This window comes from Capricornis sumatraensis, chromosome 7 (genome assembly GCF_032405125.1).
Source record: "Capricornis sumatraensis isolate serow.1 chromosome 7, serow.2, whole genome shotgun sequence".
NCBI lineage: Eukaryota > Metazoa > Chordata > Mammalia > Artiodactyla > Bovidae > Capricornis > Capricornis sumatraensis.
The window spans coordinates 18290733-18519718 of NC_091075.1; the positions used below are offsets into that span (position 1 = coordinate 18290733).

Here is a 228986-nt window from a genome sequence, read left to right on the forward strand (position 1 = left end):
CAGATGAATAAGGCGAGAGGTCAGGTGAATTCAGCAAATGAGGCAAAACTTCACAGTCCAGTTTGTTCAAGTTTTGAAGTGCTGGCTGTTCGACATTAGGTCAAGTGTCACGGAAAAGAATAGGGCCCATTCTATTGATCTGGCTGCAGGCACTGCAGTTTTCGGTGCATCTCATCAATTTGCTGAGGATACTTCTCAGATGTAATGGTTTCACCAGGATTCAGAAAGCTGTGGTGGATCAGAAGACTGGCAGCAGACCACCAAATGGTGACCATGACCCTTTTTTTGGTGCAAGTTTGGCTTAGGGGAAGTATTTTAGAGCCTCTTCTCAATCCAACCACAGAGCTGGTCATCACTGGCATCATATAAAATCCACTTTTTGTTGCATGTCACAATTCAATCAAGAAATGCCTCATTGTTGTTACACAGAATAAGAGAGGATGACACACTGAAATGATTTTTTTTTATTTGCAGTCAGCTCATGAGGCACCCTCTTGTCAAGCTTTTTCACCTTTCCAATTTGCTTCAAATGTCAAACCACCAAAGAATGGTCAATAAGTTCTTAGGCAACTTCTCGTGTAGTTTTAAGAGGATCGGCTTTAATGTGGCTCTCAATGGCTCGGAGTCACCTTCCAGTGGCCAGCCTCTGCACTCCTCATCAAGGCTCTCCTTTCCTTTGCAAAACTTCTTAAACCACCACTGCAATGTACATTTGTTAGTTCCTGGGCCAAATGAGTTCTTGATGTTCCAAGTTATCTCCACTGCTTTATGACCCATTTTTGAACTCAAGAAAACTGCTAGATTTTGCTTTTTATCTAACATCATTTCCATAGTCTAAAATACATATAAAATAAACAGCAAGTAATATGTCATTGTTGTTGTTCAATCACTACATCGTGTCTGACTCTTTCTGACCCCATGAACTGCATGCAGCACGCCAGGCTTCCCTGTCCTTCACCATCATGTTGATTTTGCTCAAACAGTCCATTGAGTCAGTGATGCTATCCAACCATTTCATCCTCTGTGGCCCTTTCTCCTCCTGCCTTCAATCATTCCCAGCATCAGGGTCTTTTCCAGTGAGTCGGCTCTTCACATCAGGGGCCAAAATACTGGACTTTCAACTTCAGCACCAGTCCTTCCAATGAATATTCTGGACTGATTTCCTTTAGAATTGACTGATCTGATCTCTTTGCAGTTCAAGACACCCTCAAGAGTCTTCTCCAGCACCGCAATTTGAAAGCACCAGTTCTTTGACACTCAGCTTTCTTTATTGTCCAACTCTCACATTCATACACGACTAATGGAAAAACCACAGCTTTGACTAGACAGACTTTTGTCAGCAAGTAACGTCTCTGCTTTTTAAAACGCTGTCTAGGTTTGTCACAGCTTTCCTTCCATGGAGCAAGCATCTTTTAATTTTGTGGCTGCAGTCACCGTCTGCAGTGATTTTGGAGCCCAAGAAAATGAAATCTGACACTGTTTCCACATTTTCCCCACCTATTTGTCATGAAGTAATAGGACCAGATGCCATGATCTTTGTATTTTTATTGTTAATGTCATTAGCAAAAAATATAAAGCAAGAAATGTGCATTAAAATGAGGTATAATATAATCATATTTATTTAAGAATGTATTCTAATATCAAAGGGAAAAATTCAACAATGCAAAATTGCAATTATTTCTGTACCAAGCTAACATATATTCACATATTTTATCTTGCAGAATTTTTTAAAAGATAAAAATGGAGAAACAGTAGTAGTTTCTCAATCCAGTGGAAAGGAAAAATCCTAGGTTACAACTTTTTAAACAAGTTTTGTTTTAATACATTAGAAAAGCTTGTTACTTTAAAGTTCAATTTAGCCCTATTGTTAAATGTATTTGTACCTCAACTTTTGCTTGTGGGATACACTTTTTAAACTGCACTAAGGCTTCTTAATTCTAAGAACAAAAAGTAGCAAATATGGGTGGTTTGGTTCTGGGAGTACTACCATGCCTGCTAAATTGCTTCAGTCGTGTCTGACTCCGTGACCCGATAGACTGTAGCCCACCAGGCCCCTGTCTATCGGATTCTCCAGGCAAGAATACTGGAATGGGTTGGCATGCCCTCCTCCAAGGAATCTTCCCAACCCAGGGATCAAACCCATGTCCCTTACGTCTCCTATATTGGCAGGTAGATTCTTTACCACTAGCGCCACCTGGGAAGTACCATGGATACAACATTTAAGGTTAACTGAGCTGGAAACAGACACACTGATGTTCATATGCTGACAAGCTTTGAAATTTTAAAATTTTAAATTATTTTCTTCTATTATCCAATACATTTGGCTTCCTACTACAGTCCCTACTTTTACTTATTTTGGGGGACAGTTTTGTAAAAGAATGATGAAACATAAAGAGAGAAATTATAAAGAAACAAGCACATATATCTAAAATACAATATAAAGATTAAGATTTCAAGAAAATAGAGTTGTGAATTTTTTAAACTATTTTATATAAGACTGAATATAGAATGGGAATGAGGGGATCTCCATTCAAATTCTCAAAGGGATACTTCCAAAGAAATAAATATATACATATCTCTTAAGAGATTATCTCCAAGTTATCTGGATCCCAAAAAGGCACATTTACCGAGTGAAACGTTCATTAAATTGAGAGGCAAAAGTGAAAATGAAATTCTCTTTTCTGATACAGTAACCCACTTGGCAGCTCCTCTTCCTTACCACTTTGGCTCTGTCCATCATCCTGTCACCCACCTAGCACATCATTCCCAGATGCTGCATCCCAGCTCATCCCCAGCCTTACTTATCACCTGGCTGCCTACACAATAAATGTACCAAAGCTGTGGGGAAATACATAATATCAACATACTGAAATCAAAGCAATGAATTTATTGGTAATAATAGTCTTTGACATGACATCAGAAGACACTGGTTTTATTTCTGAGCCGCCAATTGTTTGATTAGGACAAATTAACATTTCTAAGTTTCCATTTCCTCATTCATAAAAATAAAGATATCATCCACCTTCATAAAGTTTCGCTAAATACTAATTAAAAAATTAAAATTCAATTAAGATAATCCTATATGTTATAGAAACTAAGCATTATTACTATGGTAATCTGCCAAGATTTGAAAGAGCCAAACTAAAAGAAATAAATAACCATAAGAGAGGTTGACTTATATTCAAAATTAAATTGTACTCTTTAAATAGGCTGTGACTTTGAAATCTCATTAGAAGTTTTCCTCCATGGGGAACTTACCACCTCTACCACCTCTGCCTCCTCTGCCTCTTCCTCCTCCTTGACCTCCCCTGCCACCACCTCTCGGAGGTCCCTTTTCACCAGGAGGTCGAGGTAGAAACCTCTGCAACGGCAGCAGCTTATATGGGTCTATATAAAACTGGAAGTAAAATAGAAACAATTAGTGTGATGAGCTGGGGGGTAATACAATATAATAATTAAGAACCGACACACTAGACTCAAAACTGCCTGGGTCAAATCCCAACCCTCTAACTTCACTAGTGATACACTGAGGAAGACTCAAGTGCTTTTAAGTAAAACTGTCCTAAGGTAGGTCATTCATTTATAAAACCAAGGATCTAGGTGTTAGCTTGACTCACCTTCTGTAGTTTTTTAAAGGAAGATGCTTTCATGTTCTCTGATAATTTAACTGAAAAATACTATTAATTTTATTAAGGAATAAGCAATTATAATAAAAGATAATCTTCTGAATTCACATGTCATTTTTAAAATAACAAGGTTAGAATATACAGAAATAGTCACGAAAAGTAAGAAATGAGTTTCCAAACAGAAGTGAAGTTTTTGTTTTAAAACTTCCAGGTCCACCATACTATTGCAGTAGCATCATCATATCGAAAGCAAAGTAACTCAAATGGCACTGATCCAAATGACAATCATTTCTAAAAGCTTTCAAAAAGGAAGGCACACTTAAGAGGCCTATCTTTTCAATTTATGTGGAAATATATTCCCCTGTCTTGATTCTCCTTTATGGTCCAATCTTAGCAATACTGCATCCACTTCAGTGAAGCACCAAGTTCAGTTTAATCAATACTTATCTCCAGAAAAAAACAAATCATGACCTTTCAACAGGATTGCTACATCTTCCAATTAAAAAGGATACAAAATCTCTAAGCTGTCCAAATATTTCATCCACTTTTCCAATTTGTTCTTTGTTTTCTAAATAAACTGGAGCATTGAAATAAGGTACTTTATTTTCATCTGTGGTACATTTACACACTATGTCATCTTCACAAGGGTGCAGGAACTCTCCTAATACTAAAATAGGACATAAAATTGTTAAAATATAAAACAGTTTCAAATGATATTGACCAACCTCTTCTAGAAGCTTTCCTCTTGGCTGCCTGGGATTTCACCAGCAAAAAAGCCTTCCTGGTTTAGTACCAACTCCACAAAATACTAGCTATGTGAGTAATACTAGATTACTAGACCCTGGAGTAAGGGTCTCACCTTTTCTATTCTTCAGTGTCTTCATCTTTAATGTAAGGCTAACAACAAAACCCTCGGCTAACACCCAGTACTGTGAGGATTAAGCACAACAATGTGTCAAGTGCTTAGAAAGTGCCTGGCATATTGAGACCACTCAACCTGTAAGTTATTTTGTTGTAGTTACTATTATTATTTGATTAAATGCTATGCTTCATTCTATTGTCTCTTCTTCATCTGCCCATCCATAACTCTAAGACAGTCTGTTGTTCTCCTGCCTTTTTCCCCCCCTTCCCCTTTTAAAACTTCCCACTACCACCTTTTCACTGACTCTTCGATCCTTACCAAGAAAGTCTGGAATTTCATATAACTACCTTTATATCTAACTTATATCCACCTCAAACTAAAATACTCACCATATTCCTATAAAATCAACTCTCAATTCCCATCACCCAAGTTCAAAATCAAGAATCTTTTATTTCTAGTATTAGTCAAGTTCTAAGTTTGTTTCCACTGAGATTTCTCTCCCATCTAACCCTTCCTTTTTTCTTCACTTTCGCAATGCTCTCAATGTGTCATGCATGGACTGTTACGGGACAGGACCTTTGACTCTAGCCACTGACCTCTACACCATTTTGCATACCGATCCAACTTTCTCTTCATATATTAGACTCTATTTATCCTGTCTCCTCTTTAATGCAGGCTTCTGTCAAATTTCTGTCTCACTTTCTAAAACTTCCACCCTATCTCTTTGATAATTACCCCAAAACTGCTCTAATTAGGTCTTTATTATTTTTTTTACTCCCCTGTGCAGTTTCCCTTCTCAGCAAGTTGTGGGTTTTTTTGTTTGTTTGTTTTTAACTCACTTCACTTATTTAAGAGTGGCAATTAAGAGTAAGGAAACTTGGCTTTGTATCTCAAATATATCCCTTACTGATCACTCATCACTATGACCCTAGCAAATAAACTTAACTCTGAATCAGTTTTCTTATCTGTAAAATGGGAACAGTACGGGTAAGGACATAACATACCTATTTATATCTCCCTTTCAGCCAAAACTCTAGTTCTATATCCAGGATGCATTTTAGCTGTCCTTCAGCTTTCTTACTTTCTACAGCACGATTTGAAGGCAGCTTACCGCCTCTCCGTAGGCCTGACTCCACAACTAAGAACCAACCCCCTGAGAAAGACAGCTGCTGCATCTGCCTTTCAGCACCAGACTCCTAGTCAAACTTACTAATAACACAGACCTACAACCTCCGCCCCCGACTCCATTCCACCCTCCGCGCCCAAGTAGGCCAAGCTCTGAAGCCTACATACAAACTACTTGTTCTGGAGGTCCTTGGTCTTGGCCTTTGTTAAAGCCTCCGCGGCCGCCCCCTCGTCCGAATCCTCCTCTGCCGCCGCCGCCTCTGAAATTACCGCCGCCTCCACCTCGGAAGTGGTTGTTGGTGCCGCCGCCGCGACCGAAGCCGCCACCTCGATTAAATCCTCCGCGACCTCCTCCCCGAAAAGACATGTTCGCTCCTACCTAATAAGAAAAACAGTGCGTGCCGTTCAGTCACTGGGGCCTCTGAGCCTCAATCAGAAACCATAAAAGCGGATAACGATGATAACAGCAACTCTGCCACTTCAACCATGGCCAGAGGGCCAGCGACTCGCCGGAAACGTGAGTGTGACCTGCCGACAGCCCTGTGAGCGCCGACCGACCACTCACGAGCCCCGTCGCCCCGGGTGACTACCTCCTTCCCCAGCAGGCAGGAAGGGCCTCAGCCGCATTCCCTCCCTCCCTCCGCTGGGTTCCACGTCCAACATTCTCAGACTGCCTGGCCTCCTCCCGCTACTCACCGGCGCCACGTGCACCTCAGGCCCGGGTGCTCACACCCACTCTCCCGGTACTTCCGCCTCACACGAGCCTCTTCGGCCACCGTACCGGGACAAAACTGAAGTGGGGAGGGAATCACCTAGAAACTCGAAAAACTGGTTTAGAAAAAAAAGCCAGGCACCTGCGGAAGCAGGTACGCGGTCGCCTGTCCGAAAGAGCCTTCAATGCTGGAAGAGTATCAGTAATATCTCAACATCAACCGTTACTTTACGACAGTCAGCTTTACTTGCCTACTGCGAGCAGAGGAAGTGACATACAATATCAGCGTCCTTTGAAGCATGACGTTGCAGGAAGTTCCGCTCTGCGGCGTTGCCCTTGGAGATAACTGGCGTCAGGGCCCGCCCCTCTCCCCGCGGCCCGGCAAGTTCTGGTTGGGAACTGAGTGGAGGTGTGTGCCGTGTTGTTAGACTGCGCTGCGGTCATCTTGCTCGACAGTTGGTTGCGGCTCCACCAGTTGTCTACTGAGGAGATTTGAGCCGCGCTCTGCCCGGAAGGTGGATCTGTCCGCATCCGAACCCAGTGAAAGGGCTTGTCGGAGTTCTTTCGAATCGTTTGTTTCTTCCGGATCCTTTGAAGTACGCACGATTGTGGGCAGTACTGTGTCCATCGTTTTATCCTATGGTTTCGCTAAGTTCAGTTCAGTTCATTCGCTCAGTCATGTCCGACTCTGCGACTCCATGGACTGTGCAGCGCGCCAGACCTCCCTGTCCATCACCAACTCCTGTAGTTTACTCAAACTCATGTCCATTGAATGGGTGATGTCAACCAACCATCTCATCCTCTGTCGTCCCCTTCTCCCGCCTTCAATCTTTCCCAGCATCAGGGTCTTTCAGATGAGTCACTTCTTCACATCAGGTGGCCAAAGTATTGGAGTATCAGCTTCAGTATCAGTCCTTCAAATGAATATTCAGGACTGATTTCCTTTAGGATGGATTGGTTGGATCTCCTTGCACTCCAAGGGACTCTCAAGAGTCTTCTCCAACACCGCAGTTCAAAAGCATCAATTCTTCAGTGCTCAGCTTTCTTGATAGTCCAACTCTCACATCCATACATGAGCACCGGAAAAACTATAGCCTTGACTAGACGGACCTTTGTCAATGTTTCTACTTTTTAATATGCTTTGTTGGTCATAACTTTCCTTCCAAGGAGTAAGCATCTTTTAATTTCATGGCTGTAATCACCATCTGCAGTGATTTTGGAGCCCCCAAAAATAAAGTCTTGTCACTTTCCATTGTTTTCCCATCTATTTGCCATGAAGTAATGGGACCAGATACCATGATCTTAGTTTTCTGAATGTTGGGTTTTAAGCCAACTTTTTCACTCTCCTCTTTCACTTTCATCAAGAGGCTCTTTAGTTCTTTGCTTTCTGCCATAAGTGTGGTGCCATCTGCGCTGAAATTATTGATGTTTCTCCTTGTGCTTCATCCAGCCCAGCGTTTCTCATGATGTACTCTGCATGTAAGTTAAATAAGCAGGGTGACAATATACAGCCTTGACGTACTCCTTTCCCAATTTGGAACCAGTCTGTTGTTCCATGTCCAGTTCTAACTGTTGCTTCCTGACCTGCATACAGATTTCTTAGGAGACAGGTCAGGTAGTCTGGTATTCCCATCTCTTGAAGAATATCCACAGTTTGTTGTGATCCACAAGGTGAAAGGCTTTGGCATCATCAGTAAAGCAGAAGTAGATGTTTTTCTGGAACTCTCTTGCTTTTTTGATGATACAATGGATGTTGGCAATTTGGTTTCACTAAAGCAAGGGGGGAAAAAAGTTTGTCTATGCGCTATTAAAGGAACTGTTGTCTGAAGGAAAGCCAGACCACATTTTTATCTTTTGTGCCATATAGTTTGTTCCTCTGCAAGTACATTTTGAGCGCAGACAGGAGGCAATGGCACCCCACTCCAATACTCTTGCCTGGAAAATCCCATGGGTGGAGGAGCCTGATAGGCTGCAGTCCATGGGGTCGCTAAGAGTCGGACACGACTGAGCGACTTCACTTTCACTCTTCACTTTCATGCACTGGAGAAGGAAATGGCAACCCACTCCAGTGTTCTTGCCTGGAGAATCCCAGGGACGGAGGAGCTTGGTGGGCTGCCGTCTATGGGATCGCATAGAGTTGGACACAACTGAAGTGACTTAGCAGCAGCAGCAGCAGCAGCAGGACAGTCTCTACTAAAAGCCTTTCTCCACTCCTGTTTTTAAGTCCTGGATATTTGACTTCAGCTTCCACTAAAACTTGTCTCCCAAAGAAGGCTAGTGACCCTCCATTTGCTAAATTTGAATTATCTTTTTTCACTTGGATCTTCTGAGGCCTTACCTTGATGTTTACCTTTTTGAAAGAAGGTAGGGATTGGTATCTTTTTTTAGGGAGTTCTTTACATTGGAAGAACTTTGTAGACTTTAACTATGGATATTAGAAATCACAATATGTCACCTACACTAAAGTACAAGCTTCTTGAGAAAGCACCTAGCAATCATCAGATTAGATAAATGTACTTTAAATTCTATGCATCATACAGAGGCAGAATTATTCATAACAGCCCTGCTCTATTTTGCTCTGTTTACATTCAGTGTTTTATCTCCAGTTCAGTTCAGTTCAGTCACTCAGTCGTGTCTGACTCTTTGCGACCCCATGGACTGCAGCACGCCAGGCTTCCCTGTCCATCACCAACTCCTGGAGCTTGCTCAGACTCATGAGATGCCATTCAACCATCTCATCCATCTCATCCTCTGTCATTCCCTTCTCTTCCTGCCTTCACTTTTTCCCAGCATCAGGGTCTTTTTCAAGGAGTCAGTTCTTTGAATCAGGTGACCAAACTATTGGAGTTTCAGCTTCAGCATCAATCCTTCCAATGAATATTCGGGACAGATTTCCTTTAGGATGGACTGGTTGGATCTTCTTGCAGTCCAAGGGACTCTCAACAGTCTTGGTGTCTGTTATCTCCAACTCAATGTGTTGAAACCATTGAACTCCTATGGAACCTTCAGGATTACATGATACCCCTTTATTTTACATGTAAGAAACTGACAGAAGGGCAGAAACTTCCCCAACTAATTAGAGGGACAAAGTGAAACCATGGATTCTCACACCCCCTCAGTCCTTTGCTGTATCACTACCTCTAGGCTCCCTCCTTCCTCTTTTCAAGTTTTTCATCATTCCAATTCCCTCTTTGTCTTCATGGTAGCATTATACTCTTGGTTTCTGAATCTTTGGACTCCAACATCTGAGCACTCTCCTGTCATGATCCCCACTCAACCTCGGTGGCAGTCTCTTTATTCAAAGCTATATATTTCTATTCACTCCATCTAAAGTAGATTCGTACTGTAAATACAGGCCTCCTGTTGCTGCTACCACACTCTCCTCTGTTATTTCTATCTTAAATCACCCAATATAATCTACAACAACTCAAAAGTCAAGAAATAATTGCAGTGAACTACAACATCCTCACATTCTGAGCATCTTTGGTGTCTTGAAATAAATGCCTCCACCCTTTTCTTCCTTCCATCTGTAATGCATGTGATGACATACTGAACTTAATAAGAGTTTCCTCATACCATAGCCATCTTCATGACCCCAAACAGTTTCCCATTTCCTTTAGTAACAACTCTAAAGTAAAATTTCTCCATTGACTAGGCCTTCTGTATAATTAATTTTGTTTCCCTCCAGTGCTCTACACCGTTTTTCTGCCCCATCAGACCAGCATCATTGCCTTGCTTCTCTTTCTCTGCCACTGGCAATCACCTCCTTCTTGGAAGAGCTCCATTTCCTATCCATTAGAACAGCCTTTTTCTATCCTTTGTACCCTGAAAGAACGATTGAATTAATTTTTATGTCTCAGAAAACCCTGCATAAAAATTTTATATACCCAGGTGACACAATGATGAAGAATCTGCCTACCAATGCAGGAGACACAAGAGGTGTGGGTTCAACCCCTGGGTTGGGAAGATCCCCTAGAGAAGTAAATGACAACCCACTCCAGTATTCTTGTCTGGTCTGGGAAATCCCATGGACAGAGGAGCCTGGCAGGCCAGACTCCATGGGGTCACAAAGAGTTGGACACAACTGAGCACAAAGCACAAGTCTCCATCCCAGTGCATTAACATGATCAGCAGCTTATAGACATGTAGACATAAGAATCCAATAATAATTATCAATGCTTTTTTTCCAACTATAGTAAAATATGCATAAACTGTACCACATTAATCATTTTGAAGTGCATAGTTAACATGGTTCACACTGTGCAACTCAGTGCTGTTTAAAGAATGGTGTTTTTCTATGAATCTGTTTATTTTTGTCCAAGACTAAAACTTATTGGCTTACTCTGTGTCATTTCCTCCTCCTTACAAAGGATCTCAATTTTTTAAAAAATTTTTTTATCAAATTAAAGTTACTGTATTAGAAGTTTTGGACACAGCAATCAGAGCAGAAAAAGAAATAAAAGGAATCCAAATTGGAAAAGAAGAACTAAAACTCTCACTGTTTGTAGATGACATGATCCTCTACATAGAAAACCCTAAAGACTCCACCAGAAAAGTACTAGAGCTAATCAATGAATATAGTAAAGTTTCAGGATATAAAATCAATACACAGAAATTCCTTGCATTCCTATACACTAATAATGAGAAAGTAGAAAAAGAAATTAAGGAAACAATCCCATTCACCATTGCAACGAAAAGAATAAAATACTTAGGAATATACCTACCTAAAGAAACTAAAGACCTATATATAGAGAATTATAAAACACTGATGAAAGAAATCAAAGAGGACACTGATAGATGGAGAAATATACCATGTTCATGGATCAGAAGAATTAATATAGTGAAAATGAGTATACTACCCAAAGCAATCTACAGATTCAATGCAATCCCTATCAAGCTACCAGCAGTATTTTTCACAGAGCTAGAACAAAAAATTTCACAGTTTGTATGGAAATACAGAAAACCTCGAATAGCCAAAGCAATCTTGAGAAATAAGAATGGAACTGGAGGAATCAAGCTACCTGACTTCAGGCTCTACTACAAAGCCATAGTCATCAAGACAGTATGGTACTGGCACAAAGACAGAAATATAGATCAATGGAACAAAATAGAAAGCCCAGAGATAAATCCACACACCTATGGACACCTTATCTTCGACAAAGGAGGCAAGAATATACAATGGATTAAAGACAATCTCTTTAACAAGTGGTGCTGGGAAAACTGGTCAACCACTTGTAAAAGAATGAAAGTAGATCACTTTCTAACACCATACACAAAAATAAACTCAAAATGGATTAAAGATCTAAATGTAAGACCAGAAACTATAAAACTCCTAGAGGAGAACATAGGCAAAACACTCTGACAAAAATCACAGCAGGATCCTCTATGATCCACCTCCCAGAATACTGGAAATAAAAGCAAAAATAAACAAACAGGACCTAATTAAACTTAAAAGCTTCTGCACAACAAAGGAAACTATAAGCAAGGTGAAAAGACAGCCTTCTGAATGGGAGAAAATAATAGCAAATGAAGCAACTGGCAAACAACTAATCTCAAAAATATACAAGCAACTTATGCAGCTCAAGTTCAGAAAAATAAATGATCCAATCAAAAAATGGGCCAAAGAACTAAATAGACATTTCTCCAAAGAAGACATACAGATGGCTAACAAACACATGAAAAGATGCTCAACATCACTCATTATCAGAGAAATGCAAATCAGAACCATAATGAGGTACCATTTCACGCCACTCAGAATGGCAGCGATCCAAAAGTCCACAAGCAATAAATGCTGGAGAGGGTGTGGAGAAAAGGGAACCCTCTTACACTGTTGGTGGGAATGCAAACTGGTACAGCCACTATGGAGAACAGTGTGGAGATTCCTTAAAAAACTGGAAATAGAACTGCCTTATGACCCAGCAATCCCACTGCTGAGCGTACACACCGAGGAAACAAGAATTGAAAGAGACACGTGTACCCCAATGTTCATCACAGTACTCTTTATAATAGCTAGGACATGGAAACAACCTAGATGTCCATCAGCAGATGAATGGATAAGAAAGCTGTGGTACATATACACAATGGAGTATTACTCAGCCATTAAAAAGAATACATTTGAATCAGTTCTAATGAGGTGGATGAAACTGGAGCCGATTATATAGAGTGAAGTAAGCCAGAAAGAAAAACAGCAATACAGTATACTAACACATATATATGGAATTTAGAAAGATGGTAATGATAACCCTCTATGCGAGACAGCAAAAGAGACACAGATGTATAGAACGGACTTTTAGACTCTGTGGGAGAGGGAGAGGGTGGGATGATTTGGGAGAATGGCATTGAAACATGTATACTATCAGGTAAGAAACGAATCGCCAGTCTATGTTCAATAACAGGATACAGGATCCTTGGGGCTGGTGCACGGGGATGATCCAGAGAGATGATATGGGGTGGGAGGTGGGAGGGGGGTTCAGGATTGGGAACTCATGTACACCCGTGGCAGATTTATGTCAATGTATGGCAAAACCAATACAGTATTGTAAAGCAAAATAAAGTAAAAATAAAAATTTTTTAAAAAAAGAAGAAAGTAAAAAACAGAAACAAAGGGAGATGGGAGGGAAGTCTGAGAGGGAGGGAACATGGGTGTATCTATAGCTGATTCTTATTGATGTATGACAGAAAACCACAAAATTATGTAAATCAATTATCCTTCAATTAAAAAATTTAAAAAAGTTACTGTATAATATTATATGTTATCATTGTACAATAGTTATCCATAATTTTTAAGTTTAATACTTGATTTATAGTTATTTTTAAATAGGATATCAATTCTCATGCAAATTGAGTAGGAGAGGAAACTTCAGTTATTTAATTTAGCAGAGTGCAAGTTGATTTTAATAAATATTAATCTTTTTATAGGCCTGCTGCTGCTGCTGCTGCTAAGTCACTTCAGTCGTGCTTGACTCTGTGCGACCCCATAGACGGCAGCCCACCAGGCTCCCCCGTCCCTGAGATTCCCCAGGCAAGAACACTGGAGTGGTTGCCATTGCCTTCTCCAATGCATGAAAGTGAAAAGTGAAAGTGAAGTCGCTCAGTCATGTCCGACTCTTCGCGACCCCATGAACTGCAGCCTATCAGGCTCCTCCACCCATGGGATTTTCCAGGCAAGAGTACTGGAGTGGGGTGCCATTGTCTTCATGTACGTAAAAGTTATTTAATGCATAAATTGTTTCATCTTTGGCATGTGAGAGCACTTTCAAGTTTGGTCCTATGTCTTACCACTCACTATCTTCTGATGGCTTCCTCGCTCTCTGACACTGGATGTCTCTGTCTGACATACACTTTTCCTGCCTTACCCCTTTCTTTAAGAAGCCCAAAGAACACAATCTGGCACTAAGGGGTGGTCCTTGCTTCTGAATTATCATGACTTCTGTGTCTTATCATTGGACAGAGACAGAAGGTACATATTTTTAGAAAGGAAAAAAAAAAAAAAAGGTTGAACTGCTATGTCCAATTTAAATGTGAAATTCTCCTACCCTGAAATTAAGACATTTAACATAAATATTTTATTTACTTGAGCCTATATACATATTTATGTGTGTGTGCAGAAAACGTTGTCAAGTAAGTGTTAATGTTGTTATTAACAGACTGCTGAATCCTATTTAAGATTTTGTATCAGTTGGTTGGTATTTTGTTTAGGATTTTTGCAGCTATAGTGATAAATGAGATTGGTCTTTCTTTTTCTGTTTATTGTGCTGTACATACTGGCTGTCTTAATTCTGACTACAGAGGACTGTGTGGATGACTGTGTAGAAGAAGGTGGGGTGGAATGTGAGGTCTCGGGAGTTGCCTATAGCTGACTTTTTCAAGTGCAGAGATTCCCTGAACACCAGGAAGCTGTGTGTACCAGGAATGGTTCTCTGTTTCTCCCGCCCCAGTGCTTACTCCAGGGACACTCGGTTAGAATATGCGCCACAGAGAATCTTTGTAGGCTTTATCCTGGAGGAAATGTTGAGGTGAGTTTCCGAAGAATGGGGTACTGGCTCAACTGTTTTGCTCTTTATTTAATTGATCACCTATCTATCACTTCTCTTGGATTCCACCATCTCTACTTTGTGGTCTCCCTTATTCTGGATACAGTTGTCACCTACATCAGTTCAGTTCAGTTCATTTCAGTCGCTCAGTTGTGTCCAACTCTTTGCAACCCCATGAACTGCAGCACCCTCGTCTCCCTGTCCATCACCAACTCCTGGAGTCCACCCAAACTCATGTCCATTGAGTCGGTGATGCCATCCAACCATCTCATCCTCTGTCGTCCCCTTCTCTTCCTGCCTTCCGTCTTTCCCAGCATCAGGGTCTTTTCCAATGAGTCAGCTCTTCGCATCAGGTGGCCAAAGTATTGGAGTTTCAGCTTCAACATCAGCCCCTCCAATGAACACCCAGGACTGATCTCCTTTAGGGTGGAGTGGTTGAATCTCCTTGCAGTCCAAAGGACTCTCAAGAGTCTTCTCCAACACCACACTTCAAAAGCGTCAATTCTCAGGCACTCAGCTTTTTTTTACAGTCCAACTCTCACATCCATACATGATCACTGGAAAAACCATAGCCTTGACTAGATGGACCTTCATTGGCAAAGTAATGTCTCTGCTTTTGAATATGCTGTCTAGGTTGGTCATAACTTTCCTTCCAAGGAGCAAGCGTCTTTTAATTTCATGGCTGCAGTCACCATTAGCAGTGATTTTGGAGCTACATCAGTTTGCAGTTAATCTCTTCCTCTCTACTGTATGTCTTCTAGTAAATCCTCACTGTGTCCTCTTGATGGATTCCCTCTTCATTTTTCAGTGGTGTAATGGAATTATTTTTATATTTATTTTCACTGAGCTGTTGGGAGGTAAGAGATATAAACTATAGAGAATGTCAGTCATTGTGAGCTATTTATTGCATTTTCTCTTTGTTAACTGCTGACAAATAGGAAATTCATTTTCTTACCTTGACTTCATATCCAGTTGTTCTAACAAACTTTGACTTTAGATCTAATAATTTTCAATTAATTTTATCTAAGTAGACAATCATTTCAACTACAAATAATGGCAATTTTGTCTCTTTCACTCCAATATTTATAAATTTTTCATATTTATTGCCTCTAATTATAACAACAGTATTGAAATATAGCATCCTTGATTTTATTCCAGACTCTGAGTTGGGCTCCAGTGTTTCACTAGTGTATGTTGTTGGTTTCTACATTTTATCAGGTTAATGATATTTGTTCTTTTCCTAGATTACTCACTTTTTAAAAATTAAAAATTGGTGTTAAACTCATATCATATACCTTTTCCATATCTTGTGGTATAATAATACAGATTCTCTTATTTAATCTATTATTTTAATTAAAGATTTTAGTATACTGAATTACACTCAGGAGAAATATCAACAACCTCAGATAGGCAGATAATACCATCCTACTGCAAGGAGATCCAACCAGTCCATTCTGAAGAAGATCAACCCTGGAATTTCTTTGGAAGGAATGATGCTAAAGCTGAAACTCCAGTACTTTGGCCACCTCATGCGAAGAGTTGACTCATTGGAAAAGACTCTGATGCTGGGAGGTATTGGGGACAGGAGGAGAAGGGGACGACAGAGGATGAGATGGCTGGATGTCATCACTGACTCGATGGACGTGAGTCTGAGTGAACTCCAAGAGTTGGTGATGGACGGGGAGGCCTGGCATGCTGCAGTTCATGGGGTCACAAAGAGTCGTACATGACTGAGCAACTGAACTGAACTGAACTGAATGGCAAAAAGCAAAGATAAACTAAAGAGCCTCTTGATGAAGGTAAAAGAGAGTGAAAAAACTGGCTTAAAACTCAACATCCAAAAAATGAAGATCATGGTATTTGATCCCATGACTTCATGGCAAATAGATGGGGAAGAAATGGAAACAGTGGCAGATTTTATTTCCTTGCTCTCCAAAATCACTGCAGACGGTGACCACAGCCATGAAATTTAAAAATTCATGCTCCTTGGAAGAAAAGCTATGACAAACCTAGACAGCATATTAAAAAGACAGAGACATCATTTTTGCCAACAAAGGCCCATATAATCAAACCTATGATTTTTCCAGTAGTCATGTATGGATATGACAGTTGGACCATAAAGAAGGCTGAGTGCCAAGAATTGATGCTTTTGAACTGTGGTGCTGTAGAAGACGCTTGAGAGTCCCGTGAACTGCAAGGAGATCAAACCAGTCAATCCTAAAGGAAATCAGACCTAAATATTCATTGGAAGGACTGATGCTGAAGCTGAGGCTCCAATAATTTGGCCACCTGAATCAAAAAGCCAACTCATTGGAAAAGACCCTGGGGCTGGGAAAGATTGAAGGCAGGAGGAAAAGGGGGGCAACAGAGGATTAAATGGTTGGATGGCATCACTGACTCAATGGACATGAGTTTGAGCAAACTCCGGGAGATACTGAAGGATTTGAAATCCTGGCATGCTGCAGTTCATAGGGTTGCAAAGAATCTGACCTGACACAGTAACTGAACAACAACACTAATAGATATCCTAATGTTGAACACCCCCGTATTTCTGAAATGGTCCACACTTGGTCATGATATCTTATTCTTTTGCTATATTGTGGTTTATGGTATATGGTTTGCTAACATTTTATTTAGGATCATTGCATGTATATTAATAATCAAGATTAGCTTATAGATTTCTTTCAAAGGCTTATTTTACCCAGTTTTGGATAAGTATGTCAGAGTATTGCTAGTAAGTCAGAGAGCTTTTTATCTTTTTTCATGTTCTGAAAAAGTTTAAATAACAGGAGAATGATTTTTCTTTAAAAAGTTGGTAAAACTTAGTATCTTTGGGAGTTTAAAATCTTGAATATTTCCATTTCATCTTAGCTATTAATTTATTTGAATTTTCTATCTCATCCCAAGTCGATTCTGATAATTCTATTTTCCTTGACTTTTTTTTTTTTTGATCTTCAGATTATTTGATAAATTGCACATGATTTTATCACTTAAATTTCTAAGTGACAAGGCACCAAGCCAATACTGGCTAACTTTAGTAAAAGAAAATTCAGTAGAAAATAACAGGATGTTCGCAAGTACTGACAGGTGGCTAAGAAACTAGGCTTAAGAATTAAAGATACTTAATAAGGCCTAAAGGAATCCAAGGAAGCTTATCTGTAGCTGAAACAGTCTGACCAGTATGCTGCTTCTTCTGCTGCAATAAATAATTCACAACTGTTTCTTTTGTTCTCTTATCACTTAACTCAAGACCCAAACACCAGAGAGAGAGACTCTTTGATCAGTCCCTGGGCTATAAAAAGGAATGGAAGGAGGCTGGATATGGATTTCTCAACTTTCATTTGGAAAGCAGGTGCCTGGAATTACTCTCCTACCAAAAACAACTCATAATAGAAGAAAGATAATTCCACACAGAAAATTGGGGCCCTATTATGAAACACAATGGATGTTGGCAGCCCCCTAGAAATGACCACTTCAATAGCTAAATTTTCCTCTGAAATTGTCTTACTCTCTCTTTTTAAAAATTATTTCTCTTAATGACTTATGTTACTTATCAAGTCTGCTAGTTTTTTACTTTCTGGTTTATTTACTATTGCTTATGTCTTTATTCGGAGAAGGCAATGGCACCCCACTCCAGTACTCTTGCCTGGAAAATCCCATGGATGGAGGAGCCTGGTGGGCTGCCGTCTATGGGGTCGCACAGAGTCGCACATGACTGAAGTGATGCAGCAGCAGCAGCAGAAGCATGTCTTTATTAGTTCCTTTGTACCATTTTGATTCTTTTTCATTATTTTTTAAATAGTATCCTGAGTTATATGCTTAGTTCACTTTTCAGTACTTATTTGTTATAAAATGTTTGATATAATTTGGATATATAAATGTCTTTTTGTTTTCTTCTAGTCTTTCTAAGACTAGAAATTCCACCCCTGCTAGGGTTTAATATTTGTTTCAATCAAATTTCTTTTAGAGATAAGAGCCTTGATTCTAGTTTCAGCAATATTATAAAGTATATCAATAAGAATGTTTTCAGGAAAACTGAAACCACTGTAAGTATTTTAAGCAGAAAAGAATATCAGAAACAGTTTGCATTCACATGGGATGAACAACAGTATACACTTATAATTTTCTCATAAGTCTTATCTTCCATCTTCTGCCATAAGAAAGTCTGAAGAGATCTGGGTATCATTGAGATTTCTTATAGAACATTAAATTGTTTTATTACACTGATGGGATTACCTTAATCAGAGCAGATAAGCAAGAGGTGGCCAGCATGCTGAATGCCTTGATAAGACATACATGCTCCAGAGAGCAGGTGACAAGTGGCACATGAGTAAAATTATGAGAAAACAGAGCTCAGATTTCTTCCAAGACATCTTATGTAAAGTAAAAGACAAATTATTTTGTCTTGTATTTCATTTCACAAAGAAGGAAGCATAAAATTTAGTCAGTCTTTTTGGGGAATATTTGATTTGAGGGCAAATATTTCACACTGAAGAAGAATGCTTTGGTTCCCAGAGCAGGAAAGAGTTCTGCAGTAATCCAGAAGACCCTGTGGTATTGGAGGTATCACAGGTGGGAGAAAACATTACAGAGTGTTTGAGGAAGACCCAGTGGAAGAACAGCACCCTCAAGCTCTGCAGCAAGGCCATGCCATCTGCAGCAGAGAATTATATTCTTTTTGCGAAACAACCTACGCACTACTGAACACTGGCAAATGTGGAATGACTGATATGTCGCTGTGTGAGAAATACACACTACGAGCTGGGTCCTAACAGACCCGTGAAGTACAAGGTTGAACAGGCCTAGCAAAAACATGAGATGAACCTGTCACATCTAGAACAAAGAGCACAGAGAAGCAAAGGGAACAAGCAAGGTACTTGAGCAGGTGGCCCAGATTTCTCTCTTTTCCCCAAATCCAAACTTGCACCCGTGTCCCTCAGCTCACACCTATGACTCTATGGGAACCCTGGTATGAGCAGCTGAAGGAGAAGAGAAACGTCTGAGTTTGCTTCACAGATGGGTTGGCTCTGTACGTAGGTACAACCTGAAAGTGGCAGCTGAACAACAGCCATGCTTGGTAATTGTCTGAAAGACAGTGGTGGAAGAAAGCCCTCCCAGTGGGCAGAGCTTCAGCCTGTACACATGGCTGTCCACTTTGTGTGGGAAAAAAAGAGGCCTAAGGTTAGACTATATATGGAATCACAGGCAGTAGTAATTGCCTGATGGTCTTTTTCCCTATAATGAAAGATATTCAAAGATTAAGAACAAGGAGGTCTGAGTAGAAACTTGTGGACACACCTATAGGAGTGGGAATGAAGTATAAAAATCTTTGTAATGCATGTTAACACCACCAGAGAACATCCACTAGGGAAAAGTAATCAATAATCAACAAAATGACTCAGCTAATTGATATCCGCCAATCTCAGTCATCAACCACCTCAGTACTAGCACAGCAGGCACAAGGATAAAATGGCTATGGTGCCAGATGGCCAGTAACAGCACAGGCCCTGAAGGTTTCTTTGGCTACTGCCATCAACAAATGTCCAATGTGACAGCAACAGAGACCAATGCTGAGCCCCCAAGATGGCACAGCTCATCAAGGATACCAGCTAGCCACTCGGTGGTAAATTGATCATTCAGTTGTTTCACTCTTAAAAAGGCCAGAGGTACATCCTCACAGGAATAGACAGAAATAAACAGACATAAAGTCAGGTACCTTTCCTACCTGCAGGGCCACAGGGTCATGAGTCAAAGGATTACAGAGTACTTAATCCTCCAACAAGGGATCCCATGTAACATCCTGCTAGATAGGGGAACCCACTTTCTAGTAAAGGAAATGTGAGCTTGGAGCTCTGGCCATGCAATTCACTGGTCATACCATATAACTGCACCGCTGTGAAGCTGACAGCCTTATGGAGCATTGGCGTAGCCTGCTGAAGGCCAAACTGAGGTGCCACTTAAAACAACACTCTGAGGACTGGGTGCTGTCCTCCAAGAAGCAGTATATACATTGACTCGAAGGACCGTCATGCCGCACTGTGTCTGCAACAGAGAGAAGACACAGGTCTGCGACCCAAGAAGCAGAAGCAGGAATGGCCACACTTTCCATCACTTCTGACGATCAACGGAGGCCGTGTGCTTCCTGTCCCCACACTTTGCACTCTGAGGTCTGTTTCTCAAAGGAAACACACTGTTGCCCTGGAGCACAACAAGAATCCCAGTGAACTGTATGCTCTGCCTTCTGCCTGGCGCACACTGAGCTGCCTGGAGAGAGGAGGAGTCACCATCTTGACAGGAGTAACCTATCACTTCAGAGGAAGGAAGTCTGCTGTTACACAGCCAGGGTAGGGAGAAATGTGTGGGGAACCGTAAGAGCTACTCAGGTATCTCTTGCGACAATAAAGGGGTAGGAACAGCAGCCATGGTCTGAGAAGGGAATGGTATTCAGGGGCTCAGCCCACTCCGGGAAGAGGTTGAGGGTCATGCTACCAGGTAAGCCACTGAGGCCAGCAGAGGGGAGACTCAGGGTGAAGGGAATCTAGAATGGACAGGAAGGAGGCAGAGGCTGAGGATAACTGCAGCCCCAAGATCAACCGCAAGGGCAGGGGCTACTGTTCCTTCCCCCACCCCGACCCCCAGCAACTTCCCTCTCCTAAATTATCTCTCAGGAAGAGAGGCCCACTGCAATTTTGATGGAGCCACCCTTGAAACATACATGGAAAGTAGACCTCAAAGGTGCAAATGGTAGACTCTGAAAGACCAGGAGATGAGTTTCCCGGATCTTCCTTTCAAGGAAGGTCTGGCTGTCTGGCTGTGAAGAGTGGTCAGCGGACACTTCTTTCTGACAGCAACTGAAGACCTGCCTCAAAAGGGCGTGCATTTCCTGGGCAACTGTCACCGGGTCACGTCACTGAGCAAGGCAAGCAGGACCCAGCCATTTCTGCATGACCCAGGGCCCCTGTGACTGGCCACTGTCACTCCAGAGCCCCCCCAAGCTGGCCGAGGCTTTGTTGAACCCACATTGCAGTCTGCTTTCTCTTTCTGTTCATTCCTGCTTCTCTTCCCTTCCTTTTCCAGGAGCTGATTCCTGACAAGTATCCCCCGCCTCAAACTCTGTCTCACATCTGCTTCAGGAGAATCGAACTGTGACAGCATTTCTGCTGAGAGAAAAAGAATTTATCACAGGACAACCCATGATTGATAAAGGAACCATTTTGGTGAGGATTTTTAGTGTTCAGCATAGCATTCAATACGATGGACTTTTTACTCCTTACCATTTCCTAGTCTTCGTCCTTAAAGAAAAATATGATTCTGTTTTCACCAAAGCGTAAGAAATTTCTTTCAGTGGTTTCTGCCTACTGTAGCAAACAGAACAAGGCATTGTTCAGTATCGAGGTGGGGCATCAGTTTTCTCTGCGGGAAACAGTCCCTCAGCTATTTGCTGAGGTCTTTTTTGGTTTCATTTACGGTAAAACTCTGGATTTTTGCCAAATTCTCCACAAGTTCAAAAGTACAAAGCTCTTTAGGAGGCCTGCTCTTTTTAAATATTTTTTCAGAGGTTAAAAATTAAATTTCAAAAGAATACCTGGGGTGCAGAGGCGTCCACAGTAGAGACACAGACCCTGATTGTCTCCAACATGAAGCTTGGTCATGTCATTCTCTTACTTTTGTGCTTCTACTTAAGTTTTTGTGAGGTAAGCAATTCAATATTTATGTAAAATTTTAAGTAGATATTTCAAATATTGTAAAAATACAGAAAAAAGTCTCAAAGATATTATTTTGACTTGAAGATTACATAGTTCACTTGCCAACGATGACAGTATTTAGTCAGTAACCAAGATTTTATGTTATATCTTGATGAAAGAGCTTGAAGAAATTGCTTTTTTCATATGCTATTATCTGTGCATAGAGATTGGACTGAATGAAAATTTTACTAATACAGCTATGATTTTTAGTAATTATTAAATCAGTAAACATTTATCAAGCCCTATCTATGTGCAAGGTATAGAGATGGGCAAGACTGATCCTTCCTTCAATAGCCTTTTGTACAATTGTAGAAAGATGATACAAATATACCAATGAGGAAATAATAAGCATAATTTGAAAAATATTTGAAACCATGAGAAGGAACTGTTATAAGACATATATTTAATTGCCCCAAAATGGCACAAATATCATCATCTGCCAAGGGAATTTAATGAGAGGAAAAATCCCTTCCTGCTCGGAGATTGGGAAGGGTTTATGGGCCAAATGGGATTTGAGCTAGACCTATAATTCTGAATAAGATCTGATCAGTGGAGAAAAAGAGGAAGTGATTTTCAGCCTGATAAACAGCAAGTGGTATGGCCAGAAAGACAGCAAAACACTGGGCTCCTCTCCATGAGTAAACGCACTTGATCAGAGTAGAGACTTTGTAGGCCACTCAAGGAGTTAAAGCCAAAACAACAGATTGTAGCCAGTCTGGAAGGTAGTCTGTTAAGGTTAGAAATGTTTAAGACATTTTAGAGACTTGCTGATGATTGCCTACTTTTGTGATCAAAGAGTTTTGAAACAATTCCAAAAATTGTTTTGTTTTAAAGTCTGTTTATAGCAGCAAATGTTTAAAGAGAACTACCTAAGATATCAGAATTAAATACTTAAGTTTCTTATAAGTTCTAAACTATATATGCAATGTTTATAGTATAAACCAAATGGAAATAAAGTAAGTACTTGTTGATTAAAATAGATTAAATTATTGTACATCCAGAAATAACTATCACATTAAAGTGGTGTTTTATATTTATTGAAATAAAAAAATGCCTCACTGAAATCTTATTTTTGTTAAGAAAAATACATATACACATAAATACACAAATATATTAATAAATGCTTATATAAATGGCAGTTTTAAAGATCATGAGGGGTGTATATTAAACAGATAACAGTTAGTATCTCTGAGTAATGGGATTACTCATGATTTTTATGTTTTATATGTTTATGAATTTTCAGAGTTCAAAAATTTTGTCTTATTCATTTGTCATTTTTCTCTTTTAAATACCAGGTAAATGTGTGTTGCATTATAACAAGAAAAATTTGTTTTCGGAAAAAAGGATATTTCAGCCATATTTTGGGTTCTTGGGACAAAAACAGAATAAAAAAAAAACTGAAAATAGTTTTCACTTACACAAAGGAAAAGAGCCTCTTCTTTTACTGAACAATCATCCAATCATAAAACTGTCTTCATTCCTTTAAGAAACAGCATTTTGAAACCACAACTTCATAAAATACTATTATTATTTCCTTATAAAAGGAAATGGAATGATTTTTTATGCCACCTGCTGAGAAATAATCATTTTTAAATGGAGCTTACCATAGAGATAGGGGCTTCCCTGGTGGCTCAGCAGTAAAGAATCCACCTGCCAATGCAGGAGACCTGGGTTCTTCCCTGGGTTGGGAAGATCCCCTGGAAAAGGCAATGGCAACCCACTCCAGTATTCTTGCCTGGAGAATCCCATGGACAGAGGAGCCTGGTGGGCTACAGTCCATGGGGTCACAAAGAGTCAGACCTGATTTAGTGGCTGAAGAGCAACAACCACAGAGACAACATAAATATGTTCTAAGTTTTAAAATGTATCTACATTTTCAACATGAAATAAAATACGTACAGCTGGGAGAAACTTGTATTTTAAAAGCTGGGAGCAGATTTCCTTCTAGGGGATAAAAAGCCCCACTCCATTTTTATATCAAAATATTTCAATGGACTGATTTGAAAGTGGATTATGTCAATGATGGGGTGGGCTGGCAATGAAGTTGTTCTGAACAGTGAGATGAGAATCCTGGTTTTACTGAACCTACCCAGACAAAGAGGTAAGGGGATTTAGGAAAGGGTGGGAAAGAAACTCAGAGTGGCTGCTGTGTCAATAACAAAGGGGTATTAAGGAAGAGGGATCTTGGTCCTCGGAATTCTCCAGGCAAAAATTCTGGAGTACGTAGCCATTCCCTTAGCCATAGGATCTTCCCAACCTAAGGATCAAACCATCTCCTGCATTGCAGGCAGTTTCTTTACCATCAGAGCCACCAGGGAAGTCCCAGTAATGGAATAGGGAAGCCAAATATTTTAGTCAATATGGTTAAACACTGTGATATACTTGGCTGTGACATAATCCCTCACCAAAACCTTTAATTTTTTTTTAAACCCTAAAAGCATATTATAAACTTTGGTTTATATGGGTAGCATTTTGGAAGGAAAGAACTGGGGTGATGGTCAACAGAGTGATGAGATCTGGAAAGAGAATATGCACAGGAGCAATACGCAGTGCAGAGAGTGATGTCAGCTAGCAAGGCAGAGTAGGCAAATCCAAACACTTGTCCCTCCACCAAAAAACACTAGAAAAGTCAAGCAGACGTTCAAAACCAACTTTGTCAGAACTCCAGTTATCAAAGTCCTACAGTACCCAAGTGAGTGCTGCATGAAGGAAAAAGGCAACTTAAAAATGGTAGGAAAACTGCAGTATTTCTACTTGCCCTTACCCCACCCAGATTCCAACTCAGGGGCAGTCTTGAAGGTAGCAATCTAGATTCCCAGTGTGGAACTCTAGTCCCCAGTTCTAAATGGAGCAGAGCAGATTTTATTTAAAAAGAAATTGTGTTTGTCTGTTCTAACCTATTCAGGGGCTACTTAAAGACTGAAACAAAAAATTTGTCTCTGTTTCATCTAACTTGGAACTCAGTGGAAAGGCAGCAGGCATTCCTCAAAAACATTATCAGTTCAGGTCAGTTCACTTCAATCACTCAGTCATGTCTGACTCTTTGCAACCCCATGAATCACAGCACGCCAGGCCTCCCTGTCCATCACTACTCCCAGAGTTCTCTCAAACTCATATCCAACGAGTCAGTGATGCCATCCAGCCACCTCATCCTCTGTCGCCCCCTTCTCCTCCTACCCCCAATCCCTCTCAGCATCAGAGTCTTTTCCAATGAGTCAACTCTTTGCATGAGGTGGCCAAAGTACTGTAGTTTCAGCTTTAGCATCATTCCTTCCAAAGAAATCCCAGGGTTGATCTCCTTCAGAATGGACTGGTTGGATCTCCTTGCAGTCCAAGGGACTCTCAAGAGTCTTCTCCAACAGCACAGTTCAGTTCTTCAGCGCTCAGCCTTCTTCACAGTCCAACTCCCACATCCATACATGACCACAGGAGAAACCATAGCCTTGACTAGACGGACCTTAGTTGGCAAAGTAATGTCTCTGCTTTTGAATATGCTAAGGCAAGCAAATAAACAGTCTACCGCCACCTGAGACAAAAGACAACAGTTGAGGCCTACTATAGAGTGCGGAAGCTTGGAAGGAAAAGTTAGAGTTTCAGCTGAAAATTAGGGCATTCAAAAGCCCCTGTGTATCCTGGGGAATTTAGAAAGCAATACACATGCCCAGGGCAAGATGAAGCCCAGAAAACACCTAAGAAGACCCTAAGCCTACACCTCCAGGCTCAGTGCAAATGTGAAGTAAAAGCTAAGACAGAATTGTAAACATTCTGGTTAAGTATTGAGCACTGAAGTGGCCCAGCACAGAGCCAATTTGCAAACTCAGAAGAGGTTTTTTTGTTGTTCTCAATTTCAAGGATTCCTTATTCTTTTCTTTCTTTCTTTCTTTTATTTCCTTCTTCCTTCCTTTCTCTTTTTTCCCTTCCCTGTCCCTTTCCCTTTCTCTTCCTCTCTCTCTGGTTCCTTGTGTTGAAGGAAATCTTTGTCTAAATCCTAGCTAAATGCAAGGAACCAAGACTTCAGAAACCACACATGACAAAAAAAAAACCTTTATAGAAACAGTTCTGAAAAATTAGTAAATAGCTATAGTCTATAGGAATCAAGGAAAGCAAACCCTGAGAAGAAAGAATTTGATTTCAAGAATTACAACATTATAATATTCAAAATATCCAGTCTCCAACAAAGAATATGAAGCATGCAATGAAGCGAAAATATGGCCCATTTACAGGAGAAATTATTTCTGAGGAAGAACAGACTTTGAACTCACCAGACAAAGACTTTAAGTTAAACATCTTAAATAGATTCAAATAGCCAAAAAAAAAAAAAGCAAGGAGGATGTAGGAACAAATAGAGAATACCCATGAAAAGATAGAAATTATAAAAGGAATTAGACTGAAAAGTATAACAAAGAATTCACTAGAGGGTTTTAATAGCAGATTTGAGCAGGCAGAGGAGTAAGTGAAGCTGAAGATTGGTCAATTAAATTATCTGAGGAGCAGAAAGAAAAAAGAATAAAAACAGAAACCATCAGTATATACACAATTGGAATCTCAGACGGAGAAGAGAGAGTCAGAGAATATTTGAAGAAGTAATAACCAAACACTTCTTAAATTTGATAAAAGATAATGAATCTAGAATGTCCCTGGTGATCCAGTGGCTAAGAATCTGCCTGCCAATGCAGGGGACACGGGTTCCATCCCTGGTCTGGGAGGATTCCACATGCCGTGGGGCAGCTAAGTCTGTGCACCACGACTGCTGGGCACATGAACTCTGGAGCCTGTGCTTCGCAACATGCAAAGTCACCGCAGTGGAAGCACCACAACTAGGGAGGTGGCTCCACCTGCAGCGCCGAGAGAGGGCCTGTATGCAGCAGTGAAGACCCAGGGCGGCCACAAATGAGTTCATTTAAAAAAAGGAAAGAAAGGCGTTCAACCTCAGTCACTGGGGGGGAAATGCAGATAAAACAATTCTCTGATGACATTTTTGTATACCTAATTGGCAAAGATAAAAATGTTAAATGTTTTCTGTTCTGTGATCAAGAAGATGGAAAATAGGCCCTTTCATATACTGATGACCCCTGGAGAAGGGATAGGCTACCCACTCCAATATTCTGCCCTGGAGAATGGACTGTATAGTCCATGGGGTTGGAGAAATATCAATAACCACACATATGCACATAACACCACCCTTATGACAGAAAGCGAAGAAGAACTAAAGAGCCTCTTGATGAAAGTGAAAGAGGAGAGTGAAAACGTGGCTTAAAACTCAACATTCAGAAAGCTAGGATCATGGCATCCAGTCCCATCACTTCATGGTAAGTAGATGGGGAAACAATGAAAACAGTGACACACTATTTTCTTGGGCTACAAAATCACTGCAGATGGTGACTGCAGCCATGAAATTAAAAGACACTTGCTCCTTGGAAGAAAAGCTATGACCAACCTAGACAGTATATTAAAAAGCAGAGACATGACTTTGCTGACAAAGGTCCATCTAGTCAAAGCTGTGGTTTTTCCAGTAGTCATATATGGATGTGAGAGTTGGACTGTGAAGAAAGCTGAGCGCCGAAGAATTGATGCTTTTGAACTGTGTGTTGGAGAAGACTCCTGAGAGTCCTTTGGACTCCAAGGAAATCAAACCAATCAATCCTAAAAGAAATCAGTCCTGAATATTTGTTAGAAGGACTGATGCTGAAGCTGAAACTGTTTCAACAAACCTGAAACTCAAATACCTGGTCACTTGATGCAAAGAGATGACTCATTGGAAAAGATCCTTTTGCTGGAAAAGACTGAAGGCAGGAGGAGAAGGGGACATCAGAGGATGAGATGATTGGATGGCATCACCAACTCGATGTACATGAGTTTGAGCAATCTCTGGAAGTTGGTGAGGACAGGGAAGCCTCATGTGCTGCAGTTCATGAGGTTGCAAAGAGTTGGACATGACTGAGCGACTGAACTGAACTGATACGTTGATGTTAAGAGTTCAAATTTGAGCAACTTCTGGAGAGAGAAGGGCTTCTCAGTGGCTCAGTGGTAAAGAATCCACCTGCCAATGCAGGAGACCCAGGTTCATCCCTGGGTGGAAAAGATCTCCTGTGGTAGGAAATGACAACTCACTCCAGTATTCTTGCCTGGAAAATTTCATGAACAGAGGAGCTTGGCGGGCTACAGTCCATGGGGTCATAAGAGTTTGCAACTGAGCATGCACACTGCTGCTGCTGCTGCTGCTAAGTTGCTTCAGTCGTGTCCACACTAGAGTGAGAAATTAGCCAATGTCTTTCAAAACTACAACTGCTAATTTCTTTGATTCAGCGATGTTACTCCCAGGTAACTGACAAATATACTTAGCGTACAGGGGAAATGATGTATATTATATGAGGAGATTTATCACAGCACTGTTTATAATAACAGAACATTGGAAACAATCTAAATGCCCTTTGTTGGCTACTGGTTGTAAATTATACTGCTGTTGGGGGTGCAGAATTAGAGAGTAAAGTATGGTTCACATATACAGTGATGATCTCTGGAAAGGTTCACTAGGAACTATTAAGTGGTTGACTCTGGGGTAGTGCTTGAGTGTGTTGAATGGATAACAGAAGGAGAGAAATATAATTTTTACAGGCACCCTTTTGAACATGTTTGTAATATTTCTATGCATTTTCTACTTTTAAAAATATCAATTAAAAATGAAAAAAAATTTTCATCCATTTTACATTCATTATAAAAAAACAAGACCAAGAAACTACAACATTGTTTTGTCTTGTTTTGCACTCTCTGAGGCAAAAGTGATGGAAATGACCCTGAAATAAAATTGGAGGAAAAAATTGCTGGTGAAGACCACGATGAGAAGGAACTGAGGCCATATAGGGCCTAAAACTCTTTCGATGAAAATGTTTCTGATATGATTGTTAACTTTCAGGATATGAACCGTTTATTCACTTCTGGAAGAAAGACAAAAGTTTATATTGCTTACTCTTTTTGAAACTTTTCCATCTCATTCCTCAGTGTTTTCCTGGTAAATCATGATTGTACCTGTTGGCCATCATGATGTAATCATCACAAAATCTAAGTGGCATATATCTTGATTTAGTTTAGAGGTTAAAGCATCTCCCTGCAATATGGGAGACCTGGGTTCGATCCCTGGGTCAGGAAGATCCCCTGGAGAAGGAAATGGCAACCCACTCCAGTATTCTTGCCTGGAGAATCCCATGGACGGAGGAGCTTGGTGGTCTACAGTCCACGGGTCGCAAAGAGTCGGACATGACTGAGCGACTTCACTTCACTTCACTTCCTACAGGTTAGCTGGAGATCATCTCATCTAAGGTGGGCTCAGCTGGAGTGATTCTTCATTGCTGGCCTGATCGTCTTCTTCCCATAGCTATGGCAGAGAAGCAGAAGGACAAACCCAGTTGCACAAGTACACTCCAAGCATCTCTTATGTCACATATGCTGACTTCCTGTTGTCCAAAGCAAGTCACTGGCCAGGCTCAGAATCCAGAAGTAGGAAAATATACCTCCCCTCTCCGGAGGAAGAGATAACAGCAAAGGACAGGATGAAGAGTCGTAGAACTGGGGCCATAAGCAGTCTACCTCAGTCAGCATCACATTAGCGTTTGTATAGGCTCTTAAGTGTTTATTGTGCCGTCCCATGTATTTTGCACTTGCTGTTCGCAACAGCTCTGTGAGGATATTATTTTTATTTTCCACATTCCACAGAAGAAGAAACAACCATAAAGGTAAAGTCTTTTACCAAAAATCACACAACTAGTTAGCAGAAGAAGGGGAATTTTCGACTTTTTTACAGCAAACAGTAGGAGGGAAAATGGTGGACTTTTGCTCTATTTGGTCATAATTGATCATTTTTTTCTTTTGTTTATAGGATAATTTTAGAAATCGAGGACAGTCAAAGGCAGTGAAGAAATCAGAGGTAAAGCTATATGGCTGTATACCGGGGTGGGATAGTAGATTGTTTTTTTTTTTTTTCTTGTTTGTTGTCTAATAACCAACCATCCATCTAAAATGGCTTCACTGGGAAATTCTCTGAAGGTCAAGTGGTTAGGCCTTTCACCATGCTTCAATGTCAAGGGTGCAAGATCAATCCGTGGTCGAGGAACTAAGATCCCACAATCCATGTGCCATGGCTAACCTGTACTCCTGCCTAGAATAAAAAGATAAAGTTCACAACAGGATAATTATTACAGCATCACAAATACCAAAGAAATGATCCCTCCTAAAAAAAAAAAGAAACAGCAGCTAAGGGAATTGAGTCATGATTTAGAGATAACTAAGCTATAGTAGTAATCACTAAAAATTTTTGTGCATGTGCCCCCAGTATATGTGAATATATTTATTTATAAATAATATATACTGTACTATATAAATATACTTTAAAAAAGAAAATTTTAAAAACAAGTATTTTAATAATCTTACTGTTAATCTTTAATGAAGTAATATCAAATACACAATTTTTAAATTTTTCCATTTGATTTTAATATCATATTATTTGGAAAAGATATCTTACAAAGAGCTGCTGCTGCTGCTGCTGCTAAGTCAACATACACAATAAACACAGGGAAAATTTCAATAATGATATTCGATGGAAACCTGTATTTCAATTAGTCTCTTTAATATTATTGATTGGGGGAGGGTTGGCTTCTTTTCATATCTGATTAGCTTTCTATTGTCTTGAACCCCATGGTGTGGCTAATGAACAGCTTCTACTGTAGCTGAAAGTGTAGACTCTGCTATTTTTTTGTTTATTGATGTTGTATTTTGGCATTATTGTCAATCTGGTGTCATTTCACTACATGAATCTCTAAATCACTTGTCCATCTGTGAAGATTATTTCAGCTACAACTAGATGATATAATCTATAATGTCCCATAATCAAGCACATGAATATGATTCTCCATCCTAAAACAGAAACCTTCTCTTGACCCCATGTTGTTGTTTAGTCACTCAGTCGTGTCCAGCTTTTTGCAACCCCATGGACTGCAACATGCCAGACTTCCCTGACCTTCACCATCTCCTGGAGCTTGCTCAAACTCACGTCCATTGAGTTGATGATGCCATCCAACCATCTCATCCTCTCTCATCCCCTTCTCTTCCTGCCTTCAATCTTTCCCAGCACCAAGGTCTTTTCCAATGAGTCAGCTCTTCACATCAGGTGGTCAAAGTATTGGAGTTTCAGCTTCAACATCAGTTCTTCCAATGAATATTTGGGACTGATTTCCTTTAGGATTGACTGGTTTGATCTCCTTGCAGTCGAAGGGACTCTCAAGAGTCTTCTCCAACACCACAGTTCAAAATCAACAATTCTTCGATGCTCAGCCTTCCAACTCTCACATCCATGCATGACTACTGGACAAACTATAGCTTTGACGAGACAGACTTTTGTTGGCATAGTAATGTCTCTTCTTTTTAATATGCTGTCTAGATTTATCATAGGTTTTCTTCCAAGGAGCATGTCTCCTTTAATTTCATTGTTGCAGTCACTATCTGCAGTGATTTTGGAGCTCAAGAAAATAGTCTGTCACTGTTTCCATTGTTTCCCCATCTATTTGCCATAAAGTGATGGGATCAGATGCCATGATCTTAGTTTTCTGAATGTTGAGTTTTAAGCCAGCTTTTTCACTCTCCTCTTTTACCTTCATCAAGAGACTCTTTAGTTCCTCTTCACTTTCTGCCATAGGGTGGTGTCATCTGCATATCTGAGGTTATTGATATTTCTCCTGGTGATCTTGATTCCAGCTTGTACTTCATCCAGCCTGGCATTTCACATGATGTACTCTGCATATAAGTTAAATAAGCAAGGTGACAATATACAGCCCTGACGTACTCCTTTCCCAATTTTGAACTGGCCCGTTGTTCCATGTCCAGTTCTAACTGTTGCTACTTGACCTGCACACAGGTTTCACAGGAGTCAGGTAAGGTGGTCTGGTGTTCCCACCTCTTTAAGAATTTTCCACAGTTTGCTGTGATCCACAGAGTCAAAGGCATCAGTGTAGTCAATAATGCCCTCCAATTATTACCCCATTTCTCTGTGCTTCTTGACATCTAATCTTCAAAAAAGTTGCTATACTTAATTTCTCTTTCTATTATTTCTTGGGGCTTCCCGACCCAGTCTGGCTTGAGTTCCCACATTCCACCAAAATAACCTTTGTCAAGATCCCTATCTTACTGGAGGAGTATCACACAACTGTTAATCATCCCTTCCTTCTCTCTGCCTCTGTGCCACCATTTTCTGTTTATTTGTCTTTTACTTCACTGGCCACCTCTTCTTATCTCCTTTACCAATTCTTTATTATCTGCCTACCCTCTCAACATCATTTGCTCACATCCTCCAGTGGATAAGCCAAAGTCTTTTCAGTAGCCAGCAAGGTCCTATGTGGTCAATCACAGATCCTTCCAATTCTCTGGCCTCATCTCCTCCTGTTCTCCTTTTGGCCATTCACAGCCCTCCAGCCACACCAGCGTCCTGGTCCAAAAGCACATCACATATACTTCTACCCCTCAACTTTTGCTCTGGCTGTTTCCTCTGACTATGACACTTCACCCCTAGATATCTGCATGGCTTACGCACTCACCTTCAGGCATCTGCTCCAAGGTAAACTTTTCCTCAAAGTCTTCCTTGACAACCCTATATGCAAAAATAGCAATCCTTCCCCTCACTCTCCACAATCTCTCTCTCTCTTACTGTGTCTTTGTATTTATCACCTTATGTCATACTACATATTTATTCTTTTTTAAAAAAAATTATTTATTTATTTGTCTGCACTGGGTCTTATTTGGAATCTTTAATTGTGACATGTGGGATGTCACGCATGTCCTGGGATTGAACCTGGGCCCCCTACATTGGAAACACAAAGTCTTAGCCACTGGATCACCAGGGAAGTCCCTATGTTTATTCTTTATTTACTTTTGCACTTGTGTCCCCAGGACCCAGAACAGTGCCCAGCATATAGTAGGCTCTCAATAAATAGTGACTGAATATGCTGTGAAGAGCCAATCCATATTCAAATATTAGAAAAGTTTCATTTCTGTCTTTCTACTTTTTCAATAAAACATACAAAGTTATTTTACCCTCTGGATTATCTTCACATCCCCAGGGTTTATGTAATCCACTTTGAAAATTATGGCACAATAGGAGTGGCTCTCCATCCTTGGGGAGTATAGGAATCTTTATGGAGCTTCTTTACAGTACAGATTCCAAGATCTTCCCTCAGAAATTCTGATTTAGGAGGTCTACTGCTTGGGTCCAAGAATCTGCATTTGCAAGATTATACACCTCATGAGTGATGCAGACAGTCCCAGGCTACAACTGGGAGTACTTTTCATGTATTTGGCACTCTTCTTTTTCAGCTTTTAATTCCAGGCTCAATAAAAATGGGGAAAAGACTTCTTTAGCATACTCTATCAGCTCACACATAGCTTACACACAGAATGATTCAGATTGTCCCAATCTCCCTAGACCAGTGGTTCTCAAGGTTTTGGATTATAAAGACTATATATAGATGGCTGTCTATATCAGTCAGTTTTGGCTATGCTGCAATAAGAACCAATCCTCAAATCTTAGTGGCTTGACATAAGAAAAGTTAATTTTTTCTCATACAAAGACTGTGGGTCTGGGTAACTCTCCAGTGAACATGTCCTCCATGTGTTGGCCCAACTTTCTGAGCTGGTTTGATTCTATGGTGCCTCTGAAACACATGTTCCCCTGATCACCATAGCAGAGCAGAAGTAAGTAGCATTGTTGAGCACTGGAAATTAAATGTTTCTACCTGAAACCAATACATGTTACTTCAGCTCACATTTCTGTGGACAAAGCAAGTCACCACCACATCCAGCCACAAGAAGGAAATGCAATCTCACCATTTGCTTGGAAGTAAGAGTTACATAAGATTTTAGTAAATAGTATTATGTTTACCACAAAAACAAATCCTAAGAAAATACTTAGATCCACCACTCTACCTTTCACCATCAACAATAGGCAGAATAAAGTGAAAGTGAAAAGTGAAGTCGCTCAGTCGTGTCCGACTCTTTGCGACCCCATGGACTGTAGCCTACCAGGCTCCTCCACCCGTGGGATTCTCCAGGCAAGAGTATTGGAGTGGGTTGCTGTTTCCTTCTCCAGGAGATCTTCCCAACCCAGGGATCAAACCTGGGTCTCCCACATTGCAGGCAGACGCATTACCATCTGAGCCACATAGTAGCTGTAATTTTAGTATCCGTTATTGTAGGAAGGAAGGAAGTTACACAATCAATATAACTTCAGTGATGATTTAAATAATTTTGCTTCTTATTAATTTTAACAGCTTCTGCACACATTGGAAAGATAAATACACATGAATGTATGAGGAATAGTTTATATTCTGTCTACAGCAAATACTGGTGTAAAAATGCATGGACAAACCCCTTTAATAATGTCCTCTAAGGTCATCAGCCTACTGCTCTAGACATTGAGGATCCATGGACAACTGTGACTTACCCAGTCCCTTTAGAGTTAAAACTTTTTGCCATCAGATTTTACACAGTGAATAAGAAAGCCTTACTTTTATTGTTTTCCGCCATCACAATAATTTTCTAACTTTCCTTTGATTATTGCCATTGTCAGCAGCCACAGTGTTGGTATTTGCCATTACCATCAACCTTAAATTTTAAATGGTAATATTATCATAAAATTGATTCCAATTACAATAAGAAAGTATACAAATAGAAAACTGCTTAATTTCAAAGGCAATCTTCTCCCCCATGCTCTGGTTACACCTTCTCCCATCCCATCCTCAACCTTATTCTAACAATTTTGCCCTTTATTCTCTTAAAGCTTCCATCTTTCCCATTCCGTTGGATTACTGACCTTACCCTTTACTCATGATGAAATCTCACCTAACAACAAAAATCTGTCTTTACTGTGTCCATTTATGATACTATCTTTCCATTTTTTTTCCCTTCATAGCCTAACCTTAATGTTTTCTATACTGAAAGCTTGATGACCTTCTTTTTCATTTAACTGTTTTTTACTAAATTAAATCTATATACAATTACAAAGGCAAATAATACCACATGGCTTAAAATCATGGTGATATTAAAATATTTAATAATTTATTTAACAATTGGTAGGACTTACATGGACTTCCCTGGTGGCTCAGATGGTAAAGAATCTGCCTGCAATGCAGGAGACCCAGGTTCAATCCTTGGGTCAAGAAGATCCTCTGGAGAAAGGAATAACAACCCACTCCAGTATTCTTGCCTGGAGAATCCCATGGACAGAGGAGCCTGGAGGGCTACAGTCCTTGGAGTCACAAAGGGTCAGACATGACCAAGCAACTAACACAGACACACATAACATAAAACATCTCTATCACACACACCTCCTCACCCTTGATTCTAACTAGAGACAACAACTTTCAAATATTTATTGTTTCTTCTGCTGTTTTATGAGATTCTTAAAAACATATTCATACAGCCATTCTTTTAACTAATCCTTTGGTTCTTTTAGCCACTCCATCTTCTTCAGAAGTAATAGGTGCCTCAGTTGCTAAGCTTTTCTGGGGTTCTCTGGGGGTTAATTTGCTTTATTCTTATGGACTTCCCTCATTAGGTTTGGGTTTCATTTCTCTGTCGTTTGCTAAACCTATTACCACCTGCCCATCTGCTTTCTGGCTTCCAACCTTTCAATAATATCCCAAGTCTATAATCCTCTTCCCCATTCTCCTTGGCCTTATTGATTATGCCTTTTTTAAAAATTCTATTACTCTTGTTTTAATGAAACTTGGAGAGGAGGCAGAAGTTTCTGTAAAGTCTGTGTTCAGTCTCCCATGTCCGAGTACAGGACCAATCAACAGAGTTAACCCATGCTTCTGTTTCCATTTCTTCACTGCCCATTCTGGCCTCAGCTCACCAAGGTCTGGTTTCTGCCTCTGACATTCAGTTAAAACTTCTGCCTCAAGGATCCCAGTCATCTTTGTTCATCAAATTCAGTGGCCTTTTTTCAGCTTCCTCTTCTGAAGCTCTCTGCAAAATTAGACGCATGAGCAACATCTCTCTGGCTGAAAAGCAAAATATCTTCTGCTTATTCCACATCTTCAGCTGCTAAAGAGTAAAATTCTCCTCAGTGTTCTTTGTGTGTGGTTTTTGTTTTGTTTTGTTTTTCTGGTTTGTTTTTTGGGGGTCTTCTTGGTTGTTTGTGTGTTTTGTTTTTCACCATCCATTCAATGCATTCCAGGCTCACCATGCCCCTGAAGCAAGTCTGAGCAAGGAGACAGAAGCTTCATCTGAAGTGAAGGTCAGAGTCTGTATAATTACTTGCTGTCATATTGTTGTAGCCACGCGTTCCGGGGAAACAAACTCACTCAGAAGGACAATGCAGATAAGTGGAGTGCAGTTTATCACACTGGCGGGCCCAAGGCAGAGTCTCCCCTTAGCCAAAGGCCCCGACCAGTTTTTGTGAAAACCTTATATACCCTAAGTGTATGTGCCCAAACCCAAAGATACAATTAAAGTTAACCCGTAATTCATATGCCTTAAGCCTAGGTAGTTAAGAGTGGACAATTATCAATAGGCCCGTGGTCATACTCCAATAAGCATAATAGAATTTATGATTCTATTTGGTTACACAGTTAATTAGGGTATTCTTTTAGAGAGTCTAGCTACAAGCCCCGGGGCTCTTCCATGGGGTGGGGGATGGGTGCGGGGGGTGGGGTGGGGTGTGGGGAGCGGGTCTGGTTTTCCAGTTAGTATGTGGCTACCATAGATACTGGGCATAAATAACTCAAAGTCCACAGTCCAGCCCAAGATTGAGTCCTGCTTTCAAGATGGAGCCTATTCTGTCTGTTTCCTCTTTCAATATGTGACTCTTCATGGGACCAAGTGTCTTTTAATTTTTTGTTTTTACTCTAAAAATGACTGAAAAGTCAATGACACTTGTCCAAGTTTCAGTCTAAAACTCAAGGGAAAATGACACCTCAGAAAAGGATAAATTTGGGAAAAAAATAAAATTTTTCACCCAATTAAAATATTGATTTTTCAATAGAAAAGTGATTGTCCCTAAAAGGGTGACTGTCCTAGCTGTCAGGGCACTTAAATTTTATCAGTGGAAGGTACAGGAGCTAAATAATTACAAAGTTCATCTCTAATACATGCTACCAAAAAAGGGACATGGAACCATGGAAAGCATTAAGTACAGATTTGATTCTAGACCGGTGTATCAAAAATTGGTGTAGTTAATGATAAATTTGTCAAATTTCCTGGTTATTTGATAAAGTTTACTAAAAATCACATCAGATAGAATGACTTTGACAGCTTTTGCAAAGTTTTATGTGGTCTTTAAGTGACTGATTTTTTTTCTTCATCACAGCCCTTAAAGATTGTTTAACTTGTTTCCGCCCACTGAGCAAGAGTAGGGGTTGGAGAGGGGTGGGGACTCTTATGGCCCAAGGCTGGGGAGACCAGATAAAAGGATCCCCATCCTTCAAAGGGATACCTGGAGCACAGAGAGAGAGCATTAACGTTCCACAACTGGCTTTTGACCCAACTGAACTATTTCCAGCCTTCAATGTATTTCCTCTGGATTCCTGCAGGTCTTTTTTTTTTTTTTTTTTTTTTTTTTTAGCAGCACTGATCACATGTAGGATCTTAGTTTCCCAACCAGGGATGGAACAGGGGCCCCTGCAATGGAAGCGTGGAGTCTTAACCACTGGACTGCCAGAGAATTCCCCCACAGGTCTAATTGGCCTCCTGCCTAGCTGTCTGATCTGACCTCCAGAAAGATCTTCCTCCAGTGCAAATTTAAGGAAATTCAAAAAAAAGTCTCCCAGGGGCTCCCTCAGGACCTGCTGCCTTATCCCCCACCACCCTCTTACTCTATCCCTCAGCCTGAAATGCGCTGTTTTTACTGTCAGGGGTTCACAGTTCTGCTTGGAGTGTGTACCCACTCCACCCTGCCAGTAGACTCCTCCTGAGCGTTCTCAGAACTCAATCCAGACATCAGCTCTTCTTGGAGATGTTCCCAAGCCTCCTGGTCAGGCCAAGGACCCAGAACACAGTCCTGATGGCATCTTTGGCCCATGTCTACTAGGGAGCTTGAGCATGTCTACCCTGACTCAGGTCTACCAGAGATGGGCTTGCCTGTCTCTCTTCTGGTTGGGATACTCCTTAGGCAGGGTTTCCTAACCAATGGTGATCCCAGCTGAAGCACACACAAACCTAGAGCCCATCAGGTGGGACCGCTCATGATGTGCACCACCCTTCCTGTGTTTTGCTGGCACCAACCCTCTGCTAACACCTGACTTTCCTCCCTTTGCTTAGATGCTCCATGAGGCCTTTTAAAATGCACCTGGAGGGACTTCCCTGGTGGTTCAGAGGTTAAGATTCTGCATTTCCACTGCAAGGGTCAAGAGTCTAATCCCTAGTTGGGAAACTAAGATCCCTGATGCTCCATGGAGTGGCCAAAAAAAAAAAAAAAAAGCCCCTGGAAAGATGTAGTCTCTCCCACTCTGGATCTCCAAGAGTACTGCCTCCTGTTTGTATGACTGTTACATCACTTACCCTAGTTATTATGTTTCATCTAGATGTCAAACCCTTGAAAGACAGAGCCAATGTCACGTTCATTTTACCAGGATTTTGCACAAAGTAGGAGTTTGGCAAATGGCTTTGCATTTATTAATAGAATTAATCAATTTCATTCATCAGTTCATTCCATGAGACTACAATCAGCACCGAATTTGCTACTCCTTAAGGTGACTGGTGAGATACATTGATTTCTTCAAAGGCAGAATTTTATGTTGGCTTTTGAATAATTACAGCTCCCACTGATTTCACGCCTAGTACTTGCCAACTATTATACACATCTTATTTCTAAACCTGGCAATAACCTTGCAAAATAGAAGATAATATCCCCATTTTACAGATGAGGAAGCTCATGTTTCATGAGGGTAAGTAACTTGCTCAAGACCATTTTAACTGTTAGTGCCCAAGTTGGGACTAGAAGCCTGGGTTGTTCGAGTCTAAAAACCACAAGACCACATCACCCTCATCTATGCTGTGGAGTAGGTGAGTCTGTTTTATTTCTTTCCTTCAGGTTTTCATTTTTAAAAAGATTGTTGCTAAGTTAATGTTTATTTTGTGCTTTATAGCTCACTTCAACACCAGACACATCTCAAAAAGATTTCGTGGATAAAAAGTGCTTAACTGAAAAACACACACATCTCTCCTGCAATAAAGTCTTCTGCCAACCATGGCAGAGATGCATCGATGGGACCTGTCTTTGTAAACTTCCTTATCAGTGCCCGAAGAATGGTACCAGGGTGTGTTCAACTAATGGGAAAAGCTACTCAACTTACTGTCAGCAGAAGAGTTTTGAATGTGTTCGTCCTGAAGCAAAGTTTTTAAAAAGTGGAGCATGCACAGGTGAAGGTAGGAAAAGCCTAGTTTATTATATTAAGAAGAAAATTGTCTACCATATTTTCTATTAGAAAATACTTTTCCTTTGGAATGTTATAATGACAACTCAAAATTCTTCTCTATACCCTCAGTAGTAGTTGGGGTGATAATAAAGAAATTAGGAATCATCAGAACACAGCCACCCGTTGAATCTAGAGCACGTGACCCTGAGGCTGGTCCTTCCCACTCCCAGCGCCTATGCCACTCTCTGCTGCCCAGCCCGTCAGAACCATCCCTACTCTCACTTCTACTTGGCTTAAGGGATTGTTCCCAGAGCTGTTGAGTTGCTTTAGAACCCAGGGGGAAATGCTATACATGAGATTGGGACTGAAATAGAACCTCTTTGGACCCCCAACCCCAGTCATTTCTTCCAGTTTCCATCCCACCAACCCCTACCCCTCTCCCTAGCCCCAGCCTCATCAGCTCTGATCCGAGGTTTAGCTCAGGCCACCGCTGGCCAAGGACATACTCCACCCTAGCAAATGACACATCAGATCGGAGAGCTTGTCAAGACTTCATCCAGGTGCCTAATGTAGCGAGGAGGCTGGGACCCTGATATGTGAATTAGTGGAGTGATTAAGATCAAAAGACTCTTGGGCTCCCCTGGTGGCTCAGTGGTAAAGAATCAGCCTGCCAGTGCAGGAGACATGGGTTCAATCCCTGGTCCAGGAAGATCCCACATTCCTTGGAGCAACTAAGTCCCTGCACCACAACTACCAAGCCTGTGCTCTAGAGCCCAGGAGCCACAACTACTGAAGCCCATGCTCCTTAGAGCCTGTGTACCTCAGCAAGAGAAGCCCCCGCAATGAGAAGCCCGCGTGGGGCAATGAAGACCTGGCGCAACCAAATATAAATAAGAAGACTGAGGGTCTCACTGTCAGTCAGATTTAGTTGCAAGCCCCTCCTAGCACCCCCTGCATTACTGACAAGCTGTGCAGCCTCTCTGGACTGCAGTTTCTGCATCTGTAAAATGTAACAGCAGTTCCTAACTCATAAGATTCTTGTGAAACTTAAACCATGTGCATAAAGCTCTGTGAAGCGTGAACAAGAAGTGCTCATGAAATTTGAACTATGACAGCAAATTTCAAGCTTGTTGTCTTTGGATATAAATTATCACAGACATTTCATGAATTTACAGAAGAATGCTTGAAACATTCTTTTTAAAGATACCATGATGTACACCAGAACTCACTAGCCTAAATATTTTTGTGTTGCTGAGTTAAGATGCTGAGGTACTGTGGACAGGAGGAAGGAAGATCCCTGAGTCCAGCTCTCTTACCTGTTGGAGAGGAGGAAAGCAATAGTGGAGATTATTCTGCCAGTGTCAGACTTCCGTTCTCTTCAGGCATGCAGTGCCTATGTGAGAATACGTAAATCCTTCTTACATATTCTTTACTTGTTTGGCTTACTTTTAAGAGCACGGATTTTGGAGTCAGATCAATATAGCAAGTACAGATTCCTGGCTTCACACCTTGAGCAAGAAACTTAATCTCATATATAAAACTGGATAAATGCAGGTTCCTCATGTGTAAAAATGGAAATAAATATCACCCTCGTCTTCATAAAATTGACATGAGGATTTTATGGGGTTTTTTTTACGACTGGGTAGTTCAGCCACTGATACATAATAAACTCATAAAATAATTGGTTACCATTATTTGTTAACATCTTCATAGTTTTCAAAGTTAATTAAAAATTATGCATTTTATTTCTTTAGAGGCTTTTAATCAAGAGGAGAAAAAATGAATGCCTGACTATTGCTAATTCTTTAAAAAAAAATTTTTTTTTAAATTTTAGAGCAATTTAGTGTTTCCTTGTCAAATGGAAAACAAGATTCAGAAGGACTTGTTGCAGTAAAACTTGCAGACCAAGATAGAAAAATGTTTGTGTGTGGAGACAGCTGGAGCATTACTCAGGCCAACGTGGCCTGCCTTGACCTTGGATTTCAACTGTGAGTGCTTGCTCACTGAATTTTCCCAGGGCTGATTTTATTCTTCCAACTCTTGTCTTTTGATTACCCTGTCTTTCCATGCCTCAGCTTCCTCAAATGTAACCTGAGAATACTAACTACACGCCTCACAGTGTAGTCATGAGGATGAAATGTGTTTATGCTTGACTAGTACTTAGAACACTGCTGAGCACAGACTGTAGGTTTGCTCAGGTCTCTGGATGCAAATCCTTTGCTGATCCGTAGAGGTGCATACTCTACATTTGCGTCCGTGCAGGTGCATGCATAACTCTCTATTCATCTATGATTATGTCCATTCTTTCGGACCTAATGTTGTTTGTATACTCTTTCTTTCTCATTTTTTCTCATCAACCTTGCAAAGATTTGTCTGTTGGATTAATGTCTCTCACCTTTATATTTGTAAATTTTCTTTTGTTTCTTTGTTTTCATTCATGTTTGCTGTTATCTTTGGCTCTCTCTCTCTCTGCTTTTCCCTATTGTACTTTTTCTAATTCTGTGAGTTAAATCCGTAGCTTGTCAGCTTTCAGTTTTTCTTACTTTCTAATATAAGCATTTAAGGTACAAATTTCCCTCTAGTTAATGCTTCATCTGCATGCCTTTACAAGTGAGTATTCTATTTATTGTTCAGTTCAAAGTATTTCTAATTTTCAGTATAATTCCCCCTTGATTCAAACATAATTTAGAAGTTTCTTTTTTTACTTTCTTCATGAATATATTAGTTTTTTTTGGTTAACTTTTTGTTATAAATTTCCTATTTAATTGTATTGTGGAGAGAGAATTTCTCCACATGAGGACAATTGTTTAAATATTTTTTTGAGACTTCCTTTGTACTGAGTATATTTCAAATGCTTCATATGCAGGGTTCTACATAATAGATGTGTTAGAATAAAAATTTTTATTCCATTAGAATAAAAAAGCATGTCAATGGCTTTATTCAAGTATTTTCCCATTTATTTATTTCTAAGCTTTCAAGGTCTTTATCTTTTGAGTGTGTCCCTTATAAACAGCATATATCTCTCTTTTTTTTGAATACAATATGATGATAGCTGAAGAGTTTAGTCCATTTACATTATTGTGATTATTTACTTGTTGATTATCCTGTCTTATTTGGGGCTTACTATTTACCCTTTTCATATCCTCTTGTTTCTTCCTTTTAAAAATTCTGTTAATAAAGCTGTTGTTTTCTTAATCTTCTTTTTCTTCCTCTACTTGGTTTGAAAATTATATACACACTATTTCTATTCCATTAATGATTATCTTCACGTTTATACCATGAATCCTTTAATTATGAAGTTCTTGCCCTCTTCAGAAATAATACAAAGAATGTCGTTTCCATATCAACTGTTCAGTATTTTGTTCCACCTTATTTGTGTATATTCCTGAAGTTAATTGCTACCATTACGTAATAAGCAGTTATCAGTACTGTTGTTCAGTCCGTGGTTATTCAGATGGACTTCATGTTTGCCAACTTCTTGGTTTGTTGTTGCTTCTTGCATCTCACTTCTTCATTTTTCATTCAGTTTTCTTCTTCCTAAACCACATCTGCTAGTAGTTCATTAGTGACAGTCTCTTATCATTAAATTGAGTCATGAGATAGTTCTTATTTATGACACTTTGTGACCTACAACCTATGATTCAACCTAATGGCAAACTCTCTCACTCTTTGATCTCCCAGTATGTTGCTCTTACCATACTTTGTATAAGCTCATGAACAGACTTCTCTGATTTAGCCAGTGGGTATTTCCTTTAATTCCTTAAGACTCATTGAGGGCATTTATCTAGTACTTTCAGATAGTCATAATTTGAGAGATTTCTCAGCTTATTCACCTGTCAGACTGCCCCAAATGACTTCCATTTGTTCTCACATTTCGACTCAGTTTGGCACAGTTTCATGACTACTATATCTTCATTATGGATCTTTGTTCCCTTTAATTGCTCTCTTTTTCCCTCTCATTGTAATTTATCGGACATTTACATTGCCATTACTGCTTAATTTTTGCTTACATTTGCCTCCTACATCTTTGCTGAACCTTTTATTTTTAACCCATTTCCCCCATTAACTTCTAGAGAAAAGCAGAGAGCAATTGAATATTCTGGAAGCTCACTGTAACCCACCATCTCTAGGACACTGGGTGAGGTAGCCTTTTAGCTACACAAATTCTGAACAAACTGAGAAGTCCAAGCAACAGCATATAGATGTCAAATACCACTTAACACTGTCAAGACTGAATTGAGGCCATAGCTTAGCATAAAAGTTGAGAATTAAGCCAACTGTTAGAATTAAACTAACTCAGTCTCTCTGATCCTAGGTAACCATGGGGCTAACCAGGTAAGACTCAGCATGGGGCAGGGGGAGAGCGGAAGAGCAGGGTTGACCTGGCCTGCTTTTTATTTCCAAGATTTCCTGATCAAATTAATCTTCTCCCTTTTCTGGAGAAAAGAGGAGTTAACCGGTAGAGAGGCCAAGGATGGCACATCTCAGGTTGGAAAGAAATCAGGAATGTTTGATCAAAGAGGCATTTCTTCTTAACAAGAAACAGAGGAGGAGAAACCAATATTTTTGGTTGCTTGTCATATTTTGAACTTTTCCAGTCAGTTTAAATTGATTGTTTTTGTTTATCTTTACAAAACTCAGTGAGGGAGTTATATTCCTTGTTACTGGGGAAGATATGGAAGCTCAGAGAATGTAAGCGTCTTGCCTAACCTATCACCCATACATAGAAAATAAAATAAAATTAGTCCCTCACCTCCTCCAGTAGAATTATAAACACAAAGCACTAATTATTCTACTTCAACTTTTCATTTGTTTGATTTGCAGAGGTGCTCTTGATACTCATAGAAGAGATCCTGATCTATATTCCACTGAATGTCTGCACGTGCGTTGTCGAGGATTAGAGACCAGTTTGGCTGAATGTACTTTCACTAAAGGAGTACACAATTCGGAGGGGTTGGCTGCCATGGTGTGTTACACAGAGGAGGCAGGTTAGTGGAGTAGTTGCCCAATATTTTCCCTTCCTTAGAAATTGTTTATTTCACACCAAGTCTGTAGTAAACAAACAAATTACAGATATCCTGTTGCCAGTCACACACAATGACAAAATCACATTTTGGGTTTTAGAGCCCAAATCGGTGCTTTTCCCCTATTGTACCTTTTTCCCATTCAAATATCCTTCTATCCTTTACTTCCTACATGGGAAGTAAAGTTGTTTCATTCCCTTTGATTCTTTGAACATATGGATTAAAATTGATGAAGTAAACACAAGTAAATATTAGAAGAAACTCAGCATCTCCTTTGAGGAGTCCAGCTGATTACATATTCCTTTAAAATGGTTAAATCACTGCCACTTTTCTCCTTCATCCTGACGTTGGAATATTTTAGCTATATATGTAGTGTTAAAGATCATATCCTTTTTGGTGCTAAAAAAAACAAGAGAGCCATCAAAATGTAAATGGCACTGCCCAAGTCAGCCTCGGGGTGGGGCTGGGTCAGCATGAATGGAGTGGGTGAGCACCAGGGTTTGCCAGTGTCAGCAAGGGCTCCGGATTCCCGGGTCCCCTCCCCCAGTCTCAGGAGAAGCCTCCACAGTAAATGCTGGCTTACAGAGATTAGCAAAGGACCTCCTTAAGCCAGCTTTGGCGTTTATTTTCCCTGTTAATATATTATGGTAATGCTACCACTCGTGCATTTTATGTCACTTTTTATCAGTGCCTGACTTTATCTTCATGCCCCCACTATTCCAAACATGCGGTAAAGATGTCATCCACAACTTCATAAACAAATTTCACACAGACAATTCTACTTTACAGCTCCTCCAAAAAAGGACTCCTTTCAATGTGTGAATGGGAAACGCATTCCTCAGAAGAAGGCCTGTGATGGTGTTAATGATTGTGTAGACAACAGTGATGAGCTGTGCTGTAAAGGTAGAGATGACCCCAGCCTTTAAACTCCCAAGTGCTTTCTTCTAAGAAAACAGAAGCAACTTTCCCACTGACTTAAGATCCCAACTTATTGCATTTTAAGAATGAAAAAAACCCTCCCCTCTTCTATTTGTGTTTGCACAGACTGCCGAGGTGAAGGTTTTCTCTGTAAATCGGGTGTTTGTATTCCAAAGCAGTATAAGTGCAATGGTGAGCTGGACTGTATCACGGGAGAAGATGAAGTTGGTTGTGAAGGTAATTTAGTTTTGTGGTTATGTTTTATTATTATTATTTGACCCAGGGGTTTTAGCAGACTTTGTAATTATTGCCTAGATCCAATTTGTCAATAGGGCCTGTAAAATGGCAATTTCTTTTTCTAAAGTTTTTACTGAAGTATAGTCAACTTACAATATTGTGTTAGTTTTAGGTGTGGGCTTCCCTGGTAGCTCCAGTGATAAAGAACTGAAACTGCAATGTTTGATCCCTGGGTTGGGAAGATCCGCTGGAGAAGGGAACAGCTGCCCACTCCAGTATTCTGGCCTGGAGAATTCCATGGACAGAGGAGCCTGGCAGGCTATAATCTATGGGGTCGCAAAGAGTTGGACATGACTGAGGGACTAAAACTTCACTTCACTTCATAGTGATATCCTATATATATATATGTATATGTTCTCTTCCAGATTCTTTTCCCTTAGAATATATTGAATATATTTTCCTGTGCTATACAGTAGATCTTTGTTGGTTATCCATTGTGTGTTGGGGTGTGTGTGTCTGTGTCTGTGTTTATTAATCCCAAACTCCTAATTTATCCTTCTTCTCTTCTTTTAAAAAATTGCAATTTCTAATTCAACATTCCTTCTGCATTTATTAGCTGGAGTCTTGTAGAAAAGAACTATTTTGTTTCCATGAAATGCAGTTCATTATTGAAAGGCAAAGTGTTATTTAATTCCTTCCTTTTGCTTACTAAATTTCAAAGCAGTGAGCAGGTGCTCTTTGTTTTTTAGTGCTCATTGGAAAACCTCCAAAGGTGGGGAATATTTACTAGGTACCTAATGCATGCTGGGTCGCAAAGAGTTGGACATGACTGAGCGACTGAACTGAACTGAACTGAAACCTCCAAAGGTGGGGAATATTTACTAGGTACCTAATGCATCCAGGGGGTGCAAAGAGTTGGACATGACTGAGCGACTGAACTGAACTGAACCTAATGCATCCCACCCAGACTGACTTCATGCTCCCATTTATGCATTCTGGAGGAAAAATCTTCCTAAGTTAATATATTTATTCATCTACTCAACGGATATTTATTGAGTTCTTACTGTGTGTGCTGGATCCTATTCTAAGATGCTGGGGTTACCACTGTGAATAACATTTCAAAATACCTGCACCTTCATAGATCTTATATTTTAGTGTAGGAGGAGAAACAATAAAGAAAAATAAGTAAAAATATCTAGTAAAATAATAAGTACTTTAAAAAAAAAAAGCAGGAAAGGAAGATATAAAAGGGGGGATAAATTCTGGAAGTGTAGATAAGGTGGCTTGGGAAGGCTCGCCCACTTTTGTTTTTAGGTAAAGAACTGAAGGAAATGACAATCCAGCCAGCAGAAGTCTGTGGAAGAGTGTTCTAGGCAGAGGCAACAAGCAATGTAGATCTGCTAAGATAGGAGCATTCCAGTATGTTTGAGGGACAGTCAGCAAGGAGGCTAATGTGGCAGGAGTTCCACCTGTGCATAGTGAGAGATTAGAGACAAACGGGGGGGACTTCCCTGGGGACCCAGTGGCGAAGACTCCACGGTCCCAATGCAAGTGTCCCAGGTTCAATTCCTGGCCAGGGAACTAGACTCCACATGCCCCAACTAAGAGTTCACATGCCACAACTAAAAGTTCCCTTGTGCTGCAACTGAGACCCAGGGCAGCCAAATAAATAAATTAAAAAAAAAAAAAAGGCAATAGGAGAGGTTGGAGAGGTGCTTGGTTGGGGTGATCAGGGCAGATCTAGGGACGTCTGTTAAGGAATGAAATGGGCACTCTAAGCAGAGGAACAGCATGATCTGAGTTACATTTTTGAATCAAGATTACTCTGGTTGCTGCATGGGGAATAGGCTGCATAAGGGTGAGGGGAGAAGCAGGGCAACCAGTGATGAAGCTACTGAGTAATCCAGGGAAGATGACAGTGACTAGGATAACCTGGTAGGAATGGGAATGATGAGAAGCAGTCAGATTCTGGATATATTCTGAAACTAGAGCCAGAATGATTTGCTTATAGATTGGATGGGGGTGTGAGAACAAATGAGCAGTCAAGGATGACTCCGGGGATTTTGGCCTGAGAACGGAAAAGATGGAGCTCCCTTCCTCAAAGACAGGGAAGGCTGCTGGAGGAGTGTGTGCGGGTCCTTGCATCCACCTTACTTACATGGAGCAAATCTGGTGGTGTGCTGGTAAACGTTTAACAGTGGGCTTTGAAGAGGGAGAGGGACTCCCTAATTTGTAGCTTTTGCTAATTTCTGTGGTGTATATTATTCCCACCATGGATGATTTTAAGCCATTGACGTGATGTCACAAAACACAAGCTGGGAAGTGACACAACAGCCTCTTGTGTAGTGGTTGTGTCTGTGTCAGGACACCACTGCATTACTGTTAATGGTTTATTGTAGTGTTTTGTACTTGCCTTGCCTTCCCTTTTCAACAGTACATGCCTTTAAAACAGAGGCTATTTTTACATTCCACATGCCCCCGGTAAAGTGCCTTCTTTAAAGTGCATAGCAACCTGGATGTTAGGTCCATGAATCAAGGCAAATTGGAAGTGGTCAAACAGGAGATGACAAGAGTGAACATTGACATTCTAGGAATCAGCGAACTAAGATGGACTGGAATGGGTGAATTTAACTCAGATGACCGTTATATCTACTACTGTGGGCAGGAATCCCTTAGAAGAAATGGAGTAGCCATCACGGTCAACAAAAGACTCCAAAATGCAGTACTTGGATGCAGTCTCAAAGAATGACAGAATGATCTCTGTTCGTTTCCAAGGCAAACAATTCAATCAATATCACCGTAATCCAAGTCTATGCCCCAACCAGTAATGCTGAAGAAGCTGAAGTTGAACAGTTCTATGAAGACCTACAAGACCTTCTAGAACTAATACCCCAAAGAGATGTCCTTTTCATTCTAGGGGACTGGAATGCAAAAGTAGGAAGTCAAGAAACACCTGGAGTAACAGGCAAATTTGGCCTTGGAGTACAGAACGAGGCAGGGCAAAGGCTAATAGAGTTCTGCCAAGAGAACACACTGGTTATGGCAAACACCCTCTTCCAACAACACAAGAGAAGACTCTACACATGGACATCACCAGATGGTCGACACCGAAATCAGATTGATTATATTCTTTGCAGCCAAAGATGGAGAAGCTCTATACAGTCAACAAAAACAAGACTGGGAGCTGACTGTGGCTTGGATCATGAACTCCTTATTGCCAAATTCAGACTGAAACTGAAGAAAGTGGAGAAAACCACTAGACCATTCAGGTATGACCTAAATAAAATCCCTTATGGCTATACAGTGGAAGTGAGAAATAGATTTAATAGATCTGATCGACAGAGTGCCCGATGAACTATGGATGGAGGTTCGTGACATTGTACAGGAGACAGGAATCAAGACCATCCCCAAGAAAAAGAAATGCAAAAAAGCAAAATGGCTGTCTGAGGAGGCCTTACAAATAGCTGAGAAAAGAAGGGAAGGGAAAAGCAAAGGAGAAAAGGAAAGATACACCCATTTGAATGCAGAGTTCCAAAGAATAGCAAAAAGAGATAAGAAAGCCTTCCTCAGTGATCAAAGAAATAGAGGAAAACAGCAGAATGGGAAAGACTAGAGATCTCTTCAAGAAAATTAGAGATACCAAGGGAACATTTCATGCAAAGATGGGCTCGATAAAGGACAGAAATGGTATGGACCTAACAGAAGCAGAAGATATTAAGAAGAGGTGGCAAGAATACACAGAAGAACTGTACAAAAAAGATCTTCACGACCCAGATAATCACGATGGTGTGATCACTCACCTAGAGCCAGACATCCTGGAATGTGAAGTCAAGTGAGCCTTGGAAAGCATCACTATGAACAAAGCTAGTGGAGGTGATGGAATTCCAGTTGAGCTATTTCAAATCCTGGAAGATGACGCTGTGAAAGTCCTGCACTCAGTATGCCAGCAAATTTGGAAAACTCAGCAGTGGCCACAGGACTGGAAAAGGTCAGTTTTCATTCCAATCCCAAAGAAAGGCAATGCCAAAGAATGCTCAAGTTCAGTTCAGTTCAGTCGCTCAGTCGTGTCTGACTCTTTGCGACCCCATGAACCACAACACACCAGGCCTCTCTGTCCATCACCAACTCCTGGAGTCCACCCTAACCCATATCCATCGACTTGATAATGCCATCCAACCATCTCATCCTCTGTTGTCCCCTTCTCCTCATGCCCTCAATCTTTCCCAGCATCAGGATCTTTTCAAATGAGTCAGCTCTTCGCATTAGGTGGATGAGTTTCCAGCTTCAACATCAGTCCTTCCAATGAACACCCAGGACTGATCTCCTTTAGGATGGACTGGTTGGATCTCCTTGAAGTCCAAGGGACTCTCAAGAGTCTTCTCCAACCCCACACTTCAAAAGCATCAATTCTTCAGTGCTCAGCTTTTCTCACAGTCCAACTCTCACATCCATACATGACCACTGGAAAAACCATAGCCTTGACTAGACGGACCTTAGTCAGCAAAGTAATGTCTCTGCTTTTGGGTCTAGGTTGGTCATAACTTTTCTTCCAAGGAGTAAGTGTCTTTTAATAATCATGGCTGTAGTCACCATCTGCAGTGATTTTGAAGCCCAGAAAAATAAAGTCAGCCACTGTTTCCACTGTTTCCCCATCTATCTGCCATGAAGTGATGGGACCAGATGCCATGATCTTAGTTTTTTGAATGTTGAGCTTTAAGCCAACATTTTCACTCTCCTCTTTCACTTTCATCAAGAGGCTTTTTAGTTCCTCTTCACTTTCTGCCATAAGGGTGGTGTCATCTGCATATCTGAGGTTATTGATATTTCTCCTGGCAATCTTGATTCCAGCTTGTACTTCTTCCAGCCCAGCCTTTCTCATGATGTGCTCTGCATAGAAGTTAAATAAGCAGGGTGACAATATACAGCCTTGATGTACTCCTTTTCCTATTTGGAACCAGTCTGTTGTTCCATGTCCAGTTCTAACTGTTGTTTCCTGATCTGCATACAGGTTCCTCAAAGGCAGGTCAGGTGGTCTGGTATTCCCATCTCTTTCAGAATTTTCCACAGTTTATTGTGATCCACATAGTCAAAGGCTTTGGCATAGTCAATAAAGCAGAGATAGATGTTTTGCTGGAACTCTCTTGCTTTTTCCATGATCTAGTGGATGTTGGCAATTTGATCTCTGGTTCCTCTGCCTTTTCTAAAACCAGCTTGAACATCTGGAATGCTCAAACTACCACACAATTGCACTCATCTCACATGCTAGTAAAGTAATGCTTAAAATTGTCCAAGCCAGGCTTCAGCAATATGTGAACCGTGAACTTCCAGACAATTTTTTGTCTAACTATATAATAGTTATAGTTAGGTATGTATTCAAATATATCTAACACATCTCTTTTAAACTCAAGTGAAAATGATTTCCTTGCTGTGGTAAAGTTGGTGTGTGTTTAAATGTAAGAGGAAACATTTGTTAGGCACTATTAAAAATCAAAGTATTTGCTACAAAAAGTGGCATACTGTGGGCCCCTTTTATCTTTTTATAAATGTTAAGTTGTTATTCTGTACTGAAAATTGATGATTAGTGTACATTTAATTCAAGTGAAAATGATCTCTTTGCTACAGTGAGTTTTTTCTTTTGTTTTTAGGAACTGGACATCCTGAAATTAAAGGTAAATATACTTTTATCATAGAAAATTTATATTATAGTATTGAAAAGAAGAATAAAGAGTCCTAGCTTGAAATGGTATGTATTTTTTTTTTCATGTAAAAATGATGCTTTCCTGTGGTAAATTTTTTTTTCATACCCTTTACTTGTAGCTGAAAGTAAAAATTTTATTAAAGTCTTGGGATGTTGCAGAATTGAAACAAAACACAAGCACTGCTTTTATGTTATATTGTTATATTTGAAGGTAACCATTAACCGAGGATGATATATATGACCAGTTTCACCATTTGCTTAGACACAGAGGCCTCGTGCCGCAGTGGGGTAAACTTGTCACACTCCCCGCTCACAGCCTGCCAAGCGCCTTCTCTGCACATTGCACCTCTGCCAAATAGCCTTCTCTTCCTTTCCTTTCTCCTCAAAACCAAGGCAACTGCTGAAGAAACTGTCACCGGAGGAAAGATAACATCTTTTCACCTTAGATATTTTCTTATTTACTTTTGTAACAGACATCCCCAAATCTTCCAGCTCTTTAGAGTCATCCTTTTCTTCGTTATTCATCTAAAATGATGGCCAGAAGCTTTTGGTCCTCCTCAGGGTTTCTCGGGATTCCTGAGTGACTTTTATATAGTCAAGATCACCTCTGTTCTAAATGGCTAATATCCACTGTTTCTTTGTATTCCCTCCTTCTTGTCATTTTGCCCTCCAAGGCTGCTGCTGTCCTTTTTGTTTCATTTTGGTATTTGTTTGTTTCCTCTTCTTAATTCCTTTCCCCTTCCCTCCCTCTTGCCCTTCCTCCCTTTCTAGTTTCAGACTTCAGGTGCAAAGCGATGAGTTAGTGACACTCCTCAGCCCAGTGACAACTCACCAAAGATGACCAGCACGCAGTCATCACTGGTTCAGGCAAGGCCCCTCTCTTGCTTCACTGATTCTCCATGACTCCAGTACCTTAGACTCGCTCATTCCCCATAGCGACCACTGTCCTGTGATTTAACATGTGTGTCTTTTTGTTCGTATACATTCTTATCCAGTGTCGGTTGTTATCTTGTGAGGGTACGTTTGTCATTCACAGGGTATGGTGTTGTGTATCCTCTATTTCCTTTTTATCTTTTCACAAAGCATTGCATTTTTAAGACCCATCCATGTTGTAATGTTTCTGTCTGATCTGTTGCTTCTAACTGCCACACAGTAAAACACTACATGTGTTCACCTTTCACAAGTTACTCTCTACCTGCTCAGTACTGGACTCTCAGGCCACACTCACATGCAACGATGAATATCCTTTCCTTAAGGATATGTGGGAGATTTCTCTGAGGCATCGAGCTGGGCCAGAAATTGTTAGAGTCATTTGACAAACTGGTGCCTACATGTTCTGTGGCAAAGCTGCACACCTCCACCAATACCACCCCACAAGGGCTCGCCTCCCCTCCACTAACATTTAGCACTATCCAGCTTTCTTCTAGCATTCTAGATATTAATCCATTTTCAGTTTTAGACATGCAAATACCTTCTTCCATTCTGTCACCCACCTATTAACTTTGGCCATAGTGAGCTTTGTTGAATAGAAGTCTTTAATCTTTAAATTTTAAAATCTTTATTTAATCAAAGCCATTGATTGTTTTTCTTATGATCTGTGCTTTGGAGCTTTCTTCTCATCTTGTAATATCCAGTATATCTCAGCTCTACTGGACTTTGCCCATCGCCCTTTGTTGAGCATTTGATATGAAGTCTTCTCTTCGGTTTATGTTACTGCTTTTGTGAAAGCTCTGAGCAGAAAATAACCTAGGTGTGTAGTGTAACAGATACATGTAAGTCTTCCCCTCCCAAAAATGTGGGAAATACAGTAATAATGCACCGGACTGCTGCAGCAAAGTAACATGGCCTCTCTGCGCGGCAACCTCATCCAAGACAGAGCAACCCTTTGTGGGAATTCACCTTTAGATGCTCAGGTCGAAGAAATCATGATTCTGTTCACAACTGAAATGTTTCAGGACAGCAGAGTGAAGATGGAATCATCCTGTATAACTTCAAGCCGAAGTCTAAGAAAGAAAAAGAAGAGCAAATCTGTTCTTGTTTTTGTTTAACTTCTGACTTCTGCATCCCAGATGACTAATAATAACCCTGCTGGATACTGAAACTGATGAATTATTGCATGACCCCTGTTAAGAGATACCTTATTATATACAAAATGCAAAGACCCTTTTTAATGTCAGCTCAGGACTCTTGGTCACTGTCTTGAGCCTTCACAATTACCTACCTACAGAAAGGAAATAAGATGATTTCATGTTGTCCTTTTTAAAGGTAGGACAGAGTTTAGACAGAAAATTATTATCAGAGTTTAAATGATTTTAATGATTTAATTTTTACTATAAACATAACTTAAACATTAGAACTTTTGTTTGATTATAGAAGCAGCAGAAGTGTTGACTGCTGATATGGATGCAGGTAAGTTAACATTATTCTTTTTCACTAGTGCTTCATTGGTCAAATTTGCATTTTAATGTCATGTGCATGTATGTGAGTATATATGCATATATGCAATATAATTGATTCAAGTACTCATTTCCTTTGATTTCAATTTAAATAGAAAAAACCATTACTACTTTTCTTATCATTTTTAAGAAAAACAAGCTTAAATGCTTCTTGAGAACTAGTTTTAAAATAGGTTAATATATATGGCTTATTTTGAAATGGAAAAAACAGTCTAGCTCTACATACAGCTTTTCTGTTTGCTATGAGCTTTGTCAGATCAGTTTTGTCAAAGCCAACCAGATTTGTGACCCAGGACATACATTTTAAGTACAAAAATAATAGATTCTTTTGCAATATTTTAAACCATGATAACAGGAAATCTGTGAAGAGCTGTTTTTTGGCCAAGTCTACACTGAGAGCCAAGTTTAAACAAAGTAGTAAGTTCCTGGGAAGACAGTAACTGATAGGAATTTTTGATTCAAACTGACATGTTAATTCCTGACTTAGTTATTTGTTAGCTGTGTGACCTTAGGTTAGTAACAAGCTCAAATACAAACTGGGAGTGAAATATCTCCCTAATTTAGGAGGATTGAAAACTGAAGCTCATGTAAGACTCCCTTCTGATTGCCAGGCCCCAGAGTTCATCACCAATTTTTAAAAAATCAGGCAATGAGTGGAAGATTTAGATCTCAAAGCTGCAGATATCAGTCAGAGGGATTTCCAACAAAGGCCCTTTATTTTCTACTCAGGGTAATAAATTAATTTTCAAGTCCAATCCAAGCTGATTTGACAGTCCTCAATCGATGGGGGTCTCCCTTCTTAAAGGTACAAGCAGAAATTTAAAATTTATCATCACATTCTTCCCTTAACCCAGTTCTTAGGCTGGATGGGACTCCCCCAAAATCTTTTATCCACATTCGTTCACAAATTCTCTCCCTTGAGGACCTACCTCTTTCTTATGTGCTCAAAGTAATTGACAGTGATATTAATTTTCCTTTCTCATTTGGGACTAAGAATCAAGTTTACAAAAATTTTCATGACATGATAAAATAGAGCAAGATAATAAGAAGAGCATCTTATACTTTTACTTTCTTCCTTTGTCATGAATTCCCTTGCAAATTCATGTCTTAAGCCTGACTCTAGCATGCCTCCCAGTGACAAGTGTGCCATGTCTGAGTGCTCACTGAGAAAGGAAACACCATCACATGTTAAGTGGCTAAAAACACAGCCCCCTCCCAGCCCACTGATCCTGGATTGTCCAGGGGTTCCTGGCATGTTACCTGTCAGTGTTAATATGATGATTAAGAGATACAAACTATATACAAAGTATTTAGTATGGGATTTGACACATAGAAAGAACTCAACATTAACATCATTAATGTTAATATTAATATCTCTGAAGAGTCCCACATAAACAGACTCTGGAAAGTAAGAACTAAGAAAGTAGACTGCGGAGTTCTGCTTGTGAACCTCATCCAGAGGTGTCACCCCATCGTGAGCTGTCACAGTAGTAATGTCTGGGCACGTGGCTTCTCTTATCTGCCAGAGACTGGTCAGTGTGTAACCCCTCAGGCAACCTCCTTCAGCCACGAGTCCACCTTTAGGTAGAACTTCAAAGAATCAAGCCAATTTTAAGCTTAATTTTTAATATGAAGCCAGAATTTTTAAGCAAGGTGAATAGCATCCAAAATAACCTACTAATGAATCTGGGCTGCTTCATATTAGTTGGCACTCTGCTGTTTTTGTGGCGTAGATAATCAAGAAGTTTGCTCAGAAGGTAATGGTTTCAAAAATCATAATGATACAATCTCTTCTTTTCTTAAAGAAAGAAAATTTATAAAGTCATTTTTGCCTAAACTATCCTGCGGAGTTAAAAACAACATGCGCATTAGAAGGAAACGAGTCGTAGGAGGCAACCCAGCAAAAATGGTAAACCGGCACAAAAAGTTATAATGTCATTTCCCTGGAGCTGCCCAAGTTCAGGGGGAAAAAAAAGTGAGGGGGAGGGATGGTAATTATTAGAGACTAAGAACCTTGCGATGGAAATCTTCAAGCCACCTGTCTGGCAGGATGGCAGTGACCACATGAATGTCTTTACAGGGAGACTTCCCATGGCAGATTGCAATCAAGGAAAATGACAAAATCCACTGTGGAGGAACTTATATCGGTGGCTGTTGGATTCTGACTGCTGCACATTGTGTCAGGTAGGAAAAAACAAACAAACAAACCCTCTCCAGTAGATTCCTGATTTCTGAAATAATGAAATTAGGTCATAGAGGTTGTGATAAAGTCAAATGATAAATAAAAATCTATGTAAGAAAAATCACTAAGTTCCACTCTGTTGTCTGCTAAACACCCTCTCTGATGTTCACAATCAGGAGTCCAGAGGCCAGTTCCTCAGAACCCAGTATGTTCCCCACAGACCAAGTTGTTGACCTCAGCTGGCAAGGGCAGATCTAGCCTGTAGGGACCGAGTTGTTTCACTTGGCTCATTTGCATGGGTCAAGGACAGAGTTTGGAATTCTGGCTTCAGTTCTGACCTTTAGAATGAATGAAACACCATGTATGGAGTACCTCTTACAGACCCGATACTGTGCCCAGAGCTTTCATAGATGTTATTTTTGTTTTAACATTCTTAACATTCTCAAGAGGCAAATATTATTCCTCCCATTTTCTAGATAGACAGACTGGAACTAGAAGTTGCATAACTTGGCTGAAACAGCACTACAGGTCTGCAGCAGTGCTTGCGTGTATGCTAAGTTGCTTCAGTCCTGTCCAGCTCTCTTCGACACCATAACTGTAGCTACCTGACTGTAGCCCACCAGGCTCCTCCGACCGTGGGGTTCTCCAGGCAAGAATACTGGAGTGGGTTACCATTTCCTACTCCATGGGATCTTCCTGGCTCAGGGATCCAACCCGCGGGTCTTGTATCTCCTGCGTTGGCAGGCAGATTCTTCTCCACAGCACCACCTGGGAAGCCCAGTCTGTAGCAGAGCCAGGGTAAAACCAAGGTCAGCATACGTGATGGTAACTTGGATGAAGACCTGTTTAGAAAATCTGCAGGTGACCCAAACTTTAGAGGGACAGGAAATCTATTGAATGACACCCATAAAAATCCTCATGGATTGGAGCAAAGCACCAAATCTTGTTTCTTCCTTCTGAAAGACCCTTTTCCCTTCACTTCTGTAACACAACACTTCTGGTTTTCTACCCACCTCTCTGGCCACACCTTCTCTGCCTTCTTTGCAGCTTCCTCTTCCAGTGACTGAGCATTATGGCTCAAGTGAAATACTGAAGTTCCTCGATGTGTATCCTGGCTTCCTCTTCTCTTCTTACTTCTTCTTTCTAAAGTTATCTGCACTTTAAAATACCGCCGTATGCTGACACAGTGATAGCTCCAGTCTAGACTTCTCCAACCCTGCCCCTACAGTACACTATCTTGGCTGTATAGAAGTATTAGTACATCAAATTCAAAATGTCTAAGACTGAGCTCCAAGACTTCCCTAGTGATCCAGTGGTTAAGACTCTGTACTTCCAATGCAGGGGGACCAGTTTGATCCCTGGTCGGGAAACTAAGATCCCACCTGCCCCACACTGTGGCCAAGAAATTAAACATAAAAAATAAGACTGAACTCATGATTTGCCCCTTCCCCCAAATATTGTCCTGACCTACAGTTCCCTATCTCAGCAGATGGCAACACCATTCATCTAGCTATACAAGGCAGAAATCTAGAAATGATCGCATTTCATTCCCTCAGCCCTACCACACAGTTCAGCTATATATCACCAACTCCAGATGTCATTTCAAATCTTTTTTTAATTTTTAATTGGAGGATGATTGCTTCACGATGTTATGTTGGTTTCTGCCGTACATCAACATGAGTCAGCTGTAGGTACACTTACGGTCCCTCCCTCTTAAGCTTCCCTCCCACCCCATCCCACCCTTCTAGGCTGTCACAGAGCACCGGGATGAGGTCCTTGCACTATATTGCAACTTCCGCCCGGCTCTCTCTTTCACACATGCTAGTGTATATATTTCAATGCTACTCTTTCAATTCGTCCCACCCTCTCCTTCCCTCATTGTGTCCGTAAGCCTGTTCTCTATGTCTGAGTCTCTATTCCTGCCCTGCAAATAAGTTCATCAATACCATTTTTCTAGATTCCATATATATGTGTTCATATACAATATTTGTTTTTCTCTTTCTGACTTACTTCACTCTGTATAACAGGCTCTAGGTTCGTCCACCTCACTAGAACTGACTCAAATGTGTTTCTTTTTATGGCTAAGTAACATTCCATTGTATATATGTACTACAATTTCTTCCAGATGGCGTTTTTAATTGCCAGTTATTTAATTCTCAAAGTTTCTTCTTATCTCCACTATTACCATGCTCCTACCTCTCTCCTGGATTATACCATCTGCTTCCTAATTGGCTTACCCACATTCACTCGGCACATTAAATATTTATTAAGTAAATTGAATGGATGAACAGTTAACCTTTGAACAATATTCAGGACCTCTGATCCTGAAATATAACCAAATTAATATGAAGCACAGCATTCTTAGAACACTGAGTGTAAATAAAAATATCCTAAACACCTCATTAGCTCCTAGGACACCACTGTTTAACGGTAAGGTGTTTCCCTGAGAAAGTGATGTAAGCTGTGCTGTGCTTAGCTGTTCCGTCATGTCTGACTCTTTGGGACCCCATGGACTGTGGCCCACCAGGCTCCTCTGTCCATAGGGATTCTCTGGGCAAGAATACTACAGTGGCCATGCCCTCCTCTGGGGCTCTTCCCAACCCAGGGATCAAACCCTGGTCTCCCGTATTGTAGGTGGATTCTTTACTGTCTGAGCCACCAGGGAACCCCAAGAATACTGGAGCACGCAGCCTATCCGTTCTCCAGGCGAACTTCCCGACAGGAATCGAACCAGGGTCTCCAGTGTAGCAGGCAGATTCTTTACCAGCTGAGCTACCTGGGAAGCCCAAGAAAGTGATAGTAGATGCCAAATTTGCTGGAAACCACAAGATGAAAATTGATAAGAAAATGGAGTGAGGCATGAGGACAGGTAATATTTAACCCATTCACCATTTCAACCAAAGTTTGAAACAGCTACTGTGTTCCAGATACAATACTCAACACAGGTATCTGTCTGTAGATGAATAAGACCCAGTAAAGGTTCTTGAGCAAATAATACAACGCAAAGTTAGGATGAAGTCAGTTTTAAAGGTTACAATGATGATTCCCAGGTCTTCACCCCGGGAACCTCTGGGACCCTGTGCTCTGACTCCCCACTTCCTCAAGCACATTCCTGGCTAGATGCTCTCTGGTTTCTGCTTAAATACCCTCAATACCCACACTCTTACTTCAGAGGCAGCCAACTCTTTCTACTGTTGGCATCTCTGCTAAGTACTGAGACCTTTATGTCCCTAATATTTAGCAGGTAGATGAACTATTCCTTTCTACATTTACCCACTGACTTTAATTCTGTCCTAAGAAAATTTCATTGCAATGCTTCATGGCAGCAAGGATTAAAAAAATCTGGGAAAATGAAAAAACTCCTTAAAAGGGGAGAATTTAAAGATGAAGCATCAGAAGTCCAATTTATACTTGCTTCCCCCCTCGCCCCAACTCAATATATTTTCCGCTTTTCCTATCTGTTACAGAATCAGCAGAATGCATCGTTACCAATTATGGACATCATTTACAGACTGGATAAGACCTGGCTTTCAGACAGTTGTTCACTCAGTGAATCAAATTATTATCCATGAAAACTACAATGGAACTACCTACCAAAATGACATAGCTTTGATTGAAATGAAAAAACGCCCAAGTGAAAAACAGTGTGTGTTGAGTAACTCCGTCCCTGCCTGTGTCCCCTGGTCTCCATACCTATTTCAACCTAATGATAAGTGCATCATTTCTGGCTGGGGTCGAGAAAAAGGTATGTTTTAGTTTGTTCATCAGAATGCAGGGGTTGAAAAATGAATAGGAAGAGAAATGCATAGGAGCTAATCTCCCAGGGTTCAGAGAGAAATAGTGCATAAAATCCATAAAAGTGAGTGTCCAGCCAGGGCCACCTCACAGGCAGAGGACCTGTGTGGTGGCCCAGCACCCCAAGCTGGGGTGTGTGCTTGCTGTACTACTCTGCTGTCACCATCATGAAATTCTCAGTTATTTTTGCAGCGGCCTCACCTCACATTTTTTAATTTTTAAAATTAAATTTAATTTGGCTCTGTGAATTATGTAACTGATCCTGACCCAGAGTTTCAAGGATACCTATACTCTGCAATATTGAAACATCCATTGAGGGGTAACCATTCACCAAGAAAAAAAGCAGAGTGACAGGGGGACACATAGCATGGACTTTTGGGATTGGTTGGAATGATATGAATGAAAGACAAAATGTTTTTCAAAGGTAGAGTCACAGTATGTGCCGAGTCAGTGATCCCACAGCCTTCCCGTCTCTCCTCTGCTCTCCCCCGTTCTCCGTGCCTCACACCCCAACATCCCACAAAGAGAAAGATAACATAAAGAATTTATCCTTTGAGCTTCTAAGATGACTTGAGGTGAACATTCATATGAATAAGAGATGTACTTTGCTTAGGGGAAATTATCAGAAGAGACTTCCCTGGTGGCTCAGAAAGTAAAGCATCTGCCTACAATGCAGGAGACCTGGGTTCGGTCCCTGGGTCGGGAAGATCCTCTGGAGAAAGAAATGGCAACCCACTCCAGTACTCTTGATTGGAAAATCCCACAGATGGAAGAGCCTGGTAGGCTACAGTCTGTGGGGTCGCAAAGAGTTGGACACAACTGAGGGACTTCACCTTATTAGAAAGACCTACTAAATTAGAGACAGATTAGAATTAATTTAAACAGTACTTGTCCCCTCATCTTGAAGTCAGCCTAGAAATATAGCTTCCTTTCGATCTCTTAAACTTTCTTTGTCAATAGCTTCACTGCATTTGCCTAACAGATTCCTATTGCAACACACTCTTTATAACTGCCATATTGAGAAGTATAAAGTGAAAGTTACTCAGTTGCGTTAGACTCTTTCCGACCGCATGGACTATTCAGTCCATGGAATTCTCCAGGCCAGAATACTGGAGTGGGTAGCCGTTCCCTTCTCCAGGGGATCTTCCCAACCCAGGGATTGAATCCAGGTCTCCCACATTGCGGGCAGATTTTTTACCAGCTGGGCCCATGAGAAAAGTATAAAATATGCATACAAATGAACCTGAACTTGTAGTATGTTTGAATACCCAAGACTTACAAAATGCTAAAATTTTATTAGTAATTAATTTATCCAGAGAGTATTATGTTCTTTTATTTGTTCTTTTTAAAAATACCAACATTTTATTTTATTTTGGCTAAACTGCATGGCTTACCAGATCTTAGTGTCCCGAACAGGGGTTGAATCTGGGCCCTCAGCAGTGAGAGTCCAGACTCCTCTGTCCATGGGATTTCCCAGGCAAGAATACTGGAATGAGTTGCCATTTCCTTCTCCAGAAGATCTTTCCAACCCAGGGTTCAAACCCAGGTCTCCTGCACTACAGGTAGATTCTTTACCACTGAACCACCAGGGAGGCCCAGCCAAATAAATAAATAAAAAGAAATATTAAAAAGAAAAAAAAAAAGACTAATGTGAAGTATGACTTCAAGGAGAAAAAAGAAACTCTTTCCTGATTTGCCATATTTGTTGGAGGAATGTGTTAGAAAGCATTCGTTTCTTCCTCTGTTTCCCAGAAGAGAATATTAGCCCATAACACCCTGGGTGGGATCTGTTGGGGTGTCCTTTCAGGGTAAACCAGAGGTCTCTCTCCCCAGGTAGAGACAGAGATTTGTAGATTAATTGAGGAGCCAAGTCATTTGGCATAAAATGTTTATTGTATAATGGAATTACTGAGTTCATGCATTAATTACATAAATATTTATTACGTAACTACTTGGTACTAGCATGAGGCTAGGTGCAGCAGTGAACGAATCAGGCCCAGCCCCTGCCTTCCTGGAGCACATACAAATTGCTGTAGGGTAGGAAAAAGGAAGAGGGGAGATGGGACAAAAATTCACTCCTTATACCTGAGGTATATGAACCTGTGTTCTTAGGTCTTTCTCATCTTCCCTGGACTGTCAATCAGCAACAGCTCCTGGTCCTTCTCTTTCCTTGGACCAAGTGCAAGTCCCAAATCTGTGACTTAAAGGGAAATCTTAAATCCTCTTTCAGTCACTTTCAAATCATTTAGGAGATGGAGTTCCTCACAGACACAAAAACTCGTAGATACCAATTGCTTCATGTATATTGTCATTTTAAGTTTTTGTATTTAAAACTTGTTTTCACTCTAACAAGGACTTTCAAGCAAATAAGGGAGTATAACAAGACTGGAACTATTTATGTGAGAAGACCCTGATCACAGATTTCTAGCCACCCTCCACCCCCACCCCACCTCACCACTAGACTCGGTGATCAGAAGGAGTCTATCCCATTCATTTCACAGTGTACTGTGTCTTAGTCTCTCAGCCATGTCCAACTCTTTGTGACCCCATGGACCATATAGCCCTCCAAACTCCTCTGTCCATGGGATTCTCCAGGCAAGAATACTGGAGTGGGTTGCCATTTCCTTCTCCAGGGGATCTTCCCAACTCAGGGATTGAACCCTGGTCTCCTGCACTGCAGGCAGATTCTCTACTGACGGAGCCACCAGGGAGGCCCATCTCACAGTACCCAGGCCAAATATTCAATAAGGCTTCTTGAGTCTTTTTAGAAAGACAATTATAGAAATGGGATACGAGCAGCGTATGACTAAATTTGCTAGTGAGTTGTTTACATATGTATTAAAGTATATATATTCTTATATGTTCCTAATGGTTTACTAAATTATGAAAGTAAATACTTAGATTCCTCATTTGTAACTTCTAAATGCCTCTTTGTTTCTTCACTTTGTTTAGGTAACCAAAAAGTATATTCACTTAAGTGGGGTGAAGTTCATATAATAAACAACTGCTCAGCATTCTACCCAGGTCGCTACTTTGAAAAAGAAATGGAGTGTGCAGGTAAGCAGGAAGCGGCTTCTAGGAGATGTCTCCATGGTCCCAACCAAACACCTTTGTCCTCCCCACTGAGTCACCGCCTTGTTCTGAGCCTCCAAGCTTTCCCTTTGGCCTCTGGATGTAAAGATCCCCTGGAGAAGGAAATGGCAACTCAGTCCAGCATTCTTGCCTGGAAAATTCCTTGGACAGAGGAGCCTGGCAGGCTACAGTCCATGGGGTCTCCAAGAGTCGGACACCACTTAGCAACTAAACCACCACTGGCTGTTGCATTATCAGCCCCTTTCCCTTAGCTAAAGTTCCCGCAATCTAAAACCCAGAGGAAAAATCTTCCTTAAGCCATTATACAGCAGTCTAACAAAGTGATTAAGAGCACAGACTCTGGAACTAGACTGCCTGGGTTACATTCCAGTTCTTACCAATTACTACTTTGTGACCTTGAGCAAGTTTCCTCACCTGCAACATTGGTGATCGTAAGAGATGAGAAAAGTGATATGCAGAGCAGTTAAGCAAGTTGCCCCAAGTCTTACAGGGGCTTCCCAGGTGGCTCAGTGGTAAAGAATCCACCTGCAATGCAGGAGGCACGGGAGATGCGCGTTTGATCCCTGGGTCAGGAAGGTCCCCTAGAGAAGGAAGTGACAACCTATTCCAGGATTCTTGCTTGGGAAATCCCAAGCACAGAGAAGCCTGGCGGGCTACAGTCCGTGGGGGGGTCACAAAGAGTCAGACACAACTTGGCGACTAAACAACACCACGACAGTCTTACAGACAAGCAATGGTATGTTCAGGATCGAAGCCTAGACTTCTAAGTAAAAATCCAAAGGATCTCATTTCAAATGCTTCCAGTTGGAAGTCAGTTCTCCCCTCTTAGAAATCCCTTTGGCTTCTCAGGACCCCTGCCCCTCCCTCCTTCAGTATCACAGGGATGCTACTGCCACCACCTGACATAACTACATCAGTTCCTCTTCTGGTGGCGACCTGAAGGCAGGGTGCCAGCCAGGGCAGGGCATTTAGGACACTTTATTGAAATCACTTACAAACAGTGGGTTATAGAAAAAGGCCGTTATTGACATCCTGTAACTTCCTGGATGTGTGTGTGTGCTCAGTCGCATCCAACTCTTTGTGACATTTTGGACCATAGCCTGCCAGGCTCCGCTGTCCATGGAATTCTCCAGACAAGAATACTGGAGTTGGTTGCCATGCCCTCCTCCAGGGGAATCTTCCCAACCCAGGAATCAAGCCTGAGTCTCCTGCACTGCAAGCAGATTCTTTATTGCTGGCCATCAGGGAAGCCCCAACTTCTTGGATACAGCAATTTACAATCTTGGAAAGTCACAAGAGTGAGAAGAAAGTAAACAGAGATTCCCTGTGCCTCCCCCCACCCCACCATCTTAAAATGGAGCTAAGGATTTCAGAGCACCAAAGGGGAGAACAGCACACAATCTACCCAGGCACGACTGCACAGTTAAGAGGCTAAGCTCTGAAGTCTGGCTACCTGGGTTCAAGTTCAGGCTCTGCCACTTATTAGCTGTCTGACCCTAGACAGGTTCACTAATGTCTCTGGGCCCTTATTTCATCTTAAAATAGGTATAGTAATGATCTTTCCCTCATAGGGTTGTGATGAGGATTAAAACAGTGAACAATTAATAAATATTAAGCACTCAGTGAGTACTAGGTACTGCTATTATTTTTCCACTCAGCTGTTGATGCTACTTTGAGATTGCCATCTCATTATGAAATATGCTTCCATAAAGTAGAGGAAGGAGGAGAGTACTTGCTAAACTTGGAGAATGAGTATTAATAAAAGACACAGTATTTTCCAACCTGCATTTCCACAACTCTTTGGGCCTGCTCTGTAAGGGAGCCCATTGTTATTACCTGTTAGGAAAGTGTAGGAAAGTCAGTGTTTGGACTTTGCTGGAGGTCCAGTTATTAAGACTGCATGCTTCCAACGCAGGGGGTGGGAGTTCAGTCCCTGGTCAGGGAACTAAGATCCCACATGCCACACAGCACGCTCAAAAAATACAAACAAAAACCTTGGAAAAAAATAAAAAGAAAGTCTGTGTCAGTACAGGCACTGGCGGAAGAACAGCCTTGACAATGGAAGTAAATGTGGGATTTTGTCCCTTGTCTTCCTCAGGTACAGATGACGGTTCTATTGATGCCTGTAAAGGGGACTCTGGAGGCCCCTTAGTCTGCCAGGATGTCAACAACATGACTTACGTTTGGGGTATTGTGAGTTGGGGTGAAAACTGCGGAAAATCAGGGTTCCCAGGCGTTTACACCAAAGTGGCCAATTATTTTGACTGGATTAGTCATCGTGTAGGAAGGTCTCTTATTTCTCAGCACAATGTATAAAACTATGATCTCTCTCTTCTCGATACTCTTTTTTCTCTCAGGAGCTCCATTTTAATTGAAATGATACTGAATAATTAGTACTTCTTCAAGGAAAAGAATAGAGGCAGTTTGATGGGACATTTTTTAAAGGTCTCTACAAAGTTTATGCCATTTTGGAATTTTGCTGTATAATTCTCAAATAAATATTTCAATCAAGCATACATATTTTATTTTATTTATAAGAGACCTGGATAATCTGTTCATTCAGGAGTGCTGTATGTGTGGTGTTTTTTTAAGATTTATGTATTTATTTTTTGACTGTGGGTCTTTGTTGCTACATGTTTACTTTCTCTAGTTGCCACGAGTGGGGGCTGCTCTTCATTGTGGTGCCCTGGCTTCTTGTCGCGGTAGCTTCTCATCTTGTTGTGGAGCACACACTCTTAGGCGCAAGGGCTCAGTAGCTGCAGCGCTGTGGGCTCAGTAGTTACCACCCACAGGCTTAGTTGCTCTGAAGCATGTGGGATCTGCCTGTACTAGGGATTGAACCGGTGTCCCTTGCATTGCAAGGAGGATTCTTAACCCCTGGACACCAGGGAAGCCTGGGAGTGCTGTATTGACTGTACTAATGTTTAGCAAGTGGAAGGATATTGGATTCCCATAAGCCCGGTTCAAACCCCAACTCTACCACCTGCTCATGGCTTGGCCCTGGGCAATTTACTATCTTTTTTGTGCCTCATTTCCCACTTTTAAAAAGGAAACTGGAATTTTGAGAAAATGAAGCTACATATTACAGTAAAACCACTGCCATAATACTTGTCACAGGAAAATAATGGACCTCACAGCTCTTGTCCCATTTTTCTGGTTAAGTATTCAAAGTTCCTGAAAACTTAGGTCCTTATTTTACAAGGCCTCCTTAAATCCCACCACAGTCCAGCACCACACAAATCCGTATCTCCAGCCCTGACCTTTCCTAGAAGTCTGGACTGTGCATCTCACTGAGCACTTAACATGTCTCCTGGATGCCTGATAGCATTTTCAAAGAAAGGCCAACCCCAAACTCTACCCCTATTCTTCAACCTATTCTTCCCACCTCAGCAAATCCCCTATGGCCTCAATGTACACTGGGCATGCAGTTGCTCTCTATCACATGAGCCTCGTTTAATCTCACCATAGCACTTGTCATCACCCAACACATTCTGTTTTCACTTGTCTACCCTACTCCAAAACACCCACCACCCCGCAGCCCCCACTACACTGCAAGACACAGGAGACTTTGTCTTCTTCTTATCAACATCCCTAGCACTTTGTTCATAAACAGTGCTCACTGCTTTTACTTTTTTTTTTTTTTTTTTTTAAGGGCAACTATCAACATCCTTCTTGGGTGGCCCCACAGGGCATGGCTTAGTTTCATTGAGTTAGACAAGGCTGTGGTCCCAGTGTGATTAGATTGACTAGTTTTCTGTGATTATAGTTTCAGTGTGTCTGCCCTCTGCTGCCCTCTTGCAACACCTACCGTTTTACTTGGGTTTCTCTTACCTTGGACGTGGGGTATCTCTTCGCGGCTGCTCCAGCAAAGCGCAGCTGCTGTTCCTTACCTTGGACAAGGGGTATCTCCTCACCGCCGCCCCTCTTGACCTTGAACGTGGAATAGCTCCTTTAGGCCCTCCTGCGCCTGCGCAGCCACCGCTCCTTGGACGTGGGGTTGCTCCTCCCGGCCGCCGCCCCTGGCCTTGGGCGGGGGATAGCTCCTCTCGGCTGCTGCTGCGCTGTCGCAGCCTGGCACTCTCGGTTGCCGCCCCTGACCTTGGACCCGGGGTAGCTCCTCCTGGCCACTGCCCCTGACCAAGATAATCGAGATGGAGTGATCACCCACCTAGAGCCAGACATCCTGGAATGTGAAGTCAAGTGGGCCTTAGAAAGCATCACTACGAACAAAGCTAGTGGAGGTGATGGAATTCCAGTTGAGCTATTTCGAATCCTGAAAGATGATGCTGTGAAAGTGCTGCACTCAATATGCCAGCAAATTTGGAATGCTCAGCAGTGGCCACAGGACTGGAAAAGGTCAGTTTTCATTCCAATCCCAAAGAAAGGCAATGCCAAAGAATGCTCAAACTACCACACAATTGCACTCATCTCACACGCTGGTAAAGTAATGCTCAAAATTCTCCAAGCCAGGCTTCAGCAATACATGAACCATGAACTTCCTGATGTTCAAGCTGGTTTTAGAAAAGGCAGAGGAACCAGAGATCAAATTGCCAACATCTGCTGGATCATGGAAAAAGCAAGAGAGTTCCAGAAAAAAACATCTATTTCTGCTTTATTGACTATGCCAAAGCCTTTGACTATGTGGATCACAACAAACGTGGAAAATTCTGAGAGAGATGGGAGTACCAGACCATCTGACCTGCCTCTTGAGAAACCTATATGCAGGTCAGGAAGCAACAGTTAGAACTGGACATGGAACAATAGACTGGTTCCAAATAGGAAAAGGAGTATGTCAAGACTGTATATTGTCACCCTGCTTATTTAACTTATATGCAGAGTACATCATGAGAAACGCTGGGCTGGAAGAAGCACAAGCTGGAATCAAGATTGCCGGGAGAAATATCAATATCCTCAGATATGCAGATGACACCACCTTTATGGCAGAAAGTGAAGAGGAACTAAAAAGCCTCTTGATGAAAGTGAAAGAGGAGAGTGAAAAAGTTGGCTTAAAGCTCAACATTCAGAAAACTACAATCATGGCATCTGGTCCCATCACTTCATGGGAAATAGATGGGCAAACAGTGGAAACAGTGTCAGACTTTATTATTTGGGGCTCCAAAATCACTGCAGATGGTGACTGCAGCCATGAAATTAAAAGACGCTTACTCCTTGGAAGAAAAGTTATGACCAACTTAGATAGCATATTCAAAAGCAGAGACATTACTTTGCCTGCTAAGGTCCGTCTAGTCAAGGCTATGGTTTTTCCAGTGGTCATGTATGGATGTGAGACTTGGACTGTGAAGAAGGCTGAGCGCCTAAGAATTGATGCTTTTGAACTGTGGTGTTGGAGAAGACTCTTGTGAGTCCCTTGGACTGCAAGGAGATCCAACCAATCCATTCTGAAGGAGATCAGCCCTGGGATTTCTTTGGAAGGAATGATGCTAAAACTGAAACTCCAGTACTTTGGCCACCTCATGCAAAGAGTTGACTCACTGGAAAAGACTTTGATGCTGGGAGGGATTGGGGGCAGGAAGAGAAGGGGACGACCGAGGATGAGATGGCTGGATGGCATCACTGACTCGATGGACGTGAGTCTGAATGAACTCTGGGAGCTGGTGATGGACAGGGAGGCCTGGCGTGCTGCGATTCATGGAGTCACAAAGAGTTGGACATGACTGAGCGACTGAACTGAACTGACTGAACTGATCAACATCCTAAAGACAGAGGTTTATTTTTTCACATAAATATTACCTTTAGAACCTGAGAGCTAGAACCAGTTCTGGATAGATTCCAGTTGTATTAATAATATGAATGTCCATTTCTGCATTTATTCCAAAATCAGTTATTGCCCAGATTTTTTTTCCTTTTAAAAATTTTAGTAAAATAAACCTAAAGGTTGTTTGTTTGCTTTTACCATTTTAACCATTTTGAACTGTGCAGTTCAGTGGCATTAAGCATATTCACATTTTTTATGCAGCTATCTCCAGGAATCTTTTGTCTTCCCAAACTGAAACTGCCCCGTGAAGCAGTAATTCCTGCTTCCCTCCCACGCTGCCCATTTTTAATTTTTTTTGTCATTGCATGCAAGAGAGCATCCGGTTACTTATACCTGTGAAAGAAAGGCCCCCAAAGCAGTGATTACCTAAAAATTGTTTATGATTTTGCTCCTGCATGCGGGGATTGACTGGACTGGCTAGGTAGCTCCTCCATCCTCTCATACAGCTGCCATCACATGGGGCTGGGACAAGGATACTCTCGAAGCCTCCTTCACTCATGGCTGGTGTCTGGTGGCTGGGCTGGGAGACTCAGCAGCTGGGGTTCTCAGGCATCTCTCTCTATGTGATCTTTCCACATGAGCTCTCAACCAGGTGACTTGGGGTCACCAGACTTCTTACATAGCAGTTGACAAGTGTCTCAAGAGAACCTTCAGAACCTGCACTGGCTTTCTAAACCTAGCCTGGAAAGCTTAGCTTAGCTTAGCTTCCATCACAAAGACCGGACCAGGTCAAGGGGAAGAAACATAACCCATTCCTTGACAGGAGGGGTGTCAAAGAATTTGTGGCGTGTTTTAAAACCACCATTTTGTGGATCAGAAGGTGAAGCCCTCACACACATACCATTCCATATATCAGTCAATAATACATATCCCAACAGGAAGAGGCTACTTTGCATTTCCAGCAGGAAGTGACACCAGTACTTTACTACCATCAGCAGAAGGAAGAAAGATTTTCTCCCTGCCTGACAACAGCTCAGCCAACTTGAAGCACATGCCCTTTTAGCAGGTATCTGTTTATGAGCAAAAAGAGAAGAGTACTAAGGGCTACAAGCTGGGAAACTCCACATATGGGCACCCTCAGCTGACCCAGGAAGGAGCAGCACGGTGGCAACTCGATGGACTAGTCTGTACAGTGACCAGAGACCGCACAGAAGAGTGGACCCTAGTGGGGCATGGAGAGGAGCAGCTTCTCCATAGTGACCCCATGTGGTAGAGACTGGGAACAGCAGGAGTGGGAAGACCTGATTTGAGGGCTCTCCCAGCTTGGAGGTTCTTGCCTGGAGAATCCCAGGGACGGGGGTGCCTGGTGGGCTGCCGTCTATGGGGTCGCACAGAGTCGGACACGACTGAAGCAACTTAGCAGCAGCAGGAGCAGCAGCCAGTTTGGAGGTTTGTGTGAGGGCTCCTGGTTGCACACCACAGAAGCCAATTCAGTTCAGTTCAGTTCAGTTGCTCAGTCGTGTCTGACTCTTTGCGACCCCATGAATCGCAGCACACCAGGCCTCCCTGTCCATCACCAACTCCCGGAGTTCACTCAGACTCACATCCATCGAGTCCGTGATACCATCCAGCCATCTCATCCTCTGTCGTCCCCTTCTCCTCCTGCCCCAAGTCCCTCCCAGCATCAGAGTCTTTTCCAATGAGTCAACTCTTTGCATGAGGTGGCCAAAGTACTGGAGTTTCAGCTTTAGCATCATCCCTTCCAAAGAAATCCCAGGGCTGATCTCCTTCAGAATGGACTGGTTGGATCTCCTTGCAGTCCAAGGGACTCGCAAGAGTTCTCCAACACCACAGTTCAAAAGCATCAATTCTTACGTGCTCAGCCTTCTTCACAGTCCAAGTCTCACATCCATACATGACTACTGGAAAAACCATAGCCTTGACTAGTCCACAGAAGCCAATAGTATTGCTTAAATGAAAAAAAAAAGAAAAAGATTTATTCAAATACATTGTGCAGTTCACAGAGTCTCCAAAAAAGCCAGAAAGTTGATTCCCACTGCCACTAGCTTGCGTCCCCCGCTCTATGCCTAGCTCCTACTGCAGAGGCTGGGCGCTGGACACTACTGATTGACCCTTTGCCATTACTGCTTCTGTGAGTTAGCGTGATCTTCCCTGAAGGTGGTCAACAAACAGAGGTCACTAGATGTAGAACTCTGCTATTACCACATTTAACCCGAGGAGCCTGGAGGACTGCCATCTATGGGGTCGCACAGAGGACACGACTGAAGTGACTTAGCAGCAGCAGAACTCACCAGCTTATAAGGCAGATGGGAAAATAAATTACAAAGCTGCACTTGACTGGTACAATGGTAAGAAACCTCATCGGAGAATCATAAATCAGCTTTAAGAGTCCAAGAAGACTTCCCCAGAGATGAGCTTAATCTGAATTATGGAAGAACTTTCCAGGCAGATACGAACACAAAAGCCCTGTGACTTGAGGAACCAAACTCAACACCAAAGGGATGGAGAGCAGTTCAGCATGACTGGAGCCCAGGGTGCAGCTGAGGAGCTGGAGACGAAGAAAAGGTCACATCAGGGAGGGCCTTATGTCAGAGTTGGCACCAAAGAAAGACTTTGGAAAGTTCATGCTGGATGCATCACGAAAGATTTTTGGAGGGAGTGAGATGAGGTAGGGAAGAGAGTTAAGAGATAATTGGAATCCAAATGAAAAATGATGAATGGAGAAACCAAAGCAGGGCCCCTATAAAGAGAATGGAACTAATTCTAGATATGCTAAGGAGCAAAACAGGTGATATCTGGGGACACAAGACATATGGCACTAGGGAGAGGGATAGGAGTCTAGGGTAATTCCCAGGTTTTCTCTTGGATAATGAGGTGATCAGTGTTGACACTGATCGCAGAAATAAAGGGAAGAGAGGAATGGAAGTAGGTTTGGTCAGGAATATTTTGAAGCTGAGCTGTCTATGGGAGTCTGGCAAAGATAAATAGTAGGAAAATATAAAGTAGGAAATAAAAAAATTCAAAGTCAATCAGAGGTTTGAAAGTAGTCAGAAACCCAACTGAGAGAAATCACACACCTGAATTTATCCTGATGGTATAAAACTGGCAATTTCACTGAAGTGGATTTCTTTCCATCTTCTCCAGTGCTTCATCTTTGTGTGCCAAGTAATCTTACATTCTAGCCACAAAGGTAACTTGAAAATCTCTCTCCCTGATTACTATGGTCTGAAAATTTGTGCCCCACTGTGAAAATTAATAAAGGGAAACCTCACTAAAATGCAGTTGGGTGATCAGAAAGGGAAGCTCTCATGCATATGCCCTCTATATATCAATCAATGGTACAGATCCCAACAGGAAGAAACTACTTTGCATTTCCAGCAGGAAGTGACACTACTTTACTACCACCAGCAAAAGGAAAAAAGATTTTCTTCTTGTCTGGTAACAGCTCAGCCAATGAGAGAGTGTCACAAATTGGCCAGTGAAAAGCCAGTATACATCAAGCTCAGAGTTTTCTCCAATGGCCTTTTCATTTAAAACAGGCCCCTCCCAACTTCCCAATATCCTCTATAAAAGACTTTCCTTTCCTTTGTTTGCATGTAGACTTGGATGTGGTTCAGGACAATTGCATGTCTTGAATTGTAATTCTTTGCTGCTCCAGAATAAACCTGTTTTATTGGGAAAATAACTGGCTGTTTTATTGTTTTACATTGACCCTCCATACTTATATTTTGAAATTCTAATACTCAGTGTGATGGTATCAGTTCAGTTCAGTTCAGTTGCTCAGTCATTTCTGACTCTTTGCAACTGCATGAACCACAGCACGCCAGGCCTCCCTGTCCATCACCAATTCCCAGAGTCTACCCAAACTCATGTCCATTGAGTCGGTGGTGCCATCCAACCATCTCATCCTCTGTTGTCCCCTTCTCCTCATGCCCTCAATCTTTCCCAGCATCAGGGTCTTTTCCAATGAGTCAGTTCCTCGCATCAGGTGGCCAAAGTATTGGAGTTTCAGCTTTAGCATCAGTACTTCCAATGAACACTCAGGACTGATCTCCTTTAGGATGGACTGGTTAGATCTCCTTGCAGTCCAAGGGACTCTCAAGAGTCTTCTCCAACACCACAGTTCAAAAGCATCAATTCTTCAGTGCTCAGCTTTCTTTACAGTCCAACTCTCACATCCATACATGACTACTGGAAAAACCATAGCCTTGCTAGACAGACCTTTGTTGGCAAAGTAATGTCTCTGCTTTTGAATATGCTATCTAGGTTGCTCATAACTTTCCTTAAGGAGTAAATGTCTTTTAATTTCATGGCTGCAGTCACCATCTGTAGTGATTTTGGAGCCCAGAAAAATAAAGTCAGCCACTGTTTCCTATATTTTCCCATCTATTTGCCATGAACTGATGGGACCGGATGCCATGATCTTTGTTTTCTGAATGTTGAGCTTTAAGGCAACTTTTTCACTCTCCTCTTTCACTTTCATCAAGAGCTCGTTAGTTCTTCTTCACTTTCTGCCATAAGGGTGGTGTCATCTGCATCTCTGAGGTTATTGACATTTCTCTTGGCAATCTTGATTCTGGCTTGTGCTTCCTCCAGCCCAGCGTTTCTCATTATGTACTCTGCATATAAGTTAAATAGTGGTATCAGTAAGTGGGATCTTTCAGAGGTGTCTAGGTCATGAGGTTGGAACCCTCTCGAATGAGATTAATATCCTTATAAAAGAGACCCCAGAGGTCCCATACCTCTTCCACCATTTGAGGACACGGTGGAAAGTCAGCAGCCCACAACCCTGAAAAGGACTTTCACCAGAACCCCACCATTCTGGCACCCTGATCTTGAACTTCCAGCCTCCACAACTATGAGAAATAAACTATTGTTGTTTGTAAGTCACCCAGTCTATGGTATTTTGGTACAGAAGCCCAAAGGTCTGATGGTAGACCTCTCCAAGAAAAGTGCCATTACCTTCAACATATTAATATTATGGAAGCAGACCTTGTTCACAGATCTGATGCAGCCATTTCTTGTCCTTCACTTCGTTTCCAGCTTGAAAGCTATCAAACCATTAATTTTCTTTAAGGCAGAGGCTAGAACCTAGCACTTGAAAGAGAAAGTGTTGGTCGCTGTCATGTCCAATTCTTTGCAACCCCATTGACTATAGCCCTCCAGGCTCCTCTGTCCATGGAATTCTCCAGGCAAGAGTACTGCAGTGGGTTGCCATTCCCTTCTCCAGGGGAGCTTCCTGACCCAGGGATCAAACCCAGGTCTTTCACATTGCGGGCAGATTCTTTACCATCTAAGCCATCAGGGAAGCCCCACCTAGCACTTATTCCCCCTTAATTTGAGCCTCTTTTAGGCACTAACCTTCCAGCCTTTGCATTGGGTCAAAATTGATCTTTATGGCTGGAATTTTTTCACTACATGGCATTTATTTTTATCATGATAACACTGCTGAGGCCATTTAATGAGACACTGGGAAAGACTAAAAACAGAAACTTCCCATGATTATTAGCATTTTGTTCATTTTATTTCACACAAAACAAAGGATTACATACTATTCTAATTTCCAAGCATTCTGAGTTAATATGTTACATTAAACCCAATACATTTTGCATTCTTACTTCATTAATACCATCATGTACCATGATGTCCATGTCCAGTGAAGAGACCATAAGGGGTTTTTAGAAGATCTGATTGATCTTACTTATAATTGTACTGGGAAGCTCTCTATAAAAAATGATGTAGTTGCAGCTGCCCAGAAGTTCCCATTCCAAGGCATTTAATCATTCAGACAAGAATCAGCACAAAAATAGAATATTTTATATTTTCAGAATTAGCTTTGATAGTTTCACCATAATTAGTTTCCCTAGTTCCTCTTCCTATTTTTTCTTCCTTGGACTACAACTATGTTTTGACCCTAGTACCCCACAGAGGTGCTTATAAAATTCACCATTAACTTCCATGCTATTAAGTCCCATGATCAGTATTCTGTCTTCATCTTCCTCCACACCAGCTGAACTGATGCCTCTGTCGTTTTTAGATACGCTGGATTGTAGCACTCTCCTGCTGCACTTGGCTGTTTCTTCCAGGTCTCTTCTACTGATTCTTGGTTACTTGATCTCCAGCATCTTAGGCCCTGTTCTGCTTCTCTTTATGTATTTACTTTTTAGAGCATCTCATCTAGTTCCATGGCTTTAAAAGCCACTTCTATGCTGACATTTTCCAAATTTAGTTCCGGCTCCTACCCCATTCTGAACTGTGAATTCAAAATACTCTTCTTAAACATGGTATGTCTGAAAATAATTTTATAATTTTTCCCTGAAATCTTTACTTCTAGGAGCCTCCCCATTTTAGTTAGTAAGAACTCTCTATCCTTCCAATTGTTTAAGTCAAAACTTTATTGTCATCCTTGAGTTTTCTCTTTCCCTTTTTACTAGTCACTCCATCAATAAATCCTGTTGGCTCTATCATCAAATTATGTCTAGAATGTGACCACTTTTCATACTTCCACTTCTTCCTCTTTGGGCCAAGCCATAATAATATCTTACCTAGTTTATTATGTCTTAACTGGCTTCCTGGCTTCAGCTCCTGCCCAATCCACAAGCAAAGTGTATATAGATAAAACTAGTCATTTGCTAGCAAGAAAGATCTGGAAGCCATGGGTTTGCAACCAATAGTATATGTCACAATAAATACAGGCTTTCCTGATTAGATGAAAGTGTCCTGTAAAGGAGGCTCTTTTCAAACATTCTAAGCTAACTAGGGGGTCACAATGAGTCGGACACAACTGAGCGACTGAACTGAACTGAAGCTAACTAGTTAGAAGAAAAGATGGAAGTGGGTCATCTAGGAGTTATATGATATTATCAATCAGGCCTGGCTTCATGAGCAAGCATCCTGTGCATTTGCACAAGGCCCTGGACTCAGAAGGGTTTCAGACTATATCTCCCATTAACACCCTGAAATTCTTAATAATTTTTGAACAAGGAGACCTGGATTTTCACTTTGTGCTGAGCCCTGTATGATCAGCCCTGATTATGTGGCTGATCGGGTGATCAATGCTGTACCGTGGTATCTGACAGCAGGAATTGAGAGGAAAAAGCAAATCTTGGAATCACTACAGCAGAACAAGTATCTAATGACTGACTATGAAGAGAAAGTGAAAATAAAACTTAAAATCTTATTTTCTGAGAAGATGGCAGTGATTTCCATGAAGAACATACTAGAAAAGATTTGTTAGAGAAAAAAAGATATCTCTATCAGCCAGAGGAAATGGAGTTTCAGGATTTAACCCCTAAGGAAAGCTGAGACAAAGAGGACAAAATCTGAATTCACAGAGCTGGGGCTGTATTTGTTGTTGTTTAGTTGCCAAGTCGTGTCTTTTGCAACCTCATGGACTGTAGCCCACCAGGTTTCTCTGTCCATGGGATTTCCCAGGCAAGAATACCTTGCCATTTCCTTCTCCAAGGGATCTTCCCAACCCAGGGAGTGAACCCATGTCTCCTGCATTCCTAGGTGAATTCTTTACCACTGAGCACCCTGGGAAACCTGAGGTTGCATTTAGAGCATAAGAAATTAGGTGAGATTACCAGGAATACATATACAGAAAAGGTATAAAGGAGAGACTTGGGGCATCTATAACAGGGCTGGAACCAGGTAACATTGTTATATTTTGTCTTTTCTTTGTGAAGACTTATTCCTATACCACCAAGTTTCTCTGAAAGAACCAAGCCTGGTCAAGGGAGCTAGGTGGGACCTCAGAGGTACTGTAGGACAACACCCACACTTTAGAGATGAGAAACCCAAAGCTTCAGAAAGCAGACCAAAAAAGAACTCTGTGTTTCCTTTTCCCAGCTCTTGAAATGTGCTGTCCAAAAATTAATTTTAAAAAAAATCTTTGACATCTTGTGACGGCAGAAAGAGGTCTTGGGTATTTGCTGGCGGTCCCCTGGTTAGGACTCTGCTCTCATTCCGCAACTGGTGTGAAAGAGGCCTTGATTTGACTGGATCCTGTCACATGACTTCTCTGTAGGCACTTCAACTCCCCTACTGTAAAAAGGTTAATACCCTTCAAGCACATTTCTCCTCTTCCTCCACTGTGGTTCGAGTTGATCACAGCCCTGAGGTTCCTGGCTGACTGAGCATCTGAAGGCAGACTTAAGCCTGGCTGCCCCACAGTAACCTAGCCTTGGGGTAGGGTCACAGATCAGCCGGAGAGGGACGCCCTTTTCTGGTTCTAATTTGTCCAAAGGCTGTATTCCTGAAAAGCGTTGTTTTGAGTGTAAGAGAGCGAGTCTGTGAAGTGCCTGGCACAGAGTAAGCTCTAAATATAGACACATACAATTCTTATGAACTCTGCATTGCACATTTATTATAAACTCATGAAGCTTAACAAACACAAAACGCCAAGCTAGAATTATTGGTGTAATTCTTATAAAGGTCACATCCATTCCCAACACTTGCAGCATTACCCTGGATCTTATTGTAAAATTCTTGGAAATTGCCAGGATACTAAAATAACTAGGTATTTATAGCTCTGGTAAAAACTACTGCAATTGTTATTTCAGGATGCTGCACTGCGCTGGGATTAAAAATACAGGGAAACGTTACTGGAGCCATGAAGCTACACCATATCTTCAGTAGGAAAATTGTGGGGTTTTTTTTTAATGCTTTCAAGTTTATAGTATGGCTTCTTCCCTATTACGGAAGAGAACTCGTGGTTTTTATTGTCAAACCATTTTCTTCTAAAATTTCTTAACCAGCATCTACATTTGCCAGCCAGGCACCACAGGGCCTGGTTAACATGTTCCAGTCCCCACCCCCCAACCGCGGCCACCTCAGTCCAAGAAGATCGGTGAGGACCCAAGGCCCGGAGATGCCCATCTGAACTCTCATCCCATGTATTACGCAGAATCCCGGTTTCAAACCCCACATTCAGCTGGCCCCCTCGCGACGCTCTCTGCAAGGGCCTACGGGGGCTTGTTTCTCCGACGCTGTCTACACCCTGAATAGCTTGTCGCTCGGCTCGGGATGGCTGGGCCGCACACCCCCAAGTCAGAGGAGGTCACGGGGGTTCACCACCTCGCTACACCCTTCAATTACCCGAAGAGCTTTCAAAATATAACAATGCCCACTGACTCCGGGATGAACTTAATCAGCCTGTCTGGGATATGGGGCCCGGCATGGTATTTAGTTAGTACAACCAACCCCTAAGGTAGTACTAACGAGCACCAGGTGGTACCGCCTACCTGGCCACTCGGGAGAACCTCGCCAGCTGGGAGGCAGCCGGGGTCACTCGCCTTCCCACCTGCCCCGCGCCTCTGACGCACCACGCTCCGCGCAGGCGCACAGCGCAGCTGCCCAGGTCCGCGCGTGCGCCTCGCCCGGCCCGGCGTCTCTGCAGCGGCACCGTCTCCGGGAGGGAGAGCTCATTGCGCGCGGCGAGCCCCGCCTCCCAGCCGGGCGCGGGGCGTGGGCATGGAGCCGGCCGCCCCTGCCTAGCCCCGGACCCGCGCCGCTGCCTGGGGCGCCCCGACGTCTCCGTGGGGTGGGCCGGGCGCGGCCTGGCGCTGCGCGGATGGCCCTGCTCGCCGTCCTCCTGGTCCTTTTCTTGACCGCCGCTGGGAGGTGCCAGGAGCAAGCCCAGACCACCGACTGGAGGGCCACCCTGAAGACCATCCGGAACGGCGTTCACAAGATTGACATGTACCTGAACGCCGCCCTGGACCTCCTGGGAGGCGAGGACGGGCTCTGCCAGTATAAGTGCAGTGACGGTGAGGGGGACCCCAGGCCCTGCGGGGCCCATGCGTTCGGGGCTGTTGGGAGGACTGGGGTCGTGGAGGTGTGAGATGTCCGGCGAACCTTGTCGGTGTCTTTCTGGCCCTGGGTTAGAAAAACGTAAGCACCGCTAGGATCTTGCCGTTCCTGTGATTGAGCAACCTGCTGATAAATTCACACCGTTGCTTTTAGAATGTGAGAGGTCGCCTGAGAGTACTCTGCATTCTGTTTCATTGCATCTGAATTATATATATATATATATATTTTGCAATTGCATGATGACGATTGCCTAAGAACTTAGTGACATACACTTCATGGGGATGGAGTGAAACAGACTGATTTTAGAGCCTTTAAATTAGCTGACTATGCAAAACATACGGAGAATTTTCAAGTCATGCTGTTTTATGATAACTTTTTCAAGAATTGGTTTAAGTTTTAAACCTACAGAAAATAAATTGCGACCTTTGTACAGACTTTGGTGTACTTTATTGTTGAGAAAGAGTTCCGATTGACTCTTCTAGAACGATTCTATCAATACTTGACGGGAATTTTCTTTCTTTAGATGTCAGTGACCTACTTTCTCATTGTTGGTTGCTGTTAATATTATTCTTTTGATTTACTTTTTCATATTTTTAGACTTGAATTCTGTTTGAATCTGAGAACTTGTTTGGTGTCATTGTTGGTGATAACTTGGTATTTCAGGCAGAGATCTTTCTTTTGAAGCCCTTGACTTTTTTGAATGCCTAAATGCTATAATTGTTCAGATGAGGTACTTGGGCTCCTTTTTTGAAATTGAGAATGCTAAGAGTAATTGGGAGACCATGTTTCCCATATAAGTGGACAAGTGTGGGGCCTAGTTAATTTCATGTTTGGTAGCTTAAAGTAAAAGGCAACTGGGTGACTTTAGTGGTAAAACTGAACTATACATAGGTGAATTTAAAGGGACTCTATCATGTGAAAGCATGGTGTAACATGCAGTCATAATTTCTGCTTTTCTGTTAATGGAGGTAAAGAATGAATTGTATGTTGTATGCTATGCACTGCTAAATATCATTCCTTCTTAAATGTATGCCTGAATGCTACTACCAGTATTCAATCAGGAAAGGTGTTTTTGTCCTTTTAGAGCTTGTTAGGAGGAATAAGAGAGTAGCTTGAAGATTAAATGGTTGCTTTTCTGGAGACAGACGTCACCGTTTTACTTAGTCATCCCCGTTCATTAAACAAATATTTGAGTGCCTGGTTTATGTCAGGTGTGCTACCAACTGGAGATTTGGCAGTGAACAAAACCGACAGAAAAATAAGGGGAAAATGTGAAATAAAGCTGACAGAATCCGTGTCCATGGCACTTAAATTCTGGTGCGGAGAGACAGTAGACTAAAGACTAAGTAAAATGAGCCAGGTCTGCAGTGTGTGGAGGTCTGAAGTGTGCCAGCACTTCCAGAATAGTGCAGCAAGGAGCCAACGGTGGTGGTGCTGGGAGGCGGTTAGTTTACTCTTTTAAACAGGTTCAGGGAAGGCCTCACTGATGAGATACTACTTTAGAAGTCTGAAATGGTGAAGGTGACACTGTGATGAGCTAAGGAAAGAACAGTCCAGGCAGAGGGGACAACAAGCGTAAAGCACCAGAATTGAAGGGCCGGGAAAGGATGCCTCTGTAGGTTTTGGCCTGAGCCAAAGGAAGGCTGTAGCTGCCATTTACTGAGAGAGGAAAAGTTGGAAGGATCAGTCTTCATAAATTGATTATGAGCCAAGGGTTCTAGAGTTTATTACGTTTAAAATGTCTCTGAAGTTAAATGCATGCTATTTTTTTTCTTTTAACTTGTTGTATATTGGAGTATAGCCGATTAACAATGTTGCCGTAGATTCAGATGGACAGTAAAGGGACTCAGCCATACATGTACATGTATCCATTCTCCCCCAAACTCCCCTCGCATCCTGGCTGCCACATAACATTGAGCAGAGTTCCCTATGCTGTACAGTAGGACCTTGTTGGTTAGACATTTTAAACATAGCAGTGTGTATATGACCATCCCAAACTCCCTAACTATTCCTTCACCCTGCCCTTTCCCCCAGCAACCATATATTGTTCTCTAAGTCTGTGAATCTGTTTCTGTTTTGTAAATAAGTTCATCTGTATAATTTCTTTTTAGATTTCACGTATAAGGGGTGTCTAATTCTCCTTATCTGTCTGACTTCACTCAGTGTGACGATCTCTAGGATCCATGGATACTATTCTTATTAAAAATATTGTTTTAATCTTCCCTTTTACTTAAACCTCTTCCACATCCTCAATAAATTTACTGTTTAGAGCAAAGTTTCCAGCATAAAAAACACAAATGAACTTGAGAATTTAGGAAATGGTATGTTTCAGTGAAAATCTTTTTCTGTCTTAGTAAGTACTGTCTGCTCAGGTCTCATAGGCTCCAAATCACCAAATTAATAATTCTGACTTGATGAAAATTGTTCTTTAATTGCTGTTACTCAAGAAGTCTCCCTGGAACAGTGTTTCAACCTTTCCTATATTTTGAAATGTGAGTGATCTTATCAGAACCAAATAGAAACAGACAAATCTCAAAACTAGAGGAGCATGGTAATTAAGGGATGTAGCAATAAAAGACATGGCAACCCACTCCAGGATCCTTGCCTGGAGAATCCCGTGGACGGAGGAGCCTGGAGGGCTGCTGTCCATGGCGTGGCACAGAGTTGGACACAACTGAAGCGACTTAGCATGCATGCATGCATTGGAGAAGGAAATGGCAACCCACTCCAGTATTCTTGCCTGGAGGGTTCCAGGGACAGAGGAGCCTGTGGGCTCCTGCCATCTGTGGGGTCGCACAGAGTCGGACACGACTGAAGTCACATAGCAGCAGCAGCAATAAAGAAGTCAAGGGAGCCTTTAAAACAAAACAAAAAAAGACTTAATGGCAGAAGAGGTGTTGAATTAAAGGGCACAGATTTGTTGCATTCATTTATCTTTGCTCTGTGGAAAGAACTCTGAGGAGTGAGTTCTAGTACATAAATAGATTGGCCAGGAGCAGTGATGGCGTTTCTCTGTTAATTGCAACAGAGGTGTAGGATACGTGCACAGACACTGCTTGGGGTAATGCGCAAGTTCTCTTCTCATTCCTTGCTTTTCTCAGTGAAGAAGGAACAGAAGTAATCTGCTAAGTGAGAAGGTGGGAATGAAAATGTTGGTTGTTGTTGTTTAGTTGGTCAGTGATGTCTGATTTCTTTTTCAACCCCACGGACTGTAGGCCACCAGGCTCCTCTGTCCATAGGATTTTCCTAGGAAGAATACTGCGGTGGGTTGCCATTTCCCCAGAAAGTATTGGAAATTGAAGAAAATAGGAGAGTGAGTGTACTAGGTGGGGAAAAGTGGCATTAGGGCTTTTTGGAGATTAATAATCAGAAATTTAAATTCTCAAGTGTTTGAGAAAACAGGTTGGAGTTCTGTACTGTGCTTCCTACAAAAGGCAGTAGTAAGCTTTCTGAGACCCAACAGCCTTCCCCTTATGCCTCGCATCTGTTTCAGTGTCTTTCAGGTGAAGGGCATTGGTCTGTTATTAAACCAAATTAAGAAAAATATGTAGAAAAGAACTATCATTGTCTTAGTCCAGGTGGATCTTTAGATTTCAACTGCCCATACAGATGATAAAATGTCAAGCATCAAGATAAGAGCAGTTGTTGAGTTAAAAAATGAGATCAGTGAATAGTAGTTGTGTGTAGTTGTGCGAAGTGGGTTTGATTTGTTTTTAAAACTCTTATTCGTAGCCCATTTTCCCCTTAGCTTTCTGTACAAAAATGCTGAGAAATTATCATTTGTAATTCTGCTTATGTATTTTAGGACCGCAACGCATTATGGATTTTGGGTTTGACTTATGTTGTTTCTTCTGCTGTTGAGTTTTTACCTGCACTGTGTATTAGTCTGCTCAGGTTGATATAATGAAATACCACAGACTGGGTGATGTAACCAACAGGAGACTATTTCTTACAGTTCTGAAGGCTAAAAAGTCTGAGATCAGGGTTTAGCCAACCCTTCTCTATGGTGAGGGCCCTCTTCCTGGCTTGCAAACCTCGGCCTTCGTGCATGGTAGAGGTGGAGAGTGCAAGGAAAGCAAGTTCTCTGGGCCTCTTCTTAAAAGGGTACCAATCCCGTCGTGAGGCCCCTACCCTTGTGACCTCGTCTAAACATAATTACCTCCCAAAGAACCTATCACCAAATGCATTGATAGTTAGGGCTGCAGCATATAAATTTGGGTGCGGGGAAACACAGTTTAATTCATAGCACTTAGTAAAAACTGGCACCCAGTAGAAATGCTAAGTACTTTTAATGTTCAGCAGCTTATAATACCATTTATAACAACATTCAAATAGTATTAATACAGTTGTAATCTTGGTATCCATATCAAATTAACCTTTTCTTCTTTTTTTTAAACTCTTTTATTTATTTAAAAAATTTTAAATTTTACATTTGAGTATAGTTGCTTTACAGTGTTGTGTTAGTTTCAGGTATACAGCAGAGCTATTTAGTTGTTGCCGTTGTTCAGTCACTAAGTCGTGTCTGGCTCTCTGCGACCCCATGAACTGCAGTATGTGGCTTCTCTGTCCATCACTGTCTCCCTGAGTTTCCTTGAACTCATGTGCATTGAGTCAGTGATGCCATCCAGCCATTTCATCCTCTGTTGCCCCCTTCTCCTCTCGCCCTCAGTTTTTCCCAGCATCAGGGTCTTTTCCAGTTGAGTCAGCTCTTTGCATCAGGTGACCAAAGTATTGAAGCTTCAGCTTCAGCACCAGTCCTTCCAATGAGTATTCAGGGTTGATTTCCTTTAGGATTGACTGGTTGGATCTCCTTGCAGATCCAAGTCTCCAGAATTCTCTAGCACCGCAGTTTAAAAGCGTCAGTTCTTCAGTGCTCAGCCTTCTTTATGGTCCAGCTCTCACATCCATGTTTAGTTATACAGGTACATATATCTGTTCTTTTTCAGATTCTTTTCCCATATCGATTATTGCACAGTATTGAGTGGAGTTCCCTGTGTTGTTCCATAGGTGTGGGTTGATTATTTTACGAATAGTAGTATGTATATGTTTATCTCAACAACCTAGTGTATCCCTCCTCCCACACCTTTTCCATTTGGTAACCATAAGTTTGTTTTCTAACTCTGTAAGTATTTCTGTTTTGTGAATAGATTGATTTGTACCATTCTTTTGGATTTCAGATATAAGTGATATGTCTTTCTCTGTCTTACTTCACTTAGTATGGTAGTCTCTAGGGCCATCCATGTGGCTGCAGATGGCATTATTTCATCCTTTTTTATGGCTGAGGAATATGCCGTTGTATTTACGCACCATGTCTTTATCCATTCATCTGTTGATAGACATTCAGGTTGCTTCTCAGTGGTGAAGAATCGGCCTGCAATTTAGGAGATGCCAGTTCTGTCCCTGGGTTGCGAAGATCCCCTGGAGTAGGAGATGGCAACCTGCTCTAGTATTCTTGCCTGGGAAATCGCATGGACAGGGGAGCCTGAGAGACTACAGTCTATAGGGTCACAAAGAGTCCCAGACGACTGAGCGACTGACACACACACAGTAGTTATGGAGGTTTGTGTGCAGTGGAACAGTGACTGAGGTTGCTAAGATACAGTTCTTGCCCTGTAGATTTTAACCTAAAAATATAAGCATTAGAACGTGCAGGAAAATAGGTTGGATTTATGTTTCATACATATGGACCCAGTCTGGCCTGTAAGCTCTGAAATAGAAGTCCAGAATAAGGATTTATTTGTGCGTATGGTGTAGAATTACAAATAAACTGTCAGAACACTTTATGAACTGCCATCTATGTGTACATCTATACATTTGTACATATTTTGCTTGAGTAAAAACAATTTGGTAGACAAATCAGCATTTTTAATGCTCATCCAGTTTAACACATATTCACTTATGTCAGCAGCAAACAGTAAATATTTTCCAAGGCTAGTCCAGCATATTGTAAACTGTGTATTTTCTAACATATTTGAAAATTAATTTTTATAACATTTGTATTTTATAGGATCTAAGCCTTTCCCACGTTATGGATATAAACCCTCCCCACCGAATGGATGTGGCTCCCCACTGTTTGGCGTTCATGTAAATATTATTTTTTATTTCTAAGTTTTTATGATTGGTAGTCTTTGTAACACTTGATAAACCATCAGTGTGTTCTCAGGTTCAGAAATAATTTTGTTTGTTACAATAATGATCTTTTATAACTATAACACAGTAAGTTCTAATGAAACTAAATAATGTAAAAGTCATGGTTTTTTTTCCTAATCCTGTAGATGTTAATACCATTTAAATGATATTTCCTTTCTGTCACAAATATGATTGAAAAGTTTGGAGTATAGAAGTAACACTACTTGGGATGGAAAATTATAGGAAAGTATAGTATGGTATGTGTTGAAACTAGACTGAGTGGGATAGCTGTGTGTTTGTTATAAGGGAGGCTGAATCTGAGCCAATATTATGGGAAGAAAATATTTTATGAAAGTGATTCCTGGGCACAAAGGTTTTTCATATAAAATTATTTAAAATAGTTGAAGATAACTATGAATTCAAAGGAATAATAATATCTTTAGGGAATTGGTGAACACTTAAAGATTAAACATAAAAACCAAAAAAAAAAAATTCAGTTGTAGGAGCTTAGACATTGTCAGTGACGTTTCATTAAAAGGACATTGTATTGAGAATCTGCTTGCAATGCAGAAGACCCAGGTTCCATCTCTGGGTCAGAAGATCCCCTGGAGGAGGGCATGGCTACCCACTCCAGTATTCTTGCCTGGAGAATCTCATGGACAGTGGAGCCTGATGGGCTACAGTCCATGGGGTCGCAGAGTCAGATACAACTGGGTGAGTAACACTAACATTGTATTGAGGGAGGAGGCACAAAATACTTTGGAATGGCCAAAAATCATACTTGTGTAGCCCCTGCAAAAATCTTCTAAAGTTCTTATCTTCATCTTTTTGTTTTTAAAACTATGTTTTATGTCTTAGAAATTGTGTTTGCTATCAGCAGATGACTGCAAATACTCTAAGATGGCAAAATAGGGAGCTTTGGGGCACGGTTTCGAGGGAGAGGACGCAGTAACATGGGGGGTGCAAGTGAGAGTAATGGAGAGAGATTTAACCTGAAAAACATTTGGAGGCAGAAACAAATTTTGAAAATTATCTGTACAACAGTCTTTGATTTCTAAGTCTCTTTGAATGTACTACTTCAGAGAAAGGTTGAATTTCATCAACAATGATCCATCCAAATATCGCTTTCAGCTTAACATCGGCATCCCTTCCCTGACAAAGTGCTGCAACCAACATGACCGGTGCTATGAGACCTGCGGCAAAAGCAAAAACGACTGTGACGAGGCGTTTCAGTCTTGCCTGTCCAAGATTTGCAGAGATGTGCAGAAAACACTGGGGCTGGCTCAGCACGTGCAGGGTAAGGCTGATTTCATGCGATGGGGGTGAGTGTGTGTTAGTATCAGATTTGCTGACAGAAATCTCTCACTCTGTATTACCTTATCTGTTGTGACATAGTCCTGTCAATTTCCCGAGATGATTTTGTCATCTAAAATGATTTACAGTCACGGAAGCAAAAAGTGGTAGGAAACCTTGGGAGGAGGGTGTGTGAGGCAGAGAAGAATTCATCCAAGATCTTGTGCCCTGTAGTATAGTCCTAATTATCCAGAGCCTGAAGTTTGAAACTCTGGATCCAGTGAAGATGCCAGTATGGCACAGTGGATTTGGAATAGGAAGTTCCAAAGATTTGCATCTTAACTCTGTCTCTGTGTTGGGAAGGTCCTCAAAACCCACCCCCAGGCTCAGTGATTTGCTAAGTGGATTCACGGGGCTCAGCATGTAGTCCTATTCATGGTGATGGTTATTGCAGAGTCAGCAAAGATGACTGGGTGTTTCAGTATCCTCATTTATAGAATGAGAATGATAATACCCATCTTGTAGAGTTGTCTTAAGGGTAAAATGAGCTATTTGTAGAAATACACATTGCTGTACAAATACCAGTAGTTAACAAGATTTTTTTTTCCACTGACAAGCCAAAGAATATACCATACACTGAAATAACAAGAGGAAGGGCAATAAGAAGAGGCAGGAAAGGAAATTGCCATTTTTAAGCACTTTCCATAAGATACCGTGCTAGATACTTGAGACATGTTTTCATTGATGTTCACAGAAACCCAAAGTACTAGTTGGCATTATGCCCCTTTCTAAAGGAAAGAAACTGAGGTTCAGAAAGAGGTAACTTTTCCCAAGTTACATACATCTGTCTACTCTAGTATTCCCCAAGTCTCAGAGGTGTCTTGGATTTTGAAATCCTATTATTAGTAATAACTAGGTAGTAATAAGAGGGAGGAAATCTCTGTTCGAAGTGAAGCTTGAACTCACTCTCTCTGAATCCCTTTAAATGCTTTTGGCTAAGGTAAACTAGTTGTCCAGCTGAAGCACAGATACATGCCATTTCTGCTTTCTGACCAAAGGATATACTAATGTTAAATGATGAAACCAGTTTCCTTGCAGTCTCCTATTTAATAATCATAACCCTTACACTTCTGCAGTTAGTTGTATTCCTGAATGGCGCAGTCTTTTGGAAACTTGGAAAATGCCAAGAATTTGTAATGAAAAGTTTCTTAACCTGAATGTTGGAAACTAGAAGTATTTGAATAACTAAAAATCACTCTGTGCCATGTCTCTGTAAGTATATTAAGATAATCGTGGACTTCCCAGGTGGTGCAGTGGATAAGAGTCCGCCTGCCAATGCTGGGGACACAGGTTTGGGCCCTGGTCTGGGAAGATCCCACATGCCACAGCTAGCGCCTATGCTCTAGAGCCCACGAGCCACAGCTACTGAAGCCCATTTGCCCTTGAGCCCATTCTGGGCTCCGGGAGAAGTCACTGCAGCGAAGAAAGCCCATGCAGCGCCACAAAGCACAGCCCCCACTCCCTGAGGCTCAGGAAAGCCGGTGCGCAAAAACGAAGACCCAGTGCAGCCAAGACAGGTTTTTAAAAATATGTTTAAAAATAGATCATCTTACCTGGGTGTTCTAGGTTTCTTAGAATAAGAAAAGTTAAATCTATTGTCTTTTCTTACAGTCTTTCAAAAAATTAAGAATTCCCACCAGAGGAAAAACACCTTCGATTCCTGTGTTTCCCCTCCCTAGCCACATTTGGATATTGGTCAGAGAAAGAGATTGAGGTCTATTTACTTTAAGCATCTTAAATGTGTGACCATTAAAAGCTATGGGCTTATAATTAAGTGTTTTGAGGTGTCTCCATTTTTAACCTTCATTTTTTTCTGCACCTAAAAGTCGCTCCTTAAAGTGCAAACTGAAAAGTGTTATCAGGCTTCTCTGTTAATGGTATTTTTCAGATGCAAGGGAAATTAACAGTGATGAGCGATCAGTGCTACTGAGAGAGACTCATTGTCTGGTACAAAAAGTTGGCTTGAATAGTTGCATGCAAAGAAAACATACAGGTGAAGAGGCTGAAATGAAAAGTCTGTGTATGTATGTGTATGTGACTAGTTTGCGAGAGCTTGGGAAGACGTTCACCTAAATAGGTTTAAGTGCCTACCAAGGCTGTGCCTGACACTGGGCTGAAACATGTAATATATGTGAAGAGCGAGTGATGCTTCGCAGTTGCCCAACAGTGACAGCACTTTCTTACTTTGCAGCCTGTGAAACCACCGTGGAACTCTTGTTTGACAGCGTTATACACTTAGGCTGTAAGCCGTACTTGGACAGCCAACGAGCCGCATGTAGGTGTCGCTACGAAGAAAAAACCGATCTTTGAAGAAGATGCTGCTGAGTGGTGACAGCAGATGAGGACAGAAGAAGATAACCTTTGACAAAGAGCTAATGTTTTTACAGCCTAAAGTTGCCTTATTTTCGTGAAAGGATTATTTTAAGACCTTACTTTGACATTAAAACTTCAAACTAAAGAAACAAATGCAGGTTATCTTCCCAGACGTTGCTGCCTTAGTGTGCCACATTGTCTTGACCGGTCACAGAAAGCGGTACATGTTAAGGGGAGAATTTTTTAAAGAAAGAGTATGACTCGATTTTCACAACTGTATTTACCAAAAAATAAGGTCAAACGTGAAATTCATGATAAGGTATGTTCAACATTATCTTATTTGGAAATATGGTGAAGTCTTCAGTTAGAAGTATGTTTGTTTTCCATAAAATTTAAAATATATATATATGCCCAGAAGGAGTTGACTTTTATTTTTGGTCTTTTAATTAACACATACTATACAGTTTTTCCATAGCCCACTGAAACATAATGAATAAGCCACATTTCTATGACTGATGGGACTAGTCACAAGGACAAGGGTATGTCTGTTTCTCTTGTAAAACTGGAACCATCTGCTGGGACCTCTTAGGAAGCAAAACTAGCATATCTAGGTATTAATGTAATGTGCCTATAAGATGACATGAACAAAATTCAGAAGCGTAGCCATTCCCATTTTATGAACCACTCATGGCAATGCCATATTTTGCTAGAAGCTTTGCCTGTTGGAGAAAAGATGGATTCAGTAAGACAGAATGACGAGTTGTTTAACACACATCAGAGCAATGTAATCTATTATGCTTTGGTATTTACTCCTTAGTACTTGGTCTTCATAATAGATTTGGGGATATTTTTAAAAGACCATAAACCTTTTACTAATAGTGGCCTTCACAAAATTGTTCTTGATATTGTTCGGTTGTTTTTTTTTTTTTTAAGTCTTTAACTGTGGAATCAAAAGAGATGCAAAAACAAGATAGAAAAAACTGTCTTTTATAGAGCTCAATTTATGCTAAAAATTATTAACGCATATTTAAGAGCAAATTCCAGAACTTTAGCTGCCTCTGAAAATCTCTTCAGCCCCTTGGAAAGCTCAGCTGTGTCCCTCTAACATTCTTTGCTTACCACTGGCTGTTGACTTTCCCTAGCCCAAGCTGTGTATGTCTTCTGGGTAACCTATGGCCAAAGTTATTAAGATAAACCACTTGGAAAGTCAGAGAAAGATAATACCAGGGGAAATGGTTCTTTTTAAATCATTGAGAACTAAAATATGTTTTGGAAAAAGACCACATTTCCTAACTTGGAATATATGTCATTGCTAAGAACTTGATAGCTTCCCCAACTGAGATGATGGCCCTCTTCTGCTAACAGATGTCCTCTGTTAAACAAAGCAAGTGTGTCCCTCAGGGCTAAGTAAGCAAACTAGACTCCAGTCAGCAATATTTGACCAGGTAGCTTTAAACTTACAATAGATTCATGGATTTTCTTGGCAGCCTTGGCTTTCTCAAGAGGACCAAGTCAGAATGTCTTTGTAAAATATTTAATTCATTATCATAAATGTACAGATATCAGTAGAAGCAGCTTTTATGTTCAGATTTTTAAAAACTTGTCTAGGAATAATTTTAGATTTACCAAAAAGTTGCCAAGATAGTATAGAGGCTTCTCATATATACTTTATCCCTAATGTTAACTAAGGAGCCAACACTGGTTGGTTCTATTAATGCAACTCTAGACTTTATTTTGGAGAAGGAAATGGCAACCCACTCCAGTGTTCTTGCCTGGAGAATCCCAGGGACGGGGGAGCCTGGTGGGCTGCCATCTATGGGGTCGCACAGGGTCGGACATGACTAAAGCGACTTAGCAGCAGCAGACTTTATTTGACTTGCACTAGTTTTTTCACTAATGGCATTTTTCTTTTCCAGGATCCACTCTAGGATACCACGCTGCAGTTAGTCATCATGTCTAATTAGCCTCTAGTCAGTGATGGTTCCTCTGTCTTTCCTTGTTTTTCATAACCTTGACAGTTTTGAGAAGTACCGGTCAGGTGTCCTGTAGAATGTCCCTCAATTTGGGTTAGTCTTTCCTTGTGTTTGGACTAGGGTTATAGATTTTTAGGAAGAAAACCAAGAGTTGACCAGTTCTTCTCATCAAATCATATTGGTAGTTGATTGTTACCAGCTCGTTAGGTTAACTCTAGACATTTGGTTAAGGTAGAAATCGTTAGTTTTCTCCACTCTAAAGTTACTATTTTTTCCCTTCCTATGCTTCTGTTCTTTGGAAACCAGTCACCAAGTCCTGGTTGTGGTAGGTGGGGGATGGGCAAGATTACATTCCACATTTTGATAAGGGATTTTATCTAGATATACTACTTGAAATTCTTGTTAATCTCCCCCTCACCCACTTATTATTCAGTTATTTGTATTAGTATGGATTCATGCTTATTTCTTTTGTACTCTGGGTAATATATACAAATCCTTCCAGCTTGGCTGTTGGGAATCAGGTCAGGTTGACTCTGTATGTCTTTGACCTGCACCTTGCTTTTAACTTTTGAGCATCTCCATATTTTCTTGCCAGAAAGTAGGAGAGTTGCTTCAGGCTCATCTTCTATATTCCCCGCCCCAGCACTAGAATCAGCATCTTTTCAAAGGTTACTTTGATTGAAGAATGGTTTCCAATGGCACTTAGAAACCAAGATCTGGACAGTGGATAGCTTGTTTCTACTGGGGTGTCACTGCTTCGAGACCCTTCCACCAAACAGAGCTAGGAAATATATGTATACTAACCCATGTACATGTACATATCTGTAATTACTTATGTGTATATATATGTATTAAGCTGTCTTCACTTGAATTCTGTACAACAGGGCATATATTTAAGTTTTAAGGATGGTATTTTCCTTATCTACAGAATACATTAATGAAAAAACAAAATCACATGCCAAAAAACTAGCTTTCAGCATCTCTTTGCAAGACATGTATTGATATTTTAAAATAATAAAACTATATTGCCTTCAAACGATGCCTGTCTTTTTAAAGTCTTTTGACTCACCTCTCCCAGGGACAGATATGGCTGTACTCATTTCATAGGTGGAGAAACCGAGGTACAAAGACATTGCAATGAAGACAATTAAAATACGAGGGCAAAAGCAAACCCAGCTTTTTGAGCAGGCTTTCTTCAGTGACCCCCCAGAACAGTCTAGACTAGTAGTACTAATTAAAAGGTTGTTTTGTTAGCTTATAACTACTTCTCCCCAAAGTGAAAATGCGCTGTTTCTGTCAGTATGGACAGAAGTGCAAGATTGTCAGGTCAAAATGATCATTATTTTATGCACAAGACAGGAATAACATCTAACAAAGTGAAGATAATGGAGTCTTTCTGTAAAAACAACTCTTTTTAGTAGACGGGCTTTATTAACTTTTGGGAGTAGAATGAAACCGATTAGGTAAGGACCCTTCCACACAGGTAACGCTGCACTGGCCACAGTTCACCAACACTACCCGCTGTGTATTCAGGTCTTCTGGAACGCCTGGCTGTAATGTTTGAAAGGGGCCCCTTAGTTTGCTGTTTTTCCTCGAGTGTTGGTTCAACCAGTATATGAAAAAGAGCTAAATGAAGAGTTACCAGTCAAAATAACCAAAATTAGACCAACGGTATCATCTTTGCATTCAGGCTGCAGTGATGTTATGCTTTGGTTTGGTCTCAGGCTTAATTTGGTTTCCAAAACGTCCTTCGGTCTCCTTGCTGACTACTTAACAATATTTGTCTTTGTTGGCTCTCAAATGTAGGAATCAGAATTATAAAAATTCGGTATTTCTATGATTTTATAGGAAAAAACAAGGTTTAGTGGGAATAAACACTGAAAAAAGAAAGGCCACATTTTAAGTTTTAGAATTCCCTCTGAATTTAACTTTAGCCCATATATTTCATTCCTTGGATAGGTAACAGTTGACTAAGAGCTTCAGTTTCAGTACATTCTGTAAAAGTGACTATTTATAATGGCAAGAATCAAGCCATCCTGTCAGGTAACTTTTGGTCTTTAGTATATCTTAATTATTTTAATAATATGGATTTACTATGAGTTCTTTTTTTTCCTTCTTTGAGAAGGACGAGATTACTCAGTAGAATTCTACTCCATCTATGTCTCAAATGAGCGCATGCTGCAGAGTCACTGGAGGGCTTGTTAAAATATACTCCTGGACCCCACCTGCAGTTTCTCATCCATAATGTCTGACTGTATAGGTCCCAAGAGTTTGCATTTCTAGTACATTCCCAGATGATGTGGATACTGCTGGTTCAGAGGCCACAGTTTAAGAACTGTCTAGATAATCTTTAGTAGCTAAAAATAACACTGACCGAAAGCTCACTGTAGGCTGGGTACTATTCTAGGAGTTTGGCAGTTTCTGTCTCAACTATTGAATTAATTCGGTCCCCATTTTAAAGAGAAGAATCTGAAGCTGGGAGTGGTTAAACTGCCTTACTTGTCCAAAGCCTCACGGCCAATAAAATGATGGAGCAAGGATTAGAACCTTGGCAGCCTATTTCCCAATCACAGACACCCTTTTTCATGGGGTCAGGGTGAGGGGATAGCTATTGCTTTAAAACGCTAAAATTAAGCACTTATAATTTTGAAATGGCTATCCTAATGCTTTATACTTACATAGCCTAAGGTAAACACATCTTTAAAATATATCACCCCATATGCTATAAAGGCAATATAATATTCTGAGATAACAAACATCTGGGGGGGATTTAATTTCTTTCATCTGTTCCTTTCAGGTAAATGGAAGGTTAGCCAATGGGAGTTCCTTTGGGGCTCAAGTAGAGGAGACCATGAAAAGCAGGCTGAAGAACAGGAAGCTCTGGTGGTCAGGTAATTCGTTCAAACTGGGTAAAGTCCAGAGCACAAGTGCTGGAATAACGAATCTCATTCAATGGGTAAATATTTATTGAGTACCTCCTACATCCTAAGCAACTTCCTGGTAACGGTCAAACCAAAAGAAGGCCAAGTCTGCTTTCAATGTGCTTAAGATGGTGCCAATAAAAATTTACTGAGCTTTTCACAAGCCAGGCACTGTTCTGAATACAGTAATTTAACTCAATTGTCTCAACCAGCTTATGAGGGAGATACTGATATTCCATGTCTTCACTGCACTAGGAACAAAGTGATTTCAGAAATATTTTATGCCTACAATAAAACGAACAGTAAATGGCATGGAAGGAAAGTTATGAGCAACCTAGACAGCATATTCAAAAGCAGAGACATTACTTTGCCAACAAAGGTCTGTCTAGTTAAGGCTATGGTTTTTCCAGTGATCATGTATGGCTGTGAGAGTTGGACTGTGAAGAAGGCTGAGCACCGAAGAATTGATGCTTTTGAACTGTGGTGTTGGAGAAGACTCTTGAGAGTCCCTTGGACTGCAAGGAGATCCAACCAGTCCATCCTAAAGGAGATCAGTCTTGCATATTCACTGGAAGGACTGATGTTGAAGCTGAAACTCCAGTACTTTGGCCACCTGATGCGAAAAGCTGACTCATTGGAAAAGACCCTGATGCTGGGAAAGATTGAGAGCAAGAGGAGAAGGGGACGACAGAGGATGAGATGGTTGGATGGCATCACTGACTCGATGGACATGGGTTTGGGTGGACTCCGGGAGTTGGTGATGGACAGGGAGGCCTGGCGTGCTTCGGTTCATGGGGTCGCAAAGAGTCAGACACAACTGAGCAAGTGAACTGAACTGAAATGGCATGGGGTGAGTAAAATCCTTTGATTTCATATTCCGTGTGCTTTTTGGAACCACAGCACATGCAGGAAGTTAGATTTTATTTTTCTCTCTCATATAAAAGGGTGATATTTATAGAAGCGTGAATGCTAAGTTGCTTCAGTCATGTCTGACTTTTTGGGACCCTATGGACCGTAGCCTGCCAGGCTCCTCTGGCCATGTGATTCTCTAGGCAGGATTGCTGGAGTGGGTTGCCATGCCCTCCTCCAGGGGATATTCCCGACCCAGGGATTGAGCCTTGTCTCTGGCATCTCCAGCACTGGCAGGCCGGTTCTTTACCACTAGCGCCTCCTGTGGTGATGGTTTAGTCACCTAGTCATGTCGGACTCTTGAGAGCCTGTGGACTGTAGCCTGCCAAGCTCCTCTGTCCATGGGATTTTCCAGGCAAGAATACTAAAGTGGGTTGCCATTTCCTTCCCCAGGGATTCTTTCCGACCCAAGGATCAAACCCAGGTTTCCTGCATTGCAGGCAGATTCTTTACCAACTGAGCACCACCTGGGAAATCCCATTTATAGAAATTGGATCTCTTAGGCTAATATATTGGAAGTCGTGTCTTACACATTTCCCCCCGTCTGCCACTGGTTACTTTTTAAATGACGAGACCATGAGAAGTTGGAAAAGATGAGGCCACGTTTTCTTCCAGTCTCAGGAGTTACTCGTTGAAGCAAATTTACACAATAACCAGCCACCCAAAAAGGAGCTCAGTTAAATGCAGCAAACATGCTCTAGCTCAGTAAAAGTCATAATCTACAGAGCCCAATATCGGGTCTCCGAATTTCTGCATGATTCCTTTCCATAATTAACACTACATATAAAAGTCAGACTTGAAAATTCTGGAGTTGCCGCTAGTTTACTTTGTCCCGAATCTGCTATACAATGAGCATTTTAAAATCTCTTATGATTATACAGTGGAAGTGAGAAATAGATTTAAGGGACTAGATCTGATAGATGAGTGCCTGATGAACTATGACAGAGGTTCGTGACATTGTACAGGAGACAGGGATCAAGACCATCCCTATGGAAAAGAAATGCAAAAAGGCAAAATGGCTGTCTGGGGAGGCCTTACAAATAGCTGTAAAAAGAAGAGAAGCATAAGCATCTGAATGCAGAGTTCCAAAGAATAGCAAGGAGAGATGAGAAAGCCTTCCGCAGCGATCAATCAAAGAAATAGAGGAAAACAACAGAATGGGAAAGACTAGAGATCTCTTCAAGAAAATTAGAGATACCAAGGGAACATTTCATGCAAAGATGGGCTCGATAAAGGACAGAAATGGCATGGACCTAACAAGCAGAAGCTATTAAGAAGAGGTGGCAAGAATACACAGAAGAACTGTACAAAAAAGATCTTCATGACCCAGATAATCACGATTATGTGATCACTCACCTAGAGCCAGAATCCTGGAATGTGAAGTCAAGTGGGCCTTAGAAAGCATCACTAAGAACAAAGCTAGTAGAGGTGATGGAATTCCAGTTGAGCTGTTTCAACTCCTGAAAGATGATGCTGTGAAAGTGCGGCACTCATTATGCCAGCAAATTTGGAAAACTCAGCAGTGGCCACAGGACTAGAAAAGGTCAGTTTTGATTCCAATCCCAAAGAAAGGCAGTACCAAAGAATGCTCAATTGCACTCATCTCACAGGCTAGTAAAGTAATGCTCAAAATTCTCCAAGCCAGGCTTCAGCAATACGTGAACCGTGAACTTCCAGATGTTCAAGCTGGTTTTAGAAAAGGCAGAAGAACCAGAGATCAAAATGCCAACATCTGCTGGATCATGGAAAAAGCAAGAGTTCCAGAAAAACATCTATTTCTGCTTTATTGACTATGCCAAAGCCTTTGACTGTGTGGATCACAATAAACTGTGGAAAATTCTGAGAGAGATGGGAATACCAGACCATCTGACCTGCCTCTTGAGAAACCTACATGCAGGTCAGGAAGCAGCAGTTAGAACTGGACATGGGACAACAGACTGGTTCCAAATAGGAAAAGGAGTACGTCAAGGCTGTATATTGTCACACTGCTTATTTAACTTCTGTGCAGAGTACATCATGAAAAATGCTGGACTGGAAGAAACACAAGCTGGAATCAAGATTGCTGGGAGAAATATCAATAACCTCAGATATGCAGATGACACCACCCTTATGGCAGAAAGTGAAGAGGAACTAAAAAGCCTCTTGAGGAAAGTGAAAGAGGAGAGTGAAAAAGTTGGCTTTAAGCTCAACATTCAGAAAACGAAGATCATGCCATCCAATCCCATCACTTCATGGGAAATAGATGGGGAAACAGTGGAAACAGTGTCAGACTTTATTTTGGGGATCTCCAAAATCACTGCAGATGGTGACTGCAGCCATGAAATTAAAAGACGCTTACTCCTTGGAAGAAAAGTTATGACCAACCTAGATAGCATATTCAAAAACAGAGACATTACTTTGCTGACAAAGGTCCATCTGGTCATGTATGGATGTGAGAGTTGGACTGTGAAGAAGTCTGGGCACTGAAGAATTGATGTGTTTGAAGTGTGGTGTTGGAGAAGACTCTTGAGAGTCCCTTGGACTGCAAGGAGATCCAACCAGTCCATTCTGAAGGAGATCAACCCTGGGATTTCTTTGGAAGGAATGATGCTTAAGGCGAAATTCCAGTACTTTGGCCACCTCATGAGAAGAGTTGACTCATTGGAAAAGACTTTAATGGTGGGAGGGATTGGGGGCAGGAGGAGAAGGGGACGACAGAGGATGAGATGGCTGGATGGCATCACTGACTCGATGAACATGAATCTGAGTGCACTCCAGGAGTTGGTGATGGACAGGGAGGCCTAGTGTGCTGCGATTCATGGGGTCGCAAAGAGTCGGACCCGACTAAGCCACTGAACTGAACTGAACTGACATTACTTTGCCAACAAAGGTCCGTCTAGTCAAGGCTATGGTTTTTCCAGTAGTCATGTATGGATGTGAAAGCTGGACTGTGCAGAAAGCTGAGCGCCGAAGAATTGATGCTTTTGAACTGTGGTGTTGGAGAAGCCTCTGAGAGTCCCTTGGACTGCAAAAAGATCCAAGCAGTCCATCCTAAAGGAGATCAGTCCTGGATGTTCTTTGGAAGGACTGATGCTAAAGCTGAAACTCCAGTACTTTGGCCACCTCATGCCAAGAGTTGACTCATTGGAAAAGACTGGTGCTGGGAGGGATTGGGGGCAGAAGGAGAAGGGGCCGACAGAGGATCAGATGGCCGGATGGCATCACCGACTCGATGGACGTGAGTTTGAGTGAACTCTGAGAATTGGTGATGGACAGGGAGGGCTGGCGTGCTGCAGTTTATGGGGTCGCAAAGAGTCGGACACGACTGAGCAACCGAACTGAACAAGTCCCCGCACTCGGAAAAGGGGAAAACAGGGCAGCGCACACCTTTGAGACGCGGGAGGAGCAGAGAGTGGGGTGGAGCGATCGGGGCTCGCCGCAGGTGATCTGTAATCGCTTGCAGCCTCCCACCCCAGGACCGCGGGTTGTCTTCGGAATTGTTGCTGACGTTTCCCGAGGGCCGGCTTCTGCTCCCCGGGCGCCTGCGGGTGAGACCGCGTCCTCTGCCTTGCCCGGGCGCTCCGGCAGCGGCGAACTCCGAGCGAAGGAAAGCGCACCACCAGACCCCCCCAAACCCCGCCTCCACCGCTGGAAGGCAGGGAGCCGGGGCGGCGGGGGCGGAGGAAGGGGCGGGGGCAGCGGCCAGGCTTCAGGAAGCGGAGGCCGCCCGGGCGTCGGCGCTACGCTCTCGGCTGCTATGAGCTCGGAGGCTGCGATGAGCTCGGACGCTGCACTTCGCCGGGCTCGCGGTCCAGGTAGGTGGCGGGTGCCGAGCGGGGCGCGCGGGTGCGAGTGGGGACGCGGGTTACCCCGGCTTTGCTCGGTGGCCGGGAGAAGTTGAGGGTCTTGGAGGGAAGCGCTCGGGTCGGGTGGGCGCAGCTGAGCCTCTGGGCTCAGGAAAAACAACTCGGGGACCTCGCCGCCGCCTCCTTGCGGTCCCTGGTGGCGGCGCCTGGCGCTGGGGAGTGCCCCGGCCGCTTTTGTCCTCCGGGCGCTGATCTCTTCCTAGCTGTCGTGGCTATTTGCACTTTAACTGCGCTTGGTCATAAGAAAAGTTAACTTTTGGGTCTTGTTGGGCCTTATTTTTTTCACTTCTACGTAAAAATAAGTGGTTGCTTTGTAGTAACAGTAGAGCGTGAGCAGCCCGCGGGGGCGCCCGGGCAGAGAGAAACCCCCAGGCTTGCCCGCACGGAAACTGGAGATCAGAGTCAGGCCTTGGGAGCTGCACAGCCCCCATGGTCCTCCTGCTTCCGGGAAACCTGCAGTTATTTGTGAATTTAACTTAAGGCCACGGTAACTTTTCTCTGGGGGTATGGCTTCCCTGGTGGCTCAGATGGTAAAGAATCCGCCTGCTAAAGCAGGAGACTTGAGTCGGATCCCTGGGTCGAGCAGATCTCCTGGAGGAGGGCATAGCAACGCACCCCAGTATTCTTGCCTGGAGAATCCCACAGACAGAGGAGCCTGGCGGGCTGAGGTCCATGGGGTCTCAAAAGAGTCGGACACAGCGACTGAAACAACAAACAACAAATACCTTTTCTCTACAAAATAATCAGCTTCTAAACACATGCTTTAGGACGTTCTTCCCTGTCACTTATAACTATATTACTGATAAGGTTTAGAAGCTCTGAGCCTGGCCATAGTTTTTTAAAAGGGCGGGGCAGGGCGGGGTAGGGGGCGGAAGGTGGAGAGTGGTTTGACTCGCCGGCGGTCAATCCACATAGAGTGCCTTTATTTCAGAGCTTTCTGTTCTTTGCTACAGAAAACAAGCCTTGTCCTAGAGGCAGGTTGTAAAAGTCACCACGGTTGTTCAGGAAGTGTGGTTACCCTGATGGGACAGTGCGAGGTCCAGCAACCATTTCCCTTTTGGAATCCAGGGGGAGGACTGGGAAGGAGGGCAGGATGCTTGCTTGAGGCACCGCTAGTCACTGCACATCCCGCGCCATTCTTGTAATGGTTTCCTTCCTTTTCCTACTTGCTCCCCTTTCTTTGTCCACAATACTCCTTTTCCTGTGTATTCCAGGCCTGACATGAGTCAGTCCTTGGCTACCCTGGTGGCTCAGAGGTTAAAGCGTCTCCCTGCAATGTGGGAGACCTGGGTTCGATCCCTGGGTGGGAAAGATCCGCTGTAGAAGGAAATGGCAGCCCACTCCAGTATTCTTGCCTGGAGAATCCCATGGGCGGAGGAGCCTGGTGGGCTACAGTCCATGGGGTCGCAAAGTGTCGGACCGACTGAGTGACTTAACTAACTTTGATAAGGAATGTGGGTAGATTGTCACAGATACTGCAGTGAATGAAGATGACGACAGTAGATACTGAAGAAGTTTGGAGAAGTGAGCACTTGGTTTAGAAAGGTTTCTGTTCTCTCCCTGGTGGGAGTGGTTTTACCACAGCTAGTACATGGACTTTGGAATCTGCATGCAGAACTGGGCCTTTCAGTACCAATTCCAAGGCACCAACCTCAGATAAGCCCCTTTCACTTTCTCTGTCTCAAAGGGCCTATGGAGTAGAGTGAGATAAAGTTATCTCATATGCCAAGCCATCAACAAATGGTGAAGTGAAGTGAAGTGAAGTCACTCAGTCGTGTCCAACTCTTTGCGACCCCATGGACGGTAGCCTACCAGGGTCCTCTGTCCATGGGATTTTCCAGGCAATAGTACTGGAGTGGATTGCCATTTCCTTCTCCAGGGGATATTCCCCACCCAGGGATCGAACCCGGGTCTCTCCCATTGTAGACAGACGCTTTACCATCTGAGCCCAGGGAAGTCCAGCAAAAAGTCCAACAAATGGTACCTGGAGGCATTCTCAGGTTAAGGTGTGGAGGAAAAGAATGATTGATTAGTTTTGTAAAAAGTGGGTTTGAGCAAAGAGATGGTTACATTTTTGGAGAGGAAAATTGCATAAATCAGAGACAAGGAGAAGGGAGGAGAGGTTAAGAGTCTGGTTGACCCATTTCTGAGAATAATTGCAGATGAAAAGGAATTTATAAATCTTATATAGAGTATCTCCCTCACTAAGATTTATTTTCTCCATGTCAACAAAACCAGTTTATTTGTATTCATGCAGTGTGTCATTCAGTCACTAAGTTGTGTCCTACTCTTTGCCAACCCCATGAACTGCAGCACGCCAGGCTTCACTGTCCTTCACCATCTCCTGGAGCTTGGTCAAACTCATGTCCATTGAGTCAGTGATGCCATCCAACCATCTCATCCTCTGTCTCCTACTTCTCCAGCCCTCCGTCTTTCCCAGCATCAGGGTCTTTTCCAATGAGTCAGCTTTTCGCGTTATGCAGTATAGTGATACTGAGCACCCTTCCTGAAAGCTGGCCTGTTGGACATGTACAGTTTAAAATGACTGTGACAGAATCATAATGATCTCGGAGTGGCAGCAGTGAGCTGTGGCACAAAGCGAGACTGTAATTCCCTACTCAGGAGTTGAATCTGGGTAACCTCGATGAAAACTAGGAATCCCAGCTTGCAGACCAGTAAGGGCTAGAGGCTAGAACCTGTTTTCCCCTGACTCTTGGCCCCAGTGAAAAATGCATTTTTCATGGAGGCAAAAACTGTAAATGTAGGTACAAAGTTTATGATTAGAGACATAGCACAATGACAAATGGGAGCGAACACAGAGAGAACTGTTAAGATAGACGCAAGCCAGAGATGCACACCTGCAGAGAAAGGGTGCGGGCGTGTCCTCTCTAATGAGGAACACAGGAAAAAGAACGTTCAGTCAGTCTGTCAGTCGTGGCCGACTCTTTGCGAAATGGTTAATTCATTTATATAGGACAGTGCTGGTGGCTAAGACGGTAAAGAAGCTGCCTGCAATGAGGGTTTGATCCCTGGGTCGGGAAGATCCCCTGCACAAGGGCATGGCAACCCACTCCATTATTGTTGCCTGGAGAATCCTATGGACAGAGGAGCCTGGTGGGCTTCAGTCCATGGGGTCTCAAAGAGTCAGACACGACTAAGTGACTCCTGATCTTTGTTTACCTTTGGCCAGTTGTCTTGTTTTGACACCCCTATATCCCCCTACTCTCCACCCCCCAGTCAGTTTGTCTCAGGACCCTCCCCTGGGTCTGCATGCACCCTTCAGTCAAGATGGATTTCATCGCAGAGGCATATGGTGGGGGGAATAGCAAGACTTAACTGTGGTCTGACATTCCTTGCCATTTTTGGCCCCTCGAAGCCTTTTGCACATGTGTAGCATCTCCTTTGCCCTAAGAATGGGAAATATATGACCTCTTGATCTTCTAACAGTTTAGTCCCTCTCTGTTCCTGCCATAAGGTACCCAGTGGATAACCCATAAGGTCTGGTTATCCACTGAATTCCTGTTTTTATACCTAAGAGCAGATCTTGAAATGTAGACAGCAGTCTGGTCATAAATAGCCCAAAGCCCATCTGCCTCTTGCCTCAGGAAGTGTAAGCAGAGGGCTGGTAGTGTCTGGCCTGGAGCCTTTTTCTCCCCCCAGGAATTATGATCAAAGTGCCAGTTGTAAATGTCTGTTCTAGAGCCCAGCTGTCTCCTGCCTCAATAATGTCTGTTCTCTGAAGCTGGGTAAAACTGATCAGCTCCGAGGAAGTTTTGGAACTTCTGTTCTAATGTCTGTCTCCATAGCTTTCTATTCCGATTCAGCAAACTGCTAGAACAGACTGGCAACTGGACCAGGTCAGTGTTGATATTGTAGGTTACAGGGCACCTGTTTATAGCAGAGTGAAGGTTAGAGCCTGTGAGGTTCAGAATTAAGTTTTCAGTGCCCAGTTTCTTTCTATGTCTGTTGTGTTAACAGTGACAACAGCAACAAAAAAAAACTTTAAAAAATGCCTCAATGAGACTGTCCTGTTAACTTTGAAACTGAATGTCATTTTAAACAGATTAATCTTGAAATACTTAATACTAGCTGTCTTCCCTAAATCTGTAAGCTGATGGCAATATTTGAGATGACTCAAACGCACAGCTTAGATTACATCAGCCCAGGAGAACTGCGGCACTCCTTCCTGAGACTATGAAAAAGAAGCCTTAGAGACCCAATAGCGTGTACATCTCCAATGCTTTCACTCTCAAGGACTTGAGTGTGGTGACCAGCCACTTGGCATAGCCTCTGCTGGGGACACTTCAGGCTGCCTTAGGCTCACTACCAAGAAGGTGCAGAAGCTGGGGGAGGGGAGCTGCTGGGTCTGCTGCTCCTCTGGGGTTCTCAGAAGAGACTCGGCGCTTTGCACCCATGCAGATTCTTGGAGGGAGAAGGAAGTGATTGACTTTCAGATACAGATTTTTTTTTTTTAATTGGAGTGTAATTCTTTTACAATGTGTGTTAGTTTCTGCTGTTCAAAGATGTGAATGTATACATGTATACACATAGACCCTCCCTCACGGGCCTCCTTCCCACCGCCCGCCTCTCTTTGCCATCCATCTGGGTCATTACAAAGCCCCGAGCTGAGTTCTCTGTGCTCTAACGGCAGGTTCCCACTACGCTATCATTCTACGCGTGGTAGTGTATACATGTCAATCATGATTTTCCAGTTCATCCGACCCTCGCCTTCTCCCACTGTGTCCACATGCCCATTCTGTACAGCTGCCTCTCTTTCCTCTCCTGGAACTAGGTTCATTTACCATTTTTCTAGATTTCCACATACATCCATTAATAAACGATATTTGTTTTTCTCTTTCTGACTGACTTGACTGTAGGAAAGACTATGAGTCCACCCAAATCTCTACCAAGACTCTGGGTCCACCCAATCTCACCCGATCTCTCAAATGGCCTCATTTCGTTCCTTTTTATGTCTGAGTAGTATGCCCTCACTGTATGTTTGTGCTACACCGTCTGTGTCCATTCATCTGTCAGTGGACGCTTAGGTTGTTTCCATGTCCTGTCTTTTCTAAATAGCCCTGCAGTGAGCATTGGGGCCCATGTGTCTTTTTCGATTCTGGTTTCCTCAGGGTATATGCCCACTAGTGGGAGCTGCTGGATCATGTGGTAGTTTTATTCCTACTTTTTTAAAGGAATCTTCATACCCTTCTCCATAATGGCTGTAGCATTTTACATTCCCAACCGTGCAGGAGGGTTCCCTTTTCTCCACATCCTCTCCAGCATTTATTGTATGTAGATTTTTTGATGATGTCCATTCTGACTGGTGTGCGGTGATACCTCGTTGTGGTTTTAATTTGCCTTTCTATAATAATTAGCAGTGTCGAGCATCTTTTCATGGGGTTGTTGGCCATCTGTATGTCTTTTTTAGAAAAATGTCTATTTAGGTCTTCCTCCCATTTTTTGATTGGGTTGTTCGCATTTTTTAACATTTATTTATTTGTTTGGCTGGGCTGGGTCTTAGTTGAAGCACAGGGGATCTTTGATCTGTGTTGCAGCATGTAGGATCTTTAGCTGTGCACTCGAACTTTTAGTTGTGGCTTGTGGGATCTAGTTCCTTAACCAGGGATTGTACCCAGGCCTCCTGCATTGGGAGCTTGGAGTCTTAGCCACTGGACTATCAGCAAAGTCCCTGTTTTTTATTTTTTATGTTGAGCTGAGCTGTTTGTATATTTTGGAAATGAAGCCTTTATCCATTGCTTCATTTGCAGTCATTTTCTCCCATTCTGAGAGTTGTCTCTTCATCTTGTTTATGGTTTCCTTTGCTGTGCAAAAGCTTTTGAGTTTAATTAGGTCCCATTTGTTTATTTTTGTTTTTCATTACTCTTAAGAAGTGGGTCAAAAGATCTTGCTGTGTTTTATGTCAATGAATGTTTTTCTTATGTTTTCCTCTAGGAGTTTTACAGTGTCCTGTCTTAAATTAGGTCTTTGATCCATTTTTAGTTTACTTTTTTGTACGGTGCTAAGTACTGTTCTAATTTCATTCTTTGCCGTATAAGCTGTCCAGTTTTCCCAGCACCACTTCTTGAAGAGCCTTTTTCTCCATTGTATATTCTTGCCTCCTTTATCATAGATTAGGTGACCACAGGTGAGTGGATTTATCTCTGGGCTTTCTGATCCTTATTTCTGTTTTTATGTCAATACCATACTGTTTTGATTACTTTGCAGTATAGTCTGAAGTTGAGGAGCCTGATTCCTCCAGCTTCATTTTTCCTGCTCACAATTGCTTCGGCTATTTGCTTTCAGCAGTTTGACAGTTGCTTTCAGGATCTTTTGTATTTCCATACAAACTGTAAAATTTTTTGTTTTCATTCTGTGAGAAATGTCATTGATAATTTGATAGAGATTACACTGAATCTGTAGATTGCTTTGGGTAAAATAGTCATATTGACCATCCAGGAATATGGTGTATTTCTCCACCTGTTTGTGTCATCTTTCTGTCTTTGATTAGTGTGTTATAGTTTTCTGAGTACAGGTCTTTTGCCTCTCTAGGTAGGTTAATTCCTAGGTGTTTTATTATTTTGGTTATGATAGTAAACGGGATTGTTTCCTTGATTTCTCTTTCTGATCTTTCATTGTAAACGTATAGGAAGGCAGTAGACTTCTGTGCATTAATTTTATACTGTGCAACTTTACCAAATTCATTGATGAGCTCCAGTGTTCTGGTGGCATCTTTAGGGTTTTCTATGTATAGTATCATGTCAGCTGCAAACAGTGACGGCTTTACTTGTGCCTTTCCAATTGTATTCCTTGTATTTCTTTTTCTTCTCTGATTGCCATGGCTAGGACTTCCAAGTGAAAGTGTTAATCACTTAGTCATGTCCAACTCTTTGCAACCCTGTGGACAGTATAATTGTCCATGGAATTCTCCAGGCAAGAATACTGGAGTGGGTAGCCATTCCCTTCTCCAGGAGAATCTTCCCAACCCAGGGATTGAATTCGGGTCTCCTGCATTGCAGGCAGATTCTTTACCATCTGAGCCACCAACTTCCAAAGCCATGCTGAACAATAATAGTGAGAGTGAACATCTTTGTCTCATTCCTGACCTTAGATGAATGCTTTCAGTTTTTCACCATTAAGAATGATGTTTGCTGTGGGCCTATTGTATATGGCCATTATTATATGGAGGTAGATGCCCTCTATGCCCACTTTCTGAAGAGCTTTTTTTTAATCATACAGGGGTGTTAAATTTTGTCAAAAACATTTTCTGCATCTATTGAGATGATCATATGGTTTTTATTTAATATGGTATATCACATTTATTTATCCTTACACCCCTGGGATAAATCCCACTTTATCACGGTATATGAGTCTTTTAATGTGTTGCTGGACTCTGTTTGCTAGTATTTAGTTGAGGATTTTGTGTCTTTGTTCATCAGTGGTATTGATCTGTAATTTTTTTTTTTTTTTTGGTAATTTATTTGTCTGATTTTGGTATCAGGGTGATGGTGGCCTTGTAGAATGAGTTTGGGAGTGTTCCTTCCTCTGCAATTTTTGGGAAGAGTTTGAGAAAGATAGGTGTTATCTCTTCTCTAAATGTTTGACAGAATTTGCCTGTGAAGCGTCTGGTCCTGGCCTTTTGTTGAAAGATTTTTAATTACAATTTCATTTCCTTACTTGTGATTGGTCTGTTTATATTTTCTAATTCTTCTTGAAAAGTTGTACCTTTCGAAGAATTTTTCCATTTCTTCCAGGTTGTCTATTTTATTATCATATAGTTGCTTATAATAGTCTCTTATGATGCTTTCTATTTCTGCGGTATTAGCGGTTAATTTCTCCTTTTTCGTTTCTAAATTTGTTGATTTGAATCCTCTCCTTTATTTCTTAATGATTCTGGCTAAAGGCCCATCAATTTGTTTATCTTCTCAAAGAACCAACTTTTAGTTTATTGATTTTTGCTATTGTTTTCTTCATTTCTATTTCATTTATTTCTGCTCTCATCTTTATCATTCATTCCTTCTACTAAACTTTGGTGGCGGTGGTGGTGGTGTTATTGATGTTCTTTCTCTAGTTGCTTTAGGTGTAAGGTCAGATTGAGATTTTTGTTGTTTCTTGAGGTGAGATTGAATTTTAGATATAGATTTAATATGTTTAGTTTGAGTGATTCTGTTTCTTTTTTATGTGATTGTTTTAATGATAAGGAGGTAAGGGTATTAAAAGGAGGTGGAAAAAAAAAGTGGATCATGGAATGCTTTTGAAAATGGAAGGAGAGGAAACCCTGCATATTGCTTAGTAGAGCGGTGTGGGGAGCAGAAAGGAACCCTAGCAGACAGGGTGTGGAATAAGAGGTCTTCTGGGAGGGCAATCTGGGGGGTAGGAGGAACCCCAGTTAGAACAGTGTGTGGCTAGGAAGTAGCCCCAGCAGAGCACTGTGTGGAGTGGGAAGTGTCCCGGGGAGCAGTGTGTGGACAAGAAAGTATCCTCCTCTGTCTTTGTGTTGTAGGAAGTACTCTCGGTGGAGGAGTTTACGGGCTCGGAGGGATTTGGGGTAGCTCAGAATGTAGAGTGGGAAGTCAGCCTAGAAGAGTTGTGTGTTCAGAAGGGCAGCATCCCTGAGCAGAGGGGAGTCTTGGTAGGAAATACGCCCCGTGGAGCAGTGTGCAGCAGGAAGTTCTCCCTGGTATGGCAGCGTGTGCAGCAGGATGTATTCTGGGTGTGGCGGTGTGTGGTGTGGGGAGAGCAGGACGTACATTCAGTGGGGCAGTGTCTGGGGTAGGGAGTATCCTCCGTGAGCGCTGAGCGCAGCAGGGAAGGGTCCCTTGTATAGCGCTGTTGAGGAGATCTCCAGGTAAAGCGGCCTGAATGAACAGTGAAGAACTACCCTTGGTGGAGCACCGTGGTAGTAGGGCGCATATCACACAGAGCTGTGTGTGGAGTAGGTAACCACGCAGAACACTGTGGAGTAGGAAGGTCCCTGGTGTAGAGCAGAGCGTGGGGTAGGAGACGCCTCTTGTAGAGCGGTGTGCAGAGTCGGACATTTCTGGCAGCTTGTGGCATAAGAAGGGAGGATGTCTCCTCGGGTGAGCGCTGAGTGGAGTGGGAAGTCACTGGTGCAAAGTGTGCAGAGAAGGAAATAACCGTCCACAGAGCAGTGTGTGGAGCAGGGAGGATTCTGGGCAAAGTATTTGTAGAGGAAGGAGAGGCTGTATCCAGAGTACAGCAGTGTGATGGGACGTAGCCTGGCAAAGTAGTGTGAGGGGTAGGCTGCATCCCGGATACAGCAGGGTACAGGTGGTACCGGGTGACCTTGGTAGGTCAGTGTGTGGAGGACGAAGTCCCCAGGGTAGACCGTGTGTGGATTCAGAGTTCCTGTAGTAGAGCAGGGTGTGGCGCTGGCTGCGTTCCCTTCAGCATTGTGTGAGCTGGGAAGCATCGTCGTGTGGACTAGAAGTATTCCGGGTACAGCAGACGGTAAGTGTCCCGGGGAGAACAGCGTGTGGTGTCGGAAATAATCCTGGTAGAACAGGGCGTGTAGGAGGAGGTGTGCTGCGCCCAGCACAGGGTGGAACCGGAAGTGCCCCCTAGAGCTGTGTGTTCACTGGGGCAGCATCCCGAATGGAGTGTGTCTCATTAGGAAGCATCGGCTGTTCAGCAGTGTGTGGAGCAGGGAGCGTCCTGGCAAGGGGAGCAGTGTGTGATGGAGGAAGTATTCTGGATAGAGGAGTTTGGGAGGAGGAAGTGTCCCCAGTATCCAGTGCACAGGGCAGGAAGAGTTCTAGGAGAAAAGCGTGTGGAATGTCTCTGGTGGGACAGTGTCCAGCAGGAAGCATTAATAATCCCCAGGGTCAGCGTGTGGAGTAGAAGTCTGCTGGTGGGACAGGGTACGAGGTACCACGTGACCTTAGTAGAGCAGTGTGTGGAGTGGGCGGGACCCCTTCTAGAACATTGTGCGGGGTAGGGCGAGTCTTCAGTAGAGCATTGTGTGAAATAGGAGATCCTCCAGTAAGCAGCTGCATGGTAGGGAGGTCCCCTGACGGAGGAGAGCTTGGTAGGAAGTGTCTGCAGTACAACAAGGTGTAGAGTTCACAGGATCCGCCTTAGAGCAAGATGAGGGTAGCATGGAAGCCTTGGGAGAGTGGGGAGGAAGCATTAGAGAGGCTGCTTCTGACTCCTAATGTTTGGTGCGAGTACCAATCATCTTGGCACATCTCCCAGGATTCTGATTCTGTAAATCTGGGTTAGGGACCGGGAACCTGCATTTTATCACCCAGGCCAGGGATTGATGTGGAAGGTTAAGGAAAACTGATTGGGGCCTATTGGACAGGGGAAGGATGATGCCTCTCTGGGGTCTTGGCTGGTTTGAATACTGGATGCAGTCCAGGAGGAGCAGGCTGAGAGTGACGTAAAGGGCCCTGGAGTTGAATTCTCTCTCTCATCCTCTCTCCCTAGGTGGATCTTTGTCAGTGAGGAGACATGAGGTTAGAACCATCAGGCGTGAGGGAGAGACTCCAAGGAGTGAGGGGAACACTACCCTCTTGGCAGGGAGATGATGGGTAGGGGTTTACCCTTAGAGACCTCAGCTGAAAGGGGCATCTTGCTACATTATTAGTACTTGTGTGGTCGTCACCGTCTGTCCCCTCTCAAGCTGCTTATCAGGTAAAAGCAGATTCATGAGCATATGGACTCTTCTGGTAGAAGATGTTAGACTCACTATTGCTGTCCGGTAGAGAAGCCACTGGCCACGTGTTATGTAAATTTCAATAAGTTGAAGTTAATTAAAAAATTGAGTTCCTCAGTTACACTAGCCGAAGTTCAAGGGCTCAAAAGCACATGTGGCCATTGGCTGCCCCCAGAGACAGCTCAGGTATAGGGCATTCTGTCACTGCAGAAGGCTCTGTTGCACAGCACTGTTCCTGGGAGGAGAGGGATTCAGTGAGAGGTTGTCTTGTGGGTGGGGAAGTCTGATCTTGGGTTGAGAGAAGAGGGTCCCCATTATAGAATCATAACAACCACATGTGTCATGCAGGAGATCAGAATCTGAGTCTTTGCCCTTCCCTTCCTCCACCAAAACGTCTGCCGCTTCCAGGCAGTATAATAATCCAGTGTCAACCACACTGTGTTCAGTTCTCTTGCTTGACTTCACTCTCTCTCTGTGTCAGAGAATATTTGCTAAAAACATTTGCTGCAAAATAAAGCAATTTCATGTTTCATATGAGCTTCATAATCACAGAGCTACATTTGTTACTTTTGGCATAGTGTGCAGCGAATGAATGTGAGTAGTATTTTTCCATTTCTGTTTATGATCTTTTTTTATTTTGCATGTAAGAGTTGGAGGTGAGAAAGAACTGAGCTGTGCGTTTACGGTTCGTTTATTTATTTTGGCTGCGCTGGGTCTTCCTTGAAGCGCGTGGGCTTTCTGTAGTTGTGGTGTGCAGGCTTCTCTCGTTGTGGCACGTACAGTTCGTTTATTATTAATAGCACTTTCCCTTCCTTCTCCCTTACCCCTTCTCACATCCTTTGACTTTTAAACCAACCAAGACAGAAGGAGCCTAGCAGATAGGAATCAAGGCAGCTGGGAGCTCCTAATGTGTTTTATGACCATAAATCAAAAAGTATATTAACAAAACCCTACTTTCTTTTAATAGGTGAAGAACAAAACATGACCGAAATAGACGCCTTCCCTAGGAGGTAATAATCTTCTGTTTACTCATTAAGGTCTTTTCCTTTAGTGGCCATCATTAGCCTACAGAAGTCAAAGTAAGACAGGGACATGGCGCTGAAAAGCAGAGTAGAGAATGTCAGGTTCAGCATCTGGAGGGCTGCCTCGTAGGTGTGTGGGTTGGTTGCTGCCCCTGGTTCTGAAGGGACCAAGACTGAGGCTCAAGATATTGAACAATTGGGATGGCCTTGGCCTGGGCCAGACCATTGTCTTTGGTCCCTGGTCCCTGGTCCCTGGAGCCCTGGGGGAAAGACACCCAAGCAGAGGAATTGGGGGATGGGAGGGGTTTGCTCAGGATGGCTGCTGTTTACTAGTTGGTACAGAGATGTTTCAGGACTTTCCCAACCAGTGTGGCTGCGAGGCCTGCCCAGGGCACAGCAGTGGCCCGCCGGCCTGGTGGAGGAGGAAGCAGCAGGCCTCTGTCTGTTCTGTGCATTGACCTTGGGCTTGGAGGAGCTTATTATTTAATAAGACCTAGACTGATTGTTTTTTTAAACTTTTCCTAAACAGAGAAATATTTGATCCAACTGAAAAGTACAAAATGGACCACAAGAGGAGAGGAATTGCGTTAATCTTCAATCATGAGAGGTTCTTCTGGCACTTAACTCTGCCAAACAGGCCAGGCACCAGTGCCGACAGAGACAATCTTAGGCGCAGGTAGTACTGTTTTATTTAACATCCAGGTGGTCAGATATTTAAGCGATAACTACTTATCCGCACTCTACACATAACAGAGCAAGAGTATTTGGGGATGAACCTCACTTGGGCTCAACCTCCCCTAAGAACTTGCCTGAATTTTCCCCCTAATCCTGTTCTATTAAATATTAACAGTCTTTGCATTCTTATATCTGCATAGTAGACGGCAGTATTCTAACTTAAATCAGTTACCATGAATAAATCCCTTCCTGCCATGGATAATCGAGGAAAACCAGCATTGTCATATTTTTCTTTCTCCCTAAAGAAAAGTCAATTTATATGTCATAAAAATGAGTATAGATTCCTCAAATAATTAGGAGTATATGACAGTTTTGAATAGCTCATAAGCTAGTATCCAATTTAATCTCCAGGTTTTCAGATCTAGGATTTGAAGTAAAATGTTTTGATGATCTTAGAGCAGAAGAACTATTGCTCAAAATTCATGAGGGTAAGTAGTTTTCCTATTCATCTTCCTTTGATGGGACTGAGTAGTTTTTAATTATCCTTGTATGGAGATAGGTCCAAGTAATTAACTTGTAAAAAAGGCATGTCAGTTAATTTAGCATGGGATATAGGTTTTGGTTGTGCCTCTCTGATTATACATTACTCAGCAGATTTAGAGACCTTTGCATATAATGCCTACCAAGTTATAGTTTATATACCACTGGTTACAGTCTGTTACTCTGGAAATGAATGTAATGATCTTTTCATGTGGCAATTAAAAGCCCAAGATGCAAATACTACAGATGCTGGGCAGTCATTTTTTAACTGACTCCTTCCACACCCAAGTTTTCTACTGACTTCAAAATACTGCTGATTTACATATGTTATCTCATAATTTCTACATCACTGTGCAGTAGGTTGGAGAAGGAAATGGCACCCCACTCCAGTGTTCTTGCTTAGAGAATCCCATGGAGAGAGGAGCCTGGAGGGCTGCTGTCCATAGGGTCACACAGAGTTGGACACAGCTGAAGCGACTTAGCATGCAAGCATGCATTGGAGAAGGAAATGGCAACCCACTCCAGTGTTCTTGCCTGGAGAATCCCAGGGACAGAGGAGCCTGATGGGCTGCCATCTATGGGGTCACACAGAGTTGGATGCGACTGAAGCGACTTAGCAGCAGCAGCAGCATGCAGTAGGTAAATTAACAACTTAATGTGTATAGTAATCACTACAAGTCATGGGTTTTTAAGTAATTTGTCAATGGACCATTAGAACAACTGCATCATTAAATTTTCTTCAGAACTTTTTTTAAAAAATTGAGGTATAATTGACATACAGAGGAGCCTGGTATGCTGCAGGCCACGGGGTCGCATTTGTGTACATTGGGGAACGATTGCCACCATTAAGTCTAGTTACCGTCTGTCACCATTCGTAGTTACAAACTCTTTTCTAGTGACTTTTAAGATTTATTCTCTTAGCAACTTTCAAATATGCTAACTGTAGTCATCATGCTGTACATTAACATCCCCAGGACTTACGTATTTTGTAACTGCAAGTTTATACCTTTTGGCCCCTTCACCATTTTGGCTCACACTTCTCCTTTCCCCTGCCCCAGCTGCCACGAGTCTCTCTGCAACTTTGAACTTGGTTTTGCTTGCTGGGTTTTTAGTTCCCTCATATAGTGACGTGATCGCATCCTTCTCTGACTTGAGTCATTTAACATAATGCCCTCAGGGTTCATCTGTGCTGTTGCAAATTGCACATTTTCCTTTTTTTAATGACTGAATGCTCACCCATTGTACATGTACAGACCACACTTCCCTTATCCGTTCATCTATTAGTGGACATTCAGGCTGTTTCTGTATCTTGGCTGTTGCAGTAATGCTGCAGAGGATACAAGGGCTCGTATATCTTTACAAGTTAGCGTTTTTATCGTTTTTGGATATATACCCAGAAGTGGAAGTGTAGGATATGGTAGCTCTGTTTTTACTTTTTTGAGAACCCTCATACCAGGGTTCCTCTTTAATCTGTAAATAATTTCATCTGGCTGCTCCCCCCCTTTCCTACTTTGCTCGCTCCTCAGCTTTGGAGGGCATCCGCCTCGTGTCTTAACACTCTTTGGGAAGCTCCAAGCGCTTAGACACGATAGTGCCGGCGCTGCCTCCCTTCAAGGTGCAGCGACACGGAGGGAAGTGTTACGGGGTAGTTCCTGTGTCTGCCCTAAGAAGGTCTCTGCTGATTCAAAGAAACTTCTTAGGCGTTCCCCATAATAATCCCTTTAGGTTTTCCATGTCATTAATCTGTATTTTAAAAAAGCTAACAAAAACCTGTTCAAACTCTTATTTCTTTGAACTGTAATAATTTGGATGTTTAAAAGTCAGATATTGTATTGTATAAATTGTTGCTTAATTTAAATAAGTTGTTTCATTAGACATTTTATAATAAAATTTTCCCTCAATTATCTGAAACTTTAGATACTAAGTACCTTATTTTCATTTCTAAATAACTTTTGGGGTCCTTTTTAGCATCAACTGCTAGCCATGTAGATGCAGATTGCTTTTTGTGTGTTTTCCTGAGTCACGGTGAAGGCAACCACATCTATGCATATGATGCCAAAATTGAAATTCAGACGTTAACAGGCTTGTTCAAAGGAGACAAGTGTCAGAGCCTGGTTGGAAAACCCAAGATATTTATCATTCAGGTAAGACTGATTACGTTATAATCTTAATTATAAAGGCCATAGTTCTATACATGTGATTAGAAAGAACTAAAGCTGATTTTGGAAGTTAACTTTCTCCAGTAATCGGAAAAGGCCCTTTTTGAATCCTAGCCAATCAGAGTTGCAGCTTCAGCTGTTAGTGGTAGTTCTTTAACATAAAGATGCTCAGAATCTTTATTACTTGGAAATGACTCAAAATAATGAATATTACTTGGCAATGACTCCCTGGCCCAGCCCAGTGTCAAGGTAGGGCCTCTGGAGAAGGTGTCTACTGATGGACCACTGCAGTGGGGCGCTGCCTGTTCAGACCAGGTTTGGTCTGGTGGCTGGAGAACGTGCCAGCGAGGAGAAGGTGGGCATGAAGACTTCTAGTTCCAGCTAGACTTCTAGTCCTTTCACATTTTCCCTTAGGCCAAGATGGGTCTAGCCGCTGCCCAACTTGTAGTAAGAATAAAAATATTTTGGGGGGCCTGAATAACATCCCCTTTGTTACCTCAGTAGGGATTTCTGGGAAAAAATGAGAATTCCTGATGTTGCCGGGCTGCATGAAGGACACAGGCACCTTTCACACCCCGCCATTCCTTGAGAGAGGGAGCAGGGGGCTACTTAAAAAGTCAAGGATGACTCCCTGGTTTCTCGTTTAGACTGCAGCACTGGGGCGTCTGTGAGATGTGTTGGAAATACAGGTCGAAATTGAGACAGGCGGCCTAGGCTAGAGAAGTTAGGTGGGAGTAACGAGGGGGTGGATGGTAATGGAGACAGGCGGCCCGGGTTAGAGAAGTACACTGGGGCAGTGATGAGCGGATAGAGGGTTCTGGGAGGCATGGGAGTGGATGAGCTCCTCCGTGTCAAGGATCCCCTGAAGAAGGCGTGTAGAGGGAATTCCTGTGTGACCCACTGACAGCACTCAGTGCCATCGCTGCCAGGGCTCTGGCTTCAGTCCCTGTTGGAAAACTAAGACCCCACGAGCTGCGTGGTGCCACCAAAAACAAGTGGAGAACAGAACTGAGGGATGCTGATGAGGAATGGGCAGAGGGAAGACAATGAGGAGGACGCCTCAGAAGAACAGGAGAAAAATCACAAGAATGATGGGTGATTGTTCATGAAAAAGGGAGTAGCCAGCACCATCAGGCACCAAAGCAAGGAAAATGTTTTGCCAAGTTATTTGATTTCTCTATGCCTCAGATTCTTCACAACAGCCACACTGCCTCATAGGGTGACTGAGAGGATAAGATGACGTGGCCTAAGATGAAAAACGCTTTGAACAGTGCCGAGGAAGTGGCCCACCCCCAGCCAGTAAAGGCCGGCTCTTACGCTTACTGCCGTTGATTTGGCAAGTGATGGCATTGAGTTCCACATGCTCTACATTCCATGTAGGAAGACAGTAGAAAAGGTCTGAAAATAAGCCTGATAGTACAAAATAAGATAAAAATCTCCCTGTAAAAATAGGGTATTAGGAATCTTGTTTATCTGGTAACTCTGAAATCCATCAGAATGTTTCTTTTAAAGCTTATAATTCTTCAGCCATTTCAGAATTGATGGACACATTTATAATACTACAGCAGAATTTGTTAGAGCACTGTGCTAAGTTTACGAGGGCTGCCAGAACAGAGTACAGGCATACCTCATTTTATTGTACTTTGCGTATTTTTACACTCTCGCTTTTTAAAAACTGAAGGTCTGTGGCAACCCTGCGTTGATGCCATTTTTCCAACAGCATTTGCTGACTTTGTGTCTCTGTGTCCCATTTGGGTAACGTTATATTTCACACTTTTAAAATATTATTTGTCATGATGATCTGTGATTTTGACATTACTATTGTAAAAAGATTATGGCTAGCTGAAGATTCAGGTGATGGTCAGCATTTTTTTAGCAATAGAGTAGTTAATTAAGGTCCTTTTTTTTTTAGAATTAATGCTACTGCACACTTTAATAGACTACAGTATAGTATAGACATAACTTTTATATGCACTGCTGCTGCTAAGTTGCTTCAGTCGTGTCCAACTCTGTGCGACCCCATAGACGGCAGCCCACTAGGCTCCCCCGTCCCTGGGATTCTCCAGGCAAGAACACTGTAGCGGGTTGCCATTTCCTTCTCCAATGCATGAAAGTGAAAAGTGAAAGTGAAGTCGCTCAGTCATGTCCAACTCTCAGCGATCCCATGGACTGCAGCCCACCAGGCTCCTCCGTCCATGGGATTTTCCAGGCAAGAGTACTGGAGTGGGGTGCCCTATGCACTAGGAAACAAAAAAATTCACGTGACTCGCTCTGTAGCAATATTCGCCCTGTTGTAGTGGTCTGGAACTGAAGCTGCAGTATCTCTGAGGTCTGCCTGTACAAAGACTGGGTGGCTTAGACAACGGAAGTTTATTTTCTTGCAGCTAGAAGCCCAAGATCAAGGTGTCAGCAGGGTTGATTTCCGAGGCCGCTCTCCTTGGATGGGAAGTGGATTCTCATCTCTTCTGTCTTCACATGGGCTTTTCCCTATGCTCTCTGTGCCCTGGCCTCTTTGTGTAAGGACACCAGTCATAGGGGGTTAGGGCCCACCAATAGTCCTCATTTTACCTTAACTACCTCTTTAAAGACTGTATCACCATATACAGTTACCTTTGAAATATTGGAGGCTATATGTTTTATATTGAAGCCCTCAGTATATAAATGGGGGTGGGACCTATTGACTGAAAGAAGACCAAACTCCCAGGGAGAAGGACCCTGCCAAAAAATAAATAAACGGAATGGGGACAAAAAGCCCATAATAAGTCATTTAACGTTAGCCTTTGTATGAGTCAGAATTAGTAAGAATTTGAGCCCTCACTTTAAAGTGGGAGCAGAAGGAAGGAGGCACATTGATAATGACTCTCAGGTCAGGTGGTGTCATTTTGACCCTTAAAAGCAGCTTGGCAAGGAAAACCCAAGCTGGGAATATATTACTTGATTACATAGAAACACTTAGGGACGTACTGTCATTTTCTAAAAGAAGGGGTGGCTCTTGGTGCTGTGGTGTGCGTAATGCAGAAGAAACTTTAAAGCCACAGATGGTTTCTCCTCTACAGTATACCTTTCGATCAACATAATTTGGTGTCTAGTTGAGGATGCCAGTTTTTCAAATCATCAACTAGGAGAAAACATAAGTAGGAAAAAAAGAACTGTCGGCTTTGGCCTGCTCTAAACCTGAATGCATTGTTTCTGAAATGCCTGTAAAGTGGCTTCTGTTGACGTTGCTGTAAAGGCGTACTGAACTGCACCTTCACTGCGAACGTGAAGCACGGGGAAGAACAGGTCACTAAAGGAGGGGATCTTCCTCCGTGTCCCGTAGGCGTGTCGGGGCAGCCAGCACGACGTGCCGGTCATCCCTCTGGATGCAGTTGATCATGGGGCAGACATGCTGGGTGCCAACGTGACCCAGGTGGACGCAGCCTCGGTTTATACACTTCCTGCTGGAGCCGACTTCCTCATGTGCTACTCCGTGGCAGAAGGTGCGTGGGTGTTTAATACAAATGTATAATTGGCTTTCTTGGCGAAGTTTCTGTACGTTTCATCCTGGCTTGATTTAGGTGAGGTCTTTCTACTGGGACATGAGATCTGGTCGTGAAGCTCACAAGCTTAATGGACATCTTGGGCCATGTGATCACAGTGACATTTAAAACTATAAAGTACCTTATAGAAAAGTCCTTCCTGAAAACTACTATATGTTAAATAAAGCTCTAAGGCTAATTATATTGAATATCTTAGCAGCAGAATGTGTCAGTGATGGTGATACCATTTTTTATAGTTAACGCTTGTGGAAAACATTGTTGAAAAAAAAATTTTTAAGTGTGGCATCTAAACCAGGGAAGTCCCTGAAAAATATTTTGATGACACTTGTTCTCTATTGTAGTAAATAACTTTATGTTTTTCTTTTTTCTAATCACTGGTCTCAAAAATCATTGCCTAGTTTACTACTAGCTTGGGAATTTTTACGAAGTGGAGAAAATTACATAGCATCAACACCATTTTCATAAAACTGTGTGGAATTAATCTTTTTTTCCACATGAGAAGAGTCAGCAGAGAAAAAATTTTAAACTGTATCATGGACACATCTTGGTCTCGCCCAATGATTTTTGAGAACTTGGACTTGAAAAGTGATTTTCTGTCAGTCGGTAACCAGGAAACTTCAGTGGCTTCTCCTGTCTTTTTCAGGTTATTATTCTCATCGGGAAACTGTGAATGGTTCATGGTATATTCAAGATTTGTGTGAGATGCTGGGGAAATTCGGCTCCTCTTTGGAGTTCACAGAACTCCTCACTCTGGTGAACAGGAAGGTTTCTCAGCGCCGAGTAGACTTTTGCAGAGACCCAAGTGCTATTGGAAAGAAGCAGGTTCCCTGCTTTGCCTCAATGCTAACTAAAAAGCTGCACTTCTCTCCAAAATCTAAATGATAGGTGCTATTTTATGTATTCAAAATAGATTCTCTTTTCATATAAAGGAGTATCACTTGGTTGAAGCAATCTAAATGGTACAGCAATTTTAAATGTTTTAAGCTTTAATAACTTAAAATAGTTCATATTGGACATGGTGAAGGGGTTTTGATATATGGAGAAATGAAATCCTCAGGGAATTCCTACAGATAAAAATCCACAAGCATTTGTAATACTAGACTTTTGTAGTAAATTGCAAGTTTACTCAATCTCTGGCTGATTTAACTTGTATTTTGTGACTTTTTTTAAAAATAAAACTTCGTAATGTTTTTAAGGGCTTTTGAAATCTAAGAACTTGTTTTCCTTTAATATTTGAAATTTTTTCATTAAATTTTTCTAATTTCCATTCTTACTTGAATAATTTATAGATGGCTTGGTTTTACTTGGTCATAAAAATTAATCTACATATGAATTACCACTTTTTTGTATAAGACTAAGTGTTTTAAAAAAGCCTTCAAGAACTATTATGTGGCATTTTGAAGAAGAAATATAAAGCAGTTAATTCTTAGTAGAGGCCACAAACCTGCAAAGTTTGATTCTGTCAGTGTCTTGCATGGTAAGTTATTATACACTGCTTGGTAGTCCCACTCACAGACCATCATCATATTTATGGAATAATAGCTGTTGCTTTTTTTTTTTGGCAGTGCTGTACAGCATGTGGGATCTTAGCTCCCAGATGAGGGACTGAACCCATGGCCCCCTGCAGTGGAAGTGCAGAGTCTTAACTACTGGACTGCCTGGGGAGCCCCAGATGGTATTTTTAAGATTCAGCTCTTACTGAATGTGATATGTCAAATTTGAGTAATATGCTTTGTTAGTAATCTGCCAGAGGCTGAAGATGGGTAACAGTCTGGGTTTTGATAACAAACTTGGGACCTGCCAGTTCAACAGTGGTTTGTGCTATTTCGGGACTTCCCTGGTGGCTCAGACGGTAAAGCATCTGTCTACAATGCGGGAGACCCGAGCTCAATCCCTGGGTCAGGAAGATCCCCTGGAGAAGGAAATGGCAATCCACTCCAGTACTATGCCTGGAAAATCCCATGGACAGAGGAGCCTGGTAGGCTACAGTCCATGGGGTCGCAAAGAATCAGACACGACTGAGTGACTTCACTTCACCTTGTGCTATTTCAGGTACAGTTCAGAACATACGCCAACTATATGCCAAGGTCAGTGGGGCATTCATCCCTTTTCCTGTGGTCATGGCGGGGGTTCCACTGTCAGTTGAACAGTTTACCTTTAGCTTCTGACCCTCAGGTGCTGCTGTCTCCATAGCTCTCCTTGCAAGGGTGAATGGCTATAGAAACTCCACAGCTCATCCAGTGAGCACAGGCCCAGCCCTCTAGGCAAAGATTATATAGCTCTGCTTACCTAAGTTAGCTGATGTTATTAAAAAGCTCAACCCTTGCCACCCACCACATGCATACACACGCATTTTTTTTTCCTCAGTGATCAGTCAGAGGGTTTATTTGAAAAAAATCCTCTTGTTCAGTTGCAGTGGCACTGGTACCAATGTATCTGGGTACCAAAGTGCCATCAAATCTGAGCTGTGGAAACAATAGGGACACAGCTAAATTTTGTTTGTAACAGTTGTCTCAGGATAAGACAACCCTTTCGTAATAAAATTAACACTGCAATTTTCTTTGGAATCCTTTAGTTTTGGTTTCAGTCTGTTTAACTTGGAACTTGAGTAGAAAGATCATACTCTGTGTGTTAATAAATGATGTCTCTAATCAATAACGTTTTAACATATATGACATCTCCCATTTGAGCAACTACAGTTTAAGTACTAAAAAAGGTCAGAATGTCCTGCCTCTGATCACTGAGCTGTCATCCCCGGTGCTCAGAAATCAGTTTCACCTGTCACAAAAAAAGTACAACATGACCTATGCGCAGCTCCTTCTCTGAAGAATTAAACTCTATTTTACAAGACTATTTTACTTTGTAAAGTGGGATGACACTAATCAAAGGGAGCTGTCTTTACTAAGAATTCATTCATTTTTCACATGACAAATTTTCTGAAGCTCTAAAGACACAGAAGTATTCCTTGATAATTGTCTTTCACATCCTTTTTCAGAGGTCAGTAAAATTTTTCTGTACAGAGCCAGAGATTAACTGTGTTGGGCTTTGCAGGCCACACTGCTGCAATCAAACCTTGATTCTGTATTGTGAGAACAGCCATAGACGGTGCATCAGTGTTCATACTTTACTAAACTAAAATTTTATTTACAAAAACAAGCATAGGTATTAGTTTGCCAACCCCTGCTCTAGTCTACCCCCCTTCCCAGGGTTTCCTTTAGACTGTTTGAGAATTCAGAAGCCATCCTTTCTCTTTCCTATTCCCAGCTTTCTCCTAGCTCTATACCTGAAAATGCCATAGATACCTGTCTCTCTCAGGTATGTCATAGGGGCCAGGCATTCTTCTTGATGCTGGGGATGGAAGCATAAGTGAATTCAGTACAGCAAACGGCACTCCCAAGAGGTAAGGCCCACCTTGCCCAACTGGTTTCTCTTACCTTTCATTGTATTGATGGTCTTGTCCCTTCCTGGGAACAGGGTTCCTCAAAGGCAGAACATGTCCTAAGTGCTTGTCATAAGTGCATATTCTTAGCTTGTTAATAAAACACTTAACATACTGCTAATCCAGACTCTGGGTTTCAGAGATACTGATACAGACTAGCACCTGGATCACTGGGTGTTGCTCTAATTAAGGTGCTTGAAGTTTGAATCTGATTTGACTGAAAGGTATACCCTTAAAACAGTGTTCTTTCTCTTAAAGCAAATCTCAGTATCAGGGTGTCATCATTACTCTTTCTGTCCCGTAGTCAATCACTGAAAAGGTGATCCTAGTTAATGGATTAAACACCATAATGAGTTGTACATTTATAAAGATGTATGATCTACTCTGAGTAGGTGCTTAAATCTTTTCTAGCTATGTACACCTGGGCAAATTAACCATGATAAAGTTTAGTTTCCTTATTGGGATTAAAAACAGCAACCTCATAGGATTATAGGATTACAAGTAAGTATTATGTAAAGCGCCTAGAACAATACTTGACAACAGATGATCCTTGGAAGAAAAGTTATGACCAACCTAGACAGCATATTGAAAAGCAGAGACGTTACTTTGCCAACAAAGGTCCATCTAGTCAAGGGTATGGTTTTTCCAGTGGTCATGTATGGATGTGAGAGTTGGACTGTGAAGAAAGCTGAGTGCCAAAGAATTGATGCTTTTGAACTGTGGTGTTGGAGAAGACTCTTGAGAGTCCCTTGGACTGCAAGGAGATCCGACCAGTCCATTCTGAAGGAGATCAGCCCTGGGATTTAACTCTAGTACTTTGGCCACCTCATGCAGAGTTGACTCATTGGAAAAGACTCTGATGCTGGGAGGGATTGGGGGCAGGAGGAGAAGGGGAAGACAGAGGATGAGATGGCTGGGTGGCATCACTGACTCGATGGACGTGAGTCTGAGTGAACTCCAGGAGTTAGTGATGGACAGGGAGGCCTGGGGTGCTGCGATTCATGAGGTCGCAGAGTCGGACACGACTGAGCAAGTGAACTGACTGAACTTAAGTAAATATTAAGACGAAACATTTCAAGTGACATTTTATAACTTAACTATCGAATGATAAAAACCTTCCAACTACTGTGAATTTAAAAAGAAATTAATGACCAGATGATTTTAAATGAAGCCTAAGAAAGGGCATCCAAGCACACTGACCGTTTCATGTCTGCACGGGAAGGAACACGGGACAGGCTGACAAAGCCTCTTAAATGATGAACTGTAACAGCAGCAGCTTTGATTTTGATGGATGCAGCCCAGATCCTTCCAGCAGTAAACCTCAACAAGCCGTGAAAATCCACAAACCGAAAATCTCAAATGAGAACATCAAAGAATACCTGTGTTTTGCAAGCATTTTTTTTTATTAACGAGATTGAAACAGTCAAATGCAATGAACTGTGGGATTCAAAAAGTTCCAGTTGCAAAATAAACACATCATGGAAAAATTCACCGACATTAAAAATGTAAGATTACTTCTTTTCATCGAGTTCCTCTACTTGCATCCGCAAATAGAGAGAGCGGCGCACATGTCTCAGGGCTTCAGTGGCCTGTCCAAGGGAAGAGGAGGGGGCACTGATCAGAGAGGACCGCAAGCACATCGGATTGCTGTTCCAAGGAAGTTCATAGCCCTAACATCTGAGGCCGACATAGAGATCTAAACGACAAGTGGTAACTGCCCACGGTATTTCAATTTATGTGGATTCTTTTGTAAAAGAGTTCTGTAGTATGAGTTTATAGCATATGGTTTATATACTATATATATATAGTGTATAGTACTATACACTATAGTTTATAGTACTTCTTTGTACTTATTATGTTTGTTTTTCCCTTTTACAAAGGGGTTTTTCTAGCTCATGAAAAACAATAGCAACAGCAACAACAAAAATTCCATTAATCTGACCTATTAGCTTCCCCTTTTTCCCAACTTCATTATCTTAAAAATCTAAATCTTCAATGCCCAGTGCTGGAAACTAATTAGGAGAACATTCTTTAGCCTTCTTGGATTGGATCATTTAAATTTAAGTACCCCGAAAAGCATCATTACATTTTTCCTAAGTAATGGTTATATGGAATGTAAATATATTTTTAAAGCCTCTTTATCTCCAATTTTGGGGCCATAAATTCCTGTTATATCTTTCCTTTTTGAAAAATTTGAGGGATGGGTAGCTTAGAAGATACAGGTAACAAAAGACATGATTGATCACTGGCTATTAAATGATCATGTATTGAACAGTAGAAGACTTTTTTTTTCTAAAACTTTGTTATAAAATTGCTAAGAAAAATTTATAAAGCTAATGGGTCTGCTAAGAGGCCAGAGGTAACAGCTGCCTAGGAATCAGATTATATGGAAGTGCTCCAGAGTACGGCTCCAGAGCCAAACTTTTGGCTTCATACCCTAGTTTCCCCACTTTCCAACAGGGTATACACCTCTGTTTTCTCATCTGAAAGAAGGAAAAGATGAAAGGAGGAATGCCATATGGATTCTGTTTTTAAGAAGAAGAAACCTGGAAAGTATTTAGAGAGTTTAAAATTGTTTTATCAGAGTGCTCACCTTCCTAAAAGTCTTATGTTCTTAATGGGTTCAAAATTTCCAATTGAGCTTAATATTGGACTTCTTTCTTTAAAAACACATCTTCACTTAAAAATAGATTTCTATTGAAAACTATTATTTTATTATCTCAGAGTCATTTAAGACCTTTCCTATTTACATTTAAAGCTATCCCCATGTAGAATACAGATGACAAGAAAAAAACTGTAGGAAATTAGTATCAGGACATGTCAGCTGTTTAACTGAACAAACCAAAATACAGAGAAGCCTATGCAGGACCAAGATTTAACCTGTGTGAGTGAGCCACCGAGTATGCATCCCTGATCCTAAATTCTGGCTCCCAAGTAAGACCGGCTGTAAGATGTCATATTTGCAATGAGGTACCTTAGCAAGGTCATCTTTTAGCTTGTTGTACTGTACCACATCAAAATGCTGTTGCTTTGATCTCTTATGGAAGAAGTGAAGAAACTGCCTACTCTTTACAGCTGAGTAAGTATAATCCTAAAAAAAAGCAAAGCAAAACAGAACATGCTTTAAATGAACATGAGACCTCAGCAAGAAAGACACTTGTCTTAGCAACAACGAAGCAGAGGAAGGCACATCAGTAAAGTATTTGGCATCATATTTGTAGCCATCAGAGCGTAAGGCAAGCAAGCGAAACATTTAGTCTCACTCGAGATCAGCTGTTCCTTTCAAAAGCAAGCAAGCAGGGAAGAGAAATCACACAGGCAGGGATAGAAAAGAGGAAATGGAAAATGGACATTTTTGGCAAACAAGGCACAGAGTACACAAATTTGATGTGTGTATCTCAAAGGAGGAGTTTAAGTTGCACTATATTTCTCTATAGAGGTTATACACACTTTCTCTGTGCTAATATAAATCTCCATCCTCTGGAAAAACAACAAAATTTAACAGCTGAAAAGAACCCAGGTAGCAGTAATTCAGTAAGTAAGAAGGATTTTTTTGCTCATTACTTGAGTGAGGAATTATTTACAAAAGACGTTATAACTTAACCATTTTCTAAACAAACTTACCTGTCGAGTGACTATAAAGTACGCAAAAAAGACCATGGAATTTGCAAATGTGATGAAGTATGTAACTGGTTCCATGATATCCCAGGAGTACACCCACCAGGTGAGCCAGGCCATTGCTCCACCCTGAACAGACAGCATCGCTAATCCAGCCCACAGGAGTCCACTGATTTTGGCTTCTGAGCGAGCTTCGATCCTAGCTTTCGTCTGAGGAGAAACCAAATGACTGTCAGTTGTTTACAGTGCACCAACTTAAAAAAAAAAAAAAGCAAAGGAATGAAAGTAATACACATCTGCATTAAAGAAGTGAGATTTGTGAGAAATCAGAATTTATACAACATGTACGTTCATGAGTGATCGCTTATTTCCAAATCAATTCATTAGTCAACCATTTTTTAAATTATAACGGTAATACCTGGTCATGGAAAAAATAAACAGAAGGGTATACAATGAAAAGCTCAGAAGTCACCTTCTAAAACCAAGCTAAAATTATGTCTACTTTCTTTGACCCAGCAATTTCACTTCTGTGTATCCTACAGGTAATACGTGCACACACATGATTCATTATGGGTTCATTCTTAAGGGTAAAAAACCAAAAACTATCAATTTTTCATGAAGCTATCATGCAGCTTTAGTGAGAAGGCTCTCTAAGTATAATATGGAGATCTTTGCTGGATATACCGTCAGTGAAAAAAGGTGAGACTAGTGTACAACAACATATATACTCTTTACTGGAAAAGGGAACAAAATCATGTATTTGCATTTGTACACAGATAAAGTCTGAAATGATTCACAGTTCAGGGATATGGTACTGGGAGGACAGTAGGAGGAAAACTTTCCATTAGCCATTTTCTTAGATTTTTTAAATCTTAACACAAGTGAAATGTATTACCAACTTTAAGTAAAGAAAAAATGAAAATGTGGGTGTCCTTAGTTGCTCACTTGTGTCCGACTCTGCGACCCCATGGACTGTAGCCTGCCAGCTCCTCTGTCCATGGGGATTCTCCAGGCAAGAATACTGGAATAGGCTGCCATACCCTCCCCTCCAGGATATCTTCCCAACCCAGGGATCAAACCCAGGTATCCCACATTGCAGGCAGATTCTTTTCCATCTGAGCTTCCAGGGAAGCGTGAAAATGTGGGTACACAATCCAAAAACAAAGTCCCTCTCTGTGGCATCCCCTAAGTATCCTTAGAGCTAATTACTATCAAAAGTTTCTTTCAACAAGGCACTACTGTATAGAACAGGGGGCTATATTCAATATCCTGTGAAAGTCTCTCCATCATGTCTGACTCTCTGTAACCCCACGGACTATACAGTCCATGGAATTCTCCAGCCCAGAATACTGGAGTAGGTAGCCTTTCTCTTCTCCAGGGGATCTTCCCAACCCAGGGACTGAACCCAGGTCTCCTGCATTGCAGGCGGATTCTTTACCAGCTGAGCCACAAGGAAAGCCCAAGAATACTGGAGTGGGTAGCCTACCCCTTCATAGTTCTATGTCCTGTGACAAACTATAATAGAAAAGAATATAAAAAAGAATGTGTGAATCACTTTGCCATACAAGAGAACACAGTACTGTGAATCAACTATACTTCATTAAAACATTTTTTCTATCTCCAGAAACTCTTTATTCATACACAAAGATATACTTACCCATTAAAAAAAAAATCACAAATAGGAACAGAGGTTTTAAAAAATGCATTTTTCCCTTAAAACAGACTCCTGCCCCTCCTCCCTAGAAAAGTTTGTGGGTTTTTTTTTCCTTCCACCACTGATTAACTTCAGATGTTAGGAAGCCATTGCTAACTTTCCAGTTGCAATTCAGGTGAGCAGAGTGGGAGTGGAGGGCCTATTGTCTTTAAAAAAAAAAAAATGGTGATGCTCCAGCTAGTGCATTGCAGTTAAATCTTACACTCAGTCACTGAGACACTGGCCCATCCACAGACAACGCACAGCACGGAGTTGAAGATGGCAGCCTGGAGTCAGACTGCCAGCGCTCAAGTTCTCTTCCACATAGTAGCTATGTACCTTTGCTGTCTTAGTTTCCTCATGCAAAGAATGAGGCTGATAATACCGAACTCAAGGTTCACTGCGAGGATTAAAGGAGAAGATAAACCTATGTGAAGCATTCAGAAAAACGCTCACATGGAGCAGTTATACCAATGAGTGAGTGAGTGAAGTCGCTCAGTCGTGTCTGACTCTTTGCGACCCTATGGACTGTAGCCCACCAGGCTCCTCCATCCATGGGATTTTCCAGGCAAGAATACTGGAGTGGGTTGCCATTTCCTTCTCTAGGAGATCTTCCCGACCCAGGGATTGAACCCGGGTCTCCCGCATTGTAGGCAGACGCTTTACCATCATCCACCAGGGAAGATTCAGTTATACCAATATTGGGTATTAAAATCTTATGGGCAGAGAAGCCTGGTGGGCTGCAGTCCATTGGGTTGCTAAAGAGTCAGACATGACTTTGTGACTAAACGATGATTATTTATTTACAAACAGACTCAAGTGAGACGCTTCCAAACCTGTTCGAGGGGCTGCAGCTGTCCCTTCAGGTGGTCAATTTTCTCCAGCAGATGGTGCTCTCTCTTCTTCTGAAACTCTTCTAAATGCAAGGCGGTGAACAGTCTGTAAACCAATGATTTCATGTTTTCCATCTCAGTAGCCTGCTCGCTGCTCAGTTTTTCTGAGAAAAGAAGACACAAAGGAAACGTAAGGCAGTCACCACACCTTTTCCTCAGGGAACCAAATCTGCGCCCCCATGGCTGGCTGGCTGGGTGCTCCCCACTCCTTGGGGGGGCATTTGATATTGGCCTTTATTCCCATCTCAGGTGATTCCTCTTTCTGGAATAATAATAACCAGACAGTAGATTTAAAATTCATTATGTTTTTGTCTTTTTTCTTTTGCAATATGACCAGCACTGTTTCTTTTTTTTTTTTTTTAAGGAAGAGTAATACAGGAAAAAGGAGTATCCATCTACCAGAATCCAGGTAAATACCTCACCTGAGTTTGTAACACATCAGTTTATGGGTTCACTTTTATACCTGAGTTAACCTAAGATCCTTCTTAACCCTCAACTCTCTATCCAAAATCAATTCAGGGTCCACTGGGGAGGGAAGCTGGTGTACAAACATGTAAACAACAGTACAATATACATTTGAAAAACAATTTAAGTTATTTTCAATAAGATATAGAGCTGAGGGGAATCACATTTCTGATTATTAAAATTATTTAAGTTTTTCTTTTTTAAATTTTTAGAAATATTTTTTTGGAGGTATCTTCAGAGAAAAGGCTGGTATCGGTGCTGGAGTGTAAGATCAGCCTGAATCATCTAGTTACATGAGAAAGAAAGAAAATGTTTAAAATAAAAAGGAGCAGGCAAGTCACAAGCATGGGAGCCAATGATGCTCAAACTGTACCAGATATGGTTAGTGGGAGACCCTCCAGCTGGCTCCTGTGTCCTTATGACTTATTCCCATTTTTGTTAGCATTTCCTTTTTTTTTAACCAACATATATATATAGTTGACATAATATTAGCTTCAGGTGTACAGCATAGTGATTCTGTATTTTTACATATTATACTCCATTAAAAGTTATTAGAAAATAATGGCTATAACCTTCTGTGCTGTATTCTTGCTTATTTTATACATAGTAGTTTGTGTTTCTTAATCCCCTACCCCTATCTTGCCTCTCCCCCTTTCTTTCTCCCCACTGGTTCCCACTAGTTTGTTTTTTATATTTGTGAGTCTGCTTCTGTTTCGCCATATACAGTAATTGCTTTATTTTTTAGATTTCACATATAAATGATATCATATAGTATGTGTCTTTGTCTGACTAAGCATAATACTCTCTAGGTCCATTCATGTTGCAGCAGATGGCAGAGTTTCGTTCATTTTTTTTTAACGGCTGAGCAATATTCCTTTTTAATGGCTGAGCAATATTCATTCTTTCTTATGGCTGAGTAGACATTCCAAAATGTCTACTGAGGTCTGAGTATATACAGCAGTATTCCAATATACACACACACATCTGTTGGTGGACACTTGGGATGCTTCCATATCTTGGCTATTGTAACCAGTACTGCTACGAACACTGGGGCGCATGTATCTTTTCCAGTTAGTGCTTTCATTTTTCTCCATATACTTACCCGACGTGGAGTCGCTGGGCCATATGCTAGCGCTAGTCCTATTTTTGGCTTTTTGAGGGACCTCCACACTGTTTTCCAATTGCCTGCACTGATTTATATTCCTACCAACAGTGCACAAGGGTTCCCTTTCTCTGCGTCCTTGCCAACATTTGTTATTTGTTTGGTGACAGTCACTCTTAACAGGTGTGAAGTGATACTGCATTGTCTGGATCTGCAGCACTCTGATAATTAGTGATGCTGAGCATCTGTTCATGTGCCTGCTGGCCATCTGTTTGTCTTCTTTGGAAAAATGTCTACTGAGGTCTTTCACTCATTTTCCATTTGCGTGAAACATCTTTTTCCATCCCTTACTTTCAGTCTGTATGTCTTTAGCTCTCAAGTGAGTCTCTTGTAGGCCACATATAAAAGGTTCTTGTCTTTTTTAATCCAATCAGCTGCCCTATGTCTTTCGATTGGAGTAGTCAGTCCATTGACATTTAAAGTAACTACTGATAAGTATGTACTTATCGCCATTTTATTACTTGTTTTCCAATTGTTTCTGTAGTTCTTCACTGTTTTTTATTTTATCTAAATCACCTCCTCCCACCCCTCTCCACCCCCTTGGCATTCTTGCCTGAATTTGGCTGCAATATAATGGTTTTTCAACTACAGCAGCCCTCCCATATTCACCAGTCAGAACCTGGCATTCTAATTATAAACACGGGCCCTCCCTTACATGTTGATTTACTTGGCTCATCATCTGTTTATTAAGGCATCGACTCACTATTCACCCTACCCTCAGCAGTCCACAATCACAGTTTACCTGAGAGCAGAATCCTCTGGAGCCAGTACAGGTAGGAACACTAAACTACAACTGTTGAAATGCTGGAGGCTCAGTGCTGACTAGTTTGAGAAATAAACACACTCACATGAGTTTTATCTCCAGCAGTCCCATCAGGTTCTGACAGTGAAGGTCAGAGACCTGCTTCCAGCAGAGACAGCAGAAAATTAACTATTCTCAAATAGCCCTGAGCATTACTTTCTGTATACCTAGGAAATAACCAGTTGACCCTCAAATAACGTGGGGGTTAGGAGCACCGACTCCCCACGCAGTCAAAAATCCACATATAACTTCATAGCTGGCCTCTGTGTCCATGATTCTATGGACTCAACCAACTGTGGACCACGTAGTACTGCAGTGCTCACTGAAACAGACCTGCATGTCAGTGGACCCACACAGTTCTCACCTGTGCTGTTCAAGGATGCACTGTGCGATGCTGCTGCTGCTGCTGAGTTGCTTCAGTAGTGTCCAACTCTGTGAGACCCCATAGACGGCAGCCCACCAGGCTCCCCCGTCCCTGGGATCCTCCAGGCAAGAACACTGGAGTGGGTTGCCATTTCCTTCTCCAATGCATGAAAGTGAAAAGTCAAAGTGAAGTCGCTCAGTCGTGTCTGACTCTTTGCGACCCCATGGACTGCAGCCCACCAGGCTCCTCCGTCCATGGGATTTTCCAGGCAAGAGTACTGGAGTGGGGTGCCATTGCCTTCTCCATCACTGTGCTCTACCAGAGCCTAATTTGGCCTGGAGGAGGGGCAATTAGCCAACTCCAGGCCCCTCTAACCTTCCTGTCTCATATTGGAAAGAGAAAAAAAAGATAAACTCTTCTGAAGGTCACAGCACAGTAATCCTGGCCCAGTAAAAACCCTGAGATTTAATTATAAGATTATACACTGCTTCTCCACCCCAATACCTGAACATTACATCAACAGGACTCCAGTTCTGTGCAAGACACAGACTCTATTCAAGTAAGAATTTCTGGAGAAACTTGAACATAACAGGGGAGAGAAAAACAGGGACCCTAGAAGAAACTGAAGCCTCTGATACCTACAGCTATAGCAAACAGCTGAACTCCTGGTCAGACTCACGTAGTACCTCACAATAGAGACCTACTTGCTTCAGCTTCTATTTTCAATAACATCATGTCCAGCTTTCAACAAAAAATTACAAAGCAGGTAAAAGGCAAGGAAAAAACCATCTAAAGAATCTATAAGGCAAACATCGGAATCTGATATGGTAGGGATTTTGGAATTATCAGACCAGGAAATTAAGACAGATGTGATTAATATGGTAAGGCCTGTGATGGGAAAAGTAGGCAACATGCGAGAACAGGTTTGGCGATGACTCTTAGATACAACACCCAAAGCACAGTCCACATAAGAGATAACTGATAAACTCAGCTTCATTAAAACAAAACCTCTCCTCTGCAAAAGACAATGACAACCAAATGAAAAACAGGGGGAGAAATACCTGCACAATAGAGATCTGACAATGAATTGTTACCCAAAATATACAAAGAAACTTTAAAAATTAACAACATGCTTAAAAAGCGGGTCAAAGGCTTGAAGAGACACCACACCAAACAAGATATATAGATGGTAAGTGAACGTGTGAAATATGTTACCAGGCAAGTGCAGACTGAAGCAGTGAACTGTTGCTACTTCACAGCTTTAAGAAAGGCCAAAATCCAAGGCACTGGCAACACTACATGCTGGCCAAGATGTGGAGCAACAGTAGCTCTCATTCACCACTGATGGCAATGCAAAATGGTGCAGATTATTTGGAAGAAAGTCTACCAGTTTCCTACACAACAAAATATATGCATTATATGGGCAGTCATGCTCCTTGGCATTTACCCAAATGAAAAAATCACGTCCACATAAAAACCTGCATACACATTTATAGCCATTTTATTTGTAATGGTCAAGACTTGGAAACCTCCAAGATGTCCCTCAGTAGGTGAATAGATACATAACCTATGATACATCCAGGCAATGGAATAATAGTGCTCACAAGAAATGAACTGCAAAGCCATGAAAAGACAAGAAAACTTACATGCATACTACTCAGTGAAAGAAGCCAGTCTGTAAAAAAGTTATGCGTTGTACCATTTCAACGATACAACATTCTGGAAAGGCTAAACTATGGAGACACTAAAAAGATTAGTGGCTGCCAGAGGTTAGGGGGTTAGGTAGAGATGAAGGAGGAGAGCACAGAGGATTTGGGGGCAGTGGAGCTATTCTGTGTGAAACGACAATGGAAAGGTGAATCCATGTCATTATACATTTATCAAAACCCATAAAACAAGTGGGAGATAAACTGGAAATCTGGAATTGACATATACATACTACTGCATACAAAATAAACACTATCTGCCAGGATTTGCTCAAACTTATGTCCATTGAGTCAGTGATGCCATCCAGCCATCTCATCCTATCTGTGAGATAGTGAAGGTTTAGGGAAGCCTGGCATGCTGCAGTTCATGGTGTCTCAAAGAGCTGGACACAACTTAAGGACTGAAAAACAACAATAAAACAAACAGCAAGTACTGTATAGCACAGGGAACTACATTCAATAACCTGTAATGATCTATAATGGAAAAGAAACTCATTCATACACACACACACACACACACACACACACACACGTATATAACTGAATCACTCTGTGGTACTCTGAAACAATGTAAATCAACTCTAGTTGATTCAGTAATAAAATATAGTTCAGTAATAACATATATCCTTAAAACCCCCATAAAGTATAAAACACCAAGAGCAAACCATAATGTAAAGTATGGACTTGGAGTGATAATGATGTTTCGATGTAGGTTCATGATTAAAAAGAAATGCTCCATTCTGGTGTTTACAGTAGGGGAGTCTGTGGGGAATGGGTACATTAGTATACAGGACCTCTGTACTATCTGCTCAATCTTGCTATGAACTTGAAGCTGCCCTTTAAAAAAATAAAGTAAAGCCTACTTAGGAAAAAAAAGAGCTAAAAACTGTACAACAGTATACACTTGAGTTCATGATTTTCAGGTCCACTTCTTCTTAGCCCAATAATGTCAGATTAAGCATTCAAGATCCTAGAACAAAGCCTTAAAAGTCTAAAAAGAGTATGTGAGGCTACATGAAGCCCTGACACCGAACTTCTACCGATCATTTCTACCCTTGCTAGAAAAGCTTAATTACTGGTTCTTCAAAGCCTTCTTGGTCATTTGGTTAATTAAAAAGATTCTCAGGATAAGCCGGCTCCCTGAAAAAAGGCATACAGCAACAGGGAAATGTTAAGATAGTTCACAGCTATGCTTCTTACCTTTCTTAGGGCACTGTACATCATATGTTATTTTATCAATAACAAGTTTAAAATCATTCATTAGCAAAATTTCCATCAAGGTTGAAGCTGCAATTTCAGTGCCATCTGAAAATGCAAAAATATGTCCTTGTTTTAGAATAATAAGAACCATTTTTCAACAAATGGAAAAATATTAATCCAGGTCTTTATAATACAGTAGTGGACATTCACCTTTTGGGGTGGGCAGAAGCTCCCCAATACCCAATACTGTTCCCACTGGGAGTAATCCTCCCAATACTGCCCGTTACACTGGACCAAGACGAACACGCAGACACCCCATCACCCACTCTCTGTCAGCAGGGCTGGGGTCCAGACTGATGCTCCTGGTGAGACTGTTCCTACAGACAGTCATGTACAGATTCCGGGCTGGGCTCCAGACTGAATCTCCTGGTGAGACTGTTCCTACAGACAGTCATGTACAGATTCCGGGCTGGGAGGCAGGGACGCATCGCAACAAGGCCAGTGGAGGCAGAGGCTGGGGGAGCGGGTGCCAGCAGCAGAGCCCGTCAACCATTCCCAGGCTAACTTCTTCACCCACGTCCTTCTGCAGCTCCTGCCCTCTTCTGAGCCTGGCTTTCTGTCAGTTCCAATCAGAAAGCCTGCTGACACACTCCTCAGCTCAGCCAGTGTCCATCTCTGTGGCTTATGGCCAAACCCCTGACTTCGTGGTGGAGGAACGCAGGTGGTAACATTTTTAAAAAGCCCACCTTTCTCTTATTTTTTTTGAACTTCCTTTGTGGCTCAGCTGGTAAAGAATCCACCTGCAATGTGGAAGACCTGGGCTCCATCCCTGGGTTGGAAAGACCCCCAGGAGAAGGGAAAGGCTACCCACTCCAGTATTCTGGCCTGGAAAATTCAACGGACTATATAGTCCATGGAGTCACAAAGAGTCAAGACACGACTGAGCAACTTTCACTTTCGCTGGTGGCTTAGACAGTAAAGAATCTGCCTGCAGTGAGGGAGACCCAGGTTCAATTCCTAGGTCGGGAAGATCACCTGGAGAAGGAAATGCAACCCATTCTAGTATTCTTGCCTGGAGAATGCCATGGACGGAGGAACCTGGCGGGCTACAGTCCACGGGGGTCGCACAGAGTCAGATGCGACTAAGTGACTAGCACTTTTCTTTTAATTACTAAAGGTGAGTGATTTGTATTGTTTAAACCACTTCAAACCACCACCACACAGGGCTGCCTCCCTTTCTAGCTTAGGAAAGATGAAAAGAGGCAAAATTGTGACAGGAGTAAACATGCACTTGTGTGGCATGTTTAAAGAGGTGGAGAGAGGCAGGAGAGATTCCAATAGTGATTTCAAATATCCTAGGAACATTTCAGAAAAAAAAAAAAATCTCTAGGAAAATTGCAAACTTAGCTATTGTTATATTTTTGAAGTTTAATGTAACCCAGGAGTCAAGATTCAAACTCATTGAATAATAAGCAAAAAAAAAAAAGTGCTGGGAGGGGTTTCTCTATCATTATTCTTTCAGAATAGTCTGCACATAATTACCTGATATAAAGTCCAAGACGTATACTTTCGCCTGGCCTGGCATGTGCTTGGCTGCATTCAACCAGAGAGGTTTCAGCTACACTAATACGCACGGTGAGAGTAACGCTGCTAGTAAAATCAGGAAGAACCCGGATGCCTGCCTCCTGTCTGCTTCTCAGCAGTTCTTTTGTTCCAGAAGGCGGCAAGTCAAGTCTGCACCTGGGTCTGTTCCTAGAATTTGGCTGTTTGGGTTCCTGTTCATCAGCTGGGGTGAGATCATCTTCCCAGGAATTGCCAAATAACTCCACCCACGTTATGGGCAAAACTGTGACAAGCTTAGAACACTCTTTTCAAGCCCAAATTAAATGCCGGCAAATTCCACCCACAGAGCCTCTTAAAAAAAAAAAAAAAAAAAAAGATCAGCAACACACCAAATCCGCTTTATCTCATTTACAAGTGTCATTTAAAATTTACATTTAAATGACTTCAAACCCGCTCCTTAAAATAGTATAATAAAAAGAAATCAGCTGAGAATGTATCTCCTTTATACTAATACAGGATCAGCTAGAGACGGATATGAAACACTTTTGAGGAGTTCATGATACAGTGATGAATTTTTCACCTATTCTTGGGCAAGTACTGACATGAACCCCAAGAAAGTGTTTTCACTCGGTCCAAAGAGCACCTGCACTCTAAGAATTCTGGCGTTTTTCTGGCGCACACTCCAGGCGGGCACTGTGTTTGGTGCCCTTCTGAATTCTGCCTCTTCTGAGGAAGGCAGGCCTTGCCCCATAGGGAAGGCCCTGGGGATTCGGTGTTCCTGCGACTGGCAGGAATATGTCAAGGATGAAGTATTAGGCCATGTGGCCACAGGGCTAAATCCTCATTTCTCTGACCTTGGTTTTACCAGGAAGAAACTCCCCTTCCAGTTGAATCCAAAGTCCTTCCAACAACCTACATGGAGGCTTTCCCTGGTCTGCCCTACCCCTCCTACCTGTATCCAGCTCCCTCCCTTTATGGCTGAGGGTGGAGTTAGCTCCCACCTGAGGGTCTCTGCCTGGAAAGCTCTTCTCCCATCCCTGTCATATCTCTTCCAGGTCTTCACTCAAATGTGACCTTAGTGAGTACCTCCCCCAAACACACACACTCCCACCTCCCCACCACTCTGCTTTTTCACTGTAACACTTACTATCTAATATATAAATTTAAAATTTATATAATTTATAAATTAAATATTTAATTTATTTTGTTTCTTTCTCCTTGTAAAATGTTAGTTCCATAAGAACAGGAGTTTAATCTCTATTCTTTGCTGTCTGTAGCATCTAGTACAAGGCCTGGCATATAGGATTAATACACAGGAACCTCAATTAAATAGTCTGGAGACCAGAAGGGGGAGCTCTCACATCCTGTAAGGGCGCCACAGCCCGGCATGAAGACGAGTGCCTCTTCTTTCCCAAGGACCCAGCCAATGAAACGTCAGAGACCCCCTGTTTGCTACTGTTTTCCCCTCTTCCTTTCCTTCTACAGAAGCATCCGCCTTTCCTTGTCTCGCAAGTCCTCACACATGGCTCTTGTGAGCGGCTGCAGACACTCAACTGCAGTTCTCCACTCTCTGCACTAAACCCGTCTTTGCTGGAGAAATATCTGGCAATCTATTTGTTTCAGGTCAACTTCTGTTAGCTGCTCAATGTTTGTTAAGTAAATAAGTTGTTAATCTCTACTCTTCCAACTTTTATATCTATCCCTTAATTGGTTCTGAACTTGGACAGGGAAGAAGAACGTTAATTTCCTTTCCAAAACTGTAATAGTCATCATTAACTTTTAAATAAGCTTATTCTAAGAATGTAATACTACAATAAAATAACTGTAAATTTCTTCATTTGTTTATATTTATAGTAGACTGGTATATTGGGCTGGGGTAAAGAATTCTTTATTCTCTTTTAGGGGCAGTAGGGCCTGCTTTTATGTCCTTAGATCATACAAATGTAAAAGCTATATCCTAGATTTATTTAAAAGTCTTATCTAATTAACTACCTCTGCTGGTATCAAACTAGTTTCCTTAGAATTAATTCTGTCAAAAAACACTCGAAACCATAACTGCTTTATAGCAAAGATCAATGAACTATTTGTGTGTTATTCACTGTCTATTTCATGAATCATGGAGCCTGCATTTCATTTTCTAATTATTCACATTTCTTATAGACAACTAGATGCTAATTACTATGTCACTAAAATTTTCTCAGAGAAAAATTTGGGGGCTAAGTTTATGAAATAAATAACCAAAACATGAATTAAACTTATTCCATTTCTTTTTTCTCCATTAGAGTTCATTTTTTATACAACTCATGTTCAAAAATGAAGGACTCAGTAAAGACCAACCATTTATTATATAGTAACTTTCTAGAAAGTAAAGAAACAAAACAAAGATTCAAAAGAAGAGAAAAAGACAAAGTTGGAAATATATATATATATACCTGCTGTGAAGATGGCAGCTGTTCTGATACCTTTATCTTCATTTTGTAGGTCCTGAAGGAATGAACCAACTGTTGATAACATTGGCTTGACTACAAATTGACAGCGCTCTTTTCTGGACGGCAAAGTAAGTGTTATCAAGGGAAGGCCATGTTTATAATTAATTGTGATTTCTGTTATAAAAAAAAAGTTGATAGTAGAGGATGGATAAAATTTACTTTAAAAAATAACTTTAAAATTATTATTAAACATTATGAACAACAAAATTCTAGAAGGAATACCTAAATATGGAATTCATAACCCTCTGAATTCCTGTAATAATTTGTATCACTCTCATAGTACCTTCATTATACTAGTTAACATATTCCCCCCACCATTTTATTAACATTTTATTAAGTGTGTACCACACTTTGTTATAATTATCTGCTTAGAGTCTTCCCAGGTAAAAATTTACTGAGGGCAGAAACTACTTCCAAGTCATCTCTAACTCCTTTGATGACTGGGATGGGAGTTTGCCAAAAGACATCAGAGATCTTACGGGAGCAGAGAAAGCAAAAACTGAACTCTGATTGGGGGAAGAGTGGAAGGGGCAACACAAGAAAAGTCTGTTTTGCTCAAAACTTACATTTCTCACTTAATTTAGAAAGATGAAAAATTAGCCTGGGGAAATCAAAGAAGTGATAAGAAAGCTTACCGTCAGATGGCACCAGCGTACTATAAAGATTTGATTGATAGAATTTCAGGTTTCCACACAGTTTCACACACAAAACCTGTAATGATATAAGTGATTATCCATGTATAAGAGTATAATATAAAAAGTAGGGGAAGGTAGCAACTACCCTCCTATAAAATGTTTTTTTAATGTAAGTGGTAAAAGTTAAAGCCCCTCCCTTTACTTTTTCACAGTTCCCCAACTTTCCCCAAAGAATATCACAGTAGAGGTGACGAAGACTCGCTCCTGGACCAAACTTTAGTTGGGATCCTCTGAGCCTGACTAAATCCCAACCTGTGCATGTCCTCTAGGAGTTAAGCAAGGATATTGTCAAGTTAGCTTAGCCACCCCCCCCCACACACACACACAGCCCTCAGTATCTGATCAAATTCCTCATCCTCCACCATTTCCCAGGTATTATCTGATCACCCCAGTCTGTCTTCAACAAGAATCCTGCCAGGTCAGTTAGCAAAAAATTACCCTATCCTCTTAGTAATTTCCCATCCACCACCTCACCCCAACACATGCCCAACTTTGCTCCTTGGACACAAATCCCCACTTTTCCCTGCTGTATTCAGAGGTGAGCCCAATCTCTCTCCCCTACATCGAAACCCCACCATGGCAGTCCCCCTGAATAAAGTCTACCTCACATTCCTTAACAAGCGTCATGAATGACTTCTTTCACAGTGGTTTGGTGTATAGCCTCCCAAGTGTTTTTCCATATACTGCCACCTTCACGTGCAAGTTAATTGTATGCTAGAGTTAAATTTAATGCTAAAGACAGTTTATAAGTCAGGTTCCTAGATGCCAATGATGATACATTGCTCATAAACTTCTTATTGTTTAATGTGCTGATGAAGTTTCTGTACCAGTATTGAAGAAATCATTTTAGAGGCAGTCATTAGACAACCAGGAAATGCTGAAAGCAGGTAAAGTGCCCAGGGGGAAATATCAAAGCTTTCTCAAGCTTCTGCATACCTAATAATTATCATCTGGACACCATAATATTGTCCATTGGTAAATAAACAGGGCTTGTTAAAAGCACAGCTTCCTGGACTCCACTCCCAGAGATTTTTGATCTAGTAAGTCTGAGGTAGGGGTATGAGATTTTGCATTTTTTAATATAAATTTAATTGGAGACTAATTACTTTACAATATTGTATTGGTTTTGCCATACATTGACATGAATCTGCCATGGGTGTACATGTGTTCCCCATCCTGAACCCCCTCCCACCTCCCTCCCCATCCCATCCCTCTGGGTCATCCCTGTGCACCAGCCCTGAGTACTCATCAAACCTGGACTGGCAATCCATTTCACATATATTTTACATGTTTCAGTGCCATTCTCCTGTATCATCCCGCCCTCTCCCTCTCCCACAGAGTCCAAAAGACTGTTCTATACATCTGTGTCTCTTTTGCTGTCTCGCATACAGGGTTATCGTTACCATCTTTCTAAATTCCATATATATGTGTTAGTATACTGCATTGGGACCTCCCTGGTGGCTCAGATGGTAAAGCGTCTGCCTATAACGCGGGAGACCTGGGTTCAAGCAACCCACTCCAGTATTCTTGCCTGGAAAATTCCATGGACAGACAAGCCTGGTAGTCTACAGTCCATGGGGTTGCAAAGAGTTGGACACGACTGAGCAACTTCATACTGTATTGGTGTTTTTCTTTCTGGCTTACTTCACTCTGTACAATAGGCTCCAGTCTAATCCACCTCATTAGAACTGATTCAAATGTATTCTTTTTAATGGCTGAGTAATATTCCACTGTGTATATGTACCAAAGCTTTCTCTTTTTTTTTTTGACTTTTGTCATTTTATTTTTTTTTTAATTTTTATTTTTACTTTATTTTACTTTACAATACTGTATTGGTTTTGCCATACATTGACATGAATCCACCATGGGTGTACATGCGATCCCAAACATGAACCCCCCTCCCATCTCCCTCCCCACAACATCCCTCTGGGTCATCCCCATGCACCAGCCTCAAGCATGCTGTATCCTGCATCGGACATAGACTGGCGATTCGATTCTTACATGATAGTATACATGTTTCAATGCCATTCTCCCAAATCATCCCACCCTCTCCCTCTCCCTGAGTCCAAAAGTCCACTATACACATCTGTGTCTTTCTTGCTTATCCATCGGTCTGCTGATGGACCTCTAGGTTGCTTCCATGTCCTAGCTATTATAAACAGGAAATTTTACCTGTGCTGTGATGAACATTGGGGTACACATGTCTCTTTCAATTCTGGTTTCCTTGGTGTATACACCCAGCAGTGGGATTGCTGGGTCATATGGCAGTTCTATTTCCAGGTTTTTAAGGAATCTCCACACTGTTCTCCATAGTGGCTGTACTAGTCTGCATTCCCACCAACAGTGTAAGAGGGTTCCCTTTTCTCCACACCCTCTCCAGCATTTATTGCTTGTAGGCTTTTGGACAGCAGCCATTCTGACTGGCGTGAAATGGTACTTCATTGTGGTTTTGAATTGCATTTCTCTGATAATGAGTGATGTTGAGCATCTTTTCATGTGTTTGTTAGCCATCTGTATGTCTTCTTTGGAAAAATGTCTGTTTAGTTCTTTGGCCCATTTTTTGACTGGGTTGTTTATTTTTCTGGAATTGAGCTGCAGGAGTTGCTTGTATAATTTTGAGATTAATTCTTTGTCAATTGCTTCGTTTGTTATTATTTTCTCCCATTCTGGAAGCTGTCTTTTCACCTTGCTTATAGTTTCCTTTGTTGTGCAGAAGCTTTTAAGTTTAATTAGGTCCCATTTGTTTATTTTTGCTTTTATTTCCAATATTCTTGGAGGTGGGTCATAGAGGATCCTGCTGTGATGTATGTCGGAGTGTTTTGCCTATGTTTCCTCTAGGAGTTTTATAGTTTCTGGTCTTACGTTTAGATCTTTAATCCACCTTGAGTTTATTTTTGTGTATGGTGTTAGAAAGTGTTCCAGTTTCATTCTTTTACAAGTGGTTGACCAGTTTTCCCAGCACCATTTGTTAAAGAGATTGTCTTTTCTCCATTGTATATCTTGCCTCCTTTGTCGAAGATAAGGTGTCCACAGGTGCATGGATGAGAATTTGCATTTTTAATAAGCCCCAGGGTTATACTCAAGTTATAGGTATGAAGACCATACTTCAGAGTAGCTGGGTTCTAGAAGACCCTCTGTGGCTTTCGGGTCACTACTTCTAAATTTCAGCATAGAATCATTCTGAAATCCCAATTTTAGTGCTAGACAAGGGCCACTGCCTTCAAATGATATTCAGTATCAGGTCAAAACACGACTCAGTCTTCTCTTTCATTGCATCTTTTTCCTAAATACAATTCTAACCACTTCACTTAAAACCCTGAAGACTTCAGTAGCTTACATAAAGTACTGATAGAAAGCACAGTGACCCCACAGTTGAAAAGACTGGTATTCTATGATGGCAGGAGATCACAGATAAGTCATAGGACTGTGCTTTTGTTCTCGGAAGCCTTAGGTGGGGATACCCATATCTTGTGGGTCCTGTGGAGTCAATATAAGGATTAAACAACACAAAGTATCAAGCAAGGGTCAGGTACAGTCTGTGAGCCTCACCTGAGCAGTACAGGCCCCCTCCTCTCTACAGCTCCATCACTTATTATTCTCTTTCAGTAGGGACTTGAGCCTCAGCCAGATGAGCTGTGTGTCACTGACGTATTAAAATGCCTTCTTCGTTCCCTTCTGCCTAACAGACCCTGTCTTTCCCTCTGTGCCCAGCTCTAAGTCCTTCTGCAGGGTCATGATGGTTAAGTGTGATGGCTTTGCCATCAGAACCAAGTTGGAATCCCAGCTTCAAGATACACTAACTGCCATGATCTCTGACATGTAGAGGAAGTTTCAGGAAGAAATGGGTTCTAAGAGAAACAAAAGGGCAAGTTTTCTAGTAGAAAAAAAGAAAAGAAAAAGAGCCAGGGGTTTAGTAAGAAAAGGAAAACATGAGAAAGATCTGTTTGAGTTTCAAAGTAAAAGGGAGGCAGGTGTTAGTGGAAAGGAAATGTATTATGATCATATGTTGGGCCAATTAACAAGATCAGATTGCTTTGAGAGTTTTAACATATTTTAGATTATGTATCTTTATTATTAAGTAAAACAAGACGTAATTCCCACTCAAGACACTATAAATTAATACTTAAGCAACACCTCTGCTCCATGTTCAAAAAGAATACACGTTCCCTTTGTAGCAACACCAAGAGCAAAACAATGTGATAATCAAGACTCAAGCAAGTAGAGAGTCCACTAAGGTTCTCTATTCTGCAGGAAAAGGGTTTCAGTGGAAAATGATGCACTGTGTATACCACACTTTCCTTGGGGAGGGAAGTATTAATGATTTTATTTTTATTTCTTTTTCAATCAATATATTTTTACTGAAGTGCAGTTGATTTACAATGTGTTAATTTCTCCTGTACAAAAGTGATTCAGTTATATATATATATATGTACATCAGTTCAGTTCAGTTGCTCAGTCGTGTCCAACTCTTTGTGACCCCATGAGTCGCAGCACGCCAGGCCTCCCTGTCCATCACCATCTCCCGGAGTTCACCCAGACCCACGTCCATTGAGTCCGTGATGCCATCCAGCCATCTCATCCTGGGTCGTCCCCTTCTCCTCCTGCCCCCAATCCCTCCCAGCATCAGAGTCTTTTCCAATGAGTCAACTCTTCTCATGAGGTGTCCAAAGTACTGGAGCTTCAGCTTTAGCATCATTCCTTACAAAGAACACCCAGGTTTGATCTCCTTCAGAATGGACTGGTTGGATCTCCTTGCAGTCCAAAGGACCCTCAAGAGTCTTCTCCAACACCACAGTTCAAAAGCATCAATTCTTCAGCACTCAGCCTTCTTCACAGTCCAACTCTCACATCCATACATGACCACAGGAAAAACCATAGCCTGGACTAGATGGACCTTAGTAGGCAAAGTAATGTCTCTGCTTTTGAATATATTATCTAGGTCGGTCATAATTTTTCTTCCAAGGAGTAAGCATCTTTTAATTTCATGGCTGCAGTCACCATCTGCAGTGACTTTGGAGCCCAAAAAAATAAAGTCTGACAGTTTCCACTGTTTCCCCATCTATTTCCCATGAAGTGATGGGACCAGATGCCATGATCTTCATTTTCTGAATGTTGAGCTTTAAGCCAACTTTTGCACTCTCCTCTTTCACTTTCCTCAAGAGGCTTTTGAGTTCCTCTTCACTTTCTGCCATAAGGGTGGTGTCATCTGCATATCTGAGGTTATTGATATTTCTCCCGGCAATCTTGATTCCAGCTTGTGTTTCTTCCAGTCCAGCATTTCTCATGAGGTACTCCGCATATAAGTTAAATAAGCAGGGTGACAATATACAGCCTTGACGTACTCCTTTTCCTATTTGGAACCAGTCTGTTGTTCCATGTCCAGTTCTAACTGTTGCTTCCTGACCTGCATGTAGGTTTCTCAAGAGGCAGGTTAGGTGGTCTGGTATTCCCATCTCTTTCAGAATTTTCCACAGTTTATTGTGATCCACACAGTCAAAGGCTTTGGCATAGTCAATAAAAGATATATATTATATATTCTTTTTCATAGTCTTTTCCATTGTGGTTTATCACAGGATATTTAATATTGTTCTCCATGCTATACAGTAGGACCTTGTTTATCCATTCTGTATATAAAAGCTTACATCTGCTAACTCCAGCCCCCCACTCCATTCCCCCAACCCCGCTCCCCTCGACTGGCAACCACCGGTCTGTCCTCTCTGTCTGTGAGTCTGTTTCATGTGCTAAGTTGCTTAAGTCGTGTCTGACTCTTTGGGACCCTACAGACTATAGCCTGCCAGGCTCCTCTGCCCATAGCATTTTCCAGGCAAGAATACTGAAGTGTGTTGCCATTTCCTCCTCCAGGGGGTCTTCCTGACCCAGGGATGGAACCCACATCTCTCACATCTCCTGCAATTAGCAGGCGGGTTCTTTGCCACTAGCGGGACCTGGGAACTTTGTTTTGTAGATGGGTTCATCTGTGTCATATTTTAGATTCCACATGTGGTATCACGTGGTATTTGTCCTCCTCCTTCTGGCTTGCTTATGCTTAGTATGGCAATCTCTAGTTGCAGCCATGTTGCTGCAAATGGCATTATTTCATTTGTGGCTGAGAATTTTCCATTACATATTTGTGCCATGTCGTCTTTATCCATTCATTGATTGATGGGCATCTAGGGCGTTTCCACATCTTGGCTATTGTGAATACTGCTGCTGTGGGCACAGGGGTGCATGTACCGTTTTGCATTATAGTTTTGTCTGGATATATTCCCAGAAGTGGGATTGCTGGGTCATATGGTAATTCCATTTTTAGTCTTCTGAGTAGCCTCCATACCGTTCTCCATAGTGGATGCACCAACTTACATTCCCACCAGCACTGTAGGAGTGACTTTTCTGCACATCCTCTCCAGTATTTACTGTTTGCAGCTTTTTTGATGATGGCCATTCTGACTAGTAATAGGTGCTATCTCACTATAGTTTTGATTTGCATTTCTCTAATAATCGGCAATGTTGAGCAGCTTTTCCTATGCCGCTTGGCCATCTGTATGTCTTCTCTGGAATGGCTGAGTGGTGCTCCATTGCATATATGTACCATATCTTTATCCATTTGTCTGTCAGTAGACATTTAGGTTGCTTCCTTGCCTTGGCTATTGTGAAGAATGTAAGGCCCGCTTTTTCAAGTTATCACATGCCAACCCTGTTCGCTGGTTTGAAGCCATTTTGGAACTATTTGTAAACTGTAGGTAGTTGGTAGGTATACAAATTTTGTCCAATCTGATAGTAATCTTAGTTCCCCACCTCATCCCAAACACCAGTTTTACCTCTACCAGCAGTTCATCTTAACATTCTTTCCTCCATATAAATTTGTGATGTTTTGACTTTTCCTTTTAACTGGATAAAACATGTGCCTGGCTCCTTCATATCATAAGAGTAGAATAAATTTTTTAATGCATATTCATTCTTATAACTGTATGAGAGTCATATTTTAATTTTTTCCCCCAAATTGTCTTCTGTCCAGAACAGAAGTAACTGAGAGTTTGACTGTTTGGGGGTAGGAAAGACTAAAGTAGCCCATGACAAGATTGAGTCAAGATTCCCAGTGATCTGATGACCTAATCTGTGATACATCCAATATCACTGCAACCTGGTCAGGGGCCTTTAGATGGCAACTTAAGAACCATTTCTGAGCTCTGGCTACAAAAGCCTAGTTGGAGGGAATATAAAATTACTAGTCAGAAAGCAGTGAGGACAGAATGAAAAATAAACTCGTACTTAGAGTCTGTAACCCAGAATTTTACTATATGAGAAATTAAATGCTAAGAAGGAACCAAGTTTATTAAGAAGATTAACTCCATTTAGGGAAAGTAAAGAGAGTCATCTGAAACTGACTTTAACACAAATTATAGAGTCTTCAAAGAGATAAACAGGAGAATTAGCTTCCAGAAAACTAATAAGAAATTACAATATTAAACTTGTAGAAATAAAACAAATATTAGTAAGTTGGATCAACTAAGATTTCTAGAAATGGAAAAGAATCTATATACATGTAACAAACCCAGTTTAATGAACTAGATAAATTCTAGACTAGATAAAGTCAACAGAAAAGAGAATTAGTGAATTAGACAATACTTCACCCAGGTATAAAACAGAATGATATAGAAACTTTAAAACTTTAAAAAGCAATCAATCTCATACATTGAACATAAAATGGTACAGTTCAGTTCAATTGCTTAGTCATGTCCAACTCTTTGCGACCCTATGGACTGTACCACGCCAGGCTTCCCTATCCATCACCAACTCCTGGAGTTTACTCAAACTCATGTCCATTGAGTCGGTGATGCCATCCAACCATCCCATCCTCTGTCATCCCCTTCGGTACAACCATTCTGGAAAACTTTCAGCAGTTTCTTATAAGATTAAACACACACTTCCATGTGACCCAGGCATTCCCACTCCTAGCAGTTTACCCAAGAGAAATGAAAACTTATGTTCACACAACTGCACAAATGCTTTTTCCTCCCTCTAGAGTTGAATACTCCCTGGTTCACTGGTGTATTCCCAGCCCCTGGAATAGTACAGTACCTGACACAGTATAGGGACTCAATAAATACATGATAAATGGATGTATAAAGATTCTTATGGTGCTAAGGGAAAATAACAATCAACCTAAAACATTATCTTTAGGAATGTTACTCAAGGTTGAAGGAAGTGAAGAGATTTTCAGATGTACAGAGATGTACGTAGTCTCTTTCCCACACATCTTTGCTAAAGAACTTCCTAGAGAGAAGGGAACTAACCCAGCCAGAATACGGTTATGGGCTGAAATGTGTCCTCCCTTCCCCACCAAACTCATATGTTGACATCTTAACCCCCAGGACCTCAGAGTGTGACTGTATTTGAAAGAGGTAATTAAGTTAAAATAAGGTCATAAGTGTGGACCCTGATCCAGCATCACTGGTGTCTTTGCAAGAAGAATTCTAGACACAGACATGCACCTGTGGAGGAAGACCCTGTGGGGACACGGACAGAAGGTGGCCATTTGCAAGCCAAGGAGAAAAGCCTCAGAAGAAACCAACTCCGCGGACACTTTTACCCTGGAATCCTGGCTTTCAGAATCCTGAGAAAATGAATCTGTTGTTTAAAACCTGAGGAACTCTGTTATGGAAGAACTTCCTGATGTTCAAGCTGGTTTTAGAAAAGGCAGAGGAACCAGAGATCAAATTGCCAACATCCACTGGATCATGGAAAAAGCAAGAGAGTTCCAGAAATACATCTATTTCTGCTTTATTGACTATGCCAAAGCCTTTGACTGTGTGGGTCACAATAAACTGTGGAAAAGTCTGAGAGAGATGGGAATACCAGACCACCTGACCTGCCTCTTGAGAAATCCGTATGCAGGTCAGGAAGCAACAGTTAGAACTGGACATGGAACAACAGACTGGTTCCAAATAGGAAAAGGAGTACGTCAAGGCTGTATATTGTCACCCTGCTTATTTAACTTCTATGCAGAGTACATCATGAGAAACGCTGGACTGGAAGAAACACAAGCTGGAATCAAGATTGCCGGGAGAAATATCAATAACCTCAGATATGCAGATGACACCACCCTTATGGCAGAAAGTGAAGAGGAACTCAAAAGCCTCTTGATGAAATTGAAAGAGGAGAGTGCAAAAGTTGGCTTAAAGCTCAACATTCAGAAGACGAAGATCATGCTATCTGGTCCCATCACTTCATGAGAAATAGATGGGGAAACAGTGGAAACAGTGTCAGACTTTATTTTTTTGGGCTCCAAAATCACTGCAGATGGTGCTGCAGCCATGAAATTAAAAGACGCTTACTCCTTGGAAGAAAAGTTATGACCAACCTAGACAGCATATTCAAAACCAGAGACATTACTTTGCCTACTAAGGTCCATCTAGTCAAGGCTATGGTTTTTCCAGTAGTCATGTATGGATGTGAGAGTTGGACTGTGAAGAAGGCGGAGCGCTGAAGAATTGATGCTTTTGAACTGTGGTGTTGGAGAAGACTCTTGAGAGTCCCTTGGACAGCAAGGAGATCCAACCAGTCCATTCTGAAAATCAGCCCTGGAATTTCTTTGTAAGGAATGATGCTAAAGCTGAAACTCCAGTGCTTTGGCTACCTCATGCAAAGAGTTGACTCATTGGAAAAGACCCTGATGCTGGGAGGGATTGGGGGCAGGAGGAGAAGGGGACGACAGAGGATGAGATGGCTGGACGGCATCACTGACTCGATGGACGTGAGGCTGAGTGAACTCTGGGAGTTGGTGATGGACAGGGAGGCCTGGCATGCTGTGATTCATGGCGTCGCAAAGAGTCGGACACAACTTAGCGACTGAACTGAACAAACTAATACAGAACCAAAGCTGTAAAATATGTTAATAAACAAACTACTTATAGTAAGAAATTTTAAACCATTTTTTCTGTGTTAAAATGAGTGGAAAGCTAAACAAGATGTGGCATGCTATCTTTGGTGGATTCTTAGAACATGTGAAGATCCTCATCACATCAGAAGAAGGGCAAAAATAGTGAGAAACCAAGACTTTGTTAGGAAAGTTATAACTGAGTATGTTAAACCCTTAAAGAAAACCATTCATACACAATCTGTAGTTTCCACACTGGTAGAAAAGGAAAAAACAACAAACTTTTTCAGGAAAAGTAGAAGAAAGAAGCAAAAAGCCCTACAGAAACCAGAAAATTAAAAAAAAAAAGATGAAATATAATAAAATCACAGTGGAAACTTGGAAATAGAGAAAATGAGCATCCACAGTCCCACCACTCCTAGCCTATGCCAGCCTTTCCAGAGATATATATCCTCATATAATCATAGAGCTGATCATTAGTGTTTTATAAGTATTTTCTTCATTAAAAACTTTTCATAAACAAAATAAATAGCTCTATAACCACATACCCTACAGGTATAGCAGAATTTACTACTTAACCTATTGTTGGACATTTTATACATTTCTACAAATTTTTTTCCATGTCAGAGAGTATATTGCATGCTCATTTTAGAAAATCTATAAATCACAGACTCTCAAAAAGAAGAAAATAAAAATCACCAATAAGGTCATTATCTAGAGTCTCACTTCTCAGGTGGTGCTAGTGATAAAGAACCTGCTTGCCAATGCAGGAGACATAAGTGACGTAGGTTCGATTCCTGTGTCAGGAAGATCCCCTGGAGAAGGGCATGGCGACCCACTCCAGTATTCTTGCCTGGAGAATCCCATGGACAGAGGAGCCTGGTGAGCTTCAGTCCATAAGGTCACAAAGTGTCAGACACGACTGAAGCAACTTAGCACGCACACAACATAGTTATATACCTTCTAGTTTATTTTCTATGTATACTGTATTTTGTTTTCACCACTACAACTAAACTGATTCAAAATATCTTTGCAGGTAAATCTTTGTTAGGATTTTTTCCTTTAGGGTAGACTGCAGAATGAATCATAAAGTAGTAATAGTTTTAGGATCCTGATATCATGTTATCAAACTTTGGGAGTAATATTTTATTTTTTTCATGTTGTTTTACTCAGAATAACCATGAAATTATTAATCTGAATCCAAACAAGCAAATTTGCATAAAGTTCAGAATCAAACAATAACAGACCCAGGTGGGTATCCCTGGAACGAGAAGTTTCCCTCTGGAGGCGCATCCCCAGACAGGCTCACCAGACATATTCACCAAGACAGCCCACAGGTACCACAAGCTCAGCAGCTCCTCAACTGAGCTCTTTCTTCTTCGTCCGTGGACCTGATCTTCTCCTTGATGGACTCACACCACTAATTACCAGTCATTAGAACCAGAGGCCTGAGTGTTACCTCAAACAGTTACTATTCCATAAAGTCACCTGGTAGACCAGTAGTTATAACTGAATGGTCACTAAGGCCTGCTGGCTCTACTTCTTCCTAGCACCCCCAGATCCAGCCTCCCCTCTCCATCCCCACTGCTATTGCCCGAGTTCAGATCCTCACCATCTCCCCCAGATCACTGTAGTGGCTTCCTAACCAGTCTCTCCACCAATCCATTCCAGGTTAAGATCTCTACTTTTCTAAAATTACATAAAGTCAAACTAGGTCAAGATTTTAAAACCTCTATTTGTTCTCTGTTGCAAAGGGAAATCATTCCAAAGTACACTTTCCATGAGCTGATTCTCAGCAGCTTCTCCCACCTCCCCTTACCAACACCAGCACTGCCCACCTCCCAACCCTCTATTTCAGATATGCCAAAGGTGTTTCTCAAGTAAGGAACACTGTTCATGCCTCCTTGTCTTCGCACTGTATTCCCATCCTGCCTAGGAAGCCTTGCCTGGTATACCCGCCTTGCATGTCAGCTCTTACTCTGAACACGCTCATGTTCCCTCTGTAAAGCCTACAGAACTTCGTCTGAGCCCACCATTGCACCCTCCCCTCCTACTGCAGTCAAGGGATCATCCCTTACAAAGGCCAGTCCCTCCTCAGATACTCTCCATCTTACACATCGCAAAGCTTTCTCTAACTCCCCCTTAATCACTGCCTCTCACACTCACTCCTCCCTAACCCCTGGCCACCAAAGATCCTTGTACTGTCTCCACAGTTTTGCCTTTTTCAGAATGTCATACAGTTGGGATTATATAGTACGTAGCCTTTTCCGATTGGCTTCTTTCACTTAGTAATACACATTTAAGATGGTTCAATGTCCTTTCTTTGTTCTTTTTAATTTTTTATTGAAATATGTTCCACATATAACATTCTGTAAATTTAAGGTGTTCAGATATTGATTTGATGCATTTATATATTGTAATATAACTGTCACTGTAGCAACAGTTAGCAGCTCTATCATATCTCATAATTATTTCTTTTTTGTGGTAGGACTAATTAAGATCTAGTTTCTTATAATCATTGAACTTGCTAACACAATATTACTGTCTACATTGCTCATTTCCTTTTAGTGCTTTAATATCCCTTTGTCTGGATGTATCACAGTTTATCTATTGATTAACTTAGTTGAATGCTTCAAGTTTTGGCAATTATGAATAAGGCTGCTATAAACATCCATGTGCAGTTACTTCTCAGATTTTAATTATCAGAGTATTGGAACACAAGGAGATTAAGTGATCTGTCTGAAGTCACATGGCTAATGAGTGAACACAGTAAAGCTATCAGGAACCCTCCCACCCACCCAGCCACCGCTACTTTTTAAATTGCTTCACTGCACTGTCATCCTGCGAGAAAAGGGATCCTGGCTCAGGTTATCACCTGCTGTGCCCACATCTGTGCAGAGCAGTGGGTTCTGTTTTCAGATGAAGAGTAAAGAAGGGGTCCTGGGAAGACAGAAACAACTGTTAATACCAGCTCCACACTATTGAAACCCATGTACAGAAGGCTCCCAGGTGTAAGTGAACTGAACCAGAGGAATAAAATAGTTGCTACTTCTATTACAAACCTTAATTGCATTCACACAATAATGTTGAAACCAATTTATTAATTGTAATTTATTTTTCCGCCAATATATTCTAATGTTTTGCAACAGCCTAGAGTAGGACAAGCAAATTAGTCTAGTATTTCTTCTCTCTTGGTTATAATCCTTCTTTAGAATTTTGCTCTCAAAAGCCATTTCCTTGTTAAAGGAAGAAAGAGGAAAGAAGGAGAGGAAGGAAAGGAGAAGGGACGCAGGGAGAGAGGAACAAATACACATAAAGACACACACTAAAATATAATTTCAGGGGTCCTGCTGAGGTCAGTCCAGGGAACAAAGGATGACTGGCTTAAATGCCAAGTGTTTCAGTTCAGTTCAGTCGCTCAGTCGTGTCCAACTCTTTGTGACCCCATGAATCGCAGCACGCCAGGCCTCCCTGTCCATCACCAACTCCCAGAGTTCACTCAGACTCACGTCCATCGAGACAGTGATGCCATCCAGCCATCTCATCCTCTGTCATCCCCTTCTCCTCCTTCCCCCAATCCCTCCCAGCATCAGAGTCTTTTCCAATGAGTCAATTCTTCGCATGAGGTGGCCAAAATACTGGAGTTTCAGCTTTAGCATCATTCCTTCCAAAGAAATCCCAGGGCCGATCTCCATCAGCATGGACTGGTTGGATCTCCTTGCAGTCCAAGGGACTCTCAAGAGTCTTCTCCAACACCACAATTCAAAACCATCAATTCTTCGGCGCTCAGCCTTCTTCACAGTCCAACTCTCACATCCATACATGACCACAGGAAAAACCATAGCCTTGACTAGACGGTTTACAGGGATATAAATGGGGCCTGGCTGAGACTCTACAAGTCAATAGCTGAAAGTTATTATTGGTTATGAATAAAATACTGTATGCATTACACCCGTATCTTTTCTGTTTCAGTCTTGCTATGTATTAAATACTCTTCTTAGTCTGCCCAGATCAAAAAGAAAAATTTATTTTAACAGTGATTATTCATGTAGCATGTGAAAGAGACTGGAACATTAAGATAAATGCCTAGTGTGTGCGACAAAATGCAATTTTTGTTGGGCAGATTTAAAATATAAATCTAGAGACAAGTCAGAAGAGTTCATCAAAAGAAAGATGCTATACAGCAGTTTGATTTTTGCTTTTGTCCAGGGAAGCAAAAAAGGAAATCATGAAAGCCTAGAACTCAGCGTGAGGTTCTGCAGAAAATCATGATGCACCACAGGCAGAAAACTAATGAACCCGAGGATGAGCTTCAAAGCAAAAGAGTTATGTAACCAAGGAGTTCATCTGCTTGCTTCACACATTCCACAAAACTGCCCCGTAGGTGGCACGTAAAATACGGTTTAAAATTATTGAGTTCCATTCTTTTCTATGCTTGTCTTTTACCCATTTCCTTGTTCCTTTCATGTTAAATTTTGCTCACTAGAGCTTTGCTCAGTGCTTTCACTGAGAGCCTATGTAGAGTAGTAAACCCTTCGTCTATGTTATAAATTCAACTTCTGTCGTTTTCCTGTTGAATTTAATCTGTTTATATTTGTTGCTATATCAGGTACATCTGGATATCTGTCATATTATTTTGTGCTTTCTGCTTATAGTGATTGTCTTTTGCTTCCTTCTTTTTTCTTATCTTCTAATAATCTAACTGTTCCTTTAGACTCTGTTATCTTTCTCTGTTAATTTGGAAGCAGTTGGGTTTTTTTCTCTGTGTCCTTTTAGTGTTTGTCCTTTACATTCTGAGATATGCTTACTTGGCTTAGAGTGTAAATTTCTCTATCCTATGGCTGAACAACAAGATCTTAGTACCAATCACAATTAATAACAAATTATTTTGACCTTATTTTTTAGAACCCTCCCCCAAATAGACCTGGGTTCAATCCCTGGGTTGGGAAGATCCCCTGAAGAAGGGAAAGGCTACCCATTCCAGTATTCTGGCATAGAGAACTCCATGGACTATATAGTCCATGGGGTCACAGAGAGTCGGACACGACTCTCTTTCACTGACTAAAAAGGCCTCTTATGTTGTTTTACACAGTGGCTGTTTCTTGGAGTCACCTGTAAGTTATCCAACTATTTCGCTCTCCATTTCTTCTTACATCCTGTTCACCTATGTGTTCAATTTCATGCTTCCTGAGAACTTTCAATAAGAATCTTTTAATCTCTGAAACTTAATGCTGTTGAAAAGTATAGTTTACTGGATATAAAATTCCAGATGTTTACTTCCTCTCAGAACTTTGAAGATCTATTCCTTTGCCTTCTGACCTCTATAAACACATCTTCTATAAATTTAAGATTTTCTGAAAGATTTTCTTTCATCTTTCTGCTTCTGGGATTCCACAGTTTCCTCAAAGTGTGTCAGACAGAGGTCTAATTTCATTTTAATGCTTGGGACTCCTTTAAAGATTATTTCTGAGAAGGGTTCCCATGGGGAGAGGAGGGGCCCAAGGTTGGGAGTCTGAATCCAAGTGTGGCTGGAGGGCATCCACACAGAGGGGCAGTTGGCATGGGGGTATCGGAGCCTAAGCATGGTGAGGAGGGTGTCCACACGGTTAAAAGGGGGTTAGTGTGGGGTAGCAGAGCCTGAATGGGGTGAAGAGGGCATCTGCATGGGAAGCAGGCTCAGAACAAGATGTCAGAGCCCAAATCGGGTGAGGAAGGTGAGAGAGTCATTTCCTAGGCAGGTTGATAAGAAGTCTAGGGGTCCCCAAGGAGAGAGGGGTCTGGAATTCTCAAGGAGGAAGAAAGCACAAACTTTTTTCTTCTCTACATTCCTCAGGATTACATAACAACAATGTATTCTGCCTGAGGACAGTCTCTGGATTAAACCTTCTGGCTAATTCTGTAAATTATGGGAGTAGACCTGCTCTTTACAAGGATTATACAACAACAATGTATTATGTATTCTGCCTGAGGACAGTCTCTGGATTAAACTTTCTGGCTAATTCTGTTATCTTAAAATGTAAATTAGGGGAGTAGGTCTGGTGAGGTTCTTTACAACCTCCAGACATTCTTTGGATTCACTGGAGAGTATATAACTTCATTGTTAACACTAACAAGCGGCGACTCTTTCTACCCACTTCTGATGCCTATGTCAGAAGCTTTCTCTATCTCCTTTATACTTTAATAAAACTTTATTACACAAAAGCTCTGAGCGATCAAGCCTTGTCTCTGGCCCTGGATTGAATTCTCCTCTGGGGGCCAAGAATCCCGGGGTTGTGATTCAACAACAACGTTTCAAAGGCATCCATGCAGGGAAAGGCTGTCACATACCAGAAAATTGACCAAATGAGGAAATATATTAATATCAAGAATAACAGAAGTCAGATTTATTCTGTCAAAGAAGGGAGCTACACCACGGAAAGGGAGAAAATTGGAATAAACCTGTAGTACTGGAATGAATTTTGAAGTATTGGTATGAATTCATGGTTTTTAACATCTAAAAATATAAATAAAACCAATAAAATACATATAAAACTTCAAAAAAGACTGAATGTGTATGTACATATAAATGTAAAAGATTTAAGTTTTATATATTTTTCTATAAATAAATATATATATAATATTTTTTTCAAAGGGACAGTACCACTCTCAATAATGAAAACATGGCATCAAGATCTTGGCTTCTAAATACCATTCTTATCCAAAAGGAACCAGAGCTCCTTGGAGAAATGTCTAATTCCAGGGCTGAGGCATGAAAAGGACAAGATGAGCTTGGAAAGCAAGGAACTGCTCAATGAATGATGGGAGATATATTAAAAGGATGCATCAGTTCAGTTGCTCAGTCGTGTCCGACTCTTTGCGACCTCATGAATCGCAGCACGCCAGGCCTCCTGTCCATCACCATCTCCCGAAGTTCACTCAAACTCACGTCCATCGAGTCAGTGATGCCATCCAGCCATCTCATCCTCGGTCGTCCCCTTCTCCTCCTGCCCCCAAACCTTCCCAGCACCAGAGTCTTTCCCAATGAGTCAACTCTTCTCATGAGGTGGTCAAAGTACTGTAGTTTCAGCTTTAGCATCATTCCTTACAAAGAAATCCCAGGGCTGATCTCCTTCAGAATGGACTGGTTGGATCTCCTTGCAGTCCAAGGAACTCTCAAGAGTCTTCTCCAACACCACTGTTCAAACGCATCAATTCTTCGGCGCTCAGCCTTCTTCACAGTCCAACTCTCACATCCATACATGACCACTGGAAAAACCATAGCCTTGATTAGATGGACCTTTGTTGGCAAAGTAATGTCTCTGCTTTTCAATATGCTGTCTAGGTTGGTCATAACTTTTCTTCCAAGGAGTAAGCATCTTTTAATTTCATGGCTGCAGTCACCACCTGTAGTGATTTTGGAGCCCCCAAAAATAAAGTCTGACACTGTTCCCACTGTTTCCCCATCTATTTCCCATGAAGTGATGGGAACAGATGCCATGATCTTTGTTTTCTGAATGTTGAGCTTTAAGCCAACTTCTTCACTCTCCTCTTTCACTTTCCTCAAGAGGCTTTTTAGCTCCTCTTCACTTTCTGCCATAAGGGTGGTGTCATCTGCATATTTGAGGTTATTGATATTTCTCCCAGCAATCTTGATTCCAGCTTGTGTTTCTTCAAGCCCAAGCGTTTCTCATGATGTACTCTGCATAGAAGTTAAATAAGCAGGGTGACAATATACAGCCTTGATGTACTCCTTTTCCAATTTGGAACCAGTCTGTTGTTCCATGTCCAGTTCTAACTGTTGCTTCCTGACCTGCAAACAGATTTCTCAAGAGGCAGGTCAGGTGGTCTGGTATTCCCATCACTTTCAGAATTTTCCACAGTTTACTGTGATCCACACAGTCAAAGGCTTTGGCATAGTCAATAAAGCAGAAATAGATGTTTTCCTGGAACTCTCTTGCTTTTTCCATGAGCCAGCAGATGTTGGCAATTTGATCTCTGGTTCCTCTGCCTTTTCTAAAACCAGCTTGAATATCAGGGAGTTCACAGTTCACGTATTGCTGAAGCCTGGCTTGGAGAATTTTGAGCATTACTTTACTAGCATGTGAGATGTGTGCAATTGTGCAGTAGTTTGAGCATTCTTTGGCATTGCCTTTCTTTGGGATTGGAATGAAAACTGACCTTTTCCAGTCCTGTGGCCACTGCTGACTTTTCCAAATTTGCTGGCATACTGAGTGCAGCACTTTCACAGCATCATCTTTCAGGATTTGAAATAGCTCAACTGGAATTCCATTACCTCCACTAGCTTTGTTCTTAGTGATGCTTTCTAAGGCCCACTTGACTTCACATCCCAGGATGTCTGGCTCTAGGTGAGTAATCACATCATCGTAATTATCTTGGTCGTGAAGATCTTTTTTGTATAGTTCTTCTGTGTATTCTTGCCACCTCCTCTTAATATCTTCTGCTTCTGTTAGGTCCATACCATTTCTGTCCTTTATCGAGCCCATCTTTGCATGAAATGTTCCCTTGGTAACTCTAATTTTCTTGAAGAGATCTCTAGTCTTTCCCATTCTGTTGTTTTTCTCTATTTCTTTGCATTGATCACTGAGGAAGGCTTTCTCATCTCTTTTTGCTATTCTTTGGAACTCTGCATTCAGATGCTTATAGCTTTCCTTTTCTCCTTTGCTTTTTGCTTTTCTTCTTTTCACGGCTATTTGTAAGGCCTCCCCAGACAGCCATTTCGGTTTTTTGCATTTCTTTTCCATGGGGATGGTCTAGATCTCTGTCTCCTGTACAATGTCACGAACCTCCATCCATAGTTCATCAGGCACTCTATCTATCAGATCTAGGCCCTTAAATCTATTTCTCACTTCCACTGTATAATCATAAGGGATTTTATTTAGGTCATACCTGAATGGTCTAGTGGTTTTCCCTACTTTTTTTACATCAGTCAGCTTAAAAGGAGTCTCAATGATCAAATCTGGAATGATCTGGGCATTAAACGATAGTAACAGATTATAATCCATTGAATAGGAAACTATGAGCCCACTCTGATATAATGAAGTAAACAAACGATAAAGAACAAGATATTAATATAGTTTTAATATGCCTCCAAACAAAGGCATTAATACCAAAGGGAAAATAGTGACTGCAAAGAAGAGAAGTCTGACCTCAATTAAGCGATCAAAATGTACATTATCAGTCATGGGGCAAACTGATGTCATGCATTGAGAGAAAACACATGTAATACTTCTGTGATATTCCTGACAAAGATGTATAATCTGAGTCAAACCGGGAGGAAACAACAGACATGCCCAAAGAGAGACACTCTACAGAACTGTAATCTTCAAAAGAGTCAAAATCATCACGAGTCAAGGAAAAAAATGTGATACTATTTCAGACTGGAGATAACTAAACTCAACTGTGATGCTGAACTTTTCACAACAGAAAACATTACTGGGAAAACTGGCAAAATTTCCATGGGGTTTAAGAATTAGACAGTGCTTCCATCTATGGGGTCGCACAGAGTCAGACACGACTGAAGCAATTTAGCAGCAGCAGCAGCAGCAAGGTTGATTTTCTGATTTTGATGGTCATTTATCGTTAAGTTGGAGAATGTTCTTGAGTTTGAGAGGAAATGGCATTATGTCAACAACTTATTCTCAATTAGTTCAGATACAAAGTGTTTGTACAACTTTTCTACAGTTGGCGATTGTTTCAAAGTAAAACAATGCCAGAAGTAATAGGCTTAGTCAAACACCAAGATTGCCATTTATATAGAGAAGTGACCTATTAACAAGAAGTCAAACGTTAAAAAAAACTTTTTTTGCACACCACTGGGAAGCTATGGTTACTTAAGGAATTAAAATTTTTTTAATTACAAAATTTTTTTAAAAAAGCACAAAAACTCGTACTCTTTACAAGTTCTTACTTAGGAACTCGAAGACTACCGTTATCCTTCTGACATATGTCAGTAAAGCTTAAAAGAAAAACTATCATATTTATCGTACGACAACCGTTTCTTAGCAGGATATAACTTAAGATCATTCTGAAAATCTTACACAAGCCCACCACACGCACAGAGTTTAATTATTTGAAGATTGATTCACACAAAATCAGCTGCTTCTTTCAATTTAAATCCCATCTATGACCCATCTTGAGGAGTCTGTCAGTTACTAACCAGTCAGGGCCTCACGTTTCCAGGACAGCATCAGCTATTTGTAAAATAAACTGACCTATACAGTCAAATATGAATACTATTGCTTCTCTTGGATGTTAACAAACGGCCAAGTATTTTCAGTGTTAAAGTCTAGTAGAGAGTATATCACAATAACTCCACTACACGCCATTTCACTAAAAATAAGCCAGGGAGTGTGACTGAAGGAAAAAAAATTAGGTGTAAAAAAAATTCACTGTTTTCATCCCTTTAAAGTAGCAGTAGCAGCTTTTTGTGCTCCAACCTTATATTAAGAAAACGACAAGTATCAAGAAAGTAGAAAATATGGCCTCAAAAGAAGTCTAGCTCATTTGAAAAGGAAACAACTTTTCCACGTGAGGTCAAGAAGAGATACTGATGTATAATGGTCAGTAGCAGGAACTAGCCTGATTTGTGTAACGAATATAAATCAAAGAGCAGCAGTTTATTTAAATTTCTTAGCTGAAAGGCAACAGTGATACATTGATAGAGAAAAAACAAAATCAGAGTACTTCCAAATAGAAGCCTTTTTAGGAGGACTTTAATGACTCTGCTACAGAAGCACTCCATGTGACATTAGTCTCAGTCACAGGCTTTCAACATCAATGTGGTCCTACCTTCGCCCTCCCCACATCCACAAGTGTAAACTCCATTATTACTGCTTCTTTCAGGGACTGCCTGATTGTATCCCATAGATATCATTAGATCGTGTAATCTGTAAAAAGATTTAAGACAGAAGCTGGATAAGAAAAAGCAACAGACTTGGTTCCTAACATTTGGCTGTTCAAAACTATCAAGTGGTGAGTTCTTAGCACCTTTACAAGATATTCAAAATAACGTGGCTCAGGGTCAAAAACCAACTCCAAAAATGCAGTCATAATATTTTACCAAGTCAATGTAATTATTATGTTATTTTCCCAAATTAAAGATATTTCTTTAGATAGTGTTTGGTCTGGTCTAGTATGTGTTATACATATATTTATATATTTATGTACATTTATATATATTTATTGGAGAAGGAAATGGCAATCCACTCCAGTGTTCTTGCCTGGAAAATCCCAGGGATGGAGGAGCCTGGTAGGCTGCAGTCCATGGGGTCGTGAAGAGTCGGACACGACTGAGCGACTTCACTTTCACTTTTCACTTTCATGCATTGGAGAAGGAAATGGCAACCCACTCCAGTGTTCTTGCCTGGAGAATCCCAGGGATGGGGGAGCCTGGTGGGCTGCTGTCTATGGGGTCGCACAGAGACGGACACGACTGAAGCGACTTAGCAGCAGCAGCAGCATGTATATTTACATATGAATATATATAATATTAGAATGAATATATACAGATATACTTATTTAAATCAGTGCATATGCTTCTAGTCACAACTTTATGTATTGTAGAAGTCCTTGAAGATCACTGCATGACAAAGCAGGTAGTTCCATAATGGGAAACACATGGCGCTATATAAAGGAAACATATCTGGATTTCTTTAGCAAGCACAGAATTCCAAGCTATGACACACTCTGCTGTGGGGATGTGGAAGTGACTGTTCCCTGAGTGACAGAAACTAAGAAGATCTCTGTCACCAGAGATCTGGGTATGTTGGGAACTGATAAATGAAACTGCAGCATATGATGCCTGAAAATACGAAGTCTTCCATTCAACAATTAAGTCAACAAATGTTTACCAAGCATCTGCTATGTGCTGAGTGACTCTTTCAAACTTCTGTACCAATCCAGCCATCCTTCAGCACTTCCTTACTGTCACAGAGATGAAGTCCTTTTCTGTTCCCCCTAAGGCTAACACATTTCCCCTGAGCTCAGGATCCCGTCCCTTCCTGCTACACCAGAGACCTCCCTTTCCTGAATGTTTTCCCAATCAGATCTTTCCCATCAGCAAGTAAGCTCACTCCAGCATCTCCTACCTTCTGGCTATCTTCCTTCCGTCTCCACCCTGTTCATAGTTAACTGACTTCAAAGGCTGGGTCACATTTGCTGTCTTACTTCCTTCAGTTCAGTTCAGTTGCTCAGTCATGTCTGACTCTTTGTGACCCCATGGACCACAGCATGCCAGGCTTCCCTGTCCATCACCAACTCCCGGAACTTGCTCAAACTCACGTCCATCGAGTTGGTGATGCCATCCAACCATCTCATCCTCTGTCGTCCCCTTGTCCTCCTGCCTTCAATCCTTCCCAGCATCAGGATCTTTTCCAATGAGTCAGTTCTTCGCATCAGGTAGCCAAAGTATTGGAGCTTCAGCCATCAGTCCTTCCAATGAATATTCAGGGTTGATTTCTTTTAGGATGGACTGGTTGGATCTCCTTGCAGTCCAAAGGTCTCTCAAGAGTCTTCTCCAACACCACAGTTCAAAAGCATCAATTCTTTGGCTCTCAGCTTTTTTTATAGTCCAACTCTTACATCCATACATGACTACTGGAAAAATTATAGCTTTTACTAGATGGACCTTTGTTGGCAAAGTAATGTCTCTGCTTTTTAATATGCTCTCGAGGTTTGTCCTTATTCCCTTAGCTTTCCCTCATTCTTTACCTATTGCAATCTGGCTTCTGTTCTATCATTTCACTGAAATTACTTTCAGAAGGCCACTGCTCTCCTTATCTCTAAAACAAATGACAACTTTTTAGTCACTGACTTCAAAGGAGCAATCATCATACTTGATCACTTGATACTAGATCACTCTTGATTACCCTTGTCCTTGAAATATTCTCTCTTCCGGCTTCCATGATATCATGTTCCCTTGGATATCTGATCACGTCTTCTCAGTCGGCCTTCTCTAGAGATTCCTCACCTTGTCATCCTTTAAATGTTACTGTTTCCCAGAGTTCTACTATATGCTAGTGGAACTAGTCACTAGTGTCACCTAGTCACATGACTTCAATTACATTATTTTTCTGACTCAAAGCTGTATGTATTCCCAGTTCAGAGCCTCTCTTTGTGCATCTAATTTATATACATGATAAAACGTTTCAGGCTATCTACCTAGATCATACAATTTTCCATTTTCTAAAAACTGCCCCTAGTTCCACTTCAAATGTAGTAATGATGGATGCCCCCAAATGAGGTCTGTATTATATGAGCCCCAGTTCCTTCATCACAATGGAACAGACATCTGTTCCAAGCTGGGTTGATCAGATTCCCAAGCCAGGAATCTGAGACTAAATCTGTGTTCAAACTGGAATTCTCAAACACTGCTGGTTGATTGTGTAATCTACAACTTTGAAAACTGGCAATATCTTCAAATACATACATACTTAATGACCCATCAATCTACTCCTAGATATAAAACAAGAGAAATAATTGCATATGTGCTCAAAAGACAAATATAAGAACATTCATAGAAGCACTCTCTATAATAAGCAAACACTGGAAACTACAGAAATATTCATTGGTATTATGAAAAAAGGAGGTATTCATCAGATGGAATATTGTAGCAATCAACATGAATGAATCTCACACATATGCTAAGCAAAATGGCACAAAAGAGTACATGCTCTAAGATTCCATTTTTATAAATTTCAAAAACAGGCACATGCTTCAGGTTTTAGGCAGTGACTAAAAGGGAGTATAAGGGACTTCTAGGATGTTGATAATATTCTGTTTATTTATCTGGGTTTTAATAACATAGGTATGTTCACTCTGAAAATGCATTAAACTTAGGCACAGTGCATTTTATATATGCATGTTATTCTTCAAGATTATCAGCTAAATCTGAATTAGACTCTCAAAATGACATTTATAATTCTTTACAATAATAGATTTAATACAGGGATAATGAGAGGAGGTATAATGGAGAGAACAAATAAAGTATAATAGAGCCCAGAGAAAGAAATCATTTAGGAAGAAAAAATTTCTATGGGAAGTGCCTTTCACATAAGAACATTTACCAATTGTTTGCTCCTTATCTAAGCTAATTATTATCCAGAATTATCTCAAAGTAAGAGAATCAAGATATGAAATGCCTAACCAGATGGAGCTAATCAAGTTCTCTTCCTGGCTTTGATGCCTGGATGTCTGGGATGATAGAAGGCTGAGGGCCCCCGGGGGTAGCACAGTTGGCAATTCCACTCAAGTTCTGCAAACTAACACACAAAACACTTTCAGTCTATCCCACTGCAGGCATACTTACAGGTTTTTTTAAAAAATTTCTTGTAAAATATCATGTTCTATTTTAATAAAAGCAAATTAAAACCAGGATGCCTTAAACTTTAAAAGGTATGTCTTTGAGTCTGTCATTTCTAATGTTATGAATCTCTGTATCTCATTTTGGATTCCTTCCCCAAACACAATGGATATATTTCTGTCTTCTGTCTGCCTCTTATAGCTCGACTACTTTCTAACCTCACATCTTACTGCCTCCATCATAGTCTCACAGTCATCAGTTTGTAGTCTCGGCCTCAGGGCCTGACATTCACTTGGCCACCACACCCTGACACCTATCAAGATGGTGCTGAAACATAAATTGGCAATGACAGAAGACTCAAAGGGAATAAAAAATAAAAACCAACTAAAAATATCATCACCACGCAGTAAGTCACCCCTGGAAATAACTATATGGCAGAACAAATCTAATAGCAAGATGCTCTTTGAGGTCTACTGGCATCCAGTAATTTATTTTAGGAAAGAAAGAAAACTGAAAGGAAACTGACACAAAGGTCAAATTAAATATAGCTCAGTTCAGTTCAGTCGCTCAGTCATGTCCAACTCTTTGTGACACCATGGACCGCACCACGCCAGGCCTCCCTGTCTATCACCAACTCCCAGAGTTTACACAAACTCATCTCCATTGAGTCAGTGATGCCATCCATGATGGTGATGCCAACCATCTCATCCTCTGTCGTTCCCTTCTCCTCCTGCCTTCAATCTTTCCCAGCATCAGGGTCTTTCCAAATGAGTCAGTTCTTCACATGAGGTGGCCAAAGTATTGGAGTTTCAGCTTCAACATCACTCCTTCCAGTGAACACCCAGGACTGATCTCCTTTAGGATGGACTGGTTTGATCTCCTTGCAGTCCAAGGGACTCTCAAGAGTCTTCTCCAACACCACAGTTCAAAAGCATCAATTCTTCAGCGCTCAGCTTTCTTCACAGTCCAACTCTCACATCCATACTTGACTACTGGAAAAACCATAGCCTTAACTAGATGGACCTTTGTCAGCAAAGTAAGGTCTCTGCTTTTGAATATGCTGTCTAGGTTGGTCATAACTTTTCTTCCAAGGAGTAAGTGTCTTTTAATTTCATGGCTGCAGTCACCATCTGCAGTGATTTTGGAGCCCTCCAAAATAAAGACAGCCATTGTTTCCACTGTCTCCCCATTATTTGCCATGAAGTAATGGGACCAGATGCCATGATCTTAGTTTTCTGAATGTTGAATTTTAAGCCAACTTTTTCACTCTCCTCTTTCACTTTCATCAACAGGCTCTTTAGTTCTTCTTCACTTTCTGCCATGAGGGTGGTGTCATCTGCATATCTGAGGTTATTGGTATTTCTCCCAGCAATCTTGATTCCAGCTTGTGCTTCTTCCAGCCCAGCGTTTCTCATGATGTACTCTGCATATAAGTTAAATAAGCAGGGTGACAATATATAGCCTTGACGTACTCCTTTTCCTATTTGGAACCAGTCTGTTGTTCCATGTCCAGTTCTAACTGTTGCTTCCTGACCTGTATATAGGTTTCTCAAGAGGCAGGTCAGGTGGTCTGATATTCCCATCTCTTTCAGAATTTTCCAGTTTCTTGTGATCCACATAGTCAAAGGCTTTGGCATAGTCAATAAAGCAGAAATAGATGTTTTTCTGGAACTCTCTTGCTTTTTCCATGATCCAGCAGATGTTGGCAATTTGATCTCTGGTTCCTCTGCCTTTTCTAAAACCAGCTTGAACATCAGGAAGTTCATGGTTCACGTATTGCTGAAGCCTGGCTTGGAGAATTTTGAGCATTACTTTACTAGTGTGTGAGATGTGTGCAATTGTGCAGTAGTTTGAGCATTCTTTGGCATTGCCTTTCTTTGGGATTGGAATGAAAACTGACCTTTTCCAGTCCTGTAGCCACTGCTGACTTTTCCAAATTTGCTGGCATATTGAGTACAGCACTTTCACAGCATCATCTTTTAGGATTTAGAATAGCTCAATTGGAATTCTATCACCTCACTGGAGAAGGGAATGGCAAACCACTTCAGTATTCTTGCCTTGAGAACCCCAGGAATAGTATGAAAATGCAAAAAGAAAGGACACTGAAAGATGAACTCCGCAGGTCGGTAGGTGCCCAGTATACTACTGGAGATCAGTGGAGAAATAACTCCAGAAAGAATGAAGGGATGGAGCCAAAGCAAAAACAATACCCAGTTGTGGATGTGACTGGTGATAGAAGAAAGGTCTGATGCTGTAAAGAGCAATATTGCATAGGAACCTGGAATGTTAGGTCCACGAATCAAGGCAAATTGGAAGTGGTCAAATAGGACGTCAACATTTTAGGAAATCAGCAAACTGAAATGGACTGGAATGGGTGAATTTAACTCAGATGACAATTATATCTACTACAGTGGGCAAGAATCCTTCAGAAGAAATGGAGTAGCCATCATAGTCAACAAAAGAGTCTGAAACGCAGTACTTGGATGCAATCTTAAAAACAACAGAATGATCTCTGTTCGCTTCCCAGGCAAACCTTCAATATCACAGTAATTCAAGTCTATGCCCCGACCTGTAACGCTGAAGAAGCTGAAGTTGAATGGTTCTATGAAGACCTACAAGACCTTTTAGAACTAACACCCGAAAAAGATCCTTTTTATAATAGGGGACTGGAAAGCAAAAGTAGGAAGTCAAGAAACACCTGGAGTACCAGACAAATTTGGACTTGGGAGTACAGAATGAAGCAGGGCAAAGGCTAATAGAGTTTTACCAAGAGAACGCACTGGTCACAGCAAACACTGTCTTCCAACAACACAAGAGAAGACTCTACACATGGACATCACCAGATGGCCAACACCAAAATCAGATTGATTATATTCTTTGTAGCCAAAGATGGAGAAGCTCTATACAGTTAGCAAAAACAAGACCAGGAGGTGACGGTGGCTCAGATCATGAATTCCTTATTGCCAAATTCAGACTTAAATTGAAGAAAGTAGGGAAAATCACTTAGGTATGACCTAAATCAAATCCCTTATGATTATACAGTGGAAGTAACAAATAGATTTATGGGACTAGATCTGATAGACAGAGTGCCTGATGAACAATGGACAGAGGTTCATGACATTGTACTGGAAGCAGGGAGCAAGACCATCCCCAAGAAGAAGAAATGCAAAAAAGCAAAATGGCTGCTGCAGAGGCCTTACAATTAAGTGTAAAAGGAAGAGAAGTGAAAAGCAAAGGAGAAAAGGAAAGAATATATCGATTTGAATGCAGAGTTTCAAAGAATAGCAAGGAGAGGTAAGAAAGCCTTCCTCAGTGATCATTGCAAAGAAATAGAGGAAAACAAAAGAATGGGAACGACTAGAGATCTCTTCAAGAAAATTAGGGATACAGGGGGAACATTTCATGCAAAGATGGGCTCAATAAAGGACAGAAATGGTATGGACCTAACAGAAGCAGAAGATAATAAGAGGAGGTGGCAAGAATACATGGAAGAACTGTACAAAAAAGATCTTCACGACCCAGATAATCATGATGATGTGATCAGTCACCAGAGTCAGACACCCTGGAATGTGAAGTCAAGTGGGCCTTAGGAAGCATCACTACCAACAGAGCTAGTGGAGGTGATGGAATTCCAGTTGAGCTCTTTCAAATTAAATACAGAAAAGATGCTTATTTTTATTAGATGCAAACCAGTAGACAATTAGCCCAACACGTAAGGACAGAATGTATATGAGTCTAGGACCACAGGAGGGACTGAACACTTTGCCCTCAAGCAAGCAATCCTCTGGCTATGAAGACAAGGGAACCTCAGAAGGAAAAAAAAGCATGTCATTGGTTGCTAAGGGGCATGGGGAAGATTACAAGTGAAAGACAGGCAGACGTGTAAAGGAAGAAAGGCCTAGGGGAAAGTACTTAGTGGAGGGTCAGCAGAGCCAACAGATGGGAAGCAGGCACTCGCACAGTGAGGAATGGAGAGCAGAGAACTGCTGGGTTTGATGTCGGAAAAGATGAAATAAAGTATTTAATACATAGAGTCCAGTTTAGTTTTGCTCTATGATAGGTCAAAACGGCATCATTTTTAACAACAGCCAAGTTGTTATTTCAGTATAATAGTAAAAGCTCGTTAGACTTCTATTTCTTGAATTTTGAATTTAGCAAGAGGCACTTGGAGTTTATGTAGCATACAATATAAGGTTAAAAGACTTGTTAAGGAAAGAATGGAAAATAAAAAGAATTCTCTCAGAAATTAATCTATCAAGGAGACAGAACATGGTGAAACAGGAAATTCATGTAGAGGCGTCAGCTCCCTAGGGCTTTCTTCCTGTTGGTTCTCTCTCTGACTCACTCTACCTATGTTCCCTTGGGCAAACCCCACACCTTCTTCCAGGACCTGTTCAAGGGTATAATTAGTAAGTGGCTAAGTCATTTCAAATATATTTTTTAAATTGTGAAACCCTTGTACGTCCAAATCTATTCCGACACAGGAGGAATGTATAAAATAGACACATGAGGAAGGAAGAGCACAGCCCAGGGGCTGGACCACCCTGGAACTCTCCTATAGGAGACAGCATTTTTACTGTGCTTCATTCCATCTAAATCAAGTATTTTAGAAGCTGCTATTTATATGTAATTGTGTGTTAATTATACATTATTTCATTCATTGAATTTCTAGATAAAGAGCTGGGTTTGCAAGACTGTCTTCTTGTCAACACTTAACTTAGTAAGCATCACTGAGTACACTTAAAAACAATTACATGTAGAGAATTCCCTGGCTGTCCAGGGGTTAGGACTCTGCACTTCCACTGGCAGGGAACGGGCATCAGGTTGGCTCATCAGTTACCAGGGAAACTAGCAGTGGGGCACCCACCACCCCTTTGATAAGACGGGTCACTCACTGGGGCCTGTGGCAAGTATGCAAGAAGGCCAGTCATGAGAGCAGGGTGTAGGTGAGCAGGCACTGGTGGGGCATGAGATGCACAGAGAGCAAGAAGACAGCCACGCTGAGTGGCATGATCAGACAGCTCGCAGTGTCTCTCTAGTCCGTCTGCCGACAACGCACCAGCTGGCAAGAGGGCAAGGTTTACAGGTCCAATTCCAAGATCACACAGCAAAGAAGCGGAGGCTGGAAGCTGATGGATAATAAACTGTTAACTGCCACCAAGTGTCAGCAGCTTCTCAAACGGCTCAGTGGTGAAGAACCTGCCTGCCAATGCAGGAGACACAGGAGACATAGGTTCCTCCTGGGTCAGGAAGATCCCCTGGAGGAGGCAATGGCAACCTACTCCAGTATTCCTGCCTGGAGAATCCTATGGACAGACGAGCCTGCTGGGCTACAGTCCATGAGGTCACAGAGACGGAGCACGCATGCACAACTGCCACCGTACTTTCTCTTTTTTCTCATCCACTTTGCCCCCACCCCCTTTTTTAAAGGAAAAGCATAAGCATATGTTGTGAGATTCAATATTTATCACTATATTTAGTAAACAAGCCAAAGGCTCTCAAGTTCATTCTATTATGAAACTTATTTTCAGAGTTAGAAAGACTTCAAGTGAATTGAAGGAGTATCACACTGCTAGCTAGCTATCCAGTGCTGGGGGAGCAGGGAGAGGAGGTGTGATAGCTGGAAAACAAATTCCTAAGTCCTAAAGCACAAGAGACTGAGTAATCCTCATAAATGAGAAATATGCTCTTTATCATCAGAAAGTCACAGGTCAACTGTCTGTGTATGGTGTGGTGGTAAATTCTGCACTAAACAGAATGACAGAGGCTGGATGTGGACTCAGTTGTTTCCTGAGCAGAAATTATTTATTGCTTGCTTCCTCTCAAAGAATTTCCTGTATGGCAAAATACGCTAGCTTGGTCATATCTGTGATGCCACCGACCTCACCCAGAGATTGAATACTTAGGCAGAGAAGATGAAGGGAGAGAGCAAACTACTGAATAAAGAGTTAAAAGGAATTCTAAATGCTCTGAAATCTGTGAAATGAAGAAGCTCAGTAACTATACAAATAACAAGTTACCTCACATAACAGAAGAGTCCAAGGAAGGCAGTTCATATAATTCAGGGGGAAAAGAGGACAACTTTTATAGCTAAAAATAACCTTTCAGAAGAAAACCTTTAGAAGGTTCTTTTTTAATCCGATAAAAAAAAGAAAAAGAAAAAAAGAAGCCATGTTTCTCAGAGGTTAAAGTGTCTGCCTGCAATGCAGGAGACCCCGGTTCTATCCCTGGGTTGGGAAGATCCCCTAGAGAAGCAAATGGCACCCCACTCCAGTATTCTTGCCTGGAGAATCCCATGGAGGAAGAAGCCTGGTAGGCTATAGTCCACGGGGTGGCAAAGAGTCGGACACGACTGAGCTACTTCACTTTCCCAAGTCAAATTTCAAGTAAACCATCCAGCCTGGACAAATACTCTAGCTTCAGGTCTTCAAGGTTCTAAGAGGATGGACTAGATTTTAATTGAGGGAGATTAAGAAGGAAATTAGATCTAGGTTTCTCTGAGACCCTAACCAACCAGGATCCAAGAAGAACTCTTCTCCAGTGACAAGTCTCAAATTGCCGCTCCAAGGCTTCAAACTTTGTGGCCCACAGTTCCCTCTCCCTAAATACCCTCCCCTCCTTGACTCTATCCTTAAAATTCTAGCTGTGAAGCCAAACAAGGGTGTAAAGATAGGAGCAGGGCTGTTTGAATTCGACTCCTGGTCCTGTCCACAGGACTCAGGCTCAGGGTCTTAACCTTCTAGTCCTCATCGTCTCCCTCAAGAATACCCCAATTTAGGAGAAGGGGATAAACGATTCTCTCTCCCACATCAGTTCCTGCTGACTCTTCCCATCTCAATAAATGCTACTACCATCCACTCAGCTATTCAAAATTCAATAAGTCTTTCTTCACTGCCCTTTCTTTTCATACATAGAATCCCTCAGCAAGTGCTATCTGTTCTAGTTCCAAAACAAATTCCAAAATTGATCAAATTCTCCCCTTTTTCCACTGTTGTCAACCTTTTCCAAGCCACCAGCACATCTCTGTGGCTACTCTTGCCCTCTTCAATCTGTTCTCTATACAAGAGCCAAAATGATCTTCTAAAAGCATAAATTAAATCTTGTCACACCCTTGCTAAGAGCTCAGTAGCCCACCCACTGCACTTAGAATAAAATCTGATGTCTTCCCCTGTCTGGCCTCTGTCTCCCTCTCTGAACTCTCTTTGCTCTGGGCTCTCTAGGCCTACAGGCCTCCTCTCTGTTCCTGAAATTCATCCGTTTCCTTCTTGCCCCGGGACTTTGCACACACCACTTCCTCTGCCTGGAACAGCCCTCCATCTAGTCTGTGCATCGCTGACCTGCGTCACTCAGCTCTCACTCAGACGCTGCCTCAACTGGGCTTCCGATCATGCTGTTCAAGGCTATCCCTCCTGCAGGACTCCTTGGCTCTCATCTCTCCCTGTTTTAATTTCTTCCCAGTTCTTCTCTTGATCTGCAATTAAATCAGTTACAGATTGACTTTTCACTGGCCTATCCCCACAGGGACCTTGACTCTTGTGTTCTCTTGTCAAGGAACCATATTTTGGGGTCATGCGTCCTGAACCTCATCAAAAGCTATTCACTTCCTAAATTACTTAATGGATTCCATTTGAGGAGGCAAAGCCTGAGCCCTCTGATTCTCCTAAATCATGCAGCACATCAACTTATACGCAAATAATTACTGAGATTAATTTAATTCTTCCTCAATACCTATAGACGTTTTTTGGTTACTCTACATATTTCAATGAAAAATTTAACTTCTTTTGTCATTTCTTCCAAAATGCTTCCAGATACATGCCAGTAAACATAGGTCATCTTCCAATGGTCACAGAAAAACTGGAAGGATTAAGATCTACTTGGGGATAAAATTAGAATCTTTTGAGGAAACTTTTTTAAATTTCAAAAACCTAACTTTAAAAATAATAATAATAATGGTCAGAAGAACTGAAAGCTGTGGTGCATCTTGAGCTATTTAATTTTATTAGAAATTAAAACAAAAACAACTGATATCCCTAGCAAAAGTGTATAATGGAGTCATTTATCCATTACTCTAACATGTAATACTAGTGTTGTTTCTCACATATCTCTATGCTTCAATGTTTAACAAATATCCACAACTTGTTGTGTGATGGTTGAAAAAAGGAGCCTGTTTTAATCACAATATGATAAAACACAGCAAATATACCTCAACTTATTCAGTTCAGTCCTGCAAGTATGACTGCTATCCAGGCGTCCTCAAGATAGAATTCTTCTTAGAAACACAAATAATTAACAGTGAATTCCTAACATTTCTGCCAGCTCCCATTTACCTTCATCTTAAAACCTAGCTGTAACTTCCAAAAGCTGTAGAAAACAGCATCCACCCTTTTAAAATTTTAGCTGTTTCTTTGAAACCCAAACCCTAGCCTACAAAATAAAAACAAATTAGGCAAAGCACTCAAACACTGCCTTGAGAGCATAATTAAGTCCAAATAGCTCAACTGGTAACTATGCGTTTGATTGGTAAGTTACATAGGTGACTTATACATTACAGTCATGATTTCTTAAAGGAAATATCAGATATTAAGATCAAAGTTTTTACAAGTTAAAAAAAGGTGAGCATTTAATGATAATAGGTAGGTATCCTGCTGCTGCTGCTAAGCCACTTCAGTCGTGTCCAACTCTGTGCGACCCCATAGACCGCAGCCCACCAGGCTCCTCCGTCCCTGGGATTCTCCAGGCAAGAACACTGGAGTGGGTTGCCATTTCCTTCTCCGATGCATGAAAGTGAAAAGTGAAAGTGAAGTTGCTCCGTCGTGTCCGACTCTTCATGACCCCATGGACTGCAGCCCACCAGGCTCCTCCGTCCACGGGATTTGCCAGGCAAGAGCACTGGAGCGGGGTGCCACCGCCTTCTCCAATGTCTTCGGCTAGTCAGAAATAAATTCTTAGTCATTTGTTAAATCAGGCACAGGGGCTGGCACAGGGTAAGTACACACACAAGTTTGTTCAATGAATAAATGAGTAGACAAATACCTACACAGTTTGGCTTCTTACCTCAAGAGCTTAAGTTTTATAAATTAAAATGGAAAAAATTCAAAAATACTTCAAATGTTACATAGGGGAGACACAGTTAGGCAGCTGTCCTGTCTAGAGTGACTCCCAGTGGCCAGACTCTCTCTGGCCTTCTTGGCTGAGCAGGGCTGTAAGACCTGAGTCGGGCCTCCACCTTCTGGGAATGTGAAAATCTGAATAGGCAGGAAGTGACTGAGGTGGCTGAAACATCTTATGGGGGAGCCCTGGAGAGATGACTCCCTGCTGCAAAGTTCACAGACTTGCTCTGGTTCCCCTCCCTCCAGAAGACAGGTGTCTATCCAGCTATCCTTCCAGAAGGTACTAAAATGTTCTTTCAATAGATTTCTTTAACAAAGTCAGAGTTGGATTCTGTTTTTGCCACCAAGATTAATCATGATTAATACAGAAAAGGTATGGAACAATACAAATATGCTGTACTCTAACATTACTGTTGAGAAAGGAGCTACCATGTGCTGAAAATCTACGTATTAAAAGCAGCACTTGTCTGTGTTAACATGATTCAATATTCAACTTAATCTCATAAGGTAGGTGTTCTTCCTGTTTCCCTAATAGGACTCCAAGGATTAAGTAGCTTGCAGGGCCCAAATCATAAGGTCCAAGTTCATTCAGGTTCGTATAACTTCAAGGTCACCAGGCCACAGTGTCTTTAATATTATTACTTTCAAAACTTGCTGGATTTAAAAGGACTTATCATATATCTGAGTATTCAGAATTATAATTATTCATGTGGCAACTGATACCATATCACTTATGTACTAGAGCCATGATTCTGAATATTAAATTTTTGAATGTAAACTAAATATCTTCTTTAAAAAGCCTTTGTACTCTTCTTCAACATAGCTTCTTTTTAAAGGGATAAGAAAACTGTGATAAAAATTTTTGCTTGTAAATTTTCTCTACTAGAAAAATCTTCAAGTTTTATATATTTCCTGTAAGAAATTTCTAGAAGGCATTTGGGATAGGGGAGAACTGTAGAATTAATGAAGTAGGAAGGATCCAGTGCTAAGAGTAATCAGGGCTGATGAGGCAGTACTGGCAGAGTCTCAGACACCTATGTATACCACATTTGGGGTGCTACCTCAGAAGGCAGGACACGGGCTAACATGAACCCTAACCCGGGACACACATTTGTAATTGAAATGACAACAGAAGAGATAAAGACTCAATCCCTTCTGAGCTGTAACACCGAGGACCAATGCATTCTGAAAAGACCACGAAGGAAATGACTAGGGCAGATAATCTAGTGAACTTATTTCTGACGACTCCCACCAGGAAAACTATTCTATTCAGAATGATGCGTTCTATTCAGAATGACGCGTTCTATTCAGAATGACGAGGCGCTTTTTTATTCTGCATCCTCCTTCCCCTTCATTCCAAACCATTTAATGAGTGATTATATTTGCTGTATAAGGTTTACCAGACCCTGGAAATACACTGGGAAGCAAAATATAATCCTTACACTGTGAGACAGATGAGTAAATGAACAGTTGTAATGCTGTGTGATAAAGTCTGTGATGGGTTAGAGTGCTCTGAGTTCATCCAAAGAGACACATACCTGGCAAAATCTTGAAGTAATTAGAGCATGCTTTAACAAAATGAAATAATTGGTTTTTTAAATGCCTCAGATGGTCCTCACTCTTAAATCACACTGACATTTCTGTTAAAAATAAAACAGCCCTGAAGTCACACAATTACTTTCTAGAATCCTAAAGTTCCTTTAAGATCTTTCCTAGTAGGTTTTAACTTTTTTAGTTTCCATCCATTCAAATCTTTTTGCCAATAAATAACTTCATTATTTTACACATTTCACACCAAGTTTCAGAAACACTAGCTTTTATATTCCCTATCCCATCTTAAAATAAACAAACATTTATTATTACATGTTGCCACTGGGTGTGGGAAGGAAGAGGGAACATGGAGAATGATTTTTTAAGTTGTTTACAATAAGCACAGATTCCCTTTGTAATTCAGAAACATACACGTCTATTAATAGTGCCACAGAATCCACACACTGTGTTCATATTTTCTATGGATCAATTACAGAGATGCAAGTACACCAAAATCATTTCACTGTGATTTAATTATTGTTGGGTAATAATTCTGGTGGTGATATTGTAATTTTGTGACTTGGCATTAAGCAGAAACAAGTATAAAATGATACTGCTCTATTTTATGTACTCTGTCCCTTATTTTATTAGAGTATTTTCTACAAAATCTTGATGGATAAAACTTGCTTCATTTATTCTGTGTGCAGCTGCCACAGAATACTGTGCTCCTTTCTCTCAGGGTATTATAATTCAATACTCAGAATAACATACTTTGTCTTCTCAGCATTTCACAGTGTTAAGACAGCCTTCACTTCATCTCTGGTGCAACATTTCTGCAGGGCATGTTAGAAATAACTGGAATAATCACTAACTTCTCTCAAACATGTAGGATAAAGAAGAAGCAGTATACAATCTCTTTGTACCACCCAGACTCTGAGCCTTTGATTGTATAATTTAGAATCAACACTCTTTCTAGTCTCAATCTTTCCTCTTCAACCCATTCTTTCTTTCCAACCAATCCAGTCTATTAATAGTTATGGAAAATCAAAGAAAAAATTCAACCAAACTGATGAGGTTTACTCTAGCTTTCAGCCAGAAGATGTCAACACTGTGGTTTCTTGGGCAAGTTATCTAGCCTCAGTCTCACCTGTAAGTGGGGATCAAGTTGCCTCTTTACCACCTGGAGGTGCTTAAAAGCACAGAGGAAGAGGGTCTGTGAATTCATCAGGCATCATAAATACATGCTATTAATATAATTGATGGTGTGATCACTCACACTAGAGCCAGACATGTGGAATGTGAAGTCAAGTGGGCCTTAGGAAGCATCACTACGAACAAAGCTAGTGAAGGTGATGGAATTCCAGTTGAGCTATTTCAAATCCTAAAAGATGATGCTGTGAAAGTGCTGAACCCAATATGCCAGCAAATTTGGAAAACTCAGCAGTGGCCACAGGACTGGAAAACGGCAGTTTTCATTCCAATCCCAAAGAAAGGCAATGCCAAAGAATGTTCAAACTATCGCACAATTGCACTCATCTCACACACTAGCAAAGTAATGCTCAAAATTCTCCAAGCAAGACTCCAATAGTACGTGAACCGAGAACTTCCAGATATTCAAGCTGGATTTAGAAAAAGCAGAGGAATCAGAAATCATATGGCCAACATCCACTGGATCATCGAAAAAGCAAGAGAGTTCCAGGAAAACATCTACTTCTGCTTTACTGACTATGCCAAAACCTTTGACTGCAGAAAATTCTTAAAGAGATGGGAATATCAGACCACCTTACCTGCCTCCTGAGAAATCTGTATGCAGGTCAAGAAGCAATAGTTAGAACCAGACATGGAACAACGAACAGGTTCCAAACTGGGAAAGCAGTATGTCAAGGTTGTATATTGTCATCCTGCTTATTTAACATATGCAGAGTACATCATGTGAAATGCTGGGCTGGATGAAGCACAAGCTGGAATCAAGACTGCTGGGAGAAATATCAATAACTCACATATGCAGATGGCACCACCCTTATGGCAGAAAGTGAAGAACTAAAGAGCCTGTTGATGAAAGTGAAAGAGGAGAGTGAAAAAGCTGGCTTAAAACTTAACATTCAAAAAATGAAGATCATGGCATCTGGTCCCATCACTTCATAGCAAATAGATGGGGATACAATGGACAGTGACAGACTTTATTTTCTTGAGCTCCAAAATCACTGCAGACGGTGACTGCAGCCATGAAATTAAAAGACACTTGCTCCTGAAAGAAAAGTTATGACCAACCTAGACAGCATATTAAAAAGCAGAAACATTACCTTGCTGACAAAGGTCTGTCTAGTCAAAGCTATGGTTTTTCCAATAGTCATGTATGGATGTGAGAGTTGGCCTATAAAAAGAGCTGAGCACCGAAGAATTGATGCTTTTGAACTGTGGTGTTGGAGAAGACTCTTGAGATTCCCTTGGACTGCAAGGAGATCAAACTAGTCAATCCTGAAGGAAATCAGTCCTGAGTGTTCATTGGAAGCACTGATGCTGAAGCTGAAACTCCAACACTTTGGCCACCTGATGTGAAGAACTGATTCACTGGAAAAAACCCTAATGCTCAGAAAAATTGAAGGCGGGAGGAGAAGAGGACAACAAAGGGTGAGATGGTTGGATGGCATCACCAACTTGATGGACATGAGTTTGAGAAACTCCAGGAGTTGGTGATGGACAGGGAGGCCTGCCATGCTGCAGTCCATGGGGTTGCAAAGAGTCGGAAACGACTGACCGACTGAACTGATTAATGTAAGAAATGTTCTTTACTTTTTTGTTTGTTTAAAAATATTTATTATGTCACCATACAATGTGAAGTATGGTATTCTGTTTATAAGAAAAATATCCCATACTAAGGTAAAATTTTGAAACCAACTTTAAAAGCATATCTAGTTCAAACATGACCAAAAATACTCTAATGAACGCTGTTATTACAATCAAATAGAAGAAATAAGCTAAACTTACTGTGCTATGCACCTGTCCAAAGGCCCGATTTTTGGTTAATTGCTCTTTATTCTTACTCAACTCCCTAACTCTTTATCAATAATAAACAGAAAACACACAGGTATTGCCATCAAATCGCTGGTGCACAGAATCAAGTTACGATAAAAACAGAACATTAATGTGAGCATGTGTGAGATTACAATACCTGGCATTTGAGGAAGCTCTCAACAACCATTCCTTTTTCTTAACCTCATTCTCTTTTACATCGAATAAGTTATTTGGAGTTTCTTCATAAGTAGCCCTTTAGGGCATGGGTACAATAAATCATATCAGTGAATAGGACCAACTAAAATTCCCCTATGATATAACCTTGAATAATAAGGTTAGAAGGAAGGTAATTGTGATGCAATAGCTTATAATTAAGTGACGAACTTTCAGTGATGAACTGTTTCCTGCCCACAATGTGTGATAAGACAGAAATCAGTAAGAGAGAAGGGCAGGCCTCACTCCTATCCTATCACTGAGGCTGGTGAGCCAGAAGGAGTCACTGTAAACCCCTGCTATGGCGTTCCAGAATTCAAGCTGACCTTAGGGTTAGAGGCTGTCACGGCATCTGTCTGGCATTTGCAGGGCCTGTACACAAAAAGTGGAGGAGGCGGTGCCTATAACACTGTCCTCGGGGACATCATGCCAATCTCCAAAGGCCTCAGAAACTATCTGATGAGAAAGGATGACGCATTTAAAGGCAGAGCTAAGACAGGCAGACAGGGATGAGCATCTAACCTGTCACTCTGGGATGCTCTGTGACCTGGGTGCATTAACTTCGCTGAATCTCAAGTGTGCCCACCTACACAATGGGGACCACAGTGCTACCTCTTGGGGTTTGCATAAGCATTAAAGCTGAGCAGGTATGTAAAGTACCTGAGCACTCAGGTACTCAGTCCAACATCATCACCATTACCCTGTTATTATGATTGTTGTAAGCTCTCAGGCAGAAGCAACATGACCCCAAAACACAATTAAGGGCAAACTCCACTGATAACCTAAAACCCCTTGTTCACTTCAGGAAGAACAGCACACCACAGAAAGAGATTCAATAATGGACTTGAAACCAACTGGGATGGCTGGCATATCAGACACCAGTTTGGGGAGGGTAGTAAGCACATCCTTTAAGAAACTTATTCAATTGATAATTTTCTTTGCTGCATGCAAGTCATAAGCAAGAAAGAGCCCATGGGAAAAAATTAAGTACATTTTAGACAATGTACCTATTTCAAGACTAATGACATTTTCTAGAAAAATCACACCCTCAGTCAGGCCATATGATTATTTTACTTCTACAGTTCCTACCTGACTTTGGCCTAGTGTTTCTGTATCTTTGCTAATTTTAATTTGTTGCTAGGCTGTTTCCTCACTTGCCATTTGGTTAAGTAAAAATGCAATAATTTAATAAGAAACATAGTAACCAAAAAAGTTAATTATTCTATGATAATTTGTTTGGGTTTCTCTGAAGCAGGGCCTATGACAAGGATGTGGATGTATTCATTTATTTTGGAGGGGATCCTGTGAAGCAGGAATGAGAGAGGGAAGGCATGAGACCAGGAAGAAAAGCTGAATCTATGAGCATTACTGAACTCACTGCTAGAAACAACAGGGGATGGATTCTGCCAGGACCCATGAGAAGCATTTAAAATATCTCCCAGGATTTTCCATCTGGAACACAGGAGGCTGCAGCATTGACTTCAGTCTGGTTGAGGGTTGCCTTCCCCACCATAGCCTAAAGATAAGCTTTCTAGAATGACTATCCGTTGGAGTTCAACCAAAGAAGCAAACCACTGTGAGGAGTGAATGAGTGAGTGAGTGAGTGAGTGAGTGAGTGAGTGAGTGAGTGTGTGTGTGTGTGTGTGTGTGTGTGTGTGTGTGTGTGTGTGTGTGTGAGACTGCACAAGCCTTGTTATAGAGAGGTGGCCTTCTGCAATTGTGGGAGCTGGTTAAGCAGTTTCTATAAGGTTGTCAGGGCTTCCCTTGTGGCTCAGCTGGTAAAGAATCTGCCTGCAATGCGGGAGACCTGGGTTTGATCCCTGGGCTGGAAAGATACCCTGGAGAAGGGAAAGGCTACCCACTTCAGTATTAAGATCCACAGAGCAAGCAGGCAGTCAAGGAAGATGGAGACAAGCTGGGGAGAGAAAAGCTAAAAACCACAGCACAACCTGGAGCCTGTGAAATCTGTACTATTCTCCAAATCTGTATCATTTCCTGCTGCCTCTGACCTTGGTGACAAGTGTTCTCTGCAGAAGCCGGAGCCCTCCCTCAGAAGGGGAAACACACACGACTGGCCCGGGAGCCAGAGACACTGAGGAGGCCCCAGGGGGAGATGGAGCAGGTCCAGGTGCAGCTGCTGCTTCACGCCAGCGAGGGGTCATCGGCTCAGCAACAAAAGCTGGGCCCAATGACCTGTCTCTTTAGCTCCATGGGTCTGCGGAGGGAGAGGCACTGGGCTCATGGAGCTGCTCTTAAAGGCCTGGCCTGATCCAGACCACACAACTCTGGACTCTGAACTGATGTGGGATGAGATGACACTTCTGGGGCCTTGGCTGGAGGTGAAGTTATGTTTGCACGTTGGAAGGACGTGAATCATCAGGTGGACAGTGGTGCACGGTTTCAATATGGTCCCCCAACACGAGGAATCCCACCCTGCTGGGGAGAATGTACAAACCTCCACGTGAAACAAAACCGCGCCAACCTATATAGAACTAGACACACAAATGAGGACAAGGAGAACAGGGAAATGTGAGTAAGACTGCTAGATTACATCATTGCTGAGATACAACAAGATTTGAGAGTCCCTTGGACTGTAAGGAGATCAAACCAGTCAATCCTAAAGGAAATCAGTCCTGAATATTCACTGGAAGGACTGATGCTGAAGCTCCAATACTTTGGCCACCTGATGCAAAGAGCTGACTCATGGGAAAAGACCCTGATGCTGGGAGAGATTGAAGGCAGGAGGAGAAGGGGACGACAGAGGATGAGATGGTTGGATGGTATCACCGACTCAATGGGCATGAGTTTGAGCAAGTTCCGGGAGTTGGTGAAGGACAGGGAAGCCTGGCGTGCTGCAGTCCATGGGGTCACAAAGAGTCGGACACAGACACGACTGAGCAACAATAACAACGTCCTGGCTGTGCTATTATACTGCTTTTACAAAATGACACCTTTGGGGGGAAGGGGTGCAGTGCACACCAGATCTCTCTGTATGATTTCTTAACAACTGCCTGTGAATCTGCAAATATCTCAATAAATATTTCAATTAAAAAAACAAAGACAACCATCTGAGATCCCATTCCTGGGCATCCCCCACCCTGCATATTCCCTTCCTCTTGAGTGTGAGAGGGACCCAGTGATGTGCTTCTAATGAGTGCAACACAGCAAAAGTGGTGGTGTTTTAGTCACAAAGTCATGTTCAACTCTTGTGACCCCATGGACGGGGAACCTACCAGGCTCCTCCATCCATGGGATTCTCCAGGCAGGAAGACTGGAGTGGGTTGCCATTCCCTTCTCCAGGGGATCTTCCCGACCCAGGAATAAAACCCGGGTCTCCTGCATTGCAGGCAGATTCTTTACTGACTGAGCTAGTTACTTCTATGATTAGGTTTCAGAGGACTGTGACTCTGTCTGCGGTACAGTCCCTTAGCTTGCACACTTTGATGAAGGTCCCCACGAGAGGCCACAGGGCAAGGAACTGAGGGTGACCTCTGGCCAAGAGACAGCAAGACATGAAGCCTGCAGCCCATTCCCCCGTGAGGAACTGAACTCTGCCAACAGCCAGGGAGTGAGCTTGGAAGCCCCAAGGTGACTCAGCTCCAGCAGACACCCGACTTCACCCTGAGAGACCCTGAAATGTGCCTGGACTCCTGACGCACAGAAAAAAGTGTGTTCCTTTAACCCACTAACTTTTGACATATTTTGCTATACAATGACAGATAACTAATACAGCCTTCTTATTTTTTAAATCCCTTTTTCTGGCTCTAGTATTTTGTTGCTTCATTTTTTTTATCCTTGTGGGTTTGTATCTCTTTTTTATCTCCATATTCTTCCTTTCTCAGGGTTACAGGAAGGAAACCATTATGTATTTGTTGAACCTGCCATTTTTTACTACAAGTCACTCTCAAATCTTGTTATAAACTAATTGTGTTCCCCCGCCCCCAGATTCGTATGTTAAGGCCCTAACCCTAAAGGTGGTGGTACTTTGGGAAGTAATTAGGTTTAGATGATTCTCCCTGATGGCTCAGATGGTAAAAGTGTCTGCCTACAATGCGGGAGACCTGGGTTCAATCCCTGGGTCAGGAAGATCCCCTGGAGAAGGAAGTGGCAACCCACTCCAGTATTCTTGCCTGCAAAATCCCATGGACAGAGGAGCCTGGTAGGCTACAATCCATAGGGTCGCAAAGAGTCGGACACGACTGAGTGACTTCATTTTCTTTCTTTCTTTTCTTTCGGTTTAGATGAAATCTTGAGGGTGGAGCCCCCATGATGGGACCAGTGTCCTTAGAAGAGGAAGAGACACTAGAACTTTCTCTCTCTGCTGTGTGAGAAGGGAGCCGTCAGCTAGCCAAGAAGAGGCTTCTCACCCGGAACCAAATCTTTCAGCACCTTGACCTTGAACTTCCAGTCTCAAGGACTGTGAGAAATAAATGACTGTTGTTTAGACTGCCCAGTCAGTGGTGTTTTGTTATGGCAGCCTGAAATGCTAAGATACCATGAGACCGACAAAATTGAGACAAATTAACAAGCAGTCTCTTTTAAACGACAGTCATTTTATTCTAAAATTTTCACATTGTAAGTCTAGTACGGAGATGAGAATTCTGTTACAAAATGAGTCTTTTCATTTTAATCATCTGATCAATGTAGCATAATCAGAAGGCTTTATGTCCTTATAGTTTTAGCTAGCAGTGGAATTTAAAATGCCCCAGTTTGCCATCTGCTTCATTTTCACCAGCAAGAGCAAAACCAATAAAAAGAAATAGTCTTCAAACACCCGCCCTTTTTTCAGAGAAAAAGAAATACATGCCTAGACTATGGATTCTATTTGAATCACAGTGAGCTTTGGCCCTAATTTCCAGAAATCTCCACTCATATGATACAGAAGCAACTGGATTACTCCTTTTACTTCTCTTTTAAGTTACTATTTAAAAAAGCAAAAAAGGAATGCCAGAATCATGTAAGCATCATTGGTGGATGTGGGGAATAAAATATCCCTGGATTTCTCAGTGCTCCTGTAAAAGGCCCCGGCTCCCTGAGACACAGAAATACACACAATATAAAGATAATAAACGCTTGCTCTCATCCTTAGAAACATTTTACTTTTCACATACCCTGAGGATTCGATCTATAGCGATCAGTCTAGTTAACTGCTCTCTTCTGAAAGGGATGATAAAACTTCTCTTATCTCCACAAGAAGCCAAATGGTGCCATTCCAGACTAGGCCCACTGGCTGAGCTCCCAAACTGCCAGGAAGACTGGAGAGCTATCTCCAGACAGCTATCCCTATCTCTCTAGGTTCTTACAGAAGCCGAGGACTTCGAGATATCTCCTGGTCATAAGAATGTGCAGACAGGAATGCTTAACCTCCCCTCACAAAGACGCATTTACCTTCTATTAATAGAAGTTTAGAGTCAGAACCCAGGACCCTTTCATCTATCTCAAAGGAGCAAAGGTTTTCCTCTCTCTTTTAGGGGGAGGAGGGGTAGGGAGGAACTGCCTCTAAATGAAGAAAATACAGTGTTCTCTGTCTCAAATCAGTGGAGTGAAACCTGCCACCTACTTAGAGAAATTCCACGAGCTCTCCTGTGCTGCCTGTGGGTCTAGTTATGGGGGACCAAAAATGCAGTGGTACTCTGATTGTGGGTCTGGTTGTGTCCACAAAGAACTCTTTTTCCTGACCCAGATGCCCCATCTTCCTACACACATACACACACCAGTGACATAACTACACCGGTAAGCTAGTGTCTCAAACCTTTTACAGTTCTTAACAGTCCAGGTTAACAAACCTAAGAGCAAGCAAGCAAGTTAGAAAAGGAATATCCACTAGGAAGCAAAAGAAATTCCCTCAATATATTTTAGATTAAATCTCACAGAAAAAGCCTCCTCAGAGGTAAGAGTGTCATATAGGATCACAGAATTAAACGATATATTAAAAGTATGTCTCAAACCCCAAGATTCCCCATGGAAGGGCCATGGGTCTCAATTCTATCCCATTCTAAGTAGACCCTGTTCTCCAAGCTAAGTTCAGGAACCAGGATTTTTCCAGCCTCCTTTCAGATCTACTCTAACCACTAGCTGGGAGGGCCCCAGGGAAGTCTAAGCCTCTAGTGCAATGTTTCAGACCCAAAGAGCTGATCGCTCTGAAGGCACTGTGGGCTTCCCCAAGCATCAGATGGATGACTGTGCTGGACTGATCTTTAAAACAGCTTTTAATCTATGAGTCAACCATTTCATTACCATAAGCACCAAAAGAGTAGAAGGAGGGAAATGTAGGCTACTCTTGGCATCTGGATGAGAGCTGGAATTTATTACAAGCATCAAGCTCTAATAAAGCAAGGCAAATGCTGCGTCTGAACTGTGCAGGCTCGGACTCCAGGCCTCTGAATTCCATCCCTTCTTTTTCAGACGAGGGCATCAGGGCCCCAAAAGGTAACAGGACTGCTAAAATCATACAGGTGGGCTTCCCTGGTGGCTCAGTGGTGAAGAACCCACCTGCCAAGGAAGAAGATGCAGGATTGATCCCTGGGTCAGGAAGATCCCCTGAAATAGGAAATGGCAGCTTACTCCGATATTCTTCCCTGGAGAGCCCATGGACAGAGGAGTCTGGCAGGCTACAGTTCGTGGGGTCACAATCAGTCAGACACAACTGAGCACGCACATATACCCAAGGTCATAAAGGTGGTGGCAAAATTACAACTAGAACCCAGGTCTTTTTTCTTTTTTCCCCTTCAGCTAAGGCAACAAAGACATGATTTATCATACATGTGCTACATACAGCTGCAAGTGACAACTAGTCCAGAATGTCACAGGTCCAGGGCAAAGAACCAAACGGGACCATTTGGAAAGAGCAAGGTGGGTCTCTCAAAGGTGACTGAGGTGACCACGATGGCCACAGGTGTCCTAGATCCACTGAGACAAGTTCTAAACAGCAGGAATACAGTCCAACAATTTGTATCAGTGTCCCTGGCCTCTGGCTCCCCTTGTTTCTGCTCCTGTGGCTTCCGTGGGTGCACAAGTCTACTTGGGCCTCATCTTTCTTCTTTTGCTCCTCAGCTTGCACATTCACTTCTTTCTCCACTTCACTCTCAAGGTGCAGAAGTTTCTCAGATGAGGGTGCTAAGGCTGAGAGGAACCCAGGTCTCTTGAATCACAATAAAGTACATTTGCTATTTAATCATTAAAAATGTGCATTTCCTATAGTGGAAATGAATTGTTCATCACAACCTGGACAATACATCCCTTAAGCCTTTGTCCAAAGAGCAACCTCTTGATTGGCTGGTACCTCCAAGGTACCTCAATACTACACTGTCGTACATTTGACATACAACATCTCTAATTACCAAGTCATGTTCCATGGCTTTAATAAGAGGTCAGTACAGCTCACTTCCTACTGGAACTGGACCAGCCCAGGGAACGGATAAAACCAAGGTTTTTGAAAACTTGAGGCCTCTCACAGGATCCTGCAGAGAAGAACATTCTAAGGCAGAGTCACCTCCAAGGACCTTCTAGACAGTCTTTGCTCAATTTGTTGTTCAGTCACTAAGTCACGTCTGACTCTTTGTGACACTATGGACTGCAGCATGCCAGGCTTCCCCGTCCTTCACTATTTCTCGGAGTTTGCTCAAACTCATATCCATTGAATTGGTGATGCTATCCAACCATCTCATCCTCTTTTGCCCCCTTCTCCTCTTGCCCTCAATCTTTCCCAGCATGGGGGTCTTTTCCAAGGAGTTGGCTCTTCCCATCAGGTGGCCAAAATAGTGGAGTTTCAGCTTCAACAACAGTCCTTCCAATGAATATTCAGGGTTGATTTCCTTTAGGATTTATTGGTTTGATTTTCTTGAAGTCCAAGGGACTCTGAAGAATCTTCTCCAACACCACAGTTCAAAAGCATCAATTCTTTGGCACTCAGTCTTCTTTATGGTTCAACTCGTACATCCATACATGACTACTGGCAAAACTATAGCTTTGACTGTATGAACCTTTGTTGGCAAAGTAAATGATGTCTCTGCTTTTAATACACTGTCTAGGTTTGCTATAGCTATTCTTCCAATGACCAAGTGTCTTTTAATTCCGTGGTTGCAGTCACTGTCTGCATTGATTTTGAAGCCCAAGGAAATGAAATCTGACACTGTTTCCACTTTTTCCCCATCTATTTGCCATGAAGTGATGGGACTGGATTCCATGATCTTTAGTTTTTCAATGCTGAGTTGTAAGCCAGCTTTTTCACTCTCCTCTTTCACCTTCATCAAAAAGCTCTTTAGTTCCTCTTCACTTTCAGCCATTAAAATGGTATCTATCATCTGCCTATCTGGGGTTGTTGATATTTCTCTAGCAATCTTGAATCCAGCTTGTGCTTCATCCAGCCCAGCATTGTGTATGATGCACTCCGCATATAAGTTAAACAAGCGGGGTGACAATATACAACCTTAATGTATTCCTTTCCCAATTTTGAATCATTCCATTGTTCCATGTCCAGTTCTAACTGTTGTTTCTCGTCCTGCATACAGAGTTCTTGGGAGGCAGGTAAGGTGGTCTGGTATTCCCATCTCTTGCAGAATATCCCACAGTTTGTTGTGATCCACACAGTCAAAAGCTTTAGCACAGTCAATGAAGCAGATGTTTCTCTGGAATTCCCTTGTTTTTTTCAATGATCCAGCATATGTTGGCAATTTGATCTCTGGTTCTTCTGCCTTTTTGAATCCAGCTTGTACATCTGGAAGCTCCCAGTTCACATACTGCTGAAGCCTACCTTGAAGGATTTTGAGCATAATCTTACTAGCATGTGACATGAGTGCAACTGTGCAGTAGTTTGAGCATTCTTTGGCATTGCCTTTCTTTGGAATTAGAATGAAAACTGACCTTTTCCAGTCCTGTGGCCACTGCTGAGTTTTCCAAATTTGTTGGCATAATAAGTGCAACACATTAACAGCATCGCCTTTTAGGATTTGAAATAGCTCAGCTGGAATTCCATCACCTCCACTAGCTTTGCTGGTAGTAATGCGTCCTAAGGCCCACTTGACTTCACACTCCAGGATGTCTGGTTCGAGGTAAGTGACCCACCACTGTGGTTATCTGGGTCATTAAGAGCTTTTTTGTACAGTTCTGTGTATTCTTGCCACCTTTTCTTAACCTATTCTGCTTCTGTTAGGTCCTTGCTATTTTTGTCCTTTATTGTGCCTATCTTTGCATGAAATGTTCCCTTGTTATGTCAAATTTTCTTTAAAAAGATCTCTAGTCTTTTCCATTCTATTGTTTTCCTCCATATTTTGCATTATTCACTTAACGCTTTCTTATCTCTCCTTGCTATTCTCTGTAACTCTGCATTCAGTGGGGTATCTTTCCCCTTCTCCTTTGCCTCAATAGTGCTGTACAATAAAGACTTCAGATACTCTAAACACAGACTTTGGGGCTAAAAATATTCAAGATCAAAAAAGGAGTAAAAACTGAAAAGTTGTTTCCAGTAGTTCTGGTGTTGGCCATAGCTTCTGAGACTGTCTCTCTCATACAAGATATACAGTGAGGTCCACGAGAATCACACAACTCTGGGAGGGGTGGAAGGGAGTCCTCAATGAGAATGATGTATGACAGGTTTCACATGACTTGATATTCAATCCCAGCAAAGCTCAGCACTTTATTAAGTAAGGCTTCAAATTCCACTGTAAGCCATGATATCCAATTCTGTTCTTGGACCACAGAGCTTAATTAAATATACAGCATTAGGAATACCTTCTACCTTTTCCACTTTCACCTTTTTTTCTCCAAATGAAGTGACAGCTGATTGGATTTTTTAAAAATATATTAAATGTCATGGATATTCAATCCTTTTTATTCAAAAGTTAAAATTTAAGCACTGTTCAGAGATGATAAATGTCCACCCTATTTATTCTGACACATTTGGCTAACATATAATAGCTGACTGACGATATTCTGAACAGCTGAACATAAATTGGTATATTGAAATACATTCACAATTTATTTCTTTTGATGCCAATTTAGAAAACAAAACAAAATTCACCATTTGACTATGGAAAGACAACTGCATAAATGTACTTTGCTGCTGCTGCTGCTAAGTCGCTTCAGTCGTTGTCTGACTCTGTGTGAACCCACAGACGGCAGCCCACCAGGCTCCCCATCCCTGGGATTCTCCAGGCAAGAACACTGGAGTGGGTTGCCATTTCCTTCTCCAATGCACGAAAGTGAAAAGTCAAAGTGCAGTCGCTCAGTCGTGTCCGACTCTTAGCGACCCCATGGAAGGCAGCCCACCAGGATTCTCCGTCCATGGGATTTTCCAGGCAAGAGTACTGGAGTGGGGTGCCACTGCCTTCTCCAATATGTACTTTAAAAGGAGTTAAATGAAAGAAGTCTTAGCTGTAAGTTCTAAAATTCTTTTCTTTCTAATCAAGTCTCACTGCCAATATGAAAAATCAAGGCCCCAGACTGTAAGTAAAAGAGAAGCTGACCCAGTGTTCCTGAGGTTTAAGCTCACTCCAGAAGACCCTGGCTCACAGGTCCTCCCCAGTGTTTCTCTGTCCCAGGCTGGGACACTTCTGGTCGCCCCCTTCCATCCGCACTGCAGGCTGAGCTGCCATGTCTTTGTAAAACATTCTCTCCAGGGACTAGCGAGACGGCTGCCTTTCCCTCCCTCTTTTTAATGCCAGAGTCTAGTAGCCTGACAATATGCCCCATGGTGCCCCTCACAGTGCTCCTGGAAAGCTGAGAAATCTCAGGCAAATAGGCAGGCAGGTAAACTGCTCTGACATTCCTGAACAACACACACAAACTGATCCCCACTGTAACCCTCACAACAGAACCATACCTACTCAACCTGCAGAGAATCTATGACGTGATTTTTAGGCAGATATTTACTGAGTGCCCAACATTCACACAGGCTGCATGGCATGTTAGGTGCCCTGTTGCAGAAATTCTCAGCAATTTGCTGAATTTAGAAGTGGCAGCAGGTGTCAGCAAATGAAAATGGAAGAAGGCTACAACTCTTCCCTCAGGCTTTTCTCCTCCAGTGAGACAAGCAACACTTGGCCAGTAACTGCATCTGGGGATAAGTTGACAAGTACTTCCGGAGGGCTGACGTCACCCCTGCACTGACTACACCATTCAAAAGGCAGACAGGCAATGCCAGGGAAGATTAGGCAGACTTAAGTTCTGCTTCCCTAACTGCATCTCTCTAGTAAAATGCCAGGGAGTAATTGGACTAAATGATACGAAAATATATTTACTGAAGATGACAAATTACAGAAAAATTTTAAATGGCTACAACTGCTACTGTGGTATCATTAGCTCACTTTATGACTAGATGCAAAGTAGGAGATTTAAGTGTATAGTACACTGACAATCTGAACCAAGTTCTCCCAATTACAGGGTCTGTTCACAGTAAGTCTTTTCCATCATTCTGAATAAGAAGATTCACCTTGGTGTTCTAAATAAATTCTACTAAAAGCTATCATTTCATACTTTGGACGCTTTACCTGATTATTATTACATGAGAACACAGAAAGCAATGGGACACACTTCTCAGAAAGCCCAGTGAAAGTGAAGTCCCTCAGTCACGTCCGCCTCTTGGCAACCCCGTGGACTGTACCTGCAGGCTCCTCCATCCATGGGATTTTCCAGGCAAGCTTACTGGAGAGGGTTGCCATCAGAAGTGACCCTAGATAATCATTCCGCCTCTGACTTACATGTACTTGAAAGGCAAGAGGGCCACAGCAGATGACTCCTCAAGTTCCAACAGCTGCTTTACCCAACTTCATGAGAAAACTGGTAATTAAGAGAGTTTGGTACTTTTCTCCTCAAGTCTTTTCACCAAAAAGCTGGATTTGAGTGTGTCTTATCACTCTCGTGATTCCCTGCACACTGCCCCAATCTTTAGGGAAAGCACCTATTTTTCTTAATTATGTAGGAAAATACTGATCCATATGAAATAAGATGTGTGTATTTATACTTGCACACACATACAGAGCCACATGCTCTGGCACTGAAGCGAGACTGACACTTTTTCAGCATTGAAGGAAACATTAGTCTGTTGTCTGCAAATAATAAAGCAAACATTAAATGAGTGGTCTCCCAAGTGAGTGTCTAAAACAGACTGAATTTATAACACAGAACATACCTTAATGTTTTTGCTGGCTCTCTCACTTCCAGTATCTCCATGTGGACATTACTGCTTTTATATTCTTCTCATGACTAATGGAGGAAAAAGCCTAAGGGAACTTTCAGCTGTGACAAAAATATTCTCAGCTTTATACAGGGACAGGTTACACAGATCTGTGCCCTGTCAAAACTCATAAGTTGTGCACAGAGGATGTGTGTATTTTACTGGATGTAAATTTTACCTAAAAAAGAACTATAAACAGATACTGCACTCTAGGGATTAGATTTTCTAAGCAGTGGCACAGAATGCTTATTATTTTTTTTAGAATGCTTATTTTAAAACTTCTATTTTTATGTGTATTCAAAGCTTGAACAAATAAATAAACTGAAATGAGGCAGAAAGTTTCCTCACTGTTAAAATATGTAACCTCTGGTGTTAGACTGCAATTGTTGGTATCAAATATGAACTTATGGTATATACATATATATGTATGTGTGTGTTGTGTATTATATAAAATACACTTATAAAATATACAGGAATAATATACATACACTCATTTATTATTTTTCTTACTAGCTTGGTCTTCAATTGGCAGCAAGGAAGACACATAGCCACCAGATCTTGGTGTTTAAATTACCATTAACCACCAAAAGACATGGAACAACAGACTGGTTCCAAATAGGAAAAGGAGTACGTCAAGGCTGTATATTGTCACCCTGCTTATTTAACTTAATATGCAGATTACATCATGAGAAACGCTAGGCTGGAAGAAGCACAAGCTGGAATCAAGACTGCTGGGATAAATATCAATAACCTCAGATATGCAGATGACACCACCCTCATGGCAGAAAGTGAAGAACTAAAGAGCCTGTTGATGAAAGTGAAAGAGGAGAGTGAAAAAGTTGGCTTAAAGTTCAACGTTCAGAAAATTAAGATCATGGCATCTGGTCCCATCACTTCATGGAAAATAGATGGGGAAACAGTGGGCGAGTTTATTTTGGGGGGCTCCCAAATCACTGCAGATGGTGACTGTAGCCATGAAATTAAAAGACGCTTGCTCCTTGGAAAGAAAGTTATGACCAACCTAGACAGCATATTAAAAAGCAGAGACATTACTTTGTCAAGGCTATGGTTTTTCCAGTAGTCATGTATGGATGTAAGAGTTGGACTATAAGAAAGCTGAGTGCCAAAGAATTGATGCTTTTGAACTGTGGTGTTGGAGAAGACTCTTGAGAGTCCCTTGGACTGCAAGGAGATCCAGCTAAGTCCATCCTAAAGCAGATCAGTCCTGAGTGTTCATTGGAAGGACTGATGTTGAAGCTGAAGCTCCAATACTTTGGCCATCTGATGCGAAGAGCTGACTCATTTAAAAAGACCCTGGTGCTGAGAAAGATTGAGGGCAGGAGGAGAAGGGGACAACAAAGAATGAGATGGTTGGATGGCATCACTGACTCAATGGACATGAGTTTGGGTAAACTCCAGGAGCTGCTGATGCACAGAGAGGCCTGGCATGCTGCAGTCCATAGGGTCGCAAAGAGAGACACAACTGAGTGACTGAACTGAACTGAACCAAAAGAAACCCGGATTCTTTGGAGAAAAAGCTAAGTCCAAGGTTATGGCAACAAAAATACAACCTAGAACAACCTAGAACATTTTTCTACACTACAAGTTGAAGCAGCACTCAGAATCTGCTGCTGCTGCTGCTGCTGCTAAGTCGCTTCAGTCATGTCCGACTCTGTGTGACCCCATAGACGGCAGCCCACCAGGCTCCCCCATCCCTGGGATTCTCCAGGCAAAAACACTGGAGTGGGTTGCCATTTCCTTCTCCAATGCATGAAAGTGAAAAGTGAAAGTGAAGTCACTCAGTCGTGTCCAACTCAGCAACCCCATGGACTGCAGCACACCAGGCTCCTCCATCCGTGGGATTTTCCAGGCAAGAGTACTGGAGTGGGGTGCCATTGCCTTCTCCGATCAGAATCTGAGAAACTACCAATTAAAAAATTCCCTGAGCTCAAGGATACAATTTCCAGATTCAAAGGGCCTAAAAATTGATGCTTTTTAGAAAAGACTTTGTTTTTCTAATTTTTTTTTTTAAATTTTTATGCCTCCCAGCATGTGGGATCCTAGTTCCCTGACCAGGGATCAAACCCAGACCCCCTGCATTGGAAGCACAGAGTCTTAACCATTGGACCATCAGGGAAGTCCCCTGGAGAAGACTCTTGAGAGTCCCTTGGGCTGCAAGGAGATCAAATCAGTCAATTCTAAAGGAAATCAGTCCTGAATATTCATTGGAAGGACTGATGCTGAAGCTCCAATACTCTGGCCACCTGACGGAAAGAAGTGACTCATTAGAAAAGATCCTAATGCTGGAAAAGATTGAAGGAAGGAGGAGAAGGGGACGACAGAGGATGAGATGGTTGGCTGGCATCACTGACTGGATGGACATGAGTCTGAGCAAACTCCCGGAGTTGGTGATGGACAGGGAAGTCTTGGGTGCTGCAGTCCATGGGATCGCAAAGAGTCGGACATGACTGAGCAGCTGAACTGAACAGTTGACAGCACAATGATGAAGCTATCTGCCACAGGCCCATCTTTATGAAATTTCTGAACGTGAAATTTCTTTTAGGGCAAAGAAAAGGCCACATAAGTTTCCAAAGATTAAGAAAAAAAAAAGATTGCACACTAAGAACCAAGAAGCAGAATGACACTGGATTTAACACACCGGAAGCTAAAATATAGTGGAGAAATGCCTCCAAAATTCCAAGGAAAGCGCTCTGGATCCAGAGTTTAACACACAGCCAATGCAAGCAAACTACTCAATGTAAAGTCTTTAAAACATTTATCATTCACACATGTACAAATCCACTGGAAGAGCTGCTCTACCAAATTGACTGAACAAACCAAGAAAGCTCTCCAACAAGCAAGAGGAAGACAGCAAGGGACGATCAGAAGGGCAGCTGCAGGCAGAAGCCTCAGAAAGAGCTCCGCAGGAAGGTACAACTGGAAGCATTCTCTAATGAGCATCCACGTACTGAGAGGAGATTCACCCAACCAAAGGGAGGTCTGAGACTGAATTACTGAGGAGTAGGAAGAGAATTCAGTGTAAGTGTGTGCGCACACATGCATTTAGACCAGCAACTGCTAACTTCAGACAAGACAAATCTTGGACAGAAAAGGAAAGTAAGCCCTGAACCCTGAGCCACGAGTATAACTGTATAGAAAGAACGGGAGACAGAAGCACAGGGTAGCAGAGAGGACAGCTGAATTCTCATCTTCCACAGAAGTCAACAGAAAATGCCTCAAACTGAAATATCCAAGGAGAGCAATACAAGTATTTCTGAATGATTTCACAGCCATGATGGTAAATGAAACTTATCAGTTAAAAAGACTAAGTGTCTGCTTTTAGAAAGTAATGTTTTTCACAGCAACTTGTATAACTATCTGACTCCTAATGACTGCACATACAAACACAATAAAAATGAGAACTAAGTTTTAAAAATTGTTTTTTTTGTTTACCCTTTTTTTTTAAACAGCCTTCCCAAGAAATTCAATTTTAAAATCTCACAGAACATTTAGATGAGTCCACATTAGATGTACTTTTCACTGTTCTCATCAAACAATATTTAAAAACTAGATTAGAAAGGATGCAAACTATAAGCAAACAAAAGCGAAAGAAGTCAGGTACAGACCAATGACAACACTGCAAGCACCTTACTGTTCACAAAATACTTCCAAACATACGTGTATTCATAGACATACCCAAAGACGGAGAAACTGGGGATCAGAAGGTTACTCACTCACACTAAGAACTAAGAGAAAACAGACTTATGATACTACTCTTAGCATAGTTCTAGCAGCCTTCTAGTAGAAAAATATTTAAGAATGCTCCTTCCTCAAACCCTCCTACACTGTTGGTGGGAAGGTAAGTTGGTGCAGCCACTATGGAAACAGTACAGAGGTTCTGCAGGAAACTAAAAATAGAGCTACCATATGATCCAGCAATCCCACTCATGGGAATACACCTGGACAGAACTGTAATTCAAAAATACACACACACCCTATGCTCATAGTAGCACTATTCACAGTAGGCAAGACATGGAGACAACCTAGATGTCCATCAGATGAATGCATAAAGCGGTGCATGCATACAATGGCATATTCCTCAGCCATAAGGAAGAATGAAGTAATGCCATCTGCAGCAAAAAGGATGCAAATAGATTATCATACGAAGTGAAGTAAACCAGAAAGAGAAAGAAAATACCTTATGCCATCACTTTTACATGCAATCTAAAATATGGCACAAAGGAACCTATCTACAAAACAGAAACAGACCCATAAACACAGAGAACAGATTCGTGGTTGCCAAGGGGAATGTGGGGAGGGAGAGGGATGGACTGGGAATGTGGGGTTGGTAGGTGCAAATTACTACTACATTTAGAATGGATAAACAAAAAGGTCATTATGTATAGCACAGGGAACTACATTCAATATCCTATGATTAAACCACAATGGAAAAGAATATAAAAAATAATGTATATATGGGGACTGATGCTGAAGCTGAAACTCCAATACTGTGGCCACCTCATGAGAAGAGTTGACTCATTGGAAAAGACCCTGATGCTGGGAGGGATTGGGGGCAGGAGGAAAAGGGGACGACAGAGGATGAGATAGCTGGATGGCATCACCGACTCGATGTACATGAGTTTAGGTGAATTCCAGGAGTTGGTGATGGACAGGGAGGCCTGGCGTGCTGCGATTCATGGGGTCGCAAAGAGTCAGACACGACTGAGGGACTGAACTGAGCTGAGCTGACTCTATTTGCTGTATAGCAGAGACTGGCACAATACTGTAAATCAACTATGCTGTTGCTGCTAAGTCGCTTCAGTCGTGTCCAACTCTGTGCGACCCCATAGACGGCAGCCCACCAGGCTCCCCCGTCCCTGGGATTCTCCAGGCAAAAACAATGGAGTAGGTTACCATTTCCTTCTCCAATGCGTCAAAGTGAAAAGTGAAAGTGAAGTTGCTTAGTCGTGTCCAACTCCTTCAATTTAAAAAACTATTTTAAAAAAAGGATAGTCCCTCCTTGCAAAATGACAAAAACAAAAAGATAACTGCTAAGAATTTGTCTGTTGAGGTGAATGTCTTCCTAGTTAAAAAAGAAAAGAAAAGAAACAATGTAGGGAGCTTACCACCAGATACATTGTCAATGGTAATTTTTTTGCACCCCTATCGACTAGAGTGAAGAAACACAAAATATTCCTAGCATTCTTATGATAGCACAGCTCTGTGTCTAAGAAATAGTAGGATTCCTACATGATCAGGCAGATAGACAAAAGTCAGACAGTAAAGTAACAAATATTGTTGCTGTTATTCAGTTGCTAAGTCATATCTGACTCTATAACCCCAAAGACTGGCTCAGCAGGCTCCTCTATCCTCCACTATCTCCCAGAGTTTGTTCAAATTCATGTCTATTGAGTCTGCGATGCTATCCAACCATCTCTTCTTCTGCTGTCCCCTCTTTTGCCTTCAATCTTTCCCAGCCTTGGGCTTTTCCAGTGAGTCAGCTCTTCACATTAGGTGGCCAAAGTATTGGAGCTTCAGCTTCAGCATCAGTCTTTTCAAGGAACATTCAGGGTTGATTCCCTTTAGGATTGACTAGTTTGTTCTCCTTGCAGTCCAAGGGACTCTCAAGAGTCTTCTCCAGCACCACAGCTTGAAAGCATCAATTCTGCTGCACTCAGCCTTCTTTATGGTCCAATTTTCACATCCATACATGACTACTGGAAAAACCATAGCCTTGACTATATGGATCTTTGTTGGTAAAGTGATGTCTCTGCTCTTTAACACACTGACTAGGTTTGTCATAGCTTTCCTTCCAAGGGGTAAGCATCTTTTCATTTCATGGCTGCAGTCACTGTCCACAGTGGTTTTAAAGCCCAAGAAAAGAAAATCTGTCACTGTTTGTGTGTTTTTCCCCTTCTATTTGCCATGAAATGATGGGGCCAAATGACATAATTTTAGTTTTTTTGAATGTTGAGTTTCAAGCTAGCTTTTTCACTCTCATCAAGAGGGTCTTTAGTTCCTTTTCACTTTCAGCCACTAGAGTGATATCATCTGTATATTTGAGGTTGTTGATATTTCTCCCAGCAATCTTGATTCCAGCTTGTGATCCATCCAGCCCGGGATTTCGCATGATGTTCTCTGCATAGAAGTTAAATAAGCAGGGTGACAATATACAGCCTTGTCATACTCCTTTCCCAATTTAGAACCAGTCAGTTGTTCCATGTCTGGTTCTAACCGATGCTTCTTGACCCGCATACAGATTTCTCAGGAGACAAGTAAGGTGGTCTCTTGAAGAACATTCCACAGTTTGTTGTGATCCACACAGTCAAAGGCTTTAGCATAGTCAATGAAGCAGAAGTAGATGTTTTTCTGAAATTTCCTTGCTTTCTCTATGATCCAACGAATGCTGGCAATTTGATCTCTAGTTCCTCTGCCTCTTTGAAACCCAGCTTGTACATCTGGAAGTTCTCAGTTCACATAATGCTGAAGCCTAGCTTGTAGGATTTTGAGCATAGCCTTGCTAGCATGTGAAATGAGTGCCAAGGGCCCTGCGCACCTGTAATGTGCTAGGTGCTACTCCAGGCCCTGGGGGTATGAAATGGACATGGTCCCTGATCAGCAGAACTGAAAGAAAGAAAAACACCATGAGAAAAGTGGTTAACATTCACCCAGGGATTAATCTTAAGACCACTGAAAAGACAATTCCATAAAAGAAAGTCTGTCTACATCTCAATTTCCATATCCCAGAATAGGAATGAAGGTGACCGAAAGGAAGGTTATTTGTATAACTTTGCCCAAGATGCCTAACTGAAGGGTTCTCTTTACTGCTTTCAACTAAAGCAAGGGGGGGCGGGGGGGAGGGGGGTGAAACCTAAGGTATCCATATTTGCAGCAGTTAACCTAATGGCATCCATATTTGCAGCAGGAAGGAAAACACTTATTGAAGCTCCAGGTACTTGAAAGTTATTTCTATGCCTATGAGAAACAGGTGATATATTCTGTAAGATGTGTTCTTGCCAGTTCAGTAACAATTCTACCTGGCCCTTCAGCTGGGACATTAAGGTGAAAGTTGTGGTTTGGCTTCTATGAATATAAACTGAAGATTACTGATAAACTTAAAAAAAAAAAAACTAACTTCTTACGTGAAAAACAAATGAACCTTTTAATATCTGCCCCTTAGGTACTGGATGTAGCTCTTTAAAGTTTCTGATTTTAGATCATATTATAGCTATTAACCACTTAGGATTTTGCTTCTAATTATTTCAAACATATCAACTGAAATAGCTAACAAGTTTTCAATTCTACTGTGATAATTTTTCCAGTACAACAAAGGCAGCAAAATTACTACTTACAATGTCTGACAAAAGAAATAAATAGTTCTGAAATTAATTCATTTATAAAGCTTCCAGCATAGGCTTATATGTGTTATTCACATGTGCCCAGGTCTTAGAAAGGGGTTTCTCTGGTGGTTCAGTGGCAAACAATCTTACTGCAATGTAGGAGACTCGGGTTTGATTCCTGGCTTTGGAAGATCCCCTGGAGAAGGAAATGGCTACCCACTCCAATATTCTTGCCTGGGAAATCCCACGGACAGAGGATCCTTGAAGGCTATAGTCCTTGGGGTCAAAAAAGGGTAGGACACAACTTAATGACTAACCAACAATAACAAGGTCTTCAAAAAATGTTATGATCTCAATAATGATGGAACACTTAAAACATGGTTTTATAATTTAGTCATTTAGTCACTGTTTCTTATTAAAACCTAGAACTCTTTTAAGAGAATACTCTGAGTTCCATAAACTTTTGTTTCAAGGTTGTTGTAAAAGTAATTTTCCTAAGTTTTTTGTTCTGTTACAGGGATTTGGTTACTTCTACTTCTATCTAATTGTCATTTTCAGTCAGACTTCAAATATTTTTGTTTTGACTCAACCTCTGGATGAATTTAAAATTGAATATAATACATAGAAAAGACCCTGACACTTGCAAAGATTGAAGGCAGGAGGAGAAGGGGACGACAGAGGATGAGATGGCTGGACGGCATTACCGACTCTATGGACATGAGTTTGAGCTAGCTCCGGGAGATGGTGAAGGCCAGGGAAGCCTGGCGTGCTGTAATCCGGGGGGTTGCAAAGAGTCGGACATAACTGAGTGACTGAATAACAATAATACATAAATCTCTTCTATGTGGCAGTGGTGAGACGTTCTGCACTGACCCATAGTTACCTACGAATTAATTTAAAACTCACTTCCCCTTCCTCAGATACATTTATGACCATTTATCAGAAAAGCATCGTAACTGACATCACAGTGTCTATGATAAAATGTCACCACTCAGACGTGTTCCCTTGAATAATACAGAGCCAACACAACTCTACCTGGTAGCCCCGCTTTTATTTAAATGTGAGGTTTAATCAATCTAACAAATAAAATATGCTATTGAAGAGAACCAGAAATCAACCCCCACACTGTGAATTTCTCAGCACCTTAGTTGCTTTCTTAGACGATGAGTGGGGGGTAATCTGGGCACCATCCCATAGGACTTCAAGGAACGTCTGTGAGATAAGGCAGGGAGAGAGCCGACATCAGTGCCCTGCCCTGCCCTGAGCCAGCGTCACGTACAGGATGCATCGAATGAAAGCAGTGCTGACTTCAATTGCTACTAGTGTCAACGAGGGGAAACGATACCTAGAGGCTTGACTTAGAAGGAAAGTTAGTCACTCAGTCCTGTCTGACTCTTTGCGACCCCATGGACTTATAGATTGCCAGGCTCCTCTGTCCATGGAATTCTCCAGGCAAGAATACTAGAATGGGTTGCCATGCCCTTCTCCAGGGGATCTCCCCAATCCAGGGATCAAAATGGGTCTCCTGAATTGCATCTTTACCATTTGAACCACCAGGGAAGCCAGCTTCTTCATTAAAAATGCGTTAATAAAACACAGTAAGTCTTAAGCTGGACCAGTAAGACTGAGAATTTTGCAATTTCAGCTTTAATGAATGTTAATACTTAAAGGTCCAATAAGAAAATAATTTCTGAGTGACTATCTGGCTGGGCCTTCAATTCAGGGCCACTACTCCCCATGAGGTGGCCTTGGGTCCACCTCACCCCAACCTCCACCACCACCATCCCATGATTACTGCACCAGCCCTCGTGGTTCCCCTGTACCCCAAATGCTGTGAACAGCCCTCTGTGTATAAACCCTCCTCTAATTAGCCTTATCTAACTGAGTCATCTGTTTCCTGTTGGGACTAAATTATACAATCACTTCACAGACTAACAGTACAGAAGAGTTCCTGCATCATGACATGTTTTACGCTTTGAGTATCTGTTTTTCTCTATTTGTTGTTTTTGTGTTTTTTTACTATCATTTTTGGGCTTCTCTGGAAGCTTAAATGGTAAAGAATGTGCTTGCAACACAGGAGACCTGGGTTCAATCCCTGGGTCTGGAAAATACCCTGGAGAAGTGAATGGCAATCCACTTCAGTATTCTTGCCTTGAGAATTCCATGTACAGAGGAGCCTGGTGGGCTACAGTCTACGGGGTTCCAAAGAGTTGGACACGAGTGAGTGACTAACACTTCGACACTTACTATTTTTCATACATTTATTCAGTTCACTCACCCAGTCGTATCCGACTCTTTGCAACCCGATGAACCACAGCACACCAGGCTTCCCTGTCCAGCACCAACTCCCAGAAACTTGCTCAGACTCATGTCCATTGAGTCAGTAATGCAATCCAACCATCTCACCCTCTGTCACCCCCTTCTCCTCCTGCATCAGGGTCTTTTCCAATGAGTCAGTTCTTTCAGTCAGGGGGCCAAAGTATTGGAGTTTCAGCTTCAGCATTAGTCCTTCCAGTGAATATTCAGGACTGACTTCCTTTAGGATGGACTGGTTTGGTCTACTTGCAGTCCAAGGGACTTTCAAGAGTCTTCTCCAACACCACAGTTTAAAATCAACAATTCTTCAATACTCAGCCTTCTTTATGGTCCAACTCTCACATCCATGCATGACTACTGGAAATAACATAGCTTTGACTAGACAAACCTTTGTTGGCAAAGTAATGTCTCTGCTTTTTAGGTTGGTCATAGCTTTTCTTCCAAGGAGCAAGCGTCTTTTAATTTCATGGCTGCAGTCTCTCATGTGGCCTAAATTAAGGATTCAGCTGAGCCTAGGGAATGGACTAGAACTAGGGACTGGACTGTCATACTGAGATTAGGAAGTCCTCTTGATCCATGTTTCATTCTTCCTTTTCTCTGCATGTCAGTGTCATTCTGCTTTATCACTACAAAATGATCTGCACTGCTTCCAGGTACACATGATAGAAAATGATCATTACTGAGCAGCTCCAAGTGTGTAACTCTACTATTCACAGGAGCAGCCAGCAGAGATGGCAACCCTGTACTCAATCCACTTTCCTCAGTCAGGTGACCAACTGAATAAAAGCCATGTTCTACTAAGATGACCAGTTCTGTTATAACCATGTGTTTAAAAGCAAGGAAATTTCCAGAGAAAGCAAGATGACTAGCTGAGACCACAAAAGCGGTTCCTAAAATTTCAAAACCAAGACCATTACTATGCTAAAATATAATACTGGTAGTTTTAACAATCACTGCTGTGCCTATGAAACCTTTTCTAAGATCTAATAGCTTTCAGTAAGCAGGATAATTACAAATAATAACATATTTCATCCTAATTCTGTTCCAAAGATACATTCAGGTGATATCATTACTCTGCAAGAGAGGTTACACTTGGATGTTTCCACATAACTGCAGGCATCAAAACACTGTTGATTACAAAGCTTAGTCACTGCCACAAATTCAGACTTTGCTAATTAAATGGAGGCACAATCCCACTAAGTAGAATAACTAATTAAATGAAACTGCCTGGATTCATTATAAAGTGAATTTTGTATGTGAATTATAGCCTGTTAGAAGAGCATCCCCGCTTAAAGCTTCAATGGACACCAGTTATGAACAGCACACCTGGGTCACTTCCAGCAAAACCTCACAGCGAACAATCTAAACCCAAGCCTTCGAGAAAGATTAATACCATTTACATAAAAAGTCAAAACACAAACCAACTCAGCTAAGTAGTTAATACACTATAAGCAATCCAAAGCTGCTTCTTGGTGGGGAAGGCAGATGGCAGGGGTGGTCAGCAAGGGATGTACAGCAGTGGGCCAATATTTAGCTAAATGTTTGGGTTTATCGACCCTCAGGCTACAGCAGTTTCTGACTCTGTGTCAAATATCAGAGGCTGTGGACCTGAGAGACTCCACAGAACAACAGATATGAAAGGAACCTCAGAGTTCACCTCAGCTGGCTTCCCATTTAGACCTGGACCCCACTCAGGTTCTAACCACCTCCACTTCAGCCTACTTCTTGGTTTCTCCACCGTTCACCCCTTGCCATCCTACCTGCTCAGTCTAACTTCCCCCTGCACTTACACGGCTCATACTTTTTTTTTTTAATTCTCTCTCTGCCTTACCTGCTCCCATTTGGATCGCACTCTCTGTTTCTAAAACAGTCAAGTGCCCTGATTCCTGGTCGAGGCGATCGCACCGTAATCAAAGCGACCACTGCTTCACCCGCGCCAAGCACAGTCTGGCCTGTCTCGCAGCGCACCTTGGCCTGCCCACGAGTGCGGCCGCACTGCAAGCACTGCTCAGGTGGTGCCTCGCCCCGCCGGTGACGGCTAGACGCTCACGCCTATAAGCTCCAGATTCACCCTCTTTCACTGCTCTGTGAACAGGAACCCGAGTTCTTTCAGTGTTTTTCCTTTGATGGCTGGCCCTCAGGTCCTGTCAGTGGGAGGTGCTGAAGAGATGCTGTCGCAGGAAAAGGAGCGTTGCTTCCTGTTCCGGGTGTTTGCACCAAGCAGGCTCCCGCAGCACCAGAGGCGCATCCAGCGCTTCTCTAGCTTCTGCTTGAGGTTTGTCTGGTGCCGGGAGCCAGCATGGGAGACCCCACCCATGACAAGGTCATGCGGAGAGGCCTGACGGCAAGGCGAGTCAGGTCTCAAGGGGTCCTCTGCCTGAGCATCTACCCCAAAACCAAAATCTGTCTGTTTACTGTCTGCTATACTATACTCTTCTGACATTACAGGGGGCTATCCCCGACCACCTTTCTCTGGAAAAAGTTAACTTAGAGCTCCAACTGGTCTCCTGCATATGAAAGGAGTGTCTCAGCTCAAATCCCTCTGATGGCTCTCTAACTTGACTGACAGTTGGAGACTTTTACAACTTATGTTTACGGCCCCCCAACCTCGAGAGGCACGAAGCTTAAAACATCTTAAAGATATAGAGCCTTCTTTAAGGAGCTAAGAATTATATTGGTGATGGGTTTCACTGCTGAGTCAATGACTGTTGCCAGACCTCCATATTCTTCATCTTTTAGGTACCTGGAGGATATTAATCCATGTAATTGGGATATAGAAAAAGGAATATAGTAGTTTTCATGTTAGCAACACTAGGCTTTTGAGTTAGTAAACTTTCTCTTTGTTATAAATCACTGTACTCCTCTTTCTTTGTTATAAATCATTGTGTCCTTGCTATGTAAGAATGTAACTTTATTTAGTGCTTTCTGAGTGGCACCAGACTTGGGAAGAACAACACTATTAAGGCAAATAAGTTTTCTGGTTGACAGACCCTTATCAGAAAAGGGCCAAAAAATGTTAACTGGCCTACTGGCCAGAAGATGATGTAAATCACCTAAGACTTGTGTATACAGCTAGGTATACAGAGAGAAAGCCTGTTCTTGATAAGAGTCAGGGCTGCTGACGCTGCATAACTTTGTATTATCCATTGATCTCTATGTACAACCAAAAGTATAAAAGGCTTTCCCGAACAATAAAGGATGGGCCAGTCACTGGAAAGACTGGTTTCCCCTGTGTGGTCTTTTCTCCTCTTTTCTGGCTGAATTCCTATCTGGGGCGTGGAGGCTCACCATGTCTACTTACTTGCCCTGGCTTCTAAGACCCACGCGAGAGGGAACCCAAGGCGGGGCACCCTCCGCTATTCAAGCGGGCGCCGGTGGCCTACGTAGATGGTGCAAACCTCTTGTCTCAAGGTTTTATTAGCTTTCCATGTAAACCAAGTTATTCAGCCTCTTTTCTCCACTAATTTTCCTACTACATTATTCTTTCCTGAAATGGCAACCCACTCCAGTGTTCTTGCCTGGAGAATCCCAGGGATGCGGGAGCCCGGTGGGCTGCCGTCTATGGGGTCACACAGAGTCGGACACGACTGAAGTGACTTAGCAGCAGCAGCAGTAGCAATCTCTCTTTATATTTCTAAATAAACAAGTTTTTCCTCGCCTACTCCATCTCTCCTTCGAATTACCCTGGATCCACCGGGGCTGGACCCCGGCAGTCTGGTAACCTAAGAGCCCTGTATTCAAGGAGCATCTACCCAGTCTCCTCAATAGGAGATGCTGAGAAAACAGGCACGTGTGAAACAATGAGATTAGAACATTTTCTCACTCCATAAAGAAAAATAACCTCAATACGGATTAAAGGTCTAAGACCAGAAACCATAAAAATCCCAGAAGAAAACATACACAGTACATTCTTTGACAAAAGTACCAGCAATATTTTTTGACTTTGTCTCCTCAGGCAAGGAAAACAAAGACAAAAATGAATAAGTGGGATCTAATCAGACATCGCGCATCAAGGGAAACAAAAAGACATCCTACTGTGAGAGAATATATTTGAAAATGATGTTTGATTAGGCATTAATATCCAAAATATACAAAGAGCTCCTACAACTCAATATTCAAAAATGCAAACTGATTTAAAAATGGACCGAAGACCCAAACGGACATTTTTCCAGGGAAGACACACAAATGGCCAACAGGCACATGAAAAGATGCTCAACATCACTAATCAGGGAAATGAAAATCAAAACCACAATGAGCTGTAACATCTTGCCCCTGTCAGAATGACTATTATCAAAAAGACAACAAAAATAAATGCAGGTGAGAATTTGGAAAAAGGGAACCCTAGTAAACTGTTGGTAGAAATGTAAATTGGAATAGCCACTATGCACAACAGTATGCAGGACCTCAAAAAAGTTAAAAGCAGAACTATCACATAATCTAGCAATTCCACTTCCTGGTATAAATCAGAAGAAAATGAAAACACTAGTTTGAAAATATATGCACTCCAATATTCACAGCAGCATTATTTACAACTGCTAAGATATGGAAGCAACCTCAGTGTGTATCAACAGATGAATGGGTAAAAAAGTTGTAGCACATAAATATATAATGGAATATTACTCAGCCGTAAAAAGAATGAAAACTTTCCATTTGTAACAAAATGGATGGACCTGGAGAGTATTATGCTTAGTGAAGTGAGTCAGAGAAAAACAAATACTGTCTTTTCACTTACATGTGGAATCCAAAAAAATAAAACAATGAATGTAACAAAAACAGGCTCACAGATATAGAGAACAAACCAGTGGTTACCAGTGGGGAGAGGGGTAGGGGAGGGGCAAGGTAAGTGAAGGGGATTGAGAGGTATAAACTAATAGGTCTAAAATAAGATACAAACATGTAAAGTACAGTACAGGGAATATATTTTATATTCCCAACATTTTATAATAACTTTGAATGGAGTATATAAAAATGCAAAATCATCTCAAATTAACATAAGATTGTAAATCAACCATACTTCAATTAAAAGCAGTGTATGCACTGGTGAATAGGCAGAATATCTATGATTTCTTAAACTAAGCTGAACGCTTCCCACCCTTTCTGCACAATCTTAGGAGTGATTTCCTTGCTCTGAAGCAACACAGAATGACCAATCTTTCACATACCTTCTCCGATGTTTGAAAACAAAGATTTTGCTTCTGCTCTGCCTTCTTTTCTCCAGATTAAACACATCCAGTCCCTTTAATCATCCCTGATATAAATCCTAATCATCTTAACCACCTTCTGGATGCACCTCCTTCCACCAGCTTGGCAGCACCCCTTCCAAAGCCCTGCCCCAGTAACAAACCATAATTCCTCATATGGTCTGGCCCTGGTGCAGTGTAACAGGACTATTGCTTGTGATTAACATTCTGCCTCTCCCTTCAATGAGTTAGGAGCCACACTAGCATTCTGGAAATTCAGTGTTCAAAGGTGGCTTGCGGGTCAACTGAAACGCCCAGATCTCTGCACACAGCTAACTATCAAGCAGGATTTACTGATCTTATACTTCCTTCTCCCCCATCAAGAGAGACTGGTTTCTTCTAGCACTGATAAATTGTTTCTTCCCCCTACTATTCTTAAAGCAATGTGCTGTGTGCTGTGCTTAGTTGCTCAGTCATATCTGACTCTTTGCAACCCCATGGACTGTGGCCCACTAGGCTCCTCTGTCAATGGGATTCTCCAGTGGGTTGCCATGTGCTCCTTCAGGGGCTCTTCCCAACCCAAAGATCAAAACCAAGTCTCCTGCATTGCAGGCAGGTTCTTTACCATCTGAGCCATCAGGGAAGCCTTCTTAAAGCAACAGCCTGGATTAAAAATACTGCTGCAGTATGGAATAAGAATAAGCCTCCAGTAAAAGATAATTCCACATAAACTAGGATGATCTATATGTTCAGATATGGCCAGACCAGACCAAGCCACAGTTCATAATATAGTAAGTGCTCATTTTGGTGATATATTTCCAATTTTATATATATATATATATATATATATATGCTACATATATTACCAAATATTTTTGTTGTTCAGTCATGTCTGACTCTTTGCAACCCCATGGACTGCAGCACATCAGGCTTCCCTGTCCATCACCATCTCCAAGAGCTTGCTCAAACTCATGACCGTTGAGTTGGCGATGTCATCCAACCATCTCATCCTCTGTCATCCCCTTCTCCTCCTGCCTTCAATCTTTCCTAGCATCAGAGTCTTTTCCAATGGTTGCCAAAGTACTGGAGCTTCAGCTCCATCATCAGTCTTTCCGATGAAAATTCAGGGTTGACTTCCTTTAGGATTGACTGGTTTGATCTCCTTGCAGTCCAAGGGACTCTCTAGGGTCTTCTCCAACACCACAGTTCAAAGGCATAAATTCTCTGGCTCCCAAAATAGCCCTTTGAACAACTCTTTCACTGAAGTCTCATTTACTGTTTCATGGACAATATATTGTCTAAGTTCAAGGAATGCATAGGAATCTATGAAAATCTAGCCCTTCATTATATAAAGCAATAACTGTGTTGAAATGCATGAAAAGCAATAAGAAAGGAAAACATTTCTAATATTCCAAAGTCAAAGGTATGCATTTAAGGCTGATCAATAGTGCTATCGGGCTTCGCTGGTGCTCAGATGGTAAAGAAACTGCATGCCACTGCGGAAGACGCAGGTTTGATCCCTAGGTCAGGAAGATCCCCTAGAGAAGGAAATGTCAACCCATTCCAGCATTCTTGCCTGGAGAATTCCATCAACAAAGGAGTCCCAAGGGCTACAGTCCATGGCGTTGCAAAGAGCCAGACATGACTAAGCGACTAACACTTTACTTTCCATAGTGGTATCACTAAACCTGACAAATTAAAATTTAAAAGTCTGTGATTACAAAGATGTGATTAAGTAAATAATGTGGTGAGAAGACAATGTACACGGTCCTATGAATAAGTCTTTTTGAATATGTCCTGACCGATGGTAGATTAGTCTCAGTATTATGTTATATTGTTGTTGTTGTTGTTTAGTTGCTAAGTTACGTCCGACTCTGTGACCCCATGGACTGCAGCCCCTCCAGGCTCCTCTGTCCCTAGGATTCTCCAGGCAGTAATACTGGAGTGGGTTGCCATGCCCTCCTCTAGGGGATCTTCCTGATCCAGGGATCGAACCTCCATCTCCGACTTGGCAGGCCAATTCTTTACTACTGAGCCACCTGGGAAGCCATCTTAGTTATACACTAAGATACATTTTACTCTAAGACTCAGTTACCATCTTTCAACCATCCTAAGCATCTATTTTCCTGGTGCCTCAGTCAGTAAAGAGTCTGCCCCCAGTGCAGGAGACCCAGGTTCAATCCCTGGGTTGGGAAGATTCCCTGGAGAAGGAAATGGCAACCCACTCCAGTATTCTTGCCTGGAGAATTCCATGGACAGAGGAGCCTAGCAGGTCATAGTCCATGCGGTCGCAAAGAGTCGGAAACGACTGATTAACACACACACGCATCTACTTAAGACTTCCCTGTTTGAGACCATATTTGTAATAGGTTAGCCTACAAAATGCCACTAAACTCAAATATTAGATATGCATGATACTTTCATAACTTTCACTACACCTCCTTTATCTATTAATGACCATAAATCCTCTACAGAAAGTCCTTCCCTGAGACTTACATTGTCAGCATCTTCACCTCTTTTCCTCATCAGGTGTCATCGCACAAACTTGGCTTCAAATCCTAATTGAACCATTACAGTTTACTTTTCTCTCTTCCTTAGTTTAACAAGTATAAGTGAGATCACACCCTTTCCTATTAAGTTGCAGCCCCGAGGGCAGTTTATAATGAAGCCAACCAGGCGTCAAACGTTCCTGCTCTAACCCAAATTAAAAATGCTCCATTTCCACCATTTCCTTTTCAAGTTTTCCAGGGGGAAATAAAGTTTCCCTGAAAATCTCTACTGCTGAGGAATACCATGCAAACAAGGCACAATAGAGCCTTGACAATTCAGTGCCGACAAAAGGCAAAAGTGTCCTGTTTCTGGCCAAGGGGGACTGCAGCCAGAACGCTAAATGTCCACTAAAATTCGATCTCCCTTTTCCCACGCTTTTCACGTGTTCACTGAAATGTGGCTCCCAGCTAGCACATCTCTCAGCCCCCCTGGCAGCTCAGGGTGGCATCTGACCCATTCAATGAAATATTCAATGGAACATGAGCACAAGGATTATGTGACATTGCCAGGCCCAGCCTGTAACACCTTGAAAAACCCTTCCACGCTCTTTTGAGTTTGGAAGCCACGTTCTGAAGACAGCAGAGGGACTGGTCAGGTTAGGGTCCCTGAGCAACTACGTGGAGCAGAGTTACCGCTGGTCTGCAAAGGTTACCGCAGATGCATTTCCTGAGAGAGGGAAGAGTGACATAAAGCATACGTTCATGGACTCTTGGGTCTTTTGTTTCAGCAGCACAGCTTAGGTAACAGAAAATCCTTTTTTTTTTTTTTTTGTAATTTTTTGCTGTTTTTTATATAAATTTATTTATTTTAATTGAAGGGTAATTACTTTACAACATTGTATTGGTTTTGCCATACATCAACATGAATCCCCAACGGGTGTACACGTGTTCCTCATCCTGAACCCCCCTCCCACCTCCCTCCCCGTACCATCCCTCTGGCTCATCCCAGTGAACCAACCCCGAGCATCCTGTATCATGCATCGAACCTTCTGCGAAAGGAAAAGTGAGGAGAAACATACATAATGACTGCAAACTCTAACACCGGGTTCAGATGAAAGACAAATGGCGTCCATGGTTTAATAATCCCAAAGGGAAATAACCTACTGGAATAAACCCTGAGCCAGGGCACTGCCTCTTGAACATCAGTTCAGTTCAGTTCAGTTGCTCAGTTGTGTCCGACTCTTCACGATCCCATGAATCGCAGCACACCAGGCCTCCCTGTCCATCACCAACTCCCAGAGTTCACTCAGACTCACGTCCATTGAGTCAGTGATGCCATCCAGCCATCTCATCCTCTGTCGTCCCCTTCTCCTCCTGCCCTCAATCCCTCCCAGCATCAGAGTCTTTTCCAATGAGTCAACTCATCGCATCAGGTGTCCAAAGTACTGGAGCTTCAGCTTTAGCATCATTCCTTCCAAAGAAATCCCAGGGTTGATCTCCTTCAGAATGGACTGGTTGGATCTCCTTGCAGTCTAAGGGACTCTCAAGAGTCTTCTCCAACACCACAGTTCAAATGCATCAATTCTTTGGCGCTCAGCCTTCTTCACAGTCCAACCCTCACATCCATACATGACCACAGGAAAAACCATAGCCTGGACTAGACGGACCTTAGTAGGCAAAGTAATGTCTCTGCTTTTGAATATACTATCTAGGTTGGTCATAACTTTCCTTCCAAGGAGTAAGCGTCTTTTAATTTCATGGCTGCAGTCACCATCTGCAGTGATTTTGGAGCCCCCCAAAAATAAAGTCTGACACTATTTCTACTGTTTCCCCATCTATTTCCCATGAAGTGATGGGACCAGATGCCATGATCTTTGTTTTTTGAATGCTGAGCTTTAGGCCAACTTTTTCACTCTCCTCTTTCACTTTCATCAAGAGGCTTTTGAGTTCCTCTTCACTTTCTGCCATAAGGGTGGTGTCATCTGCATATCTGAGGTTATTGATATTTCTCCCGGCAATCTTGATTCCAGCTTGTGTTTCTTCCGGTCCAGCGTTTCTCATGATGTACTCTGCATAGAAGTTAAATAAGCAGGGTGACAATATACAGCCTTGATGCATTCCTTTTCCTATCTAGAACCAGTCTGTTGTTCCATGTCCAGTTCTAACTGTTGCTTCCTGACCTGTATACAGATTTCTCAAGAGGCAGATCAGGTGGTCTGGTATTCCCATCTCTTTCAGGATTTTCCAGTTTACTGTGATCCACATAGTCAAAGGCTTTGGCATAGTCAAGAAAGCAGAAATAGATGTTTTTCTGGAATTCTCTTGCTTTTTCCATGATCCAGCAGATGCTGGCAATTTGATCTCTGGTTCCTCTGCCTTTTCTAAAACCAGCTTGAACATCAGGGAGTTCACAGTTCACGTATTGCTGAAGTCTGGCTTGGAGAATTTTGAGCATTACTTTACTAGCATGTGAGATGAGTGCAATTGTGCGATAGTCTGAGCATTCTTTGGCATTGCCTTTCTTTGGAATTGGAATGAAAACTGACCTTTTCCAGTCCTGTGGCCACTGCTGAGTTTTCCAAACTTGTTGGCATATTGAGTGCAGCACTTTCACAGCATGATCTTTCAAGATTTGAAACAGCTCAACTGGAATTCCATCACCTCCACTAGCTTTGTTCGTAGTGATGCTTTCTAAGGACCACTTGACTTCACATTCCAAGATGTCTGGCTCTAGATTAGTGATCACATCATCATGATTATCTGGGTCGTGAAGATCTTTTCTGTATAGTTCTTCTGTGTATTCTTGCCACCTCTTTTTAATCACTCAGCCACATCTCCACCTTCTCACCCATCATGCCACATCTCCCATAGGAATGAGAACTCACCCCAGGACTCTGATTCTTCCTTTAACTTCAGATGGCAGCTCATCATCTTAGTCCCAGCCATGGATTCTATTCCTGCTCTGAAGTGCCGGACACCATGGCCTAATCGCGGAACACTGCTGGGATTCCTACACATTTTCCTGTTCTTCCTCTTGTTTGTCCGTTCTACCAGTTCCCGTTATTTTAGCTCCATGTACAGTGACCAGGACTCTGTGGTTGCTCCTTACTAATGAAGTGACTGGTCTCATCCCATTATACATATACTGGGTTGCTAAATCCAGATTAATCTCCTAGAATAGCATCTCTATGACTACCACCAAAAATGGAGTCTACCGATTAGGGACTGGTAAATTATGGTCTATGGGCCAAATCTGGCCTATTGCCATTTCTGTAAATAAAGTTTATTGGAACACAGCCCTATGCCCTATTACATAGCAGCTTTTGTACTGCAATGGCAACACTGAGTAGCTGTGACATCATAGACTGCAAAGACTAAAATACTGAGCATCTGGACCTTTACAAGTTTACCACAGCTGGTATAGACCAACATCATTTCTCATAAAGACAATGGCAGTTGTCTTCTTATACCTTATTCATTTAGCACCACTACAAGCACCCAGACTAGCAGAATAAGAAAACCAAAGATAAATAAACATATATATGTATATACATGGTACCAAGGATATAAAAAATACGCTACCTGAAAATGAATACTCATTGGGGGAGGCAGACATGCTGCTAAGATATATACACAAAAAGCCCTAATGAGTAGTAAAACGAGTCAACTTGGACTGCAAGGAGATCCAACCAGTCCATTCTGAAGGACATCAGCCCTGAGATTTCTTTGGAAGGAATGATGCTAAAGCTGAAACTCCAGTACTTTGGCCACCTCATGCGAAGAGTTGACTCATTGGACAAGACTCTGATGCTGGGAGGGATTGGGGGCAGGAGGAGAAGGGGACAACAGAGGATGAGATGGCTGGATGGCATCACTGACTCGATGGACGTGAGTCTGAGTGAACTCTGGGAGCTGGTGATGGACAGGGAGGCCAGGCGTGCTGCGATTCACGGGGTCGCAAAGAGTCGGACACGACTGAGCGACTGAACTGAACTGAACTGAGGCAGACAGAGGAAGGAAAGATAGGGGAAAAAATGGGCAGAGGATCTGAATACACATTTTCCCAAAGAAGATATGCAGATGGCTAATATGGACGTGAAAAGGTGCTCAACATCACTAATCATTAGAGAAATGGAAGTCAAAACTACAATGAAGACTCACCTCAAGCTGTTAGAATGGTGCCTGCATGCATGCATGCTCAATCATGTCCAACTCTTTGCAATCCCATGGGCTGTAGCCCACCAGGCTCCTCTGTCCCTGGAAATTTTTAGGCAAGAATACTGAAATGGGTTGCCATTTCCTACACCAGAGGATCTTCCCGACCCAGGGATTGAACCTAGATCTCTGAGTCCCCTGCATTGGCAGGGGGATTCTTTATCACTGTACCACCAGGGAAGCCCCACCTATTAGAATGGCTCCATTCAAAAAGACAAGAAATAAGTATTGGTGAGGATGTAAGGAAAAGGGAACCCTTGTGCACTGTCAGTGGGAACATAAATTGGTGCAGTCACTACGGAAAACAGTATGGTGGGCCCTCAAAAACTTAAAAATAGAACTACCATATGACCCAGCAATTTGAAAACACTATTTAGAAAAGATATCTACACCTCTATGCTCATTGCAGCATTATTTACAGTAGCCAAGACATGGAAATAAGCTTACTCTCCATCAATGGATGAATGGATAATGACAGTGCAATGGAATATTATTTGGCCACAAAAAGAAGGAAATACTGCTATTTGAGGGGTGGGTGAAATGAATGAAGGAGACCAAAAGGTACAAACTTCTAGCTATATAATAAATAAGTCCTGGGCATGTAATGCATAGCATGGTGACCACAGTTAATAATGCTGCATTGTATATTTGAAAGTTGTTAACTGTAAGTCCTAAAAATTCTCATCATGTGAAAAACTTGTAACTATGCATGGTGATGGATGTTAACTGGACTTACTGTGATGATCTTTTAGTAATATATACAAATATCATATTATGTTATACACGTAAAACCAATGTAATGTTATAGGTCAAATATATCTTAATTTCAAAAAAAGGAGGAACGGTGATTTCCATCTAGTAATCATGACAGGTTTTATGGAAATGATGAAGCCAAAGTAAGACCTTTAACCAGGAATGGAGCGGGTGCATAGTGGATAAAGGCAGCCAGGGTAACCTGTTACAGCCCATAAAACAAATTCCATCCATATATTGTTTTTCAGCTTCAGGTTTCAACCACTGGGAACGATGCTTTGGGCATCTGGAGTACTGCTTTCTGAGAGCCTCCAACAGCATCCGCCTCATAACGTCTCTGGCTCGTCTCCCCGTTTTTCTCGCTCTTCTGCTTTAATCTCTCCATTCACAGCCTTCCAGCCAGGCTGCTCTTCCACTGGACAAGATAAGGCACAAGCTAAGCTGTTGTAACAAAGAGACCAAAAGGCACACGGGGCTCCAGAACTGTTTCCTTTTCTGGTAGGTAGGCAGTGGAGGGTAAGGGGACATCAATGCCTTCCAGGGATCCAGGTTCCTGCTATCTAGTTGTTCCACCATCACCTAGAGGTTTATGTGCCTCCACAGGGTCGAGCCAGCCCATCCCTTCCACATCTGCATTCCAGCCCAAAGGAGGGAGAAAAACGTAGAAGACAGAACAGAACTCAGTTTCCTAATTAAGGATGTGGACCAGAAATTACACGTTTATGCCATGTGGGCTATCCAGAACTTAGTCATGTGCTGGCTGCAAAGAAGGCTGAAGAACATAGCATTTTAGAATGGTCCAATACACTGAAGCCAGAATTCCAAGACTAGTGATGCCAGAGGAATCAGGCTAGGAACTAGGAGGATTTCACCCGTTTTTCCAACATACCAGTTTTTTAGTGCAGTGTTCCCCAAATTGGGTCCTAAAGACCACTCTTCTGAGAGAAGCTATTAGGAACGCTGTGGAGTAACAGAGGGCTGTGATCAACTTCCTTCCCACTCTCAGATCATTCCGATACCCAACAGCAAAGGTGTGTAGCGAAGGAACATGTCTAACTTGGTCTTGGTATGGCTTAGCCCAGAATTCTTCAGACTTAAAAGAGCAGGCAATTTGTTTCTTCTGTATTATCTATTAACACCCTAGGAATCAATGTCCAACTACAGGATATCAGTTTGTGATATAGTTTAATTTAATAAACATAATTTCTACAAGGTTTTAACATGGCATCTAAAACTCTAATCTAAGTCAAATCAAGGACCATGCTTCACAGAGAAAGCTCCCTGCCACCTGATCAGAGGGCCTACTAGACCCCCAGTTCCTCCGAGAGTCCAACTCTCTGTGCTTATACCCTTTCTTCCTACTCTAGATGTGTCTGCTAACCTCTTCCTCACCCCCTGCTCTCAGAGTTTAGTTGAAATCTCACCTCTTTTCATCTCTTCAATTTCTAATGCTGTTTCTTCTCTGAATTCTTCCAGTATTGTCGCTATTTGACTCTTGTAAGCCAAATGGTGAATAAACATGTATCTCTTTTCTGTATAGGTACGTTGTCTTCCATATAATTTTCAAGGATCTTTTCTGCAAGCTTTCAGACCTAGCACGAACCACAATTCCCATTTTATAATGGATTTTAAGGGGATTATCATTTTAAATTACTGAAGTTTTAATGATTAAGTTTTTAGTGCTGATGTGTTCAGTTGTGGCTGACTCTTTGTGACCCCATGGACTGTAGCCCTCCAGGTTCCTCTGTCCATAGAATTTTCCAGGCAAGAATACTAGAGTGGGTTGCCATTTTCTTCTCCAAAGCTTTTAGTACCAACAATAATAATTTTGGGCAATCACAAAATAGCACATCACAAAACAAAAACCAATATGATTTAATGCGCTGAGAATTCCATTTACGAACATCCTCATCAGTAAAGAAAAGCGCTGCCTTCCTCAATGTAAGGAATCACCCAAAATCACCAACACGCTTACAGAACAGCCAAGAAAACACACGCCAGGCTATCCTGACAAAATTTATGTTTCGTTAAAGCATGTTGACTTATGTCCTTTAAAAAGCCTGACATGAAAGCATATCTCAAAAAGACAATGAACCAAAATCTACTTGAAAACCACAGCTTTAATATAAATATGATATATGAAGATTATTTTGATTAACCTTAAAACAATCTTCAACATTCAAGGGTAAAATCACGAGAGGTAGATAAGAACACTTTAGGTTTCTCCCTGCCTGGAGTCAGTGGGGAAGAGGAAATTGAGAAGTTCAGATCTGAAGAGAATGCACCATGAAGGTAACCTATATAATATTTAGTTCTTTATCATTCAGCCCTTCATTCCTCTAGCCAATAAGCATTTATTATGTACCTACTGTGACAGGGCAGAAGCCAGAGATAAGGAGAAACAGTTCTGACCATAAAGGGCTGAGAGAATCCACATGGGAAAATCATGCGAACCCAACTAATGCTAATACAGGTTAGAGTGAAGTCTCTTCATACTGTTCATGGGGTTCTCAAGGCAAGAACTCTGAGGTGGTTTGCCACTCCCTTCTCCAGTACGGCAGGTACCGTGGGAGCGAAAAGAAAGTGCAATTAATTCTGCTGGCAGAGACCTACAGAGACTGCATAAAGACTGGGGTAGGGTGGCTGGGTACTGGAACTCAGCCTTGGAGGATGAGACTTCAAAACGGTGAAAGGGAGAGTGATCGGGGGCAACGTTGCCAGAGGAACGTCATAAAGGCCACAGGGACAAGCGACAAGAAGAGGTATGAGTCCCTTGTGGCTGATGTGGGCCTCGCAGAGCGTGCAGTAGAAACCGGGACCGGAGAGATGAAACATGATTTCTGGGTCAACTGTAGCTTATGTACAAAGCTTGCTTACCTAACAAGCTAACAGCAAACCCACAAAAGCGTATTTACAAGGTCAAAATAAACCATACATTCGCCTGAAAAAATGAAAACGGCTCCGTGGTGCCTTCTCTGAAACAGTCCCAAAGCAGAGCTACAGAGCTGAGTCATCAAGGCTATAAAACGCCACAACAAACATCCTTGGGCAAGGGCTTAGGCAGCCAGCACTACGCTGTTCTGTTTGCACACATTTTCTAAAACAAAATTTCAGGTTTATGGTCACATTACTGTCAGTCTCTCTAATAAAAATGCACACCCGTATTTCAGCTATATTACTGGCTGAAAAAGCAGATTTTCATCGACAGCTTTTAAAAATCCCCTCTTCAAATATCCCATTCATCTACTAGTGTTCAAGCTGGATTTCAAAAAAGCAGAGGAGCCAGAGATCAAATTGCCAACATCCATTGGATTATTGAAAAAGCAAGAGAGTTCCAGAAAAACATTTACTTCTGCTTTATTGACTATGCCAAAGCCTTTGACTATGTGGGTCAAAACAAACTACAGAAAATTCTTAAAGAGATGAGAATACCAGACCACCTTACTTGCCTCCTGAGAAATCTGTATGCAGGTCAGGAAGCAACAGTTAGAACTGGACATGGAACAACAGACTGGTTCCAGATCAGGAAAGGCGTACATCAAGGCTGTATACCGTCACCCTGCTTGTGTAACTTATATGTAGAGCACATCATGAGAAATGCTCGGCTGAATGAAGCACAAGCTGGAATCAAGACTGCTGGGAAAAGTATCAATAACCTCAGATACACAGATGATTGCAGATTTTCTGCAGATTCTCTCATGGCAGAAAGCGAAGAACTAAAGAGCCTCTTGATGAAAGTGAAAGAGAGTGAAAAAGTTAGCTTAAAACTCAACATTCAGAAAACTAAGATCGTGGCATCTGGTCCCATCACTTCATGGGAAATAGATGAGGAAACAGTGAAAACAGGGGCTGTCTTTATCTTGGGGGGCTCCAAAATCACTGCAGATGGTGACTGCAGCCATGAAATTAAAAGACGCCTGCTCCTTGGAAGAAAAGTTATGACCAACCTAGACAGCATATTCACAAGCAGAGACATTACTTTGCCAACAAAGTTCCATCTAATCAAAGCTATGGTTTTTCCAGTAGTCATGTATGGATGTGAGAGTTGGACTATAAAGAAAGCTGAGTGCCGAAGAATTGATGCTTTTGAACTGTGGTGTTGGAGAAGACTCTTGACAGTCCCTTGGACTACAGGGAGATACAACCAGTCCATCCCAAGGAAAACCAGTCCTGAATATTCACTGGAAGGACTGATGCTGAAGCTGAAACTCCAATACTTTGGCCATCTCATTTGAAGAGTTGACTCATTGGAAAAGACTCTGATGCTGGGAGGGATTCGGGGCAGGAGGAGAAGGGGATGACAGAGGATGAGATGGTTGGATGGCATCACCGACTCAATGGACATGAATCTGAGTAAACTCCAGGAGGTGGCGATGGACAGGGAGGCCTGGCGTGTTGCAGTCCATAGGGTCGCAAAGAGTCAGACGTGACTAAGCAACTGAACTGAGCTACTAGTGAAACTCATACCAAAACAAACAAAATATTTGACACAAAGAGACAGCCACACATGAACACACACACACACACAAGTGAATACACAGTTAGAAAAATAACAAGGATTTGTCAAGAAAATTTATAACTTCTTTCCTCCAATCAGGCTCAGGGCATTTATTTTTACTGTCATGCCTAAGGGCTTTAAGATTAGTGAATTCATCCTTCAGTCTCAGAAATGTAATTTAAGCAGCACATTCAGTATAAAAACACTCCTACAACAACAAAATAACTGACAGTTCCCAGTGGAGTTAAATATACTAAAATTACCACCTGTGTGCACAGCAGTTTTATAAACCAAACCATCTTACTCAATCAGGTAGTAAGAACCTCGAGTAGAAGCCAGACTCATGGTGTGACCCTGGTCAATCTTGAAGACTTTTTCCACCCTTAAGTTTGCAACAATAAAACTGTGCATCTATCAGTTTCTTGGTATGAGGTTCAATGTTTCATGTCACTTCTTGATTCTGCACACAGGCTATCACGATTTCAACTCTTGCGCCATTTCTTGCCTCTCTTTCCACTGTTCCCTATTTCCTGCCCTCAAATCTATTCAGGGAAGTCTCTTCAATGGACTCTGTTGACAGTGCAGGTTTCACACATCACTTCTCATCAGCATCAAGCCGATGAATCCTAGATAGAGCTCTAACTGTCCCCCAAAAAGCTGCTGAACAAATAAATGCCTGGATGGCACGCTTTCTGTTCCTGCAAACTAAGATGAAAACGGTGTAAAATCAAATGGCATCAATTATGAGTTAAATAGGAAACTCAGAATAGAGTTGACCCAAACTCTATTTTTCATCCAGGTGAGGCTAGTGGAGGTAAGAAGGAACTAGGAAGATTTAGGACAGGTAAGGGTAGAAAGAAGCAAAAAGGTGAGACGAGCGTCAACAACCTCAGTACCATTGCCTTTAGGAGACAATCACACTTGTCAATTATATTTCAAAACAAAAAAGAGAACCATGGCATCGAAAGTAGATCCTTAAGACAACTCAGTACAATACAATCAATATGTGCGGTGCACTTTCTATGGGTGAAGCACCAAGGGGACTGCACAGCAGACTGACCTGCCACACTTCTGTCATAAAAGTGCTGTGCTTAGTCGCTCAGTCGGGTCTGACTCTTTCCGACCCTTTGGCCTGTAGCCCACCAGGCTTCTCTGTCCATGGGATCTCCCAGGCAAGAATACTGCAGTGGATTGCCATCTTCTCCCCCAGGGGATCTTCCCATCCTAGGGATCAAACCTGTGGGATCAAATCCAGGGATTGTCTACGTCTCCTGCAATGCAGGTGGATTCTTTATCCACTGAGCCATCAGGGAAGCCTTTGAACATATTTGTTTAAAACACCAAAGAGCTGATTTTTCAAATTTAATAAAGCCTTCTTTAGGTACCACTTTTCCCCCATTAAACGATAATTACAGAAAAATGGGTGAAGATCTGAATGGAGGGAAAAATGAAGGCAGAGATGATGAAACCTCTCCGAGTATAGTAAATGAGCATAGTAAATACATAAAAGGCACGTCATAAGATCTTTCCCATCTGTTAGAAGGTGGATTGAAAATCTGACTCAAGGCTTTCTGGCAGCCAGAGCATAGAGTGAACACCCCTGGCTGTATACTTCACTGTCTGCATAATAAACCCCAAATCAGCTCAAGGGAAACCCAATTCTAAGACTAAGACTAGACAGGAGTATCTTCCATAGGTCCTTGGAAAAGGCACCTCTTAACTGACCCCCACGCTTTACAGTGCTGTTTCTTAAAAGGCATGCCAGTGAAGATAGTTCAGTAAAACATCTGGGTGCTGGATCCCATACCATGCAGTCTAAACACACTGCTCAGAAAAAAAGAGCTGGCATTTGTTTTAAAAACCAGGAAAATTAATACTGTGGCAAGTTAAATGGGATCAAAAATCAGATACTTCTCGAATACAGCTCAGATAATGCTGTTTTATTATCAATATCTATTGGTTTATAGCCTGTAGGTGAGGCCAAGGTGTCTATTATAGAATGGTTTTAGGGTTCTAAAGCTAGATTCTCTTGAAAAACAACATTTCACAGATGAAATCACTAGCAATGACAATTAAGTATTAGAACACGACAAATCATAATTCCTAATACTATTATGCCATGCTCACCCCATGTCAAATAAATTCCAGTTTCTTTTTAAAGGGGAAAACAGTTATTAAAATCATTAGTTAAAACTGCCACTTTACTGACTGCCTAAGATCATAAAAGAGGATTTTCAACCACTATGACATTCTGACACTGACAATATTTTATTCAACAGTGTATTTACAACCCGTGGTAAAAATAATAAAATGGCAATTTGAGAAATGAAAAAGGCTTTTGAGACCACTTAGACAAATCTTGTTTTGAAAAGGGAGTGAAACAGGCTCAAGTAGGCTGAATGACTTGGCTAAGGTCAGGAGCTAAGTGGCAGCAGGGCCGCGTTGACCGTCAAACATTCCAATTGCTTAACACCAACGAAATTAGCTGCTCATTTTTATTCTATGAAGTAAACACATTTTGTTGACACAGCTACTGATCAACCAATATTTAGCCTCCGGTTTTCTACTGCAGTTTCATAAGGACTGCATTTAACAAACATTGAATATTTATCTGTCAAGCTACAAAATGATTTTCCAACTTAGAACTTGCTGTAAAACAGAATCCTGTTAACTTGCAATAAATAGTAAAATACAAAAATTAAAAAAAAAAGCACTAATACCTAAGTGCTGGGAAAGTAGCAATGTTTAACATTTAACAGATAAATTGGTCTAGAATTACTTTGAAACCAAAGCATCCATGTCTTTTCCACACTGTAAGTACAATCACCAGGAGACAGCTCTGAAATCAGGATTAAAGACTATAGCTTGCCAGTTACAAACACATGACAGAGAATCATAGGAAAGTATCAAACAAGAATGACATGTTTATTAAAGATGAAAACAACTTCTAAATTGACATTTGGTGGTGGCATTAAAGGCTTCCCTGGTCCCTCAGATGGTAAAGAATCTGCCCGCAAACCAGGGTTTGATCCTGGGATCGGGAAGATTCCCTGAAGGGAATGGCTACCCACTCCAGTATTCTTGCCTTGAGAATTCCATGGACAGAGGAGCCTAGTAGGCTACAGTCCATGGGGTCTACAAAGAGCTGGACACAACTGAGTTGGAACATGTTTATGCTTTGTTTCTAGGGGTTAGGGGAAAAAAAAAAGCCCAGGCAATACTTAACTTCTCTGCAAAGTACACTTGATTTTTTAAAATTTTAAACGTAGCTTCTGTAGAGACCCACATACAGTGCCAGTGGCTTGAAATCACATCAGGGAATCTCTTCAACTAAGTAGCAGAAGACCCAAATTAAGGAAGGAACAATAAGCCAGGCGCTTTCTGTTCAGTGATTAATTAATTCATCAGGCAGCACGATCCCTCGAAGCTGTGTCCTCCAAAACAGAAAGGCCAGCGGGAGCCGTGGACTGCCCTGACAACCACTCAGCCAAGCGCAGGAGACAAGCAGAGGTGTGGGAGCCCCTCCACTCCCCCCAATCCCTGAACATGACTGCGGATGCTAGGCTATGCCCAGCCAAAGGCAACACAGCATGCTCTGCTCTCATGCCTCAGACTAAATGTGTCCTTTAAAAAGCAATTCAGCTATACCAAACATACTCATGTTGACAAACTTTCTACATGCCAAATACTTGCAATTACTCACCTACCATGTGAAACATAGAAACTGTCTATTTTTCAAAATCACCAAATGCTCCTGTAAGGCACATTCATACTTTCAGAAAAGGCCAAATATAATCAGGAATGCTTACCTGAGATACTATTAATGACAAGTCCTTGCAAGCTAGGATTTTATGAGCTGTCAGGTCACATACATCACTTTTTTTTTTTTCCTGCTGCTTTCAGAGGCTCTAGGGATCTGAATGTTTACAACAAGATATAAAGAGAAATAATGCTTGTCTTTAGTCACAGGACTTTTCATATCAAATGGGGCAATCACAAAACAGTGAGATCTTAGAATGAAAGATGTCCTTCACAATCAGTTAATTTGATTTACAGAAAATGGTTTAGTAGCCCTAACTAAAACTCCAAGGCAGCCAGGATATTTCTGTCAGTTCTTTTATGGTACAATGTCGAAGAGCATATAAAGAAGTACACTCAAAACTTCTCTTTAACTCTTTGGGGGTCTTGAATTAGACAAGTAAAACAATGGAAGCATTTCCATTTCTGAAGTTCAGCAAATTGACTTAACAGTACAGTGAAGACTTAAAAATCTGCAAATTAGCAACAGTCAAACATAAGGCTTCTTCAGATTAGTACACAGAGGCAAAGTGCTAACCAGAGTTCTCCTATAATTAAGCCAAGTAAGTCCCACGGTATCATTTTCGACCTCTTTAAAAGAGCACATAATTCCTGCTGGGGCATGCAATGGCACTCCTTGGATAGCATCAGCTGGGAAACATGGAGAAAAACAGCTTAGAGTCGACAATCTGAGAAAGAGCAGCCAGTCTGAGGACCCATAAACTTTCTACTCAAAATGTTAAACGGATTAAACAGAAAACTGACTCAAGTCATTTAGATCTAAATGGTATATAGTGAAGGGGGGCGGTCCTTGTATTGGGTTCTTTACTATTTGGTATATTTTTGACTGTAAAGTACAACATTTATCAGTTCAATTCAGTCGCTCAGTCGTGTCCAACTCTTTGCGACCCCATGAATCACAGCACGCCAGGCCTCCCTGTCCATCGCCAACTCCCAGGGTTCACTCAAACTCATATCCATCGAGTTGGTGATGCCATCCAGCCATCTCATCCTCTGTCGTCCCCTTCTCCTCCTGCCCCCAATCCCTCCCAGCATCCGGGTCTTTTCCAATGAGTCAATTCTTCGCATGAAGTGGCCAAAGTACTGGAGTTTCAGCTTCAGCATCAGTCCTTCCAATGAACACCAAGGACTTATCTCCTTTAGAATGGAGTAGCTGGATCTCCTTGCAGTCCAAGGGACTCTCAAGAGTCTTCTCCAACACCACACTTCAAAAGCATCAATTCTTCGGTGCTCAGTTTTCTTCACAGTCCAACTCTCACATCCATACATGGCCACTGGAAAAACCATAGCCTTGACTAGATGGACCTTTGTTGGCAAAGTAATGTCTCTGCTTTTCAATATGCTCTCTAGGTTGGTCATAACTTTTCTTCCAAGGAGTAAGTGTCTTTTAATTTCATGGCTGCAGCACCATCTGCAGTGATTTTGGAGCCCCCCAAAATAAAGTCTGCCACTGTTTCCACTGTTTCCCCATCTATCTTCCATGAAGTGATGGGACCAGATGCCATGATCTTTGTTTTCTGAATGTTGAACTTTAAGCCAGCTTTTACACTCTCTTCTTTCACTTTCATCAAGAGGCTTTTTAGTTCCTCTTCACTTTCTGCCATAAGGGTGGTGCCATCTGCATATATGAGGTTATTGGTATTTCTCCCAGCAATCTTGATTCCAGCTTGTGTTTCTTCCAGCCCAGCGTTTCTCATGATGTATTCTGCATACAAGTTAAATAAGCAGGGTGACAATATACAGCCTTGACGTACTCCTTTTCCTATTTGGAACCAGTCTGTTGTTCCACAACATTTATCAGTTCAGTTCAGTTCAGTTGCTCAGTCGTGTCCGACTCTTTGAGACCCCATGAATCGCAGCACTCCAGGCCTCTCTGTCCATCACCAACTCCCAGAGTTCACTCAGATTCAAGTCCATTGAGTCAGTGATGCCATCCAGCCATCTCATCCTCTGTCGTCCCCTTCTCCTCCTGCCCCCAATCCCTCCCAGCATCAGAGTCTTTTCCAATGAGTCAACTCTTCGCATAAGGTGGCCAAAGTACTGGAGTTTCAGCTTTAGCATCATTCCTTCCAAAGAAATCCCAGGGCTGATCTCCTTCAGAATGGACTGGTTGGATCTCCTTGCAGTCCAAGGGACTCTCAAGAGGCTTCTCCAACACCACAGTTCAAAAGCATCAATTCTTCGGCACTCAGCCTTCTTCACAGTCCAACTCTCACATCCATACTTGACTACTGGAAAAACCAAAGCCTTGACTAGACGGACCTTAGTTGGCAAAATAATATCTCTGCTTTTCAATATGCTCTCTAGGTTGGTCATAACTTTTCTTCCAAGGAGTAAGCGTCTTTTAATTTCATGGCTGCAGTCACCACCTGCAGTGATTCTGGAGCCCAAAAAAATGAAGTCTGACATTGTTTCCACTGTTTCCCCATCTATTTCCCGTGAAGTGATAGGACCAGATGCCATGATCTTTGTTTTCTGAATGTTGAGCTTTAAGCCAACTTTTTCACTCTCCTCTTTCACTTTAATCAAGAGGCTTGCAAACACAACATTTATACTAAGACACAAATTTCACAAAATGAAAAAAACAGCCTCTCTCCAATTAAGTCTACCATTTCACATCTTTGCCCCTTTCCTAGTTATAAGGAACAAAATGTCCTTCCTCATTCTGTTTCAAACTTTCAGGGAAGGTATTTTAAAATGCATTTAAAGATTTTTTCCCATCATTCCAAGCCCTGAGAGACTTGGAGAGGAAAAGAAAAAAGAAAAAAATGAACAGAAGTGAAAGTGACAAGAAAATGGTAACGACATCACTTTCCGCTTTTCTTTTACAGTGCACAACTGAAGGGGAAAAAACACATCTTTTTCTCCTTAACAATCTGAAACTGATTTATGAGGTGGGGAGGCGGTGCTAGGAACTCAAACTCAAACCACGAGCTCCCCAACCGCACATACCTGGAAGGCTCGATTTAAAAAGTCTCTTTCCTCATCATGAGCTCCTGTCCGGCTCCGTGGCAATCCCAGTTACTACCAGCACTGTCTCCCCGTCTTCCTTGCCTCTTTTGGGCACGTCCACTCCCCCCTCCTCCTCCAAGAGACGGTTCCACACAAACCACATACAGCCGTGTCAGGCCAACTGTTACTCACCAACACACACTCATGATTCACCCGTCTCTCGAGTCTCGGAACAAAACGCGAGTTTTTCTTCCCTCTTCGAAAGGGAGGTGCTTCTGGTTTTCAGGATGGACATTTCGCTTTCCTACCACAGTGCTCACTCGGGGCAGCACTCCAGCTCGCCTTACCGTTTCCTTAGCCCCCTTCGGCACCGACGATCGAGCCGACAGCAGAACGGCTCTGAAAACTTACTCCAGACAGCAGTCGACGCGGACAAACTGCCTCCCGGGGTATTTGTGCTGCCCCCAGCCCTGGGCCGCAGCCTCACGGTCCCTGCACCCCAGCTTAACCGAGGTGATGCGCCGGCGCACGTCCCCGCCGCCCTGGGCTCCCGGGGGTGACCCCGGTGGTGGACACCCGGCCCGCGTCCGCAGCCCGGGCGACCACTTGCCGGCGGGTCCTCCCGCGCGCGGAGCTGGGCGGACGGGCCAGCAAAACGCAAAGCATGTCCCTCCGCCGGGCTTTCGCGCCCGCCGAAGTTGCCCCACGCAAAGTTTTCCGGTCGCCTCCCTCGCCCCGGGCTCGGGCTTACCTGGGGCATCGGCGGCCGCGGGTGCTCCCGGCCTTGGGTTCCGGGGGTCGGCAGCAGCCGCGCGCGCCAGGGCCAGGGGCCCCTCCGGAGCATCATCCCGCCGGGTGCTGCGCTCCCGCTCCAGTCAACCGGCCATCACCGGCGCCTCGCCGCTGGCGGCCGGCGTTCTCCGTCGGCGCAGCCTCGCCGAGCCCCCGCCTCCTGGCGCCGCGCAGCGCGGGGAGGGCTGACGGGAGGGTGTGTCCGTCTCCCCTCGGCTCGTCTTCGCTCGCACCCCGGCGCGAGGCTGTTTTCTCTCCTCCGACCAAAATTTGAAAAGCGGGTGAGGGCGGGGTGGAAATAAAGCGCGAGGGAGCCGCCCTCCGCATCTCGGGTTTCGAGGGGCAGCGCGGATGCTCGCCCGGCCTCCTTGCCGCGGAAGACCTTTCTGGAATGAAGGCGGCCGGCCCCCTTGCACCTTGCGGGCTGATTTCAAAACTCGCGAGTAAATCTGGGTCCTCGGTGCCCTAGGGGCCGTCTGTTCCATTGCAGCCCGCGGGGCGGGGAGCAGGGGGTGAGCGGAGAAGAGCCATGGCCATCTGGGGAGAGGCGGGGGCTCCCTGGAAGTTTCCCTCGTGGACTGAGCAGAGAGGAGGGAGAGAAGCAGGTCCACCGAGGCGCCACCTCTCAGTTGGCTTACGGCGTTGGGCTGTGGTCGTCCCAGGCCCCAGAGGTTTGCGGTTCACTAAAACGGTGACCCACCCAGAGCTCTTTGGGACAGTCTTTGCCACAGCCCACGTGGCTTCTTCTTTGAAGCGCGGGTTTAACTGAATGAGGTGAAAGTTCTTAGTCTTCCCCGTGATTGGGAGATCTCGTTTGACTTGGAAACATTTTGTTTGTAAAAACAAACACAAACCATCTAAAAGGAGTCTAGTCCAACTTTCGCATAGCTTCCTTACAACGCAGTTGCTAGACAAAACACAGGATGCCCAGTTAAATATGATTCTCAGATAAACAACATAATTTTGTTTTTAGTATAGTGAAATTCGCTCAATGGTGTCCGACTCTCTGCGACCCCATGGGCTATACACTCCATGCAATTCTCCAGGCCAGTATACTGGACTGGGTAGCCTTTCCTTCTCTAGGGGCTCTTCCAACCCAGGGGTCAAACCCAGGTTTCCTGCATTGCAGGCGGATTCTTTACCAGCTGAGCCACAGGGAAGCCCAGGAATACTGGAGTGGGTAGTCTATCCCTTCTCTAGCGGATCTTCCCGACCCAGGAATCAAATCCGGGTTTCCTGCACTGCAGGCGGATTCTTTACCAATCAAGCTATCAGGAAGCCCTTTTTTAGTATAAGTATGGCCCAAATAGAAGGCGATGGCACCCCACTCCAGTACTCTTGCCTTGAAAATCCCATGGACGGAGGAGCCTGGTAGGCTGCAGTCCATGGGGTCGCGAAGAGTCGGACACGACTGAGCGACTTCACTTTCACTTTTCACTCTCATGCATTGGAGAAGGAAATGGCAACCCACTCGTGTTCTTGCCTGGAGAATCCCAGGGACAGGGAGCCTGGTGGGCTGCCGTCTATGGGCTCGCACAGAGTCGGACACGACTGAAGCGACTTAGCAGCAGCAGCAGCAGCAGCATGGCCCAAATATTGCATGGGTCACACATTCTTTTTTCCAAGAATATTTGGGACATACTTATACTAAATTATTTATTACTTAACTGTAATTCAGATTTAACTGGGCATGCCTCATTTTTATTTGCTAAATCTGCAAGAGGCTTGAGTTAATGAATTAATTGGCAAACAATGCAACAAGTCGCAAATCTCACCTGATGACTATCTCCTTTCAGTATTGAAAAAAATGTAAGTTTCTATGATAGCAAAATCTGTGTCATCAGTTAAGGTTTATTCTTATGTGTTAATGAGCATCTGCATTTCAAAATACCATGCTCTTCACTGAGAGTGACACATTAAACAATAAGTCCGCATGGGAAGTAATTTACTTAGTACCTGAGTCCTAGAAGGAAATTTGCTAGTATTTGCTAGTACTCCCAATGAGACCAACCTAGATAGCATATTCAAAAGCAGAGACATTACTTTGCCGACTAAAGTCTGTCTAGTCAAGGCTATGGTTTTTCCTGTGGTCATGTATGGATGTGAGAGTTGGACTGTGAAGAAGGCTGAGCGCCGAAGAATTGATGCTTTTGAACTGTGGTGTTGGAGAAGACTCTTGCGAGCCCCTTGGACTGCAAGGAGATCAGTCCTGGGATTTCTTTGGAAGGAATGATGCTAAAGCTGAAACTCCAGTACTTTGGCCACCTCATGTGAAGAGTTAACTCATTGGAAAAGACTCTGATGCTGGGAGGGATTGGGGGCAGGAGGAGAAGGGGATGACAGAGGATGAGATGACTGGATGGCATCACTGACTCGATGGACTTGAATCTGAGTGAACTCTGGGAGTTGGTGATGGACAGGGAGGCCTGGCGTGCTGGGATTCATGGGGTCGCAAAGAGTCGGACACGACTGAGCGACTGAACTGAACTGAACTGTGAATAATGTTGTAATAAGTAAGTGCAGATATGTTTTTGAGATACTTATTTCATTTCTTTTGGATATTTATCTACTAATGGGATTGCTGGATCTGTGGTAATTCTATTTTAATTTTTTGAGGAAACTCATACTGATTTCTTTAATGGCTGTACCAATTTAGATTCCCACCAGCAGTGTACAAGGGTTCCCTTTTCTTCAGTAGCCTAGATATGGAAACAATTCAAGGAGTCCAAGGGATGACCGGACAAAGAAAATTATATATAGATGACATACATATATTGAAAATGGGCTATTAGTCACCTATAAAATAGAAGGAAATTCTACCATATGGACAATATAGATAAACAGAGAGAACATTATGCTAAATGAAATGTCAGAGAAAGACAAATACTACATGATCTCATTAATATATGGAATCTAAAAAAGTTAAATCCACAGAACCAGAGTAGAACAGTAGTTTCCAGGGACTGGGAGATGGGGAAAATGGGGAGATGTTGGTCAAGAATTACTTTCAGTTATAATATGAATAAGTTCTTATCTAATGTACAATGCGGTGACTACAGTTAGTAGTACTTGAAATTTTGCTAACAGTAGTTCTTAACTGGACTAACCACACCAAAAAAAAAGTAACTTTATGAGGTAATGAATGTGTTAATTTGATTGTGGTTATTATTCACAATGTATACAGATATCAAATCTTCACTTTGTTCAAGTTAAATATATACACTTTTTATTTGTCAGTTAATTATACCTCAGTAGACCTGGGGATGGGGAGGGGAAAAAAAAGAATTTTATTTGGAGGGAAATAGAGAAGAGGAGAAAACGTTCATTTTGAGCACAGACTGCTCAAATCTCTGCTATATCACTGTAATACTCTTCTACAGGTTTTTTGGGGCTACATTGCCTTTTTATGGGACAATTTTGTAATATTTTCTCTGGAGCAAATAGAAAAGTTAATTGTCTTCTCTCTAGCACATTAATTTGTTTTTACATATCATTAATAGTTTAGAAAAGTCTTTAAGTATTACAATTCACTATTGGTGGTGTCATGAAAATTGTTGATTGTTCTTAAATTTGGAAAAGTTTCTATCCAGTGTTTTTCATACCTGAGCTGTTAACAGTTGGAAGCATAGTTCGCAGACTAGCTTCTGAGTCCATTGATTCCAAGCATCATTTCTTTTTTACTAGCCACATACACGGGTCATTTGGCACTGCAGGGAACATTCATAATTCAATGCAATCTCTGGTCCTGCACTTTTGTCACAACAGTAGGGGATAGTATTCTTGGAAGTCATTCCTACAAAGGTATGCCTAATGATATTTAATAATATTTGGAAATGATGGTTAGCCACATACAATTATCCCACTAAACCAAAACTAAATGTATTTTCAACTGTTTTTGTTGGATTTTGAAAATGGCCATGGCCACTCAGCTACCTGACACAAGGGAACATACAACAGAAGGGTGATTGGATAGGAAAGTGACAGTGGTCTTAACTGATTCCAGTTAAAATATTTTAGATATTAAGAAACATATCACCAAGTGAATGCATCACTAGGGCTTGCCCCCCAGAAGGGACTTGGGAAGGGATTATGCAAGTGAAGACCCCTGAAGTTTAAGCTAAATCAAGTTTGCTGACACCTAAAGTCCTCAAAAGGGGATCCCCTGGTGGCTCAGTGGCAAAGAAATCCGCCTGCAATGCAGGAGACGCAAGGGACGTGGGTTCAATCCCTGGGTCAAGAAGATCCCCTGGAAAAGGCAATGGCTACCCACTCCAATATTCTTGCCTGGAGAATTTCACGGACAGAGGAGCTTGGCAGGCTACAGTCCGTGGGGTCACAAAGAGTCGGACGTGACAGAGCGACTAACTTTTAAGTCCTCAAAACATGCTATTACTCCAAACCATTCCATAGCACTTAGCGCCTGCATATAACTATGAGTTAACTCTCCAGCTAGATTAGAAATGCCGGGGGCAGGTGCTGCGTCAGAGTGCCTAGCACAAGACCTGCTTTAAATTAGACTGTCAGTGAGGAACAGATGAAACTGCTAAAGGGCAGGAAGACAAATTGCAAGAACTTAAGACAGATGCCATGGGGGAAAGGTTTGGGTGCTATGGATAACAATATTCAGAGAGGGAGGTGCCCTGTGAGTGCTGGAGGGTAAGGACCAGAGAGCTCAGAACTCACGAAGGGTAAGACAGGTACAGGAAGGACCTTAAAAGCCACTAAGGTGATTCTATCTATATAAAATGTCCAGGAAGGGAAAATTCATGGAGATGGAAAGTAGATTCATAGTTGACTGGAGCTGAAGGTAGAATTGAGAGTGAGGCAAATAAATGAGCATGAGGAATATTTTGGGGGTGCTGGAAATGACCTAAGTAGGATTGTGGTTATTGTGTAAGTCTTTAAATTTACTAATAATCATCTGTATACTTTTGAGTGAAATTTATGATATGTAAATGATAGCAATACAGCTGGGTTTTTTTTTTTTTCTGAAAAGGGAAAACTAAGATTCAAATGCGAAGAGGTTGTAATAAAGTCAGTAGTGTTAACGAACTATCTGTGAGTAATTGTTCAGTCTCACCAAGATTCCCGCACATGGTGGTGAAGTGTGTTGTGCACATGAGCCACTGTGTGGACAGGGCAGCCCTGGAACCTGTCTGTCTGCAGCATCCAGAGCTTTCTCACTTTGCTGGCTCCCCAAGTTACTAGTTACTGCGTGGCCAGTGAAAAGAAGCAACATGCGACATGAATGCCCAGACACTGGCCTGTGGAATATTCTTCAAATATTACAGCTCACATATGAAAAACACTTCAAGAATTGACATGACATTATCAGTGCTGAGTTATAAAGATCGGAGACACGTTTCTAAACTAAAATGATGTGAGAGAAAACAACATGCTGATGATCTTTTCTATGGGAGACAGACACTTTACCGTCTGAACCACCGGGGAAGTCACAGTGATGTGAGTGGCAACTAATTTTTTAAAAATTATTGTGGCGGGGGTTGTGCTTTTAAAAAGTTTGTTATATATCACTGATTTTCTCACTCTTAAGTATTCATTACCATGCCAACTTTGCATTGCTAATTTTTTAGTATTTTTCTTAAAGAATTTCTCCCAAATTATATAACCTCAGACTCAACAAAACTTGGATCTGCCCTTGTGGGTCAGGCATAAGCATTTTGTGCTATCTTGTTTAGTCATTATAAAAGCCTTATGGGATTCCTGTTATTAGATTCCCCATTACAGGCGAAGAAACCAGCTAATAGGTTAAGTAACTTATTTAAAGTCATACAGTCAGAATTCGGGCTTTCCTTGTGGCTCAGCTGGTAAAGAATCCGCCTGCAATGCAGGAGACCTGGGTTCGATCTCTGGTTTGGGGAAGATCCCCTGGAGAATGGCATGGCAACCCACTCCAGTATTCTTGCCTGGAGAATCCCCATGGACAGAGAAGCCTGGCGGGCTATAGTCCATACGGTCGCAAAGAGTCGGACATGACTGAGTGACTAAGCACACACACAGTCAGAATTCAAGCCTAGAACTGTGTAGCTGACACCATGTTTTCCACTCCAAGATCCCAAGATAACCTTGACCTTACATTGCCTGTCTCTTCTGACATCACTTAACCACCGACCTTCTCATAGCTATAGCTGGGATCAGCGTGTGAGGTGAATCAATTGCAGAGTCAAATCCTTTCTTTCTTTAATGTTTGATATTCTGTTCATGGATTTTTTCCATTAATTTTTATTTTAAAAATGTTACATTAAAATGTTATCTCAATGGCTGAATTTTGTGATGTATTTGGTGCCCTGGACAAGTGCTTCAGTTGCCTCATCCTACTTTTAGCCTGGTGTCACACGCCGAATGAAGATGTGAACAGCCACTTCATGCTTTAACTTCTAACGAAGGCAGGACCCAAATTCATCCATTGACTTTCATACAATCTGTCTTTGCAGACATTATTCACTTACGTCCTCAAACTACCATTTGAGAACTCAGTTCTTCACAGATAAGTTGGCCAATAATAATATTGGATTATCTATTGATGGGACCGCTTGCCAGCCACTGGCAAAGGAGTTAGCTTCAGTCAAGGTGGAAGGAAAGTTTATTTCCACAGAAAGTTTTGTATTTATGTCACCTGGTCTTGTAAAATCCTCTGAATGGAGCAACTTCCCCACTTCTTCTGCAGATGCTAGCAGCACTGGCTTGCAGAGCAGACTGGCAGATCCTTGAGACTAGGTCCCCTCAAGTACGTCACTGGGAGGCCTCCACACTGACTGAATTCTAGTAGTGACCTGAGAAGAATACTCCTCTTCCCTATTCTGCCTCCAGGCCCAAGGCTTTGGCTTTCATTTTTAACAATTAGAGTCACAAAGGACTTTGTACCCAATAAGAATACATATTATTTTCAAGCTCATATGGAAGATTCACAATGTAATGACCATAACTGAGGCCTCAGAGGAAATCTCAAAAAAAATTTTTTTAACTTGCAAACATATAAGCTCTGTTTATGAAATTAGGAATTAACAGAAAGATAAAGCATTATTACCACTGGAATTTGAATAACAAACTTATAAATATTCATAGATTAAATGGAAAATAAGTAGAAGTTGATAATTATTTTTAAACTATATAGCAGTGAAAGCACTTGACTTAAAATCTTCACTATTCAGGGAAATGTGTAGTCTTAAATGCATTTATTAGAAAACAGGAAAGTCTGAAAGTAAGCTTACAATCTAAGAAGCTATGAAAACAGCAGCAAAAATAGACCTAGAGGATGTAGTGGGAAGAAAACGATAAAGGCAAAATCAGAAAACAATCAAACTTCCTGTCTGTTCTAAAGCAACCTCTCTCAGGACTAGTGAGTCAATAAAACCAAAAGTAGTTTCTTTTTTTTTAAAGGCACCAAGACTGACAAACCTGAAACAAGAATGATTAAGAGAAAGAAGGAATGCATAAACATAACAAAAAGGATATAAAAACTAGCCCCAAATAATTGCTTGTATCAATCAAGTTAAAACTATAAAAACTAAACTTGGCTCAACAAACAGAACCTGAAGACATCAACGGTCACAGATTGTAACAGTGGTTAATAATATACCCGGAAAAATGCCCCAAGCCCAGAGATTACTGAGCAAGTTCAACCGAAAGTTCCAGAATAAATAATACCTATTTTACATACCTAGACTGTAGCTAACTTCTTTACAAATTCTTCCAAAACCTCAAAACAGATGGGAAGCTATCCAATTCAAACAAAACTAGCATAATGCGGATATCAAAATTAAACAAGTACACAAGTACACACTGTAAAAGCAAGTCACAG

At 41.8% G+C, this 228986-nt stretch overlaps 5 protein-coding genes and 1 non-coding gene across 7 annotated transcripts in view; 3 read left to right on the forward strand and 3 right to left on the reverse strand.

The window, feature by feature from the left end:
- Positions 1-6567, reverse strand: part of GAR1 (GAR1 ribonucleoprotein) — a 7626-nt gene extending 1059 nt beyond the window's left edge. Inside the window, exons 1-5 of one of the 2 annotated variants that reach the window (XM_068975592.1) lie at positions 6310-6567; positions 5782-5992; positions 4139-4293; positions 3618-3677; positions 3259-3397 (exon numbers count right to left, since the gene is read on the reverse strand). In XM_068975592.1, the coding sequence (XP_068831693.1) occupies positions 3259-3397; positions 3618-3677; positions 4139-4293; positions 5782-5980 (553 nt within the window). In that variant the 5' untranslated portion in view covers positions 5981-5992; positions 6310-6567. The remainder of the gene's footprint in view (positions 1-3258; positions 3398-3617; positions 3678-4138; positions 4294-5781; positions 5993-6309) is intronic. The other variant, XM_068975593.1, reaches the window with a different exon arrangement.
- A 15391-nt stretch (positions 6568-21958) lies between these two features.
- On the forward strand, positions 21959-65404 carry CFI (complement factor I). The gene is made up of 15 exons (XM_068974853.1): positions 21959-22052; positions 29977-30024; positions 36322-36381; positions 39230-39509; positions 41334-41487; positions 44324-44487; positions 45313-45426; positions 45568-45678; positions 51324-51347; positions 53750-53785; positions 55638-55741; positions 55913-56016; positions 59482-59759; positions 62762-62866; positions 65001-65404. Exons 1-15 carry the CDS (start codon positions 21996-21998, stop codon positions 65216-65218), a joined length of 1857 nt encoding a protein of 618 aa, XP_068830954.1. The 5' UTR covers positions 21959-21995; the 3' UTR covers positions 65219-65404.
- A 12776-nt stretch (positions 65405-78180) lies between these two features.
- On the forward strand, positions 78181-91236 carry PLA2G12A (phospholipase A2 group XIIA). The gene is made up of 4 exons (XM_068975065.1): positions 78181-78409; positions 84460-84536; positions 85713-85878; positions 88126-91236. Exons 1-4 carry the CDS (start codon positions 78214-78216, stop codon positions 88242-88244), a joined length of 558 nt encoding a protein of 185 aa, XP_068831166.1. The 5' UTR covers positions 78181-78213; the 3' UTR covers positions 88245-91236.
- Positions 91237-97779: 6543 nt separating this feature from the next.
- On the forward strand, positions 97780-117688 carry CASP6 (caspase 6). The gene is made up of 7 exons (XM_068975481.1): positions 97780-97844; positions 109538-109580; positions 110122-110268; positions 110679-110755; positions 112776-112951; positions 116286-116445; positions 117149-117688. Exons 1-7 carry the CDS (start codon positions 97787-97789, stop codon positions 117385-117387), a joined length of 900 nt encoding a protein of 299 aa, XP_068831582.1. The 5' UTR covers positions 97780-97786; the 3' UTR covers positions 117388-117688.
- A 3710-nt stretch (positions 117689-121398) lies between these two features.
- Positions 121399-221261, reverse strand: MCUB (mitochondrial calcium uniporter dominant negative subunit beta). The gene is made up of 8 exons (XM_068975514.1): positions 221124-221261; positions 136535-136610; positions 135843-136013; positions 131848-131952; positions 126092-126252; positions 123569-123772; positions 122919-123035; positions 121399-121533 (listed from the first exon to the last, which is right to left on the reverse strand). The coding sequence occupies exons 1-8, from the start codon at positions 221217-221219 to the stop codon at positions 121456-121458; spliced, it is 1008 nt and encodes a 335-aa protein (XP_068831615.1). The 5' UTR covers positions 221220-221261; the 3' UTR covers positions 121399-121455.
- TRNAG-UCC (transfer RNA glycine (anticodon UCC)) lies at positions 188875-188947 on the reverse strand. The gene has a single exon. It is a non-coding gene; the product is annotated as a tRNA-Gly (tRNA).
- Positions 221262-228986: the final 7725 nt, after the last annotated feature.

What these genes read in the sequence shown, in the direction of transcription:
- CASP6 (XM_068975481.1), top strand. Translation starts at nt 97,787, where the DNA reads ATGAGCTCGGAGGCTGCGATGAGCTCGGACGCTGCACTTCGCCGGGCT. An exon ending in TCGCCGGGCTCGCGGTCCAG is followed by an intron (nt 97,845 to 109,537) that starts GTAGGTGGCGGG and finishes TTCTTTTAATAG; the next exon opens with GTGAAGAACAAAACATGACC. An exon ending in GTGCTACTCCGTGGCAGAAG is followed by an intron (nt 116,446 to 117,148) that starts GTGCGTGGGTGT and finishes TGTCTTTTTCAG; the next exon opens with GTTATTATTCTCATCGGGAA.
- CFI (XM_068974853.1), top strand. Translation starts at nt 21,996, where the DNA reads ATGAAGCTTGGTCATGTCATTCTCTTACTTTTGTGCTTCTACTTAAGT. An exon ending in TCTACTTAAGTTTTTGTGAG is followed by an intron (nt 22,053 to 29,976) that starts GTAAGCAATTCA and finishes TTTTGTTTATAG; the next exon opens with GATAATTTTAGAAATCGAGG. An exon ending in GAGGCAACCCAGCAAAAATG is followed by an intron (nt 55,742 to 55,912) that starts GTAAACCGGCAC and finishes ATGTCTTTACAG; the next exon opens with GGAGACTTCCCATGGCAGAT.
- PLA2G12A (XM_068975065.1), top strand. Translation starts at nt 78,214, where the DNA reads ATGGCCCTGCTCGCCGTCCTCCTGGTCCTTTTCTTGACCGCCGCTGGG. An exon ending in CCAGTATAAGTGCAGTGACG is followed by an intron (nt 78,410 to 84,459) that starts GTGAGGGGGACC and finishes TGTATTTTATAG; the next exon opens with GATCTAAGCCTTTCCCACGT. An exon ending in GCTGGCTCAGCACGTGCAGG is followed by an intron (nt 85,879 to 88,125) that starts GTAAGGCTGATT and finishes CTTACTTTGCAG; the next exon opens with CCTGTGAAACCACCGTGGAA.
- MCUB (XM_068975514.1), bottom strand. Translation starts at nt 221,219, where the DNA reads ATGATGCTCCGGAGGGGCCCCTGGCCCTGGCGCGCGCGGCTGCTGCCG. An exon ending in TACGCTGGTGCCATCTGACG is followed by an intron (nt 136,014 to 136,534) that starts GTAAGCTTTCTT and finishes TTTTTATAACAG; the next exon opens with AAATCACAATTAATTATAAA. An exon ending in TGTACAGTGCCCTAAGAAAG is followed by an intron (nt 126,253 to 131,847) that starts GTAAGAAGCATA and finishes TTCTTTTCTCAG; the next exon opens with AAAAACTGAGCAGCGAGCAG.